General features: G+C 41.9%; 2 protein-coding genes across 2 annotated transcripts in view; one reads left to right on the top strand and one right to left on the bottom strand.

Moving 5' to 3' along the window:
• Positions 1–15727: 15727 nt before the first annotated feature.
• TBXAS1 (thromboxane A synthase 1) lies at positions 15728–243059 on the top strand (the record flags this gene model as incomplete). Its single annotated transcript, XM_084281641.1, has 13 exons — positions 15728–15829; positions 66995–67088; positions 92521–92573; positions 115028–115124; positions 143040–143156; positions 150453–150541; positions 153086–153234; positions 155039–155169; positions 176453–176767; positions 236783–236871; positions 239318–239455; positions 242195–242357; positions 242985–243059. The coding sequence occupies exons 1-13, from the start codon at positions 15732–15734 to the stop codon at positions 243057–243059; spliced, it is 1608 nt and encodes a 535-aa protein (XP_084137767.1). The 5' UTR covers positions 15728–15731.
• Positions 243060–247852: 4793 nt separating this feature from the next.
• The window catches only part of LOC311220850 (protein mono-ADP-ribosyltransferase PARP12-like), a 16181-nt gene continuing 6648 nt past the window's right edge, over positions 247853–257385 (bottom strand). The window contains exons 8-12 of the mRNA XM_084304493.1: positions 255046–255146; positions 253981–254059; positions 252560–252690; positions 251751–251899; positions 247853–250964 (exon numbers count right to left, since the gene is read on the bottom strand). Coding sequence (XP_084160619.1) covers positions 250690–250964; positions 251751–251899; positions 252560–252690; positions 253981–254059; positions 255046–255146 — 735 coding nt within the window. The 3' untranslated portion in view covers positions 247853–250689. The remainder of the gene's footprint in view (positions 250965–251750; positions 251900–252559; positions 252691–253980; positions 254060–255045; positions 255147–257385) is intronic.

A 257385-nucleotide genomic window follows, 5' to 3' on the forward strand; every position in this document is an offset into this window, starting at 1 on the left:
TCCATGGGAATCATCAGCACTCGGGCTCATGGTTTGATGCTCAGCACTGTGCAAGTTTATTCCTTTTACACCCATTTTTCCCTTGCCCACTACGTGTTGAAGAGAACTTGCTGGGGAAAGCTCTGGTCTTTCCAAAACATGGAAACCACGCAGCAAGCTGTTGCCATGTATGTAGCCGAATGATATTGCAAACTCGCTCAGCTCTGTGCAAAGGGGCAGGCTGGGGCCCCCCAGTGCTGTGCTGTGCAGGGGCTTTAAGAAATCTCCCCTGTGGAAAGAAATGGGATTTTTAGCTCTGGCACTGTTGGCACTAAATCGTTTTTCCTCTCGTCCTGCCTTCTGCTATTGGGAAATCAGCTGCACCTGGACTTTGCTTCTCTGGTCCGTATGGGAAACGCATCCTGTTCATCCTCCTGCGGTCCTTACAGATGGCATCTCTTCCAGCTCTGTGCTAGAGGTGATGGGGTGAGTGGGGTGGGCTGAGGTCCCCACGTCAGCCGTTCCCTCGGGGAGGGAAGCAGGGCATCCAGTGTCAGGCCAGTGTTTACACAGAGTGTAGTCTCCAGTGGATTTCCCTACTCCAGTGAAACAATAGGAAGGTCTGGCGCTATATTATCCACGCTTCCTCTTTATTCAGATTTTATCTGTGAATTCTTGCAAATAATAGAGGACTGAGACCATTATTGTTCTGGGAAATAGGAAGATGAAAACATTAGAGAGACCTTAGCAATTTCAATGGACTTCTTCCTGGTGTATTTAGTTATGCAAGTCTTTGCAGAGTCAGGGACTACCAAAGTACTTGTTGGAGTCAGTAATAATTCTGTGCTCACAAAAGCAGTTCCTTTACAGCTCATTTATAATGAGCAATACTGCCTCAGTCAACCAAATGCTACAGAGTTCAGAACAAAAAAAGAAAATAAATGTAGCTCCACCCTTAATGAGACAGGATCTTAGGAAGCAATCCATCCCGGCTTTTCTATGTCTCTGCTTTAATACATTCTCAATGTAAATTGCATGCCAATGATTAATAGATTTTGTATCAATTGAACTTGAACTGAAGTCAAAAGAACACACTCTTTTTTTCTTTTCTTCCTCTTTTCTAAACCTGCATTAAAAAAGATTATTCAGAAAAATTAGAATGAAAAGTGCCAGGTCAGAACTCACATATTTCTAGCAAGTCTATGAAACCTTACTTTTAAGAGTCGCATACTGTAGAATCTTAATCATCCTGGAAGGCTTATTGAGGTTATGGACTAAGGCTGCCGTTTGTGTGGTGCCAGCTTGTTCTGGAAGTACAAGATGAGGTGCAGCTCCTTGCCATGCAGCTAAACCCTTCCCTGGGCCAGGAGGACTCCAGCAGTAGTTTGGTGGCTTGGCTGGAGCGAAGACGTCCTGCGGCCACCCACCAGCCCTGCGTGGTCTCAGCACCACAAGCCATGGCTTGTGTATGGGTCCAGGAGCACTGTGGGTCCTTTGCACTTCTGGCAGGACTCCTTGTGTGCCTCCGCATCACGTCCTGGGCTCTGGGATGTCTTCTTGGTGTGGGAACGTCGCCATACAACTGCACAGAGCCAGCTGTGTGGTGCTGTGTGGAAGCTAAGAGGTCTTCCTGGGTACCACCTGTCTGGGTGGTACGACCTCCTGCATCGCTCCTGTATTATTATTTTCCATTATCTGGGAAAACAACCCTTTCTTCTCCTCCTCTTTACCTCTGATAATGGAAAGCTGTTTGTATATCCATGAGCTTAATAACTACTGGTCTTGGAAGAGCTTTTCTGGCTGGTTGTGCATTAACGTTACTCACATTTTTGATGCATGTGCAATTAATAAAACTTGGGCAAAACTTTAAAGCTTGGACTATACTCTGGACAGATTATAAGTTTTATGTATGCTCTCCACAAAGTATCATTAAAACTTGCTGTGCACAAGGAGTAATTACTGAGAGGATATTTTGCTTTGAAAGGAGAGCATTCTCCCCTCTGCACAGCCCTCCTCTCGGAATAAGAAAAACAAATACTTTGATCCTACTCATGCAAATAGGGCCATGCTTCCAAAGGGGTTTTTTTGTGGGTCTCAGGGCATTTAGTGTTCCTATAGATCTCTCAAATTGAGGACAGCAGAGATTTTGTGAGAAAGTTCACTTCTGGTCTTCAAAAGAAATACCTAGCTTTGGAGAGAAATGCCTAAAAAAAGGCTCAGACACATGCTAAAATAGAACATGCAGTTTAGGCTCACCTTGCACAAGTCTGTCAATTCAGGCAAAGGTAACTTGCGAGCTGAAAGCCCAAATGGTGCAAACAAATGCAGAATAAAGCAGCCTGAGTGAGAAATACATGTCCAGCACAGGGGAGGGGAGTTATGCAAGCGAGGCTTCTGCGCAGCAACTCCCACTGTGGATAAGCCCTTAATTACTTCTAAAATCTCACCATTACTAAGCCATGCTTATAATTTCTAGAGGCCTCGAGTTTCTGGAACAACTGGAGTATGAGATTCAATTGCATTCACTTCAGTGGAGGATACAGTTAAGTACGGGCACGTTTGAAGGCTTGAGGCCAGTCATTAACTAATTAGCGTATGGGAACGTTTGAGTTTCTCCCATCTGATTTTGCAAGTTATTTGGCAATACTTGCTTACGATCGTTTTTTCACTCCTTTTCCCCTTCCCTTCCCAGCAAACCAAAATCAAAAAAAAAAAAAAAAAAAAAAAAAAAGGGTAGACAAACTTCCCATTTTCCCCTTACTGTTGACAAAAAATACTTGCTGATTCTTGCTTTTGTGTGCACGTGTGTATATATGTGTTTAAAATAAAGATATTTATAGGTGTCAGAGTGCCTGCTTCCTTTCCCCACGCAGCCACGCACCAAGCAAGGGCACGGAGCGAGGGGCACTGCACGCCCCAAGGAACTACAACCCCCACAGTGCGTGGCGAGGGGCAGCAGCAGGGGGCAAGGGCTGAGAGGCACGGGGGCTTCTGGGAGTTGTAGTCCCGCAGGCCGTGCCCTGCCACCGCACCGGGGGCAGCTTTCCAAGCACCTGTCCGCTGGGTGCGAGGCAGGATGACTACGTGCTACACCGCTCCCTTTGGGGTGGTGCAGTGCAGCTGCTGGCTCGCAGGCCGACCAGGAACCGCTGGAAGAGGCACAGGAGACACGTCAAGGTAAGGATCCTGCAGTGATTGCTGCGGAGTTGGAGGAGGAGGAGGGGGGCTGTAAATCCCGCTGCCCCGCCGGCTGTCCGGGCAGTGCGTTTTTTGGGCGGCGAGTTTTGCCATCTCGCCCTTGTGGCACGCCGTTGGGCGAGCCGGCTTTATTTGGGTTGGCTCGGGGAAGCGTTTGCAGTGCTAGCACGTGGGAGCCGCTGCACAGGGATGCCATTCTCCCCTGCAGCTGTGGTTGGAAGTGCGGCTGCTGGCTCCACTGGGTGAAGGTTAGCGGGGATAAATATTCATTCAGCCTTAGAAGAAGGCGGGGGAAGAAATCCCACTCCCTACAGGGACTGGAAATCTAGTGAATAAGGGTCTTATGACATCCAACTTCTTGCTGAATTTAAGCTTGCTTTTCTCATTCCACTTTTTTTTTTTTTTCTCCCCTGTATTTTTCCTTTTTCTCCTTTTATCTTGACTTCCTATGTATAACTAGAAAGAAACAGCCAAACACAAATTTTGGGTAAGCGGCTGTGAGAACATTTGCCTGTGCACATTTCCTTGTTCCAGCGTTCCTGCTGTTTGCTGCAGGGTGGCTGAGCAGTAGGCAACTGACATTCTCAGGCTGTGCAGATCACCACGGTCAGCAGGAGAAATTCCTGGAAACGCTTTGGTTTCATCCTGCCACTCAGCGAAACAGAGCAGCGGTCAGGACAGTGCAGGGAGGATAAGCAGCTTTGTGTACTTCATGTTTGAGGTAAAACACTCCTGAGCTTTTTGGTGGTGGTCCTCTGACAGGTGGCTTCCTGGGGATCTGGTCCAGCCTTGCCGTTGGTCCTAACACCTGCGAGTAAATTTGCGGCAGAGTTTTGGGAATCCTTGGCACAAGGATGCTCTGTGGGCCTTCCAGGGTTGAACATACACTGTGTGGACAGGGACTGGGCTCATAGCTCCTGCTTCTGGGGTCGCACAGCAGGCAGTGGGCATGATGTAGGAGCAGAGTGGATGTTTTTAGTTAAGGCTGCTGTTGCAAGACTATTTAAATGAAGTGGAGACAGACAGGAGTTAGTCCTAGTGAAGATCCCACCCAAAGGAAGATGCAAGAGACAGCTCTCAGTTCTGCTGAGAACTGTGTTGCCCTTTTAATGGTAATAAAGAAGCCTTGCCATTAATCTCCACAGCTGCTGCCAAATGCTGAACAGGTCTGGATGATGAGGCAATTCCCCTCCTGCTCTGAGGTTGATGTAGAGGTATGGCTTTAGGGCGGGCTTGGCTCTGCCCCATGGGCTGCTGTGGTATGGAAAGGTAGAAAGCACACTGCTAACGAGCAGGTGCCCTTCATGAATCAAATGAGGGCAGAAACATTAAGCACAGTGCTCCTGAAGGCTTACCCACAAGGAGGGGTTATACATCTAAAATGAGGATGCTGTAGCTAATGTCAGAGGGACTGGCAAGAAGCGCCAAACTGAAGTGCCGTTACCTAAAATCCAGCTGCTGGTGTGGGGAGGGCTCCTGGATTTCTTCTCACTTGAAGTGTTTCATACACCTCACAGGCTTCTAGTGTACCCAATGTTCTCACTGTTTACAGTAACAGACACTGCTAATGTGTATGTAATAGAAAATAATCTGCTGGGGCAGTGGCACTGAACCTGAAAGCATCCCATACACATTCAAGAACCTTTCCCAAACGTGAGTAGCACTAATATCAAAACCATATTTGCCTACAGCCTCTTTGCATTTCGGGCATTTCCCTATGTGCCGACACCACCTGTGTCAACTTAACCTGGGTAACAAGAGCACTGCAGAACCAGCAGCTCTGTCTCCAGAGCAGAGGCATGGCCAGGGTGCCACCGAAACCCCGGGGCAGGGCAGCTGCTGGAGGAAGAGGAGGGTGATGGTGGTGGGTTATCCTGCTGCACTGAGCCCTGAGCAGTGGGTGCCTCTCCTGCCTCCCTCCTGGAGGTGAGGGTTACCCCATCAAAAAGCATGAACCCCCCAGCCCTACCTGCAACGTTTAAACAGGCATGAATTTCTCTGTTGCATCTGTCGTCAGTGTGCTGCACAAAAAGCAATTGTGTCAGTTTTGTTTTCCTTTCCTGGTACATATCAGAAGTCAAACAGCGTGATGTGGCTAATGGTATTATATTGACCCACCTCTGTGGTTGCTATTAATATCTGAAGAAATTCCCAAATGTCACAGCCCCAATAATAGCACGGTTGCCTGCCCATCTTTCTCTTGCCAAACAGATTGGTGTCCTTTTATGTTATCAGGTCCTGTAATTGCTAGTCCAAATTTTGCTCCTTGCTTGTGTTAAGATGCTAGGGACCAAAAATATGTATTAGAGGACTGATATACTTGCAATTGGTAGTGAGGTGATTTGCAGTGTCATTTGAGTAGTATCCAAATTGCCAATTCTTTTCAAAATAAGGAGTCTGAAGGGACTTGGGGGAGAGGTATCCTTTTCTTCTCACTGGCTGCAAAAATATAACCCACCCTTAAAAAAAAAAAAAAAAGTATTCAGAATCCAGCCATAGAGCACAGGCTACTAAAATTCAATTGCTGTTTTTATGTCATTATTGCAATTGTAGTGATTCTGTAAAAGACAAGACAAAAGGTTGCTCTTTTCACTTTGAGCTCTTTCCATCCTCCACTTTTACAGCAAAGGTTACCCTGAGCAATGTGTACATATGTCTGTTCTAAGTGTAGAAATACATATTATTCATACCTTGTCAATGTATATGCTGGAAAACAGAAGCTGAATTTATAGCTATATTTCCTCTCTGCCGGGGCTTTTAGAGTTGAGTGTTTCAGTGTTTCCATTATAAACCCCTGTTTTCTGAGGTTTATAACAGTCTTGAAGAGCATAGCGGTCTTGAACCATAATAGAAAACATGTAATGTTGCATTTACAATACAGCTGTAACTGCACATTAAGGAGTGTAATCTTCTCAGTGTACCCACAATGCTCCAATAAGGTTAATTGGAGTTACATATACTAAGAGAAAAACAATATTTTACCCTTAGAGTTGGTGCTCTCCACCCCGAGAGCTGTGAGCACCACACAAGGGCAGTGCCTCTACTTCTGCCAGACTTACAGCTGCATCATTCCTGGCTGTGACATGAAAACCCCATGTGCACTGCAAGGCCCCAGGAGCACTCGCCTCCCTCATGTGATGCCTCACTGCTTCACAGACTTGCCTTGGAAATCAAGGCAAAGATGACCAGAAGATATTGTACCTCATCGAAAGTGCGGCGAGGCCTTCATCCTGTATGTCTCTGCTGTTCCTGCCCTCAGCTTTTAGTCTTGCATGAGTACAGGTCCCTCCTGAAACCCCGGGCATTTCTCCATTTCCAGCCAGCTTACTCCATCTGGCATCTTGCATTCGTGTGTCACTCTGCTTACTAGGGTAAGGTAAATAAACTGAAGTTCATCATAACATCCCATTGCCCCTGGCCTAATTAGTCCAGCTCCTTTGCAGGGCACCTGGGTGGTTGCTGTTGGTAGCCTGAACTGCCACGGGCAGAGCTGGGCCTCCAGGAGGTGCCCCACACCACTGGGGTATCTGCATGGGACTTTTACTTCAGCAAAAAGTGTCTCGCTGTATTATTCACATGCAGCAGTTCCTGCATACCTGGGACAGGGAGGTAGCTGCTCGTGCGTGTCTGACAGGTCTGACTCTCAGAGCTAGCACCTTGTTTAAATTTGGCTGATAGCTACAGGGCTCTGCCGGGCCCGATGTCCCACTGTGCCAGTTTGGTAGCTTTGTGAGGTAACCATGAGCACTGGGTGAGGGGGCAACGCTGGCAGGTAGCGGTGGTCTGACTTAAAATGAACACTTCAAAAATGGATAGTGAGAGAGAAGAGCTGAAGTTAAAAGTGGACAGTTGCCAGGGCTGCTGGCCGTGTTCATACTAGAGCCGATTTATCATTGCAATTGCTCGCTTGAGCTTGTTGGACTTAATTGGCTGAAGGTAAAGAAAGCAGCAGCATGTTCAGAATAGAAAGAAACTTCTAAGAATTGCTAAAAAAAAAAAAAAAAAAAAACACACAACAAAAAAAAACAACCACATAACCCTTGGAGCTTGAAGACTTTGTTAGGCTCTTTGGCGAATACAAAGCTGTCCTCTCAGATTGTCACAGGGCCATGGTTTTTCCAGTTTGAACCTTAGCTTTGATCAGCAGCCAGTAAAAAGACAAAGTATGATGGCTAAAAGGTGTTTTCCATGTTCTTTTTTTTTTTTTTTTTTTTTTTTTTTGATATTACAGCGAAACTGAGAAGAATACCTATGTCCTTTTTGCATTAGGCCAGCCGCAGTTTAAGTCCAGGCTTATCTGCCAGCTGGTAGAAGGCAGCAGAAGGTAGGAAGGAGGTAGGAGGCTGGGCTCACTGTGAACCTTATGCTCAAATCCTGTCTGTGCATCAGTATGAGGGAGCAAGTTAGCATGAGCATCAACAGGGTTGAAATCTTAGTGAGACTAAATTCTTCTTGCTGTTTCAACTCACATCTCACCTTACTTAGTCTTCCACTTAACCTCTCTTCCCATGGCTAACAGGTCAGCTTATTGGGTTCATGCCCTTTTGGAAGTACTGCTAACCTCAAGCATTCAGAAATCACAAATTCACTCTTAGATTCATGAGACTGCAGGAAAATCATGCATTTTTTAATTGAGCAATTAAAATAGCTTAATTAGTATTTTAGTCCTGATACTTTGAATTTCACAGCTTTGGAACATCGTTTTCCTTGCTGTGAGGGGTTGACCCTTTTTGCCCCCAGTAAAACCTGTATTTGCCACAATTGCACAAATGAAGAACTAGTGCTCTAGCAAAGCCAAAAACAATAAAAACACCAGCTTAGCCAAGAGTTGCAGGAAGAACTGAAAATCTGGAAATGCTGGTTTTGTTGTTGTGCAAGTTTGTTTTTCACTTTTTTTTCTTCACTTTTTTTTTTTTTTTTTTTTTTTTTTTTACTTTTGCCCCCTCACCAGTTATGCATGCGTGTGTTACAACATATCTGCTGAGAATGAGTGGGAGGGAGCTGAAGGGAGTTCTGATTTGGTGAATTAGTGTACAAGAGGCCAGCAGAAAGGCCTGCAGTAAAAAAAAAAAAAAAGCAAAGAATGGGAGGATACAAAAGGCTGAACTAGAGTAAAAACATCTGTATGTTACATTTGCCCTTCTGTAGTATTTAAGGGGCTGCAATTTGTATGTTAGTTGTTTGTGCTCCCTTCATATGGGTAAGAAGGCCTTTGGGAATATTGGGCATGATCTACCAAGAATCATTCATCATATCATGCATGAATTTAGGTAGAGAATATCCCCTGGATATGGGGCAAAAGTCAAAGCTTTTCAATGTTCTTTATATTGCTTTATTATTATTGCCAAACACAATCTTCTTGCCACAGCTCTGTGTGTTCCAGTGTATCATACCTTTTGTGTTATCAGGGCCATCTGAAAATAATCTGACAGGATTGTTCACACCACAGTTATTGGTATTTTGAAATTTTTACCATGGGGAACATCTTCAAAAGCAAGAGAGGCAACAGGACAGCAAGCTCCCTCTGCCTGTCTACAAAAGCCAGAGCAGAATTACCAAACCCTGCAGCGGGTGTTCTGCTGGAGAAGTTCCCGTTCCCCATGAACAGCTGTTTTTGCAGCCTGCAGGAGAGGCTCTGTGGATACTGCTAAAGAGATGCTGAAGAACTGGGGTTGTCCTTAGTGATTGCTTTGAACTGTCGGGCTGAGTCTGTTTGCAGTTGCTTAGTTGTATTTCCTTTCTACAGGTGGATGTAGACTAATAGCTTCTGGGCTTCTTGAAGTTTGAAAACCATTACAGTGGCAATAGCAATAGCCTGACTTGCTTGATTTGACCTTTCTTTTTCCTTTGTGCCAGTTTACCTCCTCTTCTGCGGTGAGACTAGCTGGTGGTAGTGCCTGAATTGTAATGCCTGGCCTTTTTTTGTTATGTTCATATCGTCTAATCCATTGTACATTCTTTTGCTCTTTCATTTTGCTTTCTTATTCATCTCAGAGGGTTAATTGCATCCAATCACTCTGATGTTAGACAGTTAGAGATAATGCACACAGGCAGAGCTGATACTGTCTGCAGTTCCCAGCTGGGACTTGATTCTACCACTCTTAGTCAGCTTGAAGGCCTTAACCCATGGGAATACTCTCTGTTCACATTTGTGGGGCTTCTTCTACAAGCACATGCTATTTGAAAAAATAGTGGCAGACCTAGGGTGAAGAATGGTTGCTTTCCTCATCTGAGATTCAAGGTTTTTGAGACTTTTGATACATTCCCCTTTTTGTTATTTTGAGCTCTGACAAGGTATTGATAAAGGCGCACTATTAGTGAATGTATTCTTTTAAATAAAAGAAAGTCATTGTGCCTGTCATTATCTTTTCACCTGTTCCAGGCCTTAGTACTCAGCCTGCCAATTCCCTGAGGCCACTTGTAGGTCTTAATAATCCTGAGTGGCTTTACCTGAGGCCCCACCACCGGCCCCATCACCCCCTGCACAGGAGCCCCACTGAAATTCAGACCTGGGGGTTCAGCTCTTCCTGAGGCCAGCTGGAGGTATGCTTGTTTCCAGCCCTCCTTCCTGTGTGGACCGTGGCCTTACAGCTGTCTCCAGCCCTGTCCCCTAGATTGGGCAAATGTTGCAACCCCCTTTCTAGCCCTTTTTGCTTCTGATTGGACCCCTGCGTGGCCCCCAAGTCCTGGCTCAGCCCTTGGTGTGCTGGGGTCATTGGTGTGCTGGGGCCCTTGGTGGGCCTCCCTGCTGTGTTCAGCTTTCTGGGGCTGCACCCGTTGGTACGGGCTGGTCGAGGTGGAGGTTGTCCTCTGCTCCCCTCCTGTCTCCTAAACTCTGGTGCTTTAGAGAGAGATAGCGAGCAATACAAGCACCCAGTTGACTTGTCCTTTTCCCAAGCAGAACGCACGGCAGATGGTGGCGGTGGTCCCCCTGCAGCAGCCCTGGGACAGCACTCTCAAACCTGCCTCTTCACAGCTGCTGTTCTTCCCCTAGTCCATACTATTTGTTTTTGCACTCTCTTTCCTTCCGTTAGGATGACTAGAAGGATGCAAAGGCCGGGATTTCTCCAGCTGGCAATTCAGGAGCCAGGTTGCTCAGAGCAGTGCAACGTTGAGGCTAATTGCCTCCAAAGCTGCTGCCCCTTTTAAGGAGGCTGCATGTAATCTTTCTCTAAAGGAATCTCTTTGTATCCTATTGAAAGGATTCCGTAATAAAATTATTGAACTGCAAACTGGAGAGGTAAGGTGGGGGATGTAGTAGCTACAGAGCACATTGAGCTCTCAAAGTGTTTCCATTAATTGGAGAAAACCAGTGTTCTGTATCTTCCTATCTGCAAAGCACAGAAAAGGACTGGGCTTTGTATGTTTTGGTGTCGATTCCACGGGCTAGTGGGTGAAAGAGAAGTTGATAAGCACGATTTAGTTAATTAAATTATAGAACACAGTGCTTCTGTTAAGTTTTTCACATTCTTTCGATCTGTGGTTCAGCACTAAAACGCAGCTTGGAGAATTCAAGCCTTGAGTTTGCTATCTGAAGTAGCTTTTCAGTCGTAGAAAGTTAGACATTTTTCTTGGTGTTTAAAAACCGAACTTCATACAAGGAATTATAACTTACTGATTCTTATCACGATATTGTTACGAAGGCAAACTTAATGTGGCTTTGTGCTACTACAAGACTAGTCTAGGCAGGGTGCTTTGGCTTTTGCTATCAGCGTGGAACTATTGATTCATGAACATAAATCCTTACTTATCTGCAGTCAACTTTATAGGGTAATGAAATTATAGGATTGCTTGAATCAATCAATGTTTCTAAAGCAAACTATAGAAATATAAACAAGTTAGAGATTATTTAATAATGTCAATTTGCTTAGAAATGCTTGGACATGGGCAGCAGATGTTACATTAATTTCTGCTTTCTCTGAAATTTCACTGGGGCTGCAAGACCTTAATGTCACTATTAGCAAAGGTAACTTTATTTTAGAAACTCATTCCAAGCTCTCACAGCAAGAGGAAGAAACTGTCATTCCTTTTGACCACAAAATCTGTGCTATTTCTAAGTGGAGTTCTTTGAAATAACTAGGATATCTCACAGCTTGTTGCTTTAGAGAGGACTTAGTGCAGTGGCACTACATTTAGTTAGCATAATGAGTTTTTTAGCCCCTGTGATATTGACTGAGTTTGAAGTACCAAAACTTTTAGTCGTCTAAGCTTAAATTTGTTAGTAAAGTGCAAGGTTGCATTTCAGCTTTCCTAGAATTTTAAGTTGGGTTCCTGTTTTCTGAGAAGCAGTTAGTTTAACATAGCCAGGTTCTGACTTTGGGAAACAATTTAAGTATAAAAGTCTGTCTTTATGTTTCTCGGTAGGAAGCGTCATGAAAGCAGCTTCCTCAGCGTGGTTTCACACTTGCAGTGTAGGCCTTTTGGAGATCCAGTTCATTGGAGCGATTTTATTCAAGGTGGTTCAAGAATCTTCCATGAGTCCGCGGTGTCCTTTCAGTGCTCCTGTCTTTTTTGAATGCAGAGCAGGATCTTTATAAGTGGACTCTGATGCCTCGGTGGTCTGTCCATTGAGTAGTTTGTCATCGTTTCTCATGTGGGAGGCTAAGACCACCTGATTAATCTGCTTGGTCAGTCCTTAAGCCTGGATAGCAATAATGGAGTCATACAAGCCAGATGTAAATCCCTCTGCTCTAACACATTAATATTCTCAGTACTTTGGCTATTAAGGTCGTTTTAAACATATACAAAAAACTCTGAGAAATGTACCTTTGATCTTTTTGATTGGTCTACCTTAAAAAAGGTTAAGAATTCATTTTTACTTTGGAAAGGTTTTTGTCTTTAAATTAATATCATATATACTTATACAGTTTTGTACATGGGCTTTGTTAAAGCTTATATGTAAACTGGTTTCTGATTAATCTCATGTTTTTTAAGCTGTTCTGTGGTATTTCATTTGCAGTATTTTGTGGCTAAGCTGTCTGTGTAACAGACTTCCTTGATCTGAGGACTATGCTACAAATTTCTGTAGAGAGAAACTGCTATAAAATTTAAGCTTAACACCTTTCTGGACTTCCTTCATCTATGGTAAAGTTGGTGTGGTTCAGCCTTAATTAGATTATTATCGACCTAAAACAGATGAAGTAGAATAGCATGAGAGGATTTGAATTTGGTCGTTAGCAAGAGCTCGTGGTTAGTCTAGCTGGTTAGCCATTAGCCTCTGAAATAAATGAAAGTACATTTTCCATTTGATATGCTTTGAAGACTGGTCAAAATCCTTAACATGATTTAGGTCTTCTGAGAAGGCCTATAATCCTGCTTTTTTAATAAGCTCTATATTTCTTGTCTGAGTGATAATTTGTTTACGTCAAGCATTGCTGAGGCTCACTGCCATGCCTGTATTAATTTTGAAGTTGAAATGCATTGTTTTGGAAGAGCATTTATAAAAATTATTCCTGGAATTAGAATGGACAGGAATTTAATGTATGAATGCTTCCTGGAAAACCTGGGTTTTCTAAATGCCTTTTTTTTTTTTTCCTTTATCAGTTGAGGAGCACTTCAGCTGCTCATACTTTGAATGCACTAATGCACTTCCCTTTTTAATATTTACTGCTGTGAACATGTGTGCAAGCTTGAAGTTCAATCCTGAACAGCCAGAGCTGCTTCTGTCTTGTAGGACTGACTTTCACTGGGGAGCTCCAAGTCTGCGGTTATGGCAGTGTTGGGGAAGAAAGGATGGATGGGTATCTTGAGCATAAGTTTGCATTGAATGAGGTGGAAATCTATGGACTTTCATTGCTGCAGAAGAGAAGAGCTCCGATGACACCACATCAAGGAGCTGTGAACCTTGGTCGATATTATCTCGAAAGAAGCCATGTGAAAGCAAATGCAGATAGTGCTGCTGACTCATAGGAGATGGACAGGAAAAGGCTACTTCCACTTCTGCTTATCTCTGGCTTCCTTCAGCATGCGGTTAGTGAGGACTTCGTGTGTGTCTCCATAGTTCCTTAATATCCTTATAATCAGCCTGCTCAATGTGTCTCCATAAAAACAGCTGGGAGGTTGGTGAAAAATATTTGTGCTATTAGCTAGTTAATAAGAATGGCATTTCTTATGTAAATGACATGTAAAGAAAGAGGGGACACTGGACGTAGGACTGATAAATAGCCTATTTTTATTGCTGCCCACATCCCTGATTCCTTTCCCCTGTCCTGCTAAGTATTTTTTGGATTTTTCTGATTCTTTATGCAGCTGAAGTACTTAACTATGGGATGGTAACTGCAAACATGTGGGTCTGCAGTGACGAGTATTCCAGGTAGGTTTTGGAAATAATGTTACATGCCACCGTTCTTAATGGCTGGAGGTGCCGTGTTAAAGTCCTCTAGTAAGAAACAGGTGCTGAGGATTAAAAATAAACCCCAAACATCAACTGCAGAAAATGACAATGGTTGTTGTTGGGTGCTTGATTATGTGTTCTCTTCCAAATTGGATGCTGATGCGAGAGCCTGGTTTCTTTCAAGATGTGTGTGTTTAAGAATTGCTCATCCCACCTACCTCCCAGTGTGACTGGGACAAGTCTCCAGTGTAATTCTTAAAAAAATAAGCAAGGTCTGTACTTGGCTCTGTGTTTGCTGAACTTAATAGGAATTCAACCACAGTCTTGAATAGGAGAGTATCAGTCTTCTGTATGCAGATAAATATGACCTTTAATTAAAAAGCCAAGTAAATGAAAGCACAGTGAAATGGGAATATTATTTTTTAGCTTCTACATTTGTGGTGGTTGGTTTTCTTTCTCTTTTTTTTTTTTTGAAGAGACTTTAATGCATATAGTTATTTGACTTTTAAAAATTATTTTCTTTCTTAAAGTCCCACAGGATCAGTTGCTGGTTGGGATTGGCCTGTGCCCACTGATTAATTCCTTGCGTCACTGGTCTTGAATCTTGTTGCAAATGTTCTTGGAGAACTTGGCAGCCGCAAACTGGCAGAGCTGTTATTGACCCAGAATAGCAATAGCAATGTTAATACAGTAAGCAAGGTTTTCTGTGATCTGCTGTGCTATTCTGTGGAGCTGACGAGCTGGTTACCACCTTTTACTTATTCTGCAAGGATCTGAGGATGGAAGGGAATTAATGCAGTTGTGAAGCCCAGAGAACCAAAATAGCAGTGATTCAGTTAGAGTAGAGCCAAATCTTCTTAAAATTAAACTCCATTGTGTTAGAGACTTTACTTTTTTGATACCTATATTATTAACTTCTCTGATAAGAGCAGGAAATGTAATACAGTGATATTGGAGGAGCCTTGCACATTAAATCTAAGCTATTATCTTGGGGTTGTGTGAGAAGAAACTGCTCTTCATCTGGTGTGTTATGGGAATCAGATGTTGCAAACTGTTTTTCAAGGTTACCATGTAATTCACAAACCTAGGTTTTTGGAATAGTTTTAGTTTCCTTAACTTTCAAACAGGCTGTATGGAATATGTGGGAAGGCTGCAGTGCATATATGGGTATTTATATCTTCGTAAGTAACAAACAATATACTGCGTAGTTTCAGAGAATTTTGTCATGGGCAAGTGTTTACCCCAAGTTGCAGCAGTTCATGTTGCAATCTGGAATATTTTTTATACTGGTATTAACTAACTTTGTGTGTGACAGGCTGATGGTCTTCTTTCATAGATGTGCTTCAATGTTTATATTTATGTTAACCTTGATACTACAGATACTCTGGTTACTCCTGTACTGTATCTCCAGAGAGGCTGGTTAATGGTACCTCCAAAGGGGGCACTGCATTGAGCCAGGAAAATGTGCTGTAATACCTGTGAACCTGAGAGGAGCTGGTCAAACAGTGCTGCACGTGTGAATCAACTGGTGCGGCTGACCTGACTTACATGCCTGGTGCTGCAGTTGGGTTTTGCGCTCATTACTTTCTCTTTCTATATGAGTCTTGTAGTAGTAGCATTGGAAGAGCTTTTCCCTAGTTCCTCCTTTTAGTTGTGAAAATTTAAAGTTTATTGTCTTCCGTTTTTTTAAAGTATAACGAGTTTGGAGATTTAGTGCTAATGAAATTGTCTATTGCAGAAATGCTCTGGTTTTGCTACTTCGCAGAATGCCACTCTTTGTATTCTTTGGGCACCACTGACAAGTCTTATATTCTTCTTCCACAATCTGTATCGTGGTCAGGCTCTCCTCCCCTCTTTCTTTTTCCCCACATTTTCCCCAGTCTCCCACACTTGATGTCTAAGAACCTATTTGACCGCACTGATGTCTTAAGCAGTGGATATGTAAATATTTACTGGCATGACGATCAGCAAGAGGGAGGGGGGGAATTACTACGTATTACCCATTCAGTAAACCTTCAAGTTTTCTCTCTGAGTGTGCAGTCGATGAGAACAGGAAAGGTTTGCAGTTGGTGCTTGACTTGATGTATTTCTCTCTCTTGGTTCCTGTTTTTGTTGCAGATGTCATTCATATAGCTGTGGAAGGCTTTATCAGCTCTTGAGGAGACCTTCCCCTGCACACACACACTCATACCACTCAAGGCTGGCACTGTAGCAGAGGAAGATGGAGCTCGTAGATCTCCTGGCGTTCTCCTCCACAGAAATGAACAGTACAAGGCTCACTCTGGCTTTGCTGGCGGTCTTCGTGGTTCTGCTGTACTGGTAAGTGATAACAGTGATATGGGCCGTGCGTCACACACAAAGCCTGCCGAAGTTCCCCCAACATCTACGGAGTCCTTCTATTCTCAAGGTGAAACTGGATGATAATTGGCTGGAAGGGATGTGGAGGGTGAGGAGGTTTGGAAGCAGAGGTTGAAATGAATGCTCACAAAACTCATGTTGCTTTTTAGAGAGTTCTGTCTCCTTGCAATGTTTTGCCTTAAGTGTTTTACAAACAAACTGCTAACAGAAGTTGTCATCAAAATTAAGAACTTATTACTGTTGGTTTCTTGTTAATTTCTTCAGGCAGCAGGAGCATTGGTGCTGGTCAGAAAGAAACAGTACTCGTTGCAAGGTCTCGTTGGGCTCTTTGTACTATGCTGCACAGTTGTCACTTGCCAGTTTTCTTGGCTTAGGTTTATAGGCACTTTAACTGCTGCTTGAATTTCTTCTCTTTTTCTTTCCACACTGAGTAATAGATACAAATCAGAATAACAGCAGCCCTACTGGTAGGCACAGTAAGCATTGCAATGAGCTATGCTGAAATGGGGGGGGGGAAGAATACTGCCCTGTCCAGATAATTTATTTTGGAAATTAAATTGGCTGATCTGGGAATGCTTTTCTGTCTGGTTTTACTTGAATGCCTTTTCAAATCCTGCTTTCCAGTTAGGAGAAAAAATATATTATTTTTTTTCCTCATTTGCATGTGTGTTTGAGAAAAGGTTTTAGGGAGAGTGGCAGGAAAAGAACCTCATAATAAAACCCAAAGCTAAACTCAAAGAAAATAATGGTGGCACCATGAGTTCAGCACAATCATTGTAGCAGTGTAAGTGGTGGATCGGTTCTGTTCATGTTTCTTTATTCTTTGATCCTGTCAAACTTTGTTCAACTTGTGTGTTAAGGGAGACTCTAGAGAGATTAAAAAAGAGTCAAGTCAAGCCTCTATTTGATGTGCATTGCCATATCAGGTAGGTAGATGAGCCTGCTTTCTTAATAAGATCTGCTCAAAACTCTGGCTCAAATAATCACAAAAGTCAGTTACACTGACTTTGAACTTTATTTGGGGGAAAAAAAATGGCAAGGCTACATCTTTCATTAAATCCACACTGTTTAACTGCTGACCTGTGGATGTGTGTAAGCTTAAAGTGGTGGGAGAGAGGCCAGAGGCAGAGACACAGTTCAGAAATGCAGCACGTGGGCTGGTGAGCTCTGGCAGCCTGTGAGGTGGCTGGGAGAGCCTGATGCTCCTCAGTAGTAAATGTCAAGATGTGCCGAGGTCTGTGAAGAAACAGAACTGTTCTGTGCAAATGTACTGTGTGTTCTGGTGTACGCTTCTCCAGAGCCTCACTTTAGGGCTCATTTTAAGGACGGCTGTTCTTCCTACTGGAGGGAAGACATGGGAGCTCTGTGCAGAATCTGGTCTTGACATAAACAAAGCTGGATCTAATGGCAGACTGAAATCAAACTTGAACCAGACTCCTGGCTGTGGACAGTCAACTGCTGAATTGAGTATGTGCCATATAATTTGCAGAAAGTCCAATTTAGGAGCGAGGTGGGAAGTTGCCTTACAGTAGAGATATGTCATTCAGTGTTTCTCCTTTCCTGGCTGAAGATGAGCTCTGTGAAGGCATCGAGTAAAGGAAGCTAGAGTTTTATGAGGAGAAATTTTTTATACCTTTACCTGTCAGTGGTTATTGCTAACTGATCTTATTGATCTGCAGGTGCAAGTTGGTTTTAGGATACTTTATTAAATACGGCTGCCTTTAGGCCACTCTTCCAATGAGAAGCTGGCATTGCTTCTTAAACTTGTAGTGAAGCATCTTGGGCAACATACTTGGGCTTATTGGTAGGTTTGCCTGGTTGACCAAGCTATTCAGATCCATTTATTTCAGTAAAATGCAATGACTGAACACATAAAGTTAGTGGCTTGAAGCATATCTACAAGCGTGGTGCTTGTTTTTCAAACCTGTCAGTCTATTCATATAAGATTCTATTTTGTATAAAACTTGTTTTATATTGCAGCTCTATTTAAGCGAATGAGTTAAAACCAACTCATGCGCATAGCCTCCTTTGTTCTCAGCTGAAACCTTGGGTTCAAGGAATTATTTAAAGAGTATGTAAGGGGTTGCTAATAGAAAGGCAGGTCCCTCATTCTAGAGATTTTTCTTATTACAATCATATTGCATGCAGAATTGTGTGTCTCTTCTAGGAGTTAGAGAACACAAGTGTTACCTATGTCAGAAGTAGTAATAAAGTAATAACTGCTCAAGTTCCTTATTCTAAGCCTTACTCTCATATTTTAATAACTTCTGAATCCCTCTTTTTTTTTTTTTTTTCCTTGCCTTTTTCTGCCAGCATTGTAACTTTTCAGAAGGGGAAGGGAGGAATTAATATTTGCTGTTGTAAAGTTTGTTATGAGAGTAACTTCTGATTGATCAGGGTTTTAACGTGTCTAATGTTTTGTGAGTACAAAGGCAAGGCAATTTGTCCACCTTTTTTTGCTTTAAAAGGCTTACAGGCTAAACAAAAGGCAGTTGTAGGTAGAGAAGTGAGTTGTTACAATTCTAGTGTGCGTTAGATTTACCATGGTGTTGTCAACTGCCATGTTATTGAGCTATTTCCTTAGCATGATTTTTGTGGATGGATGGTACTCTGTGGTTCAAATGACACCCTTGAGTTGCTGCCCATCAGCTAAGCCTCTGTAGCTGCTAGTGTGTGCATTGTAAGGCCAGCTGTGATTTATCACAGTTCAGCTGACAGGTGATATCTTGCTAAGTTGTGATAAGACCAATCTCTTCACATTTCTGCGTAAGGTGAGGTCATATGAAATGGGGGGAGAAGCAAGGGTTGGTTGGGAAAGGGAGGAGAGGCTGTAGCGGTTTAAAAATAAACTTCTGGAGAAGATACAGGTCTTAAGAGGAAACCTGGATGCTTAGGTCATTCCTTAGACTGTTTTTTATGGTACAATTCACATTATCAATGATTCTTTTCAAAATATCCTCTAATAGCACACCTGATTTCTTACATACCATCATCAGTGAAATATGAACAGGATTCTGGTAGTGTATTGTGTCAGCCTGAATTCAGTGACTGTAAGCTGTGTTTATCCTCCATATGGCCTTAAATCTGCTATAGGGAGAGGCTTTTTAAGTCAGCCGATCTAATTTTGGGAGTGGAGAGAACAGAAGCTTTTGGGTACACAATCTCTTTGGATTTAGAACAGGGTGAGCAAACATGAAGCTGCTTTTTCTGTCTTCTGTTAATGTAACTAATGTGCTCAGGTCTGCCTGCTGTCCTCCACTTACGAAGGACTTAGTTGTCCACTTCCCTCCTCATATTTACTACTTGCTATCCATGGCTCCAAGTCTTTTCCTGTAGATCTCATACCACGGATTCTTCAATGGCAGTTGCCACTTCCTTACTATTGTGGTAGACAATGAAATTTTACTGCTTTACTGAGAACAAAAAGGTGGTATATGGCTGAGTACATAAAGCCTGGTAATACCAGAGACACAACACTGAGTGCTGTTAAAAACAAACTAAAAATCAAACTAAAACAAAAACAACAACAAAAAACCCTCATGTCTATGTTGTTCCCACCCTCTATGATTTCTACTAGCCAAACTGATTATTGGATCGGTTTCTTCTAAAAGCAATTCCTTTCTCAATTCCAAGGACTGCTGTCTCTATTTGTTTAATCTCTGAATCTCAGGGTTCTTTTTCAGGCACAAAATAAAAACAAACACTTAAGGTAGGAATGGGGTTAACATTTACAAATCCTAACGATATTAGACCAATTGACTGTATCCACTGTACTGAAAAGTACAGGGGTATATCTTTGCAACATACTGTTCATTTTCCTTTCAAGTGTATGCTGAGTTGGGTATCCCATGCTTGGTTGTAGATGCAAACATTGTTTTGTGCCTTTCTTTTTGCTGTCTGGGGAGATGTTTGATAAAATGAAAGCAGGAGTTTATCTTGCTTTAAAGTTTAATGTACCATAAGCTTAGCATTATGAAGAAGCTGTCACAGCATTCAGATACCTGTGTTCAAACTGGATTATCAAGCCCTTGTCTAAACAAACCTGTTTTTTTTCAAAAACTTGGAGGTTGGATGGGAGGTGTTTGTTTATGTTTGTAAGATACATGTCTAATTGCATGCTTTCAAACATAGCAAAATATATACCATTAATGTCCTTGTCTGTTTCTGAAAAGCTAAATTGTTCAGAAAGATGCCATTTTTACATTGAAGTAATTTTATGATCACTTGTGTAACAGAAATACTTAGACAGTGAGAGACTTGGGTTGCCCTGGGTTGAGACACTGTCCATGCATTGCATAACAAGGCAATCCTGACCCAAAGCGTTTGCTGCCACTGATCAACAAGAATGAAAACTAAGCCTTCTTTTTTAAATCTGTCCTTAAGCCTGGACATTTGCATACACTTAAATGCAGCTGATACTTGCACATGGGAGAGAATGCGTTAGAGTTCACTGTCTGATACTGTATATGTAGTAGGCCACTTTAGAAGTTACAAGTTAATTTCAGGACATAGTATCTTGATACAGGTGACTTTAACGCTATTGCTTGTTTGGCATTACTTCATATCTGTGGTTTGGGAAAGCGCTATGAAAGAGAAAGCTTAGGTATATCTGTCTCCAAATAAAACTCTGCTAAGGTTTTGCAGAACCTTGTTGTTTGGGCTTGAGTTGGGCAAAACTGAGATCAAATACATCTCTATGCTTATGGTTTGAGTGCAAGCCTAGGCTGAGGAGGTCATTCTCTCTGGCACATCCTTATATAGCTTCCAGACAGATCCATCATCAGGCTGTACAAAACCTGGATCCATTCAGAAAGATGCACCGGTTGTGGGTGGGTAGGTCCAGACTATTCCAGCTCTCTCTAAAGCCATCAAAGGCACAGTGCTATAAGGTCCGCTGTGTCTGGAAACCAAAGCCTGGATATGGAGCACCAACACACATCCGTAATGATGCATTGCTCTGCTCTCATGTCAGGCTCATTGACTTGAGAGGTTCAGAGAGGCATCCTACTCCTCAGATGTTTAAGCAAGCTTGTTTCACCTGCTGTCAGAAAGCAGGGCTTTGCAGACAGCAAGTGCTCAGGGGCTGGTGCTCCTGGGCTGCAGCTGGGCTCTGGCTGCACTTTCACCAGGCTCTGCCTGCTGAGCTCTTTTCATCTTGTGCATCCCTCCCACAGCAGTGGCTGACTTCAGGTTTAGGCTATCAGGCTGTGATTCCTTCTCTTTTACCTAAATCAAGTGACTCTGGGTGAGCCTGAGAAGGAGCAGGGTCTTCCCCTATTACAGCTTGGTAGTTTCTCGGTTTGCATTGATTCCAGCATTACGTTCACAGGGGAAGAAGGCAGGGAAGTGTTTTTTTTTGTTTTTTTTTTTTTTTTGTTCTGTTTTGTTTTGTTTTGTTTTGTTTTTGTTTTTGTTTTTTTGTTTAATATTCTGTTAACCCCAGCTTTTTTATTTTTTCCTAAAATGGCCATTATGTCGGTGGAAGTCATTCTGCCCCCCTTTATTCAAATGGCCCATTATGGAAGCTAGAAGGATCTGACTCAACAGGAAATATCAGCAAACTGCTGTTGATGACAGAAAAAGCTAACAGATTCCGAATGGTCTTTGTCACGCAGCTTTACATCAAGCAAATCTGGAATTCCCACTAACGCGTCAAACATAATTTGATCCCACAGCTGTGCAATATACGGCCTCCTCTTCCAGCTAAATCATCTCTAGGTGAGCCTGAGAAGGAGCAGCATAAGCTGCTAAATTATAATTTGGAGAAGTGCCATACCACAAATGACTAAATGCTTTCTTCCTTTGAAAACAAGGTAGATTTGATCATCCAGAATGAGGTTCACTCGCTGCCCTGATTATGCTGCTTTTAAGTAAACAAAGTTCTCTATTTTGGGGGAGAGGTAAAACAGTCTTCCAGAACTGCAGTTGTATCTTCAGCTTTATTCTTTGGGGTTCCCTCAGGGGCTGAGTTGTAACACCGCTGTTATCCTGTTAAAGGTGGTTCAGCCTTTAGTGCTGAGAAATTTGTTTTTTGCTTGCTTGCCTGCTCTTCATTACAACTCTGAGACCTCTCATGTTCATTAAAAAAATAAAAATAAAAAAATAGGGGTTGCATGACCAGTAGTGCCAGTAGTGTTTATTCGAAGGTCCTCAAGTGCTTGTTGGTTGTGGTGTTTTTTTCCTTTTTTTTTTTTTTTTTTTTCTTTTTCAAAGGTACTTTACCCTAACACATGTGTAAAGGCATCAGTCTCCAGCCTATTTATTCCTCATGGTTTTTGCTTTTCCCCAAACACTTTCATTCCTCATCCCTTAAGCACAATTGGATTTTAGTGCAGGGAGATTATAGTGTTAATTGTAGGCTAAGGTATACCTACAAGGATAAGTTAGCTTCTTTTCATGAAACAAGTATATTCACCTCTCTCTCTTCTGACATCGTATCCAGATCTAGCATCCACTGGAGCATAACCAGTGAGTGCTGTGAGGTTAGCTGATGCATGCAAATGCCACTGGGTGACAGGAGCTGGATCCAGCCCTTAAGCAGTCCCATTTCTGCTTTCCCCTCCTGCAGGGCTAGAATGGACTGGGTCTGATCTCGAGTGGGTTACATAGACAGGAGAGACTGGCAAGGGACTGTGCAATTACTCTGGCCTCTCCACCAGGCAGCTCCTGCCTGGGAGTCTTCTCTGGTGTTTTGTTTAGCTCTCCTGGACTAGCACGTTGGGTTTAGCTTCTGATCTGCTGTTTAGCTTTGGGCAGGTTGGTTTGTTTATCTTGGCAATATGCAGACACCTCACACTGTAATTTTCGGTGCTCTGCACTAACTTCTGGGAACTCCTGCCTCCATCTATTGACTGTATGAGGAACATGAGGAGCTTAACACACTGTCCGTGGTGCACCAAACAGGATTGAAATTAAAGGAGGAAAGAAGGCAATGAAAAATCTACCTTAGCGAGAAGGCTCTGGCTGCTTGAGCAATGGGACACTCCATCCCGTTGCGCAGAGGCAGTCTCTTGCTGTGTCTGTGCAGTGAATTGAGACTCAGAGAGGTCTCTCGGGGCACCTGATTTCTCTTTAAAAGAAAGCTGCCTACTATTCTTTGTTTCATTTTGTCTTTCCATCAGGTTTCATCAATGACAGTGTTGGGTCTGTGTTGTCCTCACTGCTGGCTCACTGTTAACTAACGCCTTTGACTGCTGTGTCTTGCTCCTCTTTAGGGAAGTTTTATACAGTATTTAACGGAGCTGCCTGAAAACCATTTTAAAATACAATATTGACATATTATTCAGACATTATAATTAATGGTTTCCCATGACATACCTGAATCCTTTAGATTTTTTTTTTTCCCCATTATCTCCCTAGGTTTGTTTTTTGTGTGTCTTCCCCACTGAAAACAAAGTTTACTGTTCGGTGAGCTCACTGTGTGCTAACTGCTGATAATTCACCAGCAGAAAAAGGTTGAAGTATTTTCTGGTTTGGGTCTGGAAGTGCAGTTATTTCAATTTCACAGAAATGGTGAATGAGTTTGAGAAAATGATGTTCAATGTCAATCTCTTTGTTCCCTTTCTTTATGGACCATTGCGTAAACTGGTGACCATTTCTTTTAAACTCTGTTTGCTCATTTTACATGCATTTTCTATGGCTGAAGTAACATTGCAGGTCAACAGGGATATGAGAATTTTAATGCAGGGGCCATCTAACATATGGGAGATTGTCCATATAGTAGTTTCTTCCATGGCTAGCACTTTCAATGGCTCTGAAGAATGTATACAGTTGGTCTGGGATAGTTTTCTAAGGAAGCAATAAACAGGTGAAAAGGGCAAAAACTTATATTTGTTTGGTGGCAGTTGTTGTTGTTTTTAATAGGAAAAGAAGCTGAATGTGTCCAGCAATGGCTGGAGAAGGACAGGAACAAAGGGCTGGGAACAGAAGGATATGACTCCACATTAAGTAGAAGGGGGCTGTTAGAGATTGAGACCAAGCATGTTTGGGAAAGTTGAGGCTGGAGTAAAGGAACTCAGCTGAGATATATGTTGGGAGCAGAAGGGCATGGGGTCAGTGGCTATATGCTTGTGCAGGCAAAGTCTACTTCCTTGGAAAGAATAGTTCCTTTCAGCTGATAGAAACCTTGTGATACTAGTTGGCCGTTGAGGGATAAGGGAAGGATGAAAAGGCAATGGACTTCAGAAGAGATGTGTAATTGGTAACTATACGATCACAAGCTCCTTCTGTTTGAACGCTCTTGGATGGGAACTATTGGCAGAGTTTTGAACCTGTAACCCAGAGTATTCTTTTAAGTTATTCAGTAGCAATAAATCTGATGTAATCTGTGCATGTATGTTTGTGGTTTCTCGTCCAAAAAGCTCCAAAGAGCTTTTATGTAAACACCCTCTCAGTAGAGCTATAACAAGATGAAGAGGTTGTGGAGGCACGTGGTTTGAAATGTGGGAAAGACATGAAATATAGCCACCCTGGGAGAGGAAGGAACAGCTAAGTATGTTGCATGCTAGCAGGAGGAAAAGAGTGAGAGAAGAAATGGTGGTCAGGACTGCAAGGGCCCTCTTCCAGCTCTTAAAATATCAATGTGGTTTGCGTGTTCTCCAAAGACTTTAACAAATCTCTGAAATACACATCATGGGTTGAGGTACAGCAGTGTCTCCAAGAGATCTCAGTATAGGTTTCATGGAAGGTACACTGAGAAGCTGAACATCTATGTAAGGATAGAATCATTAAGGTTGGAAGAGACTTCCAAGATCATCTGGTCCAACCATCCCCCTACCACCAATGTCACCCACTAAACCATGTCCCTAAGGATCACCCACTAAACCATGTCCCTAAGCACCACGTCCAACCTTTCCTTGAACACCCTCAGGGACAGTATATTGCAGTGAGTAAAGCACCACTATCCTGGATTGTTTTATGTCTCTAAAAGTTATTTGAGGTATATCTGGCCTGCTCTCATCTCCTCTTAAGAGCCAAGAATAGGTAGTACAAAGATAAATGATCCACAGTTTTATGTTAACTCTTACTAGCTATGATAACATGAGGTCTTTGCAGTTCAGAAGAATAGTATTTTAAACTTTGTCTACCAGAAATGTGTAGACTTGAGGTAATTTTTCATATTTTGGATACAATGCACAGTAGTTACATTTCTAAAGTTTAAAATTATTAGCAGTAGTTAATTAGCGGTTTCACAACTTATTTTCTTTCCTGATAATATGACTTTTTCTTAGTACAAATGGAAGTCATATCAACTGTGAACTCTGACACAGAGCTCTGTTGTTGAAAGAAAGATGATCAGCTCCTGGGTGTCAGTCCTAGAGTGAGGATGCCTCCCCAGAGCAAGGTTATGGAGGAAGGCTGGAGTATTCCTCTGGGTACACAGTGGTTGTAGGACCATAAAAATCTGTGTCTTCAAAGGCCATAAGGACTGGAGTATTTACAGTGTAAGGCTATTCATACAGCCAGGATGCAGGCTGCAATTTGAGATCTGGGATTTGAGGAGTTTGTCCCTTAACCTGCTTCCTCAGTTTCAGTAGAAGTGAGCTATTAACAAGCACTGTAGGGAGGACCTCATTTCCATGACAGCTAGTGACTCAGTTCCTTTTGCAAGCCTTGACTGTATCACTGATGGACATTTTTCTACTTAATTTTTGACATTTCTGGGGCTTTTGTGCAGTAAAGCCTTTTCTCCCTCCTTCCCCCCTTTTTATTTACGTTCCTGAGTGCGAGTGTAGCCAAGCAGCGAGCTCAGTGCCATGGAAGCATTTTATATTTTGAGCAGAGATAAAAATCTCATTCCTTCTATAAACAAAACAAATCAACAGATGATGCCCAAGAGAACCATTTCTCTATAGCCATTTTCCTCCAGCTGCTTTCTATTCCGTGCGGCTTGCAATGCACCATATGAAATACGTGTGTGCCTTTGTATGTGCAGAACACAGGTTTCCTCCAGACAGTGGCAGCTCCGTTGAAAACAAGCAAAAAATACTACCTCCGCTATTTTTCTTCTACAATCCTGTAATAATAAGATTACTAATAAATAGATTACTAATAGAGTTATTTGGTCATTTCATAGCATGTAGCTTAGCAATGCAAGAGGATATGCTGAAGGAGCTCTGCAATTGCAGCTGCTACGTCTTTATTCTGAATGGGTTCGGGCTATTGTCTGTGAAAGGATGAGGGGCAGAAATAATCTGAGTGAGCCTGAGTGCATCATAAACAGGCGGGGATGAGGACACAGCCAAAAGGCTTATTTGAAGTTTGCTGCTCTGCAGGTGCTTTCATATGCCTGTGCCTGTGAGGAGCTTGTGTCTACTGCTGCAGTGGCTTTGTGGCCAGGTACAAGCCTGTTGGAGGAATAAGTCTGGTGGAAGGCATGAGAAGTGGCCCTTCTAGCCTGTTGAAGGTTCTTGGTTGTTGACAGCTCTTGCTTTCCTGCTTTTATTTAGTGAACAGTTCAGAGGCTCAAGCAAATGGCCAAAAGCCATGGTAGAGAGGGGTGAGACCAGCAGCATGGAGGGAGATCAGGCATGGAACAGAACAGACGGTGCTGGATGAGGACATGGCAGAGAAAATGCGCTGTGAGCTCCCACATGGTCAGGAATAGCTTCAGGTGAGTTCCTGGCAGAGGGGCAGCTGCAGGTACCTCTTATCTCAGCAGCATCTTGCTGCTCATCTCCTCCCTTCTGTACAGGAAGAGGGGGGCTAAGCCAGATGTTCCTCAGCTAGGGCCTGGAGGAGTCGCATTTGTCCCTGCGGGGGGATAGTCAGTGGCCTCTGAGACTTGGAGGAACTTGGAGCTGGTGTGGGGGGAAGCGATAAAACTTGGCAACACCTCTTCTTGTTTCCTCACAAAGTGTGGTTTAGAACTGATGGGAAAATACTGTGGCTTCTCATCCAAATAGCTCCCAAGAGTTTTTATGTAAACAGCCTGAATGTATACATGTATGTATACACATGTATACATATGTATATATATATATGTGTGAGTAGGAACAAGCAGTTTTTAAGAAGAGAAGCAAAACATAACTGAGCTGATCCATGGATAGATCATGCTAAGCCCCCAAAGCAACCCCCTTATCCCATCCCTAGCCAAATGACTTCTGGCAGCCAAGGAAGTAACCTTGGGTAAAAACAATAGAACTTTTACAACGGGGATGTTAGCTACTGACTCTGGATGTATTTTATGACACCACCTTGGTTTAGTCTTGTTTATCTTCATTCTGTGGTAGATACACTATCCTGAGTTTCAGGAAAAAACTGCAGCCTGTGCATGCAACTCCAGCATCTATCATTAGGCTATGCGGGCTGCGCGCTCATGTTCATCAGCACTGGATCACTCCTCAAGACAGATCTAATCTGGACCAGGGCAGGCATGTGAAACAGTTTTAATTTAATCAATTGGAGTAATTTATACCATTTCTGTTGTGCTACTGGGAGAAGGCAAGCTGTACCTGGTCTGGTTCAAAGTTCACTTTTCCATATTAACAATTTGGAATTAACAGAGCTTGTTTTAACAGATCAACACTTCTGCATTGTGTGGATGAGATGGTTTTGATCAAATGTTTCTTGTCTAAAACTGGATTTGCTGTATCATTAAAACAGGGTCCCAAAATTACTTGAGAATTTGATTCCCTTTACTTTGTGTAATTGCCCTAGTAACATTAAGGAACAGCAAGAAAAGGTCAGTAGAAATATTACTTACCACCATGTGGAAATTAATAAGTTTTGTAAGTAATTAATCATTTTTTTTAAGTCTTGTATTTGTGAATGAGTTTCTCAATGTGATTTGTTTGTGTCCAGGCATTTAGACCAGTAATATCGTTCAGGTTTAAACTCAGAGCTTTGAGGAGATAAAGTGTTGTAACGTAGCTGACTTGTTCTCCAAAGAAACAAAATATTTTAGCTGCTCAGTTCTTCTGAAAAATTGTCTTTAAACAGAGATAATGAGTAGTCAGAAATCTTGTCCCAGTTGTTGGTGGCAACCACTGGTTATTTTTTTTTTTTGTGATGTTATTTTGTGTCAAGTTATAGAGCTGACTGTGAAATTTAAAAATGTTTTTGTTAACTTTACGTAGAAAAATTGTCTGATTTGTTAACCAAGAAATTATGATCTTTTAAATAACTCCTATAAGCTGGTTTACCAGTTTAAACCCTTTAAATTCTTAGGCTGAATTTTGCTTGCATTATTTAGACCAGTGATAAAGCATCTTGTTCTTTTTCTTTCCTACCTGAGAAAAGTTAGAAATAAGTCTCTTACCTCTTGACTTTGACAAGGACCTTTTTCTGGCTAAAAGTGTTGCTAAACATAATATTGATACTGTAAAAAAACTAACCCACACAGAAACACAAGCTGCACCATAAATCTTTCTCTGACGCTGCTCTCACTGGTTATGTAAATAAAAGAAAATTGATGCTGTTTGTAGAATTGTGATGATCCGGGCAAAATTGCTCTTGTGTGATAGAAATTGTATGCGCGTATGTGTGCCCTCTATCTGTCCGCCCACCCACCCAACTCCTGTTGTTCTGGTTAGCTCTGGAGCTGGCATACATACCACACAACCACTAACTGAGGCTGAAAAGGTCCTTTCTCAAGGTTTCTGAGAAGATCATTACAGTGTCTCTTTTTATCTTTTCCTTGCTTAGCAAAGACCTTTTGATTGAAAAATATATTGTCTGGTTTGGAAGGAATTACTGTATCTAGTCAGACATTAATGACTTCCAATGTGGTGGATTTGGGTTCCTGTGCCAAACAGTTCATAGAGATGTAGTATACTAAGGGACGTTTCAGCCCTGTGCCTGTTGATCCCCAAGGATGCAGCTGATCCATCTATCTATCTGTACACTTTTTTTTTTTTTTAATTACATTGCATCTGTCAATAACTGATGGCCAAAATCATTATCAATGTGTTAATTTAAAGATCAGTCAGCATTTTCAAAGGCTGGGCAGTTTCAAGAGCTTTCTCTGAGCAAGTTGGAGGCTTTGTCTTGTAGGCTGTGAGCAAATTGTTACAAAACACAAGAGAGTTGGTAGGAGTTTGTGGAATCATAATTAATTGACAATGGTTTTTCAAAAACCACTTCTTCCAATTTGAAATAAGCTGTTAAAATAATTTAGAAGTGTTATGATAGTCCCTTGATACATGCTGGTAGCTTTGGGTTAAACACATAAATAATGCTGAAAGAACTATATTTAGTTCCAGACTGATCCAAGGACAAACTGAAAAACTGAAGGTCAAATAACAAAACAAAGAACAGAAAATTATAGCCCTCCTTATTCTGCTCTGCAGCATGCTGCTTGGCAGCCGTGAAGGTTCAATACTGGGGAATTTGTCACTTACAACTCTTTATGATTTGTACTTTAAGTAAAGCAAGTAAGCCTGGAGTGCATGTACTTATTGACAAAAGCACATCACTGAGTCCTGTCAGGCTGAATCTAAACTGGAGCTTCTGAGTATTGCAGAATTGCTGGGGCCTGGATATTAAAAGGTTTATGAGAGAACAATTGCTCAAGGACGACTTCCCCCAAGCTCTGTCTTGACCCTTGTGCTCTTGGAGTTTCTACCAGGAACTGAGCCAAAGTGTAACCAGGTACTAAACATGGGACTAAGACAGTTGGATGATTGTTACTTATTTATTTTGTTTGAGCTATCAAAAATGTTGAACTACAGGAACTTCAGGTCACTCCTTACTTGAGATAGCTAGAAGTCCTTGCTGGAGTTTAAATGGTTCAAATGTAGAGCTCAATAGTTCCAATCACAGAGATAGGGCAATGAGCTTCAATCCATGCAAGACCACTCGGAGCTGGGAGTGCTTTTTGCCTCCCTGATGGAGAGACCTACGCAGGTTGCTGATCCTGGCAGCACCCAAGGTAGGAACTAGACTCCATTATCTCTATCTAGGAAAAGCATCTCACTTGCATGGCTGCAGGCCACATAGGCACTGTTAGAGCCGTTGGACCAGATCTCAGTGGCCGTGACTGTTTGTTCAGCTTAAGATCTGCACAAGGTTGGTTAGACTCTGAATGCTCAGGCTGATGCTAAATTGATGATCATCAGTGATGTGATCTATGCAATCACGTTTATGCTATGTTACACTTGACCTAATCTTGCCAAGCCTGATCATGCCAGCCTGTCATTTTCCCAGCTCCCCAGCGTGCCCAAAGCACTTGCCTAGTGGCCAACCATGCTACAGCCCCCGAGGCCAGATCCCTTCCCTGGGGTATCTGCTGGCCAGTTTGCTCCAGCCAGTTGACAAAGTCAGTTTGCCATGCTTTTATTAGGGAATATAAGTAGTAAATGGTGGAATAAATTATTTTCAGAGGCTTCCTTCCTTTTAAACTACTTTCATGCTAGCCTTTCCAATCCTGAGCTGCATATGAAACCTTTCATTCAGTTAAAATAGCAGGGTAGGATCTCACAGACTAACAGTGTTTTAAAATTGGGTAGTACATTTTATATCAAATATACGCATTGTATGGAAAATGTTTATTCAGAAAACAAAACAATACAAAAACAAACAAAAACAAAACAAACAAACAAAAAAACCCTACTGGTTGGATAAAGATCAATGCATCCTTAGCAGACCCTAAAAATGAATGGGAACACATGTGATATAACTTGGCTGGCCAGTGGTTCCTAGGTGCATGCATTCAACTCTGAAGCAGCAACATTCAGTGGAACTGGCTTGTTTTTCTGAGATGGAAACCATTCTATATGTAATCAGTGTTTTTGTAATTTTATTCCAAGTCTAGGATTTGCATTTCAGAGGTTATGGGAAACAACAATTCCCTTCTTATTATCAGCTGACTATCAGTCAAATTTCTTCTGTGGCAATCTCTTTTTTCTTTTTAAATCTTTTTGTGGTGGTGTATGCTGTGTCTAAAAATAAAAGAAATCAAATTAGAGGCCCAGTAATTAGGGCTATCCCTTAAGCAGTCTCTGTGGAGAAGTAAAGAACAAATTGGGATTGTCCTCAGAGTCCCAGCTGATGTCTCGCTTTTGGCCTGGTTGTTTCTTTGGTTCCTGAATTTATGATATGTTTAATCTTGACAGCGTTTCAGAATAAGATGTAAACTGAGTTGTGGTTTAGAGGATTGGTTAAAGTCTTATCTTGGCCAAGGCTCATGTAAACTGAAACTTGAAACTCGGCCTTAGAAGAATTAGAACACTAATTCTTGCAAATATGTCTATTACCAGACATGTTTCTAACAAAAGGTTGTTTGCCCCCTTGTCTTTTGCTTCAGCGTTACACGGAACACTTACACAAGCAGCATATCTTTTCATTAGTTTAGTTGTGCTGTTCATTTATAGGTACACTTTACCTCAGACTTTTACAGATTATTTGCAGACTAATTCTGAGGTCATAAGCTTAGATATGCATACATATTATTATTTCTTTAACCACCAGATGGGTTAGGAATTTCTGTGTAGAGCAAGGAGTTCAGCAGTGCCATGGGTGAATGTGAGTACAGCTCTGGTTTTGCTTTAATAGAAAAAGAATGACACTGCATGTGCATGCACAAGGAGGAGAAATAAACTTCTTTTTACTTTTATGACTACAAAAAAAAAAAGAATTAAAAAGGAACTCCCAGCCATCACTACTTATGGTATGTCACCATAGCATTTTTTGGAGTTGTTTTTGGAGGGCTATTAACTTCACTATCTAAAAGCAAGAAAGCAACCAGCATTCTTCTATCTGCCAAGAGCAAGTTAAATAGATGTTTTAAAATTAGTTTTCACCTACAAAGAACATTTTGTTGTTCTTTAGTCTGTAAGGGTGCTCAAATGCCCAAGTTGAAGTCACAGCTAGCCACATCAGGAGAAATAATCTTTACACAACATGCTATCTAACTATGCGTGCCTTTGTGATGAGAGGAATATACCTTTCCTAGCAAAACCAAGTAAGAAATATCTTAGGAGCATAGAGGGCTCAATTATGATCTTTATTACCTTGCTGTAAAGCAAGAGCAGCACCACTGAACTCCTTGGAGTTGCCCTAAATTGAAGTGTGAGCTCTGAAATACAGAGCAGAATAAATTCACTTTATAACATGTTAACTTGGAGAAGACAAGTCTCAGTGGCAGTCCCAGCAGGATTACCAGCATTCAATCAATTTCAGGGCTTGTATATCCAGCATTGTAGGTAGGCTTGGGAAGCTTATTTTGCAATAGAAATGCCACTGCTCTACCACAGAATTCTCCAGTATCAGCCAAACCCCCTAAATAATCATCATCCCTACTGTTCAGTGTGTCAGTACGAGAAACAGAGGCGCAGGGGAATCTTTCGCAGTTCTGGCAGGAAATGTGTGCCTCAGAGAACAGGAGACTTTCCACTGGCGCAGGTCCTTGCTTTTAATGTCCTGCCTCTTTGGTGAGAGATGGCAGCTTATGGCACACTTCTGTAGGGGGTGGGTATGAGCTTTCCATGCGGCTACAAAAGCCTCTGGCACTTGTGTTCCACTGCCATGGACAGAATGCAGAATTGCAGAATTTTTTAATGCTTAAATTCATTATTCAAACTCCAAAATACTGTACAGTTAGCTTGGGGGAGAAGGGAGCCCTAACCCTAATGACTTTCAGTTTTGCTATTTAAGTCGTAAACAAGTATTAACTTACTCATAGATTTGAGGACTTTGAGATTATTTTCAGTTCTATGTAGCAACGACAAGCCTAGAAATAAGATTTAGTTGGAGCCCTTTGCCCGTGCCCAAACTCTACTTCTTTATGCAGTCATGCAGCTTTAAAACTGATGCTTTCAGAAAATTCAAATAATGAGGGATTCATGATAAAGCCGTGAGATTGTTTTGCCAGACTTATTCTTGCGAAGCAGAACTAATAAAACTTTAAGGAAGAAGCCTTAGCCAAGTTCTTGAAAGTAGGCTATTTTTATTGTGAAAAACAAAATTAAAAAAAAAAAAAAAGGAAAGAAAAAAAAAAGCTTGAAGATTGAAACTCAAGTTAATTTAATTCATGTGGCCAGTGTAGGCTTTTTGGTGAGCTGGAACCAGACAAACAGGTGTCAGGTGCATGGAAAACAAAGTAGTGTCAGTATGTTGGCTACGAGCTCTGCTTCCTCCTCCTTGCATACATAATGCTATGATGAAAGTTGGCAAAAGGAAATATGATTGCACGTGATTAAATGTTGACAGCTGAGGAGTTTGGCTTTCGGTTTACAGAGGTTAAAATGACAAAAATAAGCTTGGGGAGTAAAGCATCCTATGTGTCTTTCAGAGTTCCCTTTGCACAGTCCTGGAAAATATGAGTTGAAAAAAAATGTAACAAAGGCTGCAATAGCAATCTGATAAGGAAAAAAAAAAAAAAAGAACAAAAAACTTTTAACCCCCCCCCCAAAATGTTATAATGGAAAAAATCTGATGCAAATTGCAAAGGAAAATCACTGTTTCCACCCCCTGGGTGTGTACTATATCCCACAGCAGTTGGGAAATTCATGTTAAGGGGGAAGGGGGACAAGTTTTCCCTTTTCCTGGACTTTTGATGTAATTATTTAGCCAACTCTGAGGGAATCTCTGCATACTCTAAAAATTTAGTCATTTCTGAAATATTGATCTGGGGAGGTCACCGAATTCCAGAGTTGGTGAGGTCAGGGTAATGAGATCGAGTGACAGGCCCAGTGGTACCCACTGATTTAGTTGTTTAGACACTGTAACCAAACCATGACCTTCTTGCTCTGCAGCCTCTTTGATCTAACTATGTGAAAACACAGCTGCTTTGTGGAGATCGCATGTTAGTATGCATGTAGGCGTGAGGGTAACTTTTCATGACATTTACTTCAATTATTCTGGCGTCAGTTTATAACAATGATTATCGCCCACCTGCCCAGCCTTATCTGTTACTCAGAGCCCTGGCTTGTTCTCCCTTGGTGTAACTAGTGAGGAGACCACGCAGCCTGTGGGATAGCTCCTTGAAGGGGCTCCCTGTCTGACCTGGGGCTGCGGGCAGATGAAAGCCCTCTTGAGTGAGGCAGGGAGCCAGACCTAATCTCCATACCCCTCCAGAAATATGTTGGGGCAGGGGTGGGAACTGCTGCTCTTGTCAGTCTGGGTGGACTTGCCAAAGGGCTTGTCCTGATGGCTTCAGGTGGCCGTGACTTGCACAGTGGGCTCTGCTGGAGGACCTGCTGGCTTTTACAGGCTTTACGTGATGGGATTCACCAGTTCCCCAATCCCAGGCCCAACACTGGCTCCTCAGTGCCGCTTGCCCTGTGCCTCACCAGGCAAGGAGCCCATGGTACTGGTGATCAACAGGCAGGGCGAAGCCTCTGGTGTGGGGGACACATCTGCCTCTGCAGAAGTGCCTGCGGTGTGAGTCTCTCACTTTTGGTTATCTGTTTGGTTTTTCAACATCTCTGCAACACAGTGGTTCCCTCTGCAGGTGCTCTTCCATCAGTGACCCACTGCCTGAGCTGGAGTCTGTGTGGTATTTCCTTCCCTGGGCAGGAAAACGCAGGTATAGAGCAGAAATTAAATCTGCTAAAAGCTGTACCATGCTCCCATGGAAATACCTACCCAGACCCATATGAGATCATATGCTGGAGGCCAGCTGCTTCCTGCCCCAAGTTTAAACACCGTAAGCACGATAGTAAAGTTTGGTGATGTATGGATGTGACCTGGAATCATTTAGAGCAGAGGAGCTGGATGCAGAATTTATGTCTAGCCCAGGGCAGAGCACGTGGGCTCCTGGCTATTGTGTACTGTTGCCTTTCCACTCGCACACAAGCTTATCAAAATGTTTTTGCAGGCTTGCTCCGACTTCCCTGCACAGCTTTTAACTCTTCATTTGGGGACCTCTGCATCCTTTGTGAGCTCAGCTGGAACAGGCGGTGCTCGACGAGGGGCTGTGGTGAGAGCTTGGCCAGAGCCAGGCTTCTGCAGAGCTTGGCAGGAGCCAGGAGCCCACAGCGCTGTCTCTGCAGGCATGCTGGCTGCTCTCCTTGCCCACAGGCGCAGGGGTAGATGCATTTAAACATAAATAGAAAGGCAGCCCGGAGTGCCACTGTGCTTGTCCCGATTTGAATGCGTGCAGGAGGGGAGCATGGAGATGAGTTGATGTACGGGCTGGCATCAGAAATACAAAGTACATGTGGAGCAATGCCCTACAAAGTCCAGCAAAAAAAATCTCAATCATTTCTCTCCTCCGCCACACACACTTCTGTGGGTGGTGTGGGGTACAGAAACCAGGCCCCATAGCATTAGGTGCTGAACAAATGATGAAAAGATGCTTGCTGGTCTAATATCTTGGATGTAGTGGAGTCTAATTTAGTTCCTCGTGTCTTCAATGAATATGGTAGCAATAAGGTTCAGACCTTTAAAGTGTGCTCTGTGTTTCATAGGGAGGTGGTTGTCTTTCAAGGCAGATAGAGAATACTTCAAACTTTCATCCATACTGAAGCAAAAAAAATGAAGTACATTCTTTATATGAAATTTGTGTTTGTTTTTTAAAAAAAATCATCTCCTTTTTTGTATGTAACATTTGCACAGTGCATGCATAAAAGGTAACAATCACTCTAGGCACTGGCAGATTTTTGCAGTGTGTGCAAAGGTCTGGAAGAAGCAGTTTTGGGAACGTCCTCCCTGCTGTCACAAAATGTTCTTTAGCTGCAGAAAAATAAATTACTTTAGGGTGTTTTTTTTTCTTTTTCTTTTTTTTTTCTTTTTGAATCAGAGTGTAGAAGTTCTATGGGAAAATTAAGTAATGGCAATGCTGGTTTTTTGTTTGTTTGTTTTTGTCTGTACTTCTTCCTTGCTGTGGGGACCTGTCAAGCACCAAACCAAATTGGTAAACACGGTACAACACCAAAGCAAAGCTGCCAAACAGTCCAAATTAGATGAGGGCGGCAAGAACGTGTTTGTGTTTTACTGTGAATATCTGCGAGAAATAAGCTGAGCATTTGTAAAGTACCTGTCTGGGCTTTTATTCAGATTGATTTTTAATGTGGATTTATATCGGAATTTGTTTAATGAATGCCTGTGGAAGAAATTTTTTTCTGCTGCTTAGCATTACCCATGTGAAATACTCATCTAGAGAAGAAGATCTAGCTGAACATTTCAAAGAAAAATAGCTTTCAACACGTGCACTTTCTGTTCTAGGTTAAAAGTACTATGCAAAGTCTTAAATAGCTGGCTGTATTCTACCCTTTCATGTAATGTAATAGAGAATAATAATTTACTTTTCTGTTTAATACCGTGCAGCAGCGACTTGGCTGTAAAGACTGGGACAGGCTTACGAGTGTATGAGCAGCGTGCTGCAATTCCATTGTATGCTGGAGAAGTGGAAGAAGGATTGCTAGAAACCTCCACGGGCTGCTATAAAACTGTGTCAGGAGTGCGTTGCTGCAGGGATCAAATAACTAAACCTGCAAAAAGCCGTTGTCTGTTCTCCTGATAGGATGCGTAGATAATAGAAAGCTTCTAAGAGAAAACTCTGAAATGGCCAAATTTGACAGGATCCGGAAAGTCACCTTGCAAAACGATGCGCAGTTCAGATTGATGTGCTTTGTTACTTGTATGCAAATTGAAAACATTCACACGTGTACAGCAGGGAAGGCATGGCCAGAGCATTTTCACATGTGGCTCCTGAGGTGTTAAATCAGCCAGCACCTTGAATTCCTGAAACGCAGGAAATTGGAGTTGGATGCGGCTGCAGATCAGGGTGAGGCTGGTCTGCCCGGGAGACCGCTCACGGGAGTCAATGGGAGCATTCATGGAGCGAGGTACTTCTGTCTGTAATGCACGGTATCACGGGCCTGTGCAAGTCGAGGAAATGGATTTCAGAGATAGGGTAGCCAAGGGAAAACTGGGAGGAAGGAAGAAAGTCTGTCGATACGGAGGTGTGTTAGTAAGCCGCTGAGAGAAAGCTGTTTCAGTGGAGGGTGTTAGGTAACTGGGGGAATGCTGGTAGTATTTTGTGCTTTAGATGGAAACACTTTGTTAAATTTAAACCCCTCTCTAATTGTTAGCTATCCAGTTATTACAGCAACCCCACGAAGTGCATGTGTGGCATTGAAATGGAGCAGATGGGTTGTGATGGAGACTGGGACTGGAGAGCACTTTCCCACAGTAACCTTCTTGCTCTGGCTGGACTTCTACATCTTGTACCTCAGTATGGGCACGCTCCTACCCAAATGCTTCCTTAAGTCCAAATTGCTGCAGTCCTGCTGGTATAATGGTGCCAGCTGTGCTGTGTGTGTCACCCCAGCAGGCTGTCAGAGCAGGTTCTCCTTCATTAGGATCCTGGTGTTAAGGCAAATTGCAACACATGCAGCAGGAGCCGGGCAGGGGGGATGCTCAGGAGGGAGAGGGTGCTGCTGTGAGAGATCACATTTCTGTAAGCTTTTCTGTAGGCTGTGCTCTTCCCCAGCTTACAAGTCATGCCAGAGAGGAGGGCTGATGTACAGAAATGTCAGGCTGTACCAGAGTAGACTCGTGTTCTTACATAGTTCAATATTATGCTATATCTGGGAAGAAAGCCTGAATTATTCAGTCTCTTGCATAACTGTGTGTAAGAGTGTTTATAATCAAGGACTTGGGTTCTGTCCATATTTATGAATGACCAGGGCTTGGTCTGGGCATAGTTCCAGCACTGATAGTGTGTGTGAATTGCACAATGATTGTGGATACATGACATTGCTGCTCCACGCTAGGCCACGGGCTGGATGGGACATCTGGCAGGCTGTGTTCCCTACTTGGATGAGTGCACGCACAGTGAGGACTGCTACTGTACAAGCACGCCAGCCCAGCACGCTTTGAAGTCCTTCTACTGATTTAGTCACTATCTCTGTTTTTTTCTCCTTCTGATCATTTCTGGAGTTACAGGCCGTGCCTTGAGTATAACCGAAGCCTTCCTCCAGCAGAAATAGTAATAAGGAAAACAGCTATTATGTTCCTTGAGTACTAATTGTTGAATTCTCCTTTTGCCTTTTATTAATGGCATATGGATACAACATCTTTACTGTATCTGATGAAATGTTGGACAAAGTGTTGCCATTAGCTCCACAGCTGCTATGGTTGTTGATGTTGAACACTCATACTTCTCTAGAGACCACTTTAAATGGGAACCCGATCCTGGCCATTATTGCCAACTCCTTTTGCTTTTGCCTTCACTGACGGAGTGGAAGCCTTGATGTTACCTTGGGGGAAAAGAATAGCAAAACTGCCGTTGTGTCTGTTTCACTCACACCTAAGGGCTCTGTTCCGTAACGTGCTCCTCCTGCACTAGTATTGTGCTCCACCACATAGGAGCTTGGTGTATTGCTTTCAATCCCTCCTTACCATTTCATAACGAACTAGTCATAGGCTGTCTGCAGTATTTTCCTCCTCTTCAAGATCTCCTGTCAGGGTACAAGCCTCAGGACGAGCTCACAGATTGCTCTTCAGCCATTCCTGGAAGTAAGCAGGATCCTCTCTGCCTGCGTCTGATGGTGCAAGGCACAAAGCAGAGATACATTCTTGCCCTGAAGATCCTATAGTCTGAAGCAGAGGAGTGCTGGTACTGCTGCATTCATCACCAGCTAATAGCTCTTGGCCAGTGTCCTGGATGAAGGCTCTGCCTGCTGTACTGACATCCATCCAATTTCGGTAAATACTGGATTAAGCAAGAGAGAGGCAGCAAGAAAATGTCACATTGATCTCCCAGAAACAGCCTGTGATGTATGACTCCTTTGCCTCGTCCTAAATGAATTAACACTGCTGTAGAAGTAAATGGAAAAAAAAAAACAAAAAAAAAAAAAAACAAACAAACAAAAAACAAGCCTCTCTATGCTTTCTGTTTGTAAATAATAAGAGGGGAAATTTTCCTTCCTGACCATGCTTTGGCAGGTCAGTAGATCCTTTTTGAAATGACACAGAATTGAGGATGTGGAATAATGTTCCTGTGGTAGCATAAGATACTCTAATTTCACTTCCATATCCAAAGTAATCTCTTTGTCAAGAAACGCAACTTCAAGTAAGTGGGATGTTGCCCTATTTATTTCTAGCAACTATGAGTGGCTACTGACAACATAGGAGTTTGTTCTGAGTGTGAAGCATCTTCTCCCATTGCAGCATGTCATGGATCATTTGGTCTTAGAAATCTTCTGTTGTGTCTCTTCTGGAGGTACAAGGGTTTTCCTATGTTACTTCTAGAAACGCGCATGTCTAAGTGCAAGGCACGCACCACTGAAGCTCTGGAGGAGCTCATCTTTCAAAGGAGGCGTTTGAAACTCCTTTTCAAGTTTATTTTTGTCCAAAGCCAGGATGCAGCATGTTGGTTGTGCACTCTGCTGGAGGAGTGTGAATCCTTTCTAGCTCTCTGCTGGCTGGACCAGGGCAGCACCGTCCCTGTCCTGCAGCAGGAGCACAGTCTGGCCATAAACAGTTAACGTCCGTGCTGTGGGCTGCCACCAATTATCAGGAATGGCACTTTGCTTTGAAGACTGGCTCTCTTTGGAAAGAAGATGGTGGATGCTGTTTTTAGAAAGGAGAAAAAAAAATGCAATTACCTTTACCAAAGGAAGGGAGCAGCTCTAATAGGATTTTTTTTTATCAGACTATTTTTTTGACTATTTGGGTAATTCAGTGATTATTACTGCACAGCTCTTTTTCCTTAGGGGATGCTACACTGTTCCAAAAGCGTTTGTTAGTTTACTTAGACATTAAAGGGGTCCTTATGAATTTAGATTATGCTAAAGTAGTTCAAAGTGTCCCTAGAGGTCCAAGCCGCTTTGAACTTAACCTTTTCTGCCCAGTCTTGTCATATGTGCAAGCCTGAAGATTGTAAGCAAGAGGTCGGTGTTTCTCAGTCTTTTTAATACTTTGACCTATGTTACAACAGGAAAAAATAAACAAACCAGTATACCCTCTGATCTAGCTGGGAAGAAAGAGAGAGGATAGTTTCAGTGGGCCTCTTTGTGACCCTCTTCTTAACCTGCTCACTCTTCTGACCCATTAAATAGGACAAGCAGGAAAAAAAAGCAAACAAAACCCAACTTTAAATACCCATTGCTTTATTTCTGGTTACTTTCCTTTAAAATATGTGCTTGGTCTTCAGGGCTCCTTGAGATCTTAAATAAATAAATAAAAATTACAAAATGTGGATAATGAAGCATGTGAGACACTTGCAATTGGAAAAATATGAATTTTAATAAGCTGGTCACACTCTTTGTGAGCTATGTATATCACCAAAATGTGTGGCTTGATCCTCCGCTGGGGCTGTTTGAAATAACTGCAGTGACTCCAGTGGCACTACGCGGATTTACGTGAGGTGAGAATCTGGCTCACATCCCTTATTATCTCCCAATGTGACTCTGCAGCTGTAATGCAATCTTATTCAGCTCGTTGGGTTCGGGGGCAAAATAAGTGCCCGTGGTTATTTTTAGAAAAGAGCATCATCACAGGGGTTCATATGACTTTCTCTCTCATATATTTATTTTTTATTGCTGTTGACCTACCTGAGCACTTCTGGTGCTGGAAAACTTTAAAAAGAATAATTCAATATTTTTCTCCACCAAGGCAGCTGGATGGTAGTTTTTTTTCCCCCCTTCTGTTGCTTCACAGTATTGAAGGCTATACAGGCAAGGCATTATTTTGCACGTGATGCAATGCAAGTCTTGCTTTTCTTGAAAGGTGGGTCTGACTGCACCTCTTTTCAGTTTTCAGGTGTCTCCACGCAGCCTGCATTCTCCTGTGCTCTTTAAAATAGAAATTTGACTGTTTTAGGGTTTGTGGGTCATGCACTTCATATTTTCCCATCTGAAACCTGAGCCCTCAGACCTTATGGTCATCTTGGCTACAGATAACCATTATGGTTGTTTTTGTTTTTCCAATTTTGTCCCTTTTTTTTTTTTTTTTTTGGGGGGGGGGGGGGGCTTCCTGGGCTACAATGGAGAGTATGAGGGCTATTTATGTCCTTGATTGAGATCAGGGTCTGTTGCCCATCAAAAAGCCTCTTGGATGTGCTCATCCTGTTTATACCTCCCTTAATTTTGTTAAGGAGGAAGAGATTGGGAGCGTCAGTTATTTCCTTAAGCAGAAAGTGCTGCTGATTTCCCCCAAGGCATCAGCAGCTTTTTAAGAACGTTTAGAAGCGCAAAGCCACAAGGTACCACTGGGCGTTATCACCAGCATTCTTCTTTAAACTATTTTTATTTGCACATACTTTATCTCCAGCACTTCTTCAGTCTGAGAAGATCAAGCAGACGCCACATGTACAGTGTAGCCCAGACAGCCAAATGACACAGTACTGTTTTGACTCGGAAGGCAGACTTCTGCTAAGCATCAAGGGGCAAACCTTTATCTCTGCACGTAGTGCTGAGGAGTGGAGGGAAGAATTCATTCCCTCAGTTAGAGGAGCTGATCTAGATTTTCCATTGCAGTCTTCAACTGCAAGCCGATGAGCTACAAGGCTCTTTTCTGTAACATATCTCTGGGACTACTCCACTTTCCCCCACAAACTTAGATCCACAAGCCTTGTGCAGCTTCATCTCCCTCATCTATTTCTCCTCTGAAGTTCAATTGCTGGGGGAAAAAAGTGCAGAAGCCTCTGATCGATGCTCCCATAAGGGTAAATGAAAAGTTGTTGCATTCTCTTTTTGTCCCACCTGTTAATGAAGTCTAATCACTGCCTTGGTCCTGCTGGAATGAAGATTGCCAGTGCCCCAAAGGAAGTGACTGATTTGCCCCCAAGAAATATGTAAACTGTAAAGGTGCTTCTTGAAATGAAGAGCTTTGATGTAAGAATTTGTCACTAGATTGTAATGTACTGAGTCACTTGGACTGACACAGGTTCTGGGTTGCAGCTTGCTGTTGAGGGCAAAGTCTTGTCCCTTACAAAAATCCTTTTTTTTTTTTTTTTTTTTTTTTTTTTTTTTTTAAAGCATGAGGTCACCTTGTTCTGTGGAAAGTTTAGTTCATTTTTCTTCCCTGCAGTAAGGTATGCATAAATCAGGCTGTGTTATGATAGAGGTGCTTGCTGAAACAAATTCCTAATAAAAGAATAAACATGGAAGTAATCCATCTGTACCCTGCACATTCCTCAGTGAAGCCTTCCTAGAAACACGGCTAGGAAGGGAACTGCTGGAGTGGACAGGGATACCACTTGCTAGCAAATGCTGACAAATTAGGGGAGGTGCACTGAAGATATTTCAGTTCCCCAAAAAGTAAGTCAGATTCCCATTGTAGATTTAGGTTGCCAGCCAAGCTAATCCACCCCCACCAAGCCTTTGCTTTCAAAAGCTGGGATGCTAATGCATTGTGCTGCTTGCATTAGCTCAGATGTGCATCATCTGGACTTGCTGATTGCAGTATTGTTCTGAGTTTGGCTATCGAAACTGGCAACCCTGTATATTTATAAATACCATTATTAATCCCCGCCCCTGCCTACCCTTTCTCCCTTTCCAAGAAAACCCCATTATCAGAAACAAACCACCTTTTAACACATCCAAATCCAAGTACGTTATCTAGGTTAAATTTTGCATAGGCTTTGCCTAGGTTTAATTCCGGCTTGCAGTCTGTCTCGTCCTACCAGGAGATTACATTTAAATAATGCTTGATAAATGGATACTTATGACAGATACCAAGCGCTTAAGAGGAGTATCCATAGAGGAAGCATAGAAGAGGCCAGACCAGTTTCCTCTACAATTCCAAGTTATTCATCCTTAAAAATATGTCAATTATTGATCAACATTTAGATTTGAAAAAGAAGAGTGGCTCTGCTTTGCAGAGGAGTTACTCTAACACTGCCTCAGCCCAGAGGTGTGTGCTTTATATTGTTTTCTCCATTTCCTTTTGTTTTAAGCCTTCAACTGTTCAATAGACAAACCTGGAATTCTTTCAAGAGCGTTGTTTTTCCCATCTAAAGGTGGGAGAGCTGAAACACAGTGAAATGATTTGCTGCTGGTGCACCAGCCCATGTCAGAGCTAAGAAAGGACCTAAAATTGTAGGCTTTCTTGGCAGCGTGCTAGCTCTTATGCATTATATCATGCTCTTGTGAAAAATGAGTACCATGAAACTCTCTCTCCTCCACAGCGTAGCTGCAGTGTTTCCTGCGTATTGATAACAAAGCGAAGCATCTATAATAAATTCCAGGAATTTTATTCCAGTTGTTCTGCACACAGTGATTACAGAGCAAGGGGAAAGTTGTGGTCGCAACAACTGCCTCGTCACCGTCTGAGAGCTGACTTGCCTTGTTTGTGCCTTTCCTGCCCTGCGGCGTGAGCGCTTGTGTGGTCGCCTACATAAATGACTTGGGCTGCAAGGAAGAGCATGCAGCTATTATCTTGACTTCGTGCCCAGCCTGGGCCATTTTTGAAAGACAGTCAGTCTGCAGCATTAGATGGCTGCTGTTACTCTGTACTCACAAAGACAATGTGCGTTCTTCTCAAGTTTCATTGTCTGCCTATCTGCTGCTGCTCCCTGTAGCTTGTTTGGCCACGAGGCCCTTGTGCTGAATGATTAACGCTGTTATTTGCCCTCCAGCTCCTTGCAGACTGGAGCACGTACCCAAAAGAGGTGGTCTGGAACCACGATGGGAAAAGTGGGGAGGCTGGGGCCGAGGTTGCTGGCTTGCTTTGTGTTTCCTCACTCATGCAAGTGCCCAGAGGAGCCACTAGGGTGCTGCTGACCCTCCGTGGTGCCTTCACACTGTGCCCGTGGCCTTGCTGGCTCTCACGGCTCCATCAGTTCCTTGGTACCATGTTGCGACTGCCTGCTCAGCACCAATCCTGCTGCAGCTGCCCTTTGTAGGATCTGGTGGTGCACGTCCAGCCATGCCTTACAACAACACCATGTTGACCATTCAGAAACAGCACGTGTTCTTGCTGGGAAGAATGGCTATGTCTCAAACTGTTTCCAAATAAAGACTTGTTCACGCTGTCTGTGCTTAATATTGATTTAACATATTTTTGCTACAACTCAGTTTGGTTTCTACTCTCATCCATCTGTGGAAACTCCTTTTGTGCATTTCTTTCATTGTATGCGTAGCGTCAACTCTCACCTAGCCCATCACCTGTTGAAAAAATCCAGAAACCCTCTTTGTTTTCATTAGCTCTATTGTGTATACACATCAGTGTTTTTGTTTTTAAAACAAAAATATCCATGAAAACAATCCTGTCATGTTACCCACATATCCCTCGTTCCTTCCCCCTCTCCCACACCCTTCCTAAACCTGTTAAAAGCATAGAGAGTCATTTGGCTTTCCTGGCTTATTGCCGTATTTATTACGTGAACAGGAACGCACAACAACACCTGTGAGCATTATAAAGGTTTTATTGATCTGACGGGCTTGCACAGTACTGTGAGGAGACGAAGGCTATGTACAAACGGAGTGGGAGGAAATAGTGGAGTCGTGCTTATGGGAGATGCTACAAAAAGCACAGAGAGGAGTCTGGGGGGATTTTTGGAGTTCAGGTGTCTTTGTGCCATTTTTTACTGATTGATTAAGGCAAGCCACAACTCACTCCCACATATGCTCACATCCCTGATGGATCACGCTTCCTTCTGTGTGTAGGCTTACAGGGCAAATACAGCATTGGGCTCTTCATGCTGTCTTGTGGTTTGGGGAAAAGAACTGTCCTCCTGACACTGTGTGTTTGAGGGAGGTGGCAATTTCTGAATTTCTATGCACACAGTCATGGTTGGACATCAGCAAAATGAACATTATTATTTTCTGTGCCCACATAAATAGCGAATTATGTAAACATGAAATAGTTCATGGAAACTTCCTGCAGGTATGCACGCACATCTGCACAGGTTTGTCTCAAAGTTTGATGTTCTTTATATGGAATTAATAAAATTGTTACAAGTTTTTGTTGGTAATTTTGAGAAATTTTCTTGCAATTTTTTTTGTCTGTCCCTTTAGAGAAAGGGATGATGTATACCAAGGAAAATTCATATACATTAATTTTAAGAGGTGTAAAGGTTGTCTGTAATGAATTAAATCAGTGGAAATTTTATGTGAAAGTCAAGATCTACTGAACTTAAAGGCTCAACATCCTCCTCCTGTATTGCTCTCAGTTCTGCTAGTTTACATGTGGGTAACCTTTGTTTCAAGGTCAGTGAGATTCTCTTGGTTGCAGACAGCATGATTAGTTAACTGAGGGCTAGCAGTTCTGTAATCACTAACCAGTACAAAGCTTTAGCAGCCCAGATTAAGCTGCCTGCTTGTGTGTCCTCTGGAGCACTGCTGTGGGCATCTCTCTTTCTAAGAAAAGAGCCTTCACGGGTGCTCTGGGGCAGCAGAGCCTGTTTCTGACACAGAGCAGAGGCAGATATTGCCTTCACTGACTAGAAGCCAGGCATGAACGTGAATCTCTGCAGCGATGTGCCATCCCTCCAGTGTGAGTTCAAACTTTGATGGACGAGTAGTTTAATGCTAGGTGAAGTGGTTAAAAGAGCTGTGGATTTTTTCTCCTCTCTGCCAGAAGAGAAGCACCATCTGGCCAGGACAGGGTAAGGCCTGCTTCTCCATAGCAGTGCTCCTTATCTGCTCTTGGAGTAATAAACCAGGCTTAATGCATGGTTCTGTACGACAAGATGACAATGTTCAGGGACACAAAGAGGCGTGATCCTTGATCACCACAGCTCTGCTGACAGAGCTCTGAGCACTTGGTCCTGGCCATGGTGGCCTTGCCACACTACAGTGGAGCACTGCACTGCTAATGCAGGGTGTTCTGGCAGTCCTGTAACACTTCAGATTTTGTGCAGCACTCATAGCTTTGCTCTGGTTGTGTGAACAAAAAGCAAGAGAGCGGTGTAGGTTCAGTCTTTTGGATGGGACATTTTTAAGAGCCCTGTGGTGCTTGCCCTCCTGTTGTAGGCTGAGACCAGCTGCAGTCCTGGGTTAAACTCACGGCAGAAGAGGCGAGATAGGACAGCAAGTTAGATAATACAAGGCTTGTAGAATTCCTCTAGCAGCAGTTATGCTTTTGTTTTCCCTTAATCACAAATCAGGTTATTTTTTTTTTCTTTTTCCCATAAAAGTCAGTGGAACTATGTCGGTAGAAAATCCTATTAGGGAAGATCATTCCTGAACACCAGCTTCTGGTTTTAGTGGGGTTTTCTGGGTCTTTCCTAAGATTATTTTCCTTTTGGCATGTCAGTAACAAAGACATGCATTTGGAAGCTCATGTAGTTCGAGGAGCTTAAAAGGTATTTCCTGCTTGATAAGGTCCATTTTTGAGAACATAATGTGTTTATTACAGGTTATCAGATCACATCACTTATAATTTGCTCAGAAAAGTGATTGGTTTCTTAGATTAAAATGGCATTGAAGAAAAAAAAAACAAGTATTTCTTAATATAGTGCCCTTTAGCCTATCTGTAGAAGGTTTTTTTTTTTCTTTTTCTTGTAGTACCTATTTGCACAGTGCCTAAGTGCTGAAGCCTATTTTCCTAGTGCTATGGTTTGCATGAAATGTAACTCAGAAAAAGTGCAGTTCGCCCTCTACAAAGGCTTAATATAAGACCTAAGCACTACTTAGAGTTCAACGTAAGCCCTGTTTTGATGGGCTGAAGTAGGATACCTGCTGACTCTGTGCACAGTGATGAATTTCACCTCTACGGTTTGATTTGCAATTGATGTTAATAAGGGGATGGCTTACACGGAAAGCAGTCAGCATGAAGACAAGTGTGGAGGCCCTGCCTTTGGCTGGAAACGATAATAGGTGTGGTGCTCTAAATTTAACATGGCTTTTTTTATAGCTCGTGAAATACAGGATTGAGTAGGCCTGTCAAAAACTAAACAAAGGCACATTTTCTGCTTTCCACTGCTTATAGGACAGCCCAGCAATAAACAGTAGTAAGCAGGCAAAAGGTGGCAAGGAGAAAGCATGACAGGGTGAGTCTGGAAAAGGGGCTCGTGAGACTCTGAGCCCAATCCCCTGCAACTGCAGGCACCTGTGTTATCCCATAAGTCTTCCCATAAACTGGTAAAGCCTTAAAGCTCTGTCTTATTAGGTGATGTTGGCTTCCCTGTGTGAATAAGCTCCATAACACATGCTCTTGACTTCGTGCCTCAGAACTCACTAATTCAAAGTTTGGTTGGTTGGGGTTTTTTTGAGACCAGTAAGAGGTGGTGTTAGGTAAGATGCAAAGGAGCCAAAAAATTCAGCTTTGCAGTCAGATTTTGGGAATAGTTTTGCAGAGAGACAGAGGGGTGGATGGCTTATTCATATCTACGGAAACAGGAGAATAAAAAAGTGAAGGCTGATGTCTTTGGAAGGACAGAAAAGAGGGGAGACACAAAAAGCGACTGAGAGGTGTAGCAAAGCATGTGAATTTTCAATCTGTAAAAACAAAGGTCAGAAGACTTTAATTTTGAATTTTTGTTTATAAAACATAAATGCCATTTTAAGGGCATTTTTTTTTAATTCACTGATTGTAACTGGAAATTTTGGGACAGCGTTACAAAGCTAAGCGCTGAGCAGAAGCCAGCAGTGCTGCGATACAGGGACAGCCAGCACATGCAGAAAGCAAACATCTGTTGTGCTGCCCAGCTTCCTGACAGAACAAGCCAGGGGCTGCGTGTACATGGTTAGGGCTTTGAAATGTCATTGGCAATGGGGAAAGGAACATGTCTGAGCCCACTATGGCAGTGGTCACCAAAGTGGGGTGTGTGCACGACAACGGATGCTGAAGACGATTCATTTGGGTGCAGGGAGAAATATTTTATGTATCATTAATAAATAAATAAGTAAATAAAAATACCATTTACTTCATCTTATACTTTCTTAATTTCTCTTTTTATGTGTTTTATAAGGTATGTAGTATATTAGTACAGTAATACATGTATATAATTTAGAAATAAATAAATATACATATATTGGAGATGTGTGTTCATAGCATGTGTGATCAAAAAAGTCTGCAGACTTATTTACATTATTCACCCTTGATCACACTACTGCCCTACTACAGGAAGGGCAAAATCCTTATGTTACTTTTATCATGTTCAGGCCTTGCTTCTGATTTCTATAACTCAGATTTTGTCAGCCTTTCTCATGCTCTGTAATGCTTTTATTCCAGCAGTACAGCTAATTAACACAACCATATCAAATGAGATTACTTGCGGAGTGGGTCTGATCCAAAACCCACAGAGGTCAGCTGAGGAAATCCCATGGTCTTCAGCACATGTGGAATAAGGCCCGGGGAGACAGAGCTTGTTGAAATTGGGTGGTTGAATGAGTCCCTAGCTCTTTTCCGTAGATTTGATTGAGCTGTGCTAACCGCTTTTTTTCTGAGAGGAAATAAATAGATAACAGCATGTTTGTGTACGGGCTTGTGTGCTCCTCCTTTCTCTGCCCCCTTCCCCGCACACCCACGGATCCAGCACAGAGCAGACGTGCCGTGGTGTCAGCGTCCCTCTGATAAAACTGGGGCTCTGCTGTCTGATGTGCTTGCAGTTGATTGTGCTTGATTTGAGTATGAGATTTTTTTTTTTTTTGAATCTATTTTTATGCAGATTTTAAAGCCTGTAAGGTAATGAATCCATAAAGCAGCTATTAATGCTTCAATCTTTCTGATACCCAGAATCTCAGAAGGCAATGGATGAGATCTGGCTGTTATAGATTTGTCCAGCCTTTCTTTGCTTGGGTTACATTAACCCTGTGTTATATGCTGAATTTGGTACTTGGGTAGTTCCAGATTTTTGCAAATGTGAGATTCAACTACATGAAGGACTGTTCAGATATGCATAGTGATATCTCCCTACTGCATCCTTCCTCCATTTCCACATTTATATTTCTGTGATAATGTCCCTTTTTCAAGGTAATCACACAGTAACTTTTACTGACCTTAAAAACTATGTGCTAGGACTGCCTGCTCATGACTCTGTCCTCATGTTTTCCTCCATAATGATCACAGCAGGCTTGAATAATGAGCTTCAATTTCTGTTGTCAGTGCAGGTCATGGAAGCACTGTGTCCAATTATTTAAAAGAAAAAAAAAAAAAAAGAATATTGTTGATTATATATTTTAGAAAATGATTTTCTGTTTTCATATGAGGTCCTGGGATAAATGACATGTACATTAGATCTCTTATTTATTTTGCTTGCCCCTCTGAGGGCATGATCTTAGTTACACTCACTGAGAGTCGCCTGTGTACAAACATAGGATGCTATTGAATGTATGAAAGTGTGCCTAACATTCCCATATTTACGATTCCTACATGTTCAGGCTGAATAATTATACACGACGGTGCAGATAATTAGGGGTTCATGACGGCACACACTCGGTAGAATTGAGCAGCCAGTTGTGCGTCTCAGCTGTGTGAGAGCTGTGTCTCTGCTCTTCAAATTATAGCTTTTGAGGGCCAAGGTAATTTTATACGTGGAACCAGTAGGGCAGAGCCTGCAGTTCAGTTTCGGTTTTGCCTTGCAAGGCGCGGGGCAGGCAGCAGCCTGCTGGCTCCGTGCTTCTCAGGGCTGAACTGCGTGTTGGTGAGATGGGGCTCCAGGAGAACAGGAGCCTTCTCCTTTCTAAGGTGCACACTTAATGCATACACCTCTGTTCACCTCATCCTTCCTCCCTTCTATTTCCCACCCCTATATTGCTTCCTATTCCTTCCCAGAGTTTCTAGTACAGCTGTAGGCTGTTGCAGCTGGGCACTTCTGTCATCTTAATTGCTCTGGCCTTTGTGGTCAAAACATCTTTGCTCTGCTGTCCTCAGGTGCCTGCATTTGGACACATATATAAATAATATGACAACTTTTTTTTTTTTTTTTTCTTTAGAAAAAGTTGAGCACCTGCACCTTTGTTGCTGGGGGATTCCTGTGCAATGGCTGGTTAAGATAGAGCCCCTTTGCTTGCATAGCTAAACATGGATTTAAGAACTTTGTATTTTGACACCCCAGTTTGAAAAATGTGGCTGCAGGCAGCGATGCAAACTGCATAATGTTTCTCCTCTCAAATGAGAGAAACACCAAAATGCATTTCCAATAAGCGAGCATAATGTGGAGTATGCAGCCCCTGGGTTACTTCTTCTTGTGTTTTTTAATTAAATCCAGGAAAGTTTGTTTTGTTTAAAAGTTTCCTAACCCGGGAGTTGTATCAGCTGAGCACAGAACTGCCATTTTGCTGCTTGAGCAGAAGCAAGGCCCTGGCAAAGTCCCTGGCAAGGCGGGGGAGCCTGAGCAGCTAGCTTGGATGCTACAATCACCACATACTCAGAGCGGCTCAACTGCCTGAGCTGACGTACTGTCTTTCCTAAGCACTGAATTGCCTTTATAAACAAACAAACCACCACCACAGGCTTTAGAGACGTGCAACCTGCGTTCTCACCAGCCACAACTTGCTGGAGGAACAATGGGAGCAGCGGTAGCCCGGGCTGACTGCTCTGCTGGTGTTTCACAACACGGGGCCTCTGAGTCACGGCCCCGCTGTTCCTTGCAGTGCTTTGCCAGCTAGGAGCAGGTACGAGGCACAGCTACCCTTCTGCCAAGGTGCCAGCAGCTGCAACTGTGAAATCCTCCCTGCCTGAGCTCAGTCCCAAGCACTCCTGATAGCCCAATCCGCAAATTTTGTCCCACCACCAAGTCCTGCTGTCAAAATCTTTTTATTTTCCTTTCTCAAGTGCTACAACTCCATTCAGGTAGACTTGTTTCAGATTCAAAATGGCAACTCTTCTTCCAGCTCTGATCTGTCAGGAGAGAAGTATAGTGACAAAACCTTCATTTTCAGGACGTCTAAGCCCACAGGTGGCCTGCTCATAGTAGCAAGTCTCAGTTTCATCATCTGTTGCTAATGGAATAAATAATCCTGCCTGTCTTAGTCTCCTTGAGTGGTAAATCAGGGCAGGCACAGCTGCTGAAGGATGCATGGTCTCCTCTGGGTGCTTGCATTTAGAAGTTGAGAATGTACTTCATCAAGTCTGGTTGTTAGGAGTAGATTAGAAAATGCGTTGGTTCTCACATTATGTTGGAGAGGGGACTTGGGTAGAGGTTCTTCACATCACTGTATCTTTAGAAAGTACAGTACTTATTAGTGAGTCTGTTTGGGTGCAGTGAAAGGGTAAGTTTTGCTTTTTTTTACTTCATTTTTTCCCCCTCCTTTCTTAAAAGATGCTTCAGGTTGTTGGTGGTAGCTGTGGATTGGAAAGCATCCTTTACAGCTACTCACATGTCCACATGTACTCTTTGCTCTGTCCAGAGGCCTGTAGAAAATCCTGCAGCGATGTGCTATAAAGTTCCAAATGGTAGCGGTGTTGTGGTCGTGCATCTGTTAGTGCTTGTGCCCTCTTAATAAGGTCTGTAGATAGAAGGCTTTATACTCTAAAACATGTTTAATGAAACTACATTGTAGGGTAAGGCACTAAAATAAAAGTCAAGTGCTTGATCCTAATAAACCTTTCAGTTCATAAAAGCCTAAACATGTCTGGTGCTGCTTTGCTAATTGTTAGCTTGCTTGGTATCTCTGCTTAGTCTCCCATTTAAAGAGGCAATGTATTTGTCTTCGTAGATAAGCTGTTGCCAGTTTCTAACCAAAGCCTTTTTGTTGCTATCTTTACTTGTGTGGCTGCATTGGTGTGGAAGGGGCCAGTTCCGTGATTTTATCACTGATTTGTATTGGTAGCACAAATCCCTCCCTGATGGAGAAGGAGGGAAATAGTCCCTCTTCCATCGATAGCAAACAGCAATTAGAGTGATAGTTAATCAGTTGTTTATTTATAGACCAGAATGAGCTATGCATCCATCTAGTCTGACTTCCTGTGTATTCAGGCTGTTTTCCTTCAGACTTGCTAGGGGAAGTCCTGTTGTTAGGTATGATGTGTGGTGGGGCTTTTTTTTTATATATATATATTTTTTATTTTAAGGACAGAAAAAAAGGCAGTCTTCTAAAACCTGAAAGCAACAGTGAGTCCCCTAGCTCCCCTGGTTAATTGCTTTAATCTTAATGCATCCCAAGACATGTCATCTTTATTCAAGGTTATATTTCTGTAATGGCTATGCTGAGCTCCATGCATTTGTTTGGCTTTGTCAGGGAGGATGGAAAGCTGCTCGCTCTTAGAGCATTTCCCTGCTTAAGTCTTTGTATGTTCCATCTCCTTTCAGTGCTGGAGGTACGATCTGTGTTTCTGCTTCCTAGATGTCTCGCCAGGCTGCCAGATGACTTCATTTCCCTCTTCTGTAGTTGCAGCCTGTCCTTGTTGCTCTGTGACGTCCTACCAAGCTTTGTGTCAGTGTTAACTTTGCCAGGAAAGAGCTTTAGAGACGCAGTGTCTAAGGGAAACATTTCACACAGTGACTGAGCTGACCTCATGGCTTGCTCCTGCCAGAAGGGATATTCCCCTTCCCATCACCCCTGTCTGGTGCTGACTCTGGCACTCACTTGACCGTTCGGTGGACCTGTCTGGCTAACTACATGGGCACCCTTTTCTTTCCTTCTAGATACAATACCACCAGCTTCATTTTTGCCAGTTTTGTGTGCTGATCTAGTGGTTGCATCAGCACAGGCAAGGATCAGATGAACACAGGGAAAGCAGCAGGAGGGGATACGTGGAGGTGGGTGGCAGAGGGAAGGTGTTTGAAGAGCAAACACTTTTCAGCAGTTTGCTCTTTCAAGCAAGCACTTTGGGATGCCTCAACTGCCTCCTGCAGCCCAAGTCTAATAGGTGACCTGCTGACTGAATTGTTCCCCTACAAATATCATGATCAGGATGGGATTCCTGATGTTAAAGGGAGCAGGGCTGTTGCTGGTGGTGTATAACACCCAACACTTATCAAATAGCTGCCAGGACAAATTTCCAGTTATCAAGTCCCATGGCCACTCCAATGGCTTTACAGCAGCAGGATGACCGAGAGCCTGGTGGACATGTCCGTCGCTTGGCACAGAAAATCTGGGGTCAGATTTATAATAGCTGTAATTCATAATTCCTCTTATTAGTGAATGGAGAGCTATCCCTGCAAGTCATGCTGCTGAGGCACCTGCTGATAAATACCTTGTGGTTGTCAGCTATGTTTTGTGGCCAAGAATTGAGCCAGTTTATAGTTTGTCTAACCTAGTATCATATTAGTTCTCCATGTAGTGTGAGGTCTTTTAGGCAAGATTTAAGTGGTCTATTGCTTCTAGTGCACTGGACCAACCCAAACTGATTCTATTGAAAGGGTTATATTTATCAACCCTGCTCCCCCACCCAAAAAATAAATAAATACATAAATAAAATGAAAGGCTTGTCTGATAATACTAAAAACATTAATTAAAGTTTTCATCTTTCCTCTAATTCCTTGTTGACAGCATCCCAAATTGAGGGTTCCATTACTCTGTGTAGGGATGTTGTCAATCTAATTGACTTGTTACCTCTGCTTTTCTCCTGTCCCTTTATATTTTGGGATTATGCTGGCAATCCTTCTAATACTCAAACTGTTCTGGGATATGTTAAATTCAGTATTGTTAGCATAGAGAGTCCTAGCCATTTTGTTAGGTATAAATTATGTGAGGCTATTTAATTTTCAGACCATTCACCTTCATCAGGATGCTACACTGTGCTTTCCTCAGTTACAACTTCTAACTTTCCTATTGCATCTGTTTAAGAAACACTCAAACTGTTTGTTCAGACACAGGTAGCTGTGGATGCAAAAGTGAAACCAATCAATCTCATAAACCACTTCAAGTAGGCAGCCACTTGCTTCCTCACATACTTCCATTTTCTTTTTCCTTTTCTGAGAATCCTTAGAGTTTATCTTTTTCTATTTTCTCTTGAGGGTAGAAAGGTATTACACCAACTGAGAGGTCACTGAGCTAGAGTGTCGGTCATGGGAAGGTTCTGGACCTTTGCGTGGTTGTGAAATAAAAGAGATTGTGAGGGGACCAGGGTCTGCAGCAGAGAGCCAAACGAAGGGAACAGAACAAACCTAACAGCAACTGCTAGGACTAGTGTAGAAAATCTTCAGCCTTTCATATTATGTTTTCCCTGAGTGTTGTTCAGCAGGGCAGCTTCCTGGGAGGGGGGGAGGAGAAACAGCCCTTTCTGAAGGATGCCAGTGTGAGTGCATGGTAGCAGAATGTCATCTTAACTCACCTCTGCTGCAGATACACCTTCAAGGGATATGTGAAAGGTGGATGCTCAGCACGCAGGAAAGCATGACGTACAGAAAACAAACAGCAAGCAAGACACACAAAGCAGTTAAATACTCATTTTGTTCTGTGGGGAATTGAGCAGTTACAGTGCGTGGGTGTGTGTATGGATGTACATATATGGATGTATACATTAATATAAAAATATGGTTTCTTGAATCAAAAGTAATCTAGCTTGAGTTACCTACTCTGCAACTGCACTAGGAATAGCTAAATAAAAGAGCCATTATGCGGTGTGGTGTGCCATCCTAGGAATCCATAGTATTTGCCAGGCGTTTACATTGCAGCCACTGTTTCACTTACCACTTTGAAGATAAGCTTTAATATTAAAGAGTTCCTGGAGCTCTAGCAGTGGCCAGTGAGGGTCACTATTTTCCAGTATACCTCATTGGGCACACGGTACATTGTCTTGGTTTGGGTGGATTGTGCTAATACTTTCTCCTCAGTGTCTTTTTTCATACTCATCCGATTCAAAGCTTGTAACCCATTGCCTTTTTGCTGTGACTGGATCTTTCAGCCTGGCTCACTTAGGAGAGGCACCAAATTCCCCAGCAGTAAGTGCATGTATTTGTCTCCAGGCCTCTAGCTTCGTGTTTATGGTTAGCTCCTTGGAGACAAACTGAAGCTGGAAATAACAAAACAGGCCTGTAATGAGCATAAAAATAAATAAATAATAATTGTTTTAGTTAGCGCTAAAAATACACAACTGTAATAATTACTGAACCTATTCCCTGGTATCTGAATTTACACCTTGTTTGAGATGTGGTGAGGATCCTGCATCCCCTGTCCAGTATGTGACTTCTGAAACTCTGCCTTTCCTTTCTTTAAACAAGAGCCTTTCTTCCTGCTGGGGTTTCTGTAGTTTGTGTCGGGCCTTGCTCCTGTGCTCTTCTGTTCTAGATCTCAAGTCTCTTGTTGGTCCTGTTATTTTATCAACTTCTTAACCTCTTTTAAAGCCGCTAGTTTCTTTGTTCTGCCCCTGCAAAATATCACTGATCTGCACCCAGGCTCTTGCAGGGAGGCTGAAGAAAACTGGCTTCTCCAGGTGTCAGCTGTCCTCTTGCCTCTAAGTGAAGGTGAATCGTTCACAGTAATGACTCACTATCGTTACCTCCCTCTGGAATTTTAGTCTGTGGTGGTAGTTAAAAAGTAATCTGCTGATAGTATGCAGACTTCCCTTCCCATTAGGGGACCCCGTGATGATGATTTATTTATCGTTTTCACTTTAGCAGGAGCTAGGAACCCCTGTCAACGATCAGGGCAACGATGAAGGCTGTGCAGTGTAATGGAAAGATGGTCACCATCTCAGTGAACTTGCTGTTGAGGTGTTGAAGCCTTTTGCTTTTGTGTGCCAGGAGCGTTAGAGGCCATTTAAATAACAGAGAGAGGGTGAGCTGGGGCAGGAGTGTAATAGTGGGTCCTTTGAGAAATGCTGTGTGTGTGTATGTAATGCATTCATATGGTATGTTACTCATGTAGGAGTCTATCATATGTTAAAGACCCAAGTGTAGAAGAAGCAGGCAACAGTAATGGAGTTTCCTTTGTTAGCTGAGAGCAATGGTTACAAATCGCATCCACCAGCCTGCCAGATAAACAGTTCAAGAAAGAACATGACCGATATGCGAGCAAAGACACTTCATTAAAATTAGCTCTTCCTGTCATGTGCACAACTGCTTCGTGGAAAAGAGGACTGTTACCGTGTGGATTATGGATGATCCAGATGAACGGACTGTGGAGTAAGCTGTCATGTGCTGTGACGCCAAGCAATGCAAATCAACTCTGTTCCAGGAAAACCATTTCCATGTCAGCCTGTACATGAAAATTATCTGACTTGAACAAAGGTTTCTTTAAAGTTAAGAGAATTATTCTTAAGGATTGGAGCTTGTCTGTGTCATGGAGGGATGGACAGAATGGACTTCAAAGTGCAGTCAGAAGATGAGATAATGTGCAACAAGCATTTTTTTTTTATAACCATCAGCCCAGAGAGGAACATGTCAGCTTATAAAGTACACTTCTGTCTGAACAGTCCAACCGGCTGTTTTACAAGTAATGCACAATACTGCTGCATTTTTCAGTGATTAAAGAAGGAAAATACCTTTCAGTCCATGCTGTTCTGGGTTTAACAGCTTGTGCATACCCAGTGTTGCTATTCCTGCCTCTACTCAGTTGCTCAGTCGCCTTGTTGTTTGAATGGGTGATTCAGAGTTCCAGGAAACCCTGGATGCTTTTGTTCCGCTTTTAATCTGGATGATACTTGGGAGCAATGCTTGAGTTCACTTTTTCTTTTTCTTTTTTTTTTTTTTGGGCAGTTTTTTGAGTTCCGAGTATCTCCTTAAGTTTTCTTTCTGTGATCCTTTCATTCAGTCTGTTTGAAATTCTGCTTTTCCTTTGGCTTTGTTTGGCATTGATTCAACTACCTTCTGTTTTGTAGTAGTAGTTATCAGCCTTGGCTAGTGGCCTACGGTAGCTTACGCAGGCTGCGGATGGTGACTGCCTCTTCAAGCACACTGAAAGTCAATTAAAATAGTTTCACTGTTCTTCCTGTCTCATGCCTACAGTTGCTAAAGGGTATTCTGCTGATGATGATGTAGGCAACAATATTTGTGCATACACCTTGCTCCTAATCACATTATCTCTTACATGATGAATTCACGCTATGACAATCTATTCTTCTGATCTATTCTTCCTTCATGTGGGCTCAACTCTTGTCAGCCCATAGGTACTTCATGGAGGCATGACTAAGGTGCAAAGAGCAGGCTGGATTTATTTGTGTGTGTGTTTGTATTTCCACAAGCCTTTGAACCCAACTTCCAAACTTCCGCTTACTGTGTGTTCAGGAGAATGGAAGGATCACCTCTTCCTGCTTCCAGGAATTAATTATATTGTTTCTTGGTGACCACAATGCTTTTCTGCTTTTCACTAAGGGAGCTCCAGACACTCTTCACTTTAATTCTAGTGGTATTAAATCACGTAGCAAAATACAAATCTCTAGACTTGCACTTTTTGGATGTGTGTGTGGTAGCTTCTCTTGCTTAGTTCTTGGGCTTTGCTGCCAGTTTTGGGTCTATTTCATGATGTAGTAGATTAACATTTGTTCCCTGAAGCATTCTCATTTTCCAGTGGCTCCTTCTATGCTGCTTAACGCGGCAGCTTCAGCCACCTTCCAGGCCATGGGATCACTCCTCCAGAGGTGTTTGTGCCTCCTTTGTATCTGCATGGTTTGGAAATGAAGTGGAGGGAAAAATGTAATTTAATCATTGTGATGTCTTTGAGAATAAAGAAAAAGGGAAGAAGAGGAGGAAGGAAAATCAAGGCAAGAAAAGAAAACCAGAGGCAACCTTCCTCCTTGTAGCATCAGAGTTCACCCAGTTCCCAAGTCTTGGGGAGCAGGCAGTGTCTCCAGTATTAATTTCAATTTTATCTTTGACTGTCTGGTAATGTACAGTATTATAGCATCTTTCCTGTAATTAAAGGTCAGACAATGTTGTCATTGTCACCCTTTACTATAATGGATTATAACTTGCGTAAAATAACTAACAATGAGCTGAGATTTTTATGTGAGCTCTCGGTCTGAGCCAGCACTTCCTTTATTTCTAATCTGGCATACTTAATTATAGGTGGGTCTGAGAGCACCACAAATTAAGGTTGTATGATGCTCTCATTATACAACTCTATTTTTCAATTGTCTATTGCTTTTTCAAACTCTGACCAGATGGGCTTGAAGTTTCCTAGGGCTGGTGTCTTAGATGAAATCATTGAAAAATCTCAGTTAAAATGAGCTCCATCATTTCTGACGGAGAAGCTTAAGAAAAATGTTGTTTTGCTTGCTGCTTGCTTTATTTTGTGTATCTTTCTAGGTTTACTTTATACTAGAGGTCTTTTTTTGACTTTAATATTAGTTTCCACAAATATTAAATTAATATTTTTGCAGTATTGGGTGGGAGGAGGTGTTTTTTGCATCAGTGGATGTACCCTTTGCCTTTCTCGTGCAAATTTGGGTCAATTGGAAGCCTTCAAAAATTGAAGTTAGCACACATTCATTTGAATCTTTTTTTTTTTTTTTTTTTTTTTTTTTTTTTTACCTATTTATAACGTTAAGCTAATATTTCTGGTTCTGTCTTTGCTAAGCATATTCCCACCCTTTGTGCAGAGGGTTGACTAGGTGGCCAGTCCCTGCGAGCAGTTCCAACTACAACAACTCAGAAAAGACTTGTCTGTAGCTGATCCCCTGTGCAATAGCATCAGTGAGGCTTGGGCACTAAAACTGCAAGCAGAGTGCCTGTCCCACCTCTCTGCCAGCGCTTTTCCTCTCCACTCACCCATCACCTGTTTGCAGTGTGGTTGGGGAGGAGGGAAAGGTTGAGTAAAGTGAATGTCAATATGATGAGAAAGGAGGGGACTTGTGCAAGTGGTCTAGGGAAGAATGGGTCTAGGGAAGGAGAAACTAGGTAATGAGCTGCATGGAGGAGGATAAATGGATGAGATGGAGGAATGCGGGACTGTGTTAGGCAGAGATCAGTTGGGGAATGCTTCAATTTTGCTGCTCTTTCTCCCTGAGGAACTATTGGTGAGACCCTGCGGCAGGCTGTGCCTCGCAGCTCCCTCACATGAAAGACAACCTGCTTCTTCTGTCAGCTCTGCTGTTCGCTCACTTGGCAGAGGCCTCTGCTGCAGTCCTAGGGTCTTTTGATGACCCCTGGGGATGCAAAGTGATGCAATGTGATGGATTTTTAATGAGCTTTTTAAAAACCTGAGAACTTGCATAGAGAAAATTGCATTAAAGGCACATTATGGAGGTTGTAAAGTCAAGCACACAAAAGTTAGGAAATGACGGAACCAAGTTGGGCTGTGGACCATTAATTCAGGCACTCTGCACATTTTGAAATGATCTCTGGCTCCCTGATCACATCCGTTTCTGCTCGGCAGGACCTCTGCAATGTTCCATGCCCAGAATGGGTGGTGCCCCACTGATGTTAACCTTAATAAATAAGTTTAAAAAATTATTTCATGTGCAGTGTAATCATGAGGTCTGTCTGCATTTATCCAGAATGGTCTGAAGGGAGGTGAATTGTCCCTGCAGTCTGTCAGAGCTGCTAATTTGAGATTACAAAGGGGGAAGATGCCCAGAGGTTTGTTCCAGAAACACCTTGTCTGTTTTGGTGCATGCGAAGAGGCTGGTCTGGAAAAGGGAGGAAGGACTGCGTTCCCCACCTTGCCTTCAGTCAAGGAAGCCCTATCAGGCCTGGATGCACTGGGAAGTGTTGATTATCTTGAAGCAGTTTTGTCCTTTACTTCTCCTGTGTGGTAACGGCACTGAGTGGCTCTGCACGTCCTGTGGCTGTTGAGGAATGCGGTACCGCACCTGAACTCTAAAACCAGTTCCCTGACAACAGCAACAGACGTCAAGAGAGTTGTCTGATAGACCAGAACAGTGTGGATTTGAAAGTGACAGCTGAGGTACAAGTGTGCTATTGGGAATACAACTTGCCTTGGCCTGCATGGTGTGTTGGTGCTTGATGTGTGTGCTAGGTAATGTTTCAGGAACGCAGCCACTGTAGCGCTGCAGACCATGAAGTAGTGGGCCATGAAGCGCTGAAGACCCTATGAAGTAGTGGGTCAGAGGCCTAGCAAGTGCTTGCTGTGTGGCTTTGAAAACCTGAAGTGATCAGGCTCCCAAGCAGGCTTCCCTCCCTCTGTTTAAACATGAAACCTTTGTCCTTACCATTGTTGCTGGTATGTAGGAAGGGTTGTGGTGCACACAGCAACATGTGCCATGTTGTCTGCACGTGGAGTTACATCATGAGGAAAGGACCTTGTGTAATAATTAGCAAGGCTAATTAAGCTGAAACTTCTTGTCCTTTTAATTATGTAATTAAGATGCCTAATTACAAAATTAAGTTATGTGATTACATGGGGAGGGAGGAAAAAATTTATGAAGTTTTACTCATTTCTGAAAATCATGTTTGTAACACCACCCTTCTTTCTGCAAACTTCAGTCTTCATGGCTTGAAGCAAGAGCACTTAGGGCGTGGAGGTGGTACTGCTTTCATGCATGCCACACGGCATCTGTGTGAGGAAAAGGTGGGAAAAGGAAATTGAAAAAGGAGGAGATATGGTGCCGGTTGTCCTGGGGAGCAAAAGGAAGGCTAGTCCTGCAGGTAGGGCAGTGGGCTGTGACATGAGGACTCAGCTCTGCCCCAGGCTTCCTGTGGACCTTTTGTATGGTCCCCCATACTCCAGAGACCTCACATCTCCTGTGGACACTCCTGCTTTGTTCCCAGAGCAGGATGTAGGCCGCACCTCCCTTCCCAGGGATACCACAGAGATATAAGTGTGCAATGAACTCAGTCGCTGTTGAGCCCACTGTGAAGGGCTGAAAGTGTGGATTTATGACTTGTTCATTTGCTCTTTATTTGGGAAAGTTGTTGCCCAGTGTGAAGGGGCTGCACTCTGAGAGAGGTGATGAAATACTGTCATCGGCCTGCTGTACGGACCATCTGTCTCTCTCAGGGCTACTCTGGAGCATGGTGAAGCATCTTGCTTTTCTGTATGGGCTTTTTTGTTTGTTTGTTTTTGTTTAATTGGCTTTGATTCACTACTATTTTTAATTTTTTTAAACCAGAGCAACCCCCCAAACTTTAAATGCACTGTGACAACCTGCAGCCTTATTACAACTAGTCCCTTGAGCCTATCGGTTCTCTTATTAAAAAGAGACACTAAAAGAATTGTTCAGCAGACCAGAACAGTGTGGATTAAAAAATGATTGTTAGCAGATAGATGAGGGATAAATGTGATATTGGGCATATAATTTGGCCTTTCCTGCACATTATTTCATTAAAGCACTTGCTAATGCACCAGGAATAATAATCCTATGGTCATTTACATTTCGCAGCTGGAAAACATCTGCCCCTGTGGAGGCAGATGGTGCAAGTGTGTGTAATGTCTGTCTTATTCTTGTGCAATTATTTCAAAATTCAAACATTGGGAGTGCAAACAAGTGATTAAGGCAAGCAGGCATTACATGGAAGTTCTCATTATCTCTGGAACTGGTATTACAGCCCTACAAATTCATAGTTTAAAAAGTATATATTTGTTGAGCTTGAAAATGAAATTGCAGTACTCAGCCTCATCCCAAACTGGCTAAAGTCTCTTTTGAAGCTTATCTCAAGAATACACTAAAACTGTACTTGTAAATATTCTTTTTTCTTAATAGTAGTCAAACATCCAACTGCACTTCTCAGCAGAAACCTTCATTTCCACCAGAGCTACCGATAGGTAACAGTGAAGGGCAATTTGGTAGCCTTTGCCCAAAGTTAATCGAACAGGTTGTAAGAGAGTATTCCTTTCCTCAGTTTTCCATCAGCTTTGGGAGAGAGTGCTTCAAGACTTACCTATGTTCTGGGGTTGGCTGGCTGACTTTTTTTATTCAGCGAGTTCAGTTGCTGGAGGTAATAACCAGAGGTGGTGTCTGCCTTGGCTGGAATACTCCCTGGAATACCTGCTTTCAAGACCTGTGTTTTGTGTGTTCCTCTGTTGGACCAAATCATGATTTTCTGTGTTACGTGTCCTGAGTATCAGATGAGAAGAAAGACTTGTGTGATGGCAGCTCTCCAGTGGTTGTGCTGCAGTATTCATAATGCAAAAATTCCCAGAGAGAACTAAGAGCAGAAATTTCAACTCTGTAGTGAGACCAGGGATGATATCAGTGTTTTGGTGAGACTGCTTTCTAGGCAGGGCTCCCAGGAAGGCTTATATATTTTATATGAGCCATCACTGTAATGTTTGGGAGGCTACCATTATTTTGTATATTATCACTACTTTGAGCAAAAGTACATCCCAGTGTTAACAGGGACCTAGTGTGGGTATACATAAACAGAGGCAAATAGGTGAAAAATGCATGATTATGTCTTACTTGGCAGGAATGTTTTCCATTATTTTAGCAAAATGCTTTGTTTTCCTACTCGGTCTTCCAAAATAACACACCTCCCAGCTCCCCAAAAGATTAAAAAACATTACTTTTTTTTTTTTTTTTTTCTCCTCTCTGAGTGTCCTAGTTTATAGCTTTCAGATATTATTAGGATGTGCATTACTTAGATGTAGAAGGAATGACGCACTTTCTATTGAGAGAGGGATTTGGGGTGATTTCAATGGTATGTTGAAGTCTGTGATGCAGATTTGGCAACTTGTGAATGTTATCTGCTGTAAGAATTGATTGCAGTTTATGGTAGACCATATAATACTTTTTCTTTCAGTAGTGATCAGTACTGGACTGGTGAGGCAGATAGCTAGTTCTGTCACATATATGCATTGCAACTTATGTTAATTAGCTGTTGGTTTGGATTCCTTCTAATTTTTTTGCATGGTGTCTCATGGCAGTAAGTTTGTGTTTCAGATAGCTTAAGTCGGCCTTGCAGGCCTACAGGAATGTATTTGGCATGCCAACTTTCTTTTAACAGTTATGTTTAATCTGCACAGAGATCATCTAGCTCTGAGAGGCCATTTGAATGTCTTCAAAGAGTTATTGAATTGTTTATTGATCCAGCTCATTACTGCTGTTCCTCTGATTCCTTTTGATGTGTTGTCACTTCGTTCAACATATAATGCCAGGGTTTTAAATTAGTAGTTGTGCAGGATGCCCTACATGTGTAAATATTAGGGTATGTTTCTCCCTTGAGTGGAAACGTGGTAGGTTGTCCAGTAAATGCTGTTGCCATCAGAGTCTTACCTTCATCATGCCCCTCTTTGCACAAAGGTTCCTTCCTGACATCTTCTTTAGAAAACTTGAAGTGTCTGAAGTTTTATCTGTTAGGCTTTGTTGCAGTCTAATCTCATGCTGCCATTGGGAGCCTACAGACCAGTTCCCTGCTTATGAAAATATTTTTTTTCTCCTTCCCTTTAATCTTTTTTCCATGTCTCCCTTTTACATTTGTTAAATTCACGAATTAAATACCTGCTGATTTTCCTTCAGTTAATTTCATCACTTTTTGAAGCTTTTTAAGCATCTAGAATAGACAACATCCTGTAGCAAGGAGTTCCATAGTTAGAATATCGATTATTTGGAAAAGTGCTTTGTTTTAATCCTGCCACCTGAACATTTATTTGTTGTGTGTGGCTTTTTTATTTAGTTAGTTATTTTTAGCAATTATGAGTAATAATTCTTTATTTATCTTCTCTAAGCCATACAGGATTTTATATGTATTTGTCATGCAGCATCAGTTGCTTCTTTTTCCAAGGTTAACATTATAGCCTGGATATTTATTCCTTCTAGAGAAGTTGTTCTGTATCTTTGGTTATTTTGGTCATGTCCCAATATCTCTTCTATTTCTAGATTCTTTGAGATGAAGTATCAGAACTGCAGGTAGTATTTAAGACAAAAGGTGGAAATGTATATTTTTGAGCAATAATATAGCTGTGCGTATCTTTTTTTTCCTTTCATTTTCCTTATAAAGGCTCTTCAGCCTAGGGAAAGGCCAGTAGTTTTTATCTTTGTCCTTTCTGTTTGCTAGTCTGATCAATAAACTTCTACCCTTAGTGTGCACACACAGAAACAGCATTTTTTATTTTGGAAGTTGCCTGCTATCAGATAAGTTGGGGGGGATAAATTAACACAGAAGTGCATTAAGTAACAGAGTGAGAAATAAGACTTCCTGCTGGTGATAAGGCAGATTCAGAACAGTTTCATTTGTATGTCAGCTTCTCGAGATGAACATAGTGTGCCTACCTGCAAGACAATTCTGCCTGTTTGCACTCTTCATCTTCTGGCCCATCTCCCCTTCTCAGCAACAAAACGTGGCCACTGTGTTCCCCAGCACTGCTTAGAGCACAACTCTGCAAGCTACTGGCCAAGTGTGTGTCATGGGTGTGCTGAGTAGCTGAATCACATAAATTAGCCTGTTCCAGTTATCAGATGCTTCTGGCTGAAGAGGCAAAGGTTTGTGCCATGAAGCTGTCAGAGGCATGCATTGCTGGTGTTCATTGTGTGTTACACAGGACAGATTTTTTTTTTAATTTGTAATTATTTTTTAATGAACTCCAGAACACCCCTTCCTCTCCCTCCTCCTACCCTCCAGTTGGTGGGCATGAGCTGAAATATTGCAGAGGTGGGGGGTGGGGAAGAAGCTCTTTCAGTGATGATTAAGGTTGCAAAACATAAGCTGTTATGTTAGAAATGGCTAAAGTCAAGATTACCTTTGTAATGGTAAATATTCCTCCTTCTGTGCGTGCAACATGGTCAGTCCCGACACACTTGCATACTCTTCTCTGCAAAACTACAGGCATTTCAACAGTACCAGAAATGCAATGAAATCACAGATACAGAGCTATATGTGTTTAGTGATGAGATTTTTTAATTTTATTTTTATTGCTGGCCCTGCTCTTTTTTTGGTACACTTCACTGACTACAGTGCTTCTGCTTCCCATCTCATTGTAAACCCCATTTCTCTACATTTTGAAAACCTACTTCAAATGTAGCTGAATGAAAGGTACCAGAGAAAAAATTCTTAAGAGGAAAAAGGAAAACAGATTATTGGTATGGAGCTGCCAATAAAGTTCAGAAGCTAACGAAGATGAACTGCTCGTCTAAGCATAAATAGTCCACGGAGTCCAGGTGTGCTCTTGTCTTATGAACCTGGGTGCCGAGTTTTGAGCACCATACTCATTAATTCTGCTCCTTCTGAAATATTTGGTGATCACATCAATTAATTGTGCTGTGTTAGACTGTTTGAATCCGCAGTACAAGAAGATCAGGGGTCTACAGTGTCCAGTCTACAGTGAAATTAGTAGTTGGCTGCAGCTCTGGCTGCTGTTTTGTAACCTGTCACGTATTCCACAGTAAAAACATCCAACAGAAAATGCTGCAAAATTGACTGGTTTCCATTGAGAGAGATTTTCATCTCTTCTACTGTTTACATACAGAAGATGAGGTCTTTGCTATGACACAAAGACACTTTAGGCAGATTTCAAACAGCAGCAAAAAAAAAATCCTCTCTTTGGGGAAGAAAATGTATCGTGTAGGCTGTTTGTCATTTTGAAGTTAAAATGTTTTTTTTTTCTTCCCAAAGAATATTAGGTATTTCAGCTTTTAAAAAAACAAGCAAACAAACCTTTTTTTTTTTTTTTTTTTTTTTTTTTTTTTTTAAAGCAGTTATGCAGCCAAAAAGTCAATAATATATGTAAAATGTGTAATAAATTTTGACTTCTGTGCCTTTTTTCCCCCCAATACCCTGTAATACTGAAATAGCACTCCTGCATAGAGACATCACTTCTATTTAGAGGGTTTGTGTTTGGGAAGGTTTGTACTGCCACATAGGAAGCACATTGCTGATATTTAAATATATTCAGATCTGTATCTTCTGATTATAATTTTTGTAAAGTATCTTCACAAAAGAAAATCCATTAAGAGAATAGGTACTGTGCTGCAGGAAATCTCAAGAAACACAAGTACAAAAAGCTAACTAGGTACTTAAGTCTGTTCTGTTTTGCTGGTCACATGAGGTTTAGTACTCTTAATTTCCTATATTTCACTTCACAGCAGCATCTTTTCCCACCTGTTGGAGGGAAGGGCCTTTTTCTGCCACCACCTCTTTTTCTCCCCCATGTTCCCTGTCCCACAGGAATTGTGCGCTCTTTGCCCATTTAATTAAACCATGATATTCCTGCCTGCATCGTGTAGGGTGTTTCAGATGAGGCGTTGTGTAGCTTATGGGATCTGAAAGCAGACGTGTCCAAGTCATAGCAGTGGGTTAAGCACAGTCTTTGGAGTCAACGAGACTGTCAGCTGGGCTTAAGGGGGAGTCAGCTCACTGGGATCCCAGCGCACTGCTTCTGGCTATATCTCTTATGCAATTCAGGTGAATTGCAGGCTCAGCAGACTAAGGCAGCTGACATCATGACCCCTACACCTACACTATATGCAGTTCATGGTTTTTACTTTGGGTTAGATTTAATTTGATCTCCAGGACCAAACAGTCTCACCGTGCTTGCAGTTTAAAGCTGAAGGACCACTAGTTAGTTCAGAACTGCCCTGTTAATAGATAAAGTATGAGAGCAGAGCCTCAAGTTCACTTTCTTCTGAGTTTCCTCTCAAAAAAAGTGTAGTTGACACATACCAAAATTGCCCCAGACATTGAAACATCATGCAGTAAGCAGGGGCAACTGAGAAGGTTCTTTAAAATCATTATTGCTCTGAGCTGGGATGCTAATGAAGAGACAGCCTTTATTAATTTCAATGATCTTTTGCCCTGGTCCTCCTGGTGATAGTGTTCAACGTGATAATAATCAGTATTATTGTGTCTTTGGCTAATCAAAACTGCTGCTGTTAGCTCCTGATCTTCCAGGTTTCACCACCTGAAGTCCACTGGTATGTGTTAAGAAAGAAGGAGAAGGGGGTAAAGGGGCTATGGGGTTGTTTCCTCCCCCACCCAGTATTGTGCCTGCCAACATGCCACAGTTCCATCTGAAACAAGGGATACACGAAGCTTTTCAGTCTGGGTTTTGTTTCCCTGTATTTTTTATCTTTGTTTAATTTGCTGACTGGCAGCTGGAAAATCACTTAATCAGCATATCTGGCCCAAATACTAGGCTTGACTTGAAAACACTGACAGTGTCTTGGCTCTCACACAACTGCAACTAGTTTGAATTCCTGTTCTGTGATCTGTATAGGTAGTGGTGATAGAAGGAAAAGAAAATAATCATGTGAAGATCTGTCTTGCTTCTTTCCCAGCTGTGCCACAACCCAAATGCCCATTTCAGTCTCGTTCTAACCTCATGTAGCTTTAGCGAGTTGCTTCTGATGCACACACGACTTCCTGGGGAAGAGGAGCAGCTCTCCATTTCCACTGCCCAGTTTGTAGGCATGTGTTTCAGTCCTTTTCGTGCTTCTGAGAGGACAGAAGAACAGTGCTTTGTGTTTGCTCCTGTGGCTGAGCAATGCCACCTCACTGATCATTCTGTTTGGCCAATACAGAAAGCATCTTCTCCCTTCTCTGAACCTAGGGAAGCCAACTGAACCAATTACTCTGGAAGTCTTATTGTAACAAGGTCCAAAATTAATGTAATTCTTTATTTGTTCCAGGTACTCCACCTCTGCCTTCTCCAAACTAAGCAAAGTAGGGATCAGACATCCTCCACCTCTTCCTTTCATTGGAAACCTGCTCTTTTTCCAAGAGGTAAGGAAGAATTTTATCTGTATTTAGCCAAAATATTGTGAATTGTGGATAGGAGGTAGGAGGAATTGAAAAGGATCCTACACTTCAGTAGTAGTACCCCTTAAAGTGTCCCCTTCTGTAAAGAACAAGCAAAACTCCACTTTTTGAGTGAATTGGTAGAAACGGTTGTGTGCAAGCAGCACTAATTTCAGGATAAAGTAAACTTGAGGGGAAAGAAAATACATAAGCTCCTGCAGTTAATTACTTGAGCTTTTCCAAGAAAGTTCATGCCCTCAGTGAAACAAACTTAGTTATGTGAATAGAGCAGATTACGATAACTAGCCCCAACTGGTTTGTACTGAGTGGTTTTGGCTTGCACGACCTTTCTATTTGTTTGTGTTTTTGCTGATGGTACACATTTAGTTTAAAGCTTGTAGCATTGCTTGCTCCTAAGCAGTAACTGGAATTGGCTACCACTGAATGCTGTTGTTCTGTGCCCCAAATGTTCCCATCCCAGCCTGGGAGGGGAAGTACTGGGGATTCTGCCACCGGATTTAATTCACTTACTCTTCCTACCCTTCACCTTCTCTCAGCCTGTTCATGCTGGTGTTTTTTATTCCTTGCTCAACTTTTCTAATGCTTCTGATTGTCCGAGTTATGTTAATAATGAGGAGCTGCCATTTCTCAGGTTGGACTCTCAATAAAGTCTCCCAAGTGTGTCTCTGTTATGTTCCAACAACTTTTCAGGAAATCTGGGCTAACTCCAGCTACAGCCCAATATCCTCTTTTAAGTGCACAGTCATCAACATCCATGCTGAGATTTGAATTATTAATGCGATTATAGTGCTTCTTACCTTGGTTTTCATGGTGATTGTTCCGTCAATATCTGACTCATTACTAGGTAAAACCCATTTAAATACCGGTTTTACATGTACATCTGATTTCATTTAGAAAATAGCATAAAAGGTGGACTTATTTGCTCTTGGTTCATTTGAAAAGGATTGACAGGATGACTTTAAGATACAGGAGATGCTGATTGTATGGAATATGGACTAGTTCACCCTGATTGTTCTGGTTTGAATTCAGCTGGATGGCATGAAGTGACTTGTTCCGTAGGCCTTTGCTGACAAAATCCTCTTATTGTTAGTCACCTGCTAACACTTGCTGTAGGAAAAGCTGCCTGGAGACTAAATTATTTTGACATGCTGTGGATAGGCTTACCCTGTACTAGTGTATGAGTAGAAAGTTTCTGAAAACTATTATCTGTGATCTGCTAGGCAAATTTCATTACCAGTGTTGCATTCATAGAACTTGCTTAAAGCAGGCTAATGAAGAAAATGGACGTAATTTTAGTAACTTCTGGGGAGAAGATAAGTGAAAGTATCCATGAAACTATGTCTTGCAGTACCAAGAAATAAGAATTTCAGCCAGAGTTTTTAAGCAATTGAACACTGCAGGAGCACAAGCCCCACCAGGCTGTACATCCAGCACTACAACGTTTCACTGTCTGTCCTGTTTATAGTCTTATAGTCAATAGGAACAGTCAGGTGTGAGTCCAAATCTTTGTAATTTTTCTTTCTTCCCTCATTTTTTACCATGTTTTCTGGACCTGGTTCTGTGGCTGCTTTCTTAGAATCATTGCCCATAATGATGCCCATGTGCTGGTAAGAGGAGGGCTGCTCTTATACTGCTGGATGTTCTTGACTAGAGCATTTTCAAGTTACAGGTACTCTCACTGTAGGACAGCTACCATGTTCCCTCCCTTTCCCAGCAGGGGAGAGCTAGGAGATGCCTCCCACCTTCCTCAGGGCTGGGGTAGGTTTTAGGGACTTTAGGGATTTAGCTGCCTGTGGCACAGTAGTGCAAGAGCAGCAGGTTTTTGTTTGTTTGTTTGTTTGTTTGTTTAGGAAGTAGCAATGCACTTGCATGTTCATGCAGACATGCCTTTTCACTAAACTGGACATTTAAAGGTCTTCCCTTTTAAATAGGCCAGCTCCTTCTTGCTCTGTGCAGTATCACCAATGTTGTGTGTGGGAAAACACAAGTCACAATCCCACTAAAAGGGCTTTCTAGCCCTTGAACCATTTTAGAGGAGTTAATGAACGGTGGCTAAGTGGAATGAATTCTCATGTGCTGTACAGGAATCTGCATACACGGAACTTTTACATTTCCAGTGCTGAATTTGAACTACAAATCAACACGAGTTGAAAACCTCTGCATCAGAATGAGACTCAGAAATCCAAACACTTCAACAAATATATTCTTCCAGTCCAAAGAGTGTGCTCATCTTGTGGTTTTGGGCTTTCATGATTGCTAGAAATTTAAGGGGAAAAAAATGGAGAAGGAAGGTGAGTCCATCTGATATAATCGAGTAAATCACAGACCTGGGGATTTTAGGGGAAAAAAAAAAGTAAACATCAAAAGGTATTGAAAAAATTTTAGGAGTAAGCAGCATTTTCTTCAGCTTCTAATGGCATAAATTCAAGGATTTGCTCGCTTTCTCCCCTGCTTACATGGATGTAAATCAGTTCTACTGATATTAGTGGAGATTCTCATTTTACTCCACTGTATATGTGAACAGAACATCAAGCCTCATCATTCCCTTTGTTGTCATTATTCTATAAGTGTGCCTGAAAATGCAAGCGAGATTTGACCAATAGTGCTGGGCTGTTCTTTCCTTTTTCTTTTTTAATAAACTTTCAAATGTATTTTAAATGAGAAAATGTTTTCTCCATGATATTTTTCTTGAAAGAGTTATTTTTCTGTAGGAAAATATATTGCCTGAGAAATGCCTGAAATAAGAGATGCTGTAATGTAGTGTCTCAGAAAGGAAGGGGAAGTGCTGAAAGTTAAGGGGATAAGGGAAATGCAACAGGAAAGACCTATCTCCATCACAGAAAAGTAGACTTTAAGAGCTGTCTTGGGGAAAACAAAGTTGTTTTACTGTAAGTTGCCCCTTTCCCCTCAAGTAAAAAAGAGGGGGATAATCGCAACCTGAAACTAAAGCATATCCACGTTAATCGGCTTATCTCAAAAATGAGAAGATATGAAATTATTGCAGTTCTGCAGCTGGGAAATTATCGGAGTCCAAGATATTAGATTAAAAATTCTTCATTGCATGAGAACAAATTGTGGTGGGCAAGTCTGATGTAATAGTAAATATGATTAGGCTGTTCAAAAAAAAATAAGCAGCATGTTCAATTTTCCCGGTAACTGAGCAGACTTGCAGCAGACAGACTAGCATTGTGCTAGGAACTCCTGACTGTTTCCCCCATCTCTCTGCGTACTGCATTTTTCCTACCAATCTGTGGAAAAACATTTTTTCTTCTTTTTTTTTTTTTCTCTTTTTTTCCCCATAGCAGCATAACAGGAGACACAAAGGTATACACAGCGTGGGCTTTGACTTTGAAGCCCATGCAGGTGCATGAGCAAGAGGGGCAGGCTACAGAAGAAATAAGCAGAACTATCCTATTAATTCCTAGACTAATGATTTTGTGACAAATGCTCTGAAAATCAAGAAAGTGCCCATGCCCCTTTACCCTTCCTTCCAAAGAACCGTGGCAAACCCTTGACCTGTTGCTATGGCTCTGCTGTGCTTTTCTCCCTGTCTCCCATCCTTCTCTTAAAAGGCAGCTGTGCTGTTTTTAAATGTCACTGGCTCTGACATTTGAGCGGCTCTGGTCGCCTGGTACTGTACCTGCCTGCGCTGCTCAGCCTCCTGCAGAGCACCGCCCTGCTGCAACCTGGGGCTTGCCTCTCTGCTGTTTTGGGGTGGTGGTAGGTCTGCCTCAGCTGCCTTGTTTGGGGTTTGGTAGGCAGGCTGTGTGCAACTGGGTGATGTGCTTTGGGTCCCTGTGTTGGTGTGAACATGTGTTGCTCTCCTCTGAGTGTTCCTAGCAAGCTCCTGCGATGCTTTTGACCGGCTGCGTGCTTGCATCCCTGCCTTGCATTTTAATGAAGGACATCACTCTCTTTAGCCCCTCTCCGCTTGGACAGGATACTCTTTGTTTACTCTGTTTATTTCTGCCTGGCCTACTTGTGGATCCTGGGCTACCCTGGAGTGGCCCATTTCTGCTGAATGGAAGTGGAGGCTGTGTGGATGCTTTGTCTTGCTTTCAGTTTGGGATCTAGCTGGGCTGTGTTGTTTTATGGCTGATGGGTGGGAGTGGAGAAGGAGGGTGTGTGTGTGTGTGCAGGGAGGAAGCGGAGAGCAAACATCATCTTTTTCCACTACGTATCTGCCAAAAGCATCCTTTGACTGAAAAGTAAAGAAAAATAAAAGGCTGAGTCCTTGCAGGGATGAATTTAACCCCATGTCTAATTTGCAGCCTAGAAAGCAGTATCTCAATGCTTGGAGAGAGGCTGCAGCACTTACTGTACTGGAATTTAATGACACAGCACGTAAACCCAAACAAGGTTGGAGGGAGGCAAATAGTGAGGGTCGGGGAAAGGCTGTGGACCTGGATTTAATTACAAGAATAATATGGTTTACACTGACAGTGAAAGCCTGCATATGGTTTTGTGTTGCTTTGCACAGATAAATGAGAGGAGTGGAGTAGGGAGCGTGTGCTTTGCCTCTTGGTGGCTGTGTGGAACCAGAAAATAAAGCCATGGTACCACTGACCAGCCTGGTGCACCCACTGTGGGCTGCTGACCGCCCCGATGGGCCTCACAGGGTGCTTCAGGTCTTCTCTCACGGCCTGGAAAAATTCTTCTTGACCAGAAGGCCCATTTGTGTATTCATGTCAAATGAAATGCTCTGAAGCTAGCCACTTCAGTCTGCAACATGACAGAAAACCTGGGGATAGATGTGTTTTTGCGTGTACTTTCTGTGTCTATAAAGCCAGTCTCTCTCCTTCTTAAATACATGTGTTTTCCTAGTCTCAGCTGATACCCTGTGCCACCTCCTTTGATCAGGCGTTAGCGCTGTTGGATACCCTGACAAAGTCAGTGCGGTACCTGGCTGTGGGAGCCTAATGCAGGAAATTGATATGTGGCAATTAGCTGACTCCAGCTTGACTACATGCCATTGGCACTCCTCAGCAGGAGCGGGACTGCTGGTTTTCAGAAGGGCCTCAGGCAGAGATGTGCTAGGGCTCATCCCAACATACTCTCTGAGCCTGTGGGACCTCAGCAGGGAGAGCAGCGCATGTTCCTCAGAAAGCCTTCTGTAAGAAAGCCTTCTGTACAGACACGATGTCCTTGGTGTTCCTGCACTTGATGTTTCTGATCACTGTGCTCACAAGTTATCCCTGAATGTGGAGTCAACAGGTTCTCTTTAATTAGCCTCTATGGAAGCTAGAGATGGTATTGTGAGGCACAAAGCAACAGGCAGGTCTTCTGTGACAGAAAAAGAGGGGTGAATCATTGCTGCTTTGTTGGTAGGTAATGGTGACCTGAGGGCAGTGGCCATGAAAGATGGTTTTGCTTTTTTGGAATATAATGTTTCTTGGAATAATATATAATGTTTGTTTTGGAATATAAGAGGAGAAAGAAGTCTGAACTATCACTTTTGTATTCCAAGAAACAGCTTCTTGCTGCGTGCCCTCTGCCTAGAGCACCTCCTACTGCTATTTGTGCTGTGCTGAAGAGGCCTGGATGGGCCCTTCCTGTGCCTTCCTGTGCCTTCCTGTGGAGATGTAGAGTTACTGTCTCTCAGAGGAGATGAAAATTTCATTCATGAGCAGCATCATGTCTTTGGTATTCTGTAAACTGTGTTTTGGTAGTTCCTTTTGGCATACTTCATGCTTGCTTGTGATAAGGAGGCAATAATTGAGGCAACTGCTAGCTGTATGAGAAGGCCTTTACCTGTTAAGTGGAAAGAGAATGATGTTTTCAAAAGCAGTACAATAAGTGAGAGCAGAGGCTTTCCAATCATGCTCCCAGCTTTCCCCAGACTCCCAGAGTGATTTTGGGCAAGTTTGACTGGGACAAAGACTCCTTATTTTCTGAATAAGCAGATCCACTTCTTTTGTTTCACCTTGTGCCTCTTTTTACCCACCCACAAAATGGCTGGCATAGATGGTGTTCTGGTACATACATCTTGGTGTTGTTTTTATGTTGTTGTTGTTTGTTTCTTTGTTTTTCATCATGTTATGGTGAAACACTCTGATTGATGCCTAAGTGACTTCTCTAGGGACTTTTCTGTGGTAAATCTGGGGACATTGATATCACTGCTGTCTCTAATAGACTGGTCAGTTTGCAGGCAGGAGGAAATTTAATGATCCATCAATAGACACAGACCAAAGAGAGCTGTGAATCAATGCCAGCCTGAGCTCTGGTCTATAAATGAAGATGTCTGAATAAGGTGAGTCCCCAAGATCACCGTGCTGATGGACATTTCTCTGCTATTCCATTCCATCCTTGACCAAAATCATTGCCTTTTTTATTATTATTATTTTGTGTGTGTGTGTGTGTGTGTCAATGGAGAAATGGCTACCCAATATCCAAATATCCATCAAAGTAGAGGTCTGCATCGTTAAAATGGCATCTTGCTGCTAGGAGTGGTTTAGGGGAAGTTTGCCATACATTGTGCCTCTTGGAGACTGTATTTGCAAGTTCATCACAGCAAATTCCAGAGTGTTATCAGTAGCCTACTCTTTAAGAAGTGTATACTGCTAGGTTAAAGCTAGCTCTGGCATGAAATCTAGCATCAGAGAACATAAAACAGGTGTCCTACATAGTAGTTGGGTTAAGGAAATTAAAATAATGCAGAGTTTGAATGGTAGCAGCATATAGATAGACCCAGTGTAACTGTTCAAACTGGAATTTTCCTTGGACTCTGTGGTCATGCAAAGGATTTAAGATTCCTGCAAGAAATATGGACCTTAACCTTGAAGAGCGGCTTCATAGTGATGTGACTGAACAAGAGGACTTCGAGCTGCGGTGGTAAAATTTAATGGACTTCTACACATGGCCTTAAAAAAACAGGAATATTTCTTAGATCTGATTGCCTTCTATTCAGTTTTGGCTAAATTTACATCAGTGCTGGCTTGGAGGGAATTGGATTGGAGTAAACACAAAATCTGCGATTCCTTGAAATTAAAACAGAAAGCAATAGACTCGGTGCTGCAGTAAGAGCAATCGCTGTTGTTTTAGATGAAGTTGTAACTTGTTCATATTGCATGTAGATCTGGAGTTTAGCAGTATCATATGCTGCTCACCTTCCTATTGTGATGTGTAGAAATCCACATTCAGAAAAAAAAGTTCTTCCATGACAGCAGCATCAGTACTTAGAATGATGGCCAGGTATCAGTTGTAATGCTAAAATTATAGCCAGCTCAGATTGGTTGTTGAGAATAGTCGTTATCCATGAGCCAACAAATTTAGCTGAGTCTTAACTTCATTAGCAGTGTCTAAATGCATTAGCCATATGCTCCTCAGCATATGGGTAAATACATAACAATTTATTTTCATTAGGGTTTTCTTGCAAGTGCTGCTAACCAAAGCTCCACTAGAAATGTTTATAGCATGACACGTCTCTTCAAATAAGAAGCTGGCCTTCTGCATATCAAGTCATCCTGAAAGGGTAGCAAACAAATACTTCCCCTGCCCTTTTCTGAAGTAGGAAGGTACAGCTGCTGTACATCTGATCTGCTGCAACTAGCTGTGCTCAGTTTTATGTTCAAATGAGTGTTAGAAGGCTCTGGAGAACTGCCTGTTCAAACACGTGCCATTAAATCCCCGGTATTCCTTGTGTGCTGTTCTCTGTCTGACTACAGTGCACTTTGGGTGTACCACCTCCATTTGGCTGAGGGAACAGTTCCTGAAATTAGGTCTTAGTCTTGATCCTTAGTCAAATGGATGCAGTGTTGGGAAGGACAGCCCAAGTTTGCAGAATGGGCACTGGCACAGAGCCATGAGGGCTTAAGTGTCTGTGGTACGGGTACAAAGCAGTTGTTGCACGCTTGGGCTTTTGTTATATTGTCAAAAATAGGTGAAATGTTTGAAATTTTTTGACAAATATTTATGTAGTTTAATCCAGATATTAAAATTGCCTAGGTAGATACGGAGATGTAAGAAAGGGCCAATGTTGTCTGGGTGCTATAAAGTTCAAAAGTAATCTAACTCTCCACATACTCAGAGGCCTCAGAACTTGTCTAAGTGTAGACAATAAAGTGAAACCAGAATCGACCAGATTTGCACTTGAATCAGGTTTGTTTGAGGAAGAAAAAAGCAGTTTTTCAACAGGAAGTCTAAACAAACCTATGTACTTTAAAACCAGGTATCTCAAATTGCTACTGGCTTTTCTTTCTGCTTTCACTTTGCCATGCAGTGGAATGATTGATACAGTCACGGGGTATCCTTGTACTTTTTAACTTTTCATTTTATTTCCTTGCTATTATCTTTCCATTTTGTAATTCTTAAACATTTCGTGACTATTACGTGATTTCTAATGATATACAGGGAAAAGTGAAAAATTATATTGGGACACTTCTAAATATTCAGGCAAAAGAAAAAAACAGCAACCTGCTCAACAAACGTTCTTCTTGTCATGGTGAAATGGAATTGCGAATGAGACTTACAAGCAAGAGAAAAAGACATTGAGTCCTAGATATAAGTTCTAAAATATTTCCAAATATATTGATAATAAATGCTGTGGGGTGGGGGAGCAAAACATTAAAATAAATGTAAATTACTCTTTACTTTTTTTTGTCACATTCTATAGGTGTTGTCCCAAGTATCTGATGACCTTTTCCAATTCTAGGAAAGTCAAACTTCCCAAAGTCTTCATCATTTTGGCTTTTATTTGGTTTTATGTCTATATATTGAAACAGCAGGTGGGAAGCCCTGGATGGGATAAAACACCTTGTGGCTTTGCAGGGTAGTTAGTCTAGGAAATATGTACAAAGAGGTATGAACAAGAAATTGGTGATTGATACATGAATTTTACAAGGGTTACAGCTTGCAAAGTGGTGAACAAATCCGCTTTGATAGGTTAATACTCAAGAACATATAATGTTCTGTGAAAAACATGAGGCAAAGCAGCTGGGGAAGGGTGGCATTTGAGTTATCCTTCTTCATGCTGCACATGTGAGGACAGTCTTGGACAGGATCACCTTGCAGGCAAGGAGTGGTGGCAAAGCCTCCGTATCACACACAAGAAGGGAATTGGAGACCTTCGAGAGGGAAAAAGATGCAGTTGGTGACCTTATACTAAGGGTCTCCATTTTAATAAAGACTCTCATATAGTTCATGACAGACAGAATTAGGAACCATGCAAGTATCTTGTAGTTATATTTGTGTTTATATTTTTCTCTGTATTCCCCCCCTCCCCCCCCAGTGCCCCAGGGAACCATCTCAGAGACCTCATAAATGTGAGATTTCATTTTCTAATGCTATTTCATTTCCTGGATGGAGGACCTGCCACAAGAAGACCAGACCTCAAATTATAATAGCCCTATAAATAACTCCCTAAGGCAAAAGGGAAAAAGAAAGCCTTTGAAAGACAACTGCAGATACAAACATGGAGGTGTTTGGGTTCTTGCAGAACCAGACGAAGAAGCTCCTAATTAGGACATCATTTATTTAGTGTAAGGTTAGTGGGCTTTTTGGGTTTCCGTGTTGTTTATCTCTGTGCTCTGTTTACTTAAACAGAGCATCTCAAAAGTTCTGAGGCGTTTTGCTCAAGTTTAATTTTCTACAGTGTTTTGGTGTCTTTTGGCCTGTCTTTAGAGCCTGCTAGAAAACGGAGTTCCCAGGTAAAATTGAAAATGATCAAACTGACTAAAAAAACTACAAATCGATAAAAAATAGTTTGAAATTGCAACTTTCTTCTTTCTGCGTGAAATCATTTTATTTCAGAAGACCCAGACCCAGGCTGTCTGCCTGCTTTCCACTGGAAATCTGTGCAGAATTGGCACATTGACTAGAATAAAAACATTCCCGAGGAATCGGCATGTTCTGTCAAAACATTTGAACAGCTCCCGTCTCCCTGAGCACAGCACTGTTACGGAGCCTGCAAAGGGAGCTCTGAGACTGCGACGCGGCTGTGCTGGCTCCTCTTCCAGCCTCCCGGCTCAGATCCACCTTTTTGCATAGTTATGGGCAAAGCGCTGTAGGTTAAGTTATATTTTGCTGTAGTGGGAGCAGGGAAGGAGGTCTGTGAGAGCCTTTTGCATCCTGATGTGACCTGTGGAAAGGCTGAAGATGAGTGTGGTCTTTGTGCTTTCTCCGTTCTTGCAAAAGCAGCGTTTATATGTGCGGAGAAGTGAGGAAGGTGAAGCTGTGGGACCCCAGTACCTTCCTAGAGCAGCTTGGGTCAGCATAGTGGCCAAGGCCAGCTGGGCTGGCAAGGCTGAGCTCTAGGGGCAGGGTTCTGCTGTGGGGGATGCCTCTGTGTGGTGCCCCTTGCTGCTGTACGGCTCTCTACTATGCGTGAGTCCAGCCAAACAGCAAAGTTTGATCTTTGTGTCGTGGAGTAACAGTGAGTTTTCTTGTGGATACCTTTTGGGACTTGGATTGATAAAAAAAATTATGATAATAAAAAAGGTAATCTGACTAGAAGATGATACATAGCAATTACAGAATGTAACTAAGCGAAGTGTGTCTAGTGTCCATCCACACAGCAGGACACTGAGTGCTTTACTTTTGCTAACTATCTTACTCCTTCAGCACTGAGGTGAACAGGTCTCACTGGTGGGTTCTACTCAATACAAATGAGCATGAAAACCAGGCCTGCAGCCAATTTACCAGAGGTGCTGTCTGTCTGTTGTTGAGACTAGTTGCTTGGGAATGTAATTTTATCATTCTTGTTACCAAAACTGTTATCCCTGACTGACCACAGCTAAATTAGTTTTTATTTTTGCACAATTTCTGTGTAGTTGTGTGATAATTCATTCTGGGGGACAGCATGTAGTCAGTGGTTTGAACCAAATGAAGTTTTTCTTTATATTGGAAACAATGATGTGTACTAAGCAATGCTTTGCTGTGCCAGTGAACTAGCAGATGGTGCCTTTAAGGCTGCTCATGTGACAATAGCCCGTCTGAATGAGTATCCTACCTACTTTTCTAAACCCTGTCTGGCAGAAAAATCCTTTATAAGGTAGCATAACAGTAAACAAGGTGCAAAGGCAAGCAGCTAAACGCATGTGCTTGTCTCGTACACCGTAGCGCATGTCCATGCAGTTCAGAGGCTTTTTGATAAAAGCGGCATCATTCAGGAACATGATGGAAGAGAATGATCTATGCCATGCAGGCCAGGGAGGGCAAAGGTGGCTTATAAACAATCCCTGCCTCTGTTTGGGTTAGTGGCAGCACGGCGATCTTGTAGGGGGTGGGATGTGAATGTGAATTCCTAACTCTTTTACTTATCCCCTGGGCCAGAAGAGCCAGATGTGTTGCACAGGCAACAAATTTAATCTGTGAATGATCATTCCTGATGGATTCCCTCCATTCAGTCCAAAAGTTACATTACTGGGCCACAGCCCACTTCAAGTAGACAGACAAGACCACCCAATCTGATGCCTTTAGGGAAGGGAGAAGGTGGAATTACCGTAATGAATAACTTTATGCAAGCAGTTGTACACACTGTGGCCAAAGTTCATATACTGGTGCCTAATCCAGCTAAAGGAACACGGGAACCTAAGTCTAACTGCATGACTCTCCTAAGTTAATAGGTGTTGTTACCTTCATGTGCTGCTATAACTCCTCTTATTTAATTACCCCATGTTTAGTACTCTGCACTTGTAAATTCTGGCTCGAGCATAAACCATGCTGACAAAAGTATGTTCACCTCTGCAACTGAGGGGAAGGGAATTTACTATTCCCACAGTCGTATGGGGGGAGAAAAACCAGTGAAAATCCTTCTGTGGACAACTGTGGGAAATATATGTTAAAAGGCTTTGAGACCTCGCACAATGATGAGCTCAGCTATTTGTGTGAGAGGTAACTGGCTGAAACAACCTTGTTAGAACCGAAGTCTCTTAACGTACTGTATTACTGCCTTCCAAAGGTCTGACAGACTCAGATTCTTGCAGGCTCACCACTGTCCAAACACAGCAGTAGTTGCTTGATTTGCAAAAAGCTCATCATCTGCAGAGGCAGACCTGGAAGAGAGGTTCTGGCAGTTCTGTAGGTGAAGAAATTGAGGGCTCTGGCTACACCAGTTTTGCTGTACCACCCCTTGAGACCAACAGCCGAGTGTCTGCTGTCTTTGGCCATGGGAGCAGCTAGTGATCGACTCCTCCAAGACTGCAGAGAGAGGCTGTGGCAAGGCTGTAAGCTGCATTTGCATCCAGTGGGCTCTTGCTCAGCACCTCAACCACCGCTGACTTCTCAGAGCCTCTTGTTGCTGCAGGAACAGTTTATATTACACAGAGGAGGATAATGGCTCAAAACATCTCCGCTGGAATAAATAAGCATCTTAAGTTGAGAGTTCAAACACAACTCGCTTTTCCGCTCCTTCCCTAGTCAGGCTGGTTATTTTTGTTTGGCTTTGGAAAAAAATATGAATAAGTGTTAAATTCATGTTTAAAAGATTGCCTCTCTTCAGAGAAATTTGTTATCCTTTTTCTCATTTTCAACAAGGAAAACTTGCTTTTGCAGCAGAGATTTTGACATTAAGTGTCTTGATAGAAAAATAGGCGTGAGATGGATTGCAATCTATTGCCTCAAGACTTTGCCAATCATAAACTAAAATCAGTTAATGCATTGAGTTAAATCTTGCTATGTTGTGAAATGTGCTAGTAGTATTAAAAAAATCAATCCAGAAAATATATTGATCATATTATCTCCATAGCAACAAACAATAATGGGATAACGTTAGCTTAATAATTGTGCTTTGTGAAAACCTTTCAGAATAATTACTGCATTGTGGTCTTTTCACCATGTGGAATGTAATAATGTTTCTTCCTTGACTGCAGTCACCATCAGCACTGCGTCAAGAGATGCTGTTTTTGTGTGCATGCATATGTATCCATGGGTAATTTTGCTCCGGGTGAAACAATTTAGCTGACTATTTTGGGACCCATTTTTAAATGGTCAAGACCACTAATTGGCAATTGTTTTCCGTGTGGTTTGTTTTCCCCCCACCTCCTCCAACAACTGGCTACTGTAAAAAGAGGCCGTTAACATTCTTCCTCCTGCCTCTCTCTTTACACCCAGCAAAGGTTTTGGCACCTAACCAAGCTAAATGTCCAGCTACTATGTTAAAGATTTGGGGGAGAGAGGAAAACCCTGCTCTAAAGCCACTGCATCAAAGCTGTAGATTTAATTGAATTTAATCTGTCAGCCTCTAGAAATAACCTGTTCCACAGGAGCAGAGATAGCTGTCTGTGTTCTGGAGGATATGATTCTCTTTGGCATCCTGCATTGTCATATAATTAACCTGGGGCTGTTCTTAATGAGCATATAGAAATTCTAATACATGTGTATGAGCACAACAGTTTTAGCCTGAAATTTAGTGGGGTAGTGAGGGATAGATTCTTACACTCTTCATCGGGGCCTTGGTTTTTATTTTTACTTCCAGATTGACCCCATAATTTTGCATCTGAATTAAAAAGAGGTACTGACCCAAGACTTCTGAAGAGGCCAAGTTTTTAGAATAATCAAAACAAACAACAACAACAAAAAAAAACAACTTAATCCCTGGAGTATAAGCAGCCCTAAGCTGTCCTGTCCTTATGAAAACCCTCAGGGGCTTTACAGTGATTCAGGAGTCCATTCACTTTCTGGTCATGCTGTGGCATTTCCTGATGTTTTGTCCAAGGGCTGGGTTTAGAGGTTGGCTAGTCAAGAGCAAGCTTCTGCCATTTCTTTTATCAGCAGGAGCTTCCTTGTAGCTTTGGTAGGGTGTCCTGCTTCCCTCAGTGGTCTGGTGGGATGCCCCTTTACTTCCCAGGGCATAAGCCTTATTCTCCAGCATTGACTCCTCCAGCCCTTTTTCTGGAGGACAAACCAGAGACTAACAGTGATGTTAGGTTAAGTTTTTAGCATAATATCTTAACGCTGCAGCTTATTATTTCAGGTCTAAATTCCAAACAGAATTTCTCTTTCTAATATCAATAAATTTGGATTCTTACTGTTTACCAGATCGTACTCCCTTTTTCTTTGAGGACCTGCAGGAGGAAGCCCTTACCTTGGAACTGCTGATGAGCATTATAGGACCGCCTTGGAGCCAGGAATGTCCAAACCCTCAGCTCTGTCAGGGATGGCAATTTGGTACTGTATCCGTAAGAAATGCAGCACAGTGCAAGAGCAGACGGTTCTCAGTTTGAGATGATGTCTTCATCAGGAGCTTGCTTATGCTGCTGTTCCCTGCACCTCGTTTTCCTCTACAGTCCCTCCAGGTTGTTGCTTTACAGGGAGGGTGTAAAGGAGGAATTGTCTCCTGTCCCAGGCAGTGCTTACTTTCTGTCAGTGGCCTCTAGGAACAGAGCTAACTCACAGGGAAGGGAAGAGCAGTGGTTGCTCTCAGCTTTGTGCCTTGTGCCAAAGCATCCAATTATTTGGCCACTGAATGGGGGTGCCAAGTGTTTCTCTTCTCCTCTGGGTGCAGGTGAAAGCAACTGTGACAGGGCAGCTAAATGCATCAGTTCTGTGGAAAATACCTGCTATTTGCAGGTGTGTTGTCATTCATTCATTCAAAAAAAAAAAAAAAAAAATGGTTTGGACAGATTGACAAGGTGCACTTGAAGCTATGACTGTGCCTTTGCTGTGGTGCCCTGTGCTCGCTTTGGGTCCTAGCCTTGCTGATTGTGAGATCCGTCCCAAATTTTTGCTCCACTGAAGCCTCCTGTGTAGTTTCCTTGTGCTATCCCAGCTCTTGCTGTTCTCCCTGATTCTCTCCCCAGCCTGTGCTGGGCTTGGCACTGTGTGTTTCAGTCTGCCTTGTTCCAGGGAGGCCCAGTGTGGCTTTCCAGTGCATCTGTTCTCTGTGCTTGGATCCCACCAGCTACCACCTGGGTGGCTTGGGTCTTGAACAGTGGTTGGCTTCAGAACAGAACGTGAAAAGTAACTTACCTTAGGAAAACAAGGAGATTTTATTGAAATAATTATTTTAGGCTAGGCAAAGAGTCAACTGTGTGGTTTGATGTGGCTTTTGGGGCTGCAGCTTGTCTTATTCCAGAAGGAATAAAACTATTCCGTTCTGCATAGGATCTCACAACACGTTTCTGTCTGTAGTAGTTTAGGCTAAGGCTGTCCTACCTGGTCGACTGTGTGTCTGGGAGCAGGATGGAGCACATAAAGTGTTTGTTCACATGGCTAGGGTGAAAGATGCTCATAGCTCAGCAGCCACATGCCCCTTTGTACCCTGCTGAACGTATGGGCTCACCTTGGGGCTTGTGTGTGTCAAGCTGATTTGTCAGCCCTTAGCCTCGTGGCTTTTCCAGAGGTGCCATATGATAGATAGGAGCAAAAATGGCTTTGTCCAAGCTACAGATAGCAGCATGCTTGGTTCTGCATCAGAGGGCACTGCAATCTATAGGGACATTTTTCTGCTTTCATGCTTGAGAGCCTGCATCCATACAAGGTGGGAATTCAGCAAGAGGAAGCTGGGCTTGTCCAGCTATGTTAAAATACGGAAGTAGTCCCGCTATCCTCCAGTAATGCATTAAGTGGCATGATTAATGTGTCACATGTAATGCTCTTTCCAGCTCTCTGCCCTTGATGAAATACTCTGCGTGTAGTGCAGTGCTTTGATTTGGGCACTGGTTTGTGTGCTAGAGTTGGCACAACATATGATCAAAATCTGGGAGCCGAACGTGGATGGAGCTTGTGATAATCTTTAGTTCCTTCAGATTTTTTTTATAGTTTCAGACTTGATGGTTACAGATAATTAAGTGATATTGATTTTTATAATCAATTCATAAACCACAGCAGAGACCCCTGGCCCTCTGCAAGGGAAATGTCTCTGAGGAGGCTGAGATATTATCACCCACTGAATGAGTAATGTTGCTTCCTAAAGCTGAGGGTTTTCTTGAAATCCACCTGTCTAAATAATACCTGCTTGGGTGCTAGTGAGTTAAGGTGATATGAGATAGCCCAGAGTTTGAATCAGAAAAGGGCTTAAGCACTGTGACTCCAGTTCTGTAGATGAAGAAATAAGATTTGCATATGGATGTGTAACTTTTCCAGTATTTTTTTTCAGTCTGTTTGCCCTCTGTGGTGCCAAAGAGAAACTGTTGCACAATGGGATTGGTTAATGCCTTTTATCCTGAAAAATGACATTTTCATAACCTAGTGGAATCTGTTATTGCTGGAGCTGAGAAGGGGAACACTCTTCTGTAGTAGAGAAAATACCTGAAGGAAAAGAAAGTCCCTGCCTCCCTTTCTTGGGAAAGAAGTCAACTTTCATTTCTCCAGATGCCAACTTGTTGCCCCCTAAAACAGTACTGCATTGTCAGAGTATTCCCAAAATGTTTGTTTCCAATAGATTTAACTGGCATGTCTGCCTGTCTGTCCTCCAAGAAGAAGCTCTCATTTGTTTAGATCATGCAATTGCTGTTTTGCTCCTCTTAAGGGAGGCCAGCAAAGAAAAGTAATAAAACTCATTCACCATTAGTGATGTACTGAATGCTTACGCTAATCCATCTGAGAGCCATTGAGCGCACAGTGAAAATACACATTGCAATGGTCTTCTATTGCACAATGAATTCCCTCCTATAGAGAGCACTGTAATTCTCTGTATTCCTGTTGTAATTTGAGGATGTAGTAATATTAAGAAAGGCAACAAAGACAGTTAGTGATCCAGTGGAATTACGTACAAGAAGAGAGAAAATCTTATTGTGTGGGAGAGAATTGTCTTCTTTCCAAACTGAGTGCAACTTAGAAGAGATTTAGTTGAAATTACACAGTCTAGTAAAAACAAGATCCATCATTCATTTCTCTCTCTTTTTTCCAATTTCTTGACTTCTTATAAATGTATATTTATCACAGGATCACAAATTGCCGTTTGTCTGTAAGACCTCATAGAGCCTTTCATGAACAAACATTGCACAAATTGTATTTCTCTTTGTACATGTCTTCATAATAACATGTTTTCTATTTTTGATAAAGGTTCCCAGAAGCTTGCATAGATGTCTTCTGTGACATTTGCTATTCAATAAAATAAGGGCCAAGCGGGTTTATATGTTATCTAGACAATAGTCTTAATAAAAATAGTAAAGTTGCAATTACGGCTCTACAGCAGATATAAACAAGGTCTAAGCTAATGGCAGACAACTTCCAAATAGATAAAAGGAAATATGACTTTTGCCAGTGTAATCAGTCTGGAGAATTCATCACTGCAAGAATCAGGGAGTCAAATACAGCAGCTGGAATAATTTGGGGGTCTGAGTAATTTTATGACTAATTACATTTATAGCTATGCATATTATGATAAGAGTAATTGAATCCAAGCTAATAGTTGGGTGAGGAAGAAACCTATTTAAAACATTTTAGAGTTAACTGCGTATTTGTTGGTGGTGTTTTGTTTTTTTTCCTCTTGCTTTTCTCTGAAGCCTCAGACATGTGATATGTCTGAATGTTCAGAAATAGATCAAATTTGTTGATATTCCTGTCTCATTTCTATCTATGCTGTCTGTGTTTCAGTGGCAGAGAAGGAATGGGTTTGTAAGACATCAAGAAGGACTGAGGAACTTGCAACTCATCTCTGGCTCTGCCATTGACTTCTTGCATGGCATTTGGCAAATTGCTTAATCTCGTGTACGTCCAATTCCCCACCTGTGACAGATGGGCACTTACCATCCCAGAGATGTTGTGGAAATGAACTTTGTAAAGTGAAATGAGATTGAAAGTAGAAAGACAAAAGGAAAGTGAAAATCTTATTGCAGCAGGCCAAGTTAATATTTGAGGCCATATCTACGTGGGAATGCTTTGGAAAGTTAAGCTGAATCAACTAGAAATGTGATTGCACTGTGCATATATGAAATTTTCACTAGAGAGGAGTCTCTTTTATTCTGGAAGTGGCTGTATGACACCTTAAGGAGCATAGGACCAGAATAGATGCGCTGGGTTATTGATCCTTCACTCTGTTTTTCTAAGTATTCCCATCCAGCCATGTCCTCTGCATCAAAAACCTCCTCGAGGTTCCTGCCTCCAGTATTCTGGCTGCGAGGCTGTTCTAAAATCTTACTACTTTGATAGTCTGTAACTTTCATCTAATTGCTAGCAACATTTATCTACGGCCAGTTTATATTCATTTGATCTTTTAGTAATGCAGGCCTTTATATTAAATAGATATTTTCCTTCCCTGATGATTACTCCCAGTACATTTATAGACAGCAAGCATATCTCCTCCCTTTGGTCTGCTAAAATGAACCTTTGGTTTGCTAAAATGAACTCTCCTAATTACTACTTGTAAGACAGGCCTTCCGTTCCCCGAGGATCCTTGTAACCCTTCTCTCGACTTGTTCCGTTTTTAATTCATTCCTTTTGAATGTGGCTCATCAGATTTGCATGCAGCATTCCAGAGAAAGCATACCCCAGATTTGCTGCGATTATATTTTTCACCGTGCTTGTTGTTCATTGTTATCCTGTGGTTGATGTGTCTATCTGAGGGTTTCCTTCTCCATCGTTTTCAAACGATCTGTTATTGCAGAAAGTCTTGGAGATAATGTAGTCCCTCTGAGGGCATGAAGTCTTGCTTTGAAGTAAAGGCTCTCATTCATTGCTGCTGTTCAGGTTCTTCAGCTCATCCAGTTCTTCTGATCTGACAGTCTCAATCTACTTGCTGAAGATGTCTTTCACCACAGATTCATGAGCACACTTGGCTAAAGTCTGTCTGCTTTCCTTGCCGAAGTCAAGTCCTCAAAACACTGAGCAAAGTTTGTCCCAAGCCTGACCCCTGAGACACTTATGGATCTCCTCCTTTCATGCCTGTACTCTTTTTCCTCATCCCAGTCCATACTAATTTCTCTGTATGCCCCAGATCGAATGTATTACCGACGTGTACATCTTCCAAAGTACTCTTACCTGCAAAATGTGTTATCTTCCCAAAGAAGGATACACAGGGTATATCCAATTTTTCATTCCTCTCTCTGATGCTCTTCCATTAGGTATTTCTGGCAAAGCAGGGATGCCAGGTTGTTGCCAGTGGGCCAGAAGTGGTGCACAAGGGAATGTTAACCAACTGCAGCTGCTCTGTGCAGCCATGCCTCTTAGGCAGTGCTGGGGCTTACAACTTAGATGTTAAAACATGTAGCGGTGCGTGTGAGAAAATTTGAGGACTGCGTGTGTTCCATGCACTGAGAAATCCTGCATGCTATTGAGGTCAGGCTTGCAATTGTGTATTTACTTGCTTGGCTTCCCTTCTCTCCTGCTGTCTCTTCGGTTACCAGCCTATTCGAATCAGCCATTAACCTGGTTAATGGGGAGAGACAGCAAATACCAGGAAGGATGATGTGCTTTTCTTAATTCCCTCTTGGAAACCTGACTGTTTTAAACTGTAAATGTCTCAAGTAAGGGCTGAAAAGGGTCCAAAACATGTCTAGCCTTTGTAATGCAGGCACACCCAGGCAGAGGAGAACAGGAAGAAGCTGTTTTCTCCTTGGGACTTTACTGGGAAGAGATCTTTGGGGGTGAAAGGGTAGTGCCTTGCCAAAACTGCCCCGATGGCTTCGAGCTGGTCGTGTGTGCAGGCTGTGGGGTGGGGAACTGGCATGACTGAAGTGTATTGTGCCATCTGATTCTTTGAGATGACTCAGTCATCAAAAAGATGAGTTGAGGCCCCTGGCCTCTCTGACCAAGGAGCTCGGACAGGTTTTCCAGACTCTGATATGCGAGCTGTTCATTGAAGATGGCAAGAGCTAGCACAGCACACAAACAGGAACCTGCCAACTTATTTTTTTCCTTAAGACCTGAAAAGGTAAAAGAAGAAAATATACAATTAAAAAAATTACCTGAACTAAATACCAAACAAATTATATAATGAGAACACATTGTCCACATTTTCATATGCAGATTCAATTAGTGTTCAGTTAATTAGCCTTTACAGATGAGGATTAACTTAATTACATAACACTAACCTCTCTTAATAACTATTAAGGGTAGGAAGGCTGCTTTTAATAAATTTGGAAGGGGCTATATGTGTTTTTTAAAATCTGAAATGGCATACACATAAATTAAACCAAATTACACACAAAGGACAGCTATTAAGGGCAACGATCAAAAGAAACAAACTATGTACATGGCTTGAAATCAGGCTGGTTAGAAGTTCATGCTGTTCTCCTCCTTATCTGCTGGCATCCTAGTGTTTTCACTGGGATTATTACTGGAGATGATGTACAATCTAGGGGTCATTCCTTCAAAGTGGGCTGCAGTCAGATACCAGTTTGCTCTAATTAAATGTTAGCTTGTGTTTTGAAAAATATATATCTATATATTGATTAGGGGACTAGGCTGTTAGCACTTACAAGTAGTCCAAGGAAAAAAGGCACACAAAGGCCATTGAATAGTAAAAATCCCATCTATAAATGTTGTCATTCACTGCCATTATGTACTATAAGTAAATGTATAGATTTTTATTTTTTTTTTTCTCTTGACGGGAGGTGTGGGTGCTCAAACACTGGTATTTCAGCTAATATCATAGTGAAACAGAACATCACTCCTGACTACAGGGAGGTGAGGGTGGGGGATGGAGCATATATGGGACTACTAATTGGGATGTGACATCTTTGGCTTCCAAGTCACGGGTTTGAATCCAGGCTGTTTTGGCAAGGGGCCTTGGGGTGAACCAACCTAGGTGAAATGAGTTGGTGCTGCCGGTCCAGATCCCTGTGAGTGGGTAACACATCAGGTAACACCACCACTGGCATCCTCAAGCAAAGAGGTGCTCATGTGTGCAAATACCACCTTGCTCCCAGCCCCAGTGCTCTTTTAAGGTCAGGGTTGAGATGCACATTGCTGCTTAGTAGCCCTCACTGCTTTCTGGTATTGACTTTTCTAGAGTCCATATTTTGAGCTACTATCAGGAGCATTTTCTGGATACCAGCAATGTAGTCCCCTTGAAACAATTTTATCTAGTGACCCTTACAGACTCTAGCTACGTTCGTGTAATTTATTTTCCAGCTGCAGCAAGCTGAAATTTTACAAAGCATCTTTCATGCACTTTGGGTCACCTTAAGCTTAAGTTTAAGCTTAAAGTCACATAAGTCCTTATTTTCAGCTCATGAGATTTGCAGGTATTGAGCAACTACTGAAAATAAGTCTGATAAGCCCCATGCTGACACAGTTTAATATCTTTATCAATGACGTAGACTGTGGGATCAAGTGCACCCTCAGCAACTTTGCAGACAACACCAAGCTGAGTGGTGCACTCAATACTCCAGAAGGAAGGGGCACCATCCAAAGGGACCTGGACAAGCTTAAGAAGTGCGCCCCTGTGAATCTAATGAGGTTCAACAAGTCCAAGTGCAAGGTGCTGCACCTAGGTTGGGACAATCCCAGACGTGAGTACAGACTGGGAGAACCCAGTGAGAGCAGCCCAGCAGGGAAGGACCTGGGGGTTCTGCTGGATGAAAAGCTTGACATAAGCAAGCAGTGTGTGCTTGCAGCCCAGGCCAGCAAGTGGAGGGAGGGGATTGTCCCCCTCTACTCTGTCCTTGTGAGGCCCCACTTGGAAAGGAGGAAGTTCTTCACTCAGGGTGGTGTGGCACAGGAATGGGCTGCCCAGAGAGATTGTGGATGCCCCGACCCTGGAGGTGTTCAAGGCTGAATAGGGCCCTGGGCAACCTGATCTGGTGAGTTGCATCTCTGTTCATGGCAGGGTTGAAATTAGATGATCTTTAGGGTCCCTTCCAACCCAATCAGTTCTATGATGATTATGTGTTAGATACCCCCAAAATTAAAATGCGTAATGCTACTAGATGTTTCTGAAAACTTTGGTTAAGTGCCTACACCCATTTTCAGCAAGGAGGGAAGATGACTGCTGCAGATTTTTGAGACTGTGAGGCACTAGCAAGGTGAATATGCAATAAGGAGGATATTGCTGAAGGATCCATCTTGGAATGGCAGAATCTATTGAAAAAAGGGATGGGGGTACTTGAGCACCCCCCAGTCCCTTTTTGAAGCCCTTTGATTTGCATGCTGTACAGGCTGAAGTTTCAGTACCCAGTGTCTTGAGATAGATGGTTGGCAGAGGCCAGATTTTGCTCCCGCTGATGCAAACTCAAATCCTTTTTCCTTCCATAGGGGTTGCATCTGCATCCCTAAGAGCAGGATTTGGCCTTGCGAGTGGTTCTGCCCACAGATGCAGCCGATGATGCATGCTCAAAGGAAGGGGAGAATGCAAATTCCCTGTAGGGAGGCAACTGCCAGCCATGTAAACAAAGAAGCCTTCTGGGTGTGCAGCAGTCAGCCCACTTGAGCTGCTGTTTCCATGGTGTACCAGATGCTATAAAACATGCTTTCTTCAGGGGAAAAAAGCTTTTCGTACTCCTGCATTATCTTGTTTGATAATGCACTGTCATCAAGCTGGTACCTCGCTGTAGGAGCCGCATGCAGCAAGTCGTTCCTCCCTGCCCTGCCCTAACCCTTCTCTGAGTTGTTGTTGATGATGACAATTCATATTCTGCAGCTTCCAGACAAAGAGAAGGTCAAGTGATTTTTCTGTCTTGGAACAGCATTACTTACTACATTTTTACACTTCATTGTTACCAATCTCTGTTTAATGTGCTATAGTTCCTCCTGATGTGCATGGTGTCATCTCATAATATAGTGCATTGTTTTGCTATTTGGTTTCTTTCTGTTTTCCTTTTATTAAAAAAAAAAAAAAAAAAAAAAAAAAAGAAAAGAACCAAAAACATCTGTTTCCATTTTTTCCCTGTTCTCTATTCCCTAACCCCCACATTGCATCATTTTAGCTCCTGACTTATGGCCATTTAAACCACTGGGTACATGTCCAGCAGGCACAATTTCTGAGTTTGCTTCCTCATCATTGTGCTCACCCACTGGGTGGTCTTTGGGAGTTGAGGAGAGGTCTCTTACCTCCATTTTCATCTAGAACAGTTGCTGGCATTGGTCAGATATTCAGTTATCCTGTAAGCATTAAGTACAATTGCAACTGTAAACCTGGACAAACCTGCAATGATGACCCTTGGAGGAGATTAACAGTAGCTAGTGTTTAAAAAGAAATTAAAATTATAATAATAATAATAATAAAAGTTGCCAGTAGCAGTTATGAGGCTTGCTGTACTTCAAACACAACTCGCAAGTGGAGGTTTTCAAGATACCTGTCTACTGGAAGCCATGTTCAGAGATGATGCTGTAAATCTGTCAGGGCTTTGTGGATGTGGCATGTCCCCTGGCCCAGGAAAGTGGGCTGAGCACAGGCCTGGTTCTGCCATGCCACTGCCAGGCTTTACCTAAAAATCTTGCAGGGACTTCAGATAAGGCTGTTGATTTTGATTTATAGTTGCATATTATAACTGAATAAAAAAGAAACACTAAAAAATCTGAAGTTTTTATCAACTGTAATGAGGCTTTCTTCATCAACACTTTCTTCTTCCCCCTCCACCTTTCTCCTTCGCCTTCTCTTTCCCTCTCAACAGCATCTCCGGACCACATCCCTGGTCTTGTCCCGCTGTGTTGCAGACAGGGATGCACACACGTCTTGGCCATGCTCTGGCCACCGACACCTCTCAGGGTCCCTCACATGCAATGTGGTGGTGTTTCACCTGGTGAGATGTGCAGCTGGGTGCTCACCACACTGTACCTGCCCTCAGAGCAGGGCCAAGACAGAGTGGCTGGTGGGGACAGGCACAGCAGGGCAGGACATCCGAGTGACCAGGGCTGTGGGGAACAGGGGCTTCTGCTGCTCCCAAAGGTGCTTTTTTGTGGCCTCTCCTCATTACTTTTCAACTCCCTTCCTCCCCCCATCCTGCAGGTTTGTGCTTCTCACTTTGTGGAGGGAGGAAAATAGGTAAATAAGTTAATTTTAACTCAGTGCACTCATTTAGGAGGCCTGGAGGTGGAAGAGCAGTTACTGGTTAACAGGCCTGCTCTGAAACGTGTTCTGCCTGACGCCACAGTAGCAAGCCAGAAGTGCTTCCAAGAAGTCAGATTTCTGGAAGGTTTCTTCACTGAATTGCTTAAAGCACAGGCGTCTTGTAAATAAAGAGAGCAGCTGGTAGGTGCAGGGAGGGCAATACATGCTCGTCTCTTCATGGTCCAGGGCAAAGCTTAGCCAGGGGGCTTGGGCTGCAGCTCGGGGTCTCCCTCCCTGATGAAGGCCCAGGCTAGGAGGAAAGTGGGCTGAGCACAGGCCTGGTTCTGCCATGCCACCGCTGTGCTTTACCTCACATGCTGCCCTGGTGTGTTCATGTGGGCTGGGGATGCTCCCCTGAGCAATGTGGCCAGTGTGGGCTGATGAGCTGGGCCACGTAGTTTGCTTATTTGGGTTCTAAGTTAACACCTAAGGGTGATAAACGAGGCAAATACCTTTCATTACCAGAGTTTTTGTTTGTTTGTTTAGTGTGATAAAATGCTCTCAGTGCATTAACAGGTTACGCGGTCTTGTTTATTTATGACTGTGGTTTATGTATTTATAACGGTTCATATCGTTCTAGCTAACATTCTTTAGTATGTCTTAAAAATAAGTAAGCTTCAATATCAGGCCTAAGTATTCTATTTTGTTAGTTTTCTCCAAAGAATGAAGATAGATCATAATAGCCTTCCTTGAATTAATATAAATGCAGATTAATGCAGTCAAATATGTTATTTTTCCAAAGACGAGTTACAAACACAATGCAGGATGATTTTCAAGTATTGCAGTTTTGTTAAAACAGATTTCTTTATATTCGCTTTTGGGGATAATTTTTACACACCTTCTTTCAGATTAATCAATTTAAATTCATTTAGGACACTAACAATTTAGCACAGAGGCAGACATGTTTATATAAATGGATACCAATTTTCATCAATTATGAAAATGAAACACAGTGAAAATTCTAAAAGTTTGTTAAAATACATCTGCTTACTATTCTGCAGAATCTCCCAGGGGACTGCCTTGTGCTAAACTCCAATTTTGCTGGGTTGTTTTGTTTTTAGTTACATTATTCAAAAAAAAAATCCCCACCGCCACCAACAAAAAAAACAACCCACAACCTTTTCAACATTCCCTCTGTTTCTCTAGTGTGTTATAAGTCATACTTATTCTGTTATTAATTTCTATGTCAGTTTTTCCATCCACACACGTATCAGAATAAGATTATGAGTCAGGACTCTGATCATGAAATTAATCAAAAATATTGTGAAATGGTAACATATTTCAGATTGTAAAGCTCTGAAAACATATTAATGGCTTTCCAGATTTTCCTTTTCCTTCAATCATCATTTGTAGACTCTCCTTTCAGAGATGGACAATAAGAGAAAGATGAGATTATTGGCTAATGCAGTGTCTCTCTTAGTTGAGGTTCAGAGCTTTGATGTGAGTGTTAGCAATACTGTGTAACAGGGTTTCTGGGTTTCTGTTAAGCACTGTTCTAAAATACTGTGATGTTTTTCTTTTACCCAGGGCTTTTGGGAAAACCATACAAAACTCATAAAGGAGTATGGACCTGTTTGTGGGTAAGCTTAGTTGTACCTTCAGCTGTCTGCTTTTGTGGGTCTTGCTGTTTGCTTTGGTTTGGGTTTGTTAGGTGGGAGAGGAGAATATACCACAATAAGATGCTCATTGAAATGCAAAGTGCAGTATTTCAGTCTGGGTGATAGAGGTAGAGGCTGTTTGATCACATGCAGAAAGTAGTCTTGGTTTATTTTAGTTCAGCATTTAGTGCTGGACTCCTTTCCAATATTAATTATTAATTATATAATATGAATATTAATTTAATTAATTATTAATTAAAGTTTTTTTTTTCAGAACTATACAAAGCTACCAGCACCAATATTCTCTTTATATTTATAATTAAATAATTACAACATATATACATATAATTACAACATATTATAATGTATTCTTTATATTTATGCGAAGATCAGAAATAATAATTTAATGTCTTAAAACAAACAAATAAACAAAACCAAAACCTAGTTTATGAAATAGTGTGAATTTGGTTCAGCTATAGCTGGCTATCTTTACGCAAAAATACTAAACTTAAAATACAATGAAGTACAGTTTAGAAATGAGGCATTCATTTCTCTATATCTCAGCTGTGCTCCCTTAGCGGGTTATTCAGAGTAAAGAGGTTTTAAGTGTATTTCTTCATCCAGCACTTCCACATTTCTGTGATCTTTATTCCTTTTCTGAGAACTACTTTCCTGTTGTCATTGCTTTAAGTGGAAATGCACTTATTTCACGGTAACTTCTATTGTTTTGGTGAGTTGGTATTTCTAGCATAATTATTACTTCAATAGATAAGTATCGAGCAATGTCCATGAAGTAAAGACAAGATCAAAATTTTTTCCTGTGTTCTCCAGGGGTTTTATGAAACTCTGTAAAAGAGCATATATGAACGTGTGTATGTATTTGTTTAAAAATACTATAAATGCACTTTGGATATTCTTCCAGCCAAAAAAGCTCTATCAAAAGGAAGTCAGACTCAGCCATACAAAGCATTTGATGCTCCAGTCACAGCCTTCTTGTGGCATTTATGCTCAGCCCTAAGGACAAAGTGCTGCAAGAAGCAGTAGAAATAATGAATTCCAAGGGTTAGGCACTTGTCTAAGAGGAAATAATACATTGTCTTAGCTGGCCAGGAATGGAGAAATATATTCATTAACACTGTGGCAATTTGTATGTTGTGTAACAAATGCAAAAGGACTGAGGCTTATTATCTCCGTGACCTTTGGTGTGATGCCCTTAAATGACAATAATGCAAGAACAGTGGCATTCATTGCTCAGTGTATTTCCCTCCTTATTAATATCATGCCTATTTTTTCTGAGCTGGACTTGAGACAAGTTGCTATTTAGTCATCTGTCTGTCCGTTTGGCCAGGCAGAGGCAATGTCATGGGAGAAAGAGGTGTGTAATTTCCGTCTGTGAGTGGATAGATAGAAAGTTTCATTTCTCCCATCTACCCATAGTTGACAGGGAATGAAACCTCTGGGACACCGCATGGGCTGCAAAGCTGGACGGTGGTGGTAGTGGTCAGCCAGGACAGCTCTGCTTCCCTGCGATCCAGTAGGTAGGAGGAGTAAGCAGATTGAGCATAACCACATACCATTTATTTTGTGCTTGGAAAATTTAATTTGTGAGGGATCCGGGATATTGGCAGAGAATAAATACTGCTTTTGATATCTCTCAGGAAAACGAAGCTAGGCTCATACATTGCTGTGCTTGAGGTAAGCTTGATTTGTAGTTGAAGGAAAGCATTTTCAAACTTTACTTGTTGAGCTGGTGTTCAATAGATGTGTGTATGTGTCGGGGGGTGTTTATCACAGTCCTGTCAATTAAAGAAATTCCTTCTCTGTGCATCTGTGTGATTCTTTCTGTGGTTCTTTGAAATAGGCAGTAAATGGTAGGTGTGTTTATGTGCACGGCCCCAGCGAAGTATTGGATCTGGCAGTTGGGAGAAGATGTGGCATTTTGCTTTTTCCAGATTGAAAACTGCTTTCCAATAAGCATAAAGAGCAATGATCTTTATTTCTACAGTGGTGAAGTGAGTTGAATACAAATCTTTGGAACTGAAGCCTTTTTTTTCTTTCTAAGGTCACTTGAATAGTCTGAATGATACCATCACAACTGTTTTCTTTTGTGTGTGAATTGGTTTCCTTGACAACAGGATGTCAAATCAACTTTTCAGCTTTAATCAAGTCAAAACAATATATCCCTTCCATTCCAAAAGGCCTCAAGTCGTAGAGAATTATTTCAAGTAAGGCTTTTGTAGGTCACAAAAGCATTTTTTTCTTTCGCTTCCGTGTGCTGATCCAAAGGAGAGGTGATGGTATTACTCTTTTATATAGAGAGACAATGCAAATTGTCTTTGGATGTGTGTGTGTGCTGTGCAAACTGTCTGTTTTCATATAGAGGTGGCCCAAGATGGAGGCCAAGTGGGAAACAAACAGCTCTCGCTCGGTGCAAAAGCAGAGTTGGAACAAAGGGAATTCAAGCCACTGACATAGCTTTTGAGTAGAACATGCAACAGAATGGTAGTTTTTGGTTCAGCTATATTTTGGAGCACCTTCTATATAAGAAATCTCTCCTCTAAAATTTACGTGCTGGTTCCCATACCAAAAAAAAAAAAAAAAAGAAAAAAAAAGTGAAAGACATCCTGTTTGGAAAGCAATCTAGTCTTGGTTTCTGTGGAACTTAGTGATTTCTGTCACTTATTTTTTGGATGTACTCTTGTTTTGATGCTTCGTTTTCACCCTACAATATCCAGTTGTTCCATTTCAATTGCAGGCTTTGACTACTGGTGAGAAATAGGTGGTAAGAGGAGGCAGGGAAACAAAGAACTTCTGATGAGAAATGAATAGGACAAGCATACTTGATAGAGTAAGAAAAGTGATTGCTACAACATTAGCAGAGATGTAGTGGCTGAGTTGATTTTACTTTGTATACACACTTTGTATTCATGTAACCACTTAGTGCAGTTGCATTATTATGACTTTACAACGCTGTAAGTGAGTATTAATGATTTGGAGTGGGAAAATAGTGCCAAAATAAGTAACAGACTCTTGGCCCAGCAACACTCCAGCAGTGAATGATCAGAAAATACAATATAGCCACAAGAAAACAGGTGACTGAATGTATTCTGCCTTCAACCATAGCAATACATTTGGACATGGGGAAGAGTATACAAGTTTATAAAATAGACCTCACTCTATGTAATCAAAGAGTAAGAACAGAAGATTGAAATTCAATGTAATTTGTGGGGTGATACTCTTTCTTCATGTCCTTTTGCATCTGAAACAGCTTGCAGCAGATCAAATCCAACTCTTGCTCTTCATTCATTTGAACTCTCAGCTTCAACCTGCTGTGAGAAGTCTGGCCAACTATGTAGTAGAATAAGTGCTAATGATGACAAGAACAATGTAGAAGGAAGAGGTAAAGGGATGAGTCCAAGAGAAGAAAGAATAGGGTTCTTGGATTAAACCAACCTTAGAAAGGAGGTGGCAATCAGGGAGTTTGAGTCCAGTGTTGTTGGGCTGTGTACTGCTAAAGGGAGTCAACAAGCTCGGAATCTGCATCCTCTGATGGCGGGGAGGAATTATGGAGACTGTTTCTGATGAGATCCAGTTGTAAGCCATTCTCAGTCCCCAGTAAAACCACCAGCACCAGATTGCATCTACCCATGCTGAGCTTCTGCTGGGCTCCAGCGCAAGCATCCCAGGATCAGCATAGCATCACAGAAAGATGTCAAGGTGCAGGTAGACAAATGGGTACATGCATGCACTCCTGAAGCGCTTTGTGAAAACACCGATGTGAATGGAGCTCTACTCCCATAAAAAGAGCATCTTGTTTTGCATCAGGTTACTTCAGCACATTTTTAGAGTAATATTCAGAAAGCAACTTAAAATAGTGTAGAAAATTATCTTAAGGTGTTTATGGAATTACACATTGTCTGATCTTTTTTGTTTGTTGGTTTTTGTTTGCTTGGTTTTTGTTGTGGTGGTGTTGTTTTTCCTTAAAGACTTCCTAATATTCCTTGAATGATTTTCTAATAGGTCATTATTGGAACCAAGATCGAGTCTGGTCATTTAAATGGTTGGCTGGTTTAAAGGATTAGGATAGATCATGGAGTCAGTCACTAACTTGAAATGTGTCCAGAGCTTAGTTGTGATGATAAGCTACACTGGCAGTTGACAGCTTTTCAGAAGTCTATGCAGCTGGAGTTTGTTCTGTCTTAATGCTTGACTTCTCCTCTACCCCCCCCCAGAAATGGTTGCTGCAGATGGCAGTAGTTAGCATTTCTGCAGATGAGTCCAGAGCCAAATGGCAGTGGACAAGACACGGGCTTTTTTTACTGCTGTTCCTGGCCTCTGCATCAGGGCTGAGGCACACTGGTTAGTCCCTGCAGAGGTCTGGAGCTTTCCCCTTTTGTGTACAGTACAGGGACGTGCTTTTCTGGGATTTGGAAATCTGGAGCTTGTCATGAGTTGTTATCCTTACCAGCTATGCCTCCTCCAACACCACATTGAGAACCTAAAGTGGACTGGGGCAGGATCTCATCCTGCAAGGAACAACTGATATCTTCATCATGCACTTAATTTACTTGAGGAAGCAGTTTCTTTACTGCCATTTTAATTTCACAAACTTGATCTTTGTTTGTTTGTTTGCTTTGTTGTTGTTATTGTTGTGTTTTACCTCTTGGTTTCTAACCTTATTCTGCTTTATGTGGGAAGAGTAATCCTGGGACGGGTATTCTCATCTTTGTCTCTGAAGACTCATGTAAAGAAATAATTTAGTTTTATGAAACAATCTTATCCTGCTTGATTTCCTCTTTTACACTGGGGCTCTAACGGATTTACCACCTCTCCTGTGGTCCTTCATTTATTTTGATATTTTAAACAATTTACTTTTCGTATTTCAGTTAGAGAAAATCATTCCTGGGCAAGCATAGGGGAGGGAAGAAAAACAGGCTTTCTATTTCTGATCTATAGCTCCTCATAATCTGTCTCACATTTAATCTAATAAAGATTTTTGGTAGCCTCACTTGCCTGGATTTTTATTTTCTTTAGAGCAATACATTTATTTTTATTTTTTTTTTTGGACCAGAGTTGGGTCTTTCATAACCCGTCAAGATTTGTTTATTTTTCTCACATTATCTCCTTCTTTATCTATTGTGATAATGCTCTTTGACTCTGCTGGATTGTTGATCACACCTAGAACTGCTCTTCTGAATTAGTTCTCTTTCCTTTAAATACCTGCAAGCTGTAGACACCGTACAGGAGAACCTTTAAATATGTGCCTAACTTTGAGCACAGGAGCAATCCCATTAAAGTCAATGGTGCTACTCAATGTGCTTTGAGTTAGGCAGAAGTTTATCTACCTTGATGAATCAGGGCAGTAAAAGAAACAATTGCATTTGTGCTTGAAAAATATTGTAACTGCTGTTGGTACACACAAACACCTAGGTTTATTGTAGCTCAAAGAAGTTAATGCGGAGAAAAATATTTCTTCCCCCTCTCCACCCTCTCTTTTGACAGCAGTTTGCATGTAGAAAATTTTATTGTTCCTCTGTGTAATGTGCTAGCTGTTCTCTCTGAAATGGAAGAGATTATCTCAAAAATTGACTGAACAATGGGGGAATCTTAATATTCTTAATTTAAACTCTCAGATTCCCCTCTCACTACTTTTTTAATTAACACTTTTGGAATTAGCTAATTCTTAAAAGTCTTTTTAAGAAGAACACAAGCCTAATGATATTCCTGGCTAAAAATTAGTGCCACGCTACAGTGCTACATCTCCATCCGACTCCTCACACTTAGCCATAATTAGGCACTGGTTACAGTTAGTTCCAATAGTTAAATCAAGCTGCTGTAATAACTTGTGAGTTACTTAGGGGTATATCATCACCAGTCTTTTTTCTCTCGAGCTAATTGGTCATGAAAACATAGCCTTTTGTGGGACTGAAGCCTAGAGATTTACTCAAAAGGTGGCATGTCACGCTGTTTTGGGAATTGGAGTCTGGTGTTACTGTTATGGTTATAATAGGTTTGCTGCCTAATCATTGTGAAGGGTTTAAGCTCTGTGCATGGAGACCTGTGGGATGCAGTTTATAGGCTGAATTTATAGTGAATTAGTTGACTAGTTTAATTCTGGCATGATTCAAATATACTTAGGTCTCTGGGACATTGCAAAGTGATGCTCAGTGTACTAGTAATGTGGAAAGTGTTCGTTAATGAGCTCTTAGCCACGGACAAAATCTTGCATGTGGACTATGACCTCCCACAAGAACCATTCAACTTGAGCTTGTCTGCTCCGTGAAGGTTGGCTTTCATTTTGTCACTGTAGCCTCTTGCAGTCCAAGACAGGTCTGCAATCCAAGACCGGGAGCCCTTTTTTTCTAGGTATTCACAAACACAAGACCAGAGGCCCACCAAAATGTCATGGTCCCAGTCCTCAGTGCAGACAAAACCATTTGGATGGAAAAGTTTGGTGCAAGTGATGAATTCCTCTGGGTGCAAAACCATCCACGTCCCTGTGAGATTCCAGACGTAGCCCCAGGGTGGCTGCAGTGCAGGTATGTGCTCCCTGCTGCATTTTTTCCAAGTTTCTTTCCTCCACCCGTGACTGCACCATGACTCCACTGCAGCTGTCCAAGCTGACATAACTCAAAGGCCTGACGTAAGCTTTTACACCTCTGGAAAGGGAGTGTGAAATCCAACCAAATGAGGCTGGTATTTTATCCGCGCTTGGCAAGGCAGCAAAGGACAGTGTCAGTCAGCTGCACCGTGTTCCTGATGCTCATTTCTGTACTTGAAGAGCGTGTGGCCTGATGAGGTTGTAGCTTCAGTTAGTGTTTGCACAGAGGGAAATTCCCTGGTCAGTACAGCTCAATTGAAGCAGCGTAGGTTGGGTGCAGAAAGGCTCTGTGAGACTGGCCACAGCTATGTCAGCTGTGATGACTGAAAGAGCAGTGCAGGCCCTTGCACCATCTGAGGAACCTCATTAAATTGAGGTCTGTTGCTCCGTGCGCAGGTACCAGCTTTGGCTGAGTGGAGGTTGTACCTCTGCTTGCTCCCAAGGAGGTGTTTCTTAGTACCCATGTTTCCTTGTATGTTGGTACTCAGCTATTAAAGCATAGTCCTCGTGAGCTCCAGGTTAAGATTATTTGAAAACTGAAGTTTCTTTTTGAAAACATGCTGCCTGAGTAGCATTTTACACCTAGTATACAATACAGGCGATCTTTGACCTGCACTGCCTGCTTCTTAGCTAATTAATGCTTAAAATCATCATTTTAAAGGGTTTGGGATAGGATTGCTTAACAGATTGCCTCCTCTTAACTGTGTGACACTGTTATGATCAGCACCTGCATACCAGACTGTGGCATCCTACTTTAAGGGAGGAGGAGGGGATGTTCTGAGGGAGACCCATAGTTATAAAAACTAGTTTCCTAGTCTTAGTGTCACCTTGAATCTATCCTCTTCACCACTTACCAGAGCCTGCATTTGTTAATCTTAACAGGCTGTAAGGTCCACCTTGTAATTTTTTCCCCTTTCTACCATTTGGCAAGAAGTACGCTGTGGCCTGTAAAGACTGAAAAATCTGGGACGTTGTTTTAGTAAACCAATCCTATTTGGAGGTATAGGCAAGCAGCAGTGTTATACAATATGCACAGCAAAATCAATGCTTTTATTAGAATTTCCTACAGCAGCCAGAAGCATTGCTGCAAACCTGAAGCGGATGCATACGATACGTAATGTCCAGTAGCTATTAATGGTCGCTGACTTCACCAGCTATGCATCTGATTGTGAATTGGTGTTCCCAGTGCCATACATAGCAATTTTTAAATGAGGCTCTTGAATCATTTCCCCCTCTCTTTACACAGAGGGAGGAAAATGCATCATCCCTCTGATGTCCCCACCCCTTCCCTCTCTTGGCAGCCTTTGAAGCAGAGCAACTTTACACCAGTGCTGCAAATCAGGAGCTCCTGCTGCCCTCCTTGGTTGCCAGCACCTCACAGGCATGGTAGGTCACTCTCTACGGCTGGTTTAGCCTTCTTTGTGGCAGCCCAAAGAAATCTGAAAGTGACTTCTGGCTTCCTTCTCATGTGCCGTCAGAAGCATCAAGGAAAATTGATAATTTTAGGTTGGATCTTAGGAAGAACTTCTTTACCGAAAGGGTTGTTAGGCATTGGAACAGGCTGCCCAGGGAAGTGATGGAGTCACCATCCCTGGAAGTCTTTAAAAGATGTTTAGATGTAGAGCTTAGTGATATGGTTTAGTGGGGACTGTTAGCGTTAGGTCAGAGGTTGGACTCGATGATCTTGAGGTCTCTTCCAACCTAGAAATTCTGTGATTCTGTGATTCTGTGATTCTGTGATTCTGTGATTCTGTGAAAAGGGATTTCTCTTCCCCACAATTGCCCCACTGGGAGCTGGAGGAGAAGGTACAGAGACGGAACTGGAAGCCATAACCAATCCATTGCATGTCCCAGTTTGCTGCCAGGAACTCCAGGAGGCAGGTGCTGGTCAGACCCCTCTCACCATGCTGGGTGGGTGTCCTGAGAAAAGACTTTGTGGGGTCTCGGCCCTTGAGCACACCCAAGTGTTGTGAAGGACTACGTTTGGGATGACTTCCTTAGTTTCTTGGAAATTGTCACGTTTTCCTCCTTGAGGATTACCACAGCTTTGCCCAGGTATCTATTGAGGTGCCTCCTATTCCATTACTGTATCTTGTCCTTTGATGGTTACACCACCTGGGCTCTGGATTTTTTAATTTATTTATTTATTTTACCTTGATAGACCTGTCTTGTGGGCATTGTTTTCATGCTTCTAGCTGCATTTTTCCCCCCTAAACATTTGCCCTGGCTTTATTTTCTTTCTTTCTTCTCCTCATCCCCTTCCACTCTATGCTTTCTTCCCTCCATGCTCTAATTTTTATTCCTCCCTTGTTTTCTTACCCACGTTGAGCTGAAAACAGTAACATGACCTGACAATTTTACGTCATTCCAAGGTTTTTATGTACTTCCATAAATCTCTTCATTACCTTTTTATTGTTTTGTCATATATAGGTTTTAGTTTTTCCTCTACCTTATTAGTCTGGGGATCAATTTTAGTCTACTATGTTTTATTAGTAATAAGGGAAACAAAATATCTCCTTTTCCTTTGTTGCTTTGGCACCATCTTCAAATTACCCTTTTTTTTTCTGTTTGACGACCTCTCTTCCTCCCCTGGAGAGTCTGCTTTATGTCAGACCTTCTGCTGGTTGGTAGGGAACTGGGTGTGATTTCATCAGGCAATAGGCAAAAGTAGAGCCCGCTGCAGGGAAAGAAGTTGTTTTCAATTGTTAAGCTGCTTTTTTTTTTTTTTTTTTTTTTTTTTTTTTTTTTTTTTGTAGTTTGGTGAGTGTGGAGTGAGCTTGAGCCCCCATTACCCTGGGGACTGGGAATCTTTCTTTACGCTAAATCTGGTGGCTAAACCTGAAGGCTTGTCTTGAAGGAGGATTTCTTTTAGTCATACTGATAAAATTGTACTGGTATAATTAAACAGCTATAGTAACATCAAAACACATCCCATGCACGGACACAGCAGTTGTGGAATGGCACAAACTAAATCATGGAAAAAAGTGACCAACTCCCCCAGCAATTATTATACTGGTAGGGCTGTGCTCCTATAGGAGTTTTTTCTAGTCTGAGTTACGATTCCAGCCATGGCTTGTCCCAGAATCTCTTCTCTTCCCCCGTGTAAACAAGCCTGGAAATAGTGGTCTGGACCTTCAAGCTGTTGTTTACCTCGGCGTAGCTTCATTAAAAGCAAAGAGCCATGACTATTTGAGGGTCTTGACCCAATGTTTTTAGGTCTCTCTCATGTCGTATAACTTTGATTTTTGGATGCTGGTACCTATTGAATACAATTAGGTTTGGTACAGCAAATGTTAAGATGTATCCAGATATTTTAAAGTAGCTTACAGAAAAAGGAGTGAGTTGGGAGCAATGTTCTGACTCTGTAAGGGCTAGCAGTAGACATTTTATCACTCAGCAATAATCCAAGCTTTTCTTTCAATGTTGGAATCTGTTTTATTGAAAAAGGATTTTGGCAAGGACACGGGGAATTGCTGCAGTGTCTTTCGAAAATGACAATATGAGAGGATCTTGGTTCTTTGGGGCCTTTTATCACATAGAACATCTTATAAAATACTCTGTGGGAAGGACCAAAGTAAAATATTATCTAAGCAGCGTAACAGTTTTCTGTGTCCACCAGCTGTCCATTTGGCCCAACGGGTAATAAGCCATGCATGGGGCAGGAGAATGAGAAAATCAGTCTAAAAGTCCAGCACAGAAGCAAGGGTTAAAACAGGTCAGATGGTAATGCAATATCACATGGAAAAATGTTGGCCTTTAAATATTAAATTATTTTCTGTTAAAATAATTTAAATTCTGATTTTGAGGCAGAGAAATGTATTGTAAACCTGTAAGATTAAATACTTGAAGTGACTTCTTGCTGCAGACCCAACCTTTCTCTCAAGTCAGTGGCATTTTATTTGCTTTTGTCCAAGACAGTAGCACAGCTGGATTTTCATCAATAGTGAAAAACGGAATTGAGTTTGGGAAACTACTGCAACTGTTGATTTCCGTAGCAAAATGCTTGAATAAATACACAGTTTTTAAGCCTTTTTAAGCCCCCAATGCACCATCGATACATCCTTGTGTTTATACATACACCTGACTGCTGTGGGCATTGCGTTCAGGGCAATTCCCCATCCCATGCTTTTTTTTGAACCTGCTGTTTTGAATACTGCATTTCTGTGGGTGGCTGCTCCCATGATCTCCTCCGGCTGTCACCCCAGAAATCTGCGGGCTGTCCCTGTGTGCTCCCTCCTGCCAGAGGAGCCGGAGCAGTGAATTGTGCTGAGGTCAGAGGAGAAGAGGCTTTTGCTAGCAGTGCTGAAGCTACCATGAAGGCAGCATTGAATATTTAACTGTAAGGTCTCTGCTGGATTAAAAGGGCTCCAGGTGAGGAAAGCATGATCAATACTTACAAATATTAAAAGTGGTGCCTTCTCCCTTCCTTCTTCCCCCTTCTTCCTTTGCCTACAGGACATGAAGTATCTGAATCCCCCAGACAATTGCTCACGCATTTACATTTTCATTTGCTTGCTTTATAGCAAGGCTGTTCAGGCTTTTGGGAGGGGCAGCTATCAAAGACGTACAAGCACTGCCATTGTGTTTTATTGTTCCAGTCCATTTTTCCCTGTGAATGCAGGTGGGAGTTTTTCAGTGGGTTGGGTTTAGGTTTTTTGTTTTTGCCTCCTCTCTCTCTCTCTTTTTTTTTTTTTTTCCTTTTGAGCATTTATAACCCTTTTATTGTCAGTCTTCAATCATTTTTGATAGATCAATATATTTACCTCAGTGATGGTTCATCCTACAGTTGTGCCTGTATTTTTTTTTTGCCTTTTTTATTGGGGTTATGGATAGATTGAGTGGGTTGTATCTCTGCTATACCTTTGTTGCTGCATGAGGATCGAGTCACTTGATCTTGCCCCAGTACCAGCATGTTTAGAAGGAATATGTGCTGTTTGCATTGGCCTGCTTTCAGCTTGCTTTCCTTTTTTTTTTTTTTTCTAGGTAGACTTTGAGCAATTTAAAATGCAAGCTTTTGTTGAGAAATGTTCTCCCCCAAAATATTAAGTACAAATACTGGCACTTCATGTGCACTCCACCATGTGGAGGGAAGGGCTCTAGGAAATAGTTCCAGCAGACATCAGAGACCCACTGGGTTTTGGAAGTAATATAGCAAAGCAATGTTGGATGATAACATTTACTCAGCTCATAAGTGAGGCAGGTCCCCAGGAGTCCTGAGGCCTTTAGCCAAGCAGCTATGACCAAGCCAAAGAGAAATTCTTCAGCCTACGTCTCACTAACATCCCAGGGCGGCCAAATGTGGGCTGGGGACAGCTGACTAAAGCGGCCACGAGCAGAGCTTGAATGTGTGCAGTGTGTGCATGGGGACTGGGTCCCAGCACTGTTGTGATGCGCCGTGCTGGGGCTGTCCTTCAGGAGACGGAGGTAGGTGCACAGGGTGGAAGGGCAGCTCCGTGCAAGAGGACTAAACGAGCTCCATCATCCTCAGGGATTCAGGTTGTCTCAGGGTAAGACAACATACATGTAATTTGTTTTAAAATTCCAACCCCACCATCTGGCTCAAAATAAAAAAGAAAAAAAAAAAAAGGCAGCAAAAGGAGGGTATTTGTTGCAATTGATAATACGTACAAGGTGGTCAATGAAAAAATAGGTCAACGGAGCGGTGCTCTTAGTAATATTACTATTTGAAATACGATCTGTGTTGTATAACTGCACACTAAATATTGGGTCAATTCCTCGAACTTGCATGGATTTCAGTGAGGTTTAATAATTTAAACCAGGTGCTCACATTAGCTGATTGTATAGGATATTATCCCCACGGTTGTCTTACCAGGGCTGTATCTGTCCTGTTCTTCAGTACTTCAGTTTTTAGGCTGAAATAATTTGCGATGTTATGAAAGTTGTGACTCAACTGCTTCCCAGCAGCGTGATGTCCATTCGTAACAGCAGATTTTCCTGGAAGTCATTACTTTGGAGTGCCATTGTCAGCTGTGCACATCCCTTCTGCTCCTGCCGTCCTTTGTGGCGCAGATTCGCCTGTTGTTGTGAGCGAGGATGTTACCACCGATACACAATCTATCAGCTTTTTCCATTCTTTTCTTCCTTTTCTCTGTTGAATTGCAGTTTCCTTTGTCTTCTGCGTGGTGCACTGAAAGAGGTTGGGAAATTTATCACGGTTATTTTAATGGGTTTTTAAGGTCCAGCACGACACAGATTGAATTGATTGAGGAAAATTTCCTGGAGCTGCAGGTTTTTTGTTTTTTTTTTTTGCTATTAAAAATATTTCTATCTTTAGATGATTTTTTTTTTTTCTGTAAGAAAATGTATCTATTTTTTCCTTCTACTCCTATAACAAAGCCCAGCTTTCTAATGTTTCCACATGGTCAGATATTAGCCATTTCCCGAGATAATTTAGTTTGGTCATGTGTACGGCTAGCATTTTTATTGTAAAGAATTCTGCTAGTGGTTTCATGATAAATGCATAAAGCGCTGGGAAATGACTTTTATTGGGCTTAGTGCGCATTTAATAATGCATTAACAAAATTAAATGATTTTGCGTGTGTAGGTCTTAAAAATGTATAGAAAAAGTATACACTACTATAGGTATGCAAGGACTTGAAAAAAAAAAAAAAAGAATCTTGCCTGAATGCATTTTGTATGCTGTAGCATAAAAAAAGTCCATTCCCAGGAGCTCAGTAGGTGGTTACTATCCTTTTTTCCTTTGTTTCAACTTATTTTTAAGGCAGCCCAGGAAAGAAAAATGAGTCCCAGCGACTGCCCGTCTCGTGCCAGCCTGGCAACCCTTTCCTTGCTGGAGTGAGGCTGCCCAGTGCTGGCTGGCAGCTGTGAACACAGAACATGTGAACCAGCTGTGTGGTGTGCCCGTTGTTTCTGCTCAGCAAACCCTGCTTTTGTTTGCTTAGACTTCAGGTATCTTCAGGCTGGTAGCCATGGCTGAGTCAAAGTCTCTTGTTTCTTATTTAAGAAAACGTGGTACTCTATGTCTGTGTAGTTTGTTATGCAAAAGTCAATATGGCTTACTCTTTTCATCGTGTTGTTGTGTACACAACGCAGGAAATCAGTGCACTGAGTCCCATCTATCTTGGAGGAATTAAAATATTCTAATATTAAGACAGTATGATACCAGAAGTGCATGGATCTGCATTAACGTAAGCAGAGCACGGGGATAAAAAGTGATGGTGCACAATATATTGCAGTGCTCTCATTGATTTAAGAGCCAAATGCCACTAAGAGGGGGTAGGCTGGTAGAAAATTGTCTATGTTTATTTCAAACACATGCAAAAATAAAATATTGTGTCGTCCACTACTGCTGATTGTATTTACAGGAGGCAGATGAGCTGTCTTGCCTGGGAAGAAATAAAAGATAAAGTACAGAATTAAAACAAACAGAAACAGCCTACTGATTTTGAATGCCTCCGTTCTGAATGCCTCTTTTGAAGATATGTATCAAGACATGACTTTTCAGCAGATAGAGATGCTCAGTGTTTTCTGAAAGCTGTTCCTTTCCTTTAGGGCTAAAATGGATAACCAAAACCGGAGATATGAAAATATCTAGTCACACTTGAGTCCTGGCCATGATATCATGATATGCAAAGTGTATACGAGGTGAAGGTTGTAGAAATGCAGTCTTACACATGGCTTTGGTTTGTACCCTGATGTCAGGTCTCGGGGAGGAAAAATAATAAAAGTTTCTATTTTATTGTGGTCAGAAATGCTTTAATGAGAGGCAGAAGTTGGATCACACAGATTTTGTTTTAGTTTTCTTGAAGAGTGTTTGCTTATATGAGGTTAGTGATGGGCATATAACTAGCAACTTTATTACATTTGTGGTTTTATTATAGTCAACCTGTGTAATAGATTGCTGTATCTTGCTGCATCATAATATCACAAATTATATTTAAATCCTTCCACATCTCCCCAGTTTTGTTTTCTCTGCATGGTTGCACATGGTTTTGTCCCCCATCCCCAGATTTTCCCTGGAGCCTGCACCATGATGCACACACGCTTTCCTGCTTCCTGGGACACAGAAGATCCTCCCTGGCTTCCCTGCTGTCCTCTCCGATGGGTCCCCCCTGCTCTGCTAGAAAGCAGCAATGCCCTGCACGCCCCGCTTCTGCATGTTCTCTAAGCCATATTTTTCTGAGTAGCATCCCAGTTGTATCCCTCATCTTCAAGTACACTGCACTATCTCCATTTATCTTCTGTGAAATGACTGCAGCCCAGCCACCCTTACGCTTCCTGTTGTTTCCTAGAAATTGCTCACCTGTCTGTCAAGGGAAGCTGCTTCCAGCTTCTGACTAGAGATCAGGATATGTGCATCTCCCTCCCTTTTCTTCTTCTTTTTCTTTTTTTCTTAAATAAAAGACAGAGAAAGGGCTACTCTTTTTAACCTTTGTAATATTGTCTGCTTATCGTCCTCAGCCATCTCGTAGCCTTTGCTTTTTTTTTTTTTTTTTTTGCACTGATAAAAATAAGTAACGCCATCGAACATAAATAATAGACTCACACAAATCCATATAAATGAACACTGTGTAAATGGTGGTGAGTAAAGTTTGGAGAAACAGAAAGTTTGCTATCTCCCAGATGTAGCCTTCCCTGGAAATAGTAATCCAGTGTTCTGGAAATAGTAACCTGGTGGTTTTTCTCACAGCGCACGGAAAAGGCATAGTTTGGTATTGAATTAGGTGCAGAGAGCCCAAGATGAGACTGCTCTCACGCTGTGTCTCGCAAGCCCACAGAAAGGCCAGGCACACAAATATGCTGAAACACACAGGAAACGTCTGCTGCAACATCACATGAGGTCAGTCAGGCATACTGTGCTTTAACGAGCACAGACAAAACAAGCTTTGGTGAAAATGTCACAGTCTAAACATGGGTAACAAAACACAGACCGACACAGTCCAAGCTTGGTGGGAAACACGGTGGGAAAAGATTTAGAAACCTTCTTCTGGCGAGCTTGCCAAGTTGAGAGCTACGAGCATTTTGAGCATCACCCAGTCACGACGGCACCCTACTTCCAGGCAGGAGTTGCTGGCTTCTTAATAACATCTCAGCGCTTCTCATTTCCAGGAGCATCCTATAAAAAGGGTCCCTTATTTACGGCTTTCTCTTGGCATTAATGAAGTGGCGCACTGATGCAGCTAATCAGCGGGAGCGACGTGACACAAAACGGCGGCACTGCGGTGGTGGCAGTCGTTTTTGCCCGGACGCTGGCATCAAAATAAACCCTCTGGCCCTGGGAAGGGGAAGCTCCCAGCTGTGGAGAAGCACAGCCTGCACCCCGCCAGGCCCTGCTCTTCTCCCACTGCCTGCCCAGTACAAGAAAACAAATGTTTCCCCTATTCACATCCCTCCCGTTTGCTGCTTCTTTTCCCCATCTGTGAACACAGGCATGAGTTTTTGGGCTTGCTGTGACCGGACCTTGCACTTGGATCTGGACTAAAATTTCCTCGGGAAACCAAATGGACACCGATTGCCCAATATGCTTGTATAATTCAGAGGGTTGTTTTTTCTTCCCCGTGGCACTTTGTGAGCTTAATTTAATCCCTTGTCATTCCTTATATGTGGGTAAATGTCATCTACTTCATTTCATGAATGAATTAACACAGCCATGTGGAGTCTGCATCTCCCACGCTGCTCACTTGGAAGGGGGCTGGTAAATGAGGGTGAGGCACTCAGGTTGATAAACCCTAGCTCGAGTTAGAGATGCCCAGAAACAGATCTCGCTTGCAACGTGGTGTAAGGTACTTGAAAGGCTCTACACACTCCGTAGCTTGCAGTGGCCCCAGCCTGCACCCCTTTTCCTTAGCGCTACTCTTGCTCCTGTGCCACAGGTCTTTTATGGCACCTGACAAGGGAGGAGCTCCTTTAAATGTAGCTCTGCTTTTTGTGATGGAGAGAATATAAATAATCCCAGCATTTTCCTCCTTTCCCGATACTTTCCTTAAGCATGTAGGAAAGCAGAGGTCTTGTGGCAAGGTGCAAGCCTGAGATAGCGCCGAGGTTCTTGGTATGTAGAAGATAGCACTTTTAATCCAGGGTTTGTGTACAAAGAGGTGGGCGCAGAGCAATACAGGGCAGCGCAGACAGCGCGTACGAGTGCCTGGGCATCTCGTTATGGGATATTTTTAATGCAGCCAGGAATTAAATTAATAGTTTTGTGTGCTTATTTTGAAGCTTTCATGCCATGCAAAGAAGCACAGTTCATTGAAAAAAAGGAAATGAGGAACTATTTATTCTTAAATAGAAATCACTGTGGCCATGTCTTCTTTTTCATGAATTTATACAATGGGTTGGATCAGTCTTAGGCTAAGGCATGTGTGCGCTGGCAGAGCTGTGGTTGGAAACTTTTCTTTGTGTCTGAGACTTCTCAGTGCTACCAGTGCTTCATTTTCATGTGCAACAGGATCACCTGTGTCTAGGGTGTCTTTTTTTATTATTATTATTTCTTCCCCCTCTGAAGAAGCCATGTGCCTTTCTCAGTTCTCTGTCTGCAGCACACTGAGTGCCCACGAAGGGCGCTCCTGTGGTTTGTGTCACAGCCTGGGATGCAGGAGAAGTGGCCCAGGAGCACTCCAGACGTTCCAGCGAGCTGCCTGAATAAGCCTGAAGAAAGCCAGCCGCAGATTTTCGGATGTAAATGACAGCTGAGGAGCCCTGGTCCTGCAGGGAGTCAACAGGAAAAAGAGCTGATGGCTGGCAATTCCCAGCTCCTCCATCTCTGCCTGTGCCTCAGTCCCACAGCTGGAAAGTACAGGACTTTGTTTTCCTCACTGTTTGTTGCTTGTGGTTATTTAAATCTGGGGCTCTCCAGGCCTCCTATTTATGTATAACTCTGACCAAATTAGGGCCCAGGGACCTTTGAGGCCTCTCACTGCTAATATAACACAAATAATAATTGGACTCATGGGTACCTGGCAATTTTTTGTTCCCTCCTTTTTTTTTTTTTTCCTCTTGGACTGAAGTAGCCATTTCTGTGAAGGCTGTGTTTGGGCTTTGCAGCTGTTAGTTATGTATCGTTTAGTCCTGCCGAGTCTGAGCTGCCAGCAGGAGCCAGGAGGGGACGATGCTTGTGACAAATCAATTTACTGACCTCTGAAATAATTAACCAAGTAACACCAGCCTTGAGTCCTATTTTACACAAGCAGCGTGCTGTTCATTTTTTGCATTTTTCTGCCTGCGGTGAATGAGTGTTTCTAAATATGAGTGTTTCTAAATAATAGAGGCAGAGTGATCGAGGATTTTTTTTTTTTTTTTGGAAATGTTTCCTAAGAAAATTAGCCTTTTCCACTGTATTTCTAAGTATGCAAACATATATCTTTTTTTTCTTTCTTTTTGTTCTTTGCTCTTCCCTGAGGAAAATGGAGATAATAAAATTGGTGCCGTTCTTTCTTTTTTTTTTTTTTTTTTTTTCATTTAGCTTTCCAGATGATCTTTGTGTACTTTACCAGACTGCAGCATAGAAAACAAAACCTTGTTTATTGCCTAACAACATATATGTGATTTATGATGAATGTGCTGTGTTTGTAATCCGCAGGACTGATAATAGATAGGGAGATCAAAGTCTTCTGTGAATTGACAGCAGCGCTATAAACAAGGTGAAAGGGTTGCAGGTGTTTCCCATGCGGGTGCTACCCAAAAACACGTGGCCCTTTGCCATGGTGTGCCCTGTGTGCTCTCTGGCTTTCCCCATGCAGTGAGGTGGTGCTTCTGTGGATTTGCAAGCAGCTGCTGGATCCGCTACATCACCTGGGAACAGCAAGCTGTGCCCCCAGGAGTCCCGGGACTGCCTGGGTGCTGCAAGGGCTGGGCTGTCCAGTGGGGCCCTTGTCTTACCAGGGCCGTGGCTCTTCAAGAAGCACTGGTGGGGCATGTGGGAAACAGCAGAAGTCATTGCCAGATCGCTGCTTATCCTGGAGGATAAAAGAAAAGATGTCCCTTTCATCAGCTTCTATTTGAACGGAGACTGCTCCTACAAACCAAACTGCTGCAAGTGACGGGTATTTGTAGCCTCTGAAGTTATTAAAACACTCTGGATGCAGATTAACTTCCTTTGCTCAATACACCACAGCGTAACCACCCCCTTGACCTTTGGTAAACACGCTGGAGGGCAGCCTGGCTTCTCCATAACTTCTGGGAGTAAATCTGTGCCCTCTGTTGAACATTTCTGAAAACCATTTTGTTCAGCCCTCCCTGGGTTGGTGCACCGCAGGCTCTATGCCTCTTCCGCCAGCAGCCTCTGGGGTGATGGTGCTTCATCCCCTGGCACAGGCCCATGCTGTCCTTAGGCTCTCAATGGACCACGTCTGCCCTGTCTCATCTTGCAATGGATCTAAAACCACTGGTCTAAAAACGGGGATGTTTTCCCCTAGTTTGGAGGGCTGCATTTTAAACCGGAATTTAAGAGAAATTGCCCCTGCAGCGTGGCTTAAAAAAGTGAGACCTCATCTACGCTTGAAAATCACACTTGTGTGCGTCACAGATTTTTGTTTTTACGGGTGTCTTACAACCGATTCCCGTGTGGACAGAGTTGTGTTGCTCTGAGGACACCGTGCTATATTCACACATCCGTATTTCTGTGCAGGAAAGAGGCAATAGCCTAAGCACTTCTATTGCACGCTCAGTGCCCTGCATGGAAACACGACGGAGGGTTGGGTTGAGCGGCGTAGTGGTACTGTAACGCTGCAGTTAAAGGCAGGACTTCGGCATGTGGACAAGCCCTGTGAAAAGATTAACCTAGAGAAAGTTAATAAAAAGTGGTGTCCTAAATTATTCATGAATCCATTTGTAATGCACTTGCTGGGAGGCTTTTGTTTTTCTCAAACTCTTATTTATTAAAATCTGACAAGAATATCGGGTTTTGTTCAATAATAAATCTAAGTCTGCGCGAGGTTGGTGATATCCTCGTGTAGTAATACAGAATAAAAATGAAGTAACATGGCAGGGGTGAATATGTTATTTACTTTGGAAGAATAGATTATTGTTCGGGAGGATTTTATCTTTTATTTGCCATTTCAAATCAAGTAAAAAAAAAAATCTATAACTGGGAGATACCATTTTGGTTTGAGACTGAGGCCTTGATCCTGCAAAGGATTTTAAGTGTATTAAAACTCAGTTAAGCGTATTTCTGGTGGTTTTGCAAGTTCTAGACCTGTGTTTGGTAAATGAAATAGCTCATACAATCTTGTTTTACACTTAGCTCTTGTCCTTTTTCCTTAACCTCAGGGGAAGAGCATGGAAGTCATGCTCCTAGTTTTGACTTCCAAAGTATGTCCAAACATGCTTCTTTCTGTGTCCCATTAGAAAGATTATACTCAGAAAGTAGGAGAATGGAAAAAAGGCCAGGAAGAGGTCTTTGACTGTGTGGGATACAATAGAAGATTGTCATCTGAGTGTGTTTTACAGCAGTTGTTTCTTAAAAGCAGGCAGAACTTTGTTTAAAAAGCAATATATTTTTTTTCAGTATTTTCAGTTTATAAATTTTAAGGGATTTTTTTTTCCTTCTTTCTTTTTCCCTACCCTTATTTATATCTGGATAATGAAGGGGAAAGCGGATGCATATAGACAGAAAGTTAGAGAAGAGTAAATAAAAAAGAAAGAGTTTAGCTGTGGAAGCAGAACTGGGAGTTCGGATGACTGGTCTGAGCTGGAGGATGATGAATAGATTTGTTTGCATAAGCTTGGCTTGTGAGTCACTTTCTTGTAAAAACAGCTTGAGCAGGAGATGCTCCTGTCCCAAATCTTAGTCCTGAATACCTTCGAGCACAAAGCGTACTGTGACATAAGGGCTCTGACTGTGAGTACTGTCCCCTTGTTCCAGCAGACTGGAGCAGGCTTTCTGCTACTTCCCAGGACTGAAGTAAGAAGAGGTGTCATGCACAGGTGTCTCTTGGTGCTCAGGATTAAAATATCTGGGTAGACACAATTGGCTTCTGGTGCTAAGGATTTGGCCCCTATGGAAAGTTGTGTGTTGAGGTGTACCGGTCACTAACCTTTAAATGAGACTGTGGTAAACCTGGGGAGGGGAAGAGAAATGTAAAGTGTGAAGAGAGATCAGCACAAGAGACCCTTATTCATGGCTGATGATCTTGGGTAGGCTCGGAGGGGTGCAGATTTTCACCCTGGGAGCCTGCTTTGCCTTTCTGACATGAGAGAAGTTGTACAAAGTATGTGAGGAAGGGACATGTGGGATATTATCATCTTTTGCCAAGGGTTGATCCAAACTCTATTGAAAATGAGACCTCAGCTCTTCCTTAGGCAACTCTCAGGACTCTGAAGAAAACTTTTACCATTAACAGACAGATACTTTGCTATGATTTAGCAAACTGGGAGAGGTGAGAAAGGTTTATTTTAATAGAATATGTTGAACCCGTGTCTAAGGTACAAGTGGAGCCTGTGGGTTGGATTTGGGAAATAACTGTTCGCTCTGGAAACCCACCAAACATGAAAAGAAGATCTCTTCCTTCCTGCAGATTTTTTTTTTTCCTTACTCTTCTCTGCTACTTGTTTCTTATGAGTTTTGGTGGTACGGAGGTCAAGGTGGACTGTGAAACCCTGCTTTGGAATCAAGATATTTGTCTGACTTGTTTGCCCCTGGTGGAATCGGTGCTGCTGCAGCTTCATTGCCATGGGAACCTCCCGTTACTAAATTTAATTCAGCCCAGGGTTTGCTTGTCTGCTCTGTTGCTGCAATGTAGACAGGTGATAAGCAACACATTGATACTAAGCTGTATCGTACCAAAATGATCAGGCGTTGATATTACCGCAGTCTTGCAGCATCTGTGGTGCTGCTCTTGTGCTGTGCTCTGAGCTGCCCAGCCTTCCTGTGCCTGCCTCCAGTCTCCTCTTCCTCTCTCCCGGCAGAGCAGAGGCAGAACCACCTGCACAGTCTTTCTGGCCCAGCAACCAGCAAAGGTAGGGACAGCAGGAAACCTTTGCTTTCTGGCCGTGCTCCTTCCTCACCCCTGCACAGCAGCCAAGCAGTCCCGGAGTAGCCGTGGGCCTTGGGGGGAATCCTGCTGGAGAAGGGAGCTCTGTGCCCCTCGGAGCTGTGGGGTGTGGGGTGGGTCCCAGTACTTCTGTAGCACCCACTGTGGTGTCAAGTCCCCCAAGGGATTGATCCTGGCACCACAAGATCTGATCAAACTGGGAGCAGGGAGATAGAAGGTGTATGAGCAGAGAGTGAGTCACCCCTGTCACCCAGTCTTGCCCTAAAGTTTTATTACTTTCTTTATACTTAGTGAGCCTTGCAGCTTTCTTCTTTGTTTTTCTTTTCTCCCTTCGGTATCTGTTAGGTGGATGTGTTCATGGTGATGATGAGCCTGTGGTCTGAGATGCGCTCAGTTCCAGTGCTTCCAATAGAAGTGGTGGAAGCGTGCCTTTACTGCAGCCACGCTGGGGGGACATTTTGTATGGCTAGCTGAAGGCTAATTGATGTTGCAGGTCTTTCATGACTGTTGGAGTTGTTGGTTACTCATGCTTTGCCTCTGTGTAGTTAGGTTTAGTGATACTGCATCGCTTTGTCCAGAATTCACAAGTGAGTGCAGAGTGTGTAAACCATTAGGTTAAAATGCTGGCTAAGTACTGATTAATCAGTAAAAGGTTTTAAGCTGTTTCCTTTAAATTCCAGGACCATGCATCTTAATTTAATAGTTGAGAGGGAGGAGGAAAGATACTGATCTACACAAGGGAATATATTTTCTGTAGTATTTGCTCATGGCAAGTGTTTTCAAGCCAAGAGAGAGATTTTAGAGAAGGTGGTGATTCTCTCATTGATGCTATCTGCTAAAATGGCTCTCTACTTCCTTTCTTTCAGATACTACATTGGTCGCCAGATGTTTGTGGTGGTCTCCACACCAGAGATGATCAAGCAAATCTTAGTGACAGACTTCAGTAACTTCACCAACAGAACTGTAAGTAGATAGAAAGGTCCTCTTTGTGGCCAGAGGTGGTAGTACTGCTCATTTGAGCTCAGACAAAAAGTCACTGCAAGACAGCTGGAAATAGAGGTGGGGAGGAGTACAACATGGTTCCTAAAACTTAAAGGTATATAAACTCAGTGTATGCATTGCAGTCAAAGGCTCCTGTTACCAGCACACTGAGAATGAAAGAGACCATCTTAAAAAGAAATGCAATGCCCTTGTGACTGAGGCACCGAATGGATGCTGAAGAGAGAGGGTTTCAGTATCCAAGTCTGCCACTTACTTCCTGGGAAAATCCTAGGTTTTCTTCCTTGGTTTTCAATCTGTAATATGGGAACAATGCTATTTGCTTTCTCCCACCCACGGTCTGTTTTGTCTTTTTAGACTTTCTGGGGCAGGAGGAGGCTGCTGGGGACATGGGCATACCTCTCTCAGTTAACATATATTGCTTTGCACACTGAAAACAAGAAATAGAAAAGGATGAAGTTGGGGTTAGCAAGGGCTTTTACATATACTGTTGGTTACTTATTTTACTTTTATACACATATATATTGAAAAGCACTTTTCTACGCATTGGTTAAAACAGATAATGGAGGGCAAGAGGGGGGCTGTGTGGTCAGAGGTATAGTAAAAATTTCCAGCATTTTACAAGGAAATACTATCACACTGACCACACGCTGCCTCAGTGCCATCCATTCCTTTCTTCCTCCTGGCCCCTTTGTATGCTCAAACCTTCTCACATAAGCCTGTATGTATTCAGGAGGGCTGTTCGTGCCCTCAGGGAAAATTTCATCTCTGATCAGCTGTCTGTCTCCTCTGCCCCTCTGATCCTCTCTGCAACCAGTCAGTCTGTTTGCAGATTGCTTGTCTCCTTTGCTTGCTTCTTCTGGTACATAAGGTTCATCTTGTGACTACCTGTATCTTATTTAATAACCACTTGTACCAGTCAACCTTTGTTCTGCCTGTAACTCACATCTGAATGGAAGAATCTCAGCGTGCAAGCTTCTTAGGCTGAAGTAGTTGCATGTGGAAAAGGCCTATTCCCAATTTTCTCTGTTTTTGAAGGAGTTTCCTGCCCCTTTCCTTCCTCCATCCACAAACAGGAACACTGTTTCTTCCTGTCTACAACTTTCCCATGCTTTTATTCTGTATATTTGGTGTGAGTAGGTTGTGTGCAGTATTCATAGTAGTAACTGCTGCACGAATAACACCTCCTGAAATTAGAGAGCATTTCTTTGAGAGGGTATGTTCACATACTCATTCTGCTCTTAATTTCAGTCAGCTTCATCATTTGAATATATCTGTCTGTGCATTGTCATCCTTCCTATATTGGCCAAATTTTACTTTTTCTTCAGGCTTTGATGGTGAGACATTTATCTTTCTTTTGTTTATACAACCATCTGTCATGCTTTGTAATATTTGTGTTCTTCTCAAATTAAGGTAATTCAGGTCTCTATAACCAGTCTCTTTTTTATTTTTTTTTCACTTCATCAGAGATCAGTTAGGTATAGTTGTCTGTGTAGGTTCATATCTTACCCTTATCACTTTACTGTCCGCTGAACAATCTGTGGGTTTTCTGCACAGTACCTTCCTTTATGCATGAGGAACTGAGGTGCAGACTGAGTGATATCCCTGCCACCAACCAGAAAGCCTGTGGCATAGGGGAAAATTTAACTCCTACCTCTCTCTGGAATAAAAGGAGCAGTTTCCCCACAATGCACTGTTGTTATATCTAGTTTGCCCAATGTCCATAGATCTAATTCAAGTGAACTTCATCTTGTATGCTTTTATCTACTCATACCATGGTCTTCTCACCCAGCTGCACACTTTAGATGTTGGTATCTACCACTTTCCACTTCTTCCCCCTCTTCCACCCATTGTTCTTCATTAGCAGAGGATAAACAGCCTTCCATTTCTAAGTCCTTCCACATCTGACTTGGGAATCTGTTCCCCCTCTTGAATTTTTACACTAGAAGCTTCCTCTCCTCTTTAATTCACCATCAACTCTATCAGTGAAGTCTTCTGTTATGCTCTATACTAAGGATCCTATATGATAATAAATAATGCTGTATAGTATGTAAAGAAGGGCAGTGAGATTTATTCAGATGTAATTTTGGTTGTATGTGAATAATGGTTGAAAAGTGAGAGTGGGAAAAGCGCTTTCCAAGTAATAGATTCTTTTTTCTCATATCAACGGAATAAATGTTATTTTAAAGCTTTTAATAGGGTTGCTTCTGTTTATACTTTTAAAAACTACTCAAAGCAAGCTCCTCTGCTTTAAGTGAGAGTGTCTGTTTGCCAGGGAAGAATTCAAAACACAGAATAGATCCCTCTGCCTTATTTTACCCATTCCTTCCCCAGATACCGTGCTGATGAGTGATTATAGAACTGACTTTGGAGTTAATGTTGTTCACAGAGCTAGGCTAATATATTTTTGTCCAGACACGGCATTCACTTATGTTGTGGTTTAACCCAGCAGGCAGCTAAACACTACACAGCCATTTGCTCACTCCCTCTGCCCAGTGGGATGGGCGAGAAAATTGAAAAGAAAAGTGCAAAAACTCATGGGTAGAGGTAAGAACACTTTAGTAAGAAAGGAGGAAAAAAAGGCAGAGAAAATAAATAAACACAACACAATAACAAAAAAACAAGGGGTACACAGCGCAATTGCTCACCACCAGCTGACCAGTGATGCCTAGCCAGTCCCTGAGCACTGGCAGCCCCTCCAGACAAATCCCCTTAGTTTTATTTTTCTCCAGGATGCCACATGGCATGGGACATCCCTCTGGCCAGTCTGGGCCAGCTGTCTTGGCTCTGTCCCCTCCCAGGCTCCTCGCTGGCAGGGCAGCACAAGAAGCTGAAAAGTCCTTGGCTCTGTGAGAGCACTGCTCTGCATCTTAAACATCAGTGTGTTATCAGCATCATTCTCATCCTAAATCCAAAACACAGCACCACACCACCTACTGGGAAGAAAATTAACTCTTTCCCAGCCAGAAGCAGGACAACTTATTATTTCAACCCAAAGCCTTTTCATTGGCTTGGAAGTGTCAGTTTTTCAGGGTGGGAAACATAGGAAAGGGGGTGATCCCAGTAGGTTTGAACAGGCCTTGGGAAAACCCACCATGATCTTTTCTTTCTATTGCCCTTCTTTTGCCCCTAAATACATTTCCAAAATCTAGATTTGTGCCTTATCCACCAGAGGGAAATGTAAGTTATCTAACCCAGAATACCAAAGAGAGATTATTCACCACACTCTGTAACAGTTGTATCAATCACACGAAGTTGCAGGATGCACAGGATGAATTCTAAAAGCTAAATGTATTAGCAGAAAAAGTTGATATTCCGTGTATATTTTGCTACTCTTTCAATTGATCTAAATATATATATATTATAATAAGAAGTAATGGAAAGTTGAATTTGTGAAGAGTTGCAAATAATGGATGTACTTGATAGACAAGAGCGGATAAGATGATGATTCGTTTTTTATTAAAGCTGCCCACAACATAACGTCATACCTTTGAGTGCTTGGAAGAAGAATGACCTTTATCTATGATTCTACACTTGCTGGCTACTTGCTGGGAAGTAATCAGAAAATCTTTATGGAATCAGGGTGGTTTTAATCTGCTGAGAGGACTGGAGGAAGAGTTGGCTTATTTTAATACCTAGATAAGAGATCGTGTGTTTCAGTGAAGGAAAAATGTAAAGGGCTGTGCTACCCACAGTCTGGATGCTGAATCTAAAGTGTAAGAAGACGTGTGCAGCTCTCTTTTGTGAGTGCCAGGTTATGGCATGTGTGGGTTCCTGACCCAGAACATCTCCCGTGGAGCTGGAAAGGCTGTCTTTGCCTGGTTTTCTTCTAGAGGAAGAGAATCACAGAATCATCTAGGTTGGAAGAGACCTCCAAGATCACCTAGTCCTACCTCTGACCTAACACTAACCAGTCCTCCACTAAACCATATCCCTAAGCTCTACATCTAAACATCTTTTAAAGACCTCCAGGGATGGTGACTCAACCACTTCAACCGCTACAGCCTCCTTTAAGGTGCCTGTAGAGAGCAATAAGGTTGCCCCGAGCCTCCTTTTCTCCAGGCTGAACAATCCCAGCTCCCTCAGCCACTCCTCATAAGACTTGTTCTCCAGAACAGAGGAGAGGGTTTGCCATTCCTATTGAAATAATGACAATCTCATGTTTCTCTGTTTTCTGCTACAAGAGAGCTGGCATGGTGTTGTATTTGGCCTGAAGGGACCTGGTTGTGGTTGTACTGATACGGGGAATCATTTTCAGTAACTTGATTTTCTGTTGCTGGATTGATGGAGTGCCATAAGGATTCCTTGTGTCGAGGGGAGCTCCATGCTCCCGGGTGCTGGACAAAATTCAGTGGGCCAAAGCATGGCAATAGCACCAGGTAGTGGGTGAATTGGCCCTATCTGTGCTGGGTGTGGGTGGCTGTGCTTGAGTGATAGCTGCAGAAAAGGCAGCATCTTTGTGTCCTCTCTCCACGTCCAGAGAGAGCTAGATCACTTGCATGCTTCTCCCGCATTGAAGCAGACTGCTCACTCATTACATGGACAAAGTAGATTTTGCATGTGAACAGAAGCCAAACGATTGCTCATTTTATGCGAATATGTTTCCCTTTGATACTACACATTTCGCATCCTTGCTACAAATCTCTTTTGAATATTGCTTTTAAAAGCCTTTTAGATTCCTTTGCCCTCTTCTGTTCCTTCTGAGCTACTGATTAGTAATTCTTGTGACAGAAGTGTATGGTGACTGCAGATCAAATCTGCAGTAAGGTTCACTTCATTTTAGAGCCAGCAACCAGGTCTTGCACACAGGATGTTATTCCCGTGTATGCATGGGGTATATTTTAGTGTTAACCATATAATCACAGAAAGGCAGTAATGACATCCTATTTTCCCTCTTAATTTTGACTTGATTAAGGTGAGCATTGTATCCATTTAAAAACAGAAATGTCTACTGTAATGTACCTTCATACTTAAGGCATATGAAGCCCTTTCCCTATGTTTTTAATTATAGTTGAAGAAGAAAAGATGAAAATTAGCTTATAGACCTTCTGCCAAAAAATATGGAATTGATTTTAATTTAGGTTAACCATGGAAACCTCAGCCAGAATCCTAGGCAGGGCTGTGCTGCAGTAAATGATACCTTCTTCTCACAGCCGTGGTAAGTCGTTTCTTGAATAGAAGTTTTCTTTTAAAAGCACTAGGAACGTTCTTTACCCTTTTTAGCTGCATTACTGTGTTGCGTGTGAGACAAGTTTATGATGCTTGTTGCATTCTGCCAGGCAGGATAATGATACATAATCTGTTTTCAGATTGTTTTTAATTTCTGCAATGAAAGATTCTTTCTGAATTAGTATTTTAGAATCATTGAAGCGTACATTTAAAAACATAAGAGCCGAATGTTAGGATGGAGCAATCTGAAGAGGAGATTACCTGGTATCTAATATAAATGAGGATTTTCCTCAAAGCTGCAGACCAAAAATGTGGATCAGTGATCTCTAAGGCGAAGGTAAGCACTGGCCAGTTGAGGTTTGTCGGGCTGCTGGAGTCAGTGTTCTGCCAGAATTCATGTGGCTATCACAAGTGGAAACTAGTAGTTGATCCAGACCAAATCCTTAAATGTGTGCCAACCCACTGGAGGAGGGCGATGTTTTTAAATACACAAATCTGCACCAATTCCAGTAGCTCTAAGAGAACAGCACCGTTTTTTCATTAGAAGTTTTGCTGTTACAGTGGAAAAAGTAACAATGGGATAATAACAAATAATAATGAAGTAGGAAAAATAACAAAAAGCTAGCAAGAAAGTTGAGATAACATGGCAGTACAAATTCTTTGTATCCCTCTTGAAGGAAAAGAGGGTTGCCCAAGCTCCTTTTCTTTTCACTTCTGTTTGTCCTTCCCCTTTTCCACTCCTAATTCATCCATGCGGGACACAGTTGTTCTCTTCACAGATAGAAATTGCCAGTTACACTTAAGCTGTTGGCTTCATCCTTATTTTGTTAAATCTGTAAAGCTCCAGGCCTACCTGTGGCGTTAAACAAACAAACCAGTTGCCAGATAGGATGGTGCAGGATGGCTGATATAGCCGCACATCAGCTGATCTTTCTGCTCTCTAGCTTGGGGACAGAGTACCAGCAAGAAAAGTGTCTGTGTACATTGCTCTGTCAAAAGGTCTATCCAAATTTGATACAAGATGCCCTCCAGAGGTCCCTTCCAATCTCAGCCATCTGTGATTCTGTGAATTTTGGGCCAGGGCCTCAGCCAGTGTGAATCAGCAGACTGCCATTAACTTCAGACGACCCCGCACTGGCTGATAGGAATTATTCATCTCCAGAGCAGGGCTTGGATGCATGACTGGCTTGAAACAGCTCAGTGTGGTGCCTCAGGAACTGACTGTGTGTGTGTGTGTGTGTGTTCTTGGCCTTTTTCAAGTGCAGGGTCATTGGCGTGTCTTGAGCAAGATCTTACCGGAGTCATTCTGCCTTGGTTCTCAGAGCGCACGCACTGCAGTGCGCAGCAGCCCGGCCGATGTGCTGGCATTGCGTAAACAGTGGCCATGCAGTCGTGTATCCAAACGCAAGGTCTGATCCAGCTTACAGGCTGGGCTTGCGTCTTCAGTTCCTCTCTGACAAATACGGGTTTTGTTTTGAAAAATAAACCCACTCATATATTCATCTGGAGACAAGTCATACAAAAATAGTTAGCGAAAAGTTGCGTATTGTTGCCAGAAATGTGTATGTGTGCTGTCTTGACCCTGTACCCGTGGTTGTTTGGTTTAGAAATGTTTCTTTTCTTGAAATTAAATGTCTTCCTGTTGTGTCAGTGTCATCATCATCATCTCATGTGAATTTCTTAGTTTATTTCCAAATTGTTGTTGCAAAGTGTAATAAACTCAATCTGTAAACAGCCGATGAGCATACTTTGCCAGGGGCTCACCTTCACATGGGCGCTTGGTTTGGAGCAGCACAGACACACACACACACTGTGATGGTGGGAAAGTCAGTATTTGGGAAATGATGCAGACAATTTAAACAAGAGAAAAAAAAATGTTGAAATATGTCATGAGAGCTTCAGTTTACCACGCTTTGAATGAGTGTTCAGTGGGATGGTATTGTACACAAGTGATGTTCCGGTGTGTGCTAATAATCGGATTGCAATTTTTAGTTAGAGGCAAGCTGCTCTTTGAGGGAGTGGAGAGAAGGAGTAAAAGGGCTTTAGGTTTACTTATCATCCCAGTCTTTTTCAATATATTTCTTTATTTTTCTATTCCTTCATCTTGTTTCATCCTGTTTTTTGTCAGGTTCGCATAGGACATGCAAAGTGACCGGCATAAGGCTTCTGTCTCAGAATTGTTGTTACTGCTGCGTGTGCACACATATTTGTACGTATTTCTGGATGTGTATGGATGCACACGTATTTGATTTGGGGTTTCTTTGCACTTTGAGGAAATGCTGAAACTCCAGTCCTCGCTACAGCCTTGCAGACCTCAGTTGTGCCAAGCCATGTTACAGGAACATCACAAAATGTGCCTCCTCCAGTGCCACGGTGAGAGTTCGGTTCATGATGCAGCAAAGCCATCCCACCCGATGGCAGGCCGTGCCTTGAACGCGCAGCTCTTTGTGACAGAGCTGCAATTTTCTCTTCTCCCTCCCTCCCTTTGTAGGACAAATTGAAGCAAGTGTCGATCCTGCCACATATACAATAAGGCTCAGTCTCATTGAGCTGAGAATATTCAGTGCTTCCAAAAATCGCTCTGTGCCTTACGAGGATAAGTGAAAAGGTGTCCAAGCAGTGAATTTATTAAGATGTACTTTTTTGCCTAGCGGTTTTCTACAGCTGCTAGATCATCGTTGGTTTGAAATCTTGGCTGGTACAGCATGATTATAGAAAGGGAATTATGCTAGGAGGGAACGTGTTTGGCTGTATAGCACTTAACTGTTTAATATTAATTTGTTTGACTGCATATCTCTGGGTGCTGTTGTACAGCCATGTGAGCCCAGATGCCTGACAGATTTTTTCAGTGTTGGTGTCTGCCAGGGAGCTGGGCAAAGGCTCTTACCCCTGTTCTGACCTGGTGGTTCTCAAAAGGGTTTGCTGGGGCTGGAGCTCCTGGGCTCAACAACTGCAATGAAATATCCACTTTCCTTCCCTAGCATGCCTCTGTGGCTATCTTCTAGCCATACTGGTGTACCTTTCTAGCCTGGTCAATGTGTGTATAACTATTTTGCCTTCTCCTTTACTTTGTAAAATAGCATTTAATTCTGTATTTCTTTTTTCTTTCCTCTTCTTGCTTTCAGAGCTTACTAGTTAATTTTTCTAAGTGATTAAATCCAGTTTTGTTTAAATGTTTTAAAGTAGGAGTGCATATGCTCGCTATAGACACTTTAAAAATTAAAATAATAAATATTGAGAGGGTCATTTCTTTCAGGCTGTGTATGTCTTTTTATGCATGCACAATAAATTACCCCTTATTCCCCATCTGTTGCAGCTAATAGCACAAAACTAATGTTGTCAAATGATTGCTGCTATTGACTGTAAAATTAATCAGATTTTGGCTTCAGTTATCCTTAAAGAAAAACTTAACGTATTAGTAGGCTGTGCTCTGGGAACCACCTGATGCTCGGAATCCCAGTGAGGTGAAGTCTGGTTTTGTGATTAAGGCTCTAGGTGGGGATTTAGGAGCTCTGAGCTCAGTTTTTGGCTTTGCTGTAGAATTCCTGTGTTCACAAGGACAAATCATTTAGGAAGTGCTTTGTCACCTTAACAAATGTAAAAGAGCGTGTTGGGAATTTCCAGCTGAACATTGCCATTAGTGAATGTGAGTGCTTTGGAACTGATGGCAACGATTGTTGGGTTTTGATTTTTTTGGTTAATTCCAATTGTTGTACTCTTTTCTATCTCTTCCTTTTTTTTTTTTTTTTTTAGGAAGACTTTTTTTTTTTTAAGTAGCTTCAGAAATAGAAGGAAGAGTTTTATTTGAAAGTTTGCTTTTTTCTTTTTTCAAGTAACTGTTTTGAAGTACTAAAAAAAGTAGCAAATATAGTATTAACAGGTTCAATTGACTCTGTATATTGAGGATTATCTTCTCTGAACTTTGTCATTTTTCTTTTGTAAATCTGATTCAGAATAGGAAGTGAAATCTGTCCTGCAAGGTTGGAAAGCTCATACTTACCTTGAACACCTGGAGTTTGCCTATGGACTGCTAGTCATAAAAAAAATGTTACCATTTACTTCCTTATACATGCATATACTTGTCTCATTTAATTCAGCGGGCCATGAGTGAATATTTACCTAAGTATTTTTATTAATAGTCTGTCCAGAATAAGGATGTTCCCTTAAACTGGAGCCTATGTCCTTCTGCACCTCTCTTGGTGAGGCGGTCAAACAGTCTCTTCTCATATGTTTAAGTGTTTGGTAATGACAGGTGCCTAAAGCTTTAGGGAAGATTCTGAAAACAATAGTTCAGGCTCTCACAGAACAGCTTACTAGAAAGCAATTTAAAAATGCTGACTGTAGTTAATGTAGAATCATTATACAGAATCATAGAAGCATTTAGGTTTGAAAAAACCCATAAGATCATCGAGTCCAACCATCCACCTAACTCTACCAATTGCACCACTGAACCATGTCCCTAGGCACCATGTCCACACGTCTCTTAAATACCTCCAGGGAGGCTAATGTATGTAGGATATTTCCCTATATAGACTTAAAATAATAGCTTAGTGACCAAGGTAGATCATGTTTGCTTAAGATTTATGAATGTTTGATTGAGGAAGTGAACACTAAAGTTGGTCATATTTCCAGGTAAGATAGCAAAGAAAAATGGCTGATCCCTTCTGTGCGAAGGGCTAGTAGAGATGGTGGGAACAGATGGGTTGCACGCAGATGGAATACTGGAATAAAAACTTTCTACTTCTGTGTATGGCAGCTCTTTTTCAGAATAAAGAAGGACATGGGTTGTCTGCTTTCAGATGCCATGGGCCATAAACCTCAGCAATATAAAAGCAATGCAATTGACTGTAAGGAGACTGAAAGGCTTAAAAACAAGTTTCATCTTCCCTTGCCCCCCATCAGGATATGATGAATCAGTAGGTTGAGACCACGGCTGCTGTTGAGATGGACAGTCATTTTATTTTTTTGCAGGGTTTGTTGTAATATGAGTTATTTTTCAGCATGGGTCTAAGTATTTTAATCTATCCCTGAGTCTTTCCCTGGTTTATTAATGGGCTGCAGTGCTCCCATCACCATGGTATCCTGATACCTCTTCCTTTATGAAGGCTGCAAAACTGAACGTTGATGAAATTTACATTTTTAATTCTCCACTCTCCACGCCTATACATAGAAAATGATTTGGAAAACCATTGGGGGAAACAAACACAAGGACAATATGGCATGGAGAAATGACTGGGGTTGCTGTGTTGTTTTGTTTGTTTTTAATGCTCTTTCTTTCTGCTTTTATAGTGCAGCCATCGTTGGTTCAATACCTGCTCCTAGGTAGACACCAGAACACCAGATGGATTACGTACTTTAGAGCACTAATGATAGTGGCTGATAATGTGTGCAAATCTCCCTTTCACTGATTGTTCAAGGCAGTTAAGAAATACTGAATACAGCTGTACATAATTACGCTTCTTTTGAAACTAAACCAGCCTGTGAAATTTCTGTTCCTGGAAAATGGTCAAAATTAGTCAATAACAAAAAACAAAACAAAACAAACAACAAAAACCTGAACCCTTTGCATGTATTTAGTTAATAGTATATTGTGACATTCTGTTTCTTAGATGCAAGGCTTCCCTGCCAAGTCTATTGAGACTTAAAGAAAAAGAGAGAAAAAAAAAAAAGAAAGCTGCATAATGAAACTACAAAAAGGTGGTTTTGCTGCAGGTGTTGGAAGATGCTGATTTGACAACACTATGCCTATGCACTTGTTTATGTCAGGAAGCATTTGTGTAAGACTGAGTATGTGTGTCTTTAGCATGTGGCAGGTATGTGAAGGGAGAGCCCCTCTTTCCACCCACTCCCTTGTTCTTTCATGTGTTTCTTTGAGTTACAGCAAGTGCAACTTTTGAAATCATCTTTATTGGTTTATTTAAGCCCACCTTGTTTTTTCCTCTCACTCCACAAATTTCCTATTTTAAATGACTGAATAAGCCAAGATCAGTTTTATTAGGTTTTTCCTTCCCTTCCCCCCAGTTTTTCTCCTGTTGAAACTTGCCAATCACTTTTAAAGCCTACATTGGGCTTTTCTGCAGCACAGGAGATATCATTAAGGCTTTAAACCCACTAATGAGGGAAATGTGCACTGCTTGAAGGCTCCTGCAATATTAACTACATCCAATTATGTTAGGTAAACGTATGAGTATAGTCAAAACAGGATGAAAGCATATCTTTCTATTCAGGCCAAAAGCAGTCTTCAGAGCCAATCTTTCATCAAACTCACATTGGCTATTTATTTACTGGTTTTGTGGCACTTTGCTTTCATACTGCAAGTCCTAAGACAAACAACAGTTATAGACAGGGAGGGACTATCTGTTCCCAGGGCTCTGTTCCTTATTTAAAGAACACATTTTATTGCTGGATAAAATATGTGAAATCTTAAGGCTGATAAATAGATTTTCCTGGTTAGATACAGCATTGCTTTGAGCAACCTGACCTAGTGGGAGGTGTCCCTGCCCATGGCAGGGGGGTTGGAGTTAGATTATCTTTAAGGTCTCTTCCAGCCCAAACCATGCTGTGATCCTATGATTCCTCATCTAACCTTGTCCTTAGCTGGCTGCTATGAGTAGGTGTATGTGTGCAGAGGAGATGCAGCTTGTGTTTGTATTGCTGGTCCCCACCTTTGTTTTCTGTTGTTGATTTATTATTATATTATTATTATTATTATTATTATTATTATTATTATTATTATTATTATTATTATTATTATTATTATATTTTTAAGGGAAAGTCACCTTATCCTACTTCTTTGGGCATATGCTGTGCAGATTTTTTTGTTTCTTTAAACTTAGTTACTCCAATAACATCGCTTTTGCAGTCTGTCACTTCTGACTTCTGAAACTATTATTTGTCAGTAGCAGATCAGTTTCATTGTTTGCAGTTTTCTCTCTTTCCTCTATTCTTGATATACAATAGAGTGTCATGTCCCTTAATTTCTGCCCAGAGAACTGATTTCCATGCACCTACCTAGAAGCCTCAAAGTTCAGCACTGAGCATTGGATCAGATGTGACCCGGAAAATTGTGATAGCTTGAATGGTTCCCATATACTGTGCCTGAGATCTATGTAGCCTAGCTGAGCATCCTCTTCTCAAAGGTGGCCAGCAGCAGAAGCCACAGATCCAGCATAATAACAAGGCAAACAATTACATTCATCTTCCTTCCGGCTTTTCCACCCAGTCTCCAGCAACCAGCACTGTGGTGACTTCCAGTGCCAGAGAATGACCTGGGCATCATTTCTCCGAATGGGTCTGCTGACTATGAATCAGCTTACCACCACTGTTGTACCCTTTCTCTAATGGGATATGAGCAGGTGGATTTTTTTTTCAATGGATCTACTTTCTGTTTAGAATACGATAGGAGGACTTGTGTGTCTGTAGGTGAAGTTCATTCCTGTTCAGTGAGAGTTAATGTGATACAGGTGGGCATTATTATACTAATCCTTGGAAGCCTCTGCTTTTCATTTTAAGTAGTTTGAAAGTAAGTCATCTCAAAAATAATTTGAGAATAATTCGCTCTTTAGTCATCCCTTCAGATTGCTTAATCCATTCACCTGTCTTTACATTTATATTTAAACTTGAACATATGAAGGGCTTGATGCTTTTTTGTTTTTTCTTTCTTGTATATATATATATATATTAAGATTGTGGTAATACTCTTATCTAACACAATGATAACACATTCTTTTAACATGTCTCAGCTGGACTTCCCATTCCCATAGCAAGACCTATAAAATGGATCATGTGAGCATTCCTCATCTGGTTCAGCACAGAAGCTAATCCATCTTAGTTTATGTATCAGTGCAGACTTTTTCAGAGACATGCAAGCTGACTTGGTGCTCAAGCAGACGATGAGAGCTCACATGGGCTCTCCACCAGCTCCGTTGTGACAGTGGTAATCCTCAATAGATGGGGAGTGGTGAACCGCTGATAGGGTACTGACATCTTAAATTGATGCCGCTGTTTTTTCAGTGTTTCCCTGACGATAGCCTGGAAAGTTCTCTTCTGATCTTTATGAAATTACCTCACGGTTAACTCCAGTAGCTTTGGTCTGGGCAAAAGATTTTTGCCATCCTTTGGGTTTTGTTTGTTTGTGATCACATGCAATTTTAAGTTCATTCTTCAAGACTAAAACCTCCATGGGAAAGGGCATTTAGAGATGATGCACTCCTTACCACTGACAACATGTTGCAGCTATAAATCTTATGGATCATAAGTGAAAAATGAGTCGGCAGGGCTTATTTTAGTTTCTAGTGCGAATTCTTCTTTGTTTATATAGCAGCCACGTACCTTGGCACCTTTTGTTGTAAATAGTCGACAGCAAATAGTTGGCTGGTCTGAACCTTAGGAAGGGAACACGCTGCAGTGTGGGGTGCAGGTGAAGCTCAGGGCTGTATACACGGTGCTCCTGGTCACGACTGAGGAAAGTTGCAGAGCACTTGCCTGGACAGTCGCTGTTTGTGGGCTTTCAATTCACCACACTTAAGAGAAAAGAAGAGGAGGGATGTAAATTTCAAGTCTTCACACTGCATGGCTTGCTCCCTGATCTCCAGTGTAACAAGTGCTCGCTGCTTTGGGCACTGCTGGCCACTGATTCACATCTTTCTGAAAGCTCAGTGATAGCTAAAGGAGACTTCATTTAGACATACGGACACGTATACAGCAACAGGCATACACATGGATCAGGAAACAGCTGTCCTGAAGCAAAAGAAAAGGATTGTTAGTCATCGTTAATTATTTACTCCTGTCCATCTCCTCTCACAGGTGCTAAGCAATAGTAAAATAACTGCATTTGTTACCAGAATGTGTGCCATTCTTCTTTTCCTTTCATGCCTGCTCTTGCAAAAATGATTTGGGGAACTAAGTTGTAAAAATAAGAACCATCTTGCACTGTTCTCCTCTGCCAGGTTATTTGTAAGTTTGAGATGCATGAGATATTCTTTTTTCCCTTTTCAAGGCAATTGCAAAGGACAGTTTCACCATTTCCCTTTCCATTTTCCGTATGCGCATTTAGATGAAGCTAAAACTGCACTCTTGCACTTTTTATGCAGGTTTCCTAAAATAATTCTGAATAATTTAGCAATGGCTCAGAAGCATCCCAGTTTAACCAGTCGTTGACCTTCAGTCACGTTTTAATGTAATCAGGACTCACTCCAGTATTTCATCAGTTTCCAAAGAAGCTGTATAGTAGCGGAGGCAGAGGTGATATCTATAATTAACTTTGCCCACTCTGTTCCATTCTAATGTTTACCTTTCAGGAGTTTATCAGACTTTAACTCCTTCAATTAATATTTTCCATTTAGAAGGTTTCAGTCAAAATGGTCTTGGTATTTTGGAACAGAGACCTAGGGAAAAGATAGGGCTATTTATCCACTGTGGGGAAAAATAAACACAATGTCCTTTTCTTTGACTTTGGCTTTGATCCCTCTGGTGTAAGGGCTGGATATAAAAAAAACACTTTGAAAATCTGACCAAACTGCTTAAGTTTATAAGCCCCCGAAGAATCTCAGTAAACATAGACTCAATAAAAACTATTAAAGACTGAGGAAACTCACTTGCAAGTATCGCTCTCTGGTGACAGGGCTCTACAGATCACTAACTTCTTCTACAAGTTGTCACGTGAGCTGGATGCCTAAAGGCTGAGAATCCTGACTTTGTGACTGATTCATTTCACATGAAAGATTTATATATATATATATATATATAATGTTATATATTTATGACATTAAAACCTTTCACAACATTTTTTTCATCCTAGTATAAACTGACTTGACTGCAGTTTGGATATATGGCATACTATATTGCCAATGATAAGAATTAAAAAATATATGTATACCTAACATTTCCTTATCAAATCTCAGAAAGCATTGAGGGCAATGTGGGAAAGTTGCATATTGTGGCTGATTTAGAAGAGTCAAAAGCTCAAATAATAATAATAATAAAAGTTAATTGGAATATTTTGTTTCAGTTAAAACTTTTAATGAAAACTCATGGCCGTTTCAGTTTGCAAAGTAACGTTATCTTGTTCCAAAACCATATATAGCAAGATATTTTGTTGGAACTTTTCTCCATTTTTCTTCCCAAAACCCTGGAAAAGCAAATTGATTTTGCAGTATTTCCAGTTTCTCTCAACCATGCAGCTATAAGCATTTCTAACTAGCTCTGGTTTTATTTTGTTTAATGTTTGATGTCAATTTTTGGATCAAACACCTCTTCCCTCGCTGGTGTTTGACCGTGTCAAGGCAAATGTTCCCTGGATGCCCTGGCTGCTGGATGGCACAGCCTTGGTTTTTCCCTCCTCAGCGGTCCAGTGGGGCAGCTCTCATTTCCTCACTTCTTTCAGCTATTCCCTTGGTGCTCGTGGTGGCTTTTATACTATGTTGGCAGTGCACAGGCAGTTTTGGCTCTAAGATCTTAGGCTGGTCCCAGGGTTAAGATTTATTCTAAGTAAAAGTTGTACCAGGGTTTGAGACATGTTGCAGAGGGTTATTATTGTATTTTGTTTTCAGTTTCGAGATCCCTTTAATTTATCAGGCTGTTGGATACTGGGGGGGATTCAGCACTGACCTTAGATGTGGAGAAGCAGCTGTGCAGATGCCAGATCAGTCCGTGTGATGTGGGAGCACACGCTGCACCAGCCAGCACTGGTGGCTGGAAACGGCAGCCCCTTCTCTTCCCCTTCTCCCGCCCCCCAGTAAAGCCATGCTTGGACGTGCAGGGGCAGATAAATGGCAGAAGCATTGGGGTGTGTGGTCAGGCATGGAGCACACAGTATGCATAGCCTGGCAACCTCACTGACATGTGGGCTTCTGGAGAGTGAGGCCTTTTTTCTCCTTTCTGGAGGAAGAACTGTGTTGCTCTCAGCAGGCAGGGCTGTGGCAAGCTCTGTGCAAGTCACCTGCCTTTATACATGTGCCCAGCTATTCTGAGGTTAATACTCAGTGAAAGGTTGCAGGTGTTTCCCTCTGAGGGCTGGCACTTGTTCCTTCTCTGGGCACTTGATAAAAGGGAATCTGAATTGCAGACACTTTTCTGTCCTGTTGTGCATTTGCTGAGTTTCCAGCATGTCCAACTCTGAAATGCTAGCGCTGGTTTTGGGGGCAAGTAAATGGCGGGCAGGGCAACTTAGGGAAAGGAGAGTTCAGCATCCAGCTGACCTCTCTAGTTTCATGTCACGGAGGGAATACAGTAAAACTGAAACAATGAGATGCTGGAACAGCCCTCCATGCACAGGAGGTGTCTTGGTTTGCAGGAAAAGGATCAGTGACCTCCGGGATGGGGTCTCCAATCTGTTTTGTTTATTTGTTTTGTTTTATTGTTGCTTGTTTGTTTGCTTAATTCTATCTTGTCCTAGAACTCTTCAGATTACAAGGTACAGTGACGTGCTTTATGCTTCATAATCCACACTGCTTGCTATCACAAGCTAATATGCTTAGGAACGTGAAAGTAGCTGATACTGTTAATTTATTTTGAACAAGGTACTTGCTGATACTCAGAGGAGCGTTTTAACTCCTCTCCTTGAAGAAATCAAACACGAGTGATATGAAGAGCAGTCTGGTTACAGGTTGGTTGTGAAGTGAGGCTGTTCTAGTGAAACTGAGAGCTCCAGGCAACTCATGATAAGTCTGTAGGTCCTGTGGTATTATCCGTACACAGTAGGACTTTATTTGTTGAAATTATCTTGTGACAAACACTTAATTGTCAATGTCTTCAAATTAATGTGAGTGTCAAATAATAATAAAAAAAAGCTATTTCATACAAGCATGTTTTTACATGCTTTAATGAGTTTGGTTTCAATCAATTTAGAAAAAATCCTAAGAAATAATAACAAATGTGAAATCTGGGAAGATAAAATCCTGGAACTGTGCTGTGCAACTACTTACAAAGTTTTATAGCTCAGCTCTTCTTGAGGGACAAATAAACGAGGAGCTAAAGCAGCTACTACTATCAGGAAAATGCATTAGTGTTTTGACAGATAGATGTGGAGATCTTAATATACGAAGTTTGTTTTTTCCCCTGATGTGTAAATATTCACTTAATGTAATTAGAAACAATTGTGAAGTGGCAGGCAGGGAATTCAAATTCTTCAGCTAAGCGGATATTGCAAATGTGATTTGTTGACAGCTTGTCGTGCTGCCATTACAGCTGACCTGGAGTTTTCTTTCTGAACAACTTTTCAAAGGAAATCTAAGATAAAAAGAATCATATTTGGCCAGAGAGTGCTCTGCCTCTGACTAGCAGCAGATGCTCAGAGCAAGAGCACAAGAACATAGCAAGTGTTGAGTGGTATTTCCTCTAGCATAGCCCCCTAACTTTGACTGTCAATGGCTTTTGGACTTGTGGAGCTGTAGGTTACATCCACATTTTTAACTTCTACTAGCCCCTTTTTTCCAGTAGTTTGATTTAAATAGCATCTTGAACCCATTTGCATTTTTGAAAGTCATGTAAGAGTCTTTGCATGCAACCTTTTATTTGCTTTGTTTGACATTGTTTTCGAATTTTCATTTTGGCATCGAGGAAAAAAATAGAATAATTTTCTGCATTTGTTTTGCATGAATTGGAGCTCTTCAATCTGAAGATGTTCTGTTTCAAAATAAGTAAATGAGACTGAAGTATATTCTGTATATCAGGGTGTTGTCTTATAGGAAATGTGAAATTGGGCAACAGCTTTTAGGTGCTATATGGGAATTTAGAAGACCAACAGAAGCCCTTCAAAAGGACTCTCGGGTTTTAGACGTTATCTACTGCTTACTCACATGTTTTATTGTTTCTCGGTGCTCTGAGATTTTAAGCTGGACTGGCCAGTTTATTTCTATATAAAAATATATATATTGTTGTATTATATATATTATTTATATTTTTCTTTCTATATTTCTTTTCAGTGAAAGACTTCAAACCAAAATTGTCAATAAAATACAAAGTGAGTAAAAAAGTGACATTTTTGTATATACTGTGCTCTGAAGAAAAGTTTTTCCTAAGAGTAATATTTTTAAAGTAAGCCACTGGTAAGGCTCCCCTTCACCTGGCTAGCTTGGCTCTGTCAGCAATCAGAAATTCTTAAGCATTTTAGTCCGATTCAGGGAGCTTACACTGAAGATATAGATCCCTAAAACCCTCGCTGGGCCATACCTAATGCCTGGAAGTGCCTTGAGTCCCTTGGGGCTGGCAGTTTCATCACTGAGGTTTCTTAGACACCTGCAATTCTTCTTCTCAGCTTAGTCAGAAAAACTTAGGTGCTAAACTGCTTAGCAGTTTTGAGACCTGTTTTGTGTCCAGCCTAGGAGACCTATGAACATGATGCTGGACCTCACAGGTATGCTTTGAAACTGCCTGGTGGTTCAGGCTCTGAAAAAAAATAGCGGCAAACAAATTCCTTTGAGTTGCAAGAGAAGGCAACAACACGTCTCCTTTTGTGCAAGGGGAGGTGCCCAGAGTGCAAGAAAAAGGCTTTCATGCTTTTATCTGCTGGAAATTGTGGCAAGGCACTCATATCTCCCTGGGAAGTGCCCTACGTAGCAACCTATAGGTGATTCTTGGGGAAGATGCACTTGTAGCACTCTGTGTGGAAGCAATTCCCTTTTCTGTTCAGTCCTTGGCATTTCTGGTGGAGAAGTCAGCACACCTCCTCAACCTCATAGGGCAGTCATCTGAATCAGGGAGGCCAAGGTTTCAGATACTGCTACAAAATATTGCTGATCACAGAGGCCAAGGTTTCAGATACCACTGCAAAATATTATTCGTGAACCTTTATCTCACGATAGTTTTTGTATAAACAGACCTTGGAGAGGAACTGAGACTGAAGCCCTTTTCACAAGGGGAATGAATGCTCTAATTCCAGTCTCAGTTCACTCCTAAGTATTCCCTGGGAAGGACAGGAGGGTTTAGGAATAGTATCCCTCCCCACACCTTCCCCTCACCTGTCCTCCTGCTGTGATGGTTCATTCCTTCTTCATTATTCTTATTTCTTTACCTTTCTTCCCATCTCTACCCACAGGAAGGAATTGCAACTTTTTCTCCTGTGTGTGAGTTGAGTTCCCTCAGCGATGATGTGTAAGTGAGTCACCATCATGACTTCCTTCACATTTCAGGTCAAAGAAAGGGGGTAACCCCTGAGCACAGCTGTAGTGGCCTCTCTTCTGGACCCCACTGTGCTGTGATGTCAATCAGGAGGGAGGTGGCAAGGCCCCATGGAAGTGTAGGACTCTTCTTGCATTGCTGTCACAGCAGCTTGGACAACTCTGTGCTCAGCTTTGGTGAAGGCAGTTCTGAGGTATCTAACCACAGACCTAAGGCTTTTGACAGGTGTCAGCAGCCTAGAGGACAAGTACTGGGAGGTTGGGTAGTATTTAAAATCTGCCTTAGTATTCTCCAGAATCTCCAGAGGTTCTGCAGAGATGTCCTTCAATAAGCAGATTATAGAAAGATGTTTCTGAATGAGCAGATTATAGAATATAATGTTTCTGTGTAACAGAGATCTAGCTTGGCTTCTTGTGGGCATCACCTGCAATTTCTCTGCATGCTAATGATTGAAAACATGGGAATATATCTGCTGCAGTGGGAGCTATTTTTCTCCCAGTTCACCTTACAATCTGTAAAAGGAAACTTTTGGTCCTCAACCTTTCCTCTAGGAAAATTCTGCATAAACAGAGAGGCTTTTAATAATCTTATGACTTTATCCAACACTAAATAGTCCAGTTACGTCACCTGGAAAGTAGATTTAAAGATTTAAACGCTATGCTTTAAAAATGTTTCTCAGCACAGCAGAAACTGAGTATAGAACACAGGTTCTCTAGCACAACCTGAATTTGTTTGTAGTATCAAAACTCCTAATTAATTAACAGTAAATACTTTTTTGACTGTTTTGACCCCAAATATCCAAACTGCTCCTCATATGCAAACAGATGAAGGTGTGGACTTAATTTTGGTCTTGTTTACATCAACATATGGAATGATGTGTGTCTTGCACCAGTCTAGGTCAGGCTGCAGGAGGCCGTATGTGTTTATTTTAGCATTTACGAATGGTTATATTTGCCTCATAGCAATGACTCGCTTTGGTTTCTATTGACAAAACCATGACTTAAGAGAATGTTTGCAAAGACAAGAACAGATGTTTCCAGGCAGCTTGCCACAGAAAGGAAAAATGCCAGTATTTACTTGTAAGCTGGTCTTGGCTGTGCCATTTTTCCAATGAGTAATGATGAACAGTAGCCATTAGTCAGTTGTTGAAAATCCTAACTTGACAACAAAGGAACGGGCTCAGAGATGCTTTTTTGTATAGTCTAATCTGTACAGTAGAGTGGAGACAATTGCTGCAATCACTGCAACCAATTCTACCTTGTAACACTCTTTTGAAGTCATTTAATGACCAAGGAGAACCTAAAAGCCTAATAAATACATAATACGTGGATATTTCCTTCCCTTCTCAGCAAGCATGTTGGTTTCAAATTAAGCTTAATAAGTGTACTAGACGCTTTTATGAAAGTACAAAGCAATACAAACTTGCTGGAGTTAGTTTGGTGAGATTTTTTTTCTTCTTCAACCATAAAGTGACCTCCTAAATCAGAGATACTAAACTTGGGCTAGTTTTAAATGGACTTTAATAAGGGGGGGAAATAGTGCAATAGACTTTCAGTAGAGATAATGACGGTCTGGGAGGGCTTTGGGGAAAATTTGTGTGTGTGTGTGCTCAACTGTAGTGGGCAAGAAGGGACTGAGTTCAGTCACCCACATGCCACAGTGTGTGATGTGTGGCTTCTGAGGACTTACAGAGAGAGTTCAGGAAAGGCAAGTGAAGAGTGAGTCTACCTGGGGAGACACTACACCTGTGTGTAGCAACCACTGCTGCTGTGATACGGGTGGAAAGACCCCTGCAGACAGAGCAGAGGGGTGGGAGGGACCCGATTGTCTCCTGCTCGGGGGCACAGTGCTTAGTGGGCAGTGCCAGGCCTTTGCCCTCCATGAAGGCTGTGGCCTTTGTGAGGGGAGCTGAGTCCTTCTCCAGCTATGAGAAAATGTGATGGTTTGTGAAAAGTTATGGATGCCTGTTATGTCCGTGTAAGCAGGAACCTCATAGATGGAAGTGATAATGAACCAGAGTATATGACAAAAACCCACTCTGCTTTTGCTTTTTTTTTTTTTTTTTTTTTTTTTTTTTTAATAGCATGTAACACAGTGCTCTCCTCCTGGTGCAATCAGCAGTCACTACACGATAGATATATTTTTCAATGTCATGAATGCAGAGAGAGCCAAGCAGGATTTTCTTCTTACAAATCTCCAAGCAAGTTTAAAAGCATATCAGTTTACCAGGGGGAAAATTTTAAGCTAATATATGGAGGCATCTTCTGCAATCCCATTTTCATAATGCAACACTTAGATATTTATTTTTGTTGTGTTTCATATACATTTTTTTAGTTATAATGATGATTTATTTATTTTTTTAAGAGGAGGTGCTGTGTTGTTCCTGAAGTGTCATGCCACTGCCACTGCCTGGATGAAACACTGTCTGAGTAGTTCATGGGCTTACTGGTTCCACCTGCTGGTTGAACTGGTGGTGGTGACCTGTCAGTCAAGTGCAAGCAGGGCTGAAGAAGTAATCCTATGAAAAAATTTTACAAATAATTCATTTCTGAGGGGTGGGGATAGAGACTTGTCTTCGTGGTACTAGCCTTCTCTCTGTTATCTTGTTAAACTCAAATTGAAAATGCAATTTCTTAAGCAGGGTGGCATTACCTGATCACAAGTGTGCGTTTAGGAAGAGAAGGACAGCAACCCTCCTTGAAAATAAAAAGATGAACAAACCAGCCTACTGGTGTGGCAGCCCTGCTGTCTGTAGCTCACACAGGGAGAGAAAGCCCAACCCCATCACTCCTACAGCTATGACAGACACTGCATGGCACGTCTGAGGATTAGACCTTGCATTGGGAACACACCTCAGAATTGTCCCAAAGAAGGAAAAGGGGGGACTCAGGGGGGGCTACATCTGGATTTATCTCTGGACACTGCAGTGGCCATGAACAAAGGCTGGAGGTGAGAGGAGAAGATGGCTCTTGTCGGCATGAGCTGTAGGGTTGTTACCAGGGCTAGATTTTCAAAATAGTGTGGGTGTGGGATTCCATTTACAGGGCTAGGAGAAAGCTGAATACTTGCATGAAGGCAAATGGTATTTGCTAGGTAAATTCTGGCATTTGACTAATGCCAGAATTAATGTTGGATTTCCTGTTAGGATTTGGGATTTTGGGTTCTCTACAGCCTTGTTCATTTTCTGAATCTTACCTGGGTTTCAGTGCTGAGGGTTGATTCCAGCAGAAGTGGGTCATTTTTGGTTGTTTTTTAACCTGGGAACACTAAATTATGGTTAAGACAAAGTTAAGACAAAGTTTCTGAGATCCCATTTTGCAGACTTTAATTTCATGCCATGTTGTCAAAGCCCATGGAGTAAATGAGCAGCTGTTTCTACAGAGGTGAATGGTTTATATATTAGGCTTTGGAGCTAGTAGGTTCTTAAGGATCTTCAGAGATGCCCGTTTGGTCCTTTTGAAGCTTCACTTCTTCAGGATATTTTAAGAGTGCATGGCTGAGTTAACCTTCTTCTGCTGGTGGCAAACTTCATTCCTTATTTTTCTATCCAAAGAAAAAAGCTGAGAAGGTTTCTGAGGGATCATCATGGTGCTGCCACCCTTCCTGCTGCTTCAGGCAGTCATTGCTGGCTCCCAGTGATTCAGACTGGCTTGTGAGTGACAAACTCAGAAAAGGAGAAAATGACTTTTGAATCACACTCACAAGGCTATAGTTATAATCCTGAAAACAAAAACAACCGTGCCAATATACTAGTGCATGAGTAGGTCCTACAGACGTCCATACTGATGCAGTTCTTAGCACTGTTTTGTATTGTATTGATGAGTCCTTCCCCAGGCACAGTCCGGGCACAGTTCAGGAGATTAACATGTGCTGCTCCCAGTAAGCAGTTTGGATGTGGCCATTCTCTTTGGGAAAATGATTTAACCTTGGGGACAGGAGGCGTGCTGTACCACTTGCCCTCGGAGCCAGAGAATAGTTGCTGGCTTGAATTATTTAGTAATACACAGCAAGCCAAATTGACTTGGGGACGAACAAGCCAATAAGTGGGTCTGAAGGGTCAGCCTAAGGAACAGTTTAATGGGGAGGGAATTCTTGCGTCAGTAGCAAAGATGCTGCTCATCTGCAAACATTTGCTTTCCGTTTTAAAGGCACCGGTCTTTCAAGAATCTGTTTAGAAGGAAACTCCTCCAATTTGCTTTGTTATTTCTCATGACGTGTGTGTGATTGTGGGAATTCAGTAGCACTGTGCAGGTGTGCTGTGGCGGATTACCATGCTGCCAGTAGTTTTCATGCAGCATTACTGTACCACGGTCAGTAATGGTTGATTGCACAGGAGAAGGAAGCACAGAGCTGTTGTTGGGTATTTAGATAATGCCGGGTGGAATATGAATCTGATTGCATTTGACTTAAAAGCAACCTCCTTCCTTGCCTAAAAACCAAAATCCCACCCCTGAAAATATTTCAGCTGCCTTCCATGGTAATTTATTTTAATGATTTTTGTGGGATCAAGAGTTCTCAGAAACAGCTAGTACTTTGTCCATTCAGAGCGAGGTGACACTTCATCTTTCACTAAGATACTTCAGGCAGATTCTCATACCAAATTCATTTTCATTCCCGCTATATGAACCTGCAACATAGGTTATGCAATTAGAAGGAAAGCGTTTGCAGAAATGATAAGAAAAACTGGTAAATGAAGTCTGCTATACACTGTCAGTCACACTGATGCTATTCCAATAAACACAAACATCTTTTTGTGTTTCCAGTTTAAAGAGACAGAGTAAAACAATTTCAGTCCAAAATTGTCTCCCTTTCCTTGCAGTGCTTAAATATGTATAATGTTATACACTCCAAAAATATGCTAAGTGAGCATTGCTGACATGAAGTAGAGTGCTAAAAAGGCAATGCTATGGTTAGTGTCATAGTTAAAGCATTATACTTAACAGGCTTTCCATTCAGTAACAGGGCCCCTTTCTGTGAATGCACTATATACAGTCTTTATGCAATTAGGAGCATTTTTTAGGGTAAGTGTTTGGTTTTAGGAAGGGGTTTTGCCTTCAAGTCAAATGCAGTCAGATTTATATCCCATCATCTGTTATTATCTAAGTGGAGCCTTGTCTTCCAGAGGAGATTTGTCTTATAGAGTGCACAGATTGGGCAGCCTTCAATTTAGAAGTGGATGCAAAATACTTTTCCAAGTGTTGCCCTATAATTTTTTTGATCTTTTATTTTTTATTTTTTTTTCTGTGTACTATTCAAACCTTGTTTACAAGACAAATCCGTCATTTCCTTGTGGGAATTGTTATTCTGTTCTTTCACTGTAGTTTCTGAGTGCCTCAAAAATGCTAATGTAACAGTGGCAGTTCAGAAGAGGTGATGTGATATCTCTACTTAATAAATCAGGAGAGAAGGCTGGTGGTTGAAGTGCATGTCCAAGAGTGTTTGCTAATTTGAGGGACCCGCTGTGATGACCTAATTTTTTGGACCAATGTATTTTGTGTGATCAAGTCATGTTCTCTGTTGTTGATTTCAGTGGCATCAGTAAATGCTCAGGGACTCTGTAATCTGGGCTTCTGGGATTTAAACTAAAGAAATGAGGAATACTTATTTAGTGGCCTGCTGACCCAAAATTTAGTGTAAAGGGCTTCTCTAACATTATGTAAAAAGTGTGGGGCAGAGGCTTGCATTCAGTGCTTTCTTCAAGGATAATGTTCCTTTCTGTAATCTGGAGGCTCTCTCTTCTGACCCTACAATGCCTTTGAATATCTGTAACAAATGTGACAGAGCTCTAGTGAGTGATGGTCTCTGTAACTGCACCTCTGATCCTTAAAACAGATACCCACTGACAAGTTAGAAAACAGATCATTTGCTTAAAGAAAATACTCAGAGAAAACAGTCCAAACCACTTCAGCTTTGACAGCCTGTCCCAAATTTTCCCTATTTTTTGCATGAAGTAGGAAGTTCTATGTGTACATTAAAAATGCACCCATATTTTATCTCACAGTAGTTATCTGATGAGAGTACTTGACTTAGTGTCTTCCTTCAGCCTAATTTCCTGTTGCATACTCTTCTACTTGCAAACAGTTCATCTTTGCTCAAAGCTGGTCTGTAGCGTCAGCTCAGTGACATTAGTTTACTACACTGGGTGGTGTTGCTGAGTATTTAAAACTATCCATTAGCCTGCTTACAATACAAAATGAACTTATGCACTTTAGAAGCTTATGCAGTGTAGCAAGATTCCTGGCAAGTGTGGAGGAAAAAGGTGTTAAGGAAAGCTGGCAGCTTCTTAAAGAAAAGATATTAAGTGCAAACTGTTCCTGTATGGAGGAAAGTTAAGGATGTTCAATAGAAGACCAGTGCAGCTAAATCATGATCATTTCATTGCCTATAAAGAGAAGAGGGGCTTTTTTTACAAAGTGGGAAGTAGGTCAGAGTTCCAGGAATAAGGATAAAAGAAGAGCATATAGGGACAATAATATCAAAAGTCTCAAGGAAGAAAATGAAATGTAGGTATCCAGGTGAGTAACAGGTGGTAAGAACTAGTTCTTTATGTACATTCGTAATAAAGGGATGACTGAGGAAAATGTTAGAGGGTGAAATGGATCAATGGATGACATTGGGAAAGTCAACATATGTTTTTTTTTTTGTTTTGCTTGGGTCTTTCCTAGGAAAATATAGGAACTTTGCTACTGCTGTTAATATGGGGGGAATGTACTGCCACCACTGCCCTAGGTAGGTGGGCAGGTGTCTGGGTGCCAGATCTCACATGCACAAGTATTTCTCTACAGCCTGATATCTATGTTGTGGTGTACATCTCTTATCCCCACCCACCAATTTTAGGATGGTTTGTCTGGAGGAAATGGTTGTACGATACATGAAATACTGATTGAAGAAGACTTGGAAAGTGTTTAGGGATGATCCACTGTCAGAATGGAGGCATTAGCCAGGGGGATCCCAGAGGTGGCTGCTTTGCAAGTGCTGTTCAGTATTTTTCTTAATGGTTTAGATGGCGGTGGCATTGAGTGTGATAGCAATATACAGAGGGCACTAAGCTGGGAAGGCAATATGAAAGAAAGGGCTACAATTCAAAGTAGACACGATCATTCAGAGAAGTAATCATGAAATGAACAGTCACATTTCAACAGGGACATGTTCTATATACCACTCTTAGGAGTAACAAACTTTGTAGATAAAGGTTGGGGAATAACTTCCTAGGGAGCAATTATTCAGGAAAAAAAGTCTGAGTTACAGTAAACCACAAGCCAGGATATGAGTCAACAATGTTATGCTGTGGTATGTAGCATTCTGGGGTGAATAGAGAGGAATATATACTGCAGGACATAAGAAAAAAAATCCTTCCTTGGCTGGAGTAACATGTCAAGTCACAGTACGCTATACCTTGAGAAAGATGTAAATTGCATAGAAGAGTATGCAAAGGAGAGAAATGAGACTGAACAAATGGTTCCAAAAAGCATGACTGATAAGTATGTATTGAGTGAAGTGGTGTTATTGGGGGTAAATAGCAGCAACGTGGTTAGTGATTGTTATAATCTTCAATATGAGCTGCTGGAGAAAGGCAGAGAATAACCCATTTTCTCTGTCCCTGTTAACACTACTGCTAAAGACCATAAGTTCCAGCTGCCATGTTAAGAGTAATCCAGCACTGGAATGGTTTGCCTGGCGAGTTTATTGAATCTCCATCTTTGGATGCCTTCAAGAACAATTAGGAAAATATCCTCTGGCAATAATATAAGTTGTAGTACACTTTGCTGTGGGGAGGGGCATTTCCTGAGGCTGCTTCTAGATGTAATTGTGTTGTTTTCTGACATGCTTCCTCTCTCTCTCTCTCTCTCTCAGAAAATCTTTTTTTTTTTTTTTTTTTTTTTTAATCCTTGGTGAATATCACTATTCTACAGAAAGGGATTTCTTAAAATTTAGTAAATCATAGCAGTCATCTTGGTACAGAACCTCTTGGGGCAGTGCTTTAAACTACTACTATGTTTGACCAAGTGCTGAAGCTGTAATAGTCCCAAGCCAGCACATCTTAGCTGGGCAAAACTCTCTGAGCGTGTTCCTTACAGGCAGAGTAAGGACTGGAACTTGCTTTCTAATCAACATATTTTCTGAAGACTTCAAAAATGCATGTAACAGTCTGACATACCAGCTGTCACCAGAAATCGTGTCCCCCACCGACACCCGCGTGCGGTGCGTTGTCACTCATGTCACACAGAGAAGGAGTGTTGACAAGCCCTCTTGCTAGTCACCTTAGAAAGGGAGAAAAGAAACCAGGGTTCAGCAAAGAAGAGCTGGAAATCACAGGAGAGCATCAGAAACGACAGAACCAGAACAATCTGAGTAAGGAGCTGGTGGACTGACCCAGGGCTTTTACAAGCCCAAGAGGGAATGCAAGCAGCAAAAGGGAATTTTTCTCTAGCCTCATCTGTGTTTGGCTTGGCGTTCAGGACTTATTTGAACCTCTCTCACTATGGGACACAGACGCAATGCAATTCATGGCCAGTCTTACCAAGTTCCAGAGACTCAAGTAACTCTACTTGCATTTGTGTTAAAAGCGAACTATGTTTTCTTTTGACTTAGAAGCCGAACTTGATTTCCAAGCCAATGCTCGACAGCATCCTTTGTCTTCGTGATGACAGATGGAAATATGTCCGGAGTGTGCTGACCCCAGCCTTCAGTGAGACCAAACTGAAAGAGGTAAGCTGTAGGCAGTGTTGCTTTCCTGATTTAGAAGACATAATTGATTTCTTTTGTGCTAGCATCTACTTATATAGCTCCATATTAAGGATAGCTTAAAAAATCTGCTACTCTTTGCCAGTTTACTTAGATCTTAGTAGCATGTCCAGTAGAGCATGTGTAGAATGTGGTTCAGCTCACAGACTGGTGTAAATCAGAATAGCTAATCTGAAGATATGATCCTCTGTCTTTCTCTGTATAAGCCAGTTTGTCCATAAAAGTGTAGCAAAGTCAGAAAAGAGCCTTACCCCAGCCCTTTCAGGAGTAAGCTAAAGTACAGAAAAGGTTATTGCTCCCAACTGGAGCATAGCTTTTCATTATTTGCAGAGTCAGCAGCTCTCACGTTAACGCAGGAACTGCTGTCAGTCTATTTTCATTTCTCCATCTCCTTCCCCCCTCCTTCTTTTATTCTTTAATCCTTTCATATAATAAAATAAGTCACTGGAACAGAATGTCATTGCCAGATAAATACCTCTGACTGAAAATAAATGTCTCCATGCTGACCTGCTGCTAATTTCCTATAAATGTCTCAGCATTTCCTTAACCATGGGAACCCATTACCCAGTACCAAAGTTCTATTCCAGCAACACGATATCTCTTAATTAAACTCAGATAAATGATTGACTGCTTAAAGTCGCCTTTCAAGGGAGAGGAAAAAAAATAATAATAACCAACAAACCACCACCTCTTCCTTTATGTATTTTATTCTGAAAGGGAAGCATGCCTCACTCTGGTGCCCAGTCCTCGGCTGTAAAATTTTCCACTGGGCAGACGCCTGTGTTGTTTTGACATGCCGCTGTCGAAATCCACAGTAACATCTAAATGTGTCTGGCTCTCTCAGCTCTATAGACAGCGGTCGCTTAGCAACGCCGGCTGTCACCTCCTCATTATGGTAAATTCTAATTGGCCGCAAGCCTGCTGGAGATGCTGATTAATCACAACTGACAGTGCCATTGGTTATGCGCCTCGACATTTGCTCTGTCACCGGCTCCATCGCCGGGTTTTATAGACGCGAGGATTTTTAAATATTCAGGCGATTAGTCGCTAATGGTGTGGCGGGAGAGGGGAGCTCTGCATTTCCCGAGCTGAAATTAATCCGCCTTACTGCAGGTCATCGGCAAAGCGCGGCTCCCGGCTTCGGCTCTTTGCTGTAGAAGTAACAAAAGATAAAGCCGCGCTCCCCTCCATTTGCGCAGAGCAACCTCTGCCGGCACCGGCACAGCGAGGTGAGGATGAGCGGGGAGAGGCCCCGTGCGTCCTGCTTTGGGGCTTGGCAGAGGCAGGTTTGCAGGGTTTGACTCGTGTTGAAGAAGTCCCATTGCTCGCTTTGCGCTGCTTGGTGGCGGAGCTGCAGGGCCGGAGGAAATGGGGGTAGAAAGTAAAATGGTGGTCCAGCCAGCACCTTGCACCCAGCTCATATGTGGAAATTGCAACCTTTGGTTTTAGCTCGATGGTCAGCTTTCCCTGTGCTGCCTCTTCCAAACTCTGTACAAGGGGTGCAGGCTCCGTGTTACGCAGAAATGGTAATTTTCTCCTCCGAAGTCTACAGAAAGTGGGAAAAAAAGGAGAAAAGGGTCTCTCTAAAAGGTCCGACTTCATTCCAGTCTCATGTCTTCACCAGAAGACTCTCTGTCCCTGCACAGAAAAATGCCAGCAATAAATTTGTGTTAGCTTAAGAACCTCTTTTGAATGGATGTACACCTCAGCCTTGCATTTCACTTTCAACCCAAATAGATGAATAGTCCTGGGATTTGAAGTTAATGCAACTTAACTCCTCGCTCATATGCTTCTCTTGCTGTTGCTTAATTTAGAAGCCATACCAACACTTCTCAAAGGAAATCAATGCTCATTAATTATGATCCCACTTTTTAACTCTCCCATATTTAGTACTCTGTCAGAACCTCTGCAGCATGGAAATGGAAATATTGTGTTCTAGTATTGGCCATACTACAGAGTATTCACGATTATGTAGAAGTCATATTGTTTTTAATAAACTCTTCCTCTCTAACCCAAAGGAATTACAAATGAGTTATTTTTGCTATGAATTTGTTGCATAAGAACCTGGGTTTGTTGTTTGATACATATTTATAAACACTGCTAGGCACATACCTTATTTCTTCTCCTAGGACACCAATTCCTTTGCCACAGAGATCTGAACTTTGGAAAAAACAATCAGATAAAACCATTACAATCTTCTTACCACCGTGTTCACCCTGGATGTCTACTTTGCCTTCACATAATACCAGAGTTGCTCTGGAGAATGGTTCCCCCTGAGTGCTGCAGCTCCCAGCTCTGCTCTGAACATAGACTTGTCTATCTGGATGCTCTGAGAGAACTGGGAGCTATTAGCCTGTGACAGAGCTATAAATGTTAACAACTCTTTGTGCTCCCCATAGCAATCCCTTCAGACAAATGATGTGCAGAGTTGGATACAGACTCCTGATATCTCCATTTCTGAAACACAAGAATCTACTATGAGACTGAAAGACAGCTTCAGTACTAGCAATAACGAGAAGCTGGTCATCCACTCTTTGAGCTGACTGCTATGGGACAAATCCCAAGGAAGATGATATATATTTGCTAGGATTTGAACTGTAATGCCCCACAGAGACATCTAGCTGCTGTGGCTGGGGGTGGAAGTGTGCTTTGTGCTTTTGTCTCAGTGGTATTGGTGTAGTGTCACTGAGAAGTTCACTAAGCATGAGGAATTTCACTTTAGTTTGGCAATTGTTTCCAAGAGCTGGTCACCAAATGAGGAAAAGTTGATCCCAGAAGTTTGCAAAGTTATGAGCAATTAATTGAAACCAGAGGTTATAGAGCTATTGGGGAGCCAGTGCAGTCATTGCTGCTTGCATGAAGAGAATTGATTCCCTAACATTCTTTAAGAATTTTCTAGCATCTTCTGGTTTTGCTCTCTGTACCCTCAACTGCTCACTTTAAAAGCTGTGCTCTGCCACACTGTTATTTTGTTTTGTTTTGTTTTGTTTTATATAGAGTTCCATACTCTCTGTTCCCCTTCTTTTAATTTTCTTTTTCAAATGTGTATGCAAAGATTAATAAAGCAGTCCACTCCAGCTGAAGGAAGCTTTGGATCCAGATAAAGGTAAATTCAACTACGGTAATGGTGAACATAGCGTAAGTCAACAGACTTTTAGGCTTGATCCTGCAGTAAGAGTTAGTAGTCTCATCCCCCATGAGATGCCACTGGGGTTGGTAGCAGATCTGATAATAAGCTGTCCCATTGCTATGGGAGCACTGAGAATGAGAAATGTGAGAGAGGAAGCAGGAGAACCAAGTTTCACTTCCAGCTTTGCCCCTGACTGCCTCAGTGTGATCTGGTAGAAGCTGCCTAAATTCTCTCTACGTGAAACATCTTTCATCTGTTAAATGGGAATATTACCAACCACTGAAAGTTGATCCAAGGTGTAATGCATGAGGAATTTGTGAAGTAATATAGCTGGAGGTTCTCAAGTAAAAGATGCAGTTCTCTGTGTTCCTGTCATGCTCTCTTCAGCTATTATATATTGAAATGAGCTGAAATGTTAGTGATCGTGCTGTACTGATCTTGATTCCCTATTTAGTGTTTCTTATTTAGCTTCTCCCCTTTTTGCTGTGGTGCTTGTGATGATCCTGCAGTTCTGGACCCCATGTCAGACTTGATAAATAGCTTGGCTCTCTTTTACAGCCAGCACCAGCAGAAAACCCATTGATTTTTATTTATTCTGATGGTGCTGCAGTACTCTTGTCATCTCCTATCAGTATGCTGGGAATCCTCTCCTCCATTAACTAACCATTAAAACAAAACAGAACACAAAAATTAAAGAAGAGAGTGCAACACAATGTAGCATTGTCCTAAATAACCTGTGAAGTGGAGTTTGTGTTACGGCATTTTTTTTTCAAACAAAGGGAGACAGAAAGCAGAACTTGTGATAAGTTGACAGAACAGCGCAAGAAAATCCTCTGGTGTCAGTCTCAGGCACGTAGATCTTCCAGATCCCACTAGGACATAGGATCTGTCAGTGCAGCTGTTGAGATTTCCTTGATTTTCTTTCTACTCTACTCTTGCACAGTGGTCAGAGGCATTTTGGAAGAGTCTCTGCAAGCTGCAATTGCTATTCAGCAAAGCAAGTGCACTCACCTGAGATGATGCAAATCACTAACTTAAGAGCTGATATGTGAAATGTGCATATCCTAGAGCCACGAGTCAGTGTCTGCTCGAATTGCTCTCTTTGGTAAGTTGTGGCCCTGAGTAGCAGAGCCCCACTGTGAGATGATGGAAACACACCTCTGCTCTTTTCCTGGTTTTAGTGACTTGGTATCTGTAGCAAAAGAGATTCTTATGCTGGGGTTGTGTCATTTTTTCCTTCTTCTTTCCTTATATTCCATCCCATTTATGGGACAATAGGCCTGCCATGACCTTGCTGTACTACGTGTGAACAGTAAAACTTTCTGGTGTGACTGTCTACAGTGAATACAATCCAGACTTCTTGGATGCTAAGAATAAGGGGAATAATCCTGGTAAATACTGAGGTCCACATCTAACTAGAGGAATGTGACTCCGATGTCTTTGAACAGTGCAAACATCCCCATGCACCATGCATATGCAGAATCGGAAACTAATTGTTGTTATGTGCCAAATAGCAAATTGGCAGGATTTATACGGCAAAGCCCCTGGCATCATGAAAACCCTAACCCCAAATGCTCTCCTTTGGCAAAAGAAAGAAATTTGGACTCTGGGCTACTCTTGCTATTAGATAACTGGCAGATCAAATATTTACAGGGACCATATTGTTTAGATTTTTCTTCATCCTGTTACTCTCAGCCAATCTGAACACAGAGCAGCTGGGGTTTGTTTACCCACCAAGAACTGAATCTCAGGCAGGTTATGCAGCTTTTATGTTCTGACTGGCAAACGATAATGTATAGGAAGTTAGTGATACCCAAGGCAGTGTAGATCAACATGTCTGTTACCGTGCCTGTTTTCAAAGTTTGCTGTGGTTCACCTCCCCCAACACTATTTTATTTTTCTTGATGATTGAGCAAAGAGTTTAAAGTATTAAGGGACTTGAGTACGTTTCACTCTGTGGTCTTTGTAGTTGGCAAACTTGGATTAATTTATGTCCCCCAAGGGAACAGAAACCCAAACCCAAACCCAGGATTCCTAAGTAGATATCCCCCGTAGCTTTCATATGCAAATAATTGTCTCATTGATATGACTCTGTCCTATAATGCTAACAATAAATCAAATCCATGTGCCCCCCTCCCCACTTTCCTGCTTAGATGTGCTAATAAAAATATCTTTTTGTCTAGAAATAAATTGCTACGGCATTTTGACAGGCTGGTGGAATGTGGAAAGTTCAGAGGTGCTGCAAGATGCCCTGGCCAGGCGTATGTGCCCCTGCCATCCCTGCCAGCTGTTGGAAAGCAATAGCAGCCAGCTGGGTGGTTTCAGGTCTGGTGATGTGCTGAAGAATGAAAGAGAAAATAAGGCAATAAAAGGAAAAATTTGAAATGATCACCATCTGTTTAGAAAACATCGTACCTGTTAAAATATGGATTTTCATTTTGTTCTCCTTGACTGACTCAGTTCATTCGAAGGGCTGGACCCAGAGATTATAAAGCATTTTACCCTGGTTTGATTTGTTTAACAGAAATGTGTTAGTTTTGTTGAATCATTTGAGATGAAGCTCACTGCAGGGGACCTTCTTTAGAAAGCCAAAAGGGGCAGAAAACTGCCACATAACATGGTGTGCACCTCCCAAACACACATACCAGCTGCTTTTACAGAATACTAATCTGGATTCAGAATTGTTTTGTGAGATTCCTGTTGCACAGCCCAAATCAATCCAGCTTTGAACTGAAAGGGTGACATCCTGCTCTGTCCCGTATAGGTATGGGACTTTGAGAACAGCTAGACACATTCTTGACTAAGACTTCTGCCTTTGGAGAACATGTTGGATGCTCCCGCGTTGGCCTTTTGACTGCGTACAGTCTTGCCCATGTGTTGGGATGGCAGCGTGCCTGTGCACGAAGTGTTATGCCAGTTTCACAGAGGTAGAAGTGCCAAGCAAAATGGACTTGGCTGGGCAGCCTGCATAGCTTGTGGAGTGTGCTGAGAGGCTGCAGTAAGTCTTTTTTGGTAACAAGAATGTCAGAATAGTAGGACAAGTCTGTTCTCATATTTGTTGACATCCGTATGCTGAAGGAGGTTGCTCAGGAAGGAAAGACGGGTTGCTGTGCATATGTCTGCTAATGCTTGGCATAACTGAGGCAAGACTGGGGTATTAAAATGTAGGAGGATCTGTCAGTAGCCTCCCTGGAGGAAGAGTCATAGCAAATAATACCATTAGGGTAATGGCTGGATTGCTGCTATGCCCTAACTCAAAGCAGCAGTCAGAATCCTCCTCTGTCCCTCCTGAAGGTATAATCAAGGTAAGTGTCTGATGCTGTTCTTATGAAACAAGTTATAGAGGGACTTTAAGAAGGTCGTGATGGTTGCCTATGTCTGGTTTCCATGAAATGCTGAAGAGGAAGACTTTCACTATTAGGCAGACACTATTTCACTATTAGCCAGACAGGGCATGTGTAGGTCTACCTGACCATCATTTGTCAGCGAACGGAAAGAACCACTAGCCGAACAAATTCACACGTGTGTCCACTTAATGACGGTTGCCACTCCAGACAACCCTCTCCTCAGGTAATGGCAGCACTCTTCCCACAGCAAACTGTACTGATATACACAGTGCTTTCCCGATGTACTCCTTAAATCCCTCAAACTGAGGGATGGCAAGACGGAAATACTAGGCCTCTGGTGATGACATCTTTATAAGACTTCAAGACCACAGAAAATATTATTCCTTCCACTCAGTAGTATACGTAGACAAAATGTAATGACCTGTAAATATGGATCATGATAGATGGTCAGCTGGGACAGGGAATGATTAAAAAAAGAGAGGAATGTTTTTTCTTAGTCTCTCTCCATGTATATAGCCATAAGTGGACAAGAACCAAAGGTCAGGTAAGCAACAAGACCTTTTGAGTTTAGGCCCAGAGCTGGAGAAAGGCATCCCTGTAATAGTGTAGGCAATCCCAGCATTTCATCTCACCTGTGCAAAAGTGCCTGACCACACCTGCAGAGGGTCCTGAGAGCTCCATCCCATCTACTGGATAAAACTAATTTAGAATAATTGATTTTTTTATTATTATTATTTATTTTACATTTTAACAATTTTCACAATAGAATGCATTCCTTTCTAGATGACACCGCTAATAAACCAGGCCTGCGATGTCCTGCTGAGTAACTTGAAAGTCTATGCAGATTCTGGCAAAGCTTTTGATATCCAGAGGTACGTTCAACATACCAGAAATGAGTAACAGATTAAAAAAAAAAAAAAAAGTCAATAGCAGCAATTATTCTAAATATTCATTTACTGTATGTATAACAAGATTTATTTTTTTCTCTTGCTTTTATAAGTGGAGATCATAGGATAGAGGATGTGTCTGATGATAGATGCCTTTTCTTCATGGGGAGAGCCATTGCATACTTGAAAAGTAATTTTGGGAATGCATCTAATGTATTTCTAGCTGTTTAATGGAGTTTTAACAGCTGGAAGCAGAAAGGAAAGCTGCACCAGTCCCTGTCCAGTCTGCTCTGTACCGTCTGCCAATAATGTACAAATATAGGAATTGATCTAGTATCAAATCCCTCTAGTCCATCACTTTCTTGTTTGTTTGTTTGTTTGTTTTTGGTATGACTTTTTTTGAGCACTTAATGATTCTTATCACATTCCTACTAACCCTGTCTAATAGCACGCTAGCCTTTTGTGAAACAACGAGATCAGTATTCCAGATGAGAATGCACCATTGATTTATAAAATGACACTTTAATATTTTCCATACTGTGCTTTCTCCCATTTGTTATGCATTTAAGATCCTAATATCATTTTTTGTTGCTCTTTCAGCAGAGATCTTCACTGAGCTGTTCACAATAGTGTCTAGCCTCTTCTCTGAGCACATACAATACTTCTAGGATCTCTGTATGGTGAATGAATAGTTCAAATGTATCCTTACTGTCAGGCACTATTTTGTGTACATTTCATTTGCTAGGTTGGTCAGCACCTTCTGAAGTTTCTCATGACTTTTCCCTACCTGGAACAGTGCAAATAATTTTGTTTCATCTAAAGGATTGGATATTTGGTCACTGTTCAACCATCTCTTGTCCAGTAAATGTATATGCATGCATGCAAGTGTCTGTGTGTGCACAAAGATTTCTTTATATTAAATATCTGAGGAGTTACTATGAGACTCTGAGATGATACATTGCATTTAGCCTAGTGCTCTGATGAAAATTGACCTTTTTAGTCCTTCTGGGTTTTTCCCTTTTTTCCATTTGTCCTTTTTCTTTGCCTGGTCTTTTAGCTATTGATCCATGATAAGGTTTCACCTCTCAAGAGGCACTTTGGAAAAGACTTTGAAAGTAGAAATGAATGATGTTGACCATCTCAGAATATGTTCTTCCAGTTATTTTATCATGCTACCATTTCAGCCAGTTTGACATATATAAATGTGATTCTCATTGCACTGCAGTTTCACAAAACTGCCTTGGGAGCCATTTTTTGGCTGTAGATACCCTATTTGCAACCTTCTGTCTTCTTGTACATTAGTTGGCTTTAGCCATTTTGTGTTTTGTCAACAACTCAAAGTGTAGGGTTTAAGCTTTTTCAATAACTTGGTGAGGTAAATGATTGAGGGCTTCTGAGATTATTGTTTTGTTGCAGAACCCCTCTTTTAACGTTTCAACATCCAGCAGTGCCTTTTTGTTTTGTGTAAGAGTTGAAAATCCAAACAAGTTACTTAGCTCTGCAGCATTGTCGTTATCTTTAAATTCAGCTTTGTTGTCCTCAGAATGACAGTGATCCAAGGATTATAGTATGAGATGTTCTGCTTCACAGTATACACACAGGATATACTGGGCCTGAGTCCTGTCCTCTTGATTCATGCTTAATCAAGTTAAAACATCAGAGAATTTGATATTAACCTTCTATAGAAAAGAACAGTCATAGAAAAACATAACGAATCAGTCATTGAATACTTGACCAACAGATCAGAAGAACTAAATTACAAGGATATTTCACATTCTTAGTCTGTTATCTCAAAACTAGTATAGCTGCTAATGGACATTAGAAATAAAAACGGTGAGACAACTGGCTAGATAGCCAGGTATGTGGGGAGAGATTCAATAAGTTCTAAAATTTCTGTGCCGAGATCTACAGATCATTTGTAGTTCTCAAAGCATTTGCTACCACTCTGCAGAGATACAGGCTTCACTTGGAGTCAGTTCCCCATGGTTTTGACCAGGATTTTGCGTTAGAAAGGAGCTATTAAGAAGACAAAGGAAATCCTTAATAGAAAATTTTATTTAAGGACTTCTTGTGACTCTTGTGAGAGTTCAGACTAGACTGGTGGAGACATTGTTTATGCAGTTTTGAGAACTGAAGAAAAGAGAAAGAGATTACCTCTATTCTATGTATACTACAATAATTCTTCTGAGTTTCTGTTGCATTAGATTCCAAGATAATAAGAAATGAACTTTTTTTAAAAAATATATATATAAAGTATTAGTAGAATTATTGAGCTATATGAAAACATGTTCACTTTGTAGAGGGAGAGGAGGTTATTATTTTAATAATTATTAAATTATTAATAATTATTAATAGTATTTATTATTAAACATCAGTATTTATCAGAATGATGGAAATATCTGTGAGCAAAGCCCAAATTTGAAAGCAAAAAGAAAATTAGAGACAAAAATCAATGTTATGCAATGTTTGTAGAAGCAAGATATTCATGGATATGTAAGTTGTAGCTAATGATTGTCATTCTTAATGCAGGTGTTACAACTGCTTTACCTTGGATGTTGTCGGTAGCGTAGCTTTTGGAACACAGGTGGACTCTCAGAAGAATCCTGATGACCCCTTTGTTAAGAATTGCAGAACATTCTTTGAAATGTCTCTGTTTAAGCCTCTTCTTATTCTAATCCGTAAGTACAGTCCACCTTTGTCTACTCTGTTATGGTAATTTTCTGAAAGTCATTCTGAAATTGCAAAACATCTGGAAGCAGGAGCAGGAAGATGTATTGTGAGCTTTATTTCAGAAGTGTTCAGAATTCAGCCCACTGTGCACGAAACCCTCTAGATTTTCATGGTATGCTTTACAGCTCCTGTCATCATTAATGCAACTTCCTCCAGAAACCAAGAGTCACAGAAAACAATGCTCCAGCTTGATTTGAGAGGAAGGTTTCTGGCACCTGTAGCCTGTGGGCTACACTTCTGTTTTAAAACAGAGTTACAGCAACCTAATCTATATGTTGTAAATAAAGTGTAGCCCTTGGGAACCTGGGAGCAAAGTTTTTGTGCACTCTTTTTACTTGGTAGAGATTGAAATCTCACCCATAAATAAAAGAGTGCTAATAACCAGAAGAGAAGTAGAGGAGCATAAGCAGGTAGCGTAAGTCCTTTAAATTCTTATTTAAATAGCATCAGCAGCCTGGCTGATAACTATAAAGGATGAAGATGGTAAGTACCAGCACAGGCTGTCTTCAGGAGAATGCATTTATTTTCCCAGTGAGTAGACTGGGAGTACAAGAACAGGGTACAAGATGATTTAGTTCTAGGTCATGAATGCTACTAAGGTTTCGTGGTGATGAAAGCTTTGTTAACACAATGGCAGTAAGAATTATAGCTGAATAAGCTGCGGCATAATCAAGGTTGATAAGTTTTTACTGTGTTACTATCTAGACCTGTTCACAGTAGTGTCAGGTGGCGCAGTGGCAAAGTTTCCTGTGCCCATCTGATCCTGCTGGCATTACAGATTGTACCTATACTAGCAGCACATGAACTGTTTCCTTCTGGAACTGTGTATCCAAAATGTCCTGGGGTTAATGTTTAACCTGATTGCAAAGTGGGATTTGTGACTAATTTCTGAAGGGACAGAAATTTGTCCCTAGCCTCTAACAGCATCCTCCATTAAAGAAAGTTGCTGTGTAGAGTTTGGGGTTGGATTGCCTGAAAGTGTTTGATTTCCTTCTGTTAGTAAATTACATGGTCTGAATTTCAACAGTGTTGTCCCGTTGACAACAGGGGTTTTCTGAAAATGGACTGATTTGTTAGTCCTAAGCTGTTCATGATTTAACAATGGGTTTATTCAAGTACAAGACTTCACTCTGGTATCTAGTTCCTACTATCGCCTATAAAGGCGATGGACTGGAGACCATCCTTGTAGTAGCATCCTACTTTAAGAGTCTTTGATCTGTTTAGAGAAGCAAAACAAAGTAGCAAAGCAATATTCAAATACTGAAGAGCTGTAAATGGGAATTACTACTACACAGTTGTATGGATCAGTGCCATAACTTGCTAAATGGAGTCAAGATCCTCCACGTTTTGCATCCAACTGCTCAAGTAGGCAGAGAAAGTAATTCTTCCTTTTGTTGTATTGGCTCTGTGGCATCAAGAAGCTGAACTGAAATCTGGAAGCATTGTGGAAGACTTGCCAGTCAGGGAAAACTTATAAGGCAACTATCCAGCAAGGGAGTTCCAGCCAAAATGGAATTTCTAAAAGGAAAGCCTGTACCAACATATAGAGGAGGAAGAAGAAGAAAAAAATAAATAAATAAAAAAATAAAAAAAAAAAAAAAAAAAGAAAGAGAGAGAGAAAAAGTGGAAAAAACAGCTTTCACAAAAATAATGCATCCCACTTGATGAGATTTGTAATATTAATGAAAGGAAAGGGATATTACATGCTTTTTCACTCTGCCTCAGTGTTTTTTCCTTTTAAATCTCTTACAGTTTCTTTCCCATTCATAATGATCCCACTGCTTCGAATTCTGCCAAATAAGAAACAAAAGGAACTGAATGGATTTTTTATCCAAACTATAAAAAATGCAATTGTCTTCAGAGACCAGCAAGATGCAGCTGAGGTAAAACCATTTGTGTGATAAATATATGGATAAGCAAATGCTTTGAGGAAAAACTGGAAGTGGCATAAGCCTCAGTTGAAAAAGTGAACTCAGTCTGTTTGAACATTCAAAGCAATTTAGTGAAGATTTTATTCATTTTTAGCTCTATATACCATCAACCAGTCTTGGTGCTGATGCGGAACTGTTAACACATTACAAGAAAGACTGCTTCTCTCGCTTTATCTGTCCAAATAAGGATTCAGAAAATGTTGCATCTGGGATGGCTTTCCAACCCGGTTTCTAGACCCAGAAGGATTCATATTGTAAAATTTTTTTCTTATCTTCATCAGGTGTCTTGTCTGTGCTGGCTTTCCTTAACAATATGAGAAGCGGGAGCCCCCCACAGGGTGTCTCAACCCAGTCATTACCTCTGAGCTGACATGGGTTTTATATAGCCCTATGGCAGTTCCTACTGTTTATGAAAATGCAAAGAAAGACCCTACATGTCTAATTAAGAGCAAACATTTATTATTGAGATGGTTAAAGAAAGAGGTAGTAAATTCTACCCAGTATGCAAAATAATTGAAATGTATTAGTAGCAAATCAGCTGTGGCCCATCTCTTTCTTATTCATCGGGACATAAGGCAGTTCTGAGTTTTTTGTTGTGTGTTAATCACTGTTATTTTATGAAGACTCTGAAGGCGCAGATATTTTTATAAAGGTCTCTCTATTTTCAATACATGAAGCATAGGGAACATAGGCACGTGCTTAAATTTTGTGATATAAAAGTTCTTTGGGTCTGCTTGTCCTTTTTGACCATTCTTTACTCCAGACTGCACATAATTTCCCTGAAAATAGGTTAACCAATTAATTATGGATGTGTAGTGAGAAACAAAGAATATCAAAGAGAATTCCATTGTAAAGGTAACAGACAAGTGTTGCATATCAATTGACATGAAATGTGCCATAACGTACCTATTAAGAATCTGTTAATATTGAAATAATTGAAACGTTTCTTTCCACTTTGAGATGAACAGCAGTTCTGATGGGATAACAGCACAGGTGAGGATGGATCATCCCAAATTTTTTTCAGAATGTAGCCCCCCAGCTGTCATCTTTCAGGATAGTATGGATTTTAATTCTCACGGTGTTATATCTAAGGCACTTTTTTAAAAATCAAATTGATTTTCAAAGATATTGCTGCTTTGCACTGTGTTGCACGTTCTACTCTTTTTCTTTGACACTCTCTCCAGTGAAATCTCACTTCCATATTTGTTGTCCTTTATTGTCCCCTTATTCTCACCTTTCTTCAATTCTATCTTTATGAGTCTTTCCTCCCCAGTAGCTTTTAGGTCTTTGTATCCATCCTTCTTTATACCCCAAAGTTTGTATGCACCACTGCGTAGTCACAGAATAATCACAAATAATTCATGATTCAGAAACATGGATGGTGTATCTAAGGTGGTTGCAGACACCTAATTTCTAGTGCACAGATCCTGTGTGAGCTTTTAATAGCATATTGATGGGGCTGTATATATGGAGAGTTTTGACTCAAAGATTTATGCTGACAGGGTCTGCATGAAAAAGCTATTTCTTCTGTGTATCAATTATAAAAGGGTCAATGAAACAATCTAATGTGAATTAATGGTAGTTAATGTATTAACTGCTATGTGTTTTGTATTAATACACTGTATTTCTGTGGCAGTAGCACTGGCAATATCAGTCAGGGGCTAAAGTCTTGATTATATTAGAGATGGTCACTCAAATTGAAGACTAAGATAAAGGACAACAGGTGGGTATGGTAAGGAGAGAAAACAAAGAAAAATGAGATTCTAGCGACAAGAGCAGGAGTCAGCATTATGTCCATATGCAGTGTGTTTTCAGCTCTCAGTGGCTGATAGAGCAGGAAGGCTTATGATTGTATTGGAAGGGATATTGGGAGACTCATTAAAAGATAACATATGGCAGTAGCTGCCCAGTATCAGGACAGTGTGGAAGAAAGTACAAGGTCCATGTTTACCTTAACAGTGTATGCACAAGTCCATGACTGGCAGTGGTCCCACCTACTCCTGGACTTTTGCCTACTTTGCAAAATTGTCATATGGGAACGATTTCAGGTACCGGGAGTTAGACACTTTAGGACCAGCTTTCTGAGAGCGTATTAAGTTCCCTATGCAGCTCAGGATCATTAACATGGCTTTCAAAAGCGACTGAAAAGTTTGGATTTTCCTTTTTTTCCCCACCTTCACTGCCTGTCTTGTTATCCACTCTTAAAATTTTGACTAGTTTAGGTTGGTGGAGTGCAAGTTTTGCTACAAGCATAGGCAACTTAGGAATTTGCCAGGAACATAAAAAAGGTATGTGAAATGGATCAAAATGCGGCTGCTGTCCAGTTTAATGCAGAAATGTAATCTGCAGAGATTAGGTGTCCCAGATAGCCCTGTAGTTGAAGGAGAATTATGACCTGTGTCTTAGGTCTAGAGTGATGAAATGTACCTCCTGAAGTCAGTAGGAGTTTTGGCACTGAATTTTAATGAGTCCAAGATGTAACTGGTAGCTACTGGTTCCTTATGCTAATAACGGGAGCTGTAATCATAGTCTTACAGCCTTCCTGTGCCGCATTAGGCCAATGGGTATTCCTTAGATTGTCATATTCCTAGATGTTACACTGTGTGCATCTTTTACTCCTCATTGATTTTATCACCATTAAAAATGTTTTTATCTTTGGGGAAAAAAAAAAAAAAAAAAAAAAAAAAAAAAAAAAGGAACAAACTGTAAAACAATGAAGAGCTCTGTGAAAGTGATTCAGCTGAAGCTTGTCTTCCTCTCATCTGCAGTGAACATGAACAAAGAATAAAGAAAGGCCAAAAAATAATGTGACAAGCAAAGTCAGCCTGTTATCATCCTTGTTCCATCAGTAAATGAAACAATGCTTCTGAATGCCTAAAGATAATCCCACGGGCAGATAGTAATTTTACAGCCAGGTTTAGATCTAATAATACGCTTGCAGCTTATATGAGATCTGTGATGTCACTTTCTCTTAACCCATCGGTTAGTGCTGCAGATGTCATTTTAATTATATATTATCTTTCTGTGGTCAGTCAAATAATTTCAGTCCTGGATATTCCACTCATTTGGCTTATGTACAAAAACATTTAGTGGTTGTATTTTAGAAATTTTAATATATTACATTTATTCATGAATTCAAATTATTGTAAAATGCTTTTCCCACTATTTACAGGAGAGCAAATTCACCCTGCTCAGAAGAAACAGCACAAATTTAATGCACCACTTAACACCTACTTTGAAGACTCCAGCAGGATTTAAGTGTTCAAATACCTTATCCTGATTATCTGCCCAGGTTTAAATTTTTCCCTTAGGCAACATGTTTCCAGAAACAGGGTGGATAGACTTTGTTTCAAGAAATGATAGTTTGATAGATTTTCACTTAATAATCTGATATGCAAATCATTGTTCATGGAAGAGTTTTTCTGTCAAGTTACAGCTCAGTTCTTAACTTGCCCGTCTGTTTTAATGATGATATCTAGATGAAGAAGTCTTTCATGGTGCTCAAAATTGCAACTCCTAAAACTGCGGGATGAAAGCAACACCCCCTCCCCTTAACAGAAAAAGGCTTGAATTTCATTTTTAACTCATGGTAATACCAGTGGGAATACAACAATGTAAAGATATTGCAAAACATTAATTTTGCAGCATCACAACAGATATGTGGGAAAATTTGGCTTTCAAACTGTGCACCATTTAACAAGAATTGGAGAGTTCATGGAGGCTGCAACACATTCTTCTGGCATCTCTTGATTTTTCCAGTTTTGGTGTCAGCTGTGAATGCATAATTCAAGATCAATGATCCGTGCTAGGGAGGTAGTGACCTGATGATGTTTCTGATGATGATCAGCTGTTTCTTGGTGGTCTCAAGCTGACTTGAAGTGAGCTTGAGTGATAAAGCACAGAGAAGAAGTATCACCAGAACTGTATTCATTAGCATCTCAGTTGTTCTGGTCAACTTTACTGGAGATGTATGGGCTACCCAAATGCTTTTGTTGCAAATCCAGAGCAGGCAGACAGAAAAATGAAAAAAGAGTGTGAAAGCTTCACTGTTAACCATGCTGCCCTTGTGCCATGTGGTGTAAAGCCACAAAGAAGCTGTATGGTGCTGTCAGTCCTGAAGATGACCTAGTCTCCCAGAGACTGGTATGGCCCTGGGATACTCTGTACTCTCTTGTGCTAGGTCTAAACTGAAAAAGGTCTTTTGGTCAGCAACTGCTAGTGATGAATTGCAGCCTCCTCCCATTTTCCTGCTGCTTACATGCCCAGGCAGGCATGCGTGGTTTCTGCTTAGTGGAGATCCTTTGGTCTTCCAGCACCAGCCATAGGAACCTAAAATGAGGTGGCGGGTCAGGAAACTGAATTTTGAGGAAGTCTGAAATGAAACTACTTAAATGCTTGTAAAGATGAGGCATCTGTCCTTCAACTGTTATAGTAGCATGCTATAAAGAGGTGGTATCTTTTAGTATCTTTCTGGGAAATGATGGCCTGGCTAAAACTTTAATCTCTAGAACCCTGATTCCCAAGGAAGAACATGCAATGAGCTCCCCTAAATGCTTTACCTAAGGGGAAGAGGGACATGTGTGTATGTACCTGCATTCTGGAGGATAAGGGACAATCTGAAAACCTAATTACTGTGGCACTCTCTTCTTTTCTCTTCCTTCCCTCAGCAGCTCCCTGGAGTTTTTCCTTTTCGTGAACTAATGAACTATTTTATTCAAGAGCTGCTTGAAATGAGTTGAGCAGAGGTAATCCTCCTGAAAAAAAGTCTGATCCTCTCCTTGTCAAGGGAAAACTATACAATTACTAAGAAAACTTAGTTAAAAATTTGCTAAATACTATGTACATTCCAGGAGCTATGTGTGTGTTTGAACTGTGGAAAATGCAGTACAGATGTTTAAAAGTAAATATTTTTCTAAGGAAACAGCAGATGGGAGGATTAGACACTTTCTAATAGTGTGCAGTTTTCTTGCCGTCATAAAAAACGAAGCAGAACTTGTTTATGTTTGAATGAGAGTGGTGTCCATTTAAGGACACATACGATATGGCAATATTAAATAATTCATTTGAATTGATTAATAAAGTCAGTAAAATGAAGGATCAGCCTGGTCCTTTTGTTTTGCTAAGTCTGTGGGAGGGACACTGCATTTCTGTTCCACAAGGCTGTTCTCACAGTTTGATCGTGTTCTTACCCACTGCCTTTGTCGCGAGGAAAGTGAAGTGAGTTTCCAAGAACAGTAAATGTGCTTTAAAGATATAGAGAGAATCTGTGCTCAATATGGGGACTGAACACAAATCTCAAACCCATATCTCTGCTGTTTTAAGCAGAAGAGTATCATTCCTCTGGAGTATATTAAAATTCTTCAGAACGCTAAATCTGGTTTCTGTGCTTGGGCAGTACACGGTGATTCTAACAGGATAAAAAGTGGCATTATGGTAGAAGAAGTTTTAGTTATTCATCGGCTTTTAAAAATCCATGCATTAATGCTTGCCTTCAAAGTTGCTTTCCTTCCCAAATTTGAAGAAAAATATCTTTACTTTTTTTTTTTTTTAAGCTGGAGTTTTTAATGAATTTTATAACTTTCTCAGGATTTCTTAAGTGGCCATTGAAACACAGCAAGGCCTTAAATCCTCAGAGGGAAATGAGCTCAAAGTCCGTATTACTTTTGGTCACTAGCTGAAATTTCTTGGTCAGTATGTTGTTATCTTTCCAAAGATTAACTGCTGGCCTACAAAACAGGATCTTTTGGTTTCAGGCTTGGGCTGACTTGTCTGGCTGAGGTGCTTTCATCATGAAATGCAGTTCTGCAGCCTCTCTCCTCAAAACAGATCAAGGACAGAATAAGTAAGGAGAACGGTGACTTTCTCACCTCCCTGAAGCGTGATGGGGAATCAGGAAGAATTTTGCATTACTGCTGCATCTGTCCCAGTTCTGCAGCCCAGCACACCTGTGAGCCCAGCACTTTACGAGCACTGCAGTCACAAGGAGATAGCAAATATCTGCTTGATTACCTGCATCCAGCTACTACATACTAGATCTGCTTGCTATTACCCCTTGTTCTTATCACACCATTTCTACTGCCTCTGTTACGGATCAGACAGAATTCTTTATAGATCCTAAGCAAGGAACAAGCAGCTGGCATAATGTGTGTATTATTTGCCCCACTCCAGCAAGCCCTGCAGCTACCATAACAAACAATCTGACATATGGGACACTCTTCCCAATACCTCCATCTCCCTTTTATTTTTTTCAGTCACTGCTGTTTATCTTCAGTTCTTCAGGAGCAGCATCCCTGTCTGATATCTCATATGTCCAACCTCAGCTCCAGTCCAGGTTCTAAACTGTCATCAGGCACCTGAGCAATCTCGTTGACTTCTTGGAGCACTGCTCACATACTTCAGTTTGCAAGAACATAGATGTATGAGTGAACATGGGAATGAAATAAAAGAACCAGGATGTTCATACTGACAAAATGGGTTACATTTTAGGGGTATCTGGAGTTGCTAGGAATGATCTTGCAGACAATGCTGAGAAAATATCAGTATGCTGAAAAAGCTAATCTCACTTGCTAAGTAAGACATGTGAAGGAGCCACTTTAGAGGGCCTTCAAAATAATAATAATAATAAAAAAGGTATCTTTACCACTTGCTGGGCAGAACAAGGGAGGTTCAGATGCACCCTGCAGTATCATAAATCCACAGAAAGTTCTTAGGCCAACTGGATGCCTTCAGAGTCGCAGGGAGGAAGGTCTTAAACACTTCTGTCATTGAGCCTTGCATGCATTTTCCTCCCATTTTCAGTGCAGGAAGCGATATGGACATTTGGCTTTGCTGATCTACAGCATATGAGAAACATCTTTTAATTGAGAAGGTTTTTTTTTTTTAGTGTTGAAGAAAAGCTTTTTTTCAACCAGCGTAAAAATAAATAAACCCACATGCTCAGCTGTCGGTAATGTCAAGGGTTTTAGTGACTTTTTAAAACTGTGTTTATATGGTAAAAGCAGTCTCTTAAAAAACTGTTTATCAAAAATCCAGGCCAAAAGATAGTGTAAGGAGTCTTTCAAAGTACATTTGCAGTAAATTTTTTCTGAAAAAAATTGGAGGAGGGAAGAATTAAATGACAAACCTGTCTTTTTTCAAAGGAACTCCTCCATTGTTAAAGGGGAGAGCAGAAATCCTCTTCTAGATTTGCCTTTTTTTTTTTTTTTTTTTTCTTCCTTTTGGGCAGCTTGTTCACCTTTTGGACACCTCCTTCTGTGTGCTGCCTGTTGTGGTTATACCCTGCTCTTCCTGTTCTTAATACCAAAGGAGAGGGAGTGGTCACGGCTCTGGTTTTGTGTGTCCGTAAAAATTAGAGTAAGAGCTCATTGTGCTTTAGGTGAAGACTCAGTGACTGTTCAGTTTCACTGAGCTTTGTGGTGGCTTGACCAGCACAGGTGGAAAATGGAGGACGCCAAAAAGAAGATGGTTGCTCCTTAAAAGGGCCCGGGTCTCTTGCTTCTCCCCTGAAAACTAGACCTGGCCCACCCCTCATGATTTTTTTGCTTTACCCTCCCAGGCTTCCCCTGTGATGGCAAGGGGACCCTGTGCTTGTCATCCAGAGAGAAGCTGAAGCATTGAAAAGCCTGTTTATGCCCGTGGTAATTCCCTGTAGGCAATAACGTCAGCGCTGGCCACTTGTCCCAGCCTGATCCGGTGCTAGTAATGAGTATTCGCAGCATGCGTTTCAGTGTCTGATTAAATCTTTCTGAAAGGCCATCTGTTTGAGGAGGATGTGGCATAGGTTTTAATACTTTTTATACCTAGTACTCAATACTGCTGTTTCATGACCTTAGACATAAAGTTTGTCCCCTGCTTGGTTAGAATCTCTCCTGATACTCCAGTCAGAGAAAATAATTGGATCAAGGCTGTTGCAACCTGTTGGCTTCTTGTGTGTCTTTGGGGAAATGTTGCTAGGTATTAAGTCACTGAAGTTGCACGTACCCAGTGAGACTTTGCTATGTCCATGGCTCCATTCCTTGTAGGAAGGGGGTAGAGCATCTCCAGCTGCCTTTCTACCCTAGCACTCAGGGCAGACTCTGGTGTAGTCATGTATCTGTTGATACATGCCAAATCAGTAAGGCTGGCATGTTCTCATCTGTGCCAAATACCCAGCCTAAGCAGTGTTACATGTCCTATAGGCTTGGAAACTCTTCTCCTTTGCCATTCCTTCAGCATAAAGTAAAACTTTCTGACATATCTTTTCTCACTTTCTTTTGCTTGCTTTCCTTCATGTTACCGTGTCAGTATTTGTCCCTTTGAGTGAAAGGAAAAATCCTCACCCTGAAATTGTGCCCATTTGCTTTCCTTTCTAACTCTGCTCTCTCTCAGTTCCTCCTCCCTTTTCTATATTACTCTTTTGGTCTGTTCCTCCCAAGTTTCTCAGAAAAGCCTGCTTTAGGTCATTGAAAGCCCTTCCTTTTTCCTGCCTAATCTGTGATCTGGTCTTCATCCAGAGTGTGGGGTTTTCAAACAACAAACAAAGGGAATCTTGTCATAGAACAAAATCATATGGAGATTAATTTCCTGCATAGCTGGGTGGTGACCTTTAATGCCAAGGTGGGATATAACCTCTAATCTTAATTTGCATACACTTTTTTTTTTTTTCTTTTTTTAACCCTACACTTGATCTAAACCTTCAGGGGATCTGTTGAATGGGACTAGAGGCATTTCATGTATGTATTTTACTTTCCATTCAGAGCAATAGCTTGTTTGGGTATTTTGCCTCTATAAACAGACTTTTTTTTTTTAAACGTGCAACTAGACAGAAGCATCTGAATTCTTAATTTAGACAAAAATCATAGATTTACTGACCTAACTGCAGTAGCAGAGTTTTCCCTTTCTCTGTTGGTTTTATCATTTTCAATTTTGTTTCATGTTTTGTCTTTTCTTCTTTTATCTGCTATAGGTTCACCTTCCTTTCTCCCTGACTCACTCCCAGAACTACAAGGGGAGTTGCAGCACTTGTGGTATTGCTGGCTTGATCTTGAAATGTTTCTCTGTTAGTCTGTCTGTGTCTCTATTTGCCTACAGTAACCTCTCTCAGCCCCATGCAGCATCCTCTTTTTGCAATACAGCATGACCTTTTCTGAAGCGGTTATGAAAAAGCTGTTCCATGATATTTCATTCTGGTTCAACCGTCTTGTCCATTTGTTGGTCTGTTTTGATCTCCGGAGGCTTTTTCCCTTGATCTATCTCAACTGTTGGTATCTACTTTGCACTCCTTTGATATTTCTTCCTTTTCTCTTCTGTCTACTTACCTTAGCAGATCCATACTCCTGCTATAAGAGACACTGACAGCCCATCTTGCCAACAGAAGAACCATTTATGGGGTCTGCGTTTTGTTGCCAAGTGTATGAAGTTACTTTTTTTTTTTTTTTTTTTATTTTTTTGAGCCTGGTGGCCACCTCAACACACCAAAGTAAACCTCAACTTTGTACTCTGGGGCTCTTCTCTTCTTGCCACCATGCCTGGGCTGCCCTGGGATCTGCCTCCCTTTCCTGAGCCTGCTGGAGCCAGCAGAGATGGAGGCCTTTGATAAACCCCAGCCGCTCATGACTGTATCTGGATTTTGAGAGTAATTTAACATTTGAGTCCCTTATTATGGGAAATGACAGATTCTCTGTCGCTGGAAGCCTTAAGGAGAGGCTTTCTGGAACGTGCCCTCGGTGTCAGCTGGCTGCGAGGCAGGAATCTCTGCGTGGCATTCCTCGCTCTGACTTTTGCTAAAGAGCAGCCTGAACGATTGCAGCAATTCCTCTTCCTCTCCAAAAATCTTCCTACGAGATCCTGCACCACCAAAGTCAGTGGCAGCCTTGCCCTGACTTTGTGTCCTTTGGCTGCTCAGGGCTTCTTTCACTTTCTTTGGAGTGACTACCCTTCATTTTTTCCTCCTGCTGGGATAAGCAAGCTGTAGCTAAGAGAGAGAGAGAGAGACTAGAGGGGAGCCGAGCATCTCCTTTCTCTCATCATTAGAAACGTACACTTTTTAATAATGTAATCTCAATTAAAAACATACCAATTAAAACGGGCTTTTTAGCAGGTCTCTTGGGAGAGGGAGCCATAATTCACATTAAAATGTAAAGCTTCAGGAACGGGGAGAGCTAGGTGCATTGCAAGTGCCCAAATATTCAGTGATTTTAATTACAATGGAAACTTGATAAATTGCTTTGTGCCACAATCCATTATTAACAGCTTAATGAATATCACTGCTGCCTGCTTTAAACTGCTCCATGGTGAAAAGCATTGTCAGGATTTCAGTTGCGAACTCTGATTCTCCGTGTGTTTGTAACTTGGCCCTTTAAAAAGAGGAGGAGGGTAAAGTCTGCATGCTTGGCTTTGGGTCAGGGGAACTTCTGCTGCCTGCAGCGTCCTGAGGGGGAGAAAGGAGGAAAGATGGACCTTTTGTCTTTCACCAGTACTGGGACTGGCCGGGGCTTAAATCTGCTCCTTGCACAATTTAGAGTGATGCCACAGCTGCTGTGTGCTGTGACAAGGTCTGGGCACACAAAGGGCCCCTGTGCTAACTGAGGAGTCCCCAGAGCATGGGGCTACCCTTGCATCCCCTGTGCTTCTGTTCAGTGCCCATTAGGCTGGAGGATTCCTTGGGGTGTTTGCTCACGAGTAAGGGGAAGCAATAGTGTCAAAGCTCATGAGTTTGTTTTGGAGTAAGCAAAATGTGGATTGGTACAAATTTCCAATTTTGAGCTAGCAAAAAGCTGGTTTGAGGTATGGCATTTGGCAAGTTCTTTCAGAGCATTGAAATGTAAACAGTGGTTGTGTGCTGAGCTTTGAACAGGGCCAAAACATTTATTTTTTCACTCGACACAGTTGTTATTATGGTTGTAATTGTGTTAATGTTAGGATCTCTAAGATATGTATTTATATATATATATATACATGGATGTTTATACTAAACTGGTGCCTTTTCCCCATTTTTCAAAGCAACTTAATTTTTCAAGCATAAATGTTATTATTAGGAATGCTATTATTTTAAATGCTAACAGCAGGTATAGTGGGCTTATAGTTGTGCCCCATTGAAGTGTAGGGATTTAATCTGGAGCAATTTAAAGTGTCATGGTCTGGCTTCTATGAGATTTATTATTTATTGTGGGTGTTCTGTTTTCACTTTTCACTTGTGTGGTCTGACCAGAGGGGTCATGAGCCCCAAACTGGGGTCGCTGGCAGGTGTTTGATCAGATCTTTTTGAGATGCGAGATAGATCTCAGGACAGAAAAGACCAAGAACTGCTCTTGTGATTGAGGGAAGTCACAGTTGCATATCTGGGATAAACAGGGTTTGTCTGCATGTAATTAATGTTTCAGGTTTTGCTATTCTTATCCTTGTTGTGTTTTTCTGGAAAACAACAAAAGCTTATTCACTTTCCCCATCTCAGAAATGGCAGTGTTACTCATAATGATATTAACTTGCACCCTGTGGCATTTTGCCAATTACAGAGAGCTCTCCTGGTTCATTATATCAATAATTACACATAGGGATTTTTTTTTTCCTTGTGAAAAATCTTTCATTGACAGAGGAGTAATGATGCCTGTAAGTTGCTTAAGTATTGCTCAGTCAGGGATCTGTAAGATATGGGAGAAGTCCTCATATTTTCGGGGAAAAAGACGGCTGGTATTCTGGCATTCTGTTAATATTCATGTGTTTCTGAAGTTGTATTTTTTTTTAGTGTGTGACTATAGGAAGCGTTCCAGACCACAGTGCTGCCTGCCTGTCATTTTTCATGCATCCCTGTACTGGCAGAGGACAAAGTGGCATGAAAATATATAAAATACCATCTAATTTTTCTTTTGTTCTTTCATTCATGCACACACACTTCTTCTGTGTGTTTATCAGTGTGAGCAAAATGCCTATATTTGCAAGATAATGGATGTGTAAATATTAGAAAGTCAAACTGAAAACTCTCCGAAGGGAAGGAGAGCAGGGGAAGAATCCTTTCTGCTACTGAGGAGCCATCTATTGGATAAAGCTCATAACTGAACCGAGCATCCATGAAACTGCAGAGGATAACACAATTTATTATCGGTTACCGGGTAGCTGAAAATAATCCTTTCCTTCCCAGTGCAGCTTTCACCCACTGCACTGGGAACCAGTACCCCTTTGTGCACAGAAGTGGAGATCCACATGTAGAGGAGATTTATGTACTATCGGTAAGGCCGGTTTAATGTAGCCAAAGATCCGGGATAAATCCTACTGTAGACTGCAGGTGTGATCGTGAATGGATAAACCAGCAGTGGGATTACCCACCAGCAGTGAAGAGCAGTTGCTCAGAAAAAAAGCAATAGTAAAGGCAAGTGGTGGGTTTGTTTTGTGTTTTGTTTTGTTGTTTTTTTTTTCAATTGTTAATAAAGACCATAAATAACATTGTGCTTTTTTTCTAACAGCGTGTATCGTTTATATCAGTCTAACAGTTATAATTAGTTCAGTTAAAAAAACAATAACTTTTTTTTTTTTGTTACCCAGAATTACTTAAGGCCTTCACAAAACTGAATAATGAGGTGTTCCTTCCCACAGAATGTATGCAGTATGTATGTAATGTGATGCAGAAAGGGAGGATCTCGAACAAATCATGGGAAGAGGTGGGGGAAAACAGGAGGTGCACAGTAAAGTCCCAGGACAGCCCCCAGACATCTTGATGGCTCTTTGAAGTGAGTGGTGGGACTTTGCAAGCACAGTGAAGAGAGCACGTGGGGCTGGAAGAACAAAGAAGCAATAATGATATTTCTGTGCATAATCTCGAATGTCAGGCAACTGCTAAAACCAGAACTGATTATTAATGAGAAATTAAATTTAAGTAAATACAATTATAATCTGTGGAGAAAAAAAAAAAAAAAAAAAAAAGAGGAACAACAACAAAAAAAGACAGAGGGCTGCCTGCAACAGCAGCCTTTAGTCAGCAGTTTGAGTCAGTAGAGGGTCAAGCTGCTGGGTGTCAGGCACTTATCCTAAAACACTCCCTTCCTGCATCCTCCCTTCCTCCTGCAAATAGAGGAGGGGAGGAGTGTCAGATGGTTCACTAGGAGGCCAGATAAGCCCTGGGAGAGGATGTGTGCACAGTGTGCAGCAGGGTGGTCAGCTCTGGGCTGACTTGGAGTTGATGCCAGTTTCACACACTTGTGTGCATGGTTGGGGGGGAGGCTGGCCCAAGCTGTTCTCCATCCTCAGTTATTTCTTCTCTTGCTCTGTTTGCTCGCTGTGTATTCTGATAACCTCACTCCTACGCCTCCAAGCAGCAAAACATGTGGGGCAGGAGAAGCTTAGCTACTGCATGTGCATATCCAATATGTACTGTTTGTACTGTGATAATGCCAGGAGCTGTTACCAGAGCGTTGTTATACTGAATATTTTGCAAATAGAGAATAAGGAGGTTCCAGTCCAGTGTCATTTGTGTCTTGCTCACTGTGGCACAGGCTGGGTGACACTCTCTTGCCATTGCATTTTGGGCTGTTTTTTGAGCTGTCCCCACATGGGCACACCACCAAGGGAACCGTGGTGGTTACACCATTGTGCTGGGCTCTGGACTGGGGCTGCCAACCCAGGGCAGCAGAGCTGCCAACCAGCTGCCACAAAGTGCAGGACACTAGTTTGCCATTAAACTGAGTTTCACGGATAAATTTACTATTTCTTGTAGATACACAGCTCATTCTGCCTAGCCTGGTATTGAAAGGAAACCCCCCAAAGTCACAGATGGCAGTCAGTTCGTTAGGGGTGTTTTCTACTGTTTGTAAAAAGGCCAGGCTGCAAGCAGTCTCTTGGTTTTATGCAGAAGAACTACTGGAAGGATTTCCATCTCTCCAGGCAAGCTATAGATTTCCCTGTGTGTCCACGTAATTAATGAATGAATGAAATAGATATGTACCCTATTTTCTCTCTTCCGTGTTATTCACCACCACCCATATGTTACCAAAGTACGTCCAAAGTGACAGATTTATGAAAGGCCAAAAGTGTCATCTTCTCAGTAAGAACAATTCCTGCTGTTTTCCTGTGTCTGTAGCTAAGCAGGAAAGACGTCAGAAACTTTGTTCTGAATTACTTTGCATGGCTTATTCATTCCTGGGCAGGTCTGTGGTATAATACTGTTTTATACCATCTCCTCTGCCTGTTTCATTGGCTTCCTAAGGTGCCACTGTGCAGGTGCCACCCAGAAATATATTATCTGGATGATGTTTGAAGTTCAGGTTATGCTTTAAAACTCTGGTATAACTCTAGGGTGGTGGGAAAAATGTATGAGTTACTACATTCAGTGTCCTTAATTGTAATCTCTCTTCATCCCTTCCCGCTCCAGCCAAGTCAGGCCTCCAGCTAGGATTTCAGGCAAGAGGTCCACGTGTTTAAGATTAAAAATAGCCTCCTTCTACATGAGCCACAAAGACCTACGTTCAGTTTGTCTCAACTAGAAGTATTTCTTTGCTTTCTCTTCATTACCAATAAGAACACAAATTCAGATTGCTTTTCATGCCTAGGTGATGTAGGAATACAGTAAGAAGGCAGCAGTGGTCTTTCCAGATGTAAGCCCTTTACTGCCACTTGTGGAAGCATAAGGAGAAGGTAGATGGGTCCCTAACAAATTGTTCTTTATAAGAAATTCCCCACGCTTTGCTGTCAGATTAATTTAGGTTTGCATGTGCCTCTGCAGATTAATCAAGCTCTTAATTTAACCTTGCTTTTTGGAGGTTAGACGAGTCTGAATATCAGAATGAAGTTGTAAACCAGCTGTGAAATTCTCCATGTGCCCAAAACCCAAGTGAGGCTGCAGAGCCTCAAGCACCAGGGTTTGTTCCACTGCCTCAAAGCTCAGCTTGTATAATAGGAGCCAAAGAAGGTATTGTGATCTCTTTGTACCAGAAAAGATGTTCCTACTTGTGCAAAATCCTCAAGGAAGAAAACAGCAATACCTGAGCGCTCTTCTCCTTGACCTCTTGAATTGAGACACTACCAAGCGAAAATGGCTTTGTATTTTTCAGCAGTATGATTTGTTGTTGTTGCTGTTGTTGTTATCAACATGCTTTGTTAGAGACCTGCTGCAGTAACATATATTATATATGCAGACACATATACCTACAAGCTGTGGGGCTCCGGACATTAGAGGTGCAGCTGGGTGCCATCTCATGATCTGCAATGTATGCAGTGACTCACTGGAGGAGGGGAAACCTCTCGTGATGCAAACGGTTCAATGCTGGGGTAAACTGCCTGGGGAAGCTGTGGGAATCTGGAGCTTGGCTGGGTTTTTAAAAACAGGTTAGACAAACAGCTGTCAGAGCTGGTTTGGCTGATCCTGCCTTGTGGTGAGGGGATGGAGTAGATAAGTTGCTGAATTCCTTCCAGGCCTCTTTCCCTGATGCGTTGGTGCTTTCTGCCTTAAACTCTTTGAGTCCGTAAATCTGTTTTCATCCTAGGTCTTAAAGGGGTTTCTGAGATCATCATTAGCTTTTCCTCATGGGGTTTTATAAGATTTGATGCGTGTTGTACCAATTGTACAGATGGAGAGTTTAAAACTGTATTCTAAAAGCAAAAAGGGGAGTGTAGCTCTAAGCATCCTGGTTTCTCTGGTGGTCAGTGCCTTGACCACATATTCATATTGGCCACTCTGTAGATTCAGTAGCCACCTCAGCCAATAAAATCTGTGTTATACTTGGATTTATACTCGCTCTTGGTCACATGCAGGAGACACGTTTTACACTTTCCACGCTGAGGTGCTTTCAGCAGTTTGCTGACACACCTGCCCCTTCTGTGGCCTGCGCAGCATTTCAGAGAGCATTTCTCTGATATTGTTGGAGGGACATTTCTTTTTTCTTTCAAGTAGAAAGCAAAGGCATTGGTGTGGCTTCTGACATGAAATACGGTGTCATTCAGTACTCATAGTGCTCTCTTACTGCAGTGAACTACAGCCAGAAACTCCCATAGGGGTTTAGAAATGGTAATGTATAAAAATATCAGAACAAGCCCAAACTTACACAAAACCTTCCAAGTCTGGGGTTTCACTACAGATGTTAAGATCAGTCTGGGCTGCTAAAGGCTGCTCCACTTTCCAAGTGGCACTCAGTGAGTATTTTTTTTTTTTTTTGCTTTAAATTTATGCAGGTTTTTAATGTAAGTTATATTGCTTTGTAAGACATGCCTGCCCTCAGACACTCAGCTCATTTACAATAAAAACATTGCAGTGGTTCCGCCAGCTGATGTTAACAAATGCAAACAAAACAGTTTTTTTCTGCCAGACTGAAAACCTCCCAGCCACTCTCGAACAAGGGCAGGACCCTGCAGTTCAGCAGGCTCTGGATCCTTCCAGGGCTGAACATCATCCACAGGAGCATGATGCCTTCAGCCTTCAGGCGCACAAATTTGAGGGCTGTCAGCTCTGGCCTCACAGTTAATTCCAGCTTCTGGGTTCAAGCCCAAGGCAAAAGGAAGCTCTCTCAGAAAGGTTTTGGGGCATAGTATATTGCAGAGAGATCGGCTTTTTTCATGATTTCACTGAGAAACCAAATGAAACTAGTGAAGTTATGTGTGACCTTTTCAAAGAAGTTTGGCAAAATCATAGTTTTAGTGGGACTGCATTTTGTATTTCAGTTCAAGAGGATCTGGGTAGCTTCTGCAGTACTTTACTGATAACTTCAGGGTGACACCAGTGTTCTTACCTAAAAAGATCTTTGTCAAATCAAACTTATAAAAAGTGACCTGGAAATAAACTAATATAGCAGTGTTTTTATGAGTTTGTAGGAAGCTAAAGTAATATTTCAGAGAGATGTGAGTTTTATACCGGTCAGATAAGGACTGTGAAGCTTAGTTTCTGCTTTTCTGAACTGCCATCAGAGCATTGCAGAAAGGCTAGGAGGGTCTGCATAGCTTATTGTGTGTGGTATTGTATTAACAGCATCACATTTGTATGACTTTTGCACCACAGCAAATGCTTTACAGAATACTAATCAATCACGTCTTCCAACTTGCTTCCTTACTTCATCTTTAACTTGCTTTTCATAGTTCTGGGTTCAGGATGGGGAACTGAACTATCAGAGTGGTACAAAATTTAAGTACAGTTAGCAGAAAATTGAAGTTAAATCAGAGCATTAGGAGCAAAACTTCCAACTGGTATACATTTGATAGTTTTCCTTAAGTAATATTTCATTTCACCTTGCATAGGAGTCACGTGCCTCAATTTCTCTGTTGAAAACATAACCCAAGGGTCTCCTGGATCCCCAAATCAGCAGTGAACTTACCGAGAGGTTGGCCAGTATATCAATCTTTGATATGAAAATGCAGTTCCCTGTTTAGGATGGGAAGAGCTGGAGACATCCCCTTCCCCCCAAGACCCATGTCTCCTGTGAGAAGAGTCACAAGAGTGATATCTCTCTCTTCTTTTGACAGCTGCAAAACTTAAAAGCGGTGACTTAAGGAGGGGTGATAGATACTGGCAGACTGGCCTTCCCCAGTATAGCACACATCTATTCTTCCAGTATGTAGCGTGTAGCTCGTTACGGTTCTGTGCAGAATGATTTCCCTGCATGGCCAGGTGATGCTTAAGGAGACTAATGAGAGAAATGATACAGCCCAGAACACTGGTGTCAGGAAATATATTGCAAGGTGTCTATCTCGGGGAAGCTGAAAGCAGGGCTTGTCTTATTATATATTTCAAAGGGGATGTCTGTGTCACCACCAAGTTAGACATGCACCCTGTCCCATACTGCATTGAAATTACAATTTTTCAAATAGTATCTTTCCATTCGATTTTCATTTGCTTAATGATAAACTCTGTGTTGTACCAGGGCAAAACAAGAGCCTGTCTCACTGACACACCATTCTTTTGAAGCAGAAACTTTTTTTCCAATGCCATTGTAATGTAACTATGCAAGTGTCAGAGGACAGGATAGAGCCTATTATGGGCTTTTGCTTTTTGTAAGGAAAATCAAACAAATGTCCCTGATGGAAAAAGGAAGCCAGCAGCCATATGTGATGACCAGAGAATGTTTTTGTGCAGTGACACCTTCAGTACCTGGTTTGTTGTCAGACTGAACTGGCTTTTTTTATTTATTTTTTTTTTATTGCTGTCAACCTGAGTAGAGAAAAAAAACGTGAATTTTCATGAGATACCTTTTTCTCATTTCCAGCACTTAACAATCCAATTATATTTGGTTTTATGCTAGTGTTTGCCTCTATTGCCATTGTTAGGTTTTTGAGTCAGAGTGATTTTTCTATCCTGATGGTGCGGAAGAAAAATATGTTTCATTATGACTGGTTATAACCCTGGAAATCTTTTCTCTCGCTTGGGTTGATGACTATTTTTTATGTTGCATTCTATACTGATGCCTAAAGTGAAGTAGAATGAACCATAAGGAAGAGAATCTTTGCTAAAATATAGCTCCTTGAACGGTGTAGAATTATCTTGAACAAAGCTTGTATCTTTCCAATTTTATGCTTTTTTCCTCCCACTATTGCTCAAGTAGTTTTTACAAATGAATGTGGTTTTTGTCAGGATTGTTTATGAAACCATTGTTCTCAGCAACCTATGCTCACCTGCGAACAAATTGCATAGCACCGATAAGGTAGCTAGTTGTTTCTAGACTGGGTGACCTTACAAGCAGATTCTGTAACAAGACAAGCTTTTAAATTCCTAACCAAATATATTATGTGAGTAATAAAAAGAGCTCCTCAAAATGGCCACAGAGGCATTTCGGAGCACGTTCTTGGGAATATTCACTTATGCTAGCATTCATTAAGTTTGCTTTCAGCAAAAATTCTCATGAATGAAATTTCATTCACTTGTCATTATGATTATGACTGTACTATCATGGCAATAACCATATGCTGTGTATAAGACTGGGACCTGATTTTGTCTAAGGTTGGAGAAACATCTTCAAGGGGCTCCGGAGAATGTATTGTCTAAATATAAGACCAGTCTCAGCTTACAGTTCATGACTGGGGACTGCAAATCCTTGGAGAGCAATGGGTTTGTTTACAAGAAAATTCACAGCTAGAGAAGGATGAATGCTAGAGAAAGATGAATCCTACTCCAAATGTGATACTATCTGAACAATATTATGTTGCAGGGGTACAACTCCAATGAACATAGATGTAATTAGACTGTTATAAAGGTAGTTTAGGTGATGATGACTAGTTGTATGAATAAAAGGGAATGTTAAGCTGAGGCAGGGGAAATTTAGGCTTGACATCAGGAGGGGGTTCTTCACAGAGAGGGTGGTTGCACACTGGAACAGGCTCCCCAGGGAAGTGGTCACTGCACCGAGCCTGTCTGAATTTAAGAAGAGATTGGACTGTGCACTTAGTCACATGGTCTGAACTTTTGGGTAGACCTGTGCGGTGCCAGGAGTTGGACTTGATGATCCTTAAGGGTCCCTTCCAACTCAGGATATTCTATGATTCTATGATTCTATGATCTCTACAGATGCAGTTCATTACTATACTAGACTAGTGTATATCCACACACTGATGAACACAGTAACCCAAATATACATACCAGAAAGCCCTCTGAAGTGTTGGCCATGCCTAGGAGCTGGACTATCTGTCGTATGGTTTGTGGATTCCTAGCTTGTTAATAAAGCCCCTCCTGGAAACGTTGCATGAAAGTTTTAGCTGTGCACAGCAGAAGTATGCATGGAGTCTTGTTTCCTCCAGTCTAAAGGAAAATACATGATTAGTGGTATCCTATCACTGGGGCAAAGTGGCCAGTTTGAATCTGGAAACTGTGCCTAAGTCTAGGCACAAGGATTTATTTGCAGAGCTGGAGCTTGTTCACAGAGCTCAATGTGTATAATGCTGCTTTGTGTGCCTTCACTTCTTGGGAGGAAAAGCACGTATCCTGTGCCTTGAAGGTAATGCCATTTGGCCAATTTGTAGAGTCCTTCAGCATGTGATGACTAGCACTGGTTACTATCTGGATTATTAACTCTTACGTGTAGCAGGGTACAATATGCACTGTGGACATGGGTACAAGGTACATACTGTACACATGCAAAATGAAAAGTTCCTGTGGAGAGGAGGGAGGGAGCAGTTAAAGGCACAATGTATTAATTCCTTGTATTACTCAGACCCCAAAATAACCAAGTCCAAACAGTTTGTTGGCAGCAGAGAAAAGCACAAGACTAAATATTTCTCCTCTTTTGTTGTCTCACTGCTCTCTTTTCCCACATCATGTCGAAAAAAATATCTGATTTAAGTCCTCTGACATTTGTAATTAATTACTTCTTCCTTACTTTTATCTTGTTTGCCTGTCCTTTACTCTGGCTTTCCCATTTCTTCCGCATCTCTCATCAGATCCAAGAAATCATTGAAATGATTCCTTTTTAATAGATAAATAGCTCTACAGCATTTTTCTTTTTCTTTTGAAGAAAGACTTAGCCCTTTCTTTTGTCCATCCCAGTGCACAAGTTGTCATGTTCTGGCACTGCAGTCACTTGTAAGTCCTTGAGCTATCATGTATTCTGTTGGTATTTGAAGAATTGAAAATCAATCACATAGTCTTATGGCTTAGGTTCAGCACAATTCTATTATGCCCACTCCCAAAAGTCAATTCAAACCTTTTGGGTTATATTTCAAAGCCTAATCAAGCTTGCTGTCCAGGCTGGTTTGGAGTCAACTCATTCTTATCCATAGGTCTGTTTATTAGAGTTTTTCTGTCAGAAACTAGTGCAAAAGAAAACAGTTTTCATAACAGTAGAATCATTCAGTGGACATTTTGCAATGACAAGCCACCCAAACAGGTTTTTGTAGTACAGGAATGCTTACTGTTGTAAAGCATTTCTACAAATACTTAAAGAAAAATAAAACAAACAAACAAACAAAAAACTGGGTTGATATGCATTGATACAATAATATTTACATCTGTACTTTCTCATTAAAAGCACCGTTTATTGAGATCAGTTTTTTAGTCCTGTCTTATTAAATTGGTACAGGAATTATTGTAGATGCAAACATAAACCTAGGTGATCTTTCAGACTTTGGATCATGTGAACGAATGGGTATGGTTCCTCCAAACAAATGGGCCAAAAAGGTGATGACATTTCCAGGTGGTTTATAAAAGTCTCTTTTTTCAATGAAAGATTGGTGGCCATTCTGTCGGAGCTGAGCACACAGTATAAATAGCAAACAGCTCTCTCCTTCCACCCCACATGGGAAAAGGCACCACTCTGTGTCTCAGTCTTTGTGCTTCTTCTCATCCTGTATTCTGCAGAGACGCAGAGATTTTCTCCAGTGGATGCTTGACTCCCGCAACTCAGCTGATGCCTTGGCAGCTGGCTGTTTTGATGTGATCAGTCCAGCCACCACTTCCAGCCAGAATGAGGTGCCTCCTGCTGGCAAGACACCATCTGAAAAGGTTCAGAAGACGTTAACGGAGGATGAGATAGCAGGCCAAGCTTTTCTCTTCCTGATTGCTGGGTACGAGACTACCACTAGCACCCTGTCCTTCGCCACGTACTTGTTAGCCACCAACCCAGAGTGCCAGGAGAAGGTGCTTCAGGAGATAGACAAGTTCTCAGCAAAACATGTGAGTACAATTCACGGGCATGGAGGGAGCAAGGCAATGTGGATATCATGCCAATATGGCACCTGAATGACCCCGGTTTGCCTCATTTGTATACACATCTTCTATTAACATATTATCAAGATTTTGCATGACATTACCTTAGTTTTCCTCATTTTTAAGTGAAGGAAAAAGAGGGGAAAGTTGTCTTCTCAAGAGCTGGGCTATGTGGTGCTTTGAAAAGAATAGTATTCCATCTTTGCTGATGGTATGTCTTCTGGTTTTCTGTCAGACTGGCTTATGAGAGATAGAGTACCTACATAAAGTAGAGGGTTTTTTTTTCAGGTAAAAATTCAACATTATTCTATATTAGGGGGTTCTTTTTGTGCTTTTACTTATTTATTATTTTGAAACTGTTACATGATGTCACTAGAGCATCTGAAGAGATGACTTGGGAACTTTGTGTCACGATGGAAGTTTAACCTTTACAAAACATTTTGTGTTGTTGAAATAAACCAGCTGTGGGTGGATTCTAAAACTACACAGTTTTATATTTTCCTGTTTTCCAGATACTTTTGTTCCTTTTGTGGTGAATTTTATTTATTGATCTTTGCAAGAACACAAAAAGAGTTATGATTAATCATAAGCTTCAATGTCTTGCTTTAAATATTCATATTTTAACATTTCCTTTAGCAGCAGAATATGTGTACACTTTGAAAAAATCACAAATATCTAATTATCTTATACTGATTTTGAATGGTTTCTCCTTTGCTTTCTGTAGTTATCAAATATGTTCATATTTCCTGTAGTCCTGTTTTCCAGTATTTTGTGTATCTAGCAGACTACGTTGCAGCCATTCTTCTGCCCTACACTCTCTGCACAGGTTGTTAGTTAAGAGAGTTCAGATTGAGTGGCTTGATCATCTTTTTGGTGAACTCTTTTATAATGGATCAAGAGGGTATCATGAGAAAAATGAAACAAGGATGAATGCCTTGCAGGATTTTAGCTACTGGATTTGCATACAGAAACCCTTAATGACACAATTTTGGGAGTTTCATATTTTCCATGCATTCCATGCACTGCGTTGTACTTACAGATGTAGAAAAGTGTTGCATGATTATCTGTTTCGTTGGTAATACAAAGTAAATTCTTGATTATGCAAGAGCATGCCCATTCAAAAGCTACTGTTTCCCTCCTTTTGCTTGGGTAAGCATAGAAGCCAGGATTTCTGTACACAGAAAACATGTTTTGTCTTGCATGAAGATGTTCTGAAATTGGTGGTTCTCCATCAAAGATTCCTTTTGCTCTGAGGGTGCAGATAGACAACAGCAGAGAGGTTACTACTGAATGATCTGATCCATAGAGCTTTTCCCCACTGCATGCTTCATATACCTCTGGTAGGAGTTAATACAATGAAACCAGTTATGTGCTATGTCCAACTTACAAACTTACAAGACTTGGTTTATATTCTTAGGGTATTAGCTCTACAACACTCAAGCTGAAGTACATTTACTTGTTTCATTCAAATACAGACCTAATTATGCCCTCATGTCCAGTTCAGTTAACTTCCTTTAGGATTGCAAAGCTGTGACGGTGCAACCTGGCCTGAAGTAAATACAGTTTACTGGTTAATGCGGATGGTAGAATTGCACATAGACATTCCTGTTATGTAGCCCCAAGAACAATATGTTTTAACTCTTCTCCACTTCTTGAAAACTGTCAGCTGAAGAAACTAAAGTGAAACTGCTGGGAGAGATGTCTAAATATGATAGGTACATGATGTCCTTCCTATGCGTGGTCCGTAGATGAGTATAAGAATTAGTATACTTTTCCATGTAAGTGCATAGAAAGCTGATGAGCTATATTTGCCCTGCAAGCTGTCCTTAACTGACTATTTGCAGACATTTTGTATAAGGAGACCATGTACATGGCTACATCTGCGTTAACAAGCAGTGTGCTGTTGTAGACACAGATTCACAGTCAGGCACAGCTGGCAGGACTGTTGGGTGCACACTGTACACATCTCAGGAGAGTTTATTTTGGGTTAGTTCTAGTTGGTCCTGTGTACCAAAAGCCCTTTAGCTGTTGGAATCATCCTGTGGTTTAGCTGTCATTAAAGGAACCTTGACTGTGCCCTTGGAGACTGCAGTGAGAATCAGTGTGAGAGACTTGCTTGTATGCGTGCTCCTGATCCAAGCTGGAACACTGACCTGTCCTTACGTTGCATGTGGTCCATCTGAGCTGTCACTCATTGTTATTAGTATTTCAGTAATAATTCAATTCAAATGGATAACATTTGACTCTCTTGATTTTCTGACAGAAATGTTTGGCTAATAATTTCAGCCTTGCAGCATCTAGGAGAGGTTGTAGAGCTAGGAATAACTGTGACAGAGAAGTTAAAACTTGATGTAGAGAGATGGCACTCAAATAAGTGATTTTTTTTCAGGTCTGCACTGCACCACAGTCTCATCCCAAACCATGCTGTTCCATGCCATGTATTGATTGGAAGCAGTTTTAAATCACTTCCACGTACTTTCCTAATTCTCAGATTTAGCTGAGAATGTATATGGCTGTATGGCCAAGGAGAATAGGGAGAGAAGGATAAATATTCATGTGCTGTCTTTTATACCAGGAAATTCATAGTTCTAATCTATGTAGCCCCTTTCTTCAAAATATGTCTTTTTATAAACAGTGTATGATTTGAGGGGGGACAATACACTGTTCAAGGAGCCTATTCCAGAATAAAGAAAAGGATGCAGCAGCTCAGTCCCCTCAGTGACTGTAATTAACTACATTTAGCCCAGAAAAGAAGATCTATGCGGACAGTTTGCAAGTTACGGGAGCAGAAGCTATTTTAAAACAGGGAATATATAGATGCTACGTTCATTTGTCATGCAAGGGAGAGGGAGGGAGGGGGAATAGCAGCTACAGGCTCACAGTTCGTTATCAAGTCAGTTGCTAAGAAATTTGATTAGGTTGTAGTCGGTGCTCAGCACATCAGCTTTGCTCTTATCAAAGTGCTTTGCAATTTTCCAAAAGGGTTTTAGAAGGCCAAAACATGGAGAATGGTACAGCCAAGTTGTTTTGACAGGTGGCGGAAGACTGCTTTGATTTGCAGATATGCAAGTGTTAAACACAGTACCCGCTCCATCCAAATTTATACTCAGGTAATTATAACGACTAAATGCTCTCCACCATGTCCCCCTTCCTTCCTCCAGCCGTTTCAGTTGCCTCATGCAGCATGTTTTATTGCCCTAATTTGTGGTTGTAGAGCTGCGGTCTGATTTTACAGCAGCTGCTGCATGTCATCCTGGGGATGGCTGTACTTTGGTGGTAGACAGAGTGATTTATGTGTAGATAGATCTAGTTTATACGCTAATTTACTAAAGTTTATAAAGACATGTGGGAGCCATCTGAGCAAAGGTGCTATAAATGACAGGCTCGGTTCCAGTTTTTCTGACACACCAGCCAAAAACTCAACGCATGGTGACCCTGCTATAGCCTGAAGGAGAGCAAGATCAGCACATCTGGGCGTATCTGCAGTTGTTTGGTGGCTCTGGGTTTCATGCTTGAGGACACCCCTGAGTTTGCTCTGGGTTTCATGCTCGAGGATACCCCTGAGTTTGCTCTGATCTTCAACTGTCTTGCTTGCCTAGCGGTTACCTTAGTAAAGCAGGGCAGCACAAGTGAGAAGGAGAAAGCTGATGCCCTGCTGTGTTGGACCTCTGTGCTAGTGTGGTTCAAGCTGCTGTGGTGCGGAGCAGGAGCAGTAGCTTGGGTACTGGAAGCAGGCTGGCCCCAGTGCTGTGCTGGGAGCCGGGAGCCTGGTGGAGAGGCAAGTCCAACTGGACATGTTGTACTGATCTCCTGTGTCCTGCCACATTTGTGTCAGCCCTGTCCTGGAGACCTCTCTGCCACTCTCTAGCTCACTTTCCCGTAAGCGTCCTCCGAAAGTAATGTCTGGAGTGGGTTGTCACCTATTTTTAATTTAATTTAATTTACCTCCAGGACCTTCCTCATCTGTTTGTCAGAGGGTGTTTTTAGGTCTTTTATTGGCTGGCATAACATGGAGGCTGGATGATGTCTCTTTCCCTGGAAATGAGGAGAGGCACCTGGCCCATTTCAGGGTCTGTGGATCAGGCAAACAAGAGAAATCTCCACTGTCAGTTGTTGTAGAGGGCAGTACACACACATTATTACCCTCCACACCCCAATCTGGATCTTTGGGGTGTAGGGAGGGACAGCACAGAGCTTTTCACCATCTCTGTGGAAGGAGAGAGACAAAGCAGTGTGTGACTGCTGTTACCACACACCACATCTTCCCTTGGGGCTGATGTAACAGGCACAGTCTTGGAGGACACACAAGTGCCTGGAACGCATTGCTGGTATGGGAAGTGATTAGTTATTCTTGCAGTCATGTCAAGGTGTGTGCGGAGGCAGCATGGTTCAGGTGCTGTGCACTGATTTAGGAGATCAGAGGCCTTGCTACTAACTTCTTATTGAGCCATCTGTTGGGCTGTTTGTTTCAACTCTGTCTGTAGAAGGAGCACAGTGTTTCTAAACACCAGTGAAAGGTGAGGAGAGGTAGAGATTCTTGTTTAAAGTGTGGAATACTGATGATATCTAGCTTTCCATATAGCTCTTCTCGTATATATTAAAACTGGTTCTGATTAGTAAGTGATTATTTTAGCAGTAGTAATTTACATTTGTTAGTCCCACTGTCTGCTCCAATCGCATTGGAAAAGATGAGTTTAAGCATAATTTCTCTAACAAATAGACTGAAATTAAAATCATAGTGACTGATATGACTTGGTCCTCTTACTGAATCCTTTGGGAGTGTAGTACATGCCCCATGAAAGGACATCCACTGAAGATAAGATGGAAGTATTTGCTGCAAGCTTGTTGCTGAGTGTGCATCTTGCTTTGATACTGTGAAGGTAAAGACTGAATAAAGAAGATGAAAAGAGAGTTAAATATGAGCCAGTGGGGGCAAGACACCTACACGTGTATTTGCATGAAAGAATGTGACTTTCTGCAGAGACCAGAGGTTTGGTTCCAGGACAGCAGAGTCGCAATACATGTTTGGTATTCACGCAGGTAGGATGGTGTACATGAGTTGAGAAGCTGGCATTTAGTTTGTATATACCAATAAAAGAGGACAGGGAAAAACAAACAAACTGGTTGCTATTTCAAGGACCAGATTATTTTATAGGGTTTGTGGCTGACCATCCCAGAACTGTTAGAGGCCATATGATTGTGAAAGAGATGTTTTTATCCACATTAACCAGGTGTGAAGGAGTACACCCATGGTTCTCACCCTCTCCATTTCAGTCAAAAAGGATCCCTGTGCAAGCTGTTAAAGAGCCCTTCAGAAGGCATGTACTTCATGCACAGGGTTTGCACTTGTGGCTGATTATTTGGTTGTAAAAACAAGCTGCTTTTTATTTATTTTTGGTGTGTGTGTGCTTAGCAGAAGCATAGCAAGCCTGCAGCAGACATTCCTTTTGGACAGATGGACGCTTCCTTCTGAGCCCCACTGCATCCTGGGCTGCTCTGCCTGCTCACAGTCGTGCACAGGGGAGAGAAAAATTGCTTCAGCTTCCATGTTGGGGATTCCCTTTATATGAGGTCTCTTTCCCACCTCTTTTCTTGTTTTAGCATTTTAATGTCTCCATTCCTCCCTCTTTCCTCCCTCTTCTCAAGCCTGAGTCATTCACAATTTTAAATTAATATATATATATATTTGGCTTTACGGGACTACACGATTTTAGAAAGAACAAGTAATGGCACAAAATAACTGCAAAAACATAGGTGATCGAGTTAACTTCTCATAAGAAGTTATTTGTTGCCCTTGGGTGAAATGTGGTAAGTGGCTGTGTATGTGCTCCTAATCTGTTGCAAAGTAAACAGATCGGGTTAAACCACCAAAATGAGGTCATTATTTTCTGGAGGGAGAGAAAGCAAGAAAACTTTGAGGAAGTTTGAGGAAGGCAAAAGAGGTGTAAGAATGAAGTTCTGTGCCTCCCTGTAATGAAGAAATGCATACTTAACAGTGCCAGGCGTAGACAAATCTGAATTTTTATCTCAGATTCAGAAATAATTTAACTGCTCATTCCCAGTGAGAGACGGCTGTGTCTTGCATTAGCTTATGGGAAGACTTGGTGCTTATGAGTTTTGTTTGTCAGGCCATACCTACACAAACCTTTAGCTATTACCTAAAGCACCATGTGAAACGGTTGTATTACTGTAAAATGTTAATTGAAGACTGCAAGACCAACAGGGTTTTCCACTCTATTTTAAAAATGCTGTGTGCACCTCTTAGTTATAAATAATACAAGAGCTGCAGAGATCCCATACTGTGTTAGAGGGCACTGACATGGACTTTCCTTTGAGCTTTCTTGAGTCTCTAAGAAAAGAGAAGCATGGCTGGCCCTTGCCTTTGCTGTGCCATGACTTTAGGACAAGCAGTGTGAGGAGGAGTTGCTGCACAACTTGTCGTGTCAGGCATTTTTAGAGAATCATAAAAACTCCAGAACACTGTTGCACATGCAATAAGAAGAAGGACAAAGACAAGCAGAACAGGAATATGGCCAGTCTATGCATAAGGGTAGGAAGGCATGGTTTGTCCGAAGTCCGTATCAGAGCCATCGATTTAACTGATCATTTAAGTTAGGGCCCTAGCAGGTTTTCCTTACAGTCTCTAGTAACTGTTGGTTCATGAGAGTTAGAAACATCAGCGTGTGGAGGAATGAAGAGCAGAGTTAAGTCCCAATACGACTCTACTCCATCCAGTTTCCTATTAACACTAGTGTAACTATTCAGCGCTGCAGTGACTTATACCAACCTTTTCACCACTGGCAAGAGTCCATAAATTTTAAGTACACTTCAAAGTCCTGAGATACCCTCTCACTATTTAAATGAAGACTTGGAGGTTTTCCTTTAATGGAAAGAAATGTTCCTATTCTCATAAATATTTGCTTTTCTATTGCTCTATGACACAGGAATATTTTCAATATGTCTAATTGAAAATGTCAATTGGACTATATTTAAATTGCATTTCCTGCTTGTCAATAATATTGAATGATGCCAGCCCACAGCCATCACAATCCATTGTTTCATTTATGAAAAGGTACAGCTTAATTCCATTATAACTGCTGTGTGTGGTCAGTTGTGACTGGACTGGGTTGAACTGGATTGATACATAAGCCCCTCCTCTGTGATTTACAGCTATAAACCGTGCTGTAATTTATCAAATGTACTGGGTGTGGGCAGCGGCTCATCTGGAGTAACTTGGCTCATCATCACTGACTGACTTGAGTGCAGTCACACTCTGGCTTATGATTCTCTTCATCACACCGAGGAGCTCCTTCACTGATGTCCCTGCAGTCTAACAGATATGTCACATTGTAAAGGAGAGTGTGCATTTTCAGAATTTTCCCTTCCCATAAAATGCCCAGAGAGCAGTGAGAGGTAGCACCATTTTCACGGTGTCACTATGCCTGATTGAGTACTTTATATTTTTAAGCTGTTTATGCAGAGAATCTCCTTGGTAGCACAGACTGCTTTCTCTGAGCATTAGTGAAAATGAGAGGTGAAAGTCAGAGAGATGGCACTGTCAGGGAATTACCCACAATTTGCATGAATTTGGTGCCTTTCATGCAGTGTCTCAAGGCACTATGCTCTCAGAAGCTGGCAACTACAGAGACTAAGCTTCACTAAGCAAATATTGCTGACGGTGGAGGCTTGCATTTATCAAGGGAGCCTGAATTGTAAATAGTTTGCAAAAAAAATTCCACAGAAGAGAGTCACTGTTACACATGCATACACATATACACACACAAAACATACAGAAACAGTAAGCACAAGCAATGTTTTATCGTGTTGCTGTTTATTCTGTTCCAGGAAACGACCCTCTTTAATTTCTTTATTTGTGTAAGGAAATGTTACAGGGCCTCACAGCCTTCACAAGTGTCAGCTGTCAGCAATCAGTTTTGTTGTTAACAAATAAAAACACGCTTTTAAACGTGTAGGGACTGAATGCTGTTGGGTTATATTGCTGCGGTTCTTCACACAATTGCTTGATGTCTGAAATCAGTTAATTAATCACTCATGCTCACCTCTTGGGCACCCACTTTGACACAAGCTTGCTCCCAGACTCAAATGCTGAGGGGAAGCAACCAGGGAAAAAGCTCAGGCTCAGTGTGCCCACTGTGCAAGACTTCACAGATATTGCTTTACGTGGGTTGCCATCTGTCCCAGGTACCTTCACGGTGCCTGCTGGAAAAGTTGTCCTGGGAGCCTTCCTGGCAGATCCCCGTTGCCACTCCTGCTGCGGTTTGTAGGCACCACCATTGCCCTTTGGCAGAATTCTGGGCAAACAGGAGCGTGTCCAGCCAGCAGACCCGTGAGGGCAATTATTTCTGCTAAGCATTAGTAGTTCTCACATGCTATCTACAGGTCTCTGCTCTCCACAGGTCCCTCTTTGAGAAGTAAGTACCTCCTCAAAATTCAGGTTATTTATAATATGGAAAGAGTTGAGCTGGTCAGCTGGTAAGTGTGGGTGTGCTTTAGAAATGCTTTGGCTTTGCTTTCTTGAAAAGTCTACTCTTAGCTTATAAAAACAAAGCCAGTGTTTTAAACCCCAGTGGTATCTTGGCATTGTCCTTCCTTGATTTTTCCAAGAACCCTACTGAAAAGACAACCTGGGTATGAAAATATATATATATTTCTTTTCTGGGGAAATCCTTCTGACAGCTGAGAACTGGTGATTCTATATGGCGAGGAATTAGGTGCTGTCGAGACTATTAACGTGCCCATATTTCACAGAATTTTATTTATTTTTTGACATTATAGGATTCTTTTCCTCCTCTCTTCAACAAACTAATACATATATATATATATTTTCCATTTGTTCAGTTCAAGCTTATCAGTCTCTTGCCCATGAAGTCTAATTTATCTTTTGCTTGCAATGTCACATGTTGCTCAGTAACTCTACCTTATTGCTATTCTTGAGCAGAACTGAGTCTCAGGTAATGTATGCTAGACAGATACTCATTTTCACCCCTGAATTTTCCTGGTATTTTGCCATTCTCATAATAATTGACCCACTATCTTTGCTGCAGGGTTCATGTTAAAGAATAAATTTTTCTAGTGACATGGAACATTTAATGGTGAACATCTTAATAATGCAGTACTTTGAATGCGATTAGACAGATTTCTTTAAAGAACAAGTAAAGAGAAGGATGCATCTTCCCCATTTTTGTTTCCCCCCTCCTCCCTATCTGAGGCTTTCTTGGAGGAAAGAGCATATTTGGTTTTAATCTAAGGAAAAATACGACTGCTGAGTAAGAAACTGGTTACAGTTTTCTTCAGATTTGTATCCCAGCTGCTCCCAAATACCACTCTGGACATTATATAGCAATCACCATGCTGCCCACAGGGACAGAGAAAGCCATATTCATGCCAACATCAGTGTTTAATCAGCGCTAACTACTATTATCAGTATTGTCTTTTTAGCTGCAGGTAGGTAACATTATTTGCAGAGTAGAGCGTAGTTCCAGGTAGAATTAGTCGATCAAATTTTGCACTGGGCAGTTGAGCCTTGCAGAAGCGAATAAGGAGATAAGCCCAAAGCAAAGTTAATTGCATCTCTGCCATGTCTTTGAGACAGACATACTCTTATCAGTCTTGCCAGAGGGGGTATGTGTGGCAGAAAAAGAGGTGTACACTGTGTGACTTCTCAGGAATGGGGATGCCCTTCCTAGGTGCACTTGCTTGATCTTTTGATGGCAGTCTATCTAGCAATTAGGAGATTTATGTGTGTGAAGTAGGGAAAGTACAGAAAGGTGTTTAGACACTCATATGCATCAATTTTTGTTGGGGTTAGGCAACAAAAAGTTTTCCAAAAGGTATGTGCTGCTGGGCTGTAAGTACCTAACAGTGAAGAGGAGGACAGCCAGCTTCAGGTACAACCACAGATGCAAGAAACTGGAGAAACTAAACCATCTGGCCTCACTGAATTTACAAATGAGAGAGGGTGGTCTTGGGTATATGTGTCAGGACCCCACACTGTATCTCAGCATTAACAGCCAGTATCATTCATCAGGCAGGAACTTGTCTCCTGGGGAATTTTAAACACTAAACTAAACAAAAAGCATTTCCAAGCTCTTTATTAGTTAGCATCCAGATGGAATGAGATCCTCCATGTGCCCAGGTTAATAGGCAGGTTCTTCAGGTAAAGAATACCTTGGTCCCAGCATCTTCATCTGCTGCAGAGATCACCACTGAATTGTCTACTTCTGAGATGCTTTCAAGACTCAGGGATAAAATCTTACTTTAAAAGTACTGCTCAGGACAATCATGACTCCTAAGATCTGTGAAAACAAGTAGCACTTTCATGGTAAGGACTTTTCATGGGCAGAGGAAGAGAGGAGAGGTATTGCTGAACAGCTCATAAACCAAAAATGACTAACAAGTCATATGTGTGTGCACACATGCCTGCATATGAGAGACGGAGGGAGAAAATGAATCATGGTTGAAGAAAAGAAGGTCTTTCATCTGAAAGTTCAACACAGATTCCTGAATTGCACATATTATACGTGTAAGGTGTGAAAGCTGTGCTGAGGAGAACACATGCCTAATTTGTTAAGAAATGGCAAAACCCCAGCAGCAACCACGACGAAATTAAACTAGTATTCAACATATTCATAGCTTAAAAATGATCTTAGCTTGTATGAATGTGAGGTCAAAATGGAATTTTTCCTGCAGGTATGTACATAAATTAGGTAGCATTAATAGGAAGTAACCAGTCCATTTATTTGTCAATAAGCATTCAAAGTGAAGGCTGAATGAGCCTGTGCCAGAAGGAATGGAAACTAGTTTGCATTTCATGATTATGTAAAGCAGTTCTTGGTAGGATGAACTTCTTGTGACCTCCTCTACTTTTTCCCCCCCTCCCCCATCTCCTACCACCCTGGCAGCACACATATATATATTTAAATAATTTCCATTCCTAACAATGCGTTTGTGTGTTACTTTTAATTAGCATGAGATGGCTTTTGTATTGTTTCTCATGTTTATTTTTATATTTCCCTTTTAATGTGGAATGAAAGAAAAGGTGGTATTTCTGGGTGTTCCCTTGCTCTAAAAATGTAGTGGTCTTCCAGTGATATGAGGAAACGTTTCCCTGCTTAACCAGATATGAAGACTGGTGCAGAGGGAGTAGTCAGGAAGATGCAAAGAAAAGTAGGAAACTCAGTCTATCTGGGGACTTTTCATACCAGTTGATAGGTTTTATTGTCTCAGAGTATTGAATTCCACCTTTTTTTTTTTTTTCTTTTTTTCTTTTTTTTACTGGTATTGCAAACAAATATAATGCCTGACTTTCAAAAGAGAGAATAAAAGTCTGTTCCAGAATCAAATCCTCTACAGCAACTTCAAACTTTTAATTCAATATAAATAGTCATGTTTTGCATCTTTTAATTACTGTCACAAAATGTCTTCTATGAAAGTGGGCTGCTCAGAAGTAGGACTTGACTGCTGTAGGAGCAGATGAGATATGTGGTCAGATCTGTGGTCAGTGGAGAGAGTTTTTATACCCTAAAACCTTGATTGCCTGTAGAGACTGGACTGCTGGTTTCTAGCTAACTCGTAGTGGATTAATAAGTGTTTGAATGAAGACTCATTTAATATCTGGTACCAGACCCTGTAGTTTCCTTAGTCAGGTTTCAGATGTAGTGAGACTGAAAACTCAGTTGCTTTCTCAGTCCTTGGAATTATCCTTTGTGGCTGCCACTGAGGCACAGTGCATTAGGACATGTTGAGGACAATGCATTAGGACAAGCAGAATTCCTTGTTATATACTGTTATGCCTCATCTTTCCGCCTGTATGAAACTTGTGCTTGCAGGATTCAATAGAATATTCATATTGTTTTCAAAATAAAACATCTTGCTTTTGTATGCGTCTGAAACAAAAACTGATTTTGAGTAGTTTCTGTTAGTAAGTGGGAGAAGAAAATGGTTTGGTTTGGTTTGGTTTTGCTTGTTTGTTTGTTTAATGCTCAGCACACCTTCTGGTCAAAAGTAGAAGTGGGTTAAAATGATTTTGACCTTGTGGTGCAATAGACATTTAAATAAGCTTTAACATCTTTCTCAATACTCAGACTTTAAATCTAAAAGAGAAAATTGAGAAAAACTGGAGAATTTCTGAGCATTGGGCAATTATCTGCAGCCCGTTACTGCTGTCATTGATCTAAATGAAGGAATAAGGAAGTAACAAGATGTCAGAAAGTCGTATCATGAGCAGGAACAAACCACTTTTAAGAGCTCCTGCTTTTTGGAATTTGTTTTCAAGACACATCAAGTTTATATGCACTCAGGATACGATATGAAGAAGGTTTTGTGCAGTCAGGAATGAAGATTTAATAGCCTGATAAGTAGAGAAGCTTATAGATAATTTCAAGGTGTTAATCTAACCTTGCTGTGCCTTTAATCTTTTGGCGTTCTGGAGAATGTAAAAAACAAAAGCTGACTGTTGTAATATCACAGAGTAGTCATGGAGAAAAAATTTCTTCCAGCAGAGCAGCTTTTAAATAAATTATTACTTTCTTTTTCCATGATGGGGAAAAATAACTGTAAAATGGATTTAAAGGAAAGTGAATTTACTAAGTGTCCTGCATCTTTCTTTTTCACTAATTAGTAACAGTCAAACGCTCTTGTTCTGCAGACAGTGACTACAAAGGAAAGGATAAAGAACTTGGGAAAGACTCTAGAGCTGAAATAATTAGGCAATTTATCATTTAGGGTAATTGGACTTGTGCAAAGCAGTGTTATTTACCGCTGGTTTCCATTTCTTCTAACTGGGTGTGAAAAATACGGCTACATTGATTGGGAAATGCTCTTGGTGCTTTTTCCAATATGCATTGTGCCAGAGACTTTCAGTTCAAAGTGTGGTGTTCCTCCCAGTGATTTCTTTTCCCTCAGTGATCTTCAGAAGCAGCGTTCAGCTTCTAAAACCTCAAACCGAAATTAGATTAAAGTGCCCAATATGGGGTCAGAAATGGGAGGGAAAGAGAGACGGGTTTCCACCAGGGAATTTTCACTTAACAAATGAAAGCCTTTGCTTTGTTTCAAAGGAAAAATTGCCAAGTGGAGGCACATCTTAATCACATCGGTAGCCAGCTGAGATGTTTATGCTAATTTCCAAAGGTATGTAAGTATAGGAATCAGGGGGTCCAAAACTCCTGCCTCTGTGATGTGAAAAACATGCATTTAAGCACCACTGGCAGATAGCTCTGATGTTGTTTCAGTTTAAGGGAGAAGTGGGGGATCAGTCGTGAAGGCTTTACTTGAATTTCACCTCACAGCTTGCTGGCAGTATGAATGCCCCTTCCCTTTGATAACCGGCAAATTCTGGGCATTTAGAGTGCCACTGGGTTCAGCCTTGCCAGAGGCTGAGTTTTCCTTTCAATCTTTAAGGTAGAAGGCACAGCTACCCGTTTGCAGTACATCAAATCATTGCACTCTCCCAGCTTTCTACTATTGTCCTCTGTTCTTGAAGATGATGTCTTCACAAGCAGCTTTGTTTGTGATGGATACTCCAGAAATGCCCAAAGTCTCTCAATTTCACCCACCAAAACATCTGGTATATGGCGGAAACCCAGTGCTAAATTTCCACCAGGCCCCAGGTATGGCCCAGGATGTCACATCGAGCTCCGTGGTGCTGGCACCCAAGTGCTGAGGTATGTGTCCCCAACCTTTGGGTAGTGAAGGCAAAATACTAGGAGAAATTGTTATTTAAAAGTGATTTTGCTCTACCCACCTGGTAGAAACCAGCCAGCAGAGACCCCTGCTGGGAGGAAAAGTGGGGATTAAAAAAGGTGATGTTTAAAAGCATTTGCTCCCCGTGTGTGAGACATTCACAAATATCCACTGCCAGGCTCTTCTAGTTGGGTGCCACACAAGTGTTTTTAAGTAGCACAGCTTGACACCAGTTGCATGCGTGTCTTCAGAAAGTGTCACAGGTTATGTGTGTATTTTTTGTTGTTGTTTGTTTTGTTTTCTTAATGGCTTGTTATTTTAAAACAGTTGTGTTTCATATTTTTAACAAGAAGAAAATCACGACTAGAGGAATTTCCCATGGAGATGCGAGGAGCAAGGAGTAGTAGTAGATTGTTACTTAAGATACCGCCTGCCACCTGAGCAAGCTAAATGTGTGATGAAATGCAAAACGTAGATGCGACTTTGGTAGAGCTTGATCCCTAGCCAAAGAAGTGTGGTAACTCAGGTACTGAAAGGCACACCTCTGCTGATACAGTCAAATTGTCAACCGAGAAAGTCTTCAACATTTGACAGTCAGTTTTTGTGCCATAGCGTGATTTGCTAGATATTGACGTTGATCGCCTTTGCTGAGCAGAGCCGTTGGTTGAAATTCCAGGGCCTCCTTTAGGTTATTTGGCTTAGGGCTAGGAGCCCAACATCTTTGAAGTGACCAGACCAATTTACAAGGGCTGGGCAAACTCTCTTTTTTTGCCTAGGACAGTAGGAATCAAACAGCAGGAGGGCATGGTTCCGGCGTTCACAGCTCTGTGGAGCAATGTGGACAGTGGGGGTCTTTCTCCAAAGCTGTTTCTCCAGGCCAGGTTAGATGTGTTTCTGAGACCACGCCTGCTGTTTCCTGCTTGCCTTTGTTTTCCTTTCCTGTTCGCTTTGCTTCTCTCCTCAACATACAGGTCTTTGCAGAGACACTCACAGAGAAACCACTCTGCCTATATACACCTTACACGTAACCTTGCTTGTTATTTTGCATTGTGACAGTCTCGTGTGCTTTGCACAGGGTCGGTAATCCTTATTTGATTCTGTAACAGAGCTTACCTGGTTTTCATATTTACCCAGAGAGATGGGTAGTCACTTTACAAACAATTTGGAGCAATGTTTAGCCCAAGTTCTTACTGTCAGGCAAGTAACTTTTTCCTTTAGATTAGCTCCACCACTTCAGCTCTGCGGGTTTCTGCTGGTGGGAGCAAGATGCTGCATCTTTTCTAAATATTTTAAGTTATTTTAGCACTTTTAATACATTAGCACCTAAATGATACGTAAGTACTAACCTATGAATGTATGTACAAGGCTTGTAATATTAATGGCCCTGCTTTTAGCGGTGATCTCCAGGAGGCAGAGAGAATTTAAAAGTTTTGGTGTGGGGAAAAAAAAGATCTCATCGTACAATATTTGCATGTTCTTGTTGATTTAAATGCCACAGAAATGTTTTGTAAAACAATCTGTTGTTAAGCCCATGTGTTTAAGTAAAAATACATGGATTTTCATCACATAGAGATCTGAATCACTAAACTCACTAGGTATACTGGTGTGCTCAGATTAAAGGATGTGCATCGCCCTATGCAAGGACAGAAATGCGAATAATCTTTTTCCTAGTGTTTTGCGTAGTCCCACAAAGCAAACATTTCCATTCTGCAGGAATGAAAAAAAGAGATATTGTCTATGAAATTAATTAAACCATAGATTTTAAGTTTAGGAGTTCATTACTGTGCAGTCTAATCTTGTGTACAACCGAGGGCATAGGGCTTTACTGAATTAAATCTGTTTAAATTAGTATATGTTTTAAAGAAAACTCCCAGTTGTTTTAATTAAATGGTGTAAAATGTCTTTCCTGACTTTGAAAATGAAGAATCCCAAGAAAAACAAGTGAAACAAAATGCTGTGGTAATCTTTTTAATTATTCTTTTTCCTTTGTTGCAAGTTTGGCTGTTCTGGAAATGTTGGACAAACCTGTCTTCAACATATTGTCCTTATAGAATTGTGGAACCCTGCATGTTTTGCATTAATTAAACGTATAAATCCTACAAACTGTGTGCTGGGTAATTGCAAACCAAGAGCCTGCTTCTTGGTTTCCGTTTATGTCCTTTCATCACTCCTGTAATGAGAATGGACTGTCAAGGTGTGCGCACACCATCCCTGCACTTATCTGCAGTGGTATTGCCATCACCTTATTCCTGCGTGATACCATCTTGTTAGCACATAAACAAGCGCTTGCAGCTATGGCAAGGCTTGTTTATGCTGCCAGAGTAGGACCTTAGTGTAACTGAGGATTGGGCTCCAAAGACATCCCTTGTTCTTACAGTCCTGTTACTTAAAGGAAAGCAGTAAGACTCGTCTTTGCTGGCAAGGAGCAGAAAGCAAACCAGTAATTCAAAAAATGATGAGAGAAAGAAAAGACAAAACATGACAAACACCAGCAAGTTTTCCTTCTTTATTAGTGGAAGAACATGGATGTTTTTTGTGTGCTTTGTGCTTTGATATAAGAAGTATAACTCATGCAAAAGATTGTTTTATAAAAGTTAAAGATGGGGTGGAAACAATTGTTTTATCCCTTTTGGTTCACACTGCATTCTTCTATATTCTCAGTTGGACTGAAGTAGGAACCTTGATAGAGGAATGCAGTGCAGATTATTTGATTAAATTTTGGATCTTGCTGGAGGTTACATTCAGTTTGTAGAGTGGTGATATCCAGATGCCTGTAACATAGGAAATCTGCAAAGACTTGACCCAAAGCCTTGGGAGGGTGTTGCTTTGGTTCAGCTCCTAAGTGAGATCAGTGCTGTGCTTTTGTTACCAAGCAGCTGCTGGAGCTGGGCTCAGGGTTGCCGTTGTGTGCTCAGCCCCCAAGGACCAGCTGCTCCGCTGTAAATTGGGGCTGGTACTGAGGGGGAGTGAGAGACATAGTAAACATGCAGAGTAGCAGTAAATGACAAGAGGGATATGATATGTAACATTAACCAGGCTCAGTGTTTGCTTAGGTTGTAGAATGGTCTTTTAAATCAATCTTTTATTATCAGTTGAGCCTTAGCAGTGCACTTAAATGGAGAACAATGCAAGGACACAGAGACTTGGTGCAAAGTGAGCATCCTGCTTTCTTTCCTAGATCTGATTTTATAAGAAAACCATAGATAGATCCAGATCATAACATGCAAATGTGAACTTTTCCCATGTTTGGCAGTATTTGGAACTGGGCTCTGATTTCATCCCCGTTCCTAACATAAGGATTCATCTCAAGTCACCAGTCCTGACATTGTGCAAAAATCAGGCTGGGAAATATCACACAAGGAATCCTCCTGCTCCTGCTTGGCTTTTCTGGCATCAGTCAATTTACCACAGTTTTGTTTAATCTCTTCCAATAGTTAATAATCCTTCTCCTAAATAAAGATTGTGTTTGTTTCCTTTTTGAATGTATTGCCCTCAGATTCCCCTGAACTTCCATCATTCTTTGACTGCTGGGAAAAAGGCCTTTTGGATATGAGAGGTATTTTCTCTTCGCTGCGCAACTATAATTGTATTCTGCAATGTTATCACCTGGTAGTGTTTTCTTGTAAAATTCTAAGTGCCTAAAATTTTTTTTGGTAAAGTTTCTTTTGTAAAAGTTTTATTTATTTGTTAATTTATGTAAGAAGTTAGATAGTCTGTGTGCCTGTTTTCGGAGGTTCACCTATGTTTTTTTAACATCCTTCGGACATTGGAATTTGATAGAGTATTCTAACAGGAATCTCCACCAATGTGAAATATTACCCAGCTTATTTCACAGACCTAGTTTTGCTTCGTGCTCACTTGTTTCAAGTATTGTAGCTGTCACTGGAGTTCAATGTTTCTAAGTGTTTTTAGATCTTTTTGTCAAGGTATTATTTTCCTGTTTCTGTAGTTCTATAAATACACAAAGAGAAATTAGCTGGAAAGAGTTGGCACAAGCAGTGGTTTGGGGTTTTGATTTTATGGGAAAACAGTGACACCAGATCTCTTAACTCCCACCAAGTCAAAACATTGCTGTAATGCTTGCTTGAAACTGAATTGAAACACGAATTCTGTCTTTTATATTTTTAGTGTTTTGGATTAAGGAAGTAATAATTTTAATCCCACTAGCGCTCAGTCTTTGCAAAGATGTGTGGTAGCCACGAGTCACTTGCTGTGCATATGCAGATATGCAAATTTTAAGCAACGCATTGGCAAATGCTACCGAGCCCTTGTGAGCATCTTTTTACATCTAAATATGTGTGTGATTACATATCTGCTGTGTCTGATGCTGAACTATGCTACGGGCTGGTAAGCGTAGACCAGGACACCAGCAGGTGTTTTTTGAAAAGGTCTTGGGAGAACTTACTTTTCCAAGTCAGCCTTAGGGAGAAAGGTTTCAATATCCATGCATTAGCCAAAGGGTGCAGCTCTAATGGTGCAGCATGCCTTTTCTCCTGGTCCAGCTCTGCGTTCCTGTCAGCCATGCAGTAATCAAACCAAGCTATGGGGCTTTAACCTCTTCATTTCTGGACTGCACAAGGCAAAAAGAGAATCAAACAAGCCCACATTACCATCTGGAGCTAATGGGTTTCCCCTACCATGGTAGGAGATACTAGACTCGATTCTGGTTCATCCTGCTAAGCTAGAGATATTAAATGGAGCTGCTTGGTTTTGCTGCAAGAGGGGAAGGCTGCAGGAAATTAATTTACATTGTTCTTCAGAGTGATGCATGAAACAGATTTGAAGTTAAAAATCCATCAGGGCTTGTGGATGTGTTTTGTCTAGACTTGGAAAAGGGAGAGGCAGAGCTGCAAAAACAACATGCAGAGATATAATGTGCAGCTAAACCCAAAGCACTGGAAGAACTGGACAGTCACTAGTTAAAGCTAGTTAATTATTTAAGAAAAAAATTATGAAGTATAAAATATTCAAACTGCCTGTGTCTGATGCGTGCCATCGCCACAATGGCACACACACCTGGATTTTAAATTCTTGTGTGTTTATTACGTTTTTTAAGTAAAGATATTTTAAAGCTATAGATGGAATAATATTATTTGTCAAGCATTAATAATAAACAAAACACGTGGGAGGAACTTTTTGATTTGTTTCTTCCAAAGGGAGATATGCCTGCTTCCCTTAAAATGAAAATCATTTACAACGTTTCTTAGCTCTCTCGGAAATGAATAACTTACTAAGTGTTGTGATAATTGTGTAGAGAACCCATTACGGTAACACAGTGTAGCTACAAACTGACTGGGAAATTGGTGCCTTGAGTCTGAAATTACATGTTGCAGTTACCAGGCGTCATTTCAGATTAGCTGTACCTGTCTCGTGGGCAGCTTACAAGGAGCCACGTTGGTGAGTCAGAGACCTACCATTTTCCTCTCTTAGAAGCTGGCCTGGCATAGAGGGCTTAACTTAGAAACAAAGGCGACATAAAAATGAGGCTACACCGAGCTAGTGAGCCCAGGGACAGGGTCTGCTAGAGAAGCAGTTAGTTGGAAACCTCAGCAAAAAAAAAAAAAAAAACCTCCTGTAAAAACTTAGAGATGGCATTCGGCAGCTTGCGTACCCAGTGACAACTCTCGAGTACCTGGCACTCGCCTGAGCCCTCTGTCGACATCTGTACACCTGCTCTTAGCAGGCGGAAGGCAACATTTCTCCTACTGTATCTAAAAATGGCACTTCTCACCAAAAAGAAAAAAAAAAAAAAGAAAAAGAAAAAAAAAAGGGCTGTTAGTCATGGTATCTTTGCCAAACTCCATTTACATGCTGGCTGCTTGAAGTCCCATCTGCAGCGCTGATTGCCTGACATCAGTTCACTTCCTGTCCTAAACTGCTGAAAAATCCCAGCGCACAAAATGCTGGCCCCCTGAGTTTTTGCCAAATCAGTGACCATCTCCCCACCTCTGCCCTGCCATCTCTCAGCTCACATTCCTGCAACCTGCCATCGTAGGTCTTCATCGCCATCTCCAGCATCTGCCGATGCAGGTAAAGCTGCTTTGGGTTGGACCTTGGGATGTGGCCCAGCAGACCTCAAAGCTAGCACTTTCCAGCTTCTCTGCTTTTGATGCCACATACACTTGCATTCCTGCAGCTGTGATCTGAAGTCAGGTCATGACCCGTAACATCATAACCACTGCCTGGTGTGCATGAGTGGTTTGAGTCACCTTGCTCGGCAGGACTACATGTATGGGGAAACGTGTTTTGAAAGTGCACTGAGATCCTTCAGGGTATAAGTTTTGTAAATGGCAGATGTTATAAATCCTGACTGCCTGATGGCAGGCACTGGAGTGGAACATTTTGTCATCAGTGCTTATTATTTCAAGATTCTTAATTGGTTTCATTGATAATTTTGTTGCACTTGAATGTTCCAAATGCTTAAATATTTCAGTGCAATATTGTTTGGTGAAAAGTCTCTGTGTTGTATCCAGCAGGACACAATACCGAACTCCAGATAGTGGGAAAGTGGTGGTCACCATCCCTTTTGCAGTTCCGGATGGGAGCTGCTTTCTGAGTGCTGATGTTCCTTCTCATCATGACCAGTTGCAGAGCACCAAGGTGGCTGGTTTAGGAGCACCAGAAGGAGGAATGGTGACAAGGCCTAGTTTCCCCCCTCTGCGTTGAACGCAGCATTTTTCCTTCAATCTCTAGCCTACCATTGAGGCATTCCAGCTGAATACACAGGAGCAGCCCAATTCCCATTGAGAAAGGTTTCAACTAAATGTGTTTTCCAGTTTCAAACAATTATACCTGGAAGAGGCTACCTGTGGTGCTTTTTTTCTCTCCTTTCCACTTGTGCTGAGGGCAGCAGGTTCCCATGTCATGGCTGGAGATTGGTGAGCCTCCCTTTTGTGTTTGATGTGCACATCTCAAGCTCATGCCTGCCTGGCCCACCCTGGTCAGACGTGCCCCCAGCATCTGGCTACTGCTTGTGTGTTGTGCCCACACACACAGACAAGCCAGTGGGGCACTGGGCCCATTTTCATCCTTCAGAGCCCTAACAATAGCTCATGTCCAGGCTAAAACCTGTCCTCAGTCACAAGGGTTTTCACCAGAGAATATGGTGTGTCTAGTTTGTATATAAGAAAAAAGAAAGCCAAACCACCAAAACCCTTTTAAATCCCACTTTGAACGACTATTTATTTAAACCATAGGCCTGATGCTGAACGTCTGCTGTAAATTGATGGTATAAATTCCCTGTTTGCTTCAGCAGAGAATTTGGCTCTGTGCCTCGAGACTTGTAAGAAGGGAATGTTTTAAACCTATGGTTAATAGACGCAGCACATTCATATCATTGCTTTAATCAGATTACTTTTTTCTTTTCTCTTTTCTTTCTTTCCCCCCCCCCCTTTTTTTTTTTAGACCAAGATGTTGTTTTTTTTCAGAGTCCCATTCCTTGAATGTTCCCCATAGGTGGAATGTAATTAAACTCCACTGGCATCTCCCCCTGCTGGGATTTAGACGAGGGACAGATCTTTAGGAAGCATAAAACAAATACTGTGAAAAAAAAAGAAGCCTTGTTAGAAGAGTTGCCAGAGAATCAGCTCTGCTCCATTTACAAGCTGATTTTGAAAATCTGCCCTTTCTCTTTTTGTGAATTAGTTTCTAGAAATCGTTAATTAATCATTTAAGTACCAGGGGCAGGGGGGGAGCCCACCAACCTTTCACAGCTCGAGCTCTGCTTGTGGGCTGAGAGTTCACACATTGAGAAGCACTTTCTTGCCTCAAAGCCTGGCTTTTGCTTAAAATAACTCAGTGGGGCAGGCATTGCCCTGGCGGTGTCAAGGAGGGAAGGCCCTGACAGCAAATGGACACCATGACGGCCTTGTTGGCCCTCAGCATGCTGCTGTGAGGGGTGGCCTGCACCAGGCCAAGGACACGGGGCTGCTCCATCCCTGGCCAGCTCAGAGCTTGTTCCTTCTGCATGGCCCCATGAGCTGTCATAGTCTGGCCCCAGTCTGCATCTGCCCACGATGGCTGCTCCCCAACCACTGCTCCCAGGCTTTGCCGCAGCTGGCACCAGTGCAGGAAGATAAAATGTGGGACTTGCTTCTTGCTTCAGGGGGCATACATGTGGAGTGATCCTGTCAGCTCGGGGACTACTGCACTGTAATAGGGACCTGTCTGTCCCCAGATATTGCTTTACTAATGGCTATCAGAGGCAAAAGTGAATTGATGACAGTTTGAGATCAGTTCCTAGTGAGCTGGTGTTTATATTGCAAAGCAAACTGCACCTTAACTGGGACTGTGTTAGGTGGCCCTCCCACCTCAGGATTTAAGACATTTTCCTTGGGATTGGGAAAAGGCCTAATATTGGGAATGAGTTATTTATATTATAAATATTTATATTACTCAGCATGGGTTATATTATCAGTAACCCTGATACGGGGTTGCTTCTCCTTTTCTACAGAGTACTGACATAGACGGACCATTGATCAAATGTGGTGTGACAAGGTCTGTGTAATGTGTGGTGAGCAAAGCTATCAGGGCACGGAAAGCAAACAGCTTTCTCCCCCTGCCGTGGGTGACAGCGGGCATCATGCTGGGACTGATATCGCCATGACCACTGCCTTTGTGGTCAGGTTGTCACGAGGCTGTTCTGCAAGGAAACAGCACCAGGTGCCTTTGTGGGATGGGCCTTTGGAGGTATGGCCTCATGGAAGGTTCTGCTGCCTGGTGCTCTTCAGTGCTGGGATACCCCTACTGCTGGCCTCTGCTGGGACCTTGAGGCTCTTACACACTTATGACATGTTTATCTTATGTTGTTTCATGTTATATACTTCACCATGCTTTTGCAACAATGAAATGAGAGTCCTTATTCTCTGTTTGATGTCTGGTGCTGCAAATGGCGGAGCAGAACTCTTAGCCCTGCAGGGGAGCAGTGTCCTCAGCTCGGGGCACCAGCTGTGTGCTGAGACACAAAGCAGGTGCAACCCCTCCTCAGGTGGGAAGTGCATCCTCTTGTACCAGCCCTTTGCTAGGTGGTGCTTGGGAAAGCAGTATTTAGAGATTTTTGAAACCAGCTGGGGAAAACCATGCAGTGTGCACCACAACAGCTAGGAACATTCACAGCTCACAGCCCAGCCAAATGCAGTTTTTAGTGGTGTATGTATTAACATAAGTTGCCTGTGTTTTTTCTTTTTTTTTTTTTTTTTTTTAACCAACGTCTTTTTTATCTATGCCTATTGCTTTAGCATCTAGGTGCATGATTTACATGTAATTAGGACACTGCCGTAGTGTAAAGAGAATGTAAGGCACCACGAAGTCCCTGTACCCCTTTTCTCTCATCATTATTCATCCTCTCTTCCCCTACACCTTCCTTGCTTCCTTCTCTGCTCTTATTTTTTTGTTCTTCTTTTCTTTTTGTCCTTCTTTTCTTCTTTTTTTTTTTTTTTTTTTTTTTTTTGTTCTTTCCATGAACCATCATGCACAAGGGTGTTGTGCCTCTGAAATTCTCTCTGTTTTGTGAGGGAGCTGTGTTCGTGTTGGTCATGTTTGGTTTTGGAGGGACCATGTAGAAACTTAGGATCCTCTGCTAAGTGTGGTGATCAGAAATCACACTTACCCCAGAGGCTACACATAATTTACAAAAATAAGTACTCAGTTTGCTATGGAAAAAAAAAAACAATGCAGTCTGCATCTGTTCATTGCTATTAAGAATATTAGTTTTCAAGAGCAATCATTACTTTGTGAAGTACCTTACTTTGTTAGACAAACAAGAAAACCCACACTTTTAATCTCCTGAAGCTTTTAATGGCATCACAGGATGCAGGTACTTGAGACACTGGTACCTACAGCAGAGGGATGAAATGGCCTTAACTTCTCCTTGCTGTTGGCCTGAAACCAGCAGAAAACAGCACTGTGCCATTTTAAGAGGATTTTGCCAGTGAGGACATTTCTGTAAGCACATCAGGTGCATGCACTTGGGCAATAAAGGCTATAGACTAGAGAGAGGTCTGTACTTTGAGTGCTCTGAATTTTCTATAGCTGTATTTTAAATTCAGAATAGCTGTCTAAAAGCATACCTTTGTTGGCAGAGACTGCTGACAGGGGAAATAACGATGGGGTGGGAATTAGCTGAGGCCTGATCGCCTCATCAGGGAAGTGCTTACCATGGGTGCAGCATTCTGGGGACTAACAAGGCTTCAGCATCAGCTACTGAAGTACAGCAGGAGAAGGAGATGTAGCAAGCTAGGAAGCAGGCTGCTTGCCTCTCTGTGTAGCCAGAGATAAATTGCTGCAGCAATGCTGTGAGCAGTGTCTTGTGAAGGAAACGGAGGAGCTGCTGTGCTGGGAAGGTGTTTGCTGTGGCTGCCTGCAGGAGGTGAAGTCGGTGTGTGTTGGCAAGGTCCAGGCAGCAGCAGAAATGTGGACTTGGTGGTGTTGGGGTGCACCCCCATATATGCATATTATAATATTACCATTGTGCTATATATTGCTGTATTTCACGAATTGCTTGTCTCCTCGTGGTTGCGTACATCCTGTTTGTGTGGTGTGTACGTAGTGTAGGGGTGCGTCTGGGCGCATAGTGTCAAAGCTGACATTCACTGCCATGCTTCTGCATCTTGCTAATGATCATTGTGTATTTTGCCTCTTCCCTTTTGAACTACACAGCCAGTGCTGTAATAAAATGCTCTTTGTGAAGAGAATATTGAAGAGAAGGGGGGAAAAAAGAGAGCATGGGTGTGCTTAATAAAAAAGATCCTCTGCGCTATCGCAGGTGCAGTTGATGCTGTTTAGAGCAGTCACTCATCTCGCTCCAAATAAATAGTAATGACTGTTTCCTGTGACTGTGCTGTGAATCATATTCAGTCCATGCAGGGGAGTAGAAAATAAAGCTGCATGCAATCCACACGAGATGATGGCTCTTGTAATATTCAGCAGTTGGGCCTGGTTAGAAGCGTTTCATTATCTCAGAATTAAGAGAGAGCTTCCTGCTGTCGCAAAAGCTTGTTTATTCTTCTGCCTTCCCTCTCTCCCTCCCTCCCTCCCTCCCCCCTCTCTTTCTTTCTTTATTTCCTTAACATACAGTCTTTCTCCTGTCTCTGAAATGTTGACTTAATGCTTTTAAGCAGAACTGCAAGGTCAAATTAGGGACACTGGCCCTGGAAGTACTGTTGTTATTAGTTTATTGCATGTTTTTTGGCTTAATAGAAGGGCGCCTGAATTTTCCTTTATCTTTTGCCCTCTGCCCTTCTTCTTAGCTTATACTCAAAATTTGTCAGGAAGAAGCTGCTGAAGAAGCAGATCTTCTTCCCTATTTCTTAGTGAACTTCAGAGCTTTACTCTTTACCCTTGGCTTGGTGCAAAGTTAATCAGCGGGAGTCTTTTGGTGAACTTCAGTCGCTGTTGCCACCGTAAGTCATGACACTGTTGCCTGTAACAAGTGGCTGCTCTGTGTGTGTAAATCAGTTTGTGCATAAGCTGGATGTTCGAGGTCTGCTAGCAATCTGTTAGTAAAACCAGTCAAATTCTCTTCTTGACTGGAGGGCTGAGGCAGAGCTTCTTGCCTACACCCTTAAAGAGGGACACCAAGTACCAGAGAAGCTCCACTCTCTACACGGAGTTGCAGCGTGAGGCAAGTAAACCTTGTGTAGCTCATTTGAACACATATCATGGGCTCCCTCTGTAACTGATAGAGGTGGACATCCACAGAGGGAATTGCATCCTTTCCTAAAGTCTGAATGATCTGCTGGCTTCTAACATAGGTGCCTTAGTTAAGGGCCTCAAATAAGATGCAGTAAAGCTGCATGTACCTTGCTGCTTGAGAGGCTGGGAGGAATGAGAAACAAAGAAGTTCCCCAACTCATTGCATGTCCTATTTGGAATAAGCATGCATAACATGCCCTGTGTGCTGTGCCTCGCTAGAGTCAGAATTACTGGGGAGGCCCACTTGCATATTAGCCATAGTCAGCAGGAGCACACAGCTGGAAACATGAGGGACAGTCTCAAGCCAGGCATGATTCAGGAAGCATCTTATCCCAAGAAATGCTCATGTGTTCACAGCTGGGTGATTGCTTTCCTTCATTATGAGGGAAGGAGGGCAGGCTGGAATGTGCATCACTTGGACATGGCCCTGCTGTGTTTAGCGGCCAGCTCCTCTGGCACTAAACGGGTTCACCCAGGACCTTTATGAGATGTCCAACTTCAGCTCATAGCTGGAGCATCGGAGGGGCCTGTGTGATCCTTCCTGGCTCCTCTCCAGCAAGTCCTGAAACCAGACGAAGAAGCGTACTGCCCTAAGGACACTGGCATACATGGACGGTGCCCTCCTGGAGGGTGAATCCGTGAATAGTAATGAATTAATTAAACCTCCTAAAGCATCCCTGTTTAAGTAGTGTTTGCCTCAGCAGCAGTCAAGATGGTTAAAAGGCAATTGCAGCCCCTGAAATATGTAGCAAAACTATTATCAGAAGATGTCATTTTTCGTAAATGTCAGTACGTAGATTTTTTATGGGGATATGGTGACAGGTAGTGAATAATTTAACATAAATTTACATAATATAGTGCAGCTGTTAATTTATGGCCATATTAGACTACAAGGTTATGTATCTAATGGCTTTTGGTCTCTTCCCTTTTTTTTTTTTTTAAGTTAAAACTTTCCCCAAATTGTCCCACTTTACTCATAATTCATGAGACACCCGTCTTCCCTCCCTTGTGCTGTACTGAAGGCTGTGCATGTCGTACCCTTTCTGTAGCCATATGATTCACAGTGAACTCATTCCCATCTCCACCCTCAATCACTTCACCCCAGTTTATCCGTTTCTTTTTCAGAACAGGGCCAAGGGGGGCAAGAAACACTGTTACTACCAGTTGACTTGTATTCCTCAAAGCTGAGCTCTCAGACATGATTAAAGATATACATTGCTTTTTCATTCTTAAAAAAAGCTGGAGATGTGCAGCTGAAGTTAACTGGTCAGTAATTCAAAGTACATGTATCCATCCACTTGCTTACCCTTTCCAAAACAGTCAATGGAAGTGGCTTCACCTCTGCTTGACATCTGCAGTTGAGGACAGATTTCTCCAAACATTTATCTGGTGACTTTACAGGGTACAAATAATACAGGCTTGCATGTTAGAAAGATGTCTGTGAATGGATCCTTGCAGGACGCTGGTACAGAGGTGAGACTTTGAGTCTACAGGTGCTTGTCAGGGCGTAAGTGGTGGCAGGGCCTCCTGGTGTACTTGCTCCCTGGAGTGGAGATTGTGAGCCATTCAGCCTGGCCTGAAACTCTGTTCTGCTGCCATTTCACCCAGCTGACGTGCAGCTTGTGGGGCAGAACAGGAAAGGTACATGCCTAACTGCACTTGACTAACTGGCTCTAAAAATTTTCTCCACTCAGGCACTTGAGTATGACTTAGGCTTTCAGGATGGCTGTGTGCATCTAGCAGCTTCCAGCATGATACTAATAAGCCAAGTTGTTTGAAATTTGGATGTTTGGCTTCCCCTTGCACGGCATTCAGGTGGAAGGTGAGCTCTCCTTGAAAACCTCCTGCAGAAATCAAACTTGAGCTTCCAAGCCCAACTGTACAACATGCAGCTCAGTAGTAGAGTTATGATTAGGAAGTCAGTGTTCTAACAAGACCAGAGGCCTTACTTAAGAGGCAGGTAAATTTCTATCTAATTTGTTAGGGATATTATTGGAAATATCTGTTAAGTGTCCATATATACCTTTCCCCCTCCTCTGTGGATCTCCAAATGTAAACGGAGACGTAGTAGTTTTACACATAAGGTTTCGTAAAAGGAGACTGGAACAAAGTTGAAGGTTTATCTGTCTGTTCTGGGTGATGGAGTGAGGTTTTTTGTTCTCTGCAGAGAAGAGTAATCATTAGCAACATGTTTCTGGTGATGTGCAATGTGTACAGCTACACCTCCCTCAGTAGAGTGGCATATGCCCTTCCTTATTTGCAAGCCTGTATAATCCTGGGGTAGTGGAAAGAGAGTAATTTTTCCATTTCATCCTTGTCCTTGCCTTGGTCACTGTGTCCCTCTTGAGGCTTTTGAGGATAAAAAAGTCCTGTGTGCCTTTGGCCTCGGGGACTGTGTCCATTTGGTATGGAATCAGGAAAGTCATCTCCCCTGCCAAGGCAGGTAAATAAAGCTCTAAGTGGAGCGTGATCACTGTTTGTTCTTCTGTACAGCACTGAAAAATGATGGGGGTTTTAAAGAGCAAATAAGAGTAATTGTACAAGCAAGTATAATTGTACTTGTACAGTCTCACACCAGAGGGAAAAGTGAAGGAAGCATTTGGTTACACACGACAGGGTAGTTCACATTCCCTGCAATGAAGTATCGCCCCTTTAGTTCCAAAGTCTCTAGCAGACACTAACTTACTGTCTCTCCTCTTCCAACCAGGAAGCACATTGCCTTGTTTTCCCAAGATGCTTCTCCATATGCTTTGTTTCCTCATGAAACATTGAAGCATCGTGTGCTCTGTTACCTCGATGAGGCCGAAATGTTACACCCGTGGCCATATCCCGTGCTCAGCTCAGAGTTAAAGCAGCGTGATAGAGCCCTAAAGACCTTCTCTTGGAACTCACCGCAGCATAACGATGGCAAGCAAATGCCTGCTTGCATCTCTAGGGAAGGGTGTCTATTAAATACTCAGTATTTTTCTAACTTTTCCAGCTTGCTGTCCCACCTCCAGTTAAAGCTCCTCGTCATAGCCGGATAGCAGGGAGAGCTGTTGTTGCACAGGAAGATCTCCCTTCCCCCAGCCCCCTCCATGCCTGCTGTGTTTCCAGAACTCCTGATTCAATAATGTATTAGGTTGATTCATAGAAAAACAGTGGACCAAATGCCTACCTCTCTTCTCATGTTTCCACAGGGCTTCCAGGAATGAAAAGAATTAGCACACAGACAGCCTATTTCTCTAGCATACCACAGAGCTGTATTTAGTGTGGCCTCAAACCTAGACTGGATTCCCACTGGACATGATATAAATATGTTTAATAATTAATATGTCTTTTTAAAAAATCAGAGGGGGTGGAAAGAGGTTGATTTATCCCAGCAGTTCTTAACAGAGAGATAGCAATGGATTGAAGAAGCCTAAATTCTGACTGCCTTCTTATATTTCTTGTAAGAAACAGTAAGCAAGCCCCGCATTTTGGGGGTAGCAGTGCTCAGCGTTCCTGGAGCACTAATTGGAATATTAAGTATAAACCAGCTATGACTCACTGTGGTTCTTATTCAAGTCAAAAGCATAAATAGCACTCCTCATATATCCACACCATGTCAGTCAAAGATACTGCATTTCCTTTCCCCTCTGCCTCTAATAAACATCCGCCGACCTTAAGCTGCTATATACAGGAAACAGCCTGTTGGTTATTGTGTAAAACTGATAAGGTCCCCTGGGATGCTTTATCTGTCTCTGTTGTGCGTATAAATTTAGATTCAGTCATTGTATTTTTTGTTCTTTTACCCTTTTTCCTCTTCTCTTTTTTGAATGCCTCCTAAGTAAACATGGCATCGTGGAAAAGGGGATAAAGTAATTTTTTAGCATAATAGGATCAACATCCAGAGACTTGAGAATCCATCAATATACCTTGCCTGCAGTTCTGACTGCATCTTTCTTACAAATAATGGGTTTCTCTGTTTTGAAATCTCTACCTGTTATTTGTTACTGTACCCTGCCCACTCCCCTATTTCATGCAATTGTAAACTGCAGCAGACCAGAGTGCCTGTCACTGTGATTTTGCTCTGAGACATGATGGTATTTACAGCAATACTGTATTCCTGTCTGTGTTTATGGCAGGTTATGGAGCTCTCCTGCTCAGCACAGCGTTGTGAGATGGCAGCCAGAATTATCTTATAATGCAGCTCTCTCAAGAGGTTGAGTTCTTGGAGCTGTAGAGCAATTAATGCTCTTAATAATTCCAGTATTGCTTAAGGGCTTGGTGTTGGGAGGGTGGAGCAGGGTTTGGGGTTTGTTGTTTTGTGTTTGAGAGTCCTATCTCTCATTCTTAATTATTGATACATGTGTCAAAAACATGGCCAGTGGTGTCTCAAAGGTGGCTGCAGCTTCTGGGTGGGAAGTATGTGGTGCAATACCATTGTTCCTCACTTTTGCCTGTGGTGTGCTCCATACCAAAAGCATGTTGGAAAGCTGAAGGACGTGGCTGGATGTAGTAATCCTTCCTTACTCTGCAGCCTCTCAGAGGCCGTTTGAATTGGATTGTCCTGAGGTGACTCAAGCTCTTTTTAAGGTTCACTTACTGCCTTCTGTTATCACTCTTCTTTCATCCTGGAGTAGTGGAGAGCTCAGTCCCTGTGATCTTTCATTTGTGTAATTGCTTCTTATGTAGCTCTGAAGTAAGCACATAGGGGAGCATTTTGTGCTTAGTTTGTAAAAACATGTCTAATATGGCATGATGCTGGTCAGAAAAGGTTCAGGCCAGAGATTTTACCAGATACTCCTGGAAGGCTGAAGTGGTAGCTGGGTGAGCTAGCTGCCATTTGCGCCTTGGAAAATCCCCTGCAAGTGTTCTAGCCTAACTTTCCCTGTCCCTCAGTGGAAATGTGGCACCCATGTACCGTTTTTGTCTTTCAAAATCTCCTCTTTGGTCTGTGTCTCTGAAGAAGACTGAGTGGCTCCCTTTACTGCATGACAAGCCATCAGGATCTTGATGCTGCTCCTCTAAATACTGTTATGGCTGGATATGGGGTGTGTTGAGGGCCAGCGATGTATGTTATTCTTGGTTTCGCAGCAGAGCATCTGATCTTTGCTTCAGGAATCCAAAAGCCTACAGGACAAACAAAACAAGTGAGAAGTATTCAAAGGCACATGTCTTTACTGAACCCAGACACATAAAAGATGCTGAGTAGGGCCTCCTCTGCATATGCCCCATATTTGATAGTATGGCTGCTGCATAAAGAGACATAACCAAGATAATGCTTTTGCTTGGCTTTTGGTTAGCAAAGTAACCTTTACAGCCCAGACAACAGGGTAAATTAATTATCTGAGCATTAACCTAGTTACTCAGGCACATTTCAGCTCTCAGTGACATTTCTGCTGCTGGTGACCCTATTATTCTTAGCAGGCCCAAAGCTAACTCAGCGGTTACGTCCATGTTAGAGGCCTTAAATGCAGTATGGACTTACTCTAAGGAGCTTTTTAGGACAAGGGAGATGGAATCAAAGAGTCTAAAAAGTTACATGGTAAAAAAGCCAGAGAGCATCCTTTTAGCACCTTGTCCTTGCCTTAGCTTCTCCAGGCAAGGGCTGCTCTTCCTTCAATATTGAGAGTCTTGGGAAATCTAAGTGAAAACAGGAATTTCAGGGAAATACCAGCCAAAGTCTTCACAGCACTGATGTTTCCCAAATTTCCCTAGCCCAAGGTAGCCGTTGTCTGTAGGCTTGCAAGGCAGTTGTTGGAGATCTTCCATGTTGTTTGGCCAAGGAATTTGTCCAAGCCAGCCAGAGGTGAGGCTCTTGCTCTGGTTTCTTCAGATGATTTTGTCAAAGTGGTGCATAAAAACGCATTAGCACTTTTTGTCACTAATGAACTTCTTTGTTCATTAGGTTAACATTGGCTGCTGTCACTAGTAAGTACATTTTAATGAGGAAGAGAGCATTCTGAAATCATGGAAACCTGGCACTCTTGGGTCTAATTCACAGCTCATTGAAGTCAGTGAACAGATAGACTCCCACTGAATTCAGGTTCCATTCAGAGTGAGGGCAATTTACCCTGGTCGAGGACCTGCCCCTGGTTTCCCCGTGTGGCTACTCGAGTGTAAAGTGCAGCTGCTGCTGGCAGGTTTTTTTCTTCCATTTAGAGTTCTGAATCCATCTGGTATTATTTTCAAGGCAACAACACGGCAATTGAAGTTTTGTTCTACCTCCCCAAATTAAACATAATTCTCTTACATCATTTACTTCCACTTTCTGGTTTGCTTTCGTTTGACCTGCTAACCATGTCACACAGCATTAGCTTTGTAAACGCTGTCACGAACTTAGTTTGAAGTTTTGTGCCAGGTCAGTTGTAATTCCCTGTTTTTCTCTTGCATGCCAGAACAAGCGCAGAAATGTATATCATGGGTATGAGCCCAAGTTTGCAAAGTTTTGCTTGTAAGTAAAATGAACATTAAGAGCTAAAGAGTTTTCTGCTAGTAAAATAATTGAACAGGTTCTCAGTTACTGTCATGCTTTTTAAAGCTGTCATTTCAGCTTTCAAGCCTCTCAAACTTTCTTTGTATCCTTGGATGTTTCTGATTTGAAATATATATATATATATGTATATATATGTTCTTAAAAACTGACAAACTAGATTTTCACAGTAAGTAGTTCTGCATACAAATCCCACTTGTTGCTTTGTGAAAAAAAATACGGGCATGTAAGAAGTTCCTTCTTCATTATTTCCTTCTCTTCTTAAATAGCAATTGTACTTGTTTTCATAAGAGCCCTTTTTCCTGCATGGTAGATTTGAATAATTTACACATCCCTATTGCATGGGAATCAGAGAGTGAAGCAGACTTCCTGAGGGAATGTTGCTGCAATCCTTATTCCTGTGATTATTACTACAATACCACTGAGAATTTCCACCCTCGATCTGGGTTTTATTGGAGCATATGATATTCAAAAGCCTAATAGGACATAGTTTCTTAAAAGCTTGCAGTGTTTACTTAAACTGACAAGACAATGTGGATTTAAGTTTGTATTCTACGTTAGAGAAATTGGCTTCTTTCCCAGTAGAGGAACTGAAAATGGGTAGACCATTGCTCTTCAGTGAAACACCACTGAATTGGTTAGGACCCTGAATAAGCACCTGGGCTCCCAGTGTCCTCTCCGTGGGACTAGAACCTGAAAGTTTCCCAAGGTCATCATCAAAGCTTCTGCCTGGTCATACAGGTGCACCAGAGCTGGATAAAGAACAGCAGCAGTTGGTCAGCCAACCTTTTGCCTACACCACAGGTTATATTCCCTTCAGATCTGCAAGCCTGAGTTGTTGTCCCTACACCTGCCTCAATGAAAATGCCTACCTTTAGCATGAAGGCTTTTCATCCAGTGTAAGACTTCAGCATCAAGTAGTAGAGATTTTGGATTAAATGAGCAGGGGGCAATTACCCAGCTTATTCCCAGCTCACTCCCAGCTGACTCCCAGCAGCTTCTGTGATGCACTCACACTATTGTGGCTGCTGAAATGAATCCACTGCCTGTTCCAAGTAGAATTCAAAAAGTTAAAGAAATAACATGAAGAGGAAAACCAAGGGGACTCCTTTCTTAAGAACCAAGGGAGACCAAATGGGTCATCACAGCTTGTGCCTTCACAAGGAAGGAGATGCTCAGAGCCTTGTTTGAAAGGGTCCCCAAGACTCCTCATGCACACAACCAACACATTGAAGACCATGGAACCTGTCCCAGGCCTTCACAGCCAACTTGAAACCTCTATTAAAACATCACTAGCTGCAATTATAATGTACCGCAGGAATAAAGAAAGAGACATCAAGATCTTAAGCCCTGGCAGTAACAGGGCATTTGTTAAATAAAACTCATCTTTAATGATCAAAGCTGTTATTAGTACATGGGTGAGCACAGATATCCTTTTAATGGTTTTCATTTTCACATTAAACTTTTAATAGTGAGTGAAATCTTTCTATACTATAGAAAGAAATTATATTTTCACAGCTTACCATGTTAGAAGAAGTCATAAAAAGGGGACCTCTTCCAAGTGCTATTTTTTTTTGAAAATTGAATTTTTTCAGGATGTGAGACAGCGGTTGAATCTGCCATCGTGCAATCGAGGGTCGCTTCCCCAAAGCCGTCAGTTTACGCAAGGTTCCCCTTGGATTCCCAGGGACAGCTGCTGCAAGGGATTCTTTCTTAACTTCTCCAGGCTCAAGTGCTGTGTTAGTAGTTTGGTTGCTCTTTTAGTTCAGCCTTGACCTCCAAGGTCTTCAGATAGGAGTAGTGCACATCACAGATGGGATATGTTTTCCTTCAGGGTATTGTATTGTGGCCCTTTCATATGAGTGGATTGAACTTGTTATAGGGGGAGCAGGGGTAGAATGAAAGGGATGTTTCAGTTTCCTAAGGGAAAATGAAGTGAGCTGTATAATCTTAACTGTTTGTTTTAACTCTTTCTGCAGTCACCAGCTTTCTCTAAAGAAAGTCCTTTGTCTGCTGGCAGTGACTGCAGAGTGGTTTATAGCTTCCCATGCTTTAGCTTTGCATAGAAGTGGTACATATCGGCAGTGCTGTAGGCAAAGCCTTTTATGTCTTAGTGGAGAGAGTTTTCTCCTTTAAAAATGTCAAGATTAATACTGTGATGCAAAGGAGCAGGGCCTCCATTAACCCTCCCCAACAAGGAATGATCCCAAGATCCTACTAGTTCTTTATTAGAGCAGTGGGTTTCCCCATAAGGCATCATTTGTTATATTACTTCCACCTTGTAAATTACATTTTTCTTTTTCCTTTTCTTCCCCTCCCCCGCTCCTCACCCCCCACCCCCTTTTTTTTTTTTAATTATGCTCTGGGGAGGAGAGAAGAGGGAAAGGGCAAGGTACGTCTCTGAATTAGGGTTTGGGGGAGTAAAGAAAGGAGCACAGCAAAATCCTTTCCATCCAGAAGAAGGGAATAAGAGCAAGCTCCTAAAGGAGAAGGTGTCCTGCAGAGACTTGCAGAACAAAAGAATTATAGGAGGGTTCTTGGATCAACTGCGTCAGGATTATTCTTGTCAGGCAGATTAAGTGCTCTTGGAAACCTGTAGTGCTTGTACCTCTATTTTCCATCTAGTTGATTGTTTCTTATATTTTTGGGAGGGATCCCATCACCCGTTGCATTCTTGAACACAGCCGGAAAACCAGTGATGCTTCGTGCTAAAGCATTTGATCCACCTTGGAATTGCTTTGCTGTCAGTGGTGAAATCTGTGTGATGAATCTGTCATTCCTCCGCCCCTCTCATGAAAACCTGCTGAAGTCTGAGCTGATCAAGGACTAAGGCTGGGGACACCCTTTATCAAGCCAGAAATGAGGGAACAAACGCCTTAAGAAAGAAAGTGTATGTAACATCTGTGAGCCTGAAAACACTTCTTAACAGCATCTTTTGCTGTTCGGCGTCTCTTCATACTTCCTTTTGTAAGCAGAAATGAAAGCAACAGGACTGAAACCTAGTCAGTATTTTAGCAGTGTCTGTCCCTGTAAGATGTTTACTTGTATAAACATGCTCGCTTCCTTATGCTCTTCCCGGATACTATTAACATATCTGTGACACTGTGATACGGTCTGATATAAATCAATCCATATGCGTCCACCATGGATCAATTACACAATGACTGCTCAATATTTTTCTGGTATTTTTCAGTTAATCCCACAACGTCAGTATCCAGGTTCCTTACAAAGTGTAAATAACCCAGGTGACCTGCACGAATACGCGATTAATTTGAACGTATTCTTATTTGTCTTGCTGGCTTCAAAGGAACTTTGCTGCTTTGCACCAGTAGGTGCTCTGGCCCAAAGCCTCAGGCTCACATCCAAAGGGCTCACAGCAAAGGGGGACACGTAGCCCAGAGGCAGAGGACAACAATCTCTGCTGATGCAGGTTGGTGCATTGATCTTAGTGTCATAGGAAGGTTTTGCAGAGTTTTTGACTACTCTTAATAATCACAGTGTTGAAATTGTGAGATTTAACAGTTAGAATTCCTCTGTATTTCTTTCATCATTGTCATTGAATATAATTAATACTGCATTTTTTTAAATTCTGCTAAGGCAGGTAAATTGTAATTAATCATGAAATTAATCATGAACCCTTCATCAATAACTAATTATTCAATTACATTAAAAATAATCTTGTTTTCAGCAAATATCAATCATTAGATGAACTATTGTTTATTTCTAATTCCTAACATCAACACTATTAATTCTGTAATTGCAAGTGTCACGAAATGGCCAAAGCATAATAAAATATATATGCCCTATAACCTCCACATTAAATCACAGTGACATATTGACAGATACTGTAGTGTTGCAGATAAGTCAACCTTTCTGTAGCCACCTTTTTCCAATTGAAATAGCTGGGATAAAATGAGAAATAAATACCGCCTGCGTCGTAGTTAAGCCCATTTAGAAAAGTCTAAAGAAGCAAACTAATACTTAGCACACTGATAATTACAGACATTTGAAAATTATATGCAGCTATTTATGCTGCCTAGAGTATTAATAACTTTTAAAACAACGAGAATAAAGCTCAGCTGGGAGAGCCAACTGCTAGGTTGGATGGGGCTTTGGGCAACCTGGGCTAGTGGGAGGTGTCCCTGCCCGTGGCAGGGGGGCTGGAAATGGGTGGTCTGTAAGGTCCCCTCCAACCCAAACCATTCTCTGATTCTCTATGACATTTCTCTGCATCATTTGAGAGCAGAGGTGGCACTGACATTTCACTAGTGGAGATTTCACCAAAAAAAAGCTTTGCAGTGGATGCTGCATCTGTGTGCATGTGCAAATAACATGTTGGAGATTTGGGAGATCTATGTTGTACAGAACAAAACCAGTGTAAGTTATTCATTATCATAACAGTGCATACAAGATGAGACTATTTTGTTGCAATACACTGGAAAACAGGAAAAAATGTAATTAACACCAATTGCCTTGTGAAGGACCTTGTAAGTTTTTGTGGTGTTGCCATATGCTTGTCTTTGCAAACTTGGAAATGGCAAGGAACAACTGGCCCTGCTGGGGGCTTGTGGACAGGTGAGAAGGACACATTTATGCAGGATTATCAATGCTTAATAATTTGGGGTTTCAGGGGGTAATTTGGGTGAGCCAGGCATTCAGGTCAAGTGGTTGTTGCCTTAGTGTGAACCCCTGGCGTGGGGGCCAGAGTGGTGCCAGCTGCTTGGTGCCCTCGGTACCAGGCGCAAAGGCGGTCATCTGTTCAAAGGCTGGCGCTGGTGATCTTTTAATTCCTCTGTGAAATGGAAGTAGACATTCCAGTCAATGCGGGGCTTTGCTGCTTCAGCAAGGGAAGCTGTTTATGTTATTGAAAGACGGGTATTTGAATTTGCAAAAGCAGTTTTTCCCTGTCTCATTCAATCTTTCTGCTGCAGCGGTTTCAGTCACTGAGCAGTGTGTGTGCATTGTTAATTGGCAGTCCTTGAGCAGGCTGGGGGAGCAGAAAGGAGGGGAGGGAAGAAGGAAAGGCTAACCCTTTCCTACCCCAAATCCCCATAACCCCAAACGGCCCAGATTTGATGTGGGCTGTCAGATGCTATGCAGGGTAGCCCTGTGCTACCGAAGAGTTGTTGGGGACCTCTTTGCAGCCCACTCCCCGTGCTGCTTGAGGACACCTGCAGAGAGCGGAGTTCAAAATCCTCCATTTTCATCAAAGGGAGAGGGCCTGTCCAGCAGCAACATAAATGCTGGTAGAAAAAGGGGGTGTGAGAAAATGGTTTGCAATGGGGGAATGCTGCCCAACAGGGCTGCGTCTGTCCCCAGGCTGACCTGGGACAGTCTCGGTGACCTCAGACAGGAGGCCCATCACACCTAGCCCTTCCTCCTGGTAGGAGGCAGCAACCTGGAGTGGGACACTGGCCTTTCTTTTGACAGTCAAACTCCTGTTGTGCAGCTCCAGGAAGAAAAGGGTAAGATTTCACAGGGAGTAAAGCCCTGCATCTTGTGCTTGTGGAGGATGTAAGATGTCATGTAGCTGTAAAGGTAATGATCACTGAGACATCCCTTAGCTCTCTTCTCTACCTGATGTGTGCCACTTTGGTACTGTTGGTGTATCAACAAACAAGAAGGGCTTTGTTTATTAGATTGTTACAGCATGTCGTTTAACTGTTTAATCGACAGTACTGCAAGTGAAAGTGTAACAGGCTTGTCCTAATAGCTGCTCTCTGCTAGAAGCTAAACAGTTACTCCTAAGGAAGAGAGATGGCTGCATGGTGGAGTGGCAAGTCAAAAACAGTCCCACCATGCCATGGCTCACTGTAGGACATTAGAGCTTGAGTGGGTGACAGAGATAACAGCATCTTCAGAGTCAGAAGAAGATGTGGGCCAACCTTTTTGTGCATGACTGCCCTTCTTACCCTCTGCCAGCTGGCACTTGGATCATCTGCAGAAACATATGTTTGACCAGCCCGGCTGCCAGGGCAAGGTGGTAGCTCTGGATGATTGAAGGAGAACAAATCCGTGAGGAACACAGTGAGTGGTACAGTTGTTTCCTTTATCAATACGGTTTGGAGTTTTCTTTTTGTAAACTCTCTCATGATAATATTGTTCCCTTTTGATTCAACTTTGATGGGCACTCAGACCTGGCCTATGGTGTAACATTCACCATCTGTGATGTTGGGCTTCTCAAGAGGACCATAGGAAACAAGATGAGAGAAGCATGCTATTCATCCTCCTCTGTACAGAATAAAAAAGTCAGGTTTCTTGCTTGGGGAATGGATGTTGTGGATGAAAGGAACTTGAACTCCTTGTTTCTGACTTTCTTAACTTCTGACTTATCTAAGACCACAGCTTTTTCACATGGTAAATGGAGCACGCTTATATTTCTGTTAATGGACGTTTGAGATTCTCAGCTGAAGGGCATTAGGTAAGAGAACATATTATTATAACTTTATTATATCTCCTACTTTTTCATGTCATTAAGGAAAGTTCATAGTAGTATTTCAGCATCAGTCTACACAAATGGTATGTAGCAGTGGTATTTTCAGACACAGGTGCCTAAAGTTAGACCCCTAACTCTATATTTAAGCACCTAAGTAGGTCCCTGAGTTCATTAAGGAGACGAGCTGCCAGAAATCTCCAGCAATGTCAATGACAGCTTTGGATGTTCAGTGTCCTTTAGCATCAAAACATTTATTTATGAGGGTTGTCCTAGTCTGGCATCTCATTTCAAGCATTAGAGTTTGAATACAGTATGTCATCACAGATTTTGTCATCCTGATTTTGCAATCAGCATCTCACTGCAGAGAAACAATAACTAAGTGTCAATGCAGTTTATGCAGTTATCAAAGACAGCTGGTGCCTCTTTGGGGCCTGTGCTTAAATCATGCACTCCATGAAAACACAACTCACGTGTTTAGCGGTGTTAATGTAAAAAACACTGTGTATTTGTTGAATTAAACCAGGCCCTGAAGTGTTTTCTGGATCTAGCATCACTTATCTTCCCCATCAAGGTGCACAGCAGTGGCACGGCCGGGCTGTTATTGCTTGTACTTCATTCTAAACACACACACACGTACACTAACATCTGTATCGTCAAATTTTGGCAAAAGTATTTGTGGCTGTTGCTGAGAAGGGGTAATACTCTCCTACAATTTATAGGCACTAGTTTTTGCTGCCTCTCATTATAAAAACAATTCATCTCATTGCCGAACGTGTGCTTAATTATAATTTGCTAATGCCCTTGAGTTTTTTAAAGTCTAATTTATTGCTTGTGTGTACTGTAGCCAATATTATCTGGTGACAAAGCAGGGGAACTAGCTTAAGGAACTCTGATTTTTCTAGCGCTGAATTTGTGATCTGTGACCCTATGCAAAACATTTCACCTTTTTCATGAGTCAGCTTCCCCGTCTGTTTTTTAAAAAATGGCTAGAGACTACCAGATGAGAGGTGCCATATTTTTATTTCTTTAAGTGTCAGAGCATTGGAAGCATTCGGCGCATTATTTATAATGTACCACTCTGTGTTTGAAACACCTCATCATATTTATGCTTTTAATTTGGCTTTACTTTTGCTATCGTTGCTAAACATAAACCACCCACAGATTAAGGCTGCTGGTGTTCATAGCCGTCTAAGTCATACCAGTGATTCAACTGTAGCTTAGTGGTAGAACCACACCAGTCAATATTGCCAGTGATCTTGGGGATTGATCACAACAGTGCTGTGCAAGGAGTGAAAACCTTTTTTCTCATGGCATCTGGTTCAGACCAAACTGACATAAGCCTGCCCGTATAGTCACCGAGGCACATGGGCTGCATCCTTGTGATGTGTGGCTCGTCTGCACTCCGTATTGACTCCAGAGATGCTGCATGGGCGATGCTAAGGGAGAAGAAAAGCCAGGCATGTTGTGTGTGATGGGAAGGGGGGAGAGATCAGCTCTTTTCTCCAAAGACAAGAGCTTTCTCTAGTTTGTGGCAACTTCAAGTAGCCTGCTAACAAATTTGTGCTGCTGCTTCTGTTGCAGAAGGCTGTGGATGTCATGTCAGTGACTGCTTTCGGAGAAACCCCAGGGGCATTTGAGTGAACGTTTCCTCCAACTGTTGACATCTTGGTGGCCTCAGAAAGCTGGCCCCCTGTGGCTCATAATGGGATGTTGGCTGGATGAGATGAAACAGGGCATTTAAACAAACCACTGTTGCTTTTCAGTTCTTGCTTGCATTCCTCTGTAGCTGTGTATACATCACATCACATAATGCATCTACATCCTGTGAGGCATAGAAAAATAGCTTTGATATGAGTATGTAAAAAAACTCCACTTTTTTTTTTTTTTTTTAAGCAAAACTGCCCCAGAATTTTTTCCTTGCTGCTGACAGTGCTGAGATGTTTTCTTTAACAGCTACAATGCAAGTACCATTCGGGGAACACTGTGTGCCCTGGGGGTGCATGTAAACTCCAGACCCCGTTTAAGCTGTGTGGCACACGACCCTGGGCACGTCAGCACCATTTCTGTGTTCAGCACCACCATACCAAACCATGTATTGTAACACATCGTTCACATCCAGCCGACCACGGGTCCAGCAATAATGTTGCAATCACTCGTCCTGATCACGTCCTGCCAAATAACAAACACAGCCTGTCCTCCCTAAAAATAGAGATCTGCCTTACTGTGCAGCAATCCAAGTGCCGGCACCAGAACCGTACCTCTCCACAGTCTGCTTCAAGTCTTAAAATATTTTTCTCCTATGTTCTTTCTGGCATAAAGCACTTTGGGAAATCTCTGAGTTCGTCATTTTGTTTTGGGGAGTGCAGGGGGCTAGTGTTTTATTAACACAGTAGCTCTGCTCAATAGCAACATCTGGTTTTCACTGAGGTTTCAGGGCTTTTTTACTCCATTTTCCAGCTGTGTTGACTCAAGTCAGAAGACAGTCAGCCACTTGTGAGAGTGAGGTCTCCAAACACTTAAAGAGCTGAGATATTCTCTGAAACTCCTGAATCTTGGAAAATTAGGGCAGAATCTGACAATACCAATTTTTCCTCCTGAGGCTTCCAGGACTCACACTTCTGGTTCCAGCCAGAACCAGGAAATTAAAAATCACACGGAAACTATTGCAGCGCTTTCAGGATGGCTGTAGGTTCGATCTGCATGCGGACAGAAAGTGCAGGAGGGAGGCTGAGGTTTCCCAGGTCGTTTGCGTTGTGTTGTTCCTTTATCTTGAAAGCTGATTTACCCTGCTTGAAGAAAAGTGCAAGTCAGAAGAATAAAATCTTGGTTGTCTGGAGCAAAGAATGAAAATGCAGCTTTGGTGTCAAGACATTAACAATTCATTATGCTTACCTGTGTCCCAACAGTGGGGCCAGCCAAGAGGCAGATTTTCTTATGGCTAGCACTGGCTGTACGTCTGATGTATGCTATAAATCCCATCCCTCTGGGACTGTTGTTAGCCAGGTGCGGGTATGCGCCTGTGGTTTGAGCTCCAGCAGAGCAGGCAATGAGTGGCGAGAAGGACCCATAAAACGAGCTCCTCCACGCTGCTGGCTGCCTCTCCTGCTCGCTGCTCCCCAGCACAGCCTGGCCCCTGCCTTCCCATGTCCCCTGCCTCTTCAGCCTTGTGGTGCCCTGGTGAATCCCAGCAAAAGGACAAGGAACCTGAAGGGTACCTAATGTGGTATCTCACCATTGCTTCTGTCCTTGCTTCTCTCCTCTCCACAGTGCCCACTTCGTATTCTGCTCACCTGTTTGTTTGTTTTTTTCTCCTGTTTGCTCCCTCCTGCATAATTCAGCTTTCCTTCTCGAGCACAGTTTCTGCCTCCTCTTTTTTACCTCTGAGCTCACCGAGCTCCTCATACAGGAGGAAAACAGCAAGCTGTATGAGATGGCCCTGCAAGCCACGACTGAAGGCAGGCTGAAAGGAAGACGAGGGAAAACAGCTTTAAGAGTAAGCATCCGAAATCTGAGGTTTTGCTATTTCTGTGGTGGTTGGTTTTGGTAGAGGGGCTCTGGGGTTCCTTATTCCTGCCCTGGTTACTTGACTGAAGCAGGGACTGTGCTGGCCTGGGATGGGGACTTGGAGTCCAGATACTACCTCTGCAGCACTGAGTAAGCCCAGAGTAACTCCTCTGATTCAGCAGAAACTTGTCCAGAATTAAGCTGGCGTAGGTGGTGGCTGGGCTGGCTCCACTGTTTCCGACTCCTCATGTTCTTGTTTTTAAGTATGTTTGCCCTATTTTTGCCCTGACTTATGCCCTATTCTCAGCCCTTTTTTTTTTTTTTTTTTTTTTTTTTTTTTTTTTTCCTGAAAACCAGCCTAGTTGAATCTAAGAAAGTCGGTCTGTGGAACAGGAACTCTCAAGTTGTTTTTAGGGTTAAGTTACAAATGTTTGTTTCTTTTTTTTTTTTTTCTTTTTTTTTTTTTTTTCCATGCATGTATTTTTTTTCCTTTCCCAGACTGCTCAAGTCCTAAATTCCCTCTGTAAATCTGCTTTCTGTACCATCAGTTCTCAGAACAATGAACCACTTGATATACCTGATAAGAGTTAACATGAAAAATGAATAAATCATTTGCTACTCCCTTTTCTTTTTTTTGCTGTAACTGGGTGTTGGTCTATAAAATGAAGGAAGTTACATTGAGCAGGAAGTTTAAAAATGCTTAGACAGATGTCATTAAAAAAAAATCAAAATTGGCTTCCTGCCAAGTGACTGTAATTAAAATTATTCTTCTTAGTGAGAAAAAAGCAGATGCAAAGGGAGGTTTCCTGTCTCTCAGAGTAGGAAATATAAATAACTGTTAGTCTCTCCTTTGTGTGTGCATGTGTGCTCATGAGAGTGCGTATCTTAATGTAGGACCCTGTTGCTTATTCATAAAGTGGCTTTTGATTGAAAACTTTAGTCAACACTTTGCGGATGGGCGCTTTATTAATCTATCCTTTTTTTTTTTTTCTTTTTTGAGTCTTGTTTTTAAATTAGATCTTTGTTGCAAAATAGTGTATATGAATTGCAGTTGCCCTTTCCATATTACAGATTACTCAAATGGCTGCTCTCACAGAAAAGAACAGTAAATTTCTGTGTACGGCGTTGAAGGGAGAACAGGATGTGGGTGGCTATACACGTGTATATGGCTATATGCATCTGTACACATCATATAGCTATAGCTGGTAGCTGTATTAATTTAGAAACTAAAGTAGTTAATGCCATGCAACTTCCTAGCATATATGGAAGTATACAAGTGTAAAAGTGCTTCTCTCAGCATAACTTCCTTTTCCCTGTACAAGCATCTTTAGTTTGATATAAAGCCTTTACATTAGACTTTAATTTCATTTTAATTATGAAGGTTTCTCATCTGATATAATTATACAAATTCAAAAACAGTCTATTAGCAAAATTAAACAAGTCTATCATCAGGGGATGTGCTCTATGGCTCCTTTCTGTAGTCACTGTTTAAAGGGGGCTGATGCCTTTTCTCTCCTATGTATAGATAAACTACTGAGTCATGTAAGTTGAAGAAATTGTCAGTCCATTACAGTGGGTTTTTTTTAGAGGTTGGACTGAAGGGCCATAGTTTTGTTTCTTTTTAAAAAGAAGCCCCCCTTGATAAATTTCACACAAAACATGGGTACATGTTTCAGTGCTGATCCATGTGAACTAATAAACTTCGGTGGAGCAATAACCCTTGAGACCTGCCAGGGCTATTACCTAGAGCATGAGTTTGCATAGTGTGCATTTTATATACATATCTGAATGGGGACACTGGTTACTATATTTAGGGTCCTCACATTTACATGGGTCACATATACAGAGTGTTTTTTTTCACCAAAACTCATTTATGAGCTTTGGTTGTTGCATGTCTGCAGTGAGATGTGTTATAGCATATATACAGCTCCCTGGCAAAAATGTCTACATAAAATTGTCTATGTAAAATTGCCCATGGGATTGGGCTAAATGGATCCAGTGGAAGGAGTTGGTTAAAGTACAGTTGTACTGACATGGGTTCTCCTGAACTATTATGCCATTTTATGCCATCTAACCTTTTAAATAGACTGTGCTTGAAATTACCTGCACTTGTGAAAGTATGATTCAGCCCCAGCACCATTCTAGCTTATCAATACATGATGCTCTAACGTGTGGCAAATAACATTGATGTATCTGTGCTATATGCTGTACAAATGGCACGGGGTACAGGTGTGTGGGTGTGTGGCCTTGGTTTAGTATGAAGCACATGAAATAAGGCGTAGGAAACCCAGTGTGTGTTTTGGGGGTGATGACCACAGGCAGGAATAACTCTCCTGTTCCATGGGTGCACTACAGAGGGTGAGAGCTTAACTTTATTGCCGCTCTCTTCAGGACTCTGCAACCACTCAGCTTCTGTTTGTGGGCTGCCTAGTCTCAGTGCAATAAATCTGCAGCAAAAAGCATCGCTTGTATCGATAAACCCCGATTGACCTGAACATCAGGAGCTGGATGGCACACTGGTGCTACATGTACTGACCTCTGTAAATGATTTCTGCATGATTTTGGCATCTTTGAGTGGTCTTGGGGAAAAATAAATAAATAAATCTAGATCTATATCTTTGGAACAAATAGCAGAACTCACTCCTGGTTTAGGATTACCAGATTATCTGGCAAGAAACCTTCAAAGAGAGGTTATGAGAATAGCTGAAAAAGGGCAAGTACCTGCCTGGTGCCATCTATAGAGCAGCTGGCACCTAGTGAACAGAGGTATCAGTGATCTGAAAACACGTAAGAGGAAGATGAACATGTATGCCGTATGGCTGTTGCAGTGCTGGGAGAGCTGAGTAGAGCTCTTAATTGCTCAGAGGAAGAGAGGAACCAGGCTGCCTGAAGAGTGATGTAGGCTTTGGAGATGAGATCAGGTTACAGCAACTGTCCTCGAGAACACTGTTGGAAACTTTAGCAACAGCTAAGCTTATAGCTCTTTTAGAAAATGAAACGGAAACCTTTTAAACTCACAATCCACTTTACAGTGCAGCCCAAGGCCATAAGTAATCCATCTCTGCCAGTCCTAGGATGTCCCCAGTAAGCACATTCTTAAAAACTGCATTGCAACAAGCATCGTGTCCTGAAAAGAGATTCCCGTCTCTTGAAATCCAGAAGCCCTGTGAAGAGGTACAGAAAGTTAAATGTACAGCACAAAACCATGAGAAATCCCTTGCTGTTCTTCTGATCCTGACTGTGCTCTTCTGGAAGGCAGTTTGCCTAAATCTGATCCGGTCGGTTATGTTTGCTACTGCCATGTCTGCTATTAGAGATCCCAGGCAATGCGGCATGAGATGTAGGGCAGGTAGAGGGAAGATTGATCCTTCTTCTACTAAAAGTCCCAGGAAATACACGAAGGTTTTTCACTCTTGTGCTGCTCTGCTGCAGGTGTTTTGTGAGAACAGCAGTGCTTTTTTTTTGTTGGTATTTTGGCAAAGCACTTCCATGAGCATGGCTGCCCGTGGAAGACATCTGTTTAAGTTCCTAAGCCGGGAGAGCAAGCAGATCTGGGCAAACGTTTGGGGCCACATTTTTCCAGCAGGTTCACTTAGGTTATGTACACGTGATGGCGGGGATGAGTTACGGATGCCCAGAGCAGGTCTGGCCGGGGCTTTCAGCTGAAATGTGCGCTTCGTGTCCAGCGCATGGGAAGGAGACCGCATTCCTGGGGAGCTCTTTTGAGGAGTGCTAAGTAAACAATAAATCTCTCCACAATGGAATTTATTCTGAGAGAATTATCCAGGGTTAAAAAAAATACTCTGTGGCTTTCAGCTCTTATCTTTGTTTACCATATCGCCAAGGACAGTGACCTGCCTTTGTGCCCCGATCCTGAACTGTCAGCAAGAGAGACAGGAAGTGCTGCCTTCTCTATAGGCTCAGCACATGGGCTTAATGAGAAGAATAACATCTTAGCAGTGGTGGTTGTTTTTGCTCGCTTCGGTTTATTCCCTTTTGTTGTCTTCCTCCCGCAAACCTAGGTAATCTCAGAGAAAGGCCTTTGTGCCAAATTTCTGCGGTCTGTAGTTTGGTGACCTTCAGATATTTAAACATGATTAAGACCAAGTCGAGCCGACAAAAGAGCCTATATCCTTTTCATTTCCCACTGAGCCGAGCACGCTGCGTGCTGTCTGGAGCCCGCTTACATGTGGCACTGAGCACCAGCCATCCCTCAGCTGCAGCGAGGAGCAAGCACACCGGCACCAAGCGGGAGCTCGGGCTCCCCTTGTTACTGTGGTAACGCTGGGATCGCCGAAAGCCCCGCTGCTCGTGGGGCACCTGATTAATAACTCCCCTTAATGAAATAAGAAATGCATGATGGAAAAAATAATCAAATAGAGGAGCCCCGTCCAGGCTGCAGCAGAGCGCTGGTGGTGCTGCAGGTGGTGGAGCAGCATCCCCACAGCATCATCTCAGCTTTTGGGGAACATAACACATGAGAGGACAGTGAGCCTGGCTTTGGCAAGGGCTTCTGCACCCCAATGTGCAGCTCCCCTGCATGGCTCCCTCTTCCTAATTTGAGAGGGCAGAGGTGTGGGGAGCAGGGAGCATCCTCATGTCTGTTTTGGACCCAAGAGTGTCATAGATAGACCTTGATAGCAGATCCCCTAAACTTCAAATTACAACATTTTTTTTTTTTTCCAAAAAAAATGTAGGAAAACAGTGAGTTTCTTTACCTCCAGTGTTGTGCTGTGTGAGTGAGTGTATGCATGCCCATTGCCACTTTTTTACCCCAGTAAATGTGCATCATAAAGGAAAGCTTTAATGGGGGATTAAGTTCACTTCTTTATTTACATAGAAGGAATGTATAAAATTTCTGTCCTTGTAGTCTGTCTGCAATTTTCAAGATTTCAAGATCTGTTCACAATTTACCCTTGTTAAATATTATATCAGGGTTAACAGCCAAGACTCAACTTACTCATGACATAAATATTTTTTTAAAAAGCGGTGGAGTTGTTGTTAGTACTCTGTAATGGCCAGGCTTTGAACAGAAGCTTTGTATATTGCCTTCATCTGAGCATGCCAGCAGTTTCCACACCATCTCCTGATTACGGTTTACCAGTCTTATTAAAAGCACTGGAGGAGAGGAAGTGGCTTTCCCAAATCTGCTTGGAAAGCTGTGTCAGGACTTGACCTCCTGACTGCAAGCCCTGTGGCTTCGCCTCGCAACTGTTCCTCCCCGCGCTCCTCCTGCCCTCGCAATTATGTGCCTGGAATCTGACCGTGCATTGCCAGTGTCACACTGGTATCAGCTGGTGAGAAACAAAGTCTTTTGTTAATTTGTTTCTGCCTTGCAGATGTTTTTTCTCTTCTGGTTATAAGAAGATGCAGTGGTGATATGGCACCGAACTCCTTCCCTGGCTATGTACATGTGCTGTCAGCACAATATTTGTAATATCCTGGCCATCTCAATATCCATCTCTCGGTGTAGAGATGAGACAAGACTCCATTATAAGGAACACAAAAGGGATTTTTCTCTCAATCCCACTGGAAGCAGAAAGCAATCTATAGTCTTTCCTGGCTCTTCAGCTCCTAGCCTGTGTAGTACCAAGGAGCAAAAGTGGTGACGTGCATATGTGGAATGCAGAAAAAAAGTATTCCCACAGCCTGACCTAGATAAATAGGACTTGGAATGAATTTTCTGACTTCACAGCACCAACACTTCAGATCTTCTGAGATTTAAAGATCGGATATTTTTTTTAGTCCTTCTCTTACCATTTCAAATTGATGGATGTGTTACAGAAAATACACATGCATACATGTGTGCGCACATGAAGAGAGGCCAAAAGTTCTAATACCGATCTCTTTCGCGGCACCATAATGTGAAAGGCATTGGAGGAGAATGTGTTAGGAAAAGCAGTGGGTATGGACAAAAGTGCAAGATGCTCTGGCTCTTCTGAGCTGCATTGCAAATGCCTTGGGAGCTAACGGAGGGAAAACAGCGTGGTTGCTCTAAGTTAGGCTGACAGAAGGCAGGACCAAGTATGCAAGAGGTGCAAAAGAGAGCCGCATCCACTTGCAGTTTTTCCCAATGCTTTTCCTACAAGAGGTGTAGCTCCAGCAGAATATGATCCCAAGTAACTTGCTTTTCAATGTCTTGTCCATCCAAATTCCTCCGTCCAAACCTTTATTATTTTTTGCAGGGTTCATCATAGATATCATATGAGTGGGACTCCCATGATGTTACATGGTGTCACTTCAACTAGAGAGGCAAAGTTTGGATAGCAGCAGTGTGCTGATGGCTTTGTGATTATCTGCTTGCTCACTAGAAAAAATTGTACGTTTCTATACACACATGGAAGCCAAAGAAATAATAAGCACCCTTCATCAGTCACATAGTCTCTATTTATATATCAAGCTAGGTGCAGGAAGCATAAAGTCCTGTTTTTTTCTCTTTCTTTTTTCCTTGCTGATTTTCATTTTTGACTTTTTAATTAAATTTCTTCATTTACACTCACACAGCTGTCTGGGCTTCAGCCATAGATAAGTGGATCTGTGTGTGACAGCAGCAACCCAAATTTATCTGTTTTTTCCCCCTCTCCCCCTCACTTCCTGCCTACACCATCCCCCCGTCTCATACCCAGCAGAAAAGAAATGCTATATATAGCCTCAGCACAGTTCCCCCCCCACCCCCCAATTACTTTGTCTGCATGTTTCAGTTTCATTCGGTGTCAAGCTTTACCAAGGTACCAAGTTTGGCATTTTCTGAGGAGGTTGGATGCTTAATCTGCGAGGCCCTTCTCACAGTAACCCCCCCAAAACGCATGCTATAAAACCACGGGCGTTGTGAGGGGCAGCATACAGCAGGGATCAGCTCATGCTTGTGTGATGCTTATTCACGTGAAGTTCCTGCTCCTGTAGACTTCTTTTTTTAAACGGTCTGTGTGGCTCGAGCTGAGCACTCGCAGCAGATGGCCAAAGGGCAGGCAGGGATGGCCCATGGTGCTCTATAAATGGAGTATTACCGGCGTCCTGCGACTGCACTGCAAGCCTCTGGGTTTTGTATTCTCTTGAACCACTCAGTATTGAAGTCAGGTGTATAACCAGACTTCATCTTTAGATATTAAAACAAAACAAAACCAAAACAAAAAGGAAAACAAACAAACAAACAAACAAACAAAAAACTCTTCTAACCCTGATAGTTGAAAAGGTAAGGCTGAAAACATGAATCCTGGTTCAGAAGCCAGAAGGCAAGTGAAGTTCAAAATATAATTATTTGTCGTAAATCTCATGTTTTTCAGCCAGTTTCCAAGTACATTGGGGCCTAGCTCATAATGTCTGAGCAATCAGGGTTGATGGTATTCTGAGTGTGCCTGGCTGCTCTCGTGCGTGTGACAGGGCCTTTACAGAAAAAGCCTACAGCTGTGCTCCATCTTTGTACTCTCAGAAAATCCCTCCCCCCAAATTAGCCCATCTATAGGCATCCATAGATCTTCCTGTCAAAACTTGTGCTAAAAGAGGGTGAAAGATACAGTGTTTTATTAGGAATTTTATATGGGCAAAATTGTTAGTGAACCCCCTGCAGACTGCTATGGCTTTTGGACTCTTCTGGCTTAAAAGTGCTCTTTTATGCTGAGTGGTTCAGCAACACCTCACTTTGTGGGGGTCACCTTTGTGTCTCAGAGCCCTCTGGATCGAGTGGCCCTCACCTGGGGCTGTCTCACATCCAGGTGGGTACCCCCGTGTTGGCTGGGCTCTGCTGGGTCTCCACACTGCACCCCCGAGCTTTTGCAACATGCTGCAGGGTAGAGCTTTGAACACAAAAAAAAAAAAAAAAAAAAAAAAAAAAAGAGGAAGAAAAGATAAAATGCCAAGTCTTAAAGCAGCATGTCCATAAGAGAAATGACAGCAGAGAAGTGAGGTGTGGGGTATGGTAAAAATAACGGTTTCCTTGGAAATACGGCTAGGTAAATGAGCAAGTTGGCCAGGGACTGAGAGAGGAAAGATCAGGTTCAAGGAGCAAAAATATCCTTGCGAAGCCAGAGAGAGAGAAGAGCAATTGGTCTTCACACCAGGATCGTTATGGGACTGTGAAGTAATAAATAAATAAAGGCCAAAGCAGCTTACTCATAAAGCAGAAGAAATCGTGAGCAATACTTTCCGTTTGCCTTCCCTGTAAAGCCTTATATCATCCTAAAATGTGCTAGAAATGACCTTGTTCAGATTACAAATGAATTCTGTATTTCCTCACTACTGACCCTGTGATTTCATCCTGCAGCTCTTGGAGTTGTTTTTCTCATCCCTCGCTTACACGCACTCAGCGGTGACTCTGCGCGCTCGGAGGGCTCCCTACCAGCAGCAGCACGCAGCGCTCCCCAGAAAAGTTGCACTTTGCAGGCTCCATCCTCAGCTGGTGCAAATTGGTGCAGTTCCACTGGCTGTGGGCTTCAGGTCTGTGCTAAAGGAGACCACGAGGGATGTGGCTTCCTGAACCGAATGCTGTTCTTTGTAATATCTTTTCCAATATGCATCTTTAAACATTAGCAAGACCCGGGGCTTGATTTCTCTTCTTGACTTCTGTTTTATTTTTATGGACCTCTTAGGTACTGATAATTGCAGAATAACTCCAGATTTTAAAAATCCATCTTTGTTTTTACTTGCTGGGATTAAGGACAGGAAAGCTGTCCTGGGGGAGGCCTTGCTGGAGTTCGTCACTGTCCTTTTCTTGATTGGAAACGTTCCCACGATTTGGGTACAGATTGAGTGTCATTACAAAGATCCAGTTGGCCCTCAAATAACCTACTGTGCCTATCAGTGTAATCAGGACCAAGTCATTGTGTAAAGTAAATCATAAACAGATGGACAGCCGTGCCATGCTGCTCTACAAAGGCTAGAGGAAAGCAAAGACACAAAACGGCGCCAGAACATGACACCATGATGGCTTCACTAAAATCTGAGCGTGAACAGGCTTAGGGAAATTTCTGCGTTCCCAGATGGAGAAGAGAGAGAGCAAGGGGAGAAAGAGAGAGAAATCCTTGACTAGGCGTCTGCCAGGATTCATTGCAGACAGCTTTATCTGAGTATCTAGAGGGGCTTGTCATAGGATAGTGTCATGGTAGCTGTGCACCAGTGCTTGCAGCCAGCTCCCCACTGAGCTGGGGGTCGTGGGTTTTGGACTGGCTTCTAGATTTTTTAAAAGGATCCTCTTCGTATGTTGGAGATAAAAGACACAAAAACTGTTCTAAGTGCCATCAAGTTTTTTTTCTCCATACCCATTGCAAATTGCTTTGTTAAACCCATGGCAGTCAGCACTTTCCAGAGGGAGCAGAAGACAAAAAGTTGTTGTTTAGCTTTGGTCAGAAAATAAGTTTTCTGCTTTTATTTTCTCCATTTTGGGGATTTTCAGCTAAAATGTGAGAAGTTTCAACAGGAGCAGACTTTTCCCTCATATCTTGTAAAAAGGACATATGCTAAAATTTAGAGTTAGGACTGGATGTGGCACAAGAGACATCTCCAGTCAAGAAATAAGGCAGAAAGAGGGAGTAGCAGAACACACGGCCTGCTTAGGAAAGAGAGCCAGTCTTTGCTAGCACTGTCTGGATAGGGAGAAAAGGGAGGTGGAGGTAAAGAGTTGCCACACAGACTAGACTTAACTGTGCCCCTCTGCTCCAAGGTTCCCTGTGGCCTATCAGTTTTAACTCATGTGTTAAAAAATAGTTTCTCCCTTTGGCTCTGATCCTTTGCTATGGGGATAGTAAGGTGAGAAGGGCTCAGCTGTTACCTGAATTAGGTAGGAGGTGCAGGAGTCTACAACTAGGAACTGGAACTTTGGCACCTGAAAAGCTGCTTTACTCGCTGCACTTTTGGTGCCATCGGTTTCTCAAGGACAAGCTAAGCCCTGAATTACGATCTCAGCAGCTAAAAACAAACAAAGCTCCTTTTTGTTGGAAGTTGTATTTGAATGCCACACTACAGATTTCTTTCTTTTTTGGTCATTTTAAGCCTAGGCATTCAGAGCAGCATTTGCCTGCTTGCTCACAGGAGTCACGTTGAGGCTGAAAATAATCAGGCTACTTACACAGGCTGGCGTTGGTGTGTGCTCGATTCTTAAGGCTGGAAATTGTTGGCCTCAGTCTTCAGCATTTCTGCTGGCCCCCTGTGTACATGGAGGGAGTATTTACCAGGAGCACCTCACACATGCGTTTGGAAGATGACCAACTAATTAATGCTTGCTAAACGCTTCGCGAGCCTCGGGGGAAAAGCAACTATGGAAAGGCAAAGTTTTATTATTGTTGTACTGCACTTAATGTACATAAAATGTTTTCAAGGCATCAGGCACTACATAAATGTTGTATGGTATTAAAACTGACCTGCCCTTGTCAGAGCAAATAATAATTACACTGAGTGATGGGAGAATCTTGCAGTTTCTTTGCCATGAATGTTTGCCTGTTTACTAATTCAGAAAAGGTCTCCTCCAGCAACTGCTGAAGCCAATGACTTAAGCAGCCACTGGCGCAAGCCCATATTTAAGTATCTGCAGCAGGGCGAATTACTGGAGTAATTTATTTTGCGTAAAGCTCTGCTCTCCTTGCAGGTCGAACTGTGCTCTCTAGGGCATGTTTCCCCAAACTGCATGCTTGGGCCTGAGTCATCTCTCAGTCCGTAAGGCTGCCAAGCACACGAGGCCATAGAGATGAAGAACAACTGATGAGGACCTCGCTACTTAGCCCATGTGATAGCCTCTATTTGCAGCGTGAAAATTCATGGTGATGTCTTTTAATATAAACATAACATGAGGAAATGAACATTTGATTAAACTAAACACACGGACCTTTTATATACGAGGCCCTAATTTAAAGCACTGTCACCTCTATACAGAAAATACCAGCTGGAGCAGGAATGATTAAATTAAATCATCTGGCTCTTATGTGATACCATGAATGTCTGCTGAGAGAGAAAAAAAATCCCTCCTCTTTATTCCTGTAGATCTGCAGCAACCACCAAGGGACACTTCTATAGCAGGAAGGATTAAATCTTGCACAAACTTCAGTGCTTAATGTGCTTTGGACTGGTGACATGCCCTTCGGACAGACCTACCCCAGTTTTATAATTCTCTTTCTCAGCCTGTTGGGCCTCTGGCAGTCCTTTCTCCTGTTTAATTTCCTCCTTGCCTCCCTCCCACTGGGATACTTCACCATTCAGAATTTCTGCCACCCAAGTAGAAATTTTGATTGTGTCAGACAAGTGTAGAGAGAGACTTTGGAGTCTCAGTGGGCTGAGGCGAACGGAGGGAGAGAACCAGGGGGCATTTTGGGGGGATGAGTGCTCTCTAAGGAGACAAAAAATGGGCAACCCCCGTGCCTTGAGTGGCCACAGATTTTAACACAGCCACAATTAGCCAAATAGCTGGAGTTGGGCACTGGCTGCATACAGGTAGGGAAGCACTTCTGGAGAGGAGCTATTCATCCCCACAAAACTTAAGAGTTAAAAAAAAAAAAAAAAAAAAGAGCTCTAGTCACCTGTTGAGGCTATTTGTGTATGAAAAGTTTCCTTGCTGGGCACTATCAACACCTTGGGACCTGTGCACTTGTTCGTGGCACTGCAGAGCCCACGATACCCATTCTCAATCCCAGGCATTTGCTCATTTTTCCCTAAGGGCGCCCACTTCTCTTGGCACAGGAATCTGGGACTAACTGGGACTGACAAATTCACAAAACCAACGTTGACACACATTTGTTTTCTCCTGTCTTTTAGTTTGTAGCTTGCCATATAAAGGATTTTCTTCTTTTCCTGCTTTTTTTGTCAGATCTTCTACCTGATGGCACTCATTCTGTTCTTGCTGATCACCATGTGTCAGTAGTAATGTAGGTGGAAACAAATTTTTGACTGTTTTGGTTACAGATTTGTGTTTATCTGTTTGGTTTTGGGACACTTTTCAGTTTCAGGAAATATTTTTATCTCACAGAAGTTTCCTTGCAAACAGTGATGCTACGAAGACCTTGTTTTAGCACCACAAAAGCTACTGGAGTTAGTGCAGGTCTGTCTTCTGTCAGAAGCTGAAGTCTTTGATTCAAAAAGCAAAACAGCATTACAGAAAGTTGACATTGGTGCAACCTTATACTTTCTGGCTCTTTCCCCAGCACTGTTGGGTGCGTACTTAGAACCACATTTTCCTTCCCCTTACATTGATACAACCCCAGGGAGCTGTGTGGATTTGCACCAAAGTACCAGAGGGAATTTGGCTGCACGGCCTGCGTGTAATGTGGTTATCAGCGTGTAAGTGGTGCGCCAAGTTTTCCCTCCACCTCTGAACTTGGCCTGCGAATTGGCACCTGCCTCTGCATGTGCTCCTGTGAATTGCATGGCGATGGACCAGGCGACACAAGGGGGGGATGAAGGAAGCCTCCAAGAGGAGAACCTGAAAGGTGGAGATAGAGGAGGCGCGAGGGTGTATGACAGGTGGTTTGAAAAAGAAGCTGTGATACTAAATTTGTTTGGCAGGCATGGTCTTTAGGAGGGGCTGGGGGGTGTTTGCTTGATGAGATGCACTGAGTGCTGGAAGTTTGAGTGCTGTTGCTACTTGGGAAGTTCCTCAGCGAGCAAAGTAATGCTCCCAACCCCAATGAGCCATCAGTGCCCCACGTCCACCAAAGGTGGGCAAAAGCCCTCGTGTTGTATTTCCATTTGAATGGCACACCAGGCAGATGAGAGAGATAACAGGCAACCCACATGGAACAAAGAAATAAAGGGAGAGCTTGGGAGTACATACTTTGGGTTGCCTTTATTTTCCGGGGAGAGAGGTATGAGGGGCTTGAGCTGAGGATTTACTTTAATGTTTATTTGGGAGAGAGTGGTGAGAAATTATAAACCTGCTGGTGAGATTTTAGCACTACCAAGACGTGCTGTAAGAATTTGAGAGGAGAGGTGCTAGGCAGCTCAGGAAGCCTCTTGTTGTTGCATCTTACTCTGCTTAGATGAGGCTTGTCCTATTTTTACTTCCTACTCCTTGTTCTCAGTTCTGTAATCAAGAACTAAATATTTTTCCAGAAAAAAAAAAAATAAAATTCATCTGTAGCCCTCTGGCATTGGCCAGTGGACACTTGCAGGTTTTAGATAAACTCCTGTGTACCTTAAAGCAGTGTCTTCAAGCAACAAATGTGCTGCTTCTGCCTTGCCCTGCCCTCTGGGGCAAGTGGGACTCAGGAGCTGTGGGGTCCCTTTTCCCTAGCAGCAAGGGCTGCTCCTGCCTGTTGCCATGCCTCAGGGTGACATCTCATTTGGTAGATAGCAGAGAGAAATTTTGCAATAGGTATTGCATGATGACTGCTCTAAGCATTTTTTATTTTTATTTCTTTTTTTTTTTTTTTTTAGTATTTGATCCAAGTTCTGAGGATGAAGCCAAGAAATTTTAGGTGGTCACGTTTGCCCCTGTTTCACTGCCTTTGTGGGGAGTTTGGTGCTTACGGTTATTCCAGCGCGTTGTTGTGGAAATGGTAAAACTTGAGGCGAGCTTCCCTTAGGCGACTTATAGATAGGCAAGTGTTGCACCACCCCACCCTGTTTTTCATTGATCTGTATCTTGAGCCTGTTGTGTCTCTAACCTTTCCTGTCATGATAGGGTTGCTAGAAAGGCTGCCATGGGGCAACCCTAACTCGACACTTGCATTTCTCCCCGCTCTCCCAGGCTGAGCGGGGCATGCGGGCCGTCTCTCGCTTAGTGGATTAGCCGCTCCTAGCAGTGACCAAAGGAAGGTCAAAACCCCAGGCAGATTCTTTGATCTGTCAGCAGCTTTTGATCCATTTGATCAAGAAACGTTGCTGACCCGTTTGTGAATACTGACTATGTCTATGGGCTGAATAGCTCTTGGAATTTGGGCGGCGGGTGGGTGAGAGTCACGGGGGACGATGCTGGCTCGTTGTTGACTCACCCCCTCCTATCCTGTTGCCTTCCCAAGTCTACATTTGGGGGAGGGCCGATGTAGGCTGTGTAGCTCGATGTGTACAGATAACTCATGGATCTGCATCTGCACCCAGGCAGATGTACGTGTCAGCTCTCTGACACGGGTGTTGTCGCAGTCACACCTGCCCGCGAGGCGTTTGATTGAGATCTGCAACTTCCCAGAAACCGCAGCTGGTTCAGCCCCGGCCCCGTGACTCAGCAGCGCTGGTTGTGAGCAATGTGGTCTCTGCAGCCTTCGCTGCTTCCAAATCGATTTCAGGTGCACGTCACACTCTGTCAGCTACATACAATTTTCTCTGATTTTTTTTCATTTCTGGCTGCTGAGCACCGCCAGACCATGACCAATAGGATAAGTGGAAATCTTTTATTCGCTGATGTGTGCTTGGATTACCATTCCCCAAACAGAGGTGGTAGGGGAGGATTTGTGCCTCACTCGACAGCTACTTGGGGAAAAAGTTCGTATCTTGTCTTAAACTGTCGCTGAAGATGGGTTCATGCTGGACGTTGTATGGAAGCAACCGAGGTGCAGGCATATGTTCCCTTCTGCTGACTTGGCTGTGGCATTGGTAACCACAGCCAGCAAAGAGGAGCGAGCAACTGGGAACAGTAACATCTCAAACTGCAGCAGAAAGATTGGCCAGACCTCTCCTGTCAGCACTTTGATTCCCTTGGTGTTCATTGAGGAATTAAAAGTTAGCTGAGGGTGGTGGCAAAAAATAGGTTTGCCAGCCTAGAAAATGTTAAAGCCAAAACTGAAAAGCAGAGGTGGATCTGAAGGCAGTTATCTCCCTTGGAATTTATATGGGGATTAAATCATGCATCATCCTTGTAGCACGTAGGGAATTTTGTAATCACTGCTGGTATTTCACTGCAGGGTGCTCTGCGGGGTCAAGAATTAATTTCCCACCTTTTCTGGGGATTTGAGGCCTCAGATTTGCTGCCAGCCATAAAGGAGAGTTTGTTTGTGGCCAAACTAGACATTTCCTGGACTTCAGAAGTGAGCGAATGGTCTGGGGTGGGTGAGAGTGTCCCACCACACCTCTGGAAGTCAAACTGGGGAAACATGCACCCAGAGAAATGCCACAAGATGTTACGTGGCTGCTTTACTTCCAAGTCAGCAGGAAGAGATACTACAGGGCTTTACAAAGCATACAACAAATGGCTGTGCAAAGCAGCGGCTGCAGAATGAAAATATAGGAAGTTTTATTACATGCAGCGTGGTGCCTCTTTCTCCCCCCACATCTCTACTTGTTACAGAAAGGAATCTCTTAATGAAAATACACCCGATCCTGAGTAAAAGCCAATGTAGAAATGTTTTTTTTTGAAAGGGGTTAAAGTGGCAACTTTACACAGCAACACCCCCTCACCACAGCAAACCTGCCAGCATTTGAAAGATATAAATAGGGACATTTAGGGAGAAAAGCACATTTAAGTTCCTTTGAAATGTGCTTGGCTAAAGGAATATTTTGAAGAAAGGGAGTGGAAAAACAAATGGAAAATATTTTCTTTGATAGGGGAAAAAAAAAAAAAAAAAGCAGCAGCAGCAAACTGTCCTTCCCAAACAGGGATACATGGCTGGTGTGTACTTTACGCAGCCCTGGGTCAGACCTTGCAAACAACTACTAAATTAAGTCCGGCTACTTTGATGTTAAAAGCATGGAAGTGTCAATAATTAAGCTGCATCAGATGTAGGAAATGACTGATGTGTCTGCCATGCCCACGATAGCAGAGTTCACTGCGCTGCCATTTGACTGACCCCTTTTTCTTTATGCAAGCAAAAGGAATTTTCTTCCAAGGAAAATCAGCTGGTTTTGCACCTTTGCTTTGTTTTCTAAACTGCTAATCCCCGCAAGGTATAGAAGCTATTTGAAAGAGCAAATCAAAGCTCCCATAATTTAGTGTTATATTATTTGTTGATGTATGGTTTGATTTAGTGGCTACTTATTATATCAGGTTACCGTATAATTATCTTAATTATTGACTCCAGAAGTAAGTAGAGGGATTATGAGAGAGACAGGAAGGACCGGTGGAGAGCGCATGGCTCAGGGAATCGGGCACATCATGGTGTGATCTTGGCTGCAGCACTCCTTCCCTGTGAGCCTGAGCTCTTTCCTCAGCCAGCCCATCCATGAGATGGGCAGGGAGAGCAGGAACAGGGCTGAGGTGGTGACTCAGGATTCAGAGAGATGCAGGAGAAAAAGAAGAGGGGAAGGGTCTGAAAGAAAGATGTAAAATTAGCTGGGGGGAAAAAAAGAATACACACCCCAGCGTGCATTTGCGTCAAAGCCTGGAGTGCCTACACTGTCACGAAGAAAGGTAGCTTTGCCATGAAAGCCTGAATGTTGAGTCTGATCACGGGTCAGTTCCAGCCTCTGCTACTGAGATCCTGAGCGACCCTGGGCATGGCAGGTAGCCTCTGAACCGCAGGTCCCTTTCCACAAAACACGTCTGATAAAACTCATCCTCCTGTCTCTGGTTTTATATAAATTATTGGGGCACAGCATTCAGCCCTGGTTCTCATGGCATTGCTGCCATTTGTGTGTTTTAGTCTCCCAGTCCTTTGTCTGATAACCATCGACCTAAGCCAAAGGTTTGAGTTAATAGGCATTGCTGCAGTATAAAAATAACACTGAAAGGCTGTCAGAGTAGTCATACTTCCTGTATTGATAATATCTGACATATACTGACAAAATACTTCATATATTGACAAGCTGAGTTGCATCTTTTTTTTTTTTTCCTTTTCTTTTTTTTTCCTTTTCTTTTTTTTTTTTTTCCATATGAGAGGCACAGACACACTGGTTCTGCTCAGCATGTGCAAATTATTTTCTCTGTTTTTGCTTTTCCTCTCCTGAGCCGAAAAAAAAGAAAAAAGAAATGGGGATAATAGAATGTATCTATTTCCTTCCTCGAAAAGATCAGTTAATGTGAAATGGTGCATGGTGGCTTAGTTCTGAATAAGTGGGATACCCTAATCCAGCAAGGTATCCTCGCTCTATTGTACGCCTTTTCTGCATACCATCTGGAGTTGTTCTCTGCTTAGTATTTGCAGTATGTACCATATGTTTTTGCATGAAAATTCAATAAAATATGCATTATACATGAAAAGTGCTGTAGTAAATAAAGGGAGGATGGAATCCAGTCCCCTTTGTGAACGGCAGGGGCCCCAAATCTTCATAAAAGGTTTAGTCTAGTCTGACGTCTGTGCTTTTCTCCAATTTACTCCGTGTCAGTCCTTAGGAGATGCTCTAATTTAAAACAAAACTCCGCTCTCCTGACGAGGTTATTAGATGTACTTTGGCTGCCCTCTGCTGAGAGCGCTGAATAATGACGGCGAAAATGTCCTTTTTCCGAGGAAGGCAACAGGGACGAATTATCCCTGCATCTGTGAGCTGAGTTGTGGCATTGCTGCTCCCGGTCGCCATCGGTTTGCTGTCTCCTGTCGCCTGTTTGCTGCCTGTCCAAGGGCAGAGCCTTCTGAGCTGCACTGCTCTTTGGGTTTTGGTGCTCACTACTCCTTGTTGTGGGCTGAGAAGTTTTGTAGTCTCATGGAAAATGTGGGCTCCAGCATTGCACCCCAAGCAAAACGAAGCATTGTCCCACAAGGGATGTCCACGGGAAGGGACAGCCTTCACCACTGCAGTCTTGCCGGGCGGGATTTGAGCTGCCCTCATGCCCCACTACCTGGCAGAGCAATTTGCCTCTGTGTATCATTCCTTATCGGCTGCCGGGTGTCCCAGTGCCATCTCCCACCCCTCCACAGACCTCACGGCGCTCTAGCACTTTGCTTGAGTGCTGGGAAGGGGCAAAGGGTTGGCTCCAACATCGACAAGGAATAACCGATTTGCTGTTTCTTACAAAGGAAGTGCTCCCGGTCTGCCATGCTCCTGGCCTTGGGAAGGAACCAGTGTCCAGTGCGGATTTCAGTGCATGAATAAAACAATATCACTGCTGGAGCTATTAATGCTCCCTGCAATGCCCTATTTAAAATACTTTCTAGCAAGTTGATTTATTATTATATCTTCAGCTGGGCTGCACACCAAAGTGTTTTGATGATGAAAGGAATGTTATACACACATTTAATTACTGCCCACAGTTTTGTATAATTTTATCATTTACTGTTTTAGATGAGACATCGAGTTCTTCTACAGGAAAAATGCCCAGTAAAAATAGATGATTTAAAAGCTAATCTGAGATGAGTTTGGCACTTAAATGTGAGAAAATGTAATTGTTCCTTTCTTCCTGCCTTTTCAGATGGTCCCTGATTATCAAAATGTACAAGAGCTCCCTTATCTGGACATGGTGATTGCAGAGACATTGCGCATGTATCCACCTGCATTCAGGTACTTTTTTTTATTCCCCTCCACATTCCACTGGGTATATCCCTAGCTAAATAAAATGGAAATCTGCTGTTGGAAGACCAGTGTGCCCTTGATCTCTGTGCCAACATCAATACTGCTTGTGCATTTGAAAGATATAAAGTGGCCTATTGCAGGAAAACTGGCTAATCCTAGTATTTCAAAAGTAACTTTTTTATGACAGATTGGCCAAGATTGCTTTCTCAACATTCTTCACATCCCCCAAGATTGGAGGATGGAGCCATTCTGCAGCAGAACTGGCCTGAGAAAGCCAGATGCTGCTGCTTTTTCAGAGACAGGGAGCAAAGAACTACCCTGGCCTCTTGGCTGGTGGTTAAGTTACCCACTATTCATTAAGGCCCTGGTTTGGAAGGTTTGCACATTCAGAAAGCTCAACTCTATTTTACATCTCTGTTTGACTTGGACCCATACTGTTTTGCACTAGTACTGTGTTATAATAATATCACTAAGCTAATGGCTACATCCATTAAATTTTGAAAGTTTTGTCCCAATCCACCCAAGAGTAAGTTTATTAAGTTATATTGGTGAGCTGAAAGGAAAGTGTGAAAGAACTTATAAGCTGTATGATTGTCAAATTTCCAAGTTGTCATAAGCATAAATGTAAATGTTAAGAGTGGAACTTTTCAAAGCAGTTAGCCAGTTTTGCTGCTTCTTGTGAAGCCAGGGGGAATTTCAGAGGACTGGAAAAGAGCCAAAGCTGAGCTTACTGTGACAGCCTTTGAAAAACTTGCCCCACAATTGCAAACACCTTAAAATAAAAAAGTTTAACATCATGTTCTCTTTTATGCATCGATAAAGATTGCAAGTCAAGTTTTTTTTTTTTTATATATATATATATATTTTATATGGACATTGACAGGGTTGCTCAGAGAGTAAATGTCAAAGATACTTGCTCCTAGATAAGGTGACTGGGCTTTATTATGTTATATGTGGTATACCAGTGAAAATTGTTTCACTTGTTAAAGCATCAGCAGTCTTTGAGTTTCAGGTGAAACATAGGAAAAGAATCAATGTCTGTCAGGTGGGAAACAAAATGAGAATGGAGCAAAGTAGTTCCAAATTTCTGCAGGCATTGGTGGTGGTGTTTATTGGTTTGGCTTTTACTCTGAGGGATGTGCAATGGGTAGGACAGCCATTTTAGCCCAATTAGCAACTTCTAAAGTTGCTAATTGCCTATCACAAGGATAATGCTGTATTCTGAAGAAAATTCAGTAGCAGCCAAGCATGCTATAAAATGAGATTCTTTTAAAAAATAATTTACTAGCCAGAGAATTTTCTTCCACAAAACTAATGTTTCCACTGTCACCAAATTCATGTAAGGATGAGAAGGATGGCTTGTCAATGTGTTCCTTAACATGTCAGAATTTTGTTCCAGGTCTGGAGTCTCTGCTATTTATTTGTCTACGAGAAAGAGAGAAACTGGGTGACAGTGAGGAAAGAATGTGTTTCTATAATAACACTCGACTGACAGCCCTGAAACTGAAATCTTCATTCAACTTTTTAGGCTCAGTGCAGGGAGCAGCAACGGGAGCCCATGTGTTCCCAGCTGGTGCTGGGCAATAGCTGCCAGCTGAGAGAGCCCACAGCTGCCTGCAGCCGGGCTGGGGTCTGCAGTGACCACCCAAGCTCCGAAAGATCCCTATCAGGATCTATCCCTGCACACATGCATACCCACACGGCATTTTTACAGGGTTTACAGACCCAAGCTTGGCTGCAGCCAGGCTGCTTGTCTCAGTCTTGTTGTCACAGTAAGGTCCCTAAGGACAGTCCCACTCCATCACCTGCCACCACAGGGTGGGAGGAAACTGGACAGTTATGTTGCTGACGTCTCGCCTGTCCTTGATGAGTGAGCAGCAGGCTTTCAATGGTTTGTGAATTGGCTGTATTTCTGTAGCAGCAGCAGAGCACTTAACCCTAGCATTAAAACCATCCCTTGCTAAGTTTCAGGTGCAGTCCCAGAGTGAGGGAGCCTCTCAAATAAAACTCAAAAACTGTATTTGATATAACTTTTCCTGAAGGCAAAACAGTATACTCTTTCTGCCTGTTATTAGCGATGACTGACGCATTTCATCTGCAATTTTCATAAGAAATAGGTTCTTAAGCTGACTTTAACAGCAAAATTGCAGTTCAACAGTTAATGTTTCTGAAAATAATAAGCAGCCAGAAATTACTGTGAAAAGGACAAAAGTTAGCTAGCTGCACTGGGGATATGTGTTTATAGGCAGTTGGAGATGATAGTAATCTGCGAAGACACTAACACCAGTAATGGTTGCTGTATTTATATACTGGGAAAGTTTTACTCCCTAAACTGCAAAGTCAGTCCAACTGAAGAGATTGACTTTTATGGTTCCTTCCTGCTGTGTCTTCACATTTATTAATCATCTGGGATATATGACACTTGCTGTTGCAGGTTCACTCGGGAAGCTGCTAAGGACTGTGTAGTGCTGGGACAGCATATTCCAGCCGGGGCTGTCATTGAAACCGCAGTTGGACATCTCCACCACAACCCCGAGTTCTGGCCAGAGCCAGAGAAGTTCATTCCTGAGAGGTACGTGCTGTAATGCTTTCAATTCTTAGGCTGCAGGCCTTGTTAGGACTGTTTGAGACCAAAGGCCTGCCTTAAATGCTATTTCACACATCAGGGTGGGCGCAGTACTCCAGCCTGTCCAGTGGAGGCACCAGGTACTGCTGCTCCTTCACAGCCACAGTCTTCCCAAATTCACCTAAAGCAGTATCTTCCTCAAGAGGAGTGCAGTTTAATTTAGATCATAAAATATTTTCTTTCAACCAAATCAGACAACTGGTAATAGTGGTGCATCCTAGAGGGAGTACAAAGTCTGGTCAACAGTTGAAACAGGACTTATGTTTTTAGATGTTTCCCAATCAGATGCTGCAAATAGTGTCACTTCTGGATGTAGAAGTTCTGTAGGAAGACAGTCTATTTACTGGCATGCAGCTATGCAGGAAACTCGTACAGTGCCTGGCTGATTTAGAGCAGCCTTTTCACCTCAGATCTTGTTATGGTTTGGATGTGCTGTGAGCAGGGAACGTATCCCATCTCCCACTGGGAATTTTCCCTCTGTCCTTAAGCTAGGATCCTGGTTTCTTAGCTGTGCTTGGCAAGACGTATTTTCACGTGGAACATTTATTATCTTCAGCTGCAGGGACCCCTGTCAAGTTGTGTTTGTGTTACCTTCCCCTACTCTACAGTTCCTGCGTTGAGCTTATGGGGAAGGCCCACAGAGCTTTAGGTGATGTGGTGCTATGTGAAAGCACAATTTTGTTTTGTAAGCAGCTTTATTTTAACCTATTTTATGGACAGCTGTATTTTAAGATACCACTGTGTTGAAAAGTCTGCTAAGAAAAAAAATTATGCTCTGCAAATGACTGAGCGTGATACGTGGCAGTCCAGAACCATCCTCGCCAGCAGGTAAACCCATGTGTTTTAGGTGTTGCACACAGTGGATTCCTTCTGGAGCAAATTTTGGTATATGCTATACCAGGCACCTTAAGTCATGAAGAAGAGTAATGTCAGGGTTATAGATGCTCAGACCTTTTTTTTTTTTTTTTTTTTTTTTTTTTTTTTTTTTTTTGAGGAGGAATCTTAGCAATAACTGGAAGTCTAGGTGTTTTTTGTTTGTTTGTTTTGAGCTAAGTTTATCTAAAAATGCTGTCTTAACTTTTATTCAACACCCTAACAGTAGTATGAACGTGCATTATGGGGTAAAATGGTGGCTGCAGTCCCATTGACTCATACAGTGCTGTACGTAATGAATCCGAGATAAATTCCCTTTGGAAATTTCCCTGAGGAATGAAGCATAATTACTAACACCCTCTCCAGCTTATATCAGTTGGTAATGTTAGTAAGAATTATAAAATAAGAGCTTAACAAATAATAAATTAGTTCTGCTATCGTCATTTTTCCCCCTAATATTTCTTTTTGAAATCTGCCTCAGGAATAATACAAGGCAGGCTTTAAATTTACCAGAATGATATATGAGGGTGAGCAAGGCAAGAATCACATTAACCCATTTGCATGGAAGTATCCATGGCGTAATATACAAATCTGATTTAGGTACCTAAGCATGGAGATAGGGTTAGCAGAAATATGCAGTGTTATTTTTTTCAAGATCTCAGAATTGCCTGTATTACTTCACATCTCTAACTACTTCAAGAGTTCTTTGGGCCTTGGAAGTCTAAAGTTCTTGCAAACTGTATGCAAGTGGGCAAAAGATTTTCAAGAATGCCTGTAGAACCTTTATCTGCATGCAGAACTGGACAAGTAGTTCTCTACTACCAGAACAGCTTCAAACACCCTGTGAGCTGGGAGGACTATGTAGATTTCCAGGGCAATGCCACCACTGTGAAGGTTTGCTTGTGTTAAGGAACTTTTCTTATCGGTGACTCATTGTGGGCCAGGGTAGAGCCTCACCTTGTTGATTATTTGCTGACCCTAATAAATTACACTGATTCAAGCACACTCTGTACAGTATACATCCATCTTTGTAGATGTCAGCAAACAGAATTTACCTTTTTCCTTTCAACCACTATTCAAATAGTAGTTTCTTGTGGAAAAAAAATAACCTAATTTCTAATGGATTTATATAATATTTTAGAGCTACCTAGTTGATGCATGCAAACTGTCATGTTAATCCAAGTAGACTGAGGTACTTCAGCTCTAAAAACAGAAGGGTCTGCAATTTCAGTGCTTCCCAGCTGGGAACCTGGTCTCTTTGGGCCAAGAGCAGAAAGAAGAGCTGCAATGAATCATAACAACGGTCTTCTATGGCCTGTCCAATCCCATGAGATGATTTCATCATCCCTTGCAAACTTCAAAGAGAAATCAGGAAGGCTAAAACCAATTCCCATTGGTTTGCTTCTGCATTGCACAGCAGGGAAACACTTGCTAATCCTACATAGTTTGCATTCCAGTCTGTTGGCTTCCTCTTACCTGTAATCTCTCCCTGAAACATGCACAGGTCTACACATCTAGTGTGTAATTCATTGAATGAAGGCATTTCATTGAAGACAGGTAGCAAGTAGTACTGACTGTCAAGTAGTACTAATGTCCTCTCCTGGAATCACCAGCTGAAAAAGGCTGATGTCCATAAGCCAGTTATCAGTTGACTTAAGGGCATCAGCCCATCAGTACATAATCTGTCAATAGTCCCATTGGTCCGTCCATTAAGAGCAATACAAATAACCACTTCTGAGATGTGAATAAAATAACATAGAATCAGGAGTGAAAAACATTTCTTGAACTGGTTTCTACCTCTTCACCTTCTAGGTTTACAGAGGAGGCCAAGAAGGAACAACATCCCTTTGCATATCTGCCCTTTGGGGCAGGACCCCGTGGCTGTATTGGCATGAAGATGGGTTTACTGGAGACCAAAATGACTCTGCTAAGGGTTTTGCAGAAGTTTCGATTTAAGATCTGCCCAGAGACCGAGGTTTGTATGTGAAGAGGCTTAAAAGCCTTACTTGTCAACTTCAGTGGGTTGGCAGTGTGTCCTAGACAGGACAACTGACTTGTCTTTATGGCTTTCTCTTCATTAGAGAGAACCGCTAGAGCCAATTCCATAATAAGGAGGGACAAGAGACCTGGACTGCATGTTTTAATCAAAATGTGTTTGCCCTTATGATTTTTGCAATAAAACAAAACTTACACACCTCTGTCTTGGCAGGGAGCAGTGTAGAAACACTGCAGTCAAAATCCATTGATTTATATGGGGTGAGGATAGGTGTACATCTTTCCTAGGATCTTAGCACTTTAGTATACACCTATTACTATATATACTGCACCTGCCACTTACTCAGCAGCTTGAGAGTTTACAGAGTTAATTTCTTTCTGTTCAGATCTACAATATACCTGGGCGACTACTGCCTCAGCCTCTGGCTATAAATTCTATTTAATATTATACTACCACAGCTGACTGTAAAACAAGCACTTTACAGCTTCTACAGTAATACTGCTATGAATTGGTCCCCTAGCAAAAATGGCTGTCTGTATGTGGGGCTGTTATGTACACATAAACTAGTACATACCATTGTACATAAGATGTTCTTTTGCCTTTCAGATTCCTTTGCAACTGAAATCGAAAGCCACGCTTGGACCAAAAAATGGAGTCTACATTACACTAGAATCTCGCTAAAAGAAAATGTACATCCTGAAACCTCTTGGGATAGAACCCCTTGTTTAGTGACTCACTGGGTATAATTATTTTTCGAAACCCCAATGACGGGTAGGAGCCTAAGTCCCACAGCAGGTGCTGTCTGACTGACCTCCTATGGGAGAGCTTCAAATCACTTTTTAAAACGAGGTCTGGGCTTCACAGTCACTTGGTGGTTTTCAAATTGCTGTGAATAGTGTATGTAAAGAAGCAAGCCACTCTCACTAGCTTTTCTACATTACACTTCCTTTCACTCATCTGTAAGAGGCTTTCTCAATGCTCAAATTCAGTGAACAGAGCAGGTGTTAAGTGTACACTAGATTTACGATAGGTTTTAATTACCATTCATTATCTGACACATTCTGCTGATGCACTTATAAATCCCTACTCCAGAAAAAGCCCAAGAGACATCACAGTTATAGCAGAAGAGCTGAAATTCAGTGCATTGGATTTTATCCTGAACTGTGCTGAAAATCAAAGCTGAGTCTCCTGCACACCTAACCTATCCTTATGTCTGTAAAGTGGAAAGAGCAGCACCTTCTTCATGCTTTTGAAATGTTTTGATATACACTTAAATTAAAAATTTGCACTTAGCACGTTTCATAGACATGACTGAAAAGGAGTGAAGAATTCCCCTGTTTGCCAGTTAAGTTCCAGCAACCAAGACCAAAGAAATGAGATGGTAGCCATTTTGCTGGTTACTGAACTGATGTTGGAAAGGTGGAGGAAAATAAGATACGAATTTAAAGGAAGTGGGAGGACTGGGGAAGGTTTAAGGGCAATCAGAAGATGTTGGTATAATGTCTGCTTCACTGCTGTGAGGCCTTTCTTTTCCAAGCATTGCGGCTGACACCATTGACTAGCTCATTGACTCAAGGAAATTAACAGTGCTGCAAGCACTAAAGCCAATGTCCAGGGAGTGGGATCCAGGACGATCAGTCTCAGCAGCTCTTTTGACTTACGTGACTCTGGAGCAGGTCATGTCCCAAGTGCCTCACTCCACTCAGGTGGGATTACCAGTTGCTACAGCAACGGATCAATTCAAGCTGTATGGCTGTGCACATCATTTTCACAGCCAGAGCAGCAGTATGCTTCCTGTCTTCACATTCCCCCCATGCTCTTTCCTGCTCCTCTACAAACCCATTCAATCACCACACAACTCGTAGGGCACCATACAACAGTGACTGATAGACTTGAAAACCTCAGGGGGCTGTAAAGCAAGAAAACAAAACCATTATAGGAGATGATCTCAATTTGAGGGTCTTTTTTTTTTTTTTAGGCATTGGTTTGTTTTTAATTTTTATAAACAAACAAACAAAAAATATCTTCTGGAATTGTAAGGATAAGGAAGCACCTTTCAGTTCCTTACAAGTGTTGATCTGCCTGTTGATATACTCTGCTAGAGGTTTCCTTAAGTACAGCATGTCTCTTGGTGGGACGCACAGAGAAGTGCCATGGCAGCAGTGGGAAGAGACTGACTGCTCAGCTTCTCTGCAAGGGTTGCTGGAAGGAGCCATCTGTTCACTGATCCCTAGCTGTAGTTTCTCTCCAGCAAGCACCTTTTGCTGCCTTCTTCCCACATGCTGCCTTAACGCTGATCAAATTACTGTATCTTGCTCTTGGAAGGCGTTGTCTTTTTCTTTCATGGGATTTCTTTTTTTTTTTTTCATCAGAACTGTAGAGGTAGCAGTGAAGTACTAACATGGCATTCATGGATTTGTTCCTGTTTCCAAGGAGCATCCCTGTCATGCTAAACAGAAGTGCCCAATTACAGGCAGTGATTATATGGATTAGTGATGGAGTGACTGCTAGTTGTAAAGCAACAGGATGTATATATTCTAATTTCTACATGTTATTCATCACTTTTTCCTCTTGAAAATGGTGTGCTGACAGCTGATTTTCTGGCCACCTTATATATACAAATGGCAAAAAGTTGGATGATCCGTGCCTAAAAACTTCCTACCTACCTGACTGAGCAGAAAGCTCATGCCAAAGTCTAAATAACTCAGCCATTAAAGACTTGTTCATCTCCTCATTTTTTTTTTAATTTTTTTTTTAACTGTCTTTTTTCCGTATGTAAATTATCAGGTCTTTGTGTGCTTCATTTTGGAATGATTACTGCAACCTAAATGAAACTGGTGTGTGCTTTTTTATGGGCTTTTCTTATCTGAACAGAAGTTATCTTGCCTTCTCATCTGAATCTTGTTTGTACTCTCAGTATTTATCTGAGACAGTGCCACTCATGTAGAGTAGCTGAACAACTCATGTTTCTGGGGCTGAACAGAATGCTATCGTCTTGAATGCCATGCTGACTCCGCTGGGAAAAAAAAAAAAAAACAAAAAAAAAATGTTCTGCCATGGCCACAATTGTGCATCACATTTTACAGGCTCAGAAATTGCACTGAGAGTCTTTCCCAACTACTTCTAAGTTGAACTCAGACAGTACTCATGCAAATAAACTCACTTGAGTGTGAGCTAAAGTCATTATTTTCCAGCTCCCCTGCAAAAGTTTTGGTTACATTCTCAAAAAGGGAACAAGACCAAACTGTAGAGGCTAGGCTGTAAAGGAAGTAGTATCTGTTTTCACCCATCAATCTGTAGCAGAGGAAATATTTTTTTTTGCATCTGTAAGTCAAGGCAGATTTCTGAAAGTACGTCATCCCTTGTTCTACACGCAGGCCTAGCGAGACAGCTAGAGAAGACAGACAGAGAACAGGATGCCAGCTTTCCAGAAATACAGCAAGAGCCCCAAACCATTTCTTCCTCTTAAACAACAGCTGCTGATACAGCCACCAGACACTGCACAGTCTTCCGTTTTACTAGGATACTTAATGATGCTGGGCCTCTCCCAGGCTGTGTGGGCTCAGCAACATGCCTAAGGAAAGAGTTGTGTTGAGGGAACAGCCCTGCTCTGGTCCCCTGGAAGCGCTGGCAAAAAGCAAGACAGGAGACTGACAGCAGTGCTCCAAAAAGGAACTGGTAACAGAGTAGTAATCACAGGGTGTTTGCAACCCTATATACCGTGGTCCCAAAGTGATCCTCAGCAGATTTGGCTCTAGAAGTTAATAACAATAATACATATATATATATATACACACACATATATTTAAAAGGTACATTTATGGTTGCAACATCAAAACATAACCTTGTATCCTAAAGCTAGGGAGAGTTAGCATTTCTGGTACAAAAATGCTTCTTTCTAAGAACAGCAGTTCATTCTGGGGAGGAATAAGGAAAGTGGTTTAAAATAATTTCTCGCCTCAGAAACAGTAAGTGTGTTGTCTTGCATTGCTGAGCTGTGGGCATGTTTAAAATTGGGCATGTCTGTTCTACAAATGGGTCCTAGTCAGTCTCTGACATGATATGAAGCAAAGGCTGCTTGGTAATGGAAAGCTTCTATTAAAAACATCTTCTGGGACTTTGCAATCATTACTGAAATCTGTTGGTATAAAATAGTATTTTTAATGAGACTGCTGAGATGATGGAAAACCTTTACAGTTTTGTACTTCAGTATCCTTGGAAAAACAGAGTCAGGTATTACAGATTATTATGCTGGATTGATTGCAAATGTGAGTGCTCTATTCTAAATTGGCATAAAACTGCTGCATTTCCTCTGTATGTGACACTTTCTTAAATGACCAACTTCTCATTTCCTTTTGTTAAATGATGTTTCCATCTTAGACACAGCTTCACCTACTATCAGAGCCTTCTGTGCAATTACAATAGTAAATATGCCAAAAGAATCTCAGACTGACTTATGAGCTCTTTATTTCATTGCTTGGTTCACACTGGCCCTGCTCTGATGTCTGATCAGTCCCTAACAAGTTCGCTCCCAGCACTGCTGGGTGCTGTGCTGTGTCCAAGGCGGGATGCAGGTTTCCCTCCATTGCTAGGATTTTTGCAAGTAGAGCTGAGTCTGTGACTAGACCAGCCTGGGACATGACAGGGAGTTATTTAGGAGCCAGTTGGACGTGGTCTGTAAAGCCTACCGCCTGGTAAAATGAGTGAGTACCAATAACTGTGGGTATGAAACAGTGAAATGAGTAAGTACCAATCACCTTGGCTGTGTAAGTCATACCTCCTGGATTTTGTGTTGGAAAAAGCACACCTAGTAAAGCAATATCTCCACAACTCTCACTTGCCCTTCAGCTCAGAGGCAGCTCTGAGCAATGGTTTCTAAGAGGTGAATGTGGGTGCAAGTCCTCTCCAAGCCATGCAGCACTGAACACACTACCCCAGCTGGTGTCAGCCACTGAAGCTCCCTTCATCCACCACCCCTGCTGCAAGTGTCGCGACTGGCTGGTGCGCTGCCACTCCTTTGGTACCGCCACTGATAGACAGGACTTTGACTACCACAGTTTATAAAAACTAGGCAGAATATCCAGACATGCCTGATTACAGGTCAGCCTCATAAGCAGTGTGGTGGGTTGACCGTGGCTGCCTGTCAGACCTCTGCCCAGCCTGGTGCAGGGGCAAGCCATAAGCTACCGTGCTCCGCACTGCACTGCTGGCATAGGAAAGCTGTTTGGCTTCTGCAGGCTTGCCATCTATCTTAGCAGAACAGACCTGCTACTAGGAAAAGGAAACAACCTCCACAGCTTATCTTTCTCCTCATGTGGCACGGGAGTGAGTGAGGGGAAGAGAGAGTGAAAGACTATTATGCTGTTCATGCTGTTTCCTTTATCTTAAGTAGTAAAGAGAGATCCTTATTGCTCAGAAAAGAGGCTCAATACCATTTTTTGCTTAAAGTTTAGCTTTAATGCAAACGACTTTTAACTCAGTTCATTTCTAAATTAAATCCTGACAGCTGTACAGAGATTCCACTACTTAACAGCAATGTCTTTAAGAAGTTTCCAAGAACACATAAAGGTCATCAAACACAGTGCTCTTAGACAGAGGAGAGAGGAATACAAGAAATTCAGTGGTTTGAATACCTCTTTATTTGTCATACACAAGAAATTTACCACTGCAGTTTCAAAAGTGGAAAACATGGTGATTTTTCTCTTTTGGGTGTTACTGGAGAAGTAAGATATGACAAAGTAACACACCCAGCCATTTTCTTCATGTTGGTTACTTTACTTATGCACACATTTACACACATGCACTCACACACACAGACACCCACCTCCCCATTTATTTCCCCCCAGGAATAAAGGTTTTAAAAATATTAATGGTTTTATCCAAATTAGCCATCAAAATTGTTATTAAAAATATCTCAACTTTTTGCATGAAAAAATATTTGTTTCCGTTTTCTGGCAAAAGAGTAATAACTTTTCACTTGGTTCAAGTAGTCAACAATGACTTCAGCTATTTCAGAAGAAAGGCGTATGCCATCAGTATTCTCATTTGCCATGAACATCCGGATGAACATGTCTTTGTTTTGGCAGAAAATCTTTTCTGCACAAGTAGCTCGAGCTTTCATACATCGTACAGCTGTGTAGATTTAGAACTTAGTAGCATGGTACAGTGGTGGATTTAGTACTAGGTTAAAGGTTGGACTAGATCATCTTTTCCAACCTGAATGATTCTATGATTCTATACTGTCTTCAGTGAATTATTATTTGCTGACATTAGACTCATTAGACTCAAGAGAAAGAACATAGTCAACTTGCTTTTCCACGTACTTACTGAATTTTACTGGGTTTAAACATGAAAAGGGGTATTTTCATTCAGGTATCATGCTGCTAAGTTTTACAGTTCATATAAAAAGGAGTTCTGCACAACCTTCTTCTGGCTAATCACAGCTCAGCTCCTGGGATACAGCACTGAAGTAATAAAAAGTTGCCTGACAGACACCTGTCAATCAGTATTCAGAAGAATTAAAAAGTACTTCTAGAATACAGGTAGAGGGAAGCTTTTTTTGGTCACAAAATCACAGAAGTTTTGTCACAGGTTGGAAGGGACGCCTGGAGTCCAACCCCCCTGCTCAAGCAGGCTCAAGTCCAGGCAGGTTTTGAACATCTCCAGAGAAGGAGACTCCACAACCTCTCTGGGCAGCCTGTTCCAGTGCTCTTCACCCTCACAGTAAAGAATTTCTTCCTCATGTTTAGATGGAACTTCCTGTGTTTCAGGTTGTGCCCATTGCTTCTCATCCTATTGCTGGGCACCACTGAAAAGAGTGCAGCCCTAATGTCTTGACGCCCTTCCTTCAGGTATTTATTATATACATTGATAAGATCCCTTCTCAGCCTTCTCTTCTCCAGGCTAAACAGACCCATCTCTCTCAGCCTTTCCTCATAAGAGGAAGGCGATGAGATCCCCTCATCATTTTCATAGGTTTTGTCTACAACAAAAAGGCTTTCTAAAAGATTTGTGGTAAACTATAGCTAGTAAGTACTCTTTTAGGAGCATTAAAGCAGTGGTAAATGCAGAATGTAAGTATCTATGCATCAGCAACTTTAATCTTAAGAAAGACCTGACAGTTCAAGATTTTTGATTATCTGCATATGCCAACTGTACAACACTAATAACATACAACATCTTTTGCTGAGAACAATTAACTTATTCGACTTAATCTTGAGATTTTAGAAGTTTCAGCTCATTGGCTGAAGACTACTCACAGGCAACTACTTTTTTTTTCCAGCAAGGAAGTCCTGACACCTTGATTACATAGGTAACCAGCATGTCTCCTGCAACTAAAGGCGCAGTACCCCTAATGAGAGCAGGAGATAGTCATTCCCTGCCTTTTGCAGCAGTTATAAAAGAACTATGAATATACTTCTAAGAAACAGTTTATTGTTAATCAAGCAATACAAGCACTGCATTTCACTCCTAAGCATGATAGTCTTAAATGAGAAGTTGACTTCTCTTTTCTTCACCCCACACCTGCCAGCACTATCTCATTTGTAGGCACAGCAAAAGGCATGAAAACTTTGTATTCTCATAAACCTAAACAAAGAGGTTAGTGACTTGATAAAAGTCAGCTGCTTAAGTATCACAGCTCAAAGCAACCCTTGTTCTGGTTCATATTTTTGCTACTTGTTTTGAATGAGGAAACTAACAAGAGAAAATAAGTCTCTGCTCCTGTTCAACAAATGAAATTTTAATTTTCAAGGCTTTGTAGGTTATGTAGGGACAAAAAAAAACAGTGCTGCTAAAAATTTATACAAAGAGTTAACTACAAGAGACAGGCTGTACAGTCTCATTTGCAAACGCTTTAATGCCTACTGTTGTAGACTATTAAAAAAGAAGGTTTTATCAAATTTTGAGTTAAAAAGGTAGAAGGCGACAACCTCTGAACGATGAACATTGGTAAAGATCTATCCTGAAACAGCTGTAACAAAATGTTATTTAAACTTGGCAGTCATAGCCAATCTTTATGTCATAACCATCAGAGGCTCCATCTAGTAAACGCATAGGAGCCTCAAAATACTACAAATACAGGAAAAGTTGATACCTTCTAAAAACAGGAGACAGACTGAGGATTTTAATTCTAAAACATCCTTTGTGTCTTTTTACCCCTTGTTTTCTATTGCACAGGAAGGACAGAGAGAATAAACATCTAACTGCTCACCTACCCAAGTACACAACTTACAAAAATCGCTTTTCTCAGTTATGCCAACACTAGAAAAGTGTTTGTAAGAGCTAAACATAACAGTGATTTGTTTTGCTGCTACCACAGTCTTGCATTTATCTGGTCAACATATTCTATGAGATACTCTGGATAAATCTGCTGCTTCTCAAAGATGACAAAGATAGAAGGGTTTGAAAAGTTATTCACACAACTATCATAGAAGTTCTGGCCGTCCTTCAAGGGAGGAATTACGTAAGAGGAATTACCAAGAGTGAACTCTCCCACCAGCACCCGTGCCAGAAACATGGTCTTGGGGGATGAGTCTTCCCTGCAGTAGTTGTCAGAGTAAGATGCATCCCTCGCAAAATAGCTTCCTGCAGAAAAGACACCAAGACAGGGTTGGTAAGACACCAGAATTGCAGGGAAAGATAGGATATAATGCAAAAGCACACTCATGACCATGAAGCAGTTCAGGAATGACCCTTCTAAAGCCTTCACTTGTCCTGTATGTCCTTCTTAGTGGAAATAACCACTGTGTATTACCTACACTTTTATTTTCCACAACATACATGTTAAAGAGCCACAGAAGTGATGTTTTAAACATGATCATATTCCTCAAAGACTTTCCTCCTGACCCCCAACCTTCCATCTTCCCCACTCTCACCCAAGTTCCTCTCTTGATAGTGGCTACTAAAAGTCATTAAAACTGCTTCAGATAGTTTCTAAGTATTCAGCTGCATGGATGGATAGTCAGCCTGTCTCGTGACTGTTCCACTTGGTAAGTTGATCTTTTCCTGTATACAGGACAGTGGGTAGGAATATAATTTTCTAACAAGGCAAAAAGCTTGTAACCAGGATGGCATTTATGCTCCTGGCAAAAAACAATTAATGCCATGTTGCCTTTTGCAGGAACTGGGAGAAACTGCAACAGAAGTAGGCCTGGACTAAGCTTGTTTGTTTTTGTTCAAGGACAGAATGGAGCACAGGAGCCAAGGCCTTTCATTATGCCTTAGCTCCAAATGATCGTTGCCAAAGTCACACATATTGTTCACCACAAGCCTCAGAATGGCCAAGTGCCCCCTTTCTAACTTCACACCTCTGTAGTAGCTACTGGGATTTTTTTAGCAAGCCTAAGGTTAATGAAAGAGCTGAAAAACAACCTTTGCCATAGACTGTCCCATGAAGGCCACAGATCCTCCAGTCAAAGTTTTGCTGACAGATGGCATCAATGTGTTTTTTGCTGGTCCCATGAAATAAGAAACGCTCATCTGTCTTTCCACCATTGCTCTTCTGCATTTTTTCCTTCTGCCTGCAATGAGAAGCAGTATCATTGTAGTTCCGCAGTGACTAGACAGGTTCCAGCTGTACTAGCGCTCAGAGACAAATTCTGAAAATGCCTAAGTTTTGGACGGACACAGTACAGTGTTTTCTCGCTGGGTTCAAATATGCTTTCATTGTACATAAATGCCTCCAGATATTTAATAATTAAAAATGTTTTGTTCCTTTCACTGCTTGGGAGGGAGGGGAGATTACCATTACCTGCTAAACATGAGTTCATGTTAAGGCTTTCCCTCAATAAGTGTTGTACTGTGCTGTAAAAGCTTTCAGTTCTGACCAGCTTCAAAACAGCGTTAGCTCCAGACGTGACTGACTTCCAGCTTCAAGGCTTCAGTGGAAAGCAGCTGGCCTAGACACAGGCCTGGCAGACATCAGAACTATTTGCTCAGAAGAAAGGTTTCCTCCCACCGAGCTCATCTGATTATTCGGAGCTCTACGTCTTGATTGGGTTCTGGTTTGCTGGTACATCTTTATCTATGTGTTGATTCTGGCTAGGTATTTCAGCGGGGGAGTGGAAACAGATTGTGAAATGCAGCTGCATTTCAGGAACACTTGTCTATCTTTAGCATGCAACTAACTACAGAGACCACAAACTTCATACACACATACCAGAGCAGTACTTTACACGTACCATTGATACAGTTCCCAGAGAGATGGGTTCTGAACTCTACGAATCCTTTTAATAACTGTTTTTGGCATTGTGCGTTGAAAGTCTGCCTTGACTTTCTTGTATTCATCAGAAGAACTGTCAAGATCAATCAGCTGTAGGGGAAGAGATTAAAAAGCTGCTCTCATCTTTTACTAAATCATAACAAAGCCACCCTACCTAGTGCGCTACTCGGACCTTTAAAGTCTTTTCTGTGAAATAGAGACACGAACAGCAAAAATACTCTTGGATAAAAGGCAGATTAGAGATCCCTACTCTCTAAAAGTGAACTCAGCTAGGGAACGTGAACTACTAAGGGTTAAGACACCCAGGTTGCTTGCTCACAGGACATTGAAGGAGCTGCATACTTTTGACCAACCAGCCCCTTTTGCTCTCTGTGCCAAGATACATGTGCACGCACCTATTGAACACTACCTAAATACATAGAAGAAATGAGAACATAAATACAAAGAATAAAGAATTTATGTTGCAGCAAATCAACGAGTACCTCTATACCCATAATCCTTAAATCTTTATAGTTTATCTCTCTACAGCCAGTGAACACAAACACTCTACTGCCTGTCGGGTTTTGAAATAAATTGAAAAGGCTTCATCTGATCAACCATTTTAGGGAAGAGTAGGGACATGCTGCCAAAAATCAGTTCCTGAAATAACAATCCTGAAAGCAAGCAAGGTTTTCTAGTTGCACATTTCCATGAAAAACATCAAAAATAGGGAAGGCTAACGCTGACATTCTTTACTGACAACTTGTTGAGGACGTGTACCTTACATTTTTCAGGTTAGCCATTTTAATGATTCACAACAGAACTCTTCTGTAGGCATAATTACTACAGTTGACAGAGATGGTGGTGGAGACAGGCAAAAAGTCAAAGGTAAGTCATGCAGCTATTAACTGGTTGTGTTACAGAGGTAAAAAAAGTTCACTAGAGTTATGCTAACATCCTCATGCCAACCTGATTTCAGCAATGCTCCATAGATATACAGCTGTCTACTCACATAAACCTCAGGGACTGGCTACCCTTAAGTTCCGAGGCACAATTCATCTCTGATGTTTCATGGCTTGCTGGACTGTTTTTAAAGCTGAGCATCTTGGGCATCAGTAACAGTCTTGCTAATACGGTAATTTGCCTTCAGGCCAGTTTGCCAAGGACTGGGATTAATATGTAGAAGTGAAAATTAATGCTGCCATAGTTACAGTGCCACTATTTGCTAGATTAAACTTGGTTCCAGTTTCACCTCTAGGCTTGCCCAGTGTGATATCAGGCTCAAGGTTACCAATACCTCTGCGTTATGTTACATATGAAACAGTCATCTACAAGGGCACTGTGACATAACAAACCTGCATACAAGAACAAGATGAAGAGATGAAACAAAAACCTCCAAACCTTGAATCCCAGGTCAGGCAGGGCGGATTTGTCCCAGTGAGCTGGAATACCCTTAAATTCTTCGGTACGCTTACAGCCCCTGTACATTAAAAGACATTACAAATAGGCAATTAAAACACAACAAATACTTACATTTTATATGCGTATGATACTAAACATTTTTGCCAAGTTTGGGGAAAATACAGGCAACTTAACATATTCAGAAACATTTCAAAATTGTCTTTTTAGTTCAGCAGATGAAAATATTTTTCCAAATCATTATGTCAAGACTTATGGCAGGAAGGAAGATGCCAAATGAACAAGGAATTTAGATATACGCTGAACTAAAGATGAAACTAGTTCTCTTAGTTGCAAAGAGTTGAATCTACACATAAAAGCCTTGATAAACTGGGGTAAGTACATAAAAATGCATCTACTATCACATCCGTATGTCAGAAACAGGACAAATACAGCCCTCCCCTGCTACTTCCACCCCCATTTCAGTTAGTATGTTTAGCTGTTCCTTCTTGTGTTGTTTAAAGAAACCACTGTGTGCTGCAAGAGAATGCATAAAAAAAAAGCTGTTTGTTACATGGAATTACATAAAACTTCTTTTTTAGAATCCCATCTTTTGTCTCCACCTCTGCCAACTACTATGTACCTCTCAGATCATCTGGTTGTTCTCACAATAATTGTTTCTAAACTCATACCTAGCTTTGAAAACAGATCTCAGATGTCAGAAAAGGTTGGTGTGCATAAACTTTATTGCTTCCATGTGTATCAGCTGCTTTAATACAACAGCTCCGTGTAATAAGCAGCTTCTCACAGCATTGCTACATGTTGAATTATCTCCCACTTTCTGTGGCCATGCCCAAAGGCGGTCACCCCCAAAGCTTATGAGTTGCTTTAAATCTGTTGGCCAGGCTGGAACACTGACCTGGCTACACAGTGATGTAGGAAAGGTTATGTCCCTCCTCCAACTGCCTTAACAGATGCTCCTTCACCTTAACACCCTTCAAGAGACTACATTCACGATGCACTATTTATTACGCATCACCCCAGAATGAGCAATTGCATGTACTTTACCTTGCTCTGGCCTTTTCTACATCTGTCTGAGACACAAATTTAGGTCTTCTGCAAACTTCTCTCTCTGTTGTATAGTGAAGGTTTTTCTGAATCATGGCTGGGAAAAAAAAAAAAAAAGAAAAAAAAAGAAAAAAAAAAGTTGTGGTTTAACCTGGCATGCAACTAAAGCACCACACTGCCATTCATGCACTCCCCCGCAGTGGGATGGGGGAGTGAATGGAAAAAAAAGGTAAAAGTGCAAGAACTCATGAGCTGAGATGAGGACAGTTTAATTGGAAAGTGAAAAAAAAACAGTAATATTAATAATTAAAACAAACAGGTGATGCACAACACAATTGCTCACCACTCACCAAACAATGCCCAGCCAGTCCTCAAGAAATGGCAACCCCCCCCCAGCCAGCTCCCCTCCATTTTGTTGTTCAGCATGATGCCATGTGGCATGAGATACCTCTGGTCAGTTTGGGTCAGCTGCTCTGGCTGTGCCCCATCCCAGCTTCTTGCATGCACCCAACTTCATTGCTGGTGGGGCAGCATGAGAAGCCCAAAGTCCTTGACTCAGTGTAAGCACTGCTCAGTAACAACTGAAATATGTTGTAGTATCAACATTATTTTCATCTGAAATCCAAAACGCAGAAGCACCATACCAGCTTCTCTGAAAAATTAACTCTATCCCAACCTGTCCTGAAACCTGGACACAGAACAATCAGCACGGTGTTTCAGAAAGTCTTTGCAATACAGCAAAATTTGACAAGATGTTTTGCCAAAAATGCTGAAAAAAAAAAGGAACCAAACTTTTCATCTTGTCACAGACATGGAATCCCGAAGAGGATGTGGAACCCACAGTGTATCTGTATAGCTCAAAGAGAATTCAAGTTTCCAAGAAGGATTCCAGTTTCAGTTTTGTTTTATAAGCTTTATAAGGAATGATAGACACTGGATGAATATTTTCCCTTCATTGTTCCATCATCCACTCTTTACCAAAGATGTATTTGGTTATGACAGTGAGTCGCACTGATCTTAGCTACTTTTTTCTTGATGCATCAGTGTTTGTTTCACATTTATTCACAATTACAGCAGTCTGAGGCAGATAGAAAATACGAGTTGGATCAGCAAGAGGTGCCAGGCCAGTCTTTTCCTCACTGGGCTGAAGGCTTCAAAGTTACTTGCTTTACTCAGCTGAAAATCTCCTATCTTAATGGGCACCAGGGGAGATTTAGATTGGACATTAGGAAGAATTTCCTCATGAGAGGGTGGTCAAGCATTGTAACAGGCTGCCCAAGGAAGTGGTGGAGTCCACAACCCTGCAGGCGTTTAAGAAATGTGCAGATGTGGCACTAAGGGACATAGTTTAGTCATGTCAGTTGGTAGGTCAGTTGATGGTTGGACTTGATGATCTTGAAGGTCTTTTCCAACCTCGATGATTCTATGATTCTATGAAAAGGATCATTGTAAAATAAATATCTACTTTTTCTCCATGGATTGTATCCCTTCCTTCTCAATTTGCAATCAAGATATTGTCTTCCTACATGTATCTGTAGATTTCCATCCCTATAAATGAAAGCTAATAGGTGTCATAGGCCATTCATTAGTGACCACCACCAGAGACAAATTACAGCAACTTAAATTTTAGAGTCATCATGTTCTGGATCTTGGGTCCTCTTGTAGCTATTGCCACACTGTATTTGCAACTATGAGTCAGAAACAGACAGTAGAATGGGGCTTCATCTACAGAGAGAGATACAGAGGGTAAAACAAAACAAAACAACAACAAAATACACACCACTAACACCACCCACCCCTCTCGGCTCTACCATGCACAAAAGCAAGCTTTGGAAGAAGTCTCCATTGCATTTATTTGCCTTGGTTACTAAAAAAGCCAAAACCTTAGGAAAGGGATTAATTTACTATGCAATTTTCTAAGCCACAAGTTCCCTATCCCTTCCCTACCCTATAGAGAAGATTCTAGTACTGCTTTCAAGTGAATTGCAAACAACATATGCCCTTTCTGCTTGTTTTCTTGATGCAGAATGAGATAGTAATGGGGAGCTGGATCAAAGGCAACTAAAGCAACATGACAGGTCCAGGCAGGTTGATCGTTTTCCACAGCCTCTGAAAAGGACACTTGGAAAAGCAGCTGCATTAGAGAGGACAGCTACATATTCTTAACAAATGATTTAAATTTCCTGAACTCTTGAAAAACACATCTTTGTACGTTGACACACTCAAGGTATTTCTGCAGCCCTTCCAGACAGGCAGAGATATGCAAAGAAAATGTCTGCACAAATCTTGCCACGCTAAGGAACCATCTCACACCTTGCCAAGAATTAATTTTTTGCTAGC

The sequence above is a fragment of the Netta rufina genome (genome assembly GCF_964035555.1).
Source record: "Netta rufina genome assembly, chromosome: 1".
Lineage (NCBI taxonomy): Eukaryota > Metazoa > Chordata > Aves > Anseriformes > Anatidae > Netta > Netta rufina.